The sequence below is a fragment of the Vidua chalybeata genome, chromosome 4 (genome assembly GCF_026979565.1).
Source record: "Vidua chalybeata isolate OUT-0048 chromosome 4, bVidCha1 merged haplotype, whole genome shotgun sequence".
Classification (NCBI taxonomy): domain Eukaryota; kingdom Metazoa; phylum Chordata; class Aves; order Passeriformes; family Viduidae; genus Vidua; species Vidua chalybeata.
This window is the reverse complement of record NC_071533.1, coordinates 22,828,947-23,085,264: the sequence shown is the minus strand read 5'-3', so window position 1 is coordinate 23,085,264 and position 256,318 is coordinate 22,828,947. Positions and strand designations below refer to the sequence as shown.

The 256,318-nt window shown below is 38.8% G+C and overlaps 2 protein-coding genes and 2 long non-coding RNA genes across 15 annotated transcripts; 2 read left to right on the top strand and 2 right to left on the bottom strand.

The window, feature by feature from the left end:
• Positions 1 to 23,603: 23,603 nt before the first annotated feature.
• LOC128786906 (uncharacterized) lies at positions 23,604 to 26,335 on the bottom strand. Its single transcript, XR_008430505.1, has 3 exons — positions 26,026 to 26,335; positions 23,892 to 23,984; positions 23,604 to 23,745 (listed from the first exon to the last, which is right to left on the bottom strand). It is a non-coding gene; the product is annotated as an uncharacterized LOC128786906 (long non-coding RNA).
• Positions 26,336 to 26,449: 114 nt separating this feature from the next.
• TSPAN5 (tetraspanin 5) lies at positions 26,450 to 112,478 on the top strand. 6 transcript variants are annotated; one of them, XR_008430504.1, is made up of 9 exons: positions 26,450 to 26,992; positions 84,870 to 84,920; positions 96,160 to 96,306; positions 98,112 to 98,282; positions 100,107 to 100,232; positions 103,292 to 103,339; positions 103,472 to 103,588; positions 104,140 to 104,285; positions 109,681 to 109,834. XR_008430504.1 is itself a non-coding variant. In XM_053940629.1 (9 exons), exons 1-8 carry the CDS (start codon positions 26,912 to 26,914, stop codon positions 109,735 to 109,737), a joined length of 798 nt encoding a protein of 265 aa, XP_053796604.1. In that variant the 5' UTR covers positions 26,450 to 26,911; the 3' UTR covers positions 109,738 to 109,742; positions 110,040 to 112,478. The 6 variants fall into 6 exon arrangements, 5 of the variants coding, with proteins under 5 accessions (XP_053796604.1, XP_053796605.1, XP_053796603.1 ...); XM_053940629.1 differs by lacking the exon at positions 104,140 to 104,285 and adding an exon at positions 110,040 to 112,478 and having other exon boundaries at positions 109,681 to 109,742; XM_053940630.1 differs by lacking the exon at positions 104,140 to 104,285.
• On the top strand, positions 47,530 to 49,685 carry LOC128786907 (uncharacterized). The gene is made up of 4 exons (XR_008430506.1): positions 47,530 to 47,574; positions 48,708 to 48,814; positions 48,912 to 48,949; positions 49,367 to 49,685. It is a non-coding gene; the product is annotated as an uncharacterized LOC128786907 (long non-coding RNA).
• Positions 112,479 to 112,513: 35 nt separating the features above from the next.
• On the bottom strand, positions 112,514 to 204,127 carry RAP1GDS1 (Rap1 GTPase-GDP dissociation stimulator 1). Of its 7 annotated transcripts, none has more exons than XM_053940620.1 (15): positions 203,899 to 204,126; positions 171,964 to 172,074; positions 156,850 to 156,972; positions 151,736 to 151,861; positions 139,065 to 139,211; positions 131,079 to 131,207; positions 128,093 to 128,218; positions 125,418 to 125,561; positions 124,993 to 125,124; positions 124,451 to 124,585; positions 122,759 to 122,884; positions 121,625 to 121,764; positions 118,661 to 118,787; positions 117,252 to 117,380; positions 112,514 to 113,181 (listed from the first exon to the last, which is right to left on the bottom strand). In XM_053940620.1, exons 1-15 carry the CDS (start codon positions 203,900 to 203,902, stop codon positions 113,054 to 113,056), a joined length of 1,827 nt encoding a protein of 608 aa, XP_053796595.1. In that variant the 5' UTR covers positions 203,903 to 204,126; the 3' UTR covers positions 112,514 to 113,053. The 7 variants fall into 7 exon arrangements, with proteins under 7 accessions (XP_053796595.1, XP_053796596.1, XP_053796599.1 ...); XM_053940621.1 differs by having other exon boundaries at positions 171,964 to 172,071; positions 203,899 to 204,125; XM_053940624.1 differs by lacking the exon at positions 122,759 to 122,884 and having other exon boundaries at positions 203,899 to 204,127.
• Between the last annotated feature and the right edge of the window lie 52,191 nt (positions 204,128 to 256,318).

Sequence of the window (256,318 nt, the reverse complement as noted above, 5' to 3'; positions counted from 1 at the left end):
TGATAACTGATTAAAGTGAGTTTAGTCACTGACAGTGAAGCTTCAGTTGCATCTGCCTGATGAAGGCACTGAAGCGTCTGTGTGCTGAAATAGACTTGAACGCTTTTCTTGCACGTTTATTCAGAAATGTGTCATAAGGAGCATATCAGACCATGCCAGAAATGTCTGGATCATTATTACGGCTGTTTAATAGAAATACTTAGAGTAGACATCTCTATCTAAAGATGCTATGCCTTCAGTATTTGTCATTAACCAGGATATTTGTGAATGTGGAGAGAGCTGTCTAGGCTGTTTGTGTGCTGGTTTTGCGGATTCTTGTGTAACTGGTTGCCTGTCCTGATTCAGCAGGTGTGAAAGCAAGTCAGGTTTGTTTAATAGGGCCATTGGTAGTAGAATATAGCAGTCTATGCCTGTTTCCCAGCTTCAGCTAATCATCAGTTATGCTTGCATGCATGGGAATGTGAAGATGAATCAGCATCCTGAGTGGTGACTGCGTGTGTGTAATTTGGGAGCACAGTGGCCCAGCTCCCTCAAAGGAGTGTCAGTGGAAACAGTGGCAATGATGCCCTTTTGTAAAGAGCATTGAGATTAACCTGAGTGCTGTTGTAAGAAGTACATAGTATTGGGTTTGTTCATTGCACTACAAGACTGACCAGAGTATTATTTAGGGTAGCAGCATTTTGTTCATCTAGAAAAGCAATTGATAGGTTTTTTTGGTATGGCCTCAGGTTTTTGAGCCTGAACCTATTGAAGCAGCCAGCCAACTTGCACTGTAGTTTGAAAACTGCAAGCAGGTTGATTTGAGGCTCTTTGCTCACATAACAATTGTAGTGTTTCTAAAAGACTTGAGAGGAAATTAGCTGGCATGGTTGCTTTATCAAACATACAGCCTATGCCTTTAATTCATTTTTAGAGGAAGCAAATGACCACAAACCTTGTTTTCTCCAGCTTGCAAATCACTTTGTGCTGCATACTAATGTTCTTCTGATTATAATGGTGTAGTTTGTGTGCTGAGGGAGAAAGCTGAGAGTTCTCCATTCTGCATGTTATTGTAACAGCCACAGGCTCAGGAGAGGACAAAGCAGTAAATGTTGAAGCATCTCGTATTGCTGCAGAATATTCAGTGTCATTAAACTCACAGCTAAAGGGAAGGCTATTGTCAATGTGTGCTTTTAGTAAGCCTGGGAAGACTACAGAGTAAATGTATAAAGCATCTTTTCAGAAGTGGGGTTATGTGGTACAAAACCAGAGCAAGGAAAGACAGCAGAAATTCTTGTGCTAGAAGAGGTGTAAGAATGTGCCAAAATACAGCCTGTGAAGATGGGGCAACAGGTGAGGAATATGTGTGAATTGTCAGCTTCTGGATATAACGTTAAGTCTTGGACTGTGCAATGCTTTTCATTGTCACTTCTGTTTGTCCTGCTGCACTGTCACTGTCTTGTCTATCAAGTTGTCTCTAGCTCAGGAAACTTAAACATCACCCAAATTCTGGAAACTTGGAGTAGTGGCTTTTAGCCAAGCTTGGAGTGAGCTCAGAGCTTCCATACTACCTAATGGAATCCTTTCTTACTAAATTGCTTGGAAAAAGTACTCTGGACTCCATTCTGGGACTCTGACTAAATGCAAAAAAAAACCCTAAAACTTTGCATTTTAGTCTCTGGAAGTGTCATGGATCTTCCCTTTGATATGTGACCTCCCACATTTCCAAGAAGCTTTATTTTTGAGTCTTGGCCTGATGGTTTTAAAACTAGTTTTTAAGAACACCCTGCACTCAAGTACTCTACCAGATAGCTAAGCTTGATAGTTAAAACCATAGAGCTTTCAGGCTGCCTGGCACTTAACTTTTAGAGGACTTTTCCCTCTTAAAACAAGTCAGTGATTTCTGTAAAGTTATTTTGTGAATAGGTTTTACTTAGGTCTTAAAATAACTTTTTTTTTTTAATGCAGAATTTGTGCCTTTCCCCATTGGGCAAGAAACAGGCAAATGGAAATGACATGACCAGGAAGGAAATAGGTATAGCTATTTCATTTTGAGGCATTTCATGTCTGTCCATCTGAATTCTTTGGAGGGCAGAAATGCAGAGTGCATTAGCAAGAAGTGTGGAACCAGTCCTATGGAAGGCACCTGCTGCACCTCTGTCATTGCTGTAGAGCTCCAGGAACTGTTCAATCGCAAAGGCTTGCCATTTTTGATCTCTTTGTGGGACAGCCATTCACTGCAGCTGCTTGAACAGGTTTTCTGTCTTTTAGAAGTTTTGTGTTCTGTCAGAATTTGTTTTCAGGTGTCTGGCTCTGGCACTACAGCAAAGCCTTTAATAAGCACTTAAATTCCTTCCCCTGTGATAAAAACCACAGTCAGTCTTCCTCTTGCCTGGTGGCTGTCTAGCACTTTCCCAAAAGACTATGGGATTCCCTCCTAGCCTTCCTATTTTGAAATAAAGCAGGTTCTTATGTCCAGAGCTAAATGTGAATTATGGCTGTGCACATGATGGTTCTTACACTTCCCAGCATTAACTTGTTATTTTGTGTGATGCCTTAAATGTAAAAACATCCTAGCTGAAATCTGCCTGTTGGTATCAGTTTGCCTGCTAACCAAACAACTCAGATCTATTTTTTTTTTTTATTCTCTGGTAGTACTGAGCGTGTGACAAGCTTAGCTGTGAATTTGTGGGGTTTATGACTGCGTCGGGTTTATGACAGCCTATGCTTTTCTTGTCTCCATTTTTCTAATCCTGATGCTTTTCAAGCCTTACTAAAACATGTTTAATAAAGGGGAAAATTACACTGAGTCTAGTCACTGCTTTTTTAGTCACTGTGATACCATGGAGAATTCCAGGTGTTGCTAAACCCAGATAAAGACCGTGTGTGACTTCTTTGGCATAATAATCTGCTTATGGGATTTCATTTTTTTATCTCTAGCCATGTAAGGATGATAATAGTGAAAATGATACTTGAAAGTGTGTGTGAATATATCATATATAAAGCAAAAATTACTCATCTATTTTTTCAAAGTAGAAAACTGTTTTGTTATTTCTAAAAGGTTTCTTTGACTTTCTGTAATGACTTACTGGATTTTGCTTACAATAGGTAGTTTAGATCAATCTTTTTTCCTATGTTGTGCCTATTATTGTTATCAAAGAGTTGGAGCCAACCTCATAGGTCAGGTTTGGTATTCTTTGAAGTAAAGCTAGTTTTTGAGCCTTATCTTCCTCCATATGTACAGGATAGTTTATCCTAGTGCGTTTCGCCCTGAGCCGTTCAAATACGCAGAAAATATAATGGGAAATTGGAAGGTACTACTTTATTTCTGTAGTTTGAATGAAAATAAAGTTTCTGAGGAACTAATGTCTCAGCTTCTTGACTCTGTATGGGATGTAGAGAAATGGAGCTCAAACATACATGAGTGTGGAACTACTTTGTGTTCTCTTCCGTTTGCAGCTGGTGTGTCACTGGGGCTCCTGCAACTCACCCACACATCAGCATTCTTCTAAACAGAGCTGGTGTTAACAGCAATGTTTGCAACACTGTAACGCTGGTGATTGCAAAATCACTGCTTTTCCCTTGTTTACCAGCGTTCTTCAGTAGGAAGGAGTAGTCTAAATACGGTGTAGTGGATCAACCAGCAGGAAAGTGCAGCTGAACCCTTCATGGGAGCTCCTGTTGTGCCACTGCAGTGACATCAAACAGCTGGAGCCAGTGCCATGAAGTAGCAGGAGGGCTTTGGTCTGCCTGTGCTGTCCACTGGGGGCTTCAGCACCAGAAAAAAAACTCTCTGTAGGTGTTAACACTGCACATCTGTGCACTTGAGTGCCAGAGAGGTCTTCTCATACAAGAGTAGATGTTTGACTTGGCTGTAAATTGACCCCACTACATGTTCATATCATATGTTTGAAGTGGGGATGCTCCTGCACAGTGAGGAAGTGGTGACTACCAAAGTCCAGAGGTGGAGATGCTGCTTCAAAGTTTCCCTGGACCTGGAAATTTCATCCTTCAGTATATTTCCTAAAAGTGAGGGAGAAATTTGGTTTGATTATTTTTTATTTTTCTCTGCCTCAGGCCATGAGGGTTTTTCAAAGGTCATTTGGGGAGAAATAAAAATTGGCAACTAGATTGAAGCACTGACACGTTTATGGAATTTTAAGGTAAATTCCCCCTTCAAGGTTCTGGTATTCCTTTATGGCTACAGTAGCCCCTAACCCTCAGTGTTATTTAAAGTTTGTGAGGGTGACAAGCCCACATGAATGTCTCTTTTTGTCTTCATTAAACTGGTGCTTTGCCAGTGTTTTGTGGGGGTCATAACAGTGGTGCAGAGTAGTCATGAGCTGTAACAGCAGTAACTGCTGCATCAAAACATTGTTTGGATATGGATGACTTCTTAAGCAATAGATGATTCCTTCACATTTGTGCAAAATGTAAAAATGATACAAAGGGAAGAATCAGGTTTTGTAATGGATTTGATGCTTTTCCTTGGCCACTGTTTCTCGGTAGAGGCAGTGGTGTCCAGCTGTCCCTGCACAGCTGTGCACAGCTGTCTGACAGCAGGAGTGATGGCATTGCTGAGGGGACATTGAGGCAGCTCTCGGCAGCTGGGAACTGCTTCTGTTCTCTGAGCTTGTGCTGTGGGTGCTCTTGGTTATCTCCAGTAAGCTCCAGGACTGAGAGATGAGGTTTTCACTTCTGCTCTGCTACATGATCTCCTCCAGCTGCACTCCTGCGGTGTACAAACATGCTCCTGGTTCTGTGCACTTGCTGTCACTGCACTAACCCTGCCCCTTGTGTGGCTTTCTAGATCGGTATTCATGAGAAATTCTAGGTGTTCTGCCAGAACAGGATTAATTCTGGATTGAATACAACCCAACCAACCTTTCCTCTTCTATGCTCTTAAGATTACAGTTTAATTGCTCTAGAAGTACTATGGTGTGGGGTCATCGCTAGTTAAATTGAGTTAACTCAGTCCTACTCCTTGACTTTAATTTTAGAGTTTTTCTAGGTTTGAACAGCAGAGAATCAGCTTCTTTGAAATGCTGGAGTGTCTTTGTTTTAACACAGATAAGCTTGAGCTATGGCTTAGGTCTGCCTTCCTGTCCCCTAAAGGAATTTGTAGCAGAATTGGCATGTGTCAGCAAGGGAGTAAAATGCCTTGGCAGTGTGAGGTGTTTGCAGTGAGATCATTTGCTGGCTGTCCTGTTGCCAAGTGCTGTGTCTTGCAGTGCTGGGTCCAGACTTTGTAAGGAGGTCTGTACAGGTGTTAACTACGTTTGAGAATACGTCTGTCTTAAAGTCCTGGTTTCTTCCATGTGTTGTGTCAATTTTCAGTGGTTTTATTTTTGCCATTTTATAACAGTTTCTGAGGATCTCCGCAGCATTGCTGAGCTGTGCTCAGTGGTAACTATTATTGATACTATTAACTATTTTGTATATATATGACTGTTATTGGAGTGCTAACATTTTCTAGCAGTTATGGAGCACCATGCTGGTTATTGCACCTGCATGCTGGCTGCAGCTGGGTTGGTTTGTTTGGAGTAGAAGAGAGAAGAGATTCCTAGCTGCCTCGTGCATTTATTGAGGGTTGGTTCGAGGAGTTTTTTCCCAAAGCTGAGCCATAACCTTAAAATGGAGACTGCAGATAGTAAAGGCATTCTTTCAGTTCACCTATCAGTGGAGAGGGGGTGGCCAGCAGCAGATAGAGGAGCATCCTCACAGGAATGTGCCAGAGGGCAGTGAAACAATTACTCAAAAACAACTGAACTCCCGGGGCACTGAAACAGCTTCTCCTGGATCTGAAGTGGTCGACCCAAAATGCTGTTCAAATCTGTAGGTTTTGTCCTAAACGTTGTAATTCCTCCTTTGCTGCTGCTCTCTGAGGTCACTGCTGTGGATGTATCAGTTCTATTGGTTGCTTTTCTTAATGAAGGGTTTTTGGTCTTCCTAGTTCACCCCATGCTGATCCCTTACTACAGTGGGCAGAAATCAGAGTTTCTGAAACAGTTTTGTTGGACAGGGCAGTTCATATTTTCCAGTTTGTAGTCTGAGGTCTCCCTTGGGACAATTGACTGTAAAGGCCTTTTAATTGCAGAAGACAAAAAGGGGAAGAAAATAAGGTTGCAGCTCTGTGCAGCAAAGTCCCTGTGTAAATATCAACCAGACAAGAAAAGAAAGACTTCTGCTCTCTGGATGGAGTTTGCTGTAGCATTGGTCCAGTGTTCAGCTTAGGTGTTAGCAGAAGGCTCTGGGGTGACATGAAAGGAAGAAAGGCAGAGAAAAGTTTCTGTCACTTCCTGATAGTCTGCCAAAGTCCATCCTGGTCTTCATGTCCATGTGAGGAGTTATGGGGTAGAAAATGCAACCATAGGGCTTCCCTACCTTTCTTCTATCTCTGTGATGTTTTACAGAAAAGTAATTCAATTGAGTTTGAGGCCTTGTAGAAAGGGAAACAAGTCAGATAAGCTGCTACTTAAATCTTTTGTTTTGGTCATCTAGTGAGACCTAGTAGTTTGGGTTTTTTAAAAAAATTTCAGTGAACACTGAGGACTGAGTTCTTGTTTTCCAGTAACTTCAGCCCTGTGGCATTTGGTGTGTTCCATTCTTGCCACGTTGTTACCTGTGGAGAAAACAGTCATTGACAAATTTAAAAACTTTGTTGGTTTGGGGTTTTTTTCCCTTTCAGCAAAGTTTCTTTTTTACTTTGTCATTAAGCAACACGGGGGCAATCTATCATGGTCTAGATTTTGCTGCAGAGGCTTTAGAAGGAGTCAGTGAAAGGGATGTGTGGTTTAGGAATTTTGCCCTGGAAAAAGGAATGCCTCAATGACACAGAATGGGCAGATATTAGGAAGATCCGCACGATGATATGCTCACTTAGGGAGATGGTTTGCCAGAGGCATAGGTAAGAACAGCTCCAGTCCACTCAGGCTGCAAACTCCCTGACTCCGGTGCCACTCCTGGCTTTTAGGCATCCTCTTTCCTCTGTTTCGTGCAAAGCTGTTCTGCTGAGGGCATGCGGCCACACATTTCCCTGCAGCAGGCTGCAGATCACACACACAGAGTGTTTGGGAGCTTCACCAGGTTGTGTGTTTTGTTTCCAGATAGGCTCTGGAAAGGTTTGACAGCTGGGCCTGTTCCCACTTCCTGCATGGCTGAAATGATTGGATGCTGACTCAAACACTTGCAAGTGCACATTTTCCAGATGCAGGCCTCCAGCTGCCATCTGCCCTCAAGCAGCCATAAGATGGTTCTATAAAAAACTCCAAGTGGTGAACACACATGGAAGGAGACATTTGGCAATACAGCAGTAGGCAGTGTATCCCAAATAGAAATCCAGTAAAAAGATACACACAAACCAGCAGTGCCTTGCCGTTCCCCAACAGCTGGTATTGTGTTTGCCATGTTTAGGATCACCTAAAAACACCCTCACTGTGTTTTCCTTTAAAGCTGTTCCTGTCTGCCTCAGCAAGAAGGATTTAACACATTTGGAAAAATCAATGGGCTTCTGCTGCAGGGGGTTGTGGCATGGGCTCGCTTTTGCAGGGAGCCCTTGAGAGAACTTATTTCTTTTATCTAGTGGCATGAGATGTTCAAGAGGAAAATAACTGTTGCAGAAATTGTTCTTGTGCCTTGCCACAGTCCAAAGCTGGAAATGTTAGAGCAGTTCTCTGTAGCTGCCTGGATTAGAAAGGTAACTCATAAACTCTGGTGGATGTTTTTGAAAATGCTGATAATTGTTTTCAGCATACAGTTTGACTGTTTTTTTTTTCCCTTCAGTGTAGGAGGATAAAAATGTAATATATTTGTTAATACTTATGTATTATTATGAGTTGTGGTACAGGTAGGAAAAATTAATTATATGTAACTATAACACTGAACTGGGCTGATAGGAACTTGTGTACTGTAGACTCAAATGTCAATAAAATGGGATATGCTTTACTTGTCTCCATGTGGTAAAATCCAGGACCTGTTTATTCTCAGGAGGCAGTTTAAAAACCCAAAATTTCCCCCAAATGCAGTAGTTTCATTACTGCTAGTAAAGCTTTAAGGATACTTTGTTACTTGGAGCATTCCATGCAGAAAATTACTTTTCTGGCTCACTTGGGAACCAGGAGCTCTTCTGTTTGCCTTCCTTTGTTACATACTGTATTCTCAACCATGCTTATTTTAAACTTGAGGCTGACAGCAAAGGTGTCCTACCGACTTGGTTAAAATATTGACTGATCTTTGTGTCCTGTTTCCTACAGTGGACAGTGACAGATGATTAGGAAACAGCTTGAGGAATGAAAGATCCATAGTGTGGTTTTTCCTTTGGGATACCTTGTCCACTTTTGGCAAAAAAACTGTGCACCTAAGGCTGCTGTGTTTAACAGCTCCTGATTGATCTGTCTCCATTAATTTGGTGAGTCCTTTTCTGAATGAATTTATAATACTGATTTTTGAAGTTGACACAGCAGCTGAATTTCCAGCACAGCGATGCATTGTGAGAAAGCACTTTCATTTGAGTCATTGCAGCTTTCCACAAAACAACTGAGATTGAGCCTCCCCTTTCAATTCAGTCTGGTGGCAGCATGTCAGAACTACCACTTAACAAAAGAGGGTGGAGATACCTTTGATTGCTTTTTTTTTTTTTTTTTTTTTTTTTTTTTTTTTTCTTCAAACTGTCCTCTCTGCCAGTCATGTTTGCAGTTTAGGTTGCGTATTTTTTCTGGGTTTCTGTTGTTGAGTACTGGAAGCCTGATTAATCTTCTACCTAGTGCAAACTATACTGTTACAGTATCTAAATAAAAGTCTTGCAATTGATCATAAATGCCATGAAAATAATGCCATAAAATAATGCCATAAAAATAATACCATAAAAATAAAATAATGAAATTACAGAAGCAGAAAATCTGATTGCAAATTAAAAAAAGAGCAACTCCTAATAACTAGCACAACTTTTCCAAAGTAGTACTATGTGGCCCTCTCCAAGTCTGCCTCACCTGATCAAAAGGACCAGGGTTGTTTCAAATGCAAGCGCCCTGATAACAGTTACATCACTTAAGTCCAGATGTCGCTTGGCAGAGCTGTCTGTAGTTACTGTGTGATTTTCACTTTGCTGATGCTGTAAATCCTCTTTCAGTTAGAAGTAACCAAATGCAAATGGTGCATATTCGCAAAGGAACCTTCTCTGCTCACGCTCTGGCCTTGCGTGTTGCTGTTTTCAAACAGCCCCACGATGACTTCAGGAGCCTCATGACCTAATAAATTAAACAGCCATAAACAAAGGCAGCCTGATCTCCTCACTCAGGCATTTTGCCACAGAAAGTCAGTGTTTGCTGGTTCAACACTGTCAAATAGGAGAGGCACTGAGAGGGAGGTGACTCATCTTTGTCGAGGTGAGGGAGTTTCCTGCAGTCCCCTCTCTCTGGGCTCTGCAGATCAGGACCCTCAGCAGCCCAAGCAGTGGGACCCCAGCATTGGGGCAGAGCTGTATTTCCATGGGAGCATCTCCCCGAGGGAGCACATGCCTGTCTCTTCCTGCTGCCTTCTTCCAGAGTTCAGGCTCCCTCCTCCACTGAAGAAGGAAAAAAAAAAAAAGCTTCACAGTCTTTTGAGCTACAGTAGCTCTTTCTTTCAAAGCTGACCTTCAAGGGAATAAATGCTGTCAGCCAGATCCTACTTCGTGCTGTTTGAAGAAAGACTGAAGTGAGAGAGATGTTTTGAGAAGATCCGGATTATTTTTTTCTTTATTTTCTATTCTGCTTGTTCTTTATGTCCCATTTTTAAGATCCTGTCTATCCTGGTGACAGAATGGCTGACCTGGAAATGTAGAAGTATGAATTAACAAGAGCAAAACTTGGGTCTGCTTGAGAGGAAGGTTTTTGTGGGGTTTTTTTTCTTCCTTTGGTTATTCTAGAATAATTAATTAATTATGAAGCTTGCAAAAAGGAAGGAACTACTGTTACTGATAAATACTAATATGTATAAAACTCTCATTGTCATAGGTATTAACTTTACTTTTTAGGGAATTTGACCTGTAACTGCAGCCTGAATTTCAGGTTTCTAAATTTCTGAATTTCAGAGTTTCCATGCTGAGAGAGTCTGCAAAGGAGTAAAAGCCTGACCTTGATGTAATTGCTAAAACTGTTCTGTGTAGAAGTGTTGATTTTTCTCTGCCAAAGAAATGTCTTATCAGATTTGATGCATCATGTTGCCTCCAGAAAAACTTAACTCCTTTCTAGACAAATTTAGTTGAAGATAAAAATACTCTTAAAACTAATAGTGCATTATTTGTACACAAGTTTTAGCCGTAAAGGAAGTTTAATTAACATCCCTCATCTTACCTCCATAAAATTAACTTTCATGAATCTCTACTGTAATTTGTTAATGAAAAAAATCTTATTTATTAAGCTTACAAAAATATCAGCCTGTCCACGTTATAACTTCTTGAAGATACATTTTCTAAAGTCCAAGAGTAAGGGGATACAAATCTTTCAAGAACTGATTGAAGATAAGCTCAAATAATAGAGAATTCCAGCTATAACTTACTTTCCTTTGAAAAAATATGGAGGGGGAGGAGATTGTAAGATTTATAGCTATAAGAAGTTTGCATTTTTTTCCAGTCCTCAGATATAATTGAGGTGACTGTATTTGTTATGGACCTTGATGTAATGCATAGGCCGTGTTGGGTGCCTTTATCTCACTTAAAGTTTCTGAGGAGATCTGTAATGCAGCTGTGAACTCTGCACAAGAGTGAGAAGCTCAGTGTGAACTGGGTATGGTGCTGCTGCTGAGTCATGCTGACAGCTCAGCCTGGGCAGCTTTAATCAAGGTTCAAAGGGGAACAGGGCATCTCTGAGCATTGAGGTAAGACCAAGGAAATCCTGCAGGCACTGCTGGTGCTCAGTTTGCTTCTTGCTGAACCTGCTGTGCCAGCCTCTGCGCTGATAGTAAGGGAAACAACGTGGCTGCTGATCCTCAGATTTCTGGTACTGTAATTAGGGCTTTGGCTTTCTGACTCAGTGCAGAACATCTTCTTAAAGCAAACAGAACAGTTCCTTTGTTGTCAGATGTCACTAGGGGTGTAAAGAAATTTTCATTGACTTCAAGGATGGTGCTCAAAGTGTGACTTTATAATTTTCCTTAGATGTGATTAGGCACTCTTGCAGTGGAGGCTGCCACTGCTGCCAAGGGACTGTGGGAATATTTATGAAATCCTATTTACGTGTAAATTAGCTGTGAATGGATGAACTTACTTTCTTCTTGTAACTAGTAGGGTTAAAACTCAATCATGCACATGGAAAGCCAATGGAAAAGGGACTTTTATCTTATGGAATCATAAGACAAAAGTGTTTTCTCCCCCAGCAAGTCATTTGTGGTATCTGCCACAGGATGTCCTTTGGCAAACAGAAAATGCCATAGAAAATGGCTTCATGGAAAAGTTGCATAATGACAGATGTCCTTTGTCATCAGGTGGGTTTATGCCAGGGGCAAGGATGTACTTCCTGTTCTCTGGCTTTATGGACATGCATTTGGTTGGGGAAAAAGATGATGTTATTTGTATGTGATAGTTCATATCCTGTCATGGACAATTTGTCCTTTCAGTATGAGTCACACTGGTCTAAGCACTGCATGACGCCAATCACTTGTTTCATTTTGTTAGTTGTTAAAAATAAGGCTGGCTTGCTCCCTCACCTACCTTGCACTAGTTATCTTGCCTTAGATTATATAAATGAAGCTCACTCCTTTTCTCACAACCAAAGACAAAGCCCACTTTTAAAGTGACTCCTCCAGCTCTGCCAGCTCTGGTTTACAGCTGCTGTCAGTTACTATTTTGTCAAAGTTTAGGTTTCAAACTCACCTATCTGCCTGACACTGGAAGGCTTGCCTTTGGATATATTCATTGGATCTGACTTGAGATTTATTTACCACTAGGCTTGTTTTACTGTTCCAAGTAAGGGCCAGCCCCTTCCTAGAGCAGAACGTGTGGTATTTGTCAGAAAGAGACAGCTTTAAGGCTGCCAGATAACCTGACCAGCCAGCTCCTCTGTAAACAATTTTGTGGGCTCTGCTGATAACGATAAAGCAACTGCACTGGAGATGATTGGAAGATGCTGGTATCTGTAAGGCAGCAGACCAGTACTGCTCCAGCATACTCGTGAAGAAAAGCACTTACAAGCTTATGATACTGGTGATGGCACCCATCTGCAGTTTTTCTGCTGTCAGTGTGTGTCATCAAGCCCCAGATGCTCATTGTTTTGGTCTCATCAAACTCCCTGCTTTGGTTCAGAGGCCCACAGGAAACTCTCAGTGGCTCTTTGCAACAAATAAAACAATTACAAACACCTTCCAGCCCAGTCTGGGTGATGCTTATCAAAGGGTTACTCATATAGATCTTGCCTGTATTAGGCAAGGTGTCTGCCTCTAGAATGAGACAATTGGATCCACAGAACTGCTGGTCAACTCTGTTCAGTTTGTATCTGAAATACAGGCTTTTTCAGCTAGGGATTATAGACCTATGAGGACATGCAGGTGCCATTTTGCTAGTTATAAGTTGTACTGTAAATTAAGTTCTAAGGGGTTCAGGTATTTTAAGAGTGCCATTCACCCCTGCACTAGGTGAATTGATCTGGTATGCATTTGTGATGAAAACCCTGAGTAAGAAGAGTGGGTTTGTTACAATGACAGCAATAAAAAAGTGATGGCTTTAGGTCAAACCTGTCAGGTTTCACCCCTGTGGGGAGGGCAGGGAGAGAAACACCTTTATCCTTCCTGTAAACCATACAAATAGAAAAGCAAAGACTACAAAGTAGAAGAGGGTGAAGGGAGAATCCAGGTTTAAGGAGGAGATGGCTCAAAAAGAAGCACTATGTCTCCTGCAAATATTTGCTGTGATGAAGCATGGGAAGGCATAAAAGCAGTCTGAAAATCTGAGTATTTACATCTGCAGAAAGAGAGAAGGGGCATGAGAGTGCAGATCTTGCTCTTTTTTCTCTGTCTGTGTTGCCAGAGGGCCAAGGCAGGTAGTGGTTGCAGATAAAGCTGCTACCTCCCTCTGTCCCTAGGGCATGTGGGCAACCCAGCAGCCTTCCTGCATTGCTTTCATTTTGGTGCAGCTCTGCACCTTGCACCAAATTCTTTTAGAGATCCATGGACTATTATTGCCTGCCCTTGCCTTTCCACGTGTCAATTTTGCAGCAGAAATGGATCCGTTTTGCTTGATGTGACTTTGCTGTCTGCTGCCTTTAAATCAGCTTCAGCTGCTATGAGACTCAAATGGTGACAGCTGGGAGACTGCTTAGCTGCAAGCATGGCTGGAGTTGCTCTGTGACCTGAAGAAAAAGGTGACTGCATTTTACACTCTGGGTGGCAGAATGCCATGCATTAAGGGCAATGGAAAATAGGTATGTGGGAGGATGCCCTTACTCAGTTAATACACCTAAATGTGAAGAAAGAGGATTTGGTGTCAAAGTACATCTGTTGCCTGTGGTTTGATGCAGACAGCGTGACATGTACTGCTAAACCTTTGTTCCAGCTGTCACAGGCACCTAAGTTTCCATGATTTTTCATTGGCTGCTGCTTGTGAAATTTTCTGCTTTTGAAATTTACTGCTTCTGACATGGAGGAATTTTTTTTCAAAGTGTGAGTGTGCCTGCAGGATGAGGATGTTGATAGCAAAGAGCTGACTACACTCTGCTGAAAGCTTTAGTCCAGCAGAATTTCAACTCCTGGTTGCAGTGGTAGTTAGAAAGGAAGAGGATAAAATTGGACAGCTCTCACCTAGTCCTCTGATTTGTAGTTTCTGAAGAGATTCTTGTCTTAGTATATTCTTCTTTGCTATGTAAAGGAAAACATACATATTTTCCCTTTGTGTTTAGAGAGCAGGCATGGATTAGGCTTACTAAGCAATAATCAGCTTTCACTGGTTTAAAATTAACTAAAACAAAACTAGTCTTTTTTCTCTCAGTTGGTGACAGTAGGGGACAGAAGGTGTCTGGAGGAGGTGGCTCAGGCTTTTGTGGCACTGTGAAGAGAGATGTGACCTGCAGCAAGCTCTTTCTATTGCCAGAGGCATGGTGCCACGTCCACTCTGGATGAGTTTTCCTGGCCTATCTTCCCACCTGCCAGGATGGCTGTATGGAAGGAGAAGTGAATTCTGCCCTGTGCGGGAAGGGAGGGATAGGTGTTATCCTGGTGGTGATGGGAATGCATTTCCTAGGGCTGGTGGAGAGCCAGCAACAGCAGGTGTCCTATCCTACTGTCCACCACCCTCAACCTGTTCCCTTAAAGAGAATGTCCTCCCCTCTCCTATTTTGTGCTGACAGTGAAATGTTAGAGTTGTAACTGAAACAGGTATGTGGGGGATTTTAAACCCCTGCCCCTTGCAGTGGGGAAGGACACCTAGAGGCTTTTGCTACCTTCTCTTTCTTTGCTCTCTCACTGTCATGCTGAGAGCTTCAGTGACGAAGTGCTGTACTGCAGCTGCACTGAGTGTTCCTTGGTCCGTGGGTAGGGATGTCACCCACCACATCAGGGTGGTCCCATCCAGTCTGGCCTTGAATGGAGCCTCCCAGCAACGGGGCATCCACAGCTGCTCTGGGCAGCCTGTTCCAGTGCCTCAGCACCCCCTCAGTAAAGAACTTCTTCTACTATCTAATTTAAATCTCTCTTCCTTTAGTTTAAAACTGTTTCCCATTTCGTATCACTATGTGCCCGTGTTCTTGTTATGTGACCTGACCCTTTGTCAGTGTGTCCTCCTAGCTCTGTGTAGCCATGTTTGTATCCCTTCCAATGGGCTTCATGTGCCAGCATAAGGAGGCTGGAGCCTCCATGTTCCCCAGCATGGCTGCTTTGTGGGGGCTGGGGATGTTTGATTTTACTTTACCTTCTCTAACTAAGTAGCTTTATTTTGATTTTGTGTTTGGGTGTGGTTAACATGCCCACTCATCTGGAACCACACAGTGTATGTAATTTCAGTGTCTATCTTCAGGCTCACATCATGCTGGGTCATGATTTTTTTGTTTTGGCAGAACAGCAGCTAAAGTTTTCCCTTTCTCACTATTGAGCAACTGGGCCAATGACCTCCTCCTGAAATCACAACTGTGACCCTTTTTCTGTGCTGAAGCAGCAAAGGTGTAATAGTTCACAGCACAGCACAGACACAGGCATAGCAGGCAACACTTCCCATTTTCAGTTTCTTCTGCTGGCCAAGTCATGCTGGGAGATATGACTAAAGGCTAAAAAACCTCCACAGGGTGTGCAAGGCCTGTGTGTCAAGCATCTTTCCATCTCCTCTTAGCACTGAATTGGAGAAGGCTGTTTTCCTTCTCTAGCATTAGGGGGGAGCATGGCTGTTGAGAGACAGCACAAACTGAAAAAAAACAAGTTCTGAACCTTATGAGTCCAGTTTAAACCTTGTCCCTACACAATGGCATGTTTATAATCCCTGTGGCACCAGTAACAAAGCTTCTGCAGGCACTGAAGATTGAAGGACCTTGCTCTCAGACATCAGGCAAAGAGGAGGAGTAGAAATGGACAGCCTGATAATTTTGCAGTCCCCTAGGAAGAAGCAAATGAAACTGAGTGGGATTAACAATTGTTGAAACCTTGTTTGCCATTCCAGAGGCCTTGTTAACAACAGTGTTACAACAGCTATTCAGGAATGATATTATTCCAGCAGGGCTGTCTCTGAGAAGTTGCATTTTCTAAACTATAATTCCTTGGTTTAGCTTACCAGGGGTGTCACTGCTGATTGTACATCGGACCTTGGATACAGGGGAGAATATTCTTCTCTTGTTTGAAGCCCCTGGCTCTGTAAATTAGTTTAGTTTCACACTTTGGTAGAAACATTGTGCAATAAACTGTGTGGTAAAACCTCTCCACCCTCAGCCAAAAAAAATACCCAAACTATTCCTGATTTTCTCAGAGCTGGGATTTCACATGTGGGCTCAAAGTTCATAGGCTTACATAATTCCTCTGCTTCCACCTCTGCTGGCTTGTGCTTGCTTCCTCCACTCATGGAAAGTACCGTATTGATCAGTTTCCTTTAAACCTCTAAGGATACTTCCTGCCTACTCATTGAGCAAGGCTGGCAGAATCAGTGCCTGTGTGCACAAAAGGTACCAGATAATGACATTTAGGCCAAATGTTCTATCAAGGCTATTTTACTTCATATGCTTTTCCACAATTTAGCACCTCCCTTAATCATGGCATCTCAAGCTAGTTCGTTCTGCACACATTCCATTTGTTTCTTTAGGAAAAATACCAGTATTAGTAATACTAAGAGAATCAAGGATAAAGTATTTAAGGAGAGTGATTCCTTCCAAGGGAAAAGTTTGGGATGCCCAAAGCACGTGTACCTGGGTGCCAGACAATGGTACTGGTAGCTGCAGGAAGACTGTGCAAGGAGGACAAAGTATAACCCATACATGTGGATTCTTCCTCAGTAGTATTACCCAAAAGGAAGTTTTTATCAGACCTGTGGTGTTTGCAGTGCATCCAGAAGTCAGAGAAGGAGAAGAGGGGGAGACCTGGAAAGGGCCTAAAAAGGGAAGAATCCTTGGAAGGGCAAAGAAGAAGGCCAGGAAAAAAAAAAAAAACAACTAAAAACAAACCTTTCTAAGTTGCTCTATGAAGGGCACAAAAGCAACTCACATGCCCCAGAGTCACAGTGCCATGAAAGTTACAACAGAAATCACCAATGGGAAAAGATATTCTTCTTTACCCCCCTTTGTTTTTCTTTTTCTAAATTAAGTTAAAAAGGATGGCAGGAGCATGAGGCAAAGTGTTATTTGTGTAGCAGGGAAGAGACACATATGAGGACATCAGTTTTAAGGAGCTGCTTCAAAAATAACCACAGGAGAGGAGTGTGTTTGCAGAGCCCAGCAGGCGACCTGCAGAGTAGTGGAAAGTGAGACAGCAGTGGTGCCCCGAGTGCAGACCGCCCCAAATGTCTGCAGGATTGTGTACTCATTGCCAAAACACCCCAACCTGACCTCGGTGGGTGTTTTACAAATTGAAGGAGGTGCTGTTTCCATGTTTTCTGCCCAAAAACATTGATCCCTTTTCTGTTGCTCTCCTTCTTGACCCCTTTTTCTCAAGTCAGCAGCTTTTAAATTCCACTTTCAAGTCTTTAAAAAATAACCCAGTTTCAATGAATCTCCAAAACATATGGCAAAGGAATGCAGATTTGGGTACTACTCCATCCCAAAGATGAGGTCTTATTCACCAGAAAAAGAAAGAAATAGCAGACTGTCAGATTTTGGAGCAGGATGCTCATGTCCAGAATTCTGCCCTAGCCTATTTACTGCTGACTACAGGAACAGACAGCAAACTTGACCACAGATTTACTGAGATGCTTCAAGAAAGTACATTACACCTTGTCTGTTGCTTCAGCTTCCTGGTGGGTAAAAGAGAGAAGTGAGAAGTACAACTTTTATCCTTGTTTTCTTTCTAAAGTCTGTGGTTTCAGACAGCGCTGAAAGTGTTATGGTGTAGGATTCAATGCAAATATCAGGTGTGATCCATTAGTGAAATGGAAGCGGTAGAGCCAGATGGTGTGAGGCATCCCACTGGGGAACACAATGTTTCAGGCACCATGCAGTTAATTTCTCCTGTTAGCCAGGTAAGAGAGCATGTTTGGGAAAGGCCAAATGAAAACTAAGCATAATTATTCACTGGGAGATTCACCCTTTCCTTGGCCAAATACTCCTTAGAACAGAACTTTGTCAAAACATGCCTGATGAATTTCCATCTCTGTTTTCTAGTGTTACATTGGAAAATCAATGGCAAGAACCACTTCCAAGTAGCAACCAGATGTTTCCTCCCTGCTTTTTTTAGCTATCACTGTGAATAACAGAAACCTTTCACAAAGAGAAGTGAGGGTTTGAGATGTAGTAGCTGATACCACTCTGGGAGGACACAGCTGTATTTCTTTTCTACATGAGTGTCTGTCAGCTGACTTTGGCTATCCCCTACCTCAAGGGAAGCATTATCCTCTGTGCTCCCTCCAGTACTGTGTTTTCTGACAAAGAACAAATGTTTCTGCTACAATCAATCCATGTTGCGGTAACAACTTGGAACAAAGCTTTGGTTTCAGTTATAAAAATTCTCACAGCACAAAGTTAACTATTTGGAGTTTCACAGAATTATTCCACATTCACCTGGCTATGACTGGTATAACCATGACTGCACTTCAGCCAGTGTTTGGAAGCTGACTACAAGCTGCAATGCAGCATCATGTGTCAGTAAAGCAAGAAAGGGTTGTGCTTTGGACAAAATTTGATATTTCAAAAGTGTTGAGTAGCAGTCAAATTAGCTAGTCAAATGAGTTCACCAATGGTCATTTCATATACAGACAGCTTACACCATCCCACTCTTTTCAGTGCCCAAGCAAGTTGCAAACTAGGCCCTATAGGACTTGCATCTGACTGCTTTCAAGGAGACTTGGTCTTCTAAACATCAAGGTCACTTTTGCAACAGGAGCTTTGGCATATTGGGCTGAATTCTGAGAGGTATTCAGGCATACAAATTGTTTGATTTTTAAACTTTCCTTGAAGTATTTAATGGTTTACTGTTTTGATGTCTCTTCTGGCTTTGCCAAGGTTATGTTTTTTCTATTACTTTGTAATCACACAGAAGATATAACAGTTCACTCTCAATAAATTTATGGGTAAGTGTTTCATTCCAGCTTGGACTCAGCATATGGCTTTCTTTGTGTAGTTGTTTGATTGCATCATTCTTGTTTCAAATGTGACAATTTGGCTTAAACCTTTCTTTTCCATGTGTGAAGTGGGACACAAGTGCATTGCATCATTTGGTTGTGCATATCCACTGGACATGTGTTTTCTGCTATGGGATATGGAAAACTGCCCACATTTTTCTCTGACTGCTGCTGTACAGATGCAGGCAGGGTAGCAAGTATAAGCTCATTAGGACAAAGATGTGTTGTGAAAGGGAACAAGCACTCTAAGCAGGCACCTGTAAACAGATGTTCTTAATAGTGCAGAAGTAGTTGAGTGCAGGCTCTTCCTTGTCCACCCAGCCAAAGCTGCCCTTGTGTTTGATATGGTCACTGCTCCTGCCACCCTTTCTTCCAGTTTTGCTGCAGGGTTCTATGCACCTTGGCTTGCTCCCTAAATGTCTCACTGCTGCAGAGTCCTGAACCAATCAAAATCTGGGCAATGTCCGTTTCTCCCTGTCTGGAGCACAGCGAGGCCCTGAGATGCAGCATCCCTCTGGAAAGCAGACACCAGCAGGCTGCACAGCAGGGTAATTTACCACTAGATGGCTGGACCTCCTTTTTGTCCAGCTCTCAGTTTTGTTCCCTGCTCAACGACTGTGCCTAGCCCAGAACAGTGGACTCGTAAGCTCTCTGCCCACCCACTTTATAGCTTAACATTTTTAAACAGCTGATGCTTTTAGCAGATTTACCTTCATGATGAAGAGTTCAAGTTTTTGAAATGTACTAAAAGAGCAGTGGTAATATCTAAGAAAATCATAGTTTTTTTGCAAGACAAAATGGAAATGCTTCCTAATCCTGTTCTTGGGTTTTATCCATTCCATGTATAATACAATTTTCACTGAGTCTTATTTCGTAGGTGTATGCATAAGTGGCACACATTTAACAGTTCATCACTCAGACTGAAATACAGCATCATAATGTCCTGAATAGTCACAGCCACGTGCTTTGATCTGGTGAATTTGGTGGTATAAATCTGTAAAACTTTGAGACACTGACATACGTGTCACTGTGATTTGGGGCAGCAATGTCTTTTCTTTAAGAAAAATTATTTTACCCACTGTCAACATTTTCAAAAAAATTAATACCTCTGGATGAAAAATGTCAACTTTCCTGATGATTGCAGACTAAAACATTATACAGAGCAAGAAGACCCACTTCAAAAGGAAGATTTCTCCTGCCTGAAAGCAAACAAGAGGAATAGGCAAAGAATCTGTTTTTTGAAGATACCACTTTTTTTCCCCTTATCAGTCTCTTTACATTTTCAGCTCTGTTACTTGTATTTACTGGGTTCACAGTGTGTGTCTATAGATGTATTTATATCCTGCGTTCAAACCAAGAGAAAGGTATGTTTTCATATTAAAATTATTTTAGCTGTTTTGCTGTCACAGCACTGGCATTTTACACTTTCCACTTGCAGGAACAAGGAGGAGTCATTGTCCCTTCTTCCAAGGTAATATAATCTAAAATATCAAGCCTGGAAGTCTTAGGCCACTTTAACACCTTTGTGGGAGCTGGAAGATGTGTCTAAAGATGATGAGACATGAAATAGTAAGGTGAAGATTAATCTAAAAATAGTTCTGGGTTGTGATTTCTTTTCTAAGTAGGAGTTTAACTAGTGTGGTGGAAGAGCAGGAAATTCAGATGAACTCCACCCATCAAGACTCACAGAGAAACACAGGTAGTGAAGCATACAGCAAAGATGAGCCCCTGAATAAATAGACCTCAAAAGTAATTGTTTAACCCAAAAAGAATATTAGTGTTTATTCTGTTCTCATCTGCAGAAAGGTTTCTGGTTCTGTTAATGCAACAGAAGACCATAAGAAAGGCTTGGAAATTTCCATTTAGTGGACTTGCAGACAAATAAATTGTAAATTTTTTGAAGTGCTTCCTTTTTACAAGTGTCTGAAGTGTAACATGTGCAGATTATTTATGAAGAGCAACCTCACATTTGGAAGTAGTCCAGAAACAAAGTCCTACTTGATCCTATCACAAGCAGAATGTTGTTACTGAGCCCAGAATGTTAGATGTAGCATAATCACAGGCATTGTGTATTCTTCCTATGACACTGTGGGAAGCAAAAAGCCGTGGTTTGTAATCACTCTAGTAGTACTATTCTATGCCTTTTGGGAATGTTTAAATAAACTTATTTTATTTACCTTGTTCCTAAGCAGGTCCACTGATACAAGCTATACAGAATACTACTGTAAAATACCTATTCACCAGTGCTGTTACAAGTGCTACGTTTGCTGTGGCAGCTCTGCATAACATCTGAGAAATCAGAAGTGTCAAAACCAAAGGTAAAGGAAACTGGTATCTTTGATCCAGCTATGTGGTAGCTGTCACTGGATGTGAATAGAGATGGTAGGTTTGAAGAACCAGACAAAAATTGTGAGGAAATCAGCTTAGAAGTATCACCAACCTTTGGGATTATCAGCTCACTTGCACAGTCCTAATAAACTGTTAGAGGCCCTGTTGTACAGTCTGCCAGACAGGAGACACCAGTGTCACAGCAAAGATGACAGCATTTTTGTCACTGCTCTTTCCATAGCTCAGATGAGCAAGCCTGTTCCCGACAGAGGGTGGGAGATGGCTCCCTGCAGCCAGGCTGCACTGCATATCTGGGCACTCCTCCAGCAGGTGCTGACCCCCTTGTGCACCTCATTGCTCTCCCCAAAAGGTTTTGGATCAGCTCTCTGCTGTGAAGGCAAGGACATAGAGTCCTATAACCATTTGAATCAAAAAGCAATGAAAAAAATGTTACTTGGATTTGAAATTAGATTTTTTTTGCACAGTTGGCTTTTTCCACTCTATTCTCAGCAAGACAATTTAAGCTCCTGCCTGCACAGAGGTCTAGGGGCTGAACTCCTGACCAAGCTGGCCAAACAGGTATTCCATGCCTTTTAGTTCAATTATTGGCAAGGCCATGGTGGAAAACTTCTAGAAGCTGGGCTTTGAGATTAATTGCTCTTCTAGCTTCCCTTCCTACCACTCTGGCAGCAACTTGAAGCCTATAACAGCCAGATTTACAGTTGGCACTATCTCATCCCATCACCTGCTTGCACTCCCTGACCTTCTGAGAGGTTTACAGGTGTTCCTGGAAAGAGGTGCCAGAATGATTCCTGAGGGATTGTTCTTGCAGTAAACTCTGATCCAGGCTCCCAGGAGAATCAAAAATCTTCACAGGGGAGGATGGGAGAAGCTGAGCAAAGGAAACACTTGAAGGGAAACATTCTCAAAGATTACTTAAAATGGTGGATTTTCAGAAAATCTTATCAGCATTAAAAACACACTCAGAGGAAATAGTCACTCTCCTGAGTGGTATTACAGAGCAAACACTGTAAGTTAAACCTCTGAGTTGAGTGTGTCTTGTATTATATGATGAAGAATGACTGAAAGAAAGTCAGAGGGCCTTGAAAAACCTAATGGACTTTAAGAAGACCATATGGTGTTCTGTTACTGGATAAACACTGGTTGTCCTTTCGGACAGAGCATCGTCAAGAATTATACCTGAACCTTCAAGTATACACAGGCAATATAGTCCATGCTTGGGAAGTGAGAAGCTTCCAAATTTGCAGAGTTTGTCCAGTGCTTTTAGCAATACAAAGTGAAAAAGATAAATTTGGCAGTTACTGGAGTCTAAGTTTATACACGTTTTAATGACCATGGTCCAGTAATGGGAGGTGACTACCCACACTGACTGCAGTTATCCTTAATTCAGGATTGCAAATCTGTGTCTCTTTTTGTAGAATAATGCATACATTTTATCTCATTAAATCCTGTCACTGTCGTGTCCATAAAATGGTTGTAAGAATGACCTCATTATTAATGCCCTTTGAGTTCGATTGTATGAGTGCTTGGAATCACACCTGCAGCCACTGTGTGACAGTGAGCTATGGACCAGGTATGTTATACTATTCCTGCTTCACTGTTGTATAGACTTGTCAGGGCTTAATCCCTGATATGAAAGAGCTGTGTAAAAAACTCCAGAACCGGGACTTGCTGAGGCACAGAAACAGAGCTGTGTGCAGGATGTTTGCCCCAAGCAGCACCGCGGTGCAGCCGCAGCGCCGGGTGCTCCTTTGCCCCTGCCTGCACAGCCGTGGGCAGGAAGTGCCACCACTCCCACCCCTTCCTCTCACAAGGAGCAGATGCAGCAGCTCGAGGTGCCTAACACAAAAAGAAATAAAGGCTTGGATACACACTGTCTTGAGAAAATAAAATCAGACACGATGCAACTGGTTATTTGTTGTTATTTGGTACGCCTTAGCTTCAGTTTCTGGCCTCTAACCCCTGTAGATGTATAGACACGCTTCATGCTTTGTGAGTCATCCTAATAACATTGTTGTTATCGCTTTATAATGATGTTGGGTTGGTCCTGTGAGATGATATTATTATCCAGTATTGAGAGCTAAGTTTCAGATGAAAAAGCAGCTCAATACTCACCAGTGTTACCCATAACAGTAATTAGTCAGTACTTGCACTTGTTATTCTTGAGGGAGGCTGAAATCATGTTCACATCTGGGGCAGAGCATGTACTTCCACCAAGGCCAATACAACTTGTATCACTACTTGAGTTTAGTTCTATGAAATTCTTACCTCAGAATTCCTTCTAAACCTAAACAATGTCCCCTCATCAGTGCTTGTACTTTTGCTAAGCAGAAAACAAAGTGTTTTTATGGTTGCGAAACCAGAAAATGAACACAAATGGCATTATGAGCTAGTATGCTATTTAGATTTAAAAATATTCTGAGGTAGATAACACCTCTGACTCTATAAATCTTGTCTGTCAGAAAGCACTATGATTTCCCCATGGAAAAAAGACTGCTATCCTATGAATTCCCACTAAAATGGACTGTCTAGGAAGTAACTAGACTTATGGACACAGACACTGAACTTTTCTTAGACCACAGCTCTTTATCTTAGTGCACGTGGCATGAGGTGAGATTGGCAATGGGATACCTCATGGATCTACAGCCTTCACTGTGCTGCACTGCTATTTTTCTTCTCGAGTCACTCCTGCTTGCATTTCTTTTTCCCTGGAAAATGTCAAAGAATTCATAGATCAAAAAACAGGAGCTGACACAAAGACAGGTACTAGATCTAAGGAATGATTGATTTCAGGAATTGGGTTGAGGATTCTTTGCTTGGTGGGAAGTAAGAATTTCAGAGTCTGCAACTATACCTCTTTTAAGATATGAACTTCTCAAACTTGACACACTTCTTAATATTAGAGTTGGCCAGTCTTTAGTCAGAAGAAGTCCATTTATATCTGCATCTTAGAGATGGAAAATAGATTTAGTCATTCGGATGGGACTTTTTCTCAATATCAGAAGCAAATCAAAGCATTCCTGGTGTTATGAAGCACTCTGCTGCTAGAACCAGCTTTGTCATTGAAATACTGACCATTAGTACTCCTGTGCCTTGTCAGATGAATTATGAACTGATGGAATTTGAATAACTGTCTTGCCCTTCTGCAAGAAAAGGTAATATTGCTCCTGCTTAGTATTGCCTCAGGCTTTTGTGCCAAAACATCACAGTAGAATTCAGTGTTGACTGGTAACTAACAGTGAATTTAAAGTGCTGTCACAGTCATCTTGCTCAGCTTCCAGGCCTAGGTGGCCAGAGCATGTAAGGAGCAATCCACAAGAGATGGCACAAAGCCGAAGGGTGGGGATTTTTTAAATCCCTTTTTGTTTAGGACAGGAGGCAAAATGTGTTTGCAGAGGCTGCTGCAGGTGCAGAAGGCTCTGCTACAGCTGGCATTCTGAAAGGTCAATTACCTACACCAAAGCTGTTCTGCTGCCTTGCTATCTGCTTGCTTAATACACAAAGTGAATTAAAAAGAGCAGAGTTCTGTGTTCAATACCCTCTTCAAGTGAGCAATCTAACCATAAAAACCAGACATCCTTAAGCTGATCAGATGATGGGACAATGTGAAATGCTTTTGGCTCTAAAAGGACACTTGGTAATCATAATACTACGCTCAATTGAGAAAGCAAGTGAACTCATGTAAATATGATGCTATGAATGATGTAGGTTGCATTTCTTTTTGAGTTGTTGGGAATTAACGGATTGATAGTTAATCAATCTGTTATTGTTACTGAATTTATCATAATAAGTATTACTCTGCAATATTTTGCTCCTGCCTGCGAAGAATTAAAATGCTAAAGGGTGCCAACATGTGATGTTAGGAGCATGTTATGACAGTAATATTGTAAATGTTTGTACAGGTTGTCACCAATATCTGAAGCCACTTGTAAAAGCAGCACCTTTATATAATACATTATTACCATACTGTACTGTAAGTGGTGATGTGCCTTTATCCACTGGTACAGATCATATACATTACTAATTATTCACCCTTTTCAACCCTTTTCCCATGGATGGTCTTGCAAAGACAGTGTTAAAAATAGACACAGGGTAACACTTGTGATAAACTATACAGTCGTGGTCAAAGTGTATAGATGTGTCCCAACAACTCAAATTTCTCATTTATTTACCAAAAACATTGCTTATTTTCATGGATCCATTTCAGCAAATGCTTCTCATCGTCTACCAGATGTGATAGACAAACATTTCTCCTCACTCTCAAAAAGACTCATAACAAGTTCCCATAACTGATATGATGGGATCTTGAATCAAGACTGCCTTCCGTAGTTCTATCAGTATCATGTTTCTGAAGTGTGTTACCTTGCAATCCTGTAGAGATGGGAAATATATTTTATTATAAAGAAATCGTCCATCTATTGAATCAAAAGTTATACTTGCAGAATCACATAAACACAGAACCGATTAGGTTGGAAAAGACCTCCAAGACTGAATCCAACTTTCACCAATCTCAACCTTGTCAACCAGATAGTGGCACTAAGTGCCACATCCAGTCTTTAACTTAACACCTCCGGGGGCGGTGACTCTGCCACCTCCCTGGGCAGCCCATTCCTAAATTTAACAACCCTTTTTGTTTAGGAATTCCACCTAATGTCCAACCTAAACCTCCCAGCACAGCTTGAGGCCATTTCCTCTCATCCTGTCACACCTGGCACAACCTGCTTTCAGGGAGCTGTAGAGAGTGATAAGGTCACCCCTGAGGCTCCTCTTCTCCAGCCTCTCTCTTAAGAGCTGGACCAGGAAACTTTGAAGGCTTGATCCATTGAAATGAAGACATCCTTCAGTAAAGAAAACCTGTTAATTATGCTGTTAATGCCAGACCATGTGCACTCTGAATCCCGAACAGCATATGAATACAACTAAGCCCCATAACTTTATGGCTGCCAGATTCAATATAAACTCAGGGGATGTTAAAATATGAACCCTACCAATCATTGTAAAATGGTTCTTCATGCGTTCCTGCGCGTGTGGCGCATACGAGATCATGTGGGAGGCGATCTGACGGCGCCCATTGAGAGCAACCAGCACGGTGCTATTACAGTCTCGCTCCTCCTCATTACCGCAGCCAGCCTAGAACCGGTGCTGCCCTCCTGGCAGCTCTCCTGCTGCGGAGCGGTGTTCTCTGTGCCAGGCGGGACCAGTCCTCGCTGTCTCGGCACTCCCCGGCCTGTGTCAGGGCGGGCCGCCGGACGGGCGGCCGGGAGCCCCTCAGCCCGGCACGCCCGGCCCGGGCGGAGCCTCGGGGCCGCTCCCGCCCCGCCCCCAGCGCCGGCGGCCCTCGCGCGGCCGGATTGGCGGGCAGCGGTGCCAATCACGCCGCGGGGCGGGGCGCGCGCGGCTGCCCCTTGGCGCTGAGGGGGCGCGCGGCTCCGGCCTCTGCCCGGGCCGATCCTGCCCCGGCGGCGCCTTTCCCGGCGGCCGCCCCGCTCCGTGTCGCTCTCTCCTGCCTCCCGCCGCGAGCAGCCGGGGCCTCCCCCATGCGGGAGAAGAGGAGGAGGAGGAGGAGGTGGGAGCTGCTCGCCGGCCATCCCCGGCGCCCGGCAAGTCGGAGCCGACCCGCCGCCGTGCCGCTCCTGCCGCATCTCCCCGCGGCGCGGAGCCGGCCTTGAGCTCTGCCCGTCGCGCCGGCCCCGGACCCCTTCTCGTAGTCTTGCCCCCACCCCCCTTCTAGTCTTCCCAGTTCCCTCCTCCTAGTCTTCCTCCTTTTTATTTGTTGTGTTTGTTTTTTTTTTTTTTTTTAATTCTCCTCCTTCCCCCCCTCCCTCTCTGGTTCTCACCCTGGCTGCGAGCAAAGCGTCTTCATGAGCACAGAGGATGTCCGGAAAGCACTACAAAGGGCCTGAAGTCAGTTGTTGCATCAAATATTTCATCTTCGGCTTCAATGTCATTTTCTGGGTAAGTGGGGCCGGTTTCGTGTCTTCCTCAGCTTCCTCCTCCTCCCCGGCCGCCGCCGCTCCCGGCTGGGCACGGCCAGGAGCGGCAGGGACGTGTGACAGCCCGGCGTGAGGCCGCGGGGGATTTCAGATGGGGTGCGGGTGCGAGGCCAGGGGCGCCGCCGCCTCCGACCCGACCGCCCGGGTCAGCCCTTCCCCGGGCAAGCTGTGGTGCTGCATTCCTCCACCTCCCGAGGTTGCCGGTTCTCTTCCCTTCCGGCCCTCCTCATTGCTTTTGTTGTTAGTACGAAGGGGATTTCGTGCCTTCTTCCCACCTCCCCGTCTTTTCCTTTTTTCGTGTTCCCTCTTTCCTTCCCCCACCTCTGCTTTGTAGTGGGAGAGGACGGGAACAACCAGGCACTCAGGCCTGGAGAACGAATTGATCTGCATGTTTTCACCCTGCCATCCCTGTTCGATGCAAATAATAGAAAGAATCACAGTTCAGGTACTCTGTGCAGTGCTGTTTAATGGTTTCACAATGATGAAGTTGTGTATGGCACAGGTTTATTATGATTAGCTGTTAGCACATAGTAGTAGTAGCAATAATAGCATGGAGGAGGGGGGAAAGGGTATTTCCACCCATACCTAAAGTGCAAGCCTGTAGGAGGCCTGTTTGGGCATTTGTTTGGATTCCTGACTGTGCTGCTTGGTCTGCCTGCACAGTATCTTGTTGCACCATTGCCCACCGGCTGTGGAGTAGGCAGAACTGTACAGTGAAATGTAACCTGCCTCTAACAGTACTTCTAGCATCTTCTCAATGTGTTGGATTTGGAAGAGAAGCAGCTGTGTTTTTGGATGTTCGTGCCAAATTTAATAACTGCGGGGCTGGGGGTGCTGGGATGGGGTGAGCATTCTCACACATGTGTGAGTGGTGAGGTCTTCTCACTGCACAGAATGTTAAAGTCAGGTGAAGGCTTTTACATGTACAGTTCCCGTTTTACATGAGGTGTTCCTCAGAGCAATGAGAAACATGCCCAAACCCAGCTTGACAGAGTCACAGAATATTCTGAGTTGGAAAGACCACCAGGATCAGCAAGTCCAGCTCTGGATCAAACCCAGATAGTGTGCGTGTGTTTTTGAGGGCCTTTGGAAGCAAGCTGAATACATATCCACTATAGTGGCTTGTTTGGACTAGAAAGGACAACTGGGGGAAAATGCCCCAACACCACCTTGAAGGTTATAGATGAAGGTAGGGAAGAATAGAGGAGAGAAGCCTTTTGGGCAGTTCTGGGCTTCTCATTGTCCCCTTGAGGAGAACAGAGGTCAGTGGTTACATGGACAGCAGGTATCTATAGCTAATCTCAGGTTTGTGTTCTTGGAAAATAAACATATCTGAAGAAGATGTTTTGTAAAGATGGGAGTTCTGATGAAGTCCACTTTCATACTGTATTACTTTTCTTGAACAAGAAGTGCTGGAGTGAAGCTGACTGTGACTTTATGGCAGTCAGACCGACGACCCCTGCAGATGAATGGTAGGGAGCTTTGTAATATTTTTTACCCTACAGAGCTGATGTGATTGTACTCTTGGCTCAGATTTCAGTAGTTGAGTTTGCCATGGTTCTTTGCCCTTGTCTGTTTCTTTGTTTTGATTCTGCTGGGCATATGTTGCTGTGAACACAAATATTTTTCAGCAGGGAGCAAGTATTGTGAGGAACACTTGTGTGCTGTGTCCTTGGATTGAGAGAGGGAATAAATAGGACCATGTTAACTTGCTCTTTTAGACACTGTCAATGTCTCAGAAGCTCTATATCCTGTAATTTCCTTCATTTTATTCTCTGAAGGTGAATGTGTGGATGGTGCAAGTGAGGAAGTGGTTATGCTTCAGATTTTCTGTAACTAGTCTTCTTCTTACTCCTGTGTTCCTGAGATGGATGCAGTGTAGCTTCTGCATGATGGCAAGTGGGCCTGTGTTGTATACTGAATGGGCCAAAGGCTTTTATACTGCTGGAATGTTGATCTGAAAGCCTGAAAAAATATAATTGTGTATCACCTACTCTGCCAGTTGCTTGATGTGAGGCGCTTGCTTGCAGATTTCCTCTTTTGTAAAATGCTAATTGTCTCATTTGTGTTCCTGGCTAAATTTCTTGGAATTCATGAAGACCAAGCACTTTGAGAGTTTAGTAATTTCTTTATAATATTGTAATCTCTTTATGAGAAAGTCTGCATTTATTACCATGTCTCTCGTGATTTGGAGTGAAAACATAGGCAGATATTCTTGTTGAATACATGTTCATATTATTTTTACTGAAGTGACAGGAAACTCTTCAATGACTGGGCCAGAAGAGCTATAAATGAAAATTGCAAATTCAGTTGGTTGTTTACAGAAAGCGATAATCAAAAATAGCCACTAATGTAGTCATTGTAAATAGACTGAAATGATGAGAGGTCCTCATCTTAACCCCATGACACTTTCCAGGACCTTGCAAACAGGGAGCACACCTTGTTAGGCCTTCTATCTGAGTGTTATTATATAGTGGTTTTAACACAACCCTTTAAAATGTTAATGTAAACAAAGAAAATACCTCTATTCTGCATCATAAAAACAGTGGACTAAAAATAAAGAGAACTGAGTTGGAAGAGTAATGATTTTGACAAGAAAATTGTCAGTGCTTTGAATAGAGGAATATTATAGATCTGCTGAAATTATGCAGGGAATGATTGTATTTGCTACTTAAACTGAAGTTATTACAAAAAAATCTGAGTCTTTAAATACCACAGAATAGGGGCAAAATAAATGGCCAGACCTTTTTTGTCTTTTTCGTTTTGTGTTGGTCAGGTATTTCATGCCTTTAAAACCACATCAGAATTATGAGAATTATGAGGATAATGAATATGGAAAAATTGCACTCAAATGCTGTGTGTGTAGTTGTGACTAAAGGTATGCTTTTTAGGAGGTAGTTCTCAGGCTTGCACCAGCCCAGGTAATGTATTCTTGGCTAAATATGTGTTTCATACTGTTGGAGAAGACAATATTATCTGCTGAGTCTATGCATAATTAATGTTCTAGATATATTTGCAGGCTTAATTTGTCATGGCAGTTCAGTGTTAAAGTTGGTAAATACTCTGGAAATGTTTGTTCAGAGGTGCTTATTTCATGGGATTACTGTGCTGGTGAGGAAAAGGAAAGCTCATTGGACAGCCACCAAAGTAATATTTAGGGACAAAGAACTAATAGGCACAAATGCATCTAAATCTGAAGCTGGAAGTCAGTGTAGTGTTTCCCTTTGCCGTGCTGCCGGTTGTGCATTGGGGCACACATCTGTGCTTTGGCTCCACTGCTGTTCTGCCGGTGCTAAAGCACCACATGATCTGTGTGCCACCTTTCCCGGCTGGCAGCTGCTGCCATAGACACTGCTTTTTCATGAGCCTTTCTCCTCTTGTCTCGGTAAAGCATAAAGCTGTAATATGAGGTAACAGAGAACACTTTTCTGTACTCAAAGCAAGCAAATAAACAATGCCTCCTTCCCCCTTCGGCTTCCACATAGAATGATAGCAAATGTATGGTGCAAAAGGTCAAAGTTGGCCACCCTGCTTCACAAAAGGCAAGAACTAGTTCTCTCTCTTTCCCCCTTACTTTGGGAAGACAATTTTGGGCTGACTTTTAGTTCCAAGAGATGTTTTTAATTGTTTTCTGCTCTTTTTTATACTTGATGGACACCGTGGATGTATAGTATTGTTAAGGTCTAAACTTTCAATCCACACTTGATTCCACTGACCCTGGTCTAACTGGAAAGATGCATAAAAAGCACTGACACCTCAGAAACTTTTGCTTTAGCTGGTGATTCACTCTAAGTTATGAGCTATGCTGCAATTATGATACATCAGCATATTACGAATCATAACTTGTGTTTTAATTTGCTTGGCATCTGCTGTATTTGATGGCAACCATATGGGAATCTAGATAGTCTTCTGAATTACAGAAAGGTAGCAGAAAGAAAATAAGGTTATGTAAGTGTGTTACAAGAAAAATGTTGGGTAAGTGCACTGACCTTTAAAGGACAGCCAATAGATCGCTTATTAAATTTTGTATATTGTTGATAGTTTGTTTTTCAAAGGGGGAGAGGATAATTCTCTGATGTCAGCTGGTTTTCAGATATGCACAAGGAAGTTTTGATTTTATAATTTTTCCCTTGCCACAGTGTTTAAAAAAACTCCAAACAAATCAATGTGAAGCTTGTTCCGTGCAATTTTGAAATGCATTCTGTAGCATTTGATCTTCAAAAATTTGCAATGGGAGGATGTCCTTGCAGTGGAAGTGGAAGCATTCTGTTCATTTCCCTCCCTCCCCCTTTTATGATCAAATAAATGACTTTTTTATTTTACCTTTCTTCATAGCACAGATGAAGCATAGCTAAGCATTCCACCAGTGGTCTTGCTAGAAACAGAGCAATTCTTGTTTTGGGCAAGTACTCCACTGATTTGTAACAGTGAAAGGCGGGGGTGTATGTATTGATGAAATAGATGCATTATTGTGAGGTTGGCATTCTTAAATTCCTCAGTGTCTCTTTCAGCAGATGTAGCCTCAGTCTTTCAAATGCATATAAAAATTTAGTAACTGCTGGCTTTGGGGGACTTGCTTCAGATCTGTAGAGGTCATTCTTAGAATAAAAACTTTCCTTGCCTTGTGTTTCTTCACAACTTTGTGGTAGGCTATCATTGTTAATATAAAAAGAAATAGCTGAGGAACTTGGGAAAAACTATTCCTTTCTCTTAAATATTTGTTTTGCCAAAATTGGGTGTTTATAAATGTGCTACTGTTTTAAGTTATTTGATGTTTCTAGTTTCTAAAAGATGGAAGAAGTGTAAGAGAACTAGAACTAGAGACAACCCATTGTGATTAATTGTGTGACTTCTCGTTTGATGTCAATGTGCTTCAAGCAAATATTATTTGAACTATCATGTGCAGCTTATATACCTTCCTTCTGTGTTAAAGATGAATTTGGTAAATATATTTACCAGTCTTCCACCTTGATTGAATTGTCACATTACATTTTTTCTGGTGGCACATCTATCTCAAAGTCTGAAGAGTCAATTTTGAATTTTCAGTGTCTCAGTCAGAGAAGAGCTGATCCATGTGAATGGCACCCAGAGCGCAGGCAGCCCCAACAGAATACTTGTGCCACTGAAACATCTTATGGTTATTTGTGTGTATGAAAAGAAGTTAACCTAATCCCATTGCCCTTGTTGCATGTGGATAATATTTCCAAAATAAAGACAACAAATTCATGTTCTGCAACACTGAATTTGAAGGTGGATGTGATACCTTAATTCTAATAAGGCAGCCTTTGCACTGTGAACTTTTTGGTGTATGTATTAGGTATGTACATATTCAACTGCAGTGTAAGATGTAATAGGTGTGTAGGGAAGGCATGAGCTGTTCCAGGGAAGAAAGGCTTTCTTTTCCCAGAGGGGAACCCAGAAGACACGTTCTTGTAAACAAACAAAAAAACTACATACAAGGTGCAGTTGATGTAGGATAAATTTCAGATTGAAAATGTGGGAGAGAAATGGTTTTTTTGGAAGGGGTTGGTGGACTTCAGGTTTTTTGTTTGTTTGGGGCTTTTTTGGCTGTTGTTTTTGTGTGGAGAGTAGTAAGAAAAATGTAAGGAACTTCTCTATCCTCTGCAGTGGACAGGAGTTTGAAAGAATGTATGTAATCTGTTACTTAAGAATGCTTTCTAAAACCTTATTCTATAGATTACTATAATCCTGATGTACTTAGTAGTGAACTTTAATTTGTTCTTTATTCCTTAAAGTCTCTAAGATGCAAGTTAATGATTAGTAGAGGATGAGAAACTTGAGTTTACAGTTAGTGAAATATCATTTCCTTTTCTTTTGAGTCCCATTCCTACAAATAGACATTTTGAAGTCTGTGTTGAAAAAGAAATATAAACTGGTTTTGGCACCAGGGCTGCTACAAGTTATAAATTTGGAACAAGAAGCTGATGTGTTGTTAAGTGCTCAGGCTGATTACTTCAACAGTTCATACTCAATTAACCAAAAGCAGTAACCTGTGAAGATTTGCTATAGGCATGTAGAATATAATGTTTTGCTTTCAGTTAAAACTGGAGGTGAGAGAAAATATTTTTGACCCAAAAAAAAATCACTTGACCTAGTTCTACCAGTTAGGAAGTTCTGGTCTTAAACTATAGTTCTGTAAGGGAGCCTTGTTTTGCCCAAAATATGCAGCATGCTTCTCAAATGCGTGGCTGGTAGCCTGTCAACAGGACTGTAATTGTTTTATTGATGTAGACAGGAGAGCAAGGAGCTGAACAGCTTGTGAAGTAACCCAGCTCTGTTAGAGATGACCCAGAAGCCACTGTCAGCATTAGCCATAAAAGTATCTTCCAGTATGGTAGTATTTTAAACTTTTCCATATCTGACTTTTCCATTAGCCTGAATTTTATAGTGACATTGTACTCCTGTACAATTTGTCTGTTTCTCATTAAAAATTAGAAAATATTGTTACAATGCAGTAAAGAATTAAAACAAAAAAAGCTTATCCAATTTTTAATAAACTTATTGAATTGTATTTCATGACAATTTTACAGTGCAAAATTCAACAACACATTAGGCCTTAAATCAGTAAAGAATAATCTGTTTCTATTTCATTGAACTGTCACATGAATTTGGAACACATACTATTTTTTTTTTATTATGCTGCTGTTCCTGCCTCAAAATATTCTATCTTGTGATGTAGGGCTCCAAAGAACACTTGCTGGGTGAGACTCCTGAAAGGGTTTACAGTTTTTCGCACACTGACAAGACGTTGTCGAGAGGTCAAAACAATAAAAAACTTCACTGACGACTTCAGAGAAATCAGAGAACTTTGGAAAAAGTTTAGAGCAGCATTCACTCAAAACACTTCACAAAGCATTGATGTAGCCCATTCAACTTAGCACCTCCAAGCCTGTTTGATTTTAGGTTACTCAAAACTCTGAGAAGAGAGAAGAAGAAAGAGAGAAAGACAGAAGAGATATATAAAAGAGCAAGTATGGCTACTTCTCCTCCTTTCAGCAGTATTCAGCTGAGAGAAATTCCAAGAGGAGATAGGGTCAAGACCTGTGCTTGCCCCATGCTTCAGTTTAGTACCCTTTGGCTTTCCTGGGCCCTTCTCCCTGCTTGGACTTCAGGTCATCTGTCCCCTTTGGGGCTAGACTGGGCTCAGGGCTGGGGTGTGGAGCATGGCCTGTGGTGTGGCAGGGACTGGTGACCACTGTGTGGCTGGGATATGGGCCCAGAGGGGGATGTGTGTGTACAGAGCAGGGCATTTCCTCTCCAGAGCAAAGCCTGACTTATCTATTCTCCTACACATGCATCCAAAATACTTTGAGCCAGCAGTCATTCCAGACTCTCACATGTCGTTCTCTGTGAATACAGATTTTCCCTGATTTCAGCAGTATTTTGTGCAGGTGTAAGGGTTGGTGTGGGTGGATGTCACTGTTCGGTCAGTGCTCAATGTAGCTGCTTCTGTAACATACACAGAGATCTAGAGCAGTTCAGCCTTCTCTGTGTGCTGGCATTTAAAAATGTCACTAGCACATTGAGGCTTGCAGTCAGGGGTGCTTGATTTGGTATCAAACTCTGACTCAGTGTGATCTCATATAACCTCCAGATGGCCTGACTTGCGGATATGCTAAAAACAGTCAGATCCTACTTCTATAGCTTTATAAACTAAATGAGGCTGTAGCAGTATTTATTTTAATACACATCAGTCTCTACATCAGATTCTGCAGCCAGTGTTTCAGCTTTCCAGTCACTTTCCTCTGGACAACATTTAGAATAAGTATTTCATCACACACACAGGGTCTTATGAATGAACTGTCAATTTTCCACAGAACTGGGAAAAATCAATATGCCTCTTCAAGGCCTTGAAAATCCCTCTGCTCCTAGTGAAGACTTTGTTACATCAAATCATATTGAAAACCATTTCAAGAAATGTTCCTGATGTGTGGTCACAGAAGAGCTTTTTTCCTTTTGCAGCAAAGCAAGGAAATATTATGAAAAAACATTATGTACTTATTCTGTACCTGTTGCCTCCTGGTTTTCCCAACAGCAGAACTTCTTACAGGGAAAACAATCGAAGAATTATAGAAACTTCTGTTTAAATAGGTTCTATTTCTCCTCAATAAGCAAGTAACATTATTTCTAAAAGTGCTTAGTTCTTCTTTTGGTATTGAATTAAAAAAAATTAAAAGAAGACTAGATATCTTTAGATATGTACAATATTTTGGATTCTTAGAGCCTTCTGTTTTGCTCACTTCATCAATGTGATATTGATGAGTTATAACCTGAGTGTGTCTGCTGTCATTGCTCTAGTAGGCTACTCTCAGAGGGTACTAAGTATAAGTGGTGCTGGAAGGATGCTTGCAGTAACTCGGCCTGTGGGGTGTTTCCTAGTGTTGGTGGATTACGTTTAATGAGAGTCCAGCTTAATTTTTGTTGATTTAGGAGCTAATCTTACATGACATGGAATATTATTTTGTGTCAGGATTTTCTCTGTGTCAAGAGGGCAGGTTCTCTCAGTTGAGCTCTGGTGCCCCAAGCAAAGGTGCAGCAGCACTTTGTGTGGGATGTCACCCCAAGCAGATCCACCTGGTGCTTGTCATTTTGTCCAAGCCTGCACCACAGGTTCTCCCTGTTGGATACCTTTGCTTTGCTTACCCATGTAGGGCATATACTTGTGAGGCTGGGTTCTGTGTGCTTCCCTCTCACTGAACTGCATCTCTTCTGCTACATTCTATTTTCCAGTGTGCTGTGATTTAAAAATCTTGTGATTTAAAAAGCTTGAAAGGGAGCTCCCTCTTTGTGCTGTATTTAGTTCTTAAGTTTTATGTAGAGACACAGGAAAAAGTTCCCAGATAATGCATGGCAAGGGTTTTGTTGCTTTGTGTTGGGCTTCAATTAACTGTGTCACCTTGTGGAAGATGTCTCTGCAATACCATATGATTGGAGTGTTTCAGACTGGAGCATGGAATTTGGAAATGGTGACTTTTCAAAGCAGTGCGTCCTCCCGGGTAATGAGAAGGGTTGCCAAGTAACCCCGGGCACCTCTCAGCTTGGAGTATACTGGGGTGTTGTACTGTGCACAGAGCAAGAGTTTCAGATTTTTTAATTTTAATTTTTGCCATTTAAATATAAAACCAGAAACATTCCCTGTTCCATGTGGGTAAAAGATAGCATTTTGTAGAAATTGTCTTCCTGACTGTCAGTTCACGTGGGTGTATGTCTAAAGGAATATGTGTGAATTTAGTCAGTCCAACAATAATTAAATCTATAATTAAAATAATTTTAAAAAAAGAGGTAAGACTTGTAAAATTAAAATTCATATTTTTGAAGAAGTTATCCAATTAATTTCTAGATAAAAATTCTTCCATCTGGCTTGTGAAGACTATAAAAAATATAAATATAAAATATGTAGGATTGCAGTTAAAAAGTAACTAAGGTCCAGTTTTTAATGAATATTGCTTGATATCTCAACAATTCTCTTGTTTCTTTTTCGTTCTGTGGCCATTAAGAGGGGATGTGAACTGCTGCCTAACTCAATTTTTTTCATCTCTGAATGCCTAGGAGGATCTGTTTCTATTGCAAGGCCGCTTCCCACTTTGGTTGTAGGAACCTTTCAGGATTGGTTTTCATGTGGGGCCTTGCACATTCTGGTATCAAAATGAGAGCAGGAGGCAGCAGACAGCTGAGGCTGGCACAAGGCTGCAGAGCCAAATGTGTTAATGCAGCTTCAGTGGACCAACAGCAGGCAGTTACCAGATCTGGCTGAGAACTTTCTCATCTGGGTCAATTTCTATTGATTGGCTGTTTGGCTCCAACAATGAAGTGTGGGAAGCTGGTAGGACCGGCTCCTCCTTTCCCTGCATAGATCAACTTAAAGTGATTGTACAAGTGTGGCCTGTTTCAGCTCTAGGTAAAGTGGATTTGGAGTATGGAGTACACAGAGGTGTAAGACGTGGTGCTGGGGCAGTAGTTAGCTCACTCCAGTGAGCACTGTTATGCAAGTGCCACCCCTCTGGTGCACTTTGATCATCACTGTTTTTGGAACAGTTATTGCGGTTATCTGTTTACTCCTGCTTGCTCAGTGATGTTAGAAAAACAAAAAGTGATGATTGTCTTCCAAGGTTATTGTAATGTGAACTTAATTTGAACTTAAGTGGACAGCTGCATAATTTCCCTCTCTGGTTTCTTTTCCTTCTCATAAATGTTCCATTCCAAACACTTTCCTTCCCATAAATCTTCCCATTCCAAACACTGTGCCACTCCTTCTAATAGTGCTAAACCTTCGTTGGAGTGGCCTGCTAGATGGGGTGGCAAATTACCTCTCTGAGACAGTTTGTCGTGATTATCCATTCCCAAGTAGTGTCCTTTCTGGTGGCTTGTTACATACAAAAGGTTTGTATGCATTTAGTACATTTATTTTATATATGTATATATAACACTATGCATGCATATGTATATATATATATACACTCGTATAAATATATAATATGTACACAAAATAGCACAGTACTTAAAAAATTAATTCTGATTTGCTAGAGCAGAAGCTTATTAATTTATGTACCTAAAAGCAGGACTTGAAGGGGCTGGAAATCCATCTAACTGCTGTTGCATGCAGAGAAGGACTTTTGCTTCCTCTGACTGTATTCTACTGCTCAGCTCCTGCTGGGAGCTCTGGCGTGGTCACAAGCAGTGTTCCCACTTCAGCTCTGTGGGGCTGGGTGTGGTTTGAAAACATTGATTCCTTTTTGTAGTCTTTGTTTTGAAGATAGGCAAAAGCACTGCCTGGGTAGTCTAAAGGTTTGTGGTGATATTTGAATCAATGTTTTATTCTGCAGAAACTTTTTCTTGCAGATAAGTGTGTGTTTGACTCAGGAACATGAGACAGTTACATTTTTACACGGTTTATATCCTTGTTGGCTTCTGCTTTCCTACATTTTCCCTAAACCACTCTCATACCTGTGGGAGAGGAAGCAGCTCCTGAGCGGATGCAGCCAATAACTTTGCATATTAAAGAAAACCAGTCCAAATCCTGATGAGACTGACACTCAAGGGTTTGTGCCACTGTAGCAGAATGAATTGTGACTCCCATTTGGCCATTTTAGTTGCTTTGAATACTCTTCTCTGCCCCATAGATTCATGATCCTATCAGCTGTCCTGCAGTGGGGCTGACATCTGACAGAGGGAAAAGGACAGCTGTGGGCTGCAGCAGCTTTTGTCTTCAACGTCCCCATCCCAGAAACAGGGGTGTGTGTAGGATTTCCAGTGAACTCTCTGGTATTTCATACGTTGTTTTAGATGTCATGCCTTTTAAATGACAGTGATGAAGTACTCCACTTACTTGTGGTTTTCATGTCAATAGCAGCTCACTACTGCCTAGAGAAATTACCATGCCTCTTGTAAATATCCTGTTCTTGTTGGTTTTGCCCTCCTTTCAGTTTGTGCTCTACTCCAGCTTGCAGAAGCTGCTCTCTCTGTTCCATTCTCAGAGGAAGCCCTTTCTGTGTCTCTCTATGTATCTGTGTCTGTTCTTACACCTACAGTAGAAAGCTCACAGGAGCCTCTGCATAGTCACTGTCATGCTGTGAGAAAGGCAGTTTGTGGACTCTGTTACTGGAGTGCACATGACTGCAGGAAAGGGAGAAGAAGTAAAACCCCAACACTGGCTGGTTTTTGTATCATTTTATAAGGTACTTGTTCCTATTTGACAAGCACCTTTGTTCCATAAACACATGTGCCCTTTCCAGGGTAATGTGCAAGCATCTCCTTGTGAAACAGCAAGCCTCATGTTGGTGCAAGACCTCCCAAATAACACCTGTGGAAGATAATCCTTCTTTAGTTATTGTGTCAAACTGTAAGTCTGGTGAATATCAAAGCTGTGCACGCAGCTCTGGCTCTGATGTGAAGAATTTCACATTTTGCAACAATTCCTAAAAAATTGCTGCAGGACTGAGTCTTGTAGAATGGGTGAGGCTATTTTAGAGACTGGCATGATCATAGAGATTTGAGGGATGTGCTGTGTCTCCTGTTTGCACCACATGGAAGACCTGTTGCTGTTGAAGCACAGGATCTCAACGGTGTTTTGAGGCTGGAATTCAGGACTGAAATTGAAATAGGCTGGTGATTGTTGCTGCTGTATGAGTTAGAAACATACTGTAAAGTCCTAAATACTTATGCTTAGAGTTTGTGGGACTCCTTTTTTGTATCTTTGGTGATGTATCAGAACTCCAGTGAGTATTGCTGTTTAAATCTTTGTAGTGTACTAGGGTCAGATTTTCGGTTATGCTAAAAGGCTATCTTGTTCCTATCTGCCATTGTAACATGTCCTTAAAATGACTGCAGATGATATTTATGGAGCAGGGTAGAACACCTTTGGTGTAGCTGTGTTGTCAAAATTGTTCAAGTGAGCAGTATTAGCCTGCTAGCTTGAGGACTTTGAAGGACTTTATACGATGGAAAGATGGACTTTGCATTGTGGGATGTGATTGGACTTCTGTATAAATGATAGTGAGAAATCTATAATTTTTCCCAGAATAAGGAGGAATGGAATATACACATTTGTTCATAAAGCAGAAGGTGTTTAAGAATGTAAGCTTATAAAAGTGAGAGGGTAGTAATTTTTTGTCTGAAAAAAGACCTGTATTGTTTTTTTTTTTCCATCTTTCTTTCTGGGAGGATACTTTTCTGCAGTTATTGTTATCAAAGGGCCACTCTTGTAATTGTTTCACTTGGTTTTGTTAGTAGAATTTTAGTTCAAAAGCTTTCTACCTTGGAAAAAAACAAACACAAAGGCAAACCAAAGCAAACATCCATAAAGTTGTTTCAGAATTCACAGAAAACAAACTGTGGATCAATTATTCAGTGCCTTCCCTCTCCCTCATCCACTTCCTGATGTGTTATTAATTTTGCATGAGCCCCCTGCTTAGCCATTCATGCACTTAGAGTATAGAGCGCAAAGGCTTTCAGCACTGTAAATGACTGGGCACTTACTACGACCCTCTGCATAAGAGCAGATCCTGTTGACTTCAGTGGGAATCACTTGTTGGCAGCTGCATAATTGTTTTTCAAGCAATGTAGGTTTTTAACAAAAAAAGCAAACAAAAAAGGGAGGATGTGTGAGAAGGCCCAAAGAGGTTCCCCAGACAAAACACTGAAAAGTCATTCAAAGGAGCTGGAGCAATTACTTCAGTTGCCAAAGTAGTTAAGACCTGGCAAAAAGGTGATAGAGTGATCTAACCAAAAACTCTGGCAGAGAACAGTTGAGTGTACCAGGGAGTGTTCCTGCTCATTTGTGTTTCAGAGTAAGTGTCTTGTCTGGCCATCCATTACCTGATAACGTCCCTGCAGCAGCAGGAGCTCTATGAGACTCTAATCCTTGGGAGCAGTGAGAGGACTTCGCTGATGAAGGACACAGAGTTCATCCTCAGTGTGCAGTTGTGACTGTGTTCTCTCTAATTGCAGAGTAGTGGTGTGCTTGTATGAAATAGCTTTACATGTGCTGAAATATGTGCAGAAAAGAGTGTTTTCTGCAGGCCTTGCTACCAGTCTGGGCAGCAAGTTGGTCACTACTGTAATTTTTTATAAGCAGTGATTCCCAGCACTTCAATGAGTACCAAGTCCTGCTTTTGCCAGGCATGTACATAAGAACAGCAACTTAATAATACATCTGTGTTCGAGGGAGCTGCTAATGCCCAGCTCTAAAGCACCACTACTGATGTGCTCTACCAGTGGCCACATAAGAAATCTCCACATTTTATTAGTGGCATCTGAACTTTAACAACAGCTTAGGCTAAAGACAATAGCTTCTGTGTGAAATATATTCTATTATTGCTAATGCTGTCTTACCAAGTAAGCTAGTGTGTCGGAGAGAAGAATTTCTATAAACAAAGCATAAAAGGTTTGTATATAAATCATGCCTGAAAATCAATTTACAACTGAATGGGGATTTGAACATCTGGGTCTAGTTTTGTTTATGCTTTGGTGATTGATAGAGAAAAAGTAAAAACAGTCTAAGTGCAGAACTTGATGAATATTGCCTTTATTTCCTACTATTGGATTGTTTCAGCACTTTGTGGTAAAGCAGTATGAGTAGGTAGTTACAGTTTGTGCTAGTACCAATGGTTTCAGTACTGTTAAATGTAAACAACAAGAGCCAGCTTTCTTTTTGTCCTTGAGGAAGGCTTTAAAGAAATGTGAAACTGATTCTTACTGATGGTTTAGGGGAAAAAAATGGTCAAGGTTAACAATCCCTTGCTTTAGATTCATCTTACCACCAAGTGAGATGAAGAACTTTGAGCTATTGCACTGAATCCTTAGTCTGCTACATTGTCACATATCTTTATGTGAAACATTAACCTCCAGAGCCAAAAATTGCTCCAAGGGTTTGGAGGAGAGTGCTGAGCCTTGCCTTTTCACCAGATTCAGTGCAAGGGCGTTCCCTAGGGGAAAGAATCTTGCTGTTATTTTTCCCTGTGGTGTGTGAAGAAACAATATATCAATACATCTACAGTTCTTATTAAACAAGTTGAAGTGTTAATGATACAGAAATGAAAAAAGTTTCTTTAAAGATCTTGTAATGTGGATTTCTGTTACCTTTGTGTGGATTAACAGTTTACCTAGAACAGTTTTGTTTTTGTTTTAAAATATGTTTGGCTGTGTTTTCTATGGTGTAAAAGATGTGATAAAAGGACATATTTGAATAATCTTTCATTTCTGCCTGGATGCCATACAGTTCAAAGGTAGTTTGGAGTTTTGATGGTTTTGTCCCAGAGGGCAGTTGAAGACAGAGTCCTTGCCAGCTAACCCAATTTAAAGCCTGTGTAAGATACGGCTTCATGGACTGACCCGGGGGCTGGTGAAGAGTGATATGGGAAGTGAACAACTTCCCTCGGGGAGGATGTGACTGGGAGAACCATTTTGCTAATGAAACACCAGACTGGTTTACCTGCCTTGACTTAAAGCCATGTAGGGGGTATTATTTGTGAGTGATGTCAAACACCAATCCTGCAATTAGTATTTGGCATAATTAGTAATTTCTATGGACAGACCCAATCTGAAAAAAAGCACCTACTGTATACTGAGCAATGTCCCTTGGGAATATTTCATCTTAATTAGCTCAAGTCTGTGGACACATTGTCATTTCCATATTGTTTTCAAAATCTGATACCTTTGATCAACCCCAGGCTGAGTTAGGAAAGCCTAAGGTGTGAAAGGAACGTTGAAATCTGACCATTAATACTGGTCTGGTATGACCCAGTAGGAGTTTGTCTGGAATGGTATTTCTGCTGTACTTTGCTGAAGAGTAATAAAGGTGAGGTTTTTTCCTTCTCCCTTGAACTTTTGGGATGAATCTGTCTAGTGAAAATTTTTCTTTCTGGATTAACCTGAGATGATGCCAGCAGTTTGTACTTCATGGTCTGTAAAATGTTACACAATTTCAAAATGAATTCTCAGTGATCGCAATGGGAGTAGGGTGAGGTTTACGTGTTTGTTGTTTGTGCAGTGTTCCTAACAAATTATAATCATCAGTAAAATAACTGGAAGCAAAAGGAGTAAATCCTCCTAAGTTTCAAAGGTTATTATCGGAAGTAATTTTGTGAGATTATTAAAGGTAGCTCTGAAATTTTCAAGAAATTGTTACCTTAATGAAAATATATAATATAAATTATTGTTTTAAATCCAGACATTCACTATTAATCAGTTCCCTTAATATGGGTATTTTGTATTTAACATAAAAGGGAATGTTCTTGGATTTGGATAGGACTCAAGAATGAAAACTTGCACAGGGCTAGACAGAAAGTTGTTTTGAAGCTTTTATGGGTGATATGCTGTGAGGTGTTCTAGTCTTTTTTTCTGTGACGTCTAATATGCTTGGTTGAAGCATTTCTTCATATAGAAAATAAATAAAATAAGGTGGCACTGCCAAGGAGGACCTCAGCCTTCTAGATATGCAACTAAGAGGCCATACCTGTGATCATGCTGGACCAGGCAATAGGTCTGTTACAGGTAAATATCCTCAGAAAGTGGCCAGTGGTAGAGAGCTGGTGAGAAGTGTAAGAAACAAGGCAGGTACATAGTGATAAATTTTAGGGAATATGCTCTGAATCCCCAGCCTTTCAGATCCAGAAGTAGTATCTTTGTACTTGGTATCACTATATGATTTTTTTCTTTGTAAATTTATCTGGTTGATCATTGAATATCTAATTTTCTGAAGTGAGTGACATCCAGTTGTTAGCTGTACCTTTTTTCTGTTAGTATTGGCTTCCTTTGGGAGAGGTGGAGTTCCAACAGGCATCTAATAAAGCAATCTGCAGCTTGGAGTCAATTAACTTTCATGTTCATCTGCTTAACTTCTGTGAAACCACAATGAAAATCCTGCATCTAAAGAATGTGGCCTAAAACACCTTTTATCTGCTCCCTGCTGTACCATGCTTCTGGCTTTTCCACATAATACCATTAAGAAACAAATTTTGGTTGCCTTTCTTTTCAGTGGTTCAGATGGTTGAATTACAAATGTAGGAGGCGTGTAAAGTCAAGTGAGTGTACCAGTCCAAGGCAACTACAGCTGGATGTCACAGATGAAAAAGCTTGCTGCTGGGAAGAGGAGCTTTAAGTTTCCAGATGGTGACCTAGTTGGATCTCCACACAGCTCCTCCAGTTACAATGAAATAACCATTTTCAGCCCAGGCCATGTGTAACAGTAAGACATACAGTTGGCAGTTTTTTATGTTGGCAGTAAGATATATAGTTGCCAATTCTTGCAGTTCTGTCCTTTTTCATCCTCTTTCCTGTGCTTCACAAAAGGAAGAAACATGCAAGCCTAAACTCCCAGAATCCTTATTTAATTCTGCCATTGATTGCGGTGCATTCTTATTAAGTAACAAAATAATGTCCAAAAAATGAGAATTCTGTCATGGGCAGGTGAATCTGAGGGGTGTTCTCAGGTAGACACCAGACTATGCCTTCCTATGATTACTATTTTGAAGATTCCCATAATTGTCTGTAACATAAAAGGTCAAATGTAGCACTTACCTGTTATTTTGGAAGGAAAGGTATAAAGTTCCTTTCTTGTCTGGGCTCCGATAAAGCTCCTAAGCAAATGCGTGGGTTATGGGCTGTGCTGCCTAGGCTGTCTGTGAAGCAGAGATCAGTGTTGTGCTGAGAGTAGAACCACAAGGGGTTGCAAAAGGTAAATCAGTGGCCAGGCAGGAGAGTGAAGTCATTGGTGCTGTAGAAGTGTGACATCTGGAAGGCTGTGTTGTAGCCCAAGAAAATTTGTTAATCCAGGCAAGTTTATAAGAGTCATCTTATCTTATACTACAGCACTGGACATCTGATAAATGAAATGTCTTTTCTTGTTTATTTGCATAGTAGTCCTGGGAAGGAAGGTGTCGTGGATGACAACTAGTATTGACTGGCTGATGAAGAGAGAGGCAAGAGGGCAACATAAAACCCGATAGCATGGTCAGATCCTTTAAAGCTAGGATCAGACCATACAGAGACTGACTTCAGATTTAAGCTAGTTTACTAGGCTTGAGAATAAGAAAAACAAAATAGCTTACAGAGTTCTAAGACTTTGTTTTACTTAAAAATAATAAATGAGTGTTTCTGAATGCCTTTGTAAGTTCTTATTCCCAGGGCTCAGGTCCATGATCTGATTCCCTTAGGAACTGGATTTCCAAGTAAAGAAAAAGGAAAAGCCCTGAGAAAACAGTTTGGTAGCTGTTCATCATGAAATCTGTTTTATTTGCTGCATGGCGATCTATTTTGGAAGTACTTCAATGAAAAGTTGGGCAATGGAACAAAACACTTTAAGGCCTAGCATTTAAATGTGTATCACTTTGATTGGTTGTTTTGGTTTTCTTAAGTTTTTAGGTGTGTGGTTTTGTGTGGTTTTTTGAGGGGCTGAATGGTTTGGGGGTTTTGTTTTGTTATATATGTGTGAAGTACTTGGATTAATTCCTGGTTTCTTGGCAGCAACGAAGAGTTGTTCCCTCTCTGCCCCATCGTTGTTGCTCACTGTGTAATTGTGTTCTGCATTGTGCCTTGATCTTGCGTATGGTACATTCTATTGAAAGAGAAATAAACCCATCTTGCGTATTGAATTTAATGCTATAGGCTAGCTCTACTTCCAAAAGTGACATTGCTAGAAAACCGTGGATTTTTCTAGCATTAATAAAATTGAGTGTGGGCAATGTATGTTAGACACTTACTTATATACATATATATACAAGTCTGCTTGTGTGTGTGTATGTATATATTTTAACTCTTTTTCCTTGTTCTATTTTTTCCCTTCTGCTCCATACCAATACTGCTGAAGCTGTTGTAAGAGGACAGCTTTTGCTCTTGCCAGCCAGAATCTGTTTTTGCAGTGAGGGGTCCCTGCTGGGGAAGCCTTTCTTTTCCTGCTCTTTCTTGTCTCCGCAGGGTAGCATGCATAAGGACTGCCCTCCCGTCTGCTCTGCTGACAGCCGCGCCTTCTCTGCTCTGGCTGTAGCAGCTGCTGCTCCTCAGCCTGACTGAGAGAGCATAAATTAAAGTACAAAGGTCTCCTGTGGCCACTCTTGGCTGGCAGTGCAATGGCAGATCAGACCTTCCTACATCATCTTCACTTGACTTTCTTCTTTTTCTTAAGAATTTCCTCTGCATTTGTCTCAGTCACAGTATTTTGCCACTGAGCTGAATAGAAGCAGCAGTCCAGTAACTCTAAATGTTTTATGTACTTGTGTCACTGGAGCAGTTTGCAGAGAAAAGAATCAGTGATGTGGGTTTTACCAAAAGCTCAAGTCTTTCTGCTTTTCATACTGCTTGGAAGAGATAAACTGTTTGTGTGCTTTTCATAGGTGCTGAAGATCTAGGGCTAATTCCTGTTTTCATCTCCCCACGAAGTCAGTGGGAGTGTTAAGAACAGCAGAACCGTTGTGCTGCCATTGTGTGTGTGTGACTGAGGGCACAGCACTGAGCATGAGTATTTTCTCCAGTGGGCTTTTATTGTTCTGCAACCTGGTATCTTACAATGCTCATATTGGGGGTCTCAACCCCAGAGGGTGGAGAGGGGGCTACTTAGTGATGGGATGGAATGCCATGCCACAAAACTGGCTATGTGGAATTCCTGACACAACTGGGTTTTTGTGTTGTTGTTGTTTTTTTTTTTTTTTTTTTTTTTTTTTTTTTTTGTTTTGTTTTGTGAGGGAACTGTTTTGGGTTGTTTTGTTTTTGCCCTGTGCTTGTCTGACATAGCAGAAGTTTTTTGGCTCAGTGTGCTTAAATATGAGGACTGTTCCTTGTAGGTGGTAAGTGGTGAGTATGATGATTATTTTTAATTGTTTTATTTAAGTAACTTTGTCTGCTTCCCCTGCTTTTTCTTGCCTTAGACCCTACAGGCTGGTTTGGCTTATTGGGCTTTTAGCTTATGCACTCTTTTTATAGAGTGTTCACATTTTAGCTAGTCTTCTTATCTGTTTCAGAGTCTGAATTCCAACACCTTTATGGGAAAAAATTAAACTGACTAATATTTTGAGTGTTTGTTTTTTATTTTTTTAACCCTTCTTTAAATATCTTTTTTTCCTTTTTTTCCCCCCCCCCCCATTTCTTCCCCACCGTGGAATGCATGTTAAACTTGTAAACTCTTGTGTTGTAGCTTCTGTCATGTTTGGATTTGTCTTCAGGGCATTGTCAGGATTGGAAGGCAGCCCTAAGGAAAAGCATTTCAGTAAGTGGTTCATTTTCAGTCCCTGAAAATCATGTAAGAAATGAGAACCTGCTCTTTTTTATTTCCATTTGTATAATTGTCAACTAGTCCTCAATGCAAGTTTGTTTGGGTCCTCTGCTCATTTTATCCACTGCTCTCTGGATTATGGATGTGGAGGTTCTCCATGATTTGTGCAATGACTCAATTGTTTGTTTTTAATGTAGATATGTTTTGGCTTTAAATGCAAGGCTCTGCAACAGTGAATGTTACAGCATGAATACAGTCTTATCATACTTAGTAATATTCCACACTGTGAAAGCCTAAAAGCAAAACATGCCTAAGCTTAGAACCTTTTTATCCATAGTTGTATTACATATAAAATGTCTTGATTTCTATAGTTGACTTCATGGGTTTGGAGGGAGGGAAGTATCAGGACTTTCTCATGCTGTTCCTTTTATCATGCTGATTAGGCAAGTGAAAGCTACCATGGTGGTGGGACAAGAGGACAGCATTGTGCAAGTGAACTGTTGAATGAAAGCAAAATGTACAGGTGATGAAAAATATGTGTGTCCTTTTTCTTCAGTAAGTTGCATGCTAGTAGCAGGTGCAGATGAAGAGATGGCATCCTGTATATTTGCATGTCACACAGAGCAGGATGAGTGGGACAGCAAGTGGCTGTGTGTGCAGCATCCACGCAGTGGCGGAACACTTCTGTAGCTGTTGGTAACTCTGCCCTGTAACTCCACCCCAGCAACCAATAGTGGGTCTGGGATGTGAACTTGCCAGGGCTTGCCTTGAGTAAACTGGGCTCTGCTAGCTGCCTTTCTGGAGAGCTGTTGTAACTGCAGGTTGACTCTTCCTTTCTTTTTTTCCCCTCTTCTTTTTATCTTGGACAGTGAGCTTTTTACGGGGGGGGGGGGGGGGGGGGATGAGAAGTATTCTGTGCATTGATTTGTTGTTTGCTTAATTCTGATCAGTTCAGGAATATTTTGGTACAAAGAGTCCAGGGTGTGGTGAGGTGACCCAAGAAGTTTGTTAAGGACATGTGAAGTTAATTGCAGGAATTCTACTGTTGCTGTCAGCTGATGGTGCACACTTTTTTTTTTGGTTCTGAAATGGTATTATCCTTGAATACATTTTTGTGAATCACTGTCACTTGACTTGCTTGTGGGTTCAGAAGATTGATCTTTGCGTAAAGCTCCTCCTGTCCTTTCCTGGCTGATTAAATAACATTTTTCTGAACTTTTGGCATATCTTTGTGTTTGCCTTATCCTTTAAAGGGGAGGAAGAGAACCAAGAAACATATCTACATCCTCTTCTTATTTAATCCCCTAACTAAAAAACGGACATGAAGAGTTCACAAGGGCATTTTTGATATTAGTGCTGCTCTCTTCTGCAGGCAATAAAATAAGCAAATGGGAGCAGTAGCTGAAGTACTTTTTAGACTGTAATTGTCTACTATTGTACTGTCGTTTGCAAAGATTGTAGAAGCAATATAAGTAGCATTGGTGGCGATTTCTTTTTTTCAGGCATTGTTCTTTCCACCCTCAGTTATAACCAGTGCCCTTTAATTGCAGCTCTCTGTCTAATATGAGCTGAAGAAGGTCAGTGTTAGAGAGGGAGGGTGGAGCTACAGTGTGGAATTCATTGGCCTGGCACTGGTGTGATTCAGCTGACAGCTTTTATGTTTGCTGGCATGGCCCTTTCACAACATGAAATACTTTGTTCATTTGTTAGTATTGTGCTGGGTGTTTGCAATGCTTTCAAACAGGCTGATCATGAGATTGAGTTTTTTGACACTTGGTTGGGGCTGACTGTTCTGGCCTATGTACTTCTGTGGGTACTGTAATAATATAAATAACTGTGCTTCTCATTCTGACCAATTATAGTATTGAAATGTCATTTTAAGTGTAACAGTGAAGAACACATTAGTAAGAAAGAATAAGGCATGCAGCTGTTGGGTTGTTTCTTTTTTTGACAGTGACCTGCTTAATCTTCCCAGGACCTTCAATTTTTTCATGGCAGCTTGGGAAACAACTGCTGATAGATTGTTTACCTTGAGGACATTGAGAAGTATTGTTCAAAAGGGTAGTTTGTTCTGTTCTGTTTCCTCTACTTCCTACAGCAGTAAGGCTTGGTCTGGTTTCTGTGCTAAAAAGCCAATTACTCTATGTCTCTCTTACAGGCTATAGACAAACACAGTGAAAACTTGCCCAGGATTTGGTAAGGTTTTGGACTGAAATAATAGGCTTTGGTTTAGTGTGGCTTGCTGTTGTCAGTGCTTTGGTCAGAATTGGGTAGGCTGTGCAAGATAGCTGGCTAGTTACAATATGCTTGCATTAAGAATATTTATTTTGGCATTAAAACAACATGTATGTTCATGGTATAAGTAAAGTCCTTTCTTGCTAATTTTGCATTTGTTCCTAAAAGGCACTGTACTTCAGTGGTGCCTGTGGAAAAACAGAGATCATTTAGTTTTGAGCAGTTACTGAAAAACTAATCCTGTACTCCAGAGTATAATGAGTTGTGGATTCTTTACTCCACTAAGTGAAATATGACTGGTGACCTACTTTATTTGCATATTTAACATACTGGATACTTTTTGTTAATGGGGTTGGGTTTTTTTTGCTTTTTTCCTAGGAAACAAATGCCCTGGTATACTGGAGAACAGCTACTGTATGGAGACTGCTGCCTGTCTGAGCATTGTTCTCTTATAGGTGGAAGGCTTTAAAGAGGAAAGAGCTGGAGTTTCCAAAAACATCTTTATTAACCAAAATAGTGCAAGGATGTGTTTCAGACTGCTGTGCAACTTGTCAATGTATTTGTGTTTTTCTCAGTAGGAGTATCTGTGTTGTATTGGCTTATCTAGTAAAAGTGCTGTATATGTTCCCATTGAAGACATATCAAAAGAAACTGAATGAGTAACTAATAAATGGTTGTTCTTGTCATCCTTCCTGTAGATGCATATTTCTAAAAGTGTTTTATTTTGATTTATATGGAATGGAAACAATAATGCAGAATTTGGCATAGAGTAGACTTCAGGAAGTAGTATTTTGTTACTGGAGTAGGTAAAGAGAGGGATGGGAAACCTTTTAAATGTAAAAATTGTCTCAAATTTGTTCTGCTGCTGAGTTTTTTATTTTTTAGCCCAGTGTTTATTGTTGTAACATTAAAAAAATAGATGTGGTTGTTGCAATGTTAAATTTGGAGCTGTGATGGTGGAATGGTGTTAGGATTGGTAATACTGAATGTTACTAAGTGGTGAACAAAAACTGGCTCACTACTTGAATTGTTAGGTGAACTAATAAGTGGTTAGGAGTGTGTTGTTGAGTTTTGAGAATGCTGAGCACATTGGAGGAGAAATAATAAGGGAGAATCTGTGAGCTTTTGGTAGTGTGTGACAAATAAAGCTAAGTTTGTAACTTCGAAAGTGCTGCACAATTCCCCTTCGTTCTTTCTGTGCTGACTTCAAAAACTCAGGTAAGGACCAATGCTCAGTGGTAGCTTAGATGCAGGTAACTTACAGCTGCATCTCTGTGAATCTGTGACTTACTCTGTTGCTTCCAGACTTCTTAAACTGAGTGTGTAGCATGCGGTGCCAGTATCAATACACACAGCACTGGTGCCTGAATTGTGTGCTGCAAGGGCTTGGTGCTTGTTATTCTGATAATTTTCTCTTCTCTTAGTCCACAGCATGTTAAGAAGGAAATAGTGGCAGGACAAGAGAAATCTGTGTAGCTCTGCAGTTCCTTGTCAGGGCTTTATTTTGGGCTGCCTTTATTCAGCCCCTTGCTGAGGGAAGCACAGGTAGCCGACAATAGCAGTGTATGACCATGAGCTGCCCAGAAAGGGGAGCAAAATAAGGGGATGTGCTGGGGAGTGGAGCTTGTTTGCTTGCAAGTGCTTGAGGATTTGAGATTCAAGAGGTAATTTTGTCCATATTTGCCAGTAGTAGGGATATAATGCATACTTCTTGCATTCTCTAAGGGTTAGAACTTTCAAACAGCTAAATATCCTTTAAAAATAAACTGCAGTGAAGGCCCCTGCTTAAGTGTGATGTTTTTGTTTGTTTTGTAATTAAAACATTGAAGTTTTCAAAGTAAGACTTTGATGCAAAAACTGGGGGTGAAAGGAGAGTGAAGCAGAGTTGAAACCATGTCCCTAAGTGCCACATCTACCCTATATTTTGTGGTTGATTGCTACAATGGAACATATTTTGTGACAAGGGAAAGAAATTATTTTTCTTATGAGAAAGCTCTTTTTGGGGTTAGGGGGAGGTTCAGATTGTGTGGTAAGTTCTGCAGATGGATCAGATGGTCATTTCCACAGGTGATCCTCATGTAGCTTATCCAGTGTTTTTGCCTAGTGGAAAGAAGGTAGGTGGCTGACATTGCTCTGGATGTTCAATACCAACATCAACCGCTTCATGAGTACCTGTTCCTACTTGTGCTTGGTCAAAAAGATAACTGACTGCTAATAATAAAAGATTTTACTGCGTTTTTACAGTTTTTTTTGGCCACTTTTTAAAGAAAGTTCAAGTTTCCAAACTCCACATATGCCAGCTTTTCTGACTTGAGATTACATTATGGCACTGCGCCTCTTCACTAGTTACCAGTGAATCTGATCAAAGTAGATCCAAGTCTGAAGACACAAGTATTGTTTATTAATCTCTCCAAGTGTCTGATGTAAGTTCTTAGTGAAAGCAGCTGTATGTGATGTGATCTGGACCTCCTGCAAGAGCTGTGTGCCAGTGGAACTGCTGATTTTCTTATCTGACTTTGTGTGTGTAAAATAAGACTTTTTCAACAGATGGACTCAATAATAGGCAAACAATTTCAGATTTCGACACAATACATAAAAGAAATCTACTTCTCACACAGTTAAGGCATCTAAAACAGATTTTCCACCTCTAAGGTCTAGAGAGAGGGAGAGGAAAAAACCCAGATATAGGTGTTGTAGACCTCTTGAAGGTCTACAGAACAACTGAAGTGTCCCTTTGTGTGATAAATACTTAGCATGTGAATGAATAAAGGATTTCATGAGAGGTTGCTGGTTAGCTTGCTCTGTTCCCCCAGTGATTGTGAGAGAGTCTTTGGGAGGACTCTGTGCCTGACTATTGAGTTATTAACACTCATGGATGCAGCAACTAAAACTGCACAAAGTGGAGGGGCCAAGCATCTAGGAAGGAAGATCTTGTAATTTCAGCTGGGATTAAAGCCTGTGAGCAGTGACTGTGGCAAATTCTGCAACGTGCCACGTTAATTTAACCATAAGAGTCCCTGTTCTATGAGTACACTAGTGAACACTGTTACAAACTGTTTTCTTTGAAAATGCTGGATGCCCTCCCCTCCCCAAACCCAGTGCTTATCTCTGTTGCCTTTCTCATGGTCACTTTTTGAGAGAAGGTGGAAGGAGGTTCTGGTGAACAAAGTGGCAATTGCAAATAGGACTGTAACTTCTGTCTCTGCATTAAGTGTTCCCATCTGTTGGATCTTTAATACTTCTCTTGTTTCACTTAGTGTAGGTTTTTCTGGATAATACATGTCATGCACATTTATTGTTGCTCTTAGAGCACTTACATGCAAGTGTAAAAACTCTGAGCTGTGGTGTATTAGAGGTACTTGTGTAAAGCAGTATTTGAGTGTACACAAATGCAAAGTAAAGGCACGCTCTGCTGTGGAACATTTAAATGTGCCACTTAGGCAAGATCTCAAGTGTTGTAGAAAATACATGTGGAAATGTTTTAAGAGTTCATTACATAACTAGGGCATCTGGTTATTGTTATTCAAATCTCTTCTCACAGTAAAAGCCAAAAACTTGTAGAGGAGTTGTCCTTGTATGTTAGCATCATCCCACTGTTTCATAGTGCTGTGTAAATTCAAAGCAGCACTGATGCAGCATTTAGGTGCTTCACTCTTAGTGGAAAGTTATTATTTAATTTAGTTTCACTATGCTTTTCATTTTATTTAATGATACGAACATAGGAAATTTTCCTTTTTTTTCCTTTTTAGTAAGGAAATTCAGATTTGAAAATCTGGGGTAGATGTGTACATAAGGAAGCAGTCACTCCAAATATCATTCTGCCTTGTTGGTTATACTGCAGGATGACTTCCCTGGGCTTTCCCTTCTGTTTGTTACCTACTGTAGCTTGATAAGGAGAACCAAAATGGACTTCAGCGGGCTCCTTCCTTGAGCTCTGTTTGTACCCTGCAACCGCAAGGATCATGAAGAGGCCAGCTGGACACTTAGAAATGTAGGAAAGGATATTGGAACATAATCAACAGAGTTTCTTAAATCTGCTAAGATTACTCACCACTGCTAAAGTTAGCTTTTGTCTAAGGTTTTGGAAACCAGGTGCTCTGAGGAAATGAAACTTCTGACCAGCTAAAAGAGCAGTGTCAAGCAGTGGCTACAGCTGTCCCAGGCTGATGTCAGCTGGCACTGGTGATGTGGGAATGTATTCTTACAACAGCTGTAGTGTTACTGGGGTCCCTTGGTGTGGAGTGAATTGCATGTGGCAGTGCCTGCTGGGAAAGATCACTTTCCTTACTGGGGTTCCTTCTGTGGTGTTGGAGGACATAGTAATGATAGGAGAAGTAGAAGATAAGGGCTCTGCTCTAGTGTGCTGGTTCTTTTTGTTTTCTTCAGCACTGGTGACTCATATGTTGATCAAAGCTTTAGTTCTGCTAAGTGCTGTGTGTGCAAAATTAATGCTTAAGTTTTACATCTAGATCATTGTCATATGTTCTAGTGGCTGCAGAACAGATCAGCAAGAGAGTAGCGAGGTACAAATGACACGTCTGCTCTTTTAATTCAAAGTACTTGATCATTAGGACTCCGAAGTTCCAAATCTTTGTGTAGTAATAATACTACTTTTTCATGATGTTTCCAGTTAGATTCAGTAACTTCTTGCAGAATGAAATAGAAAATCCTGTCTGCGTTAATCATGCTTAGTTTGTTTAGAGGAGCATCCTTTCAGAAAAAAATTTGGTGAGTTTTAGCTCTGTGTTATATGAAGTGACTGTCTTGGTGGCAGATTCTCCATCTGCTGGCAGGCGACACTGATAATTGTACTGGTGTCACTGTTGGTTTGACAGCTTTCTCAGCTGAAATGGTAAAATAATATAGGTTGTAAATGTATTGTTATGTCTTATTTTGTTTCCTTTGAAAATGACATAATTCATGGTTCCAGTTTAGAGAACAGCTAAAGAAAGTAGTGTCTTGAGGAGGAAGCAACCTCTGTGCTAGGGTGGAGGAGGAATGAGCATTGCAGGGAAGATCTGAGGCTTAAGAACTGTTGCTGATAAAAGGCTACTTGAATAGGCACAGACCAAACCCTGCCAGAAAGCACATCAGTATGTGCCCACATATTCCTGGAAAGGAAATCGGCATCAACTATAAGAGAATGTAGTGGAGGTTCTCTGTGGTGCTGTCAGTTTTCTGATTGCAGGCTAAATGCGGTGGTGCAGTGAATTTGAAATGGGAGGAACTTAGATTGCTTTTGCGTGCAGATGTCAAACATCACGCAGTTATCACAAGTTTATTGAAGATTGTTTTTAATGGGAGTATTAAATCTGTTATGCTTTGCTTGCTTTTTAGCTACCTGTATTTCAGGCTTGTCCTCACATTTTTTTTTCCTCTCCATTTAATGCAAGTTGCTCAGTGCAGGACTAAATAATTATTTTTTACTCTCAAGTAAATTGCTGTGTATTAGTAGTTAGATAGTGAGATTTATTTTATTCCTTGCTTCATTCCAGTGTATCATCAGTTCTTATGCCATGTAAACCCCTGCGTTTCAGCATTGTTTTGCAATCTGCTTTGACCTTTTTTTAAATGCAACTGGCATTTTTACCTTGTATCTTAGAAAGTTGAGTGATTAACCTGCAGAATAGCAAGTGTGATTTGGGTTATTTAGACACAAAATTTTTGAGATACCTTTTTTAGGATTTCACTAGTGCGTGATTTTTCTTTTTCTTTTGCTTGCACAGTAGCTAGTGCATGCATACTGCATGGGATAGGACAGGAAGGTTCTCTTACTTTTAGATCAGATTCTCCTCAGCAGAATTGCGGGGAAGAGGGAATTGGTGCTTTAAATTTGCTGCAGTGTGGATGACTTTACTGACATGTAGCCATGATCATGAATTAAGTGCATGAACATTGCGAAGAGAGAGGTTGTGTGGCTGCTGTGCTGCCCTTTCACTTCCATTGTCTCTTGGTGGCACCCCAACCTACTGCTGGGGACAGGTGATGTTTGTGTTCTACCTTCACTTTGAACCTGGAGTGGTTGGTGTTCATCTGTGTTCACTCATTCTCTTCTAGTGCTTCCTTAATTAGCTGAGAACACTGCATTCCTGCCCTTTTCCTAGGGATATGCTTTTCCTGCAAGGAAGTTAAATTAAATGCAACCCTATGCTCCTGAAGCAACAGATGGAAAACTGCCTGTTGCAGAGGTGCTTTTGCTATTAGCTGATGCATGAATTTCAGTATCTCTTTAGGTATGGTTAGGTGTACTCCTGTTGCCCTCACTAGCCACTCCTAGCTGCTCATGCTTTCAGCAGAGCTCAAGGAAAGAAGCAGCACTGTTGGGAAGAGTGATGTGATGGAACTTGTTTTTAATATTCAAGAGCAGCAGAGTTACCTGCATATGAAAAGGGTTTTACAGTGAATGGGTTTTTCTCATCAGCTGGAGTGAGACTTTATCTTAACATTTTCTCCCAGAAGCTGTACTTCTGAGTTTGCTAGAAGTTGCTTTATTGTGCGAGATGTATTGGCACTGATGCTATTGAAAGCCTATTTTACATGACAGTATAACAGTAAATTTAGGTGAATGCTTTTGAAACCTTTCACAAGAGCTGAGATTTAACACTATAATTTTTTCTTGGGTTGTGTTTCAAAGTAATTATTTTCTACCTTCTTTATATAATCTGTAGGGAAACAAAGCAATTTAAAGATTAACAAACAGAAGCTCATCAAAATACATCTATCGGAGCTAGTGATAAATAATCCTTTTAACAATGGATTTGTTGCTGAATGCAAGTATTGTTCCCTGGTATTCAATTACTTGAGCTGATTTTGTTCATATACTAGAAATATTGCTGTGCCCCAGTCCTGTGCTTATTGATGAAGTTGGAGTGTCTGTATCAGCCCTGAGATGGAGCTTTTAATACAGAAGTCATGCAGCATCCATTTCCTGATTGTCATGAGTGGAGCTGCCCCAAGCTGGCAGTCCTCAGACTTGCAGCTGCTTTGCTGTATTGTGCCAGCATTGGCTGGGGAGAGGCAGCAGGCAGGGAAATAAGCTTTCCCAAGGGGAGGTTAATTTAAAATATTTCAGAAATTACATGTTTCCAGAAAGGGATTAACATGAGGAGACTTAGCAAAGGTGTTTGAAAGAAGATGTGCCAGTTTGCAGATGATCAATCTTGTCTCTGGGGTTTTGTGTGTGGAGTTTTTTTGCCTTGAAACTGAGCAGATCATGGCAGGTGGAATTATTTTAGCCCTTAGGTTACAGAACTGTAAAATATTTGAAATATCTGTTTAGTACAGTTCTTAAGATGTAACACTGTGGAGCAGTGCTGGATGTGCAGTCATTCTCACAGTCTACCCCCCAGCTTCAATACTATTGATGGAATCATAAACACTTACATATAATTAGTTTGGATGATGAAACCCTGCCTGGTTAATTTGCCATTAGGTATTTTAAAGAGCTCTAATGAGAGAATGCAGAAGGTTGAGGAGGATTAAAAAAATTTCCACAGCTTTTGCCTTTCACTTTTCTTACTATTTGTGTGGTGAAGCCAAACACTTACAAGCTTATTTGGATCTGGAAGGACAGAAAGAATTGATGGAGATTTGCCAGAAGCATTTTTTTAACAGAGTAGATTTTCTGATAGGAAACTGCTCAGTCGGTCCAGGCCATGCTGCCCAATGCTAGGAAGTAAATGGTCTCTTGGGGCCAAGTGTCCCAGTGCTTTAGCCAGGCTGATTAAATTGGGCTGATACTGGGGGATTGCCATGAGGGAGCACATCTGCACAGCCTGGAGTCAGGGAAGGGTAGAAGAGCCTCTCTGTGGGTCTCTTTGCTATCCAGCTCTATATTTGGCTCTGCAGGACTTGCTGGACTGAGCAGTAAGTGTGGGGTGAGCGCTGTGTGGGCCTGTGCCACATGGTGCCCCAGTCACAGAATCTATAGCGTGTTGGGTCAATCAGGCTTGGATGGAAAGCGCTGCAGGTGGCTTGAGGGGAGCCTTGCTCACTCACCTGTGACAGGCTCAGGGCCCAGGCAGCTCGTGCTCTGGCCTTGAGCTATGCCCTCCTAATTTCCTTTTTGTTCCTGCTGGACAAAAATGGCCTAAGTGCTGTTGCCACACACTGTCCTTCCTTCTCAGTTGGGTGGAGTGCTACTTCTAAAAATACTTATCACAGAATTAGGGAGTTGAAAGGGACCCACAAGAATCATGGAGCCCTGCTCTTAAGTGGATGGCCTATGTGAGGATGGAACCCACAAGCCACCTGTGTGGCTACACAAAGTGCTGTGTACCTGTCACATCTGAAGCTGGTGACTTGCAGCAATAGTTCTCCCCAGTAGTGGCTAGCATGTGTGGATCTGTACAGAATACCTTTTGTAAATCTTACCTAAAGGCTCCAGTCTTTGACTGTTGTTTCTTCTCATTTAGATAATTTTGGTGCATTGCACATATTTTGTTTCAAGCCTTGTAGCCAATTTTCTGTAAGAGGCTTAAATTTGCAGGACTTGTTAGCAGTTCTAACATGTTAATGGTTCAAGTATAGTGCCAAGTCAACAGTTTGTTCAATTTTTAATTAGGATTATTTTATATCTGACAGTTTTTTGTAATTGCATGTCATTCTACAATTTTTTAAAAAAGAAATCAGATCACTTTGGTTGTCCAATTCCTGATCTAATTGCTCCTTCTGTGGGCAGTTGGAAAGAGAGGCAGTCCACTTCAGCTAATTGTGTTGGAACTGTCCTAGTGGCTATGACAAATTGTATTAACTCTTCTGTACTTAAGGGAAAAATGAAATGGAAACATAGACTTGATGCAAAGGGCTGGCTTTATTTGGTAAAATGTGTTTTGGTTTAAACTTTAACTTGTTTTCAGCAGTACTGTTAGCTTGAGGTTTTGATGCATAGTTGTTTCTGAGGGTTCTTGAGTTGAGAGCCTTTACAGGTATGGGTAAAGGATTCTGTTTCTTGTTTCGTATTGTATGTAATCTTGCTTCTGGAGAGCTCTACTGGGTCTTCCATGCAGTTCCTCAGTTCAGGAATTTTGTTTTGTCTTGTTTTGAGTTTGTTGGGTTTTATTTGTTTGGGCTTTTAAATTTTTGTTATACTGATATCTCAAAATGTGAATAGCCAGAATAATTTGTGACTAATTTTTGAGGGAGAAGAGGAATGTATTGACTTTTGCAAAGTCTTGTTCCTGTACCATGGCCTATCAGTGGACTGAAAGATGGCATTGCTATCTGACAATTCTTGTAGCACCACTCTTCAAACTTCTGCTGACCTCTTGTCAAGAACACAGGGAAAGTAAGGTGCTAAATGTGTTATCCCCTCCTCCTTCCTCTGTAATAATTCTGAAGCCCTTTGGCACACATCTGCAATATTTATTGGAAGGAAGATGAATATATGCCTTTGATCCTATCCAAAAACCTTATCCAAGAGATGGGGTAGGAGCCTGCTGCAGAGGACCCTGTTTTATTGACAGGAACTCTGAGCAGTTAAAGTTCTGAGTTGTCCTCTTCCTGAACTTGGAAGAGGAGGGAAAAATAAAAAAACTAAGAATAACTGAAATATCCCTTAATATTCGTATCCTAGCTCTGTTGCCAAAGGAAAGCTGCAGCAAAGAAAGAGGTTAAGCTTTGTATGATGAGTTAGTGCAACCCTTGAGTTACCTTCAAGTTACTAGTTGAGCATGGGAGAAGAAGGTGTGGCTTTCCAAAGGAACTGCAGAGCAGTATTTGGTATTTGGCCCTGACATATTCCCAGTGATATGAATAGATTTCTTATGTTGCAGCACGTAAGCAGGATCAGAATGTGAGTCTACTACAGCAGTTGGTGAAAACAGCATATGTTTAATTTTATGAAGACTTAAAGACAGATGGTGTCGCATAGAATAATTATATAACAGCCAAAATTCCCTTAACAAATCTCTTTATAATAGCTGTGATAATTACTCATAAATAGCCAGTTATTTCAGTATTTTTCTGTTACATAAATAGTACAGGATCTAGTTTAGCCCCTCTTAAACTCTTGGGTGAATTTGTTCTTTAGTCCACTTGTCATTTGTAGTCTTCCCTTTCTTTTGACAAAAAGCCCAAGTGATGTGCACTTCTGTCCAATCAAGTGAAATAAATCTGAAAATGTCACCTCTCCCTTACATCTGTCTCTTTTAGGCTTTTTTCTTTGCCTTCATGGACTCCCTGTGTTTTACTCCTCCTAGTCTCTGTCCAAAGAGATTAAAGTTCCCCTAAGAAATTGGTTACTGTGTGTTCCCCTGTAATCAGCCTTGGAGGAATGGAGTATTGAATTAAGATCTGTTTTCTGGGAACTGCTGGCTTTCATCCAAGATTTTATACCCATTTCTTCAGCTGTTATCTTGGATGTTTCTTGCATGACTCTTGAGTAGACTGGCAAGTTGTGTAGATTGCTGGAAAAGAGTTGTTAGAAATGGGTATGAGCTGGGCAACTATTTCTGAGGCATCAGCATAACAGCCTTTGGAGCACCAGTGGCCCTGATTGATCTGACATCAAGATGAACTGCCTGCTAGCAAAGGACAGTTGTCTTTTGAAGAGGATTTTAAGGAATGGATTTAACAAACAATGTCCTTTCTTACCTAAGTCTAAGCCTTTCAGTATCCAGTAGCTCATAACCCATCTGCTTTCTGTATCCAAAGGGCAACTTGCCAATTCCTTGTAAGCCACAGGTCACTCCTCGACTGGCATCATCTTGGGGGAAGGGATAGAGAAAAGCTCTTTTCTAGCTCTTTGCCTGTATCATCTTTATGCTGATTTCTACTTTTTCTGGCAAAGGTAGTACACAGGGCAGGGATTCAGATACAGGTCATGATAAGTAGGCTGGCCAAGGCTAGGGAGATGGTAAACTTATGAGGGACAGAATTCTGCTAACACAACATTTTAAATAATGCCAATCAAAAGTAGAAGCATATATTGAGCACTGGCCAGTTTGTCTGCAAAATGTGCTTCTTATTTGAAGGCCTCTTTGTGTGAAGCCATATCCCTGCTTATCCCAAAGGAAGCCTTGCTAGCTTCCTTGCTAGCTATGGACCTTTAGCAATCGAAACAGATGAGGGTTTGAAGTAGTAATTATAGGAAATACAGCAGCAAAAGTACTTCAGTAAATGCCACTACAGTTTCTCAGCTGGAGAAGTACTAACAGTGATTTCTTTTGGGATATCACACTTTATTCTCTGTGGTAGATGCAAGTCTGGCCATTGACAATTCTACTTGAGCAAGTTATAAGTTCCTCCCAGCAAGAGCAATGCAGGACTGCAAAGCAGTAGAGGCTGCTTGTGTTAGCCAGGTCATTACTGTGAAAATGCATGTCTTATGTGCCCCTATGCACAGCACTACTTACTGTCATGCTGGTTTACAGTAGTGTCAGCCCTAAACAAATATCCTTCAGCAGTGACCTGGAACCTGAGCAAAGGCTTCTGCTTGCTGGGGCTGTATCTGTCCAGGCAAGGATCCTGGAAACTGGGCATTCACCTGTGAAAGCACAGATGGGGGAAATATTTGGAAGTTTTGGGGTGTGGGGGAAGAGGCTCTTTGCCAACCTTTATATGTTACCAAATTAAACCATTTCCAATAATAATAAGTAAAGGAAAATCTCCCTTTCTGAGGTCAACCAACTTCCTGAGAATCTATAAAAAAAGAAATACAAATTTGTTAAAATATAACCAAGAGAGCATCTTCATTTTTTACTTTTATTTATTTTTTAGGGGGAAGCATTCTAAATTTCTTGTTTCAATATGGAATTGTTTGTCTGGCTGGTAGTGTGGTTAATTCATCTGTTTTCAGAAGATATTCAGATCAGATTCAGCCCATGGCTCAGACAAGTTGAGAAATTAAACAGGACAATGTCTTTAGCAGACGTGATCTTGTATTTGTCTTAAATTTCCAAGCAGCTGGACTCTTGATTACTCTTTGGTGATAACTTTCATGATTATCCATCTGAGAAATCCAGTGATTTCTTGGTCTGGATGTTGTTAGGACCCTTGCAGGACAGTTAAATGTCTTATTTTCCAGGTCTAATACGGTTTTTATTTTAAAACTTTTAAAATGTTCTTTCACATTAAGTATTTGCATTATACTGAACATGTCATTTGGTGTGGCATATCCCTTGGGAGAGTCGGGGTCAGCTGTCCCAGCTATTTCCTCTCCCATCTCCATGTGCGCTCCCAGCCTCCTCGCTGGCGGGATGGGATGAGGAGTGGAAAAGGCCTTGACTGTGCAAGTGCTGCTCAGGTGAAATGAAAACAATGCTGTGTTATCAACACTGCTTCCAGCACAAATCCAAAATATAGTCCATACTAACTACTGTGAAGACAATTAACTCCATCCCAGCCAAAACCAGCATGCTGATGGAAATGGGGAATGCATGCAAAAGAAGGGGGTTAAGGGATAGAGCAGTGAAATGTTGCAAATAAAGTTCATTGCTAATATTGGTGTTTCATATGTGGTCCTTAAAAATTACTATATTCAGTTTTTTCTTTTGGGGGGAATGGCTAAAGAGAGTTAGAATTTGATGTTCATATTATGATGATGAATGTGACAGTTCCCAGCATTTTGCCATAGAATATTCTCTCAGATTTCTCCAATTGGTACAGCTTCTGTGCCTCTTTTCAGCAGTAGGAGTCTGATCTTAAAAAAAAAAAAAATCTGTGCTGCTGCAAGGCAAACTGCACTAATAATTCATCTGTTCTAGACTGTGGTATTGTGTGGAAGGTACAAGGTTCATGAGAAAAAGTTTATAAGCAGCAGTTAGTTGGTATGTGATTTATGCACCATGAAACTCCATTTAACTATTTTAGGCCTTTTGTGCCCACGATTCTAAAGTGGAAGTATTGTCTGTCACAGTCGGAGGACAGAGGCACTTACAAGCTCAGCAAGATGCTAGTTTGGAGGAGTGAATTAGCTCCCTTTCCAGCCTGGGGATAAAGAAAGGTAGGATTGTCAGATTTCTCCAAGTGATCATTTGCAGCATGTATTGAAGTCTTTCATAGTGACCTGTAATATGCAACTTTAAACAATAACACCGAGTGTTGAGGTATAGGGGATTATTCTCTTTAGTGTATACTGCCAGATTTGGAGTCTACACTAGTCTCTTCAGTTTGCAATTTTTGTCACTCACAGAACCTTTCAATACATTCAACATGTTCTTGTCCTAGAAGTAAAAGCTTTCAGTTTAAAAGCAAAGAATGTATTCATTGAAGGCGTGGGACATGGCAACATAATTACAATGAGAGCTCATAAGTTAGTCTGTGCTAGCTGTAGTTACATCTTACTTTGACAAGTTTTTGTTGTTTTGCAGTATTTGACTTTCTGGAAATTTTAACACCACCTTGTAACCTGTTTGTTGAATCTCAGATGAAAAAAAAAAAAAAAAAAGATTTGAAGCCAAATCAGCTTCTCTTATTGATACTTGACAACAGAAAACTGCTAATAGTTTGTTTTGATTGAGGTCTTTAAGAAAGGCTTATTAAGGGGTTGAGAACAAATCATCTCAGTGTGTAGGGTGCCAAGAATGTCAGAAGAAGGGATGTTGAGCTAAGCAAGGAGTTTTAATGAATTCAAATGTTAAAAAAAGAGCATAGAAGAAACATGAGCAAAGACAGGCAGAGGATATGTGCACACATCCTTGGGCACTAGGGGTGCCACCCAGCAGGCCAAAGCCTGGTTGCAGTTCAGGCTGTCTTGGGACATTAAAAATTGCTAACAAGGACCTCTACAAGTATACCAGTAGCAAAAGAAAGTTCTTTGAAGAGACAGGTGTGTTGTTGAATAGTAAGACAGCTTAATAATGGATCATACAAGGAAGGCTCAAGTATTCAATGTTTTTGCCTCAAGAAGGCAGTAGAATGGGGACTTAGCAGAGAAGCTGATGTCTTGTACTGTCCTCCTATATCTCATCTGACTCATCTTTGATTAAATGTCAGTCTATTGCTGTTTCTGTTGTGAACAGAGAGTACAGGTTATTCTTTTTTCCTTATGCAGTGGTTAGAGTCTATTACCAGTTTGCTGTTCTTTGTGTTGTAAATAAAGATTCTAAGCCTGCTGGGGTTTTTTAGGCCAACAATCACTTCTTTGCTTTCTTAGGTACTCTAAGCAATCCATGTCTTTGTAAAAGTTAAGTTCCCAAAACTAGATGTAATATCCAGCTAAGCTTTGCAGGGACTAAATAGAACATAAGGATTACTGTCTGTATTTTGCAGGATATATGGCTTCAGTTTTAAGCTCCCGTATGGAGTAGAGTTTTTGTGCAATGGCTTTTTCTTGTTGACTCAACTTAGAATTTACCTTAGCTCTTTAAAACACTTACTATTTTTAATATTTATTTTTTAAATGATGCCCACTCAATAAGGAAGTAGTGTGTGACTGGATTTGCCAGAGAAGCACAGTTATTGTGGCTGAAATTACAGCAGTGCTTTAGTCTTGCTGTTGGAGGGAGGAAAAGGGTGGGAAGTGGGGGATCATCCTAAGAAGGCTACATGCTATATGTGTATATGTATATATAGCTGGGATCTTGAAGTCTGGGCAGAATTTACTTGCACTGAGAGTCTTAACAAGCATCAGCGATTTGAATAATCCTGTATTAGATTCTTTTCTGTGAGGACCTGACACACACTGCTCTCTGCACTGCACTTCTGCACTTGTCTGTGTCAGCTTTTGAGTAGCTCCTTGTGTGTTGCCTCTGCTGAATGGATGGTTTCATTCTGTCTAGATCTCTGGACTTGGTTAAAATAAACATGAGGTCTCATTCTGACTGCTATAGGAAGACCTATTAAATGTGCTGTTTTCTTTTATCCTGTTGGTAAGAAAAATATTGAATGATACAGGATAGGTACCTTGAAATTACTTGTCATGTCTTTCCATTTTGGTAGGGACATATTGGTAATTATTTGCTTACTCAGCCTGTTCTCCCCATTCTCACTGTCGTGTCCTTGTAAACTCACTAGGACTATTTACCCAAATTTGATAACAAGAACCTTTTATTTCAAATTCCCTCAAAATGCTCAAGACTAGTTAGTCTTGTTGAAGGTAATGGGGCCCAAAACAGGCATCAGAGAACTTGTGGGTGGATATTGCTGTTAAAATAAGGTTTTTACTTTGTACGTTGACATTAATCAAAATAAATTAAACAGCACAATGCATAGCTGCAGTGTCAGTGTCCCCTGGGAAACATTTTTGATCTAAATACAGTGGGTGTCATTAAGAGCACTTGAAGTGCACAGGGGGAAGTGCAGTCTTGTGGCATGAAATAATAATAGTCTTCCCAACACAGAATCACAGAATGGTTTGTGTTGGAAGGGACCTTAAAGATCATCTAGTTCTGTCCCCCTTGCCATGGGCAGGGACACCATTTGTCAGGTTGTATTTTCTAAAGATTACAGAGACAACTGCCAGCCTATTTTTTTTTTTTTTTTATGGTAGTTGTTTGTCCTTCTCTGAACAGAGGAAAAGAAACTTCCATTCATTATTTGATTTGCTTCAGAGTCATTATTAATTTTGGAAATTAGTAAATATCTGAGTTAATGGTTACTCAGTTGCTTTTCCAAGTGGAGCCGGGCTTGGCAGAAGTTTGTCTTGGTACATGGCAAACATGACAAAGCAGGAACCTGTGTTTTCATTCTGTCAACTGTAAAGCAGCAACAGCAACTTAAAGTCCTTTTGTCATTGATTCCTAAAAATATTTTAAAGGATGCTCTCATGAGACTCCGCCTGAGTACTGCATCCAGGTCTGGGGTCCTCAGGACCCCAGGAAGGAAGGAAGGATGGACATAGAGCTGTTGGAGCGAGTCCAGAGGAGGCCATGAATGTGGATCAGAGGAATGGAGCTCCTGTGCAGACAGTCTGAGAACTGCTCAGCCAGGGGAAGGGGCGGACTCTGGGGAGACTTTCCAGCACCTTCCAGTACCTAAAGAGGGCCTAGAGGAACAAACATTTTAGGAGCTCCTGTTGTGATAGAACAAAGGGTAACATTTTCAAACTGAAGAGGGTCGATTTGAATTAGATGTAAGGAAGAGCACAGAAGAACTTTGGTAAGGAAGAACTTTTGCAAGAGTGTGGTAAAACACTTGAACTTGTTCTGTGGTTTAAGGAGATGCTACCTTGTGAAGCTTCCAAGCTTTTAAGAATTCCGTGTTATTTTGTGTCTCTGATACGCTGTTGTGGTTTAACCTCAGCCACCAACTCAGCGCTGCACAGCTGCTCACTCGCTTTGACTACTCTGCCAGTTTTGATGGAGAGTTTAGTTTGTCTTGTCATTGCTGACAGTCTGTGGGAAGAAATAAGTGTTTGAATGAACAGAGTTAACATTTTGGACAAAAACATGAATCTCCTAGAACTCCTTCTATTTGTAAGTGTAATTTACTTTTTTCTTACTAAATCAAACAAAAAAACCGTATCCCAACAAAAACAAAAAAATAAGCAAAAGCAACTTGACCTTCAACATTCTAATTTGAAATTATTCTTTAAATATCTTTGGGACTGCACAGCTAGTATTCAGTTGAAGTTACATTTAATTAGTAGTAGTTACTTAAAGTTGGTAATTCATATGGAAAACTAGATAGATCTGTTTTGCAGTCTTTATTGCTAATAACACGGTCAGGGAACATTAAAGAATAAACATTTTGTCACTGAACAGTAAACTTATGTCATGTTTCAGCACATGGGATGGTTATTATGTGGGGTTTGGATTTTTTTGTTTCTCTGGAGGAGCTGATTAAAGCTGGTTGTTGCCTACAGGCATGTTGGAACAAGTTTCTGTTCTTGTTTCTTAGGATTTCTGTTTGTTTTTAAAATCTAATGCAATGAATGCAATCTGCAGTGCAAATGAAATGGAAGATATCTGCCTTGTTTCACAGGGGAATTTCTCCTCTTCTGAGAACTGGGTGGATATGCAGAACAGATGAAGAATTTTGGAACAGACAAAATAGCAGGTAGCTAGTACTGCCACAGAGAGAAATGTTATCACAATTTTCGTTTCCTTTTCTTTTGTTTTCATGTTTTTGTTGGTATCTTTTCATTGACTTGCCTGGGGTCCATCTGTGATTTGGCCATTACTAGCTTGGTATTTCCTGAATTGTATTTTTGATGTCCTAGAGTGGCAAAAAATATCAAAGGAACAGGTTTCAATCTGGTCAGCACTTCATATTGTTCTGGCAAGGGCAGGGACATGCAGCTTGTAGCAAACAAGCTTAGTGCCCTTGCTCTCTTAGTATCCTCTGTGGCATTATTAGACTTAATTATTTTGATCCCGAATGCACTTTAATTAGGACAGGCAAGGAGAAAATGAACTAGACAGCACACGTCACATGAACCCCTTCTATCCTGCTTTTTATGTTCTTTGCTTTATTTTCCCTTTCTTCCTTCTTTGACTCTTCAGGCTTTTAATGGAAAAAAAAGTATGGTTTTGTCACACAAGGTAATTGCATCTTTTAAAGTATAGCTGCCTGCTGTGACTAAAGGGTACCAAAACAGCCTTTAATATCCTGGTGCTGATGAAAGTTTGTCAGAACTTTCTGAATGATTGATAAAGCTGCTCTTACATTTCTTTTCTACTGGCATTTAGGGCAGGCCTCTAGAAAAGGCCTGTCTGCATTTCTGTTTTGTCTCTTCTGGGATTTTCCTAGATACTTTTATCAAATGTCCATAGAGCCATTCCTTTACACCTACATTTATCTCCCTTTTCCCTACCTTCCCTTTCTTTAGACTTTAAATCTATCAAATAGTGGATTTGTAACCCACTGTAACAGTGTATGGCCAAAACCAGTGAGCGTTGTCAGTATTGCTAAAACGAAACCTTTGCTAAATGTTTTTTCACATGCTGTGTTCTTTGTGTGTTCAGTATGTTAAAGTGGAAGTGAACCAGCAATAATCTGTCACAATCCCCCAGATTCAGTCCCATTTAACTGAACAATGAGAAACCAATGTTTCATCAACACTTTACCCTTCCTGAGCCTGAGAAACTACTGAGGTTTTTTGCTTCTACAACAGGGATGGCATTGTACTCAATCACCAGCTTTGAGGCAGGCCTTGTCCTGAAGAATTCAGTCTATTTGGACAAGACAAAAAATGATAGGGAAAACTGAGGCATGGAAGGGACGTGACCTGTGTAGGGTCTTGCTGCAGGTCAGTGGCAAAACCATGGTGAGAACTCGGGTGCTGTAGCTGCTGTCTCATTGCTGGGTCAGCCCCTGCTCATTGTGGGCAACCACTTCCCAGGCACTCCTGATAATCAACTTGTAACATGTGTACTGCAGGTTAAGCTGCTCATTAACTCTGGTGGTGCTGCTGTCATCTCTTCTTTCAGTTCATTGTCTGATTTATAGCTTCAGGTCTCTCACTCTTGTTTCTAAGCTTCTTCATTCTCAACGTCTTCCAAGATTATTTTGGAATGAGAAAATGTTAATTTCTAGAAGTATCTTACACCAGATTATAATAAGCAGGTCATTAAGCTGTCATGGTCTATCGTGTCTGTGGGACTTGGGAGACCTTTAATCAGCAGATTATTGACAATACATGGCAAACAGTCTGATATGTAAATAAAAGTTCATGACCTTAGGAATTGCTAATAAAAGGTCCCCATTCCAATTACTACTGCTAAAAAAGAAGAAAGGTCTATATATGTTTTTGAAGTAGTTTTTATTGTAAGGTTAGTGAAAGGTAAAGAGCCTTGTAGTTCAGGCCCAAGGCTTTTTATCAGCAACTGTAACATTGCACTGCTGCTAATGTTCAATTTTGCTAAGCATACAACAGTTTCCATATGTTGTGTTGTAATCCTATTTTTGGTGATTTTGTCTTCCGAAGTTATTTCAAGTTCCTTCAGCATAATGAGGATTTAAGCAGCATGAGTGTAGTTTTAGGCATTTGTTTGTTTTGTGGTAGTAAACTCGCATGCTTTTTTCATGTACAGTATAAGCACTGTACAGAAGTTGCCATTTAACTCCCGGTGTCTTTGCACGTGTAAAACTGATTAGCACTCTCTCTGTGTAAGGTGTTAGATGGTCTTCAACAGGAAACAGAGAATCTTCCTCTATACACCAAGACAAAATGCATTTTGCTTGTCAGCCCTCTCCCAGTTAAAGGTGTGGGAGCTAAACCGGAGATATTAAAGAGCCCTTCTCTAAAAACAGCTGTGTGGTCTCCCCTGCCCCAAGCTCAGTGCTCTGGGCCCAAGGTAGGTTGTGATAAGCACACCAGAGCTGGAAGGAGCTCCTGGGTTCTGTGTGAAGTGCAGTACCTTTGGTGCAGAATGCAAGTACAGATGGCCACAGTTACTTTAGCTCCCCTGGAATTTCCACTGCAGCCTCTTGTCCTTATACAGTTGGCCTTTTCTGTGTTTCATACCACAGTGCAAATTAAAACTAGTGTTTGAGAAAAACAGTTCTCAAAAACAAGCTGCAGCCTTAGTCCTGGGTGTCTGTAATTGACCATGTAAAGTGAATAAGCCTAACAGAACTGACAATGCTCCTTTGTGCTAAATACTCTTACTATGGATGTACACAATAAATTGATAATAGCTGGAAGTTCATTCTTCTCATATTGTTTAGACTTGCTGCAATTCTACTGCCTGTATTACTCTTTATTTTGGAGGGAAATAGATTTACAGTTAATTGGCCTAATCCCCAGTTAACTGAATTTGGTAGACAGATCAAATTTTAATAATGAAAAGCATTACAAATTAAATAGATAAAAGTTTTGGATATTGCATAAAGCATTCTAAATGTTAAATTGAACATGGGGCTACAAAAAAAGGCTTGCTTTTAGTTCTTCATTTGGCCAAACAGATCAATTAGATGCTGTACTCTTTGTCTTAGTGGTTTTGTCTTTCATATAAGTTTTACCAGGATCTTAATTGACAGTTTGTAAAAAGGCTTGTCAGAGTTACCAATTTCAGTGATATAATAAAAACAATGATATAAAATGAAATATATATTAAATATTAGCTGTTAGATTTCTGAGGAGAAATACTGCACTCGTTAGGTGACTATGACTTCTAAAATAAAAGTAAAAGAGGTCTTTGCCCTAACTTAGAGCTGGTTTCTTTTTTCTTTATCTGTGCTGCAGATATCAATCTCAATTTATTGCTCTCAATCACTTTCTGATTTTTAAAAACATATTATACAGTTTCACTGAAGTATGCCCTATTTTTTGTAATTTGATGTAAGAATATATAATATTCACTCAGTAATAATTCAGTGGAGAATTCCCCTTGCTAATTGAATAAACACTTCTTGATCCTTCTTATTGTTGAAGTTGCAGCTTTGCTTTTGTGGAGTGGAATTGAACAGTTGGTGGGAAAAGTCAATGGAAATGCATTTATCTGTGCTGTAGGACACGTGGCTTGTTCAAAGAGGACTCACTGAAAAGTAGATCAGATGTCTTGTATAAAAACTGCTGTTCATACACATGCTTCTAGCAAAGCTCTTGCTCTTGTGTAAATGGAGAGGTGATAGGGACATGAGGTTGTTTCTGTATAAACATTTTTTGGTAGCTCTTTTGCAGTAGAAGAATACAGGTGATGACAACTCTTGGGGTGAAAGAAATTTTACTTCCATAAGGAGTTTTTTTCCTATGCAAAATCAGTAGCAATGGCCTTATGCAAAAGTATTAAAAATAGGTGTCTGTCTACAATTTGACTGATAAAAATGATACATTTTAGTTAGAAGGTGTTCCTCAGTGCTTTTTTGTGAAGGCATAACAGAGTTAGATGAAGGACTACTGGTTAGATTATATCACCTTTGATAAGATGTCAGTGTTACTGGATTGTTATCTTTTTACAGTGAATCAAAGAAGTTTCTAAGGTGCACATTCAGGTTAAAAAATCTAAAGTGAAAATTTTCATGTAAGGATGCATTTAAAAATATTTCTAAATAATGGAGTGGACTGTGCTGCATTGTTTACTTACTCAGACTACTGAAGTGCACCATCTCTGAAAATGAAGCACAGCCAAGATAATGCTTTGGGACTGGCAGATGTCATGCAGGACTCCAGGCAGATCATTGAGCACAGCTCACCTCCTCAGCTTTTACAAACAGATATTGTGTTTTTCAGGGTTTCTTTATTAATTTTTTTGTTTTGTTTTGCAAGCTATGGCAGGGTGGTATGTTAATTTTCCTTATGAAGTGAGGATTTTTGCAAATTAAGAGTTACCTGGATGCTTACAATGCAGCTCACCATACTGTGCATTGTACGTGCTGAGAATAGCAGGAGCTTTGGTGTAATTACAAGGGGATTTCTTCACACAGGCAATTTTCAGCATAATTGAACAAAGGAATAAAAATCTCAATTTGTAATATTAACTGCAGAACAATTATTAGGAAGGACTCAGAGCCACACAGTCTAAACTCAAGAAAGGAAAAATGGGAAGGGTAGAAGAATCTGAGATCCAGGTAGTATTTTTGTTAGTGTCTGATCATATTTTGCCTTTTGAAGCCAGAAAAATATTCTGATTAATATGAATTTTTTTTAATTATAAAAATGTATCAAAGTTCTGATTTTGCATTTAATAGTATCTCTCATTACCCTACAAGACCATGCATCATGGCAGAGATCTTTTGTCCAAAGCTCTAAATGCTTGCCTGGGGCCAGTATACTATGTACGTGTATTTGGGGTGATTTTATCAGCTGTCTTACTGCCTTCCTTGTGTGTGCCTGGAGTCCTGGGGTGGCTGGATTCCTCAGAAAGCCCTTGGTGATGGGATTTGGAAGAGTGAATTAAGTAGAAAGTATAAGAGCTTAAGCTGAGCTCTTAATTGCACTGCTTCTGTCAGTGGAGATTGACTCACAGAGTGGTTGTCTCCTCACTTTGGTACAAACCTCCAGTCTTTTCACTCTGGGCTTATGGGAAGGCTGCATAGAAATATATGGGAAGTAGCCAAAAAAGACTCCTGTGCATAGGACACAGTATCAGGCAGCTTAGGGTCTTTGGTTTTGCTCCCATTTGTTGCTGATTCATGTGGCAGAAATAGGAAGCATCGGTTTGTGTTACACTGATTAGTGAGATCTGTTGAGAAAGAAATGGGTGTTTTTTATAAGCATGTATGAATATCTTAGTATTCAAACTGGATTAAGTTATTTCATATTTACTGGGAGCCAAGAATTGAGGGAATCCTTCAATTGATGAAAAGAATGGAATCTGTATTTGTGGAACCTCTTTTTATTTTCTCCAGGGAATCTGTGATCTATAAGATGCCCTAATTTTGGAAGGGGGATAACTATTTAAAAAAATAATCTGTGGGACAATACAAAAATACAGGTAGCTATTCTCAAATGAAGAGGTAAAACAATTTCATTTGTAAAAATGATTGCATGCAATTTTAAGGAACAGAAAATCTGGTAAAGCTGGTGGACACTCATTAAAATTTTTCTTTCTAAAATAAAAATACATTTTAAGAGGAGATGGAGCAGGTGGCTTCAAAGACAGTGGTACTATTTTTGGCCTTCTAATTCTGTGATGTGAACTAATGTCAATAGAATTAAGGAGAGTTTACCGTTTCCCATTATGCTTTTTTGGTCCACTTCTCAGTTTTAACAAGTTAATGGTAATAAATTGTTTCTCTTAAGTTAGGCACTGTGGACATTAGCAATTATTATGGAGAGAATTTTCAAAAGCTTCTAGTAGTTCTTGGCTATGTTAAAGTCAGAAGGGAAACTAGAGGGAATTGTGCCACAATTTGGTATGCTTGTACATCCTGATTGTTGTGCATTTTTTGCCTGAAGTACTAAAACAGTGTAATTTTTTCAAACCTTAAAAAAAAAATTATCTGTATTTCATGCCTTTAGATAGATAATAGATGCAGTGTCTTATGGGGACAGACAGCTCAGCCAGCAGCCAAATCTAATCTCTCTTAGTCACTGGAAGGCTGTGGAGTGTGGGCTTTCTCCTGCTGCTTCTTTTGCAGCTCCAGCCTCCACACGGTCTAATGGGTGATGAGAAGCTCTTTGTGCAGAAATGTGATTATGTTGGTTGAGAGTGCAGGGGCTTGTACATGTTACAAACTGGGGCTGGTAAGTTCCTGTAGCACAGCCTCAAACATCCGTATCTTGTAGGAATTGTGTAGGAGAGGCAGGAGTAGGAGCTCCAAGCAAGTCGGTGATAGACCACACTGACAGTGTAGCAAACTATGGATGGATTTGTTATCCTGCATTTTACATAAAAATCATATATATTGACGGTAATGGCAGACAGGGCGGGCAACCCCGTTGCTTAATTTGGGACATATAATTTCAACTCATACAGGGTTTATCCTTTTGCTCTGCTTGAGGCAAAAGCTGGTAGTGCTAATTACCGGATTAAGTGAAGGAGAGACAAAAAGCAGTCCGTGGTGTCTCAGTCTTCACACACTCTGTTCCCCTTGTTCGCTCTTTTCAATGCCCTGAGGCTGCCTGCTGTAGAGTCTAATTGCTCGATTTGGTGCATCGAGAGAGAGGATGTGACACGCCACCCTGCACTTGTTTGTGCTCTGCCCGTTTGGTAGTGACAGAAACCAAGCAGAGGTCATGTGAGGGCAGCCAGAAGAGCGCGGCCGTGCCGGGAACGCAGTTCCAGTACACTGGGCTCCTTTCATGCCTTCCGTGTGAATAGGGGTCAGCGCTGTACCAAATGTCATGGAATTAGGTGGTGATTTTATGCAGACACATTTAATGGGACGAACTGAGGAACCCCACCCCACTCTGGAAACAGTCTATTGTGCTTTCAGGGCAGGTGGGAAGGGCTAATCGTGGGTGGTTGAATGAATGAGACTTTGGAGTAAAGCAATTACGGGCCTGATCTTAGAAAACCCTCTTATTTGCTGTCTGTGTGACACAAGCCTGATGATTTACTAGAGAGACCAGGAGTTCAGCAGTCAGAGATGGAGCTGTTGGAAGACATGTTCCTTAATAAAAAAACCCTGTCACTCTAAGGAGTTCGGGGCTGTAATCTTGTATGCTTCTGTTTGTGTGCTTGCATTTAAGTCTACACTCTCTGGGCTGCCTTGTCTCCCTAGCATTGTTTAGGTTGAAATGTAGTTAATGAAGGTGCGGTTTTATACTGACATGCCCAGCCACTTAGGAAGTGTTACAGGTCCATTTACAAAATTCTTGAGAACCCAGTTTCATTGGTGAGTGTTATTGGGGTCTCCTATGGGAGTTGTAACTCATATGCTTTAACTCCTACAGCTGGGCACTGCCAGTGGCAATGTGACACCTGAAAGAAAAGCCCACAAACATGTAGCAAGCTACAGCTGTATGGGTAGTGCTGGCCATTTTACATTTTTGCAGAGATAGTGGAAGTGAGGGAAATCTTTAGAAAGCAGTTACATTCTTTCTGAGAATGTTGTATTAAATGTCAAGTATTTTATTTTTCTGTATTCCATCAGCTTGCTAGCTCACAGATTGATGCATGTAATTTCAAGGCTGTCTTCTGTTGTGTTTCCAGTGAATAAATTTTCAGTTTATAGCAGTTATTTTCTTAATCTGTAAGTATATGACACTGTGTTTAGATTGTTAGATTTCATTCCATCTGTATGTCCCATATGTTCTGCCCTTCTGCTGTTCCAATTTGTTTGTGGTCACCTTTCTTCACTATGTGAGGGAAAGGATGTGAGTAGCTGGAAAGGATTCTTGCTGATAGCTCCACAGTCATAGTTACAGCTGTTACAGCTGTGTGTTGTTGAAGACCTACCTTGTCTCTGGGTAGCCCAGTGCAGGGTTAATTGCAGTGTTTGTGCAGCAGGGAAGGACCAGATTTAAAGATCTCTTTCTGTTTCCTGATGTTTCAGCTCAAAGAAATATCTAAAAGTATGCAAATACAGTTAAAGGAAAACAATTAATGCTTTGAAAGGTTTCTAATGTCCTTGTAGCGATGAACAACAGCACAGGTTAATGAGGAAATTTTTTAGGCTTTTTTTAAATGGAAGAGAAGTTAGGCAGAGCTTTCTGGACTTTCCCGGGCATGTTTGTCAATATACAAATAGTTTCAGTTGCTTCAAAGAGGATCAGTAAATAGAATTATTGAAAAACAGAAAAAATGTGTTTGATATTGTTTTTTCATGCTCAGTCAAACTTTATTTTGTTCTGTTTGCATTTACTTCTTAAATTTAGAATCAGCTCCAAATATACTTGCTCTTAAACAAAAGCAAGGCTGAAAACCAGGAGAAGCTATCTTAAGAGCAGTTTCCTTTCCAAATGCTTCTCTGGGAAAACATGGCTTTCAAGCTGGATCCTTTCCTGTTGCTTCTGTTTGTCTGTTAGTGACTGAAAAGTTTGAAAAGTGAAATTCTGACACTATTAACTTTGGGTGAAACTTAAGCATTCTTTTTCAGATAAGGGAAAATCCAAATTAGTTGTTTTTCTCTGTAGTGTTGTGCTTGCACTTTTGTGTTGCAAAGTGTTTCTTTTCTCTTCTAGCATAGATTGAAGTTGCAGTGTAGGTAGAGAGTTGTCAGGATTGGTTTAGCAGTTTGATGCTGTGCATGTTCTCCTTTACACTCAAGTTTTTACCCTTCCTCTACCAGGGTACCCTCTTGACATTGGTGTTTTTAACAGGAATTAACTTTCACCAGTTAGCAGCTGAGATACACCTTCTTTGGAGCATAATTAGAATTATCTGTTAGCTAATTATCTGTAGTGTGGAGTTGTACTTCTTTAGAACATGAAGCCTTTTAAGCAAAGTTGAAGAAATGTCCTGGCTGGTGCTTTTGCCCTGATTTCTATCACAGGTTTGTCAGAACATACATTCCTTGATCTCTTTCTATCCTTGACTGTTTTATTGGTGCTGAGAAGTCTTCTATCAGGGGTGGTCAGAAGGCTTTCTGAGCACCTCAGTGCGACAGAGGTCTGCATGCCCTAACACATTGCTATTGTGTAACGTGCCCAAAGCATCACTATTCCAATAAGATTCAGTGGGATTCTTAAAGGCAGTACTCTAGAAAATCGTGTTATCTTCCAAATGATCAAGCCGAGTGTAGTGGGTTTAGTCTGGAAGGCTGGAGTTGAGAGTATGGATTGAAGATGTCCCTTTTGAGATCCTGTGCAGGATGATTGTTCCATGGGGAACAGCTGAAGTTTTTAAATGAGTTTTACTGTTGACACTCAATAGTAAAAAATAAGTGCTTTTATTCACTTTTATAGCAATGTCCAGCTGGGCACAGAAACTTACCTAGCATTAATTTAATTTTTATAATTAAACTGCTGCTTTGTGTTGCTCATATACCTGGTGCCTTGAAACCCTTCTGGGGCTGAGCAGAAAGAGAGAAAGAAGCTTTTCCTATGTGGAGTAGCAATTGCTGGACTAACTTGAAGTGATGGGTGAGTGCGTGAAGTCAAACTGAATCCAGTCCTTTGTGCACAGTTATTGGGGATTTTTTTTGTTGGGGTGTTGTTTTGAAAAAGTGGTAGGCAAAGACTGACTGACTGCAAGTGCACAGCTTTGCAGCACAAGGGTCTTAGACACTTGCTTTTTATAGCTTTTCTCTTAGGCAGCCATCTGCATGTACTACAGTTACATTTCCAGATCCCTTAAAGATGTTTTCTAGTCCTTTAGAGTCCTGTTTTACTGCTAGGTATTGGTGGAGGAATCAGCTATTAGTGTTTGTGCAAACAGTAAGTAAGCTGGTGGATTCATCAGGAACTATAGTTGATGGAAATAATGTGGCAATAAAATTGGGAATAAAAGTTTGCACTTGCAAGCAAATGAGCATTTTATATGATGTAGGTGATACTGCTCATACTGTTGGCTAAGCTGAAATTATATGAGAAAAGTAGGTTCTGTCATAGTGAACTCGAAATCTTCCAGTGTAGTTCTGTTTTTTCAATGCATTTATTCTTAAAGCAAGTTTAACCCTCAATTTAAATTGCATTGATAGCGTTGTATTTGTATCCTCAGCACGAGTCCAGCAAAGGTGTTGGCAGCAAAGCCACCCCAGGCTGTTAAACAGTTGTGATCTGAAGGGGCATCTTAACAGAAGTGAAGAGGATTTTGTCTGCATGTTTAGTCAAGCCCCCAACACCTCATTTGAGAATGACAAATAATAGAGGTGCTTTTGGTGCTGTCTGCAAACCAGGCAAAGGGTCAGCAGTCTGTTTCATTTAGACAAGCAGCTGGTTTATAGCTACCTTTTCCCCCCCTTTTTTTCTACTGCCAAACTGTGGAACTTTCGCCTAGGAACAAACCTCTCAGGTAAACAGCACTGTGACCATTTGTTGCCGCCAGTTGTTTGTTCTATGTGGCTTGTGTTTGAAAAGAAATTCAAATCACAGTTTTGTTTACTTTGCCCTTGTGAAGTGTGCTGTTGCAGAAAGGACAAATTGATGTCAATCCCTGAATATTTTACTTTTGTTGGAAATCAGAAAGCTATAGTATAAATATAGATACTAAAGCATGGATTAATGTCAACATAATTTAAAATATAGCTTGATTTGGTGAATAATCTTGTTTAATCTAGGTACAGTAACCTCTAGAATTAGTAAGAAGCAACACATGGCAAGATAAAATGCAGAGCTGAATTACCTTCTGGAAAAGAATTTTTCAAAGCTCTGCTCAGCAGACATCTAGTGTCTCTGGAAGCTGCACTCAGAGGTTCATAGAACCATTTCTAATACATAATCTGCATTTTTTAGTTCTGGGCAGTTAGTGTAACACACAGGAAATCTTGATACGGGCTAAAAATACTCCTCTGTTTGAGACATTTCCCTTTCTTGCAATGACTACAAAGTGCAAAGCGATGAAGAATTTTGGTCAGTATTTATGCAATATGTGTCTTGTAATTTGGCTTTGTGTGTTCACATTGCTGATAGCAATTGTGCATGGGTATTAGAAAATAATTTCGATACCTGCCTATTTAGCATTTGGCTTTACTTTTTTCCCCCCTACATCTCTGAAAAATGAAGTTGTGCATGGGTGTGGCTTTTGAGGTTCTGCTTTTGCTTATGTTGACAAAGTACTGTTGGCCTTTGTACATCTTGGTGCACCTTTGTAAAGTGAAGTGTTGGTAGGCTGTCAACTCTTGATAAACCTACCACAGCCCTTCTGGTGTCTCCTCCTCTCCTGCACCTTACTTGGTGTAAGGTGATTTATTTCATGTATTAACATATCCCATACATTTGGGCATTTGCCATTAGAGAATTTGTAACTCTGAGTCAGGTAAGAAGTGTGATAAGCTATACCAGCAGGGCCAGGATTTTGGGCACCTGACTTTGGTTTTTGGCATGTTATTAAATTGCATTGACTCCTGTCCTACCTTTTCAAGCTATGATTTCTTCATAAATGTGGTACCAGTTTCTTTCTAAATGGTTTTGAACATCTTATTGTGGAAAACTCCAGAAAGAGAAAAAGGAATGAGTGTTTGGTAGAGGGAAGAGGCAATAAAGCTATTGAGAAAGTTGCTAGGACAAGTTCTATGTGTATTTGCATTTTGGGGGTGTGTTCACCGTTTGCTTGATGCTCACTCTTTTCTGTGCTGGTTGTTTTTTTTTTTTTTTTTTTTTTTAATAGAAATAAAACAAAGTTAAATTGTTTGCCTTAAGTTTTTCTGTAAAGCTGCTGGTGTTCACTTGCCTCTGTCCAGACTGCTTCAGTCTTCTCATTCCTCCCTCATCCTCCACACGTGTTTGCTTCTCTGCAAAGCGAAGAGAATGAATCTCTGACACTTGAATCTCCAATGAAATCTCTGAGAAACAATCTCCTATGAAAGAACCTGGGATGTGGCAGCTTGTGTAACTGAGATAGAAGATTCTGGTACTCCCTCTCTGCAGCCTACAAGCACAGCTAGGAGCTGAGACTGCTTTCCCAAAAGGAAATGCTGAGTATTCAGAGTATCTTGCTGCGTTGACAAGCCAACCTGTTTGTGTTTCCTGGCTCTGCACTCTTGATGTTCTCAGCTGTTCAATCAATTGGGCAGGCAAAGTAATTGCCCATTTGTTACTAGGGAAAAAGACTAGCTCAGATTATTTCTGTTTGCTGTATCAAATGCCTGAAGTAGATGTTACAACTTTACTGCTTGCAACTGGAATAAGTGAGCACTTGTGTATCAGTTTCCTAATGAGAATGAATGTATTCTGTTTTTTTATGGGTGTGTTGCTATTTTTCAAAATTGTAGTGGAACAGCGGTTTCAGAAAAAGAATGTGAAGACTCATGGTGGAGATGCACCTAAATAGTCTGAAGCTCAGGTCGAGGAGTTTGGGATGAATGAAATTGGCACAGCAGCAGGAAGAAGACAGACAGAAGAGGCCTAGCTGCCCTCAGGGGCTGGAAGCTGCTAACCCTTGGCAGCAAAACAAACCTGGAAAATGACCCATTTGCAGTTCTCCTTCCAGACCTTTTTCCTTCACCCTGGCTTGAAGCAAAAGATGCTTTCTTTGCCCTTATACCTCTTCTTATAACTGACTTGTATGCCAGAATGAGAAGACTTTGCATTGTCAACCTGCCTAAGATAAATAATGAGTGTAATGATAGAGGATGCCAAATTCAGGTTTAGGGTTTTTTCCCAATTTTCTTATTTTATTTTACACTTTTCTACTGTGTGTGTTTGTATTTTAAGCCCATACTGTTTATTTATGCTGCTACAGTACCACTTACATATTTTTGGGAAGTTTTGCAAATAGCAAATGACTTCAGTCATGGATGTTGCAGTGGTGAGGACTGAGCTAGAGATGGGATGGTATTGTTGAGGACAAGGCTGGATAGGAAAAGCAGAAGGACATGTAGCAAGTAGTGTAGTTCAGAAGCAAAGGCAGGGAAGAGATCTTTGGAAAGGTGTGTACAGCAGAATTTCTCAGTCTTTCTGCAAAGTCTTTTGGGCTCAAGGAGAGCCCAAAGAGAGAGAGTGTGATGAAATAAATTCCAGTAGAGAGCAGAAAGAAGAGAAAGGATGGGATCGATGTGAGATGAGTGTACCAAAGTGACTGTGAATGGAGATGTCTCATTATTTCAGCTCTAGGCTTTTTGAATGTTTCTGTGTGGCAGTGGTGAGATATTTACCTTAATGATATTTGATTTTTGTTTGGGGGGAAAAAGGTACTAGTTTTAGGAAATGAGCTAGATCTCACAGAAACAAAAATGTTAAACTCCCAAAAGCTTTTATTGAAGAATTTTACAAAGAGACTGGTATGTTAAAGTTTTTTATTATTTAAAATAAATCTGCTCCAAATGAAGTATTTTCTTTAGGCATCAGGACCTGAGTTTGAAGAGTCTCAGTATGCATTTGAAAAGAGTTAAATTTATTTTGTCTAGGCTTGAGAGGAGTTGTTCAAAAGTTGGAGCAGGGGAAATAGGGCATAATTCATTCTCCTTTTTGTGTTTTCCAGAATATTGAGTTCTATGGACAAGAGGAAAGGGACTTCAGTCTTAAGGGACTCTTGCTTCAACCTGATTGGCAGTACATATAATTGCACCACCAGAAAGCAATAAAATAAATATGTAGAGCAACAGTAACAGAAAGCAGATGACTTGCTTTTACAATTCAAGAGCTGGAAAAGATAGAAACTGATGGCAGTTGACTCTGCAATGGGGGGAGTATATATATCTTGCTTTCTTGTCAGACAATGCGGAAAACCCCATACTGGTGAAAACAAAACATACATTAACAGCCATAGTGTCTTGCTCTGAAAATTGTCATGTGTGCTTAATTTTTCATTAGAAAACATTGTGCAAAGGATCTTTGCAAGATAGAGCAGGCAACTTTTCCCATTGTGTTCTCAGGTCTGTTTTTCTCCTTTGGATATTTCTATAAAAATCAGTCAAGTCTCTGATTTAGCTGAGAAAAATGTGTGGAAACTGCGAAATCTTTTTTTTTTTTTTTAATTCCACATGTGTGGGTTTTGTGTCGGGAAGGAAAAGATTTTATCAAGACACTTATCTGTGAAATATAGTATAATGTTTTTTAGAGACTGCACATAAAATGGAAATAGATTTGACATCTTGTATTCTATGTCTGAATGTCGCCATGAACTAAAATGGTAATTAGTCACCTACGCAGCATCTTCATCAGCACCTTCATTCACTGACTGTAGTACATGGAGTTTTCTTGCTGCTAATCTCAAGGCAAACAAGAAATGGGCTTTAGAAGAAAGCATTCTTTGTAAGCATTAGCATAGATGTGTGAATGTACAGGTGTGCTTTGAGCAGTTTGCCTCTCCTTTCATCAGCACACTTTTTTAGCCACGTGAAAATAAAATGCTTTAACCATTTATGTGGAGAATGGAAAAGTCATTGAAACTGGGGCATATGGAAAAAGAAATAAGAGCAGACTCCTGGTACTTCCCTTCCATGTGATACTGGTCCAGGTGAAAGCTGTAGAGTTGCGAGGATGTTCTATCTGTTCTGCTTGAGAGAATGCTAAGTGGCATATTTTAAGCAGAGTGCACATCAGTGGCATGAACAAGAGAAGAAAACTATGTGAAACTTTGATTTCTACTTCGGTGCTTTCTCTCTGTCAGAGCTACTTAAAAGCATACAAGTGATAAAACCAGCAACTAAATCCTTTTTTGACACAGACAAAAACTGACACGTACATTAAGCTCATTTTTTGCCCCGACTTAAAAAGTAAAAGGACTTATTTAGCATAAAGTACTTTAAAGAAGCAGTGAGTATTGCAGCTAAAATAATTTTGAGTGAGTCTGAGCACAGACTGCTGCAGAGGAAGTTCTTTAGGAAGAATTGTCCATTTGGGGTTTTGGAGTTCAATTAGGAACTTGTCAGCACTGCTTTATATATGTACAAAGCGCAGGAGCCGTGTGTTTTCCTGACTGTATTTCAGGTGTGAAATGCTATACTTCATGTTGTCCTGATCACTGCTGTGCTGTTGGTAAAATACTTGTACCTTGTGTTCTGTGCTGTGCTGCTTGAATCACTGCAGGAAGTCTTGCTCAGTGAATGATCTACAGCATACAGGAGCACTGGAGTGCCCATAGGAATCCTGGTAATCTCCATGCTAGCACCATGCACAAAGTTCTTGTGGCACCTCAAAGGGAAAGGCAAGTGGGAGTTTTTCACACTGCCAAAATACAGGACGTAAACACCCCCCCAGGCCCCCCCACCCCAACAAACCAGAAAAGCTCTAGCCAGAAAGCTCTGGTTCTGAACTCTGACAGCTTTGGCAGGCTTCAGCTGCTGTGTTTGTGTTGTCACAAGGAAGGTGAAATGAGGTGCCTGCACAAGACTTCCACCTCTCTGTTTATGCAACAAATGTTTAATGTAACCACACTTGAATGTATATTGGTTTATGCATGTGGCATGTTAACCAACCTCTTACTGCTTGGCCTGCTGCTGTCGTCCTTTTAGTTGAAAACTGGTGCCAAGTTATTTAAGGATGTCAGCTGAAATGAAAAATTCCCTATGTTCAGTAATGGCTGGTCACTCTACGGTTAAGTGCCTCTCAAAGGTGTTCTGGCCTTTTTTGTTAGTGTTTGCCCCAATAGCCTTTAAATGCAGTGCTGTGCTCTGTGATGCTGCATCCTTACCAAAAAAAAGAATAATTTTCCTCCAGGCAGGCAAGACTGAGAATAAAATATGTATAGTTTGAAATGCTGGTCAATTCACTTCGGAAAACAGCATGTAAGTTTCACAAGCACACTTACAGTGCAAGTACTGCTACACCTTCTACTTTTAAATACATTAAGTCTTTATAGAAAAGAAATATGAAAACATGTGGGGTTTGTTTGTGAATAGAAACCTTGGGTCTGGGAAAATACTGCTATGCAAGTGTTTTTTGTAAGGCTAATGCTCCAGAGAAATATTTTAATATTCCCCTGAAAACTAATGTATAAAAAAGGAAAGAAAAAAAGGAAATCAAGATTTGACATGCTCTGCAGCAGTGACCATATATAGTTAGGCCAGATGGTATTATTAGATGTCTGTAGAGAATTGAGGCTTTTTCTCTGTAAAATGATTTGTTGCTACTGAGGTAAACTGCCACCTTTTTATTGCTCATTGGAATTACTTCCAAATAATTTTAGGCTATGCAGGACTATCTTTCATAATTGTCAAGAAAATCCAAAGTTAATCCTGGTGAGAGGTGTAAGGCTTCTCATGAACATCTGTTTTCTGCCAGTGTGGGTTACAGAGAGCATTCCTATGTGCTTTCTCCCCATAGCAGGCTGTGTGTATGCCAAGGTGGGCCTTTCCTAGGGCGTGACTGCAGGGGCTTAGGTGAGTGGTCTGCCTACCTCTGTATTTTGCCTCAAGTAGAGCAAGTAGTTTCTCCAAGGCAAGAGGCATTTAACCAACAATACATGCATGCGAGCAATCTTTTCCTGATTTCAATCTCCCAGTGAGTGTCAGTGTAAAAACTTTGAGCCAGAAGCTGCATCAGAATCACATTTCAATAGCTATGGACTATCTGTTAATTACCTATTTTTTTTTTCTGAATGCCATTAAGCTTTTGATTTCCACAGCATCCTGTGATAGAGTTTATGATTCCATTCTGAATATTTTTTCTCCTAATGGATCTTGCTCATTGTTCTTCATCTGCTCAAAAAACCATTTCTGAGTTAGGATATGGAGAGGACAGAGCAGCATGTAATTCTCTTATCCTTTTAAAAACTCTGAGAACTGAGTTTTCTGTTTTTTTCTTGACAGAAGCTAGAGCATCTTGTTTTTTAGGTGCTTCAGTTTAGCACAGTATGATCTGATTGCCCAGTCTGTAAACAGGGATGAGCTCAGCCTGGCTTGAGACCTGTGTAGGTTACTCTAAGTCACCTTTTGCATCTCATGAGGTAATCTTATGCTTAAGTCTCAAGTTCTGGTGAAGGATCAGGACACCTGACTGGGTTAAATTTATATAAAGTCAGTGAAGCTGGGTCAGACCTGCAGCTGATACGTATGACTGTAAAATTACATTCATATGCACTGATCAAATACTTCCATTCTAGTTTTCCATGCTTGTTCTGTTCAAAACCATATTAACCTGTTCACAAAACATAATGTTTTGTGCCCCTTTACAAATAACAATTTGCCACTTCCAAATGTAACTTACGGATTTTTATAATATAGAACTACCCCCGCCCCCTTCCTTCAGCTGTGGTGCATTTGGCTGTGTAAGAAAGAAGGAAAGGAGCCTGTTACTGCAAAGAAAAAAACTGCATTTGACTGAGAGAGATTTGGACACTTGAACAGCTTTATCTCAAGTTTCAAATAATCACTGCAGTCAGGAAGATTACACACAATCTTTTGGCAAGCTTTATAACCATAAAAAAAGCAGTTTTGATACAGGTAAGATGACCTTTTTTTAGCTTTTTTGTGGTGTATTAGAAAAGGCTGACTTTCTCAAATCCACATCTTGTACTTTATAAATAATTAAGGCTATTGAAATAAGACTTTCTTGACTAGCAGTCCTGCTTTCCATCTAAGAAAAAATTCCATTTATCTTTTGTTAAAATGCAGCCAAGCCTGCAACAGTTTCCTTTGAAGAATGCTGACTTCTAGTATTGTTCAAATTTACAGTCATGACTCTTCAAGTCAAAAAAGAAAAGTTTCATTCCCAGTATGCATGGTCCTTTGGGTAGCTGGCACAGCACACTTGGAGGAGAAAGTTACAGAAATGCAAAGGGTGTTTGGGAACTTCAGGGCATTGTAGTGAGTGTATTCCGCTTGATAATGAGTTACAGATATCCTTGTCATACAGAGCTAAAATTGCCCCTTCAATAAAAGTGCATTTAAGGAAGGAGTCTTTGTTTGAAACTGTTGAAATCACTTCTGGGAAAGGTTTTAAAGTTTATATTCCTGCCTCCTCCCACTTTTCAACAGAAAAACACTTTTGTTCTGGTTGCAAAAGAGAAATCATTAGGATTCTTCACTGTTTACACAGATCTTAAGAGAAAGGGTATTTATGTGCCAAAATAAGTCTGTACACTGCAGTGTGGAGAAATGACAAAGAAAATAATTTTTATGTTTGAGCAACATTCTATTGCATGCCCTCAAACTACAGTGAAAATAGTTTTCTTTTTAGTTGGCACTTGTAAAATAAGATATGCAAGTTGGACAGATGGACATGTAGAGATGTGCTCAGACATCTACTAAATGTTTTTTAAACATTTTACTTGATTGATACTGTATTGTGCCAAATAGACACTAATGATGTTGGGAAATGGAGTGCTTATTCTGCCTGTTTTGCTTGTTTCACTGATCATTAGTGTAGCTTTTGTATGGAATCCCTTTAGATTTGGAGGGAAATGGTGCGTTTTAAATTATTCAGTGGAATGGACAACACAGATGTAACAAAATCAAAGATGGTGTTCCCTTTTTCATCATGGAGGAAAGACTATCTCTTGAGTATGGTGCTGTTGAATCCTTTGGATGAGAAAGGAAATTGAACTTCCCTTATGAAACAATCAGTATCAGAAAAGTTATCAAATATTAGCTGCAGGACTTTTAAAAATTCTTAGTCTTTCAGACCAGTATTATTATTTTTTTCCCTCAGAAATTGTGGGTTATTTTATATGGACAGCATTGCCAAAACTGATAATAAATATGTATTTAGAATTTTTTTAAAATCACTTTCTCACTGTGAGAGTGCTGAGAGGGTAATTGCTTTGTGCAGGCAGTGGTGATGCAATAGTAAAATAGTAAACAAAAGTTTTGTTTGACTGTGTAGTTTGCTTTGAGTCTTACAAACCCAAAAAGAACATTGCTTGCTCAGTACTGATAAAGTGACACCTATTGCACCTACTGTTCCTATGTGGGATGTCCCTGAGTTGTGCAAGTTTTAAATTCTTCAACTGAAAGTACTTGAATTGTAAAATAAGCAAGATACATATTGTAAAACTCTCACTGAGCGCCCCTCAGTCCTGATAAAATTGTTATCCAACAGAGGATGAGTCAATATATATATTTAAAAAAACAACAGACAAAAGCCACCACAAATTTCTAATTCCTGCTCTTTTTTTTCATCTTCCTTTAGTTCCTTGGCATAGCATTTCTTGGGATTGGATTGTGGGCATGGAATGAAAAGGTAAGTTGAACATAGCACCAAACTTTCTTTTTCCTCTTTATCTCTTTCTGATGAAATGTTGAAACAGTAATATTTTGTGTTCAGACACTGTTTCTTCAGTATTGTGGCTTGGTGTTCCCTGGGGGTCCGTCTGGCCCCCGGGGCAGCAGCCGCCGTAGGTGTCCCTGATAGCGCTGTGCTGATGAGGCGCAGCCTGCCTGGGCCCCTCGGCTACTCCGAGCCACTGGCTACCTTGTGAGCACTTCTGGAGTGATTTCAGCTCTTAGTGATTTCAGCTCTTCGTGATTTCAGCTCTGTGCTCGCAAAGTGCCTCAGCAGACGCAGGGAAGGAGAGAGGTGAAGGCTGTGTAGAGTTCTGCGGAGATGTCTTTATTGGCAGCTTCTGCAAAGGGCTCCAGTGACAGCTCTTCCGTCTGAACTGGGCAATGGTATGGGTTTATATAGGCTGTTGAGGGATCAGGATTTGTCCTATGGCTGAGGTCGAGGAGCATACGACCTATAGCCTTACGGAGAGATAACAGGGGTCTGATGTGTGGAAGAGGGGTAGCTCTGTTCCACTCATCATGACTCTGCATTTCTTATCTTAGGCTAGTGACTGCCATGGAGGCCTTGCAGGGCCTCTGACTGTTACACTTCAGGATCAAAATCGAGCCTCTCTGTCAGATAAAAACCTTAGCTTGGGTTGCTTACAGGAACATGGTTGCAATCTTTCCCAAGAATACCTTGGCAAGAAATGGTGGCTGACACTTGCCCATAAACTAATCATTTCAATCCTTGCACACTGACTGCAGCTCAGACAACACTCTGCTGGAGCAGTATGGGCAGTGTGTCCCCAGGAATGGAATGGGAGCCTACATGTCTTAGAAGGCAGCTTCCTGAAAAATACCCAACTAGGCTTTACCTTAAAGCAGCACGTTAATTGCTGTTCCTCTTAAAAAAACAAACCCAAAAAACTGAAAATCAAGATGAGCCCTGAAAACCAATGCAAACCTGAGGCAGAATAACTGTTGTTTTTTCTTGTGCAAATGAAACTGGCCACTAGAACACCCTTTGTTGCAAGACTCTAAAATCAGCTTTGAAACGGGAAGTACTTGTGTGCGGGAGGTGAGTGGGCAGGGAAGGAGAAAAATTTCTGAACCAGAGCCTAATTTTCAGTTTGCTTGCTGCAGAAGTTGGGAAGAAGTTAAAATGTCAAGGCATGATTTACAAATGTCTTGGGTTACTGGATGAAGAGTTTGGTTTGCTAAAAGACAACAGCTGAAATGAAAGGCCTTCATTTGAAATGAAAGCCTTTTCTTCTTTGTTTAAAAGTTTAAAAATAATAAAACTGTTAACAATGCTGTGTTATTCAGTTACCTAATAAGTTTTTCTTCTTTTAATGGAAAACACTGGGTAAGTTATAATTGATCTTCATTTAAGGCAAAATAACTGGTGCTTGCAACAGAACAAATAACAGGTTTGGAAGCTCTGGAGTTCTGCCTCTACAAAATTCAGGACAAATTTTGAGTTGTTAACTTATATTCTAATTGCTCTATGTGTGTGCTTTGGAAGGAGATCATCACAAACAGTAATGGGATATTAATTACTGCCCACTGTGTACACCTATATGGGTGTGTATGTATATTTACATGCCATATGATGCTGATGTTGGATATCTCAGATAGGAGGTGCTGTGACTTTTTTTATTCAGCAAAGATGTAAAATACTCAACATACTCTCAGAGCTTGTACCTATGTCTAAGTTCCAGAGAGTGGCTTTACAGAAGAGATTTGAACATTTTTGTATCATTACAGTAGGTAACACAAATGATTCCTCTTTAGAGTGAATGAGCAGGTAAAGGGAAAACAACTATAGTGTTTGAAGTCTAAACTATGCCCATCTTAAGAGCTAGAAGGTGTTCTGGTTTGTTAGGGTTTACATATTTTCTGTGTGGGAAAGTATGCACCCTTTCCTAGGGAAAATACATTCAATTCACAATTGCTAATAGCCAGAAGTCAAAGCTCTTGTTTTTATGTGAGATTTGGATATCTGTTATCAAGTCATCTTAAACCATTTTAAATCAGATTCTGAAAGTGGGAGAAAATACCATGTTGTTTTAAGACAAGCAAGTAAAGCCACCACAGTTTAATATGCATCAACTCAGGCTTTTTAACATTTTTTTTTTTCTAAATTAACAAGTAAAATAAAATAGTGTTTGTTGGTTTGAAACATGGGTTTTTTCTTGAAAAATGATCATGTTTCCGCAGCTTCTTTAACTGTTTTATTCTGAAGTGCTTAGTATGGAGTGTTTCAGTTCATGGTTCTAACAATCAAAATGCTGTATAGGTATAGCTGAACTGTAGAGCTCTTGAGCACAGACAAATTTGAGTTTGGTAAAACTATGAAAAAATTTGTGTCAAACCAATTTGAGTCTTTTATTGCACTCAGCTCTTCAGAGGACAGGCAGTGGCCAAAAGCTGCTGTCAGCAAGCTCAAATTCCAGGTATTCATGGGCCCTCTGTTATTTAGTGGGGGGCAGATCAGTTAGATCCCAGACAGTTTTCATACTGCTGGTGAGGAGTTGAAGATGCAAGCCAAGGCGGTGAAGCCTGGGGCTTGAGAGATCTGTAACATAACTGAAAAGCAGCACTTCTCTAGCTAGGCTGTTGCTTGCCTAAGGCTAGGATGGATATCCCTTAGGCATTATGGGCTGTTTTAATGGTACACTGTACAACAACAAAGCAGCTTGTTAGAGAAGGACCGGGGGTACACAAAGTCAAATTGTGAGCCAGCACTGTGTCCTTGTGACAAAGAAGGCGAGTGTGGCTTAGGCTGTACTAGGAATGTTGCCAACAAGTTGAGGGAGGGAATTCTTCCCCTCTATTCAGCACTGGTGAGGCCGAGGCCACAGCTAGGCCAGTTCTAGGCTCTCCAGTCCAAGATGGATGCTGACATACTATAGAATTCAGCAAAGGGCTGAGTAGATGATTAAGGTACTGGAGCGTCTCTCCTGCAGGGAAGGCTGAGAGAGCTAAGACTGTTCAGTCCAGGGAAGAGTAGGCTCGAGGAATCTTAATGTATGGAAACACCTGAAGGAAGAACACAAAGAGAATGGAGCCAGGCTGTTTTCAGTGGTGCTCAGTGACAAAGGCAATGGGCACAAAGTGAAACACAGGTGGTGTTTCCCCTGAACATCAGGGAGCACCCTTTTTTTTTTATAATGTGAGGATGATTGGGTGCTGGCACAGTTTGCCTGGACAGGATTTGAATCTCTTTAGAGATTTTTTCCAAAGCAATCAGGACATGGTTCTATGCAGCCAGAGCTAGGTGGCCAGATGACTTCAGCTATTCTGTGAAGACTTGCTGCTGTTCCAATGAACTTGACTTTATCAAACTTGAACTTGACACTGCTGTTGTGTAATGTGTAAATTTGTAAGGAGGTTTTGCAGGTCTAGTACTGTAAACTTCATTTAGTGGTGGGGAGGATTTTGATTAACTTCTATTTTGAATTGTGTGGCTTTATGTTCGAGCTGTGTAATTTTATAGCCCAGCCATCAACTTGTATATACTTTGTATGTACTTTTTTTGCTTCACAGAATCTTTTCAAGGTAAAAAGATAGTGTTCCAGGTCACATTAAAACTGTAGGATGTAAAAAAATAATCCAGAGTTTACGGGAGTCCTATTGGCTGCTGGTTAAAACAAATTTGGGACAGATTTGTGGACTTGGTGCCTAGTTTCTCTTTTTTTGCTAAGTTGGCTTGAATTCTTCCCTTTAAACTTTCTTGTGAAAAAGAAAAGCACAATATCTAGTCTTGTGGCCTTCCTTATGGCTTTTGCAGGGAGGCAAAAGAGCTCATTTGTCAAGTAGGCAATAGAATTGGCTTGACAGCCAGTGAGCCAGCCCTAGACAAAAGCTGGGCAATTAGCATTCTGAGCCATGAACCTGAAAGAGAGCTGGGGGTGGGGTGGGGGCAGTAAACTCTGGGGATGAATAAAGCTATCTATACATGGTGGCACTGTATAGGTCACAGTCTCGCAGTGTTTTCAGGCATGCCAGGCTTGGGCTTGCACCATTAAATAGTTCATCCATAGCAGCCGATTTCCACCCTTCTCCCTGCAACAGTGGCATAAACATTGTTAGCATAAAAAGAGTCTATGTAAAACCTCAGCAACCTACAGCACTTTTGCTCAGCAGCAGGGGAAAATGTTTATATTTCATTGTTTTTCTTAACCACTTCAAGTCATGTCTTCTGTTGACTCTTTAAAAATAAACCAGACTTGTACAAAATGTCGATTTCCCTCCTTGGTTGTATGTATTAGATATTGCAGTCTTAAGGCTGTTTGTGGTGTGATACCAATAGGTGCTTGGGAAAATAAGCTTCCTGGCTACCTGCAGGAGATTTATGCTCAAGAGTAGTGAGCCTAAGCGATGAATTGCTGTTAGGTCTTCTGAGACCTTCTAAGATTGTCCATGGAGAGGGACTTTTTAGAAGGAAAGCACTGTGGTTTTGGGGTAAACTCTTAAGTAGGAGGTAGAAAAAGTAAGAAATACTAAAGTAGGGAAGAAATCTTTCAAATTTTGTTGATTAAATTTAGTTTGTGTATGAAGTTGACTGACATGAAGAGGGAGAAATGGAAGAAGTGGACAGTGTGCATGAGTTTGGCTTCTTAGCTTTTCCAGTTAAATCAGCATAACAATAAGTTGCTTCAGCTCAGAAGTCGAGTTGTGTGCAGTTTGGAGTACCACTATGGTACCTCTGGGTGCCAGCATCGTATTCTTATTGAGCAGGAGCTCTAAATCTGGATCTGAAGTTTTAAGATAGACTTTTACTTGTCTCAGGTGATTTAGGTCAGCTTTGGTGTTCTTGGACAAGCTAAACTCTGTGTATGGAAACAATCACAATTTGTTAGATCCAACTTGTCTCTCCTTGCCCTGAAGTGAAAACTAAAGTTGTTTTCAAGAAAAAATTCTCACTTCTCTTATTGTCCCAGTGGGTGGCTGACATCAGGAAGGAGTGATGCACTAATCACTCCATAATTGTTGTGCATAAATTTCTATTACACAGTTCTTCCAAAAATTATTGCCAACAAGGAAATTGCACATATCCTATGTACCTTATAGGTTGAAGGATACCCAAAGCCTATATCTTGCCCCTAAGACAGGGTTCTGTGTGGATTTTATAGGACTGGAGAAGAGAGGAGGGGATCCACTATTACACTTCATTTAAATTTCAGTACTTAAAGATGCATAATCTAAACAGGCTCTTAAATGATTTACTAGTGTTCCAACACTTTATAGTCATTAATCCTGAAAAGTCTAAAAATCTGTATCTTGTATGTATTTATGCTAGTTGTTCACCTTTTGAACTCTGTCAGCACAAGAAAGCTAGACTAGTTCTTCTCCTCTGTTAGACACTTGGAAAAATAAAGTTCTGCTGCTATTACTGTTTGCTGTGGGAAATGCAAAACCAACAAAAATCAAAGAAATAAGATTTGTAAACATCCCCCACCTAGTTTCTTGCTTGCAGAGACAAAATTCTGGAGTAGAATTAATTTGGCATGTTTCAATGAGTATTGTTCTGTTCCCTTTGTTCATTCAGATGCGCAGCATGGAGGCACTGCATGGAGTTTATGACTAACAAAGCAGAGAGGCATTTTTCTGTTTTAAAATCATGCATTTGAAAATACTTTTATTTACCATCAAACCCCAGATGTTACTTTCTGCCAGTGATACTAAGTCCTGCAGAGAAGTCTGTGAAAAGGCTAAACCTCTGTTTGCAAAAATGGATGTTTCAGAAGATCTGGTATTGATGTATCTTTTTCTGATCTTCTGCATTTCTTGGATGTATGGTGTGGGGTGCTTTTTTGTTTGTTGTTTGTTTTGTTTTTGTTTTGTCCTCCTAGTAATGAGATATTGCAGCAGAGAAGGTTGTTCTTTTTTTTTTTGGTTTTTTTTTTCCATCTTGGAGGAAATGGAAAATAAGAAATAGTGGATTTCTCCCATCCTCCTGTAATGTTGAGTTCCCTTCTTTTACATGCTTCCTGTGGGCCAAATTCCATATACACTCATATCACCTCTTAGGCTGATGATTCTCTTAAGTTGTCTCTGACTCATTATGCCTTGAATTTTCATTACTGGATCAGCTTTTCAAAATTACTGCTGCCTGGAGTGCTTTCGGTTGGAGCCATTCTTCCTTGTCCTGCAGTTTGCAACTGTGCCTGTTACAGCAGCAGATGATCTGGAAGTATCACTGGTTGGTTAGTGCACTTATGACTGACTCCCTTAGGAACCCAGGAATGCATCAGATTGTGTAGGTGTGACAACACTGGGTCACTGCTGCAGCCAAGATGTGTCTGGCTTTGGGCTCAGCCTGTGAGGACTGTTACTGCTAAATGCAGGCAATGGGGGACCAACAGGAGAGGAAGTGGTGCTGAAGATCCAGCTTGCACACTGCAGGTTTTGAAAGGTTTGAGTTCTTTTCTACCTAGTTCTAGTGTGATCTTGTGGACTGAATGCTTGCTAGTGTTTAGAGCATGAGCTGTGTTCCAGGGCCACATCCTCATTTATAAGTAATCCAGTCTGTGTGCTCTGAGATTGTTCCAGGTGTGAGCTGAAGCACAACTTGTGTGTGATCACTTCAAAAGGACTGCTGGATCTGACCTGAAATATTAATGTAGATGCGCACCAAAGGCAGGAGCTGGAGTCAGGGCTCTGTCTCTGGAAAGTAGTAAAAACTGTTCTCATGATCTTAAAGAGTACAAGATGGAGAAGGGGTGAGGTGTGCACCCTTATTGCTTTTGTATGTAACTGTTACTTCCTTATTCTTTATTGATGGGATAAAGGCAAGCTATTGTGCAGCTATAACATCAGGAGGGGCATTCACGGGCTCCTGTGCTCAAGACCAGCATTTTCCCTTTGCCTTGTTCTCCCTTGAGCTATAAATGAGATAAATGCTTGTAGTGTGGAGGGCTCTGGCCATGAGGAAAACATGACAACAGAGGACCTATCAGGCATCTCTCAGGCTTTTTTTCCTACCCGTGCTCACATACCAGGAGGTGAATACTCCAGTTCTGTGGGAGTTTTTGTTCTGCCTTGCTTGATTGTCTCACATTTCTTGGTGGGTGGAATGCACCCTTCTGCTGAAGAAAAGAGCCAGGTCCTAACTATTTCATTTGACTCTCCTGAATTTGGGATAGGGTAGAAATGAGGGATCAGTCTTTCCTGTTCCATCCATGCATCATTGTATCCTAATGATACTTCATTGTATCCTAATGAAGTACATTTCATAAATAAAGGAACTTCTTTCACAACTTTACTGTTGCTTATTTTAGTTCACTTATGGATGATGCTTTTGTTTTTTCACTACACCAAATAAATTGTGGCTTGCGTTGGATTAAAATATTAAATAGCAACTCATGGACTGTAATGTACAACAGGCTATGGAGGGTGGAGGAACAGAGCAAACAGATGAACTGGAGATCACCCAGGGAACATGTCCTGCTGGCTCTCCCTTGTGGGACTACAGCAGAGCCCTGGGTTGACACCATAGTGAGAAGTAAATTACTTGAGTATGTAGCTTTGTACAAACAAAGCATTTTGTGCCAATACAGATTACACACATGCCTAAACTACCAAGGAAGTGATGTGCGTGTACCTCAAAAATAACCATACTTCAAAACGAGAATATATCTTGAGGAAAAAAATTGCTCCTCCTTTTAGATGTTGAAGTATCAGAGTACTTGCAAAATTTAACAGTCATGGTTGTAGTGGGCAACTGCAGCAATGTTGCTGAGGAAAAATACCTTGCATTTGTAGAAAGCTTTAAAGTATTTACAGGTGGTTTGTTTAGTCTTAGTTTTGTCTTGCATTGATGCATGAGAGAAGTGGACAGTCACCATATATTCCATGACTGACTGCTCAGCCTGAGGATTCAGAGCACATTGTGGAGGGTGCACTGTTAGAATATGAGATTACTGATCTTCTGCTCAAGCACCTCTGGAAATGTTTCCTTCTGCTTTTGGCTAAAGATGGGTTGAAGACAGAATTGGTTACTACCAGATGTTTGTACATCTGTGTCAAACTTTTCCCAGGAGTAGCTGTTGCAGCCAAAAAAAATTTGATATTGTGGTAGTAGGTGTAGTAGGCATTATAGAAACTTGTGGTGAATAGGAAGAGTGTGTGCCTAGAGGACTATACATTTAGATCTTCTTAACAATATAAAATGCGATATTCCCCAGTTGTTGCCCTGCTGCTTGAAGCAAAATATGCATTTCTTCAGGGTATTGCACTGCTGCATCTTCAGAGAGCTTATTTGTAAGTGTCCAGAGTACAAGGCTGGAAAACTGTATTCTAAGGAGGAAGCAGTAATCTTCTATTAGACTACTTCTGCGTATCTTGAGCTGTAATCACAGAGCATTGTCTGTGTTTCTCATTCCCACTGCTAGCTATTGTTCTATTGACAAAACCTCTCTGAAGATTGTGTATCCTAAGATGTCTCTACAGAATACTGATAACTTGAGGTTTATATGCAGAGAGCATATGGAGTAAAACAAAAATTAAGCAGTACGTGATTTGCATTGTCAGGAAGTGTTATTTGGGATTTATCCAAGTTAGGCTTATGAATGCCATATGTGGACTAGCAACAGATGCACATAAAGGTGCTTTCCAAGGACAGCAAACAATGGCAGATAAAGCCTGTGTTGATCTATGCAGTTTTTGTTGGAAGACAGCTACCCTGAGGAATGACCAGCCAACATGTGGCATTGCAGGCTGCTAAGAGCCTGGCAGTTCTAGAAAATCAAGTAAAGGGAAAAAGGGCAGGAGTGGAAAAACAGTATAAAACTGGCTCAATAAATTTTGTGGCCATTGAATTTAATGTGACTGTAACAAAATACAAAGTGGTATGTTTCTTACCAGCACTTTTGTATTATGACTGTCTTCTCTAACAGTATTGTCCACAATTGCGAGCTGAGTTTTCTTGGATTTCTTTTTGTTTGAATTTTACTACTCTCATATGGAAAGTTGATTTAGTGTAGTAATTTGCTTTGAGTTTTTTTGTTCATTTATTTGATTTTGTTTGCTTTGTTTTTAAGGAAAGACACAGTGTCTTATGAAGAGAGACTTAAATCTTCATCTTTTTGTGTAAGGCCAAGGCCTTGATTTTTTCAAAGGTTTTGTGTTGTTAGATTATTGTGTTTATATTGCTTGTTATTCTTAGCCAGAAAAGTGGCTTGGATTTCTTTTCTGTAACAAATGTAATGAAACAAAAGTAGTGGAAAAACTTTTGCACCAGTTGATGTAAGTGTTAATGATAGGTAGGTGTTCATTTCATCTTGGTGTGTATCATGTCTTTACTGAGATGGTACCAGAAGAAGGGACAGGCCAACTGCTCCGCTTTGATAGCTGGCTCCAAGTTGTGTTACTTTGTTCCTTACATCTCTTTTTGCTTTTTTAATGAATGTCAGTAAGGCTAGTACTGTATGTGATGTAGGAGGAAAGTGATGAATGTAATTTTTTTTTCCATCCCTCTCAGGCAATAACCTTCTCTAGTAGGAGGGAAAATAATATACTTAGCGAATGCTATTCATGCTGTTGGATTATTGTTTGTATTTTAGAATTGGGTTGTAGTCAGATTTTTCTTTGGGTTTTCTTTTCTAAGGCTCCTTGATGTGTGCATTGGTGAAATTCACATGTATATTTTATTTTCTCTGTCCTTTTCTGCAGAATTAAAAGCTTTGAGTACTGTCTATATTTACTGCTTGCTCAAGTTTTGCTTAGGAAACTCTATGAAGTGGTTGCAGACTACATGAAGTAATGTGTTAGAGATATTGGTTATGTGACAATTGATATGTTTTGCATGATCCAAAATGAGTATGTGTGTGTGTATATACATATATAATCACAGGTCTAAAGCCACGGTTATGAACAGTCATCATAAACTTACTTTAAATTCTGGAAATGAGGTTATGGTAACATCCTCTTGCTGTTTCGGGACTATTTCAAAGAAACAAAGGGGTATGAACAGGAATAAGAAAAACTATGAGCTGTGGAGTTTTGCAAATGAGAAGCTGAAGATGTAGAGATCTCTGTTGCTGCTTCTCAAGCCACAGCATAGTGCAGGAGTTAGAGGAAGCAGTAGTCCAAAGCACTCTGCCTGAGTTCATGGTTCTTTGAGGAAACACAGCAGTGTGCTTTGCATTGACCTACAGCACTGGGGAGGGGAATGAAGAAATAGCGAAACTTCAGCTTTTTTTTTTCTGCTGAAAAGCCTTAGGAAACTGTAATTGTTTCTATGCAAACACACTGGAATTGGGTAAACTTTGTACTTGCTTCTTGATATGACCCATCTGTTCAACATCAGCCAAACTCTGCCTCAAATGTGTTCAAAAAATTAAAATAGTTCCTCAGGATTACTGGTGTCGCAACCCAGGCTTTGCTTCCAAGGCAGAAATGGCATTACAAGCAGACTGTGCTGACTGTCATATCTAAAACACAGCATATGTGGTATAACATATGATAGGTCTATTCTAAGTTAGTGTAAACCATGTCCCAAGACAAGTTCTTAAATTGTCTTTCATCCTACTAAGAGACTTCCATATTTTCAAATTCTTCTTGTTAACTAATTAATCAGTAGCCATACTTCATTTCTAGAATGAGGTTTTAGTACTGTAGGTACCTGAAGTTGAATTGGCCAGATTATGTAGTTTGGCAAAATTTGTTGAAAAACTTTTGTTGCAAGATACTGCAAACTAGGAGCTCACTTCTAATTTCTGACTATTGCTGTAAATACTGAGAATAAATGCTAAATTCAAGGTGGTTTTGTTGCTTTTAACATTTTTTCCATAGAACATGTAACTGTGTGTTTACATAGATGATGTATATGTATATAAAATGTGTCTCAGGGTAATAAGAGTGAGATAAGTTTTGTTCAAATATCTGTTCTGAGTTTCTGGCACACTGCTTCTTAATAGCTACATAAGCAGAAAATGCCCTGTGTTTTTCTCACAGAGAATTCTTCAAGAATTTGTTTACTTTTTTTTTTTTACAATTTTGTTACTCACTCACATGTTGATTCAGCAATATTGCACTTTTGATCTCTTTTGGGATACAAAGATTTTCTTAATTGTGTTTTCTTGCTGTACTGCAGAACATTTATTTTGCTGTAGTCTTCTTCCTTTTTAAGAAGAAAAATGCAGGCAGAATTTGTACAACAGAAACCTGAACATACTTTTTATCCCTTGGCATTGTCTCTTTCTCAGGGAGTGCTGTCCAATATCTCCTCCATCACTGATCTGGGAGGCTTTGATCCTGTTTGGCTCTTCCTAGTGGTAGGAGGAGTTATGTTCATTTTGGGATTTGCAGGATGCATTGGAGCTTTACGAGAAAACACTTTTCTTCTCAAATTTGTAAGTAGCTTTTGCAACTGTGACATTCCTCATTTATGTAGCGTGCCATGTTGTCTGTTCTCTTTAACTGTGTTAAGCTTTTAAAATGTATTTTGGTGAGGAAGGTGTCACAGTACCAGGAAAGCACTTAGCTTTTAACACATTACAGCTCTTCAGTCTGTGGTACTCACTGGTTGTGTATTCTTAAAGCTCAAATCTATTGATGGTAAGTATCATAACATGGAAGTACTGCTTTTCATGTGGCTATAGCCTAACATTTTGCTTCCCTGTCACAAAAAGAGAGAAATTTCTTGTGAGAATCTGTGTTGAACTTGGAGTCCATAAGAAGATGCCTATGAAATATGAGGGATGTAGATGCAGCAGTGAATGTGACCCATGTGACTTGTGCTGTGCAAGGGCCCCTCATGGTACAGAGGAGATAGGACTGTTACAATATCCGCAGTCTGTCTGATACCCTCAGTCCCTGCCATTCAGCTAATTGGAAGAGGCTTCATTGCTTTCAGTGATGGGGCCTGGGAAAGTGAAGGGGAGGAGAATGTGTCCAGGATGCAGAAAGAAAATGGAAGTTTTCTTGAACTCTGGGCTGGATTGTTGGTTAGGGAAGGAGTTGCTAGTATACAAATGTACCTCAGTATGCAGAGCTTCTTCAACTAAGTAGCTGGGTTCTGTATTTTTAAAGACTTCCTCCTGTGACTTTTGAAAATGAAGAGAGCAGTCTCATGGTCACTTTTAGATAAATTGAAGATTTATAGCAAAGAAGATTCTTTGCTCCACCATTCCCATTTCCAGAGGTGGGCACTGTCTGTGGACACAGTTGTGTCTTCATAACCATTAAGTGTTAATATATACATGAAAAAGCAACCAGTGAAATAACTACCTCCAAGTGACACACTTGGCTCCCACAGACATGTTGTATAAGGGGAGGAGGCAGTTGAGAGTCACAGTTCTCGAGGCATTTATAAAGCAGCTTGTAACAATTTTTTCTTCTTCCTTGCTTCTCTTAGCTTGCCTAAAATGAACCCATCTGCTGTACTAGAAATAGCTTTCCATACAGCAGCTGCAGGAGAAATTAAAAATGTATCTGAACACACACAGAGAGCATATTAAAATGAAACTCAAAGGCACAGTTGCAAATGGGATGGACTTCCAGTATATTAGGACCCCTGTGTGGTTTAAAACAGTGTAACTCAGTGGAAATGCTTAGGGAAAGTGGCAGATCATTAGTAATGCCTTTGGCATCCATTGCATTTGAATTAATCATAGCAGTCTCATTTAGTTTTAACGTGGATGTGAGTAATTTCATAGGCATTCCACTCCGACATAGTCATTAATTAATTTCTGCTGTTACCAATTTCTTCTTTGTCTGCTTAGGCAAAGCTTTGCCAGTGAGATGATCTAAAGCAAAGTCATGTAGAAAGCATTTTACTGGCACATTTTACATTGGTTGTTTATGCCTTCTGAAATGTAAGTGCCTATGTTGAAATTTAAGACCGGTTTTCAAGGGCCCTACATGTGGTGATGACTAGCTGTGTCTTGAAATTTACAGTGAATTCTCTTGGCTGTCTTTGAAAATCTCAGTGAAATGTCCAAGGTTTGGCCATTTTGTTGTTTGTTAGAATAGAATTAAGATTTCTGTGCTACACCTCCAATAAAAATGGTGTGTTTTTAATTTAAAATTTCCTATGTGCCAAAATGGCTTGAACTTGCACTGAAACAGATAAAGCCTTATCCCTGGATATAACTGTGAGCTTTGGAAGAGTTTTGGTCATAAAGGAAAATAATTTTAGCCTTTTTTTTCTTCATAGTTCTCTGTATTTCTTGGAATTATTTTCTTCTTGGAGCTCACTGCTGGTGTTCTAGCATTTGTTTTCAAAGACTGGATAAAGGACCAGCTGTATTTCTTTATAAACAACAACATCAGAGCATACAGAGATGACATTGATTTACAAAACCTCATAGACTTCACACAGGAATATGTAAGTTGGACTGTTTATTTTTTTGTAAAGCTTACTTTTAAGAAATACCTGCTCTTATTTTTTACTTTCCATCTGTTCTGTTTCTTCAAGGAGCAACAGAAATATTCTAGCATATAATGCCTTTGAATATATTTATATTTGTTTTTACAGAACTGCAAACATACAGCACTTATGTAAAATGGCTTTATTGATGTATGACTGCATAAAACAAGATGGAGAGTTGGGGTGGTTTTTCTTGAAGACTTAGAGATAATGTGTCAAAGTTTAAATACTTTATTGTAGAAGTTATCTCATCTGTTTAAGAAATTACTCATTTTCTAAGCTTCATTTGGTCCTAAGATGAATGTTGGTGTAGTTTTCGCAACATTAGAAGTGCTACACCACACTGCAGAGTGGCAGAGGTATTTAGTTGGTCCAAGTGAAACTACAATTTTATTTCTTCTGAATTAGACTTAATGGAATAAGCCTAATGAAATGGGCCACTTGTAGAGTTCTTGTAAGACACCTCTAAGTGATGCCACATCTGCACTTGGGAGGGAAGGGTGAAACCAGTGGTGCACCTGTTTGTGCAGGTTAAGCTCTGTAATTTATCAGTGTGTGTAAAGAAGTCTTGGACTGACTTTTGCACACAAGATCTGCCAGTACCTTCCCTCCCCAGTACTCAGTTCTGGCCAGTGTTGATGAAGTCCTCTTTGAATCTGGCACTGTGTGGCTAATATGACTGACTGTTGGTTGAATTAATGTTTACCAATTTTTTACATTCTGCAATTAAAATAGTCTCAATGCTTGATTTGTTTCTCTGTGCCTGGGGGAAAAATGGTAAGTAAGAGGATGTCGATACTTGCACTGTTTTGAATCTTTTGCAAGGAGGTCAGAGGTCACTACAAACTGAAAGTAGTGGTCCACTTGTATGCAGCCAAAGGCTACAGTCCAAATTTGCAGTGACTTCCTAAGGCTTTCTCTCCTAACTGGATTAGCACTCAGCCAGGGGCAGCACGAGTTGTGAGAATGAGTTACTTCTTCAACTAGTAGAGATAGTGCATAAAGACAACATGTCAGGTATTGTGAAGAGAGCTGCTACATCTAGAAGGAGAGAATGGCTATTCCAATGCTTTTAAAAATGTTGGGTTTTTTAAGTTGACATAGATGAGTTCATTGGTCTAGCTCCTTAAATGCTGTAAGCCATCAGTGTTTCACTGGTCTGCAATCCATTCTTTGTAGGTTCAGCAAAACACATCAATTCCCCGTGTGTTCAACATGTTTTTCCAGACTCAGCCTGCCTTTAGCAGATTTACAATTTTGAAGGATTCACTAAAGGTCTTCACTGTTCAATGTGGGATGCTCAGGGAACAACGTGTCTGCTGTACAGCCAGGCAAAGTTCCCCCAAACTGGCAAAAGGAATAGCTATGCCAGTGTAGCCCTTGGAGCTTGTTATTTTGAAAATCCAGGGCTCATTAGACTGGACAGAATATTGTACTCTTGGCTCTACTGTCCCTTGGGCCTGAGCTTGTAGGCCTGTGCAACTCTGTGGTATTGTGTAGGCTTACCAGCTCACCCATGGGTGTCTCTCCAGAGAGCAGCATAGCTGGGTATGAACGTAACTTTAATCACATGATAACTTTGGAACAACTTACCCATTTGGAATGGTATTTAAAAAAAATTACAAAAATCCCCAACCAAACAAAAAAAGACAGTTTCAATAAAAGCAGTGGGAGTCTCAGATTTTGTTTTGAAAGCTAGAGGGAAACTGGCAGCAGCGATGCATGTTAGTAATGCTGAGATTTTCATTCTGAAATTTAAGCTCTTCTTTTTTTTTGTTCTAGTGGCAGTGCTGTGGGGCTTTTGGAGCCGATGACTGGAACCTTAATATTTACTTCAATTGTACAGATTCCAACGCGAGCCGAGAGCGCTGTGGTGTGCCATTCTCTTGCTGTACTAAAGACCCTGCTGTAAGTGACTGTCTAGAGGGTAGGATGGGTGTGTTGTTCCAGTCGTAAATAAGGCTTCAAGATCAAGATTTTCCTTTTTTATTTCTGGAAATTTAGCTTAATTATTAACTTCTCACCAACCTGTATATATATTTTTTTTTTTTGCTTTTGCAGCTCAGCTTAATCACTAACTTTTCTGTGGTCAGCAAAACTCATAACTTAAGTCTTCATTGTTTGTGGCTTTTATTAGAAGGAGAGAACCATGAGCTTGGCTGAGCATACATATTAATTTTAGCAAGTATAAAAAGGAGAAGCACTTAATGAGTTGAAGGATGTGAGCTTTCAATTGCAATTCATCAGAACAGGAACCTTTATGATCAGACACTTTAAAGGCGGTATTATTCATTATTTAATGCAGGATCATGGCTGAAGCCAGTTTGACCCAGTTTGTGCCGGGTATGGTAATGAATGACAGTCTGTGCCCTGTGGAACTGACTTGCTTGCATTAGAATCTTCAGTTGGGTATCGGTATCTTTACATACTCTTTTTTAACCTTTAAAATTATTACCTGTCCTACAGTCACCTAAAATCAGACTTGAAAGGTCAAAAATTGTTTGTAGGAGCAGCTTTTAGGTAAATTTTCTTGTCTTTTAAAATATTTATAGTTCTGGAACATCAATGCATGTTGGAGCCATGCATTGCTAATATAGATATGATAAAGAAGAGTAAAGTGTAGGGAATCAGTTCACTAACAGGGAAGGGCTTGGAGCAGGGATGGGTGTGTGCATGGAAATTGTTACATGCCTAGCACTGGATAAATTTGACTTTATATAGCTTGAAATAATCTGGCTTTGAGTGCTTTTGTTATCTAGCAATTCAGCTGTGGCTTTGTCTTCACCTGGAATGACTTACAGTTCCTTGAATGTATTAGTCTAGCACAGACTGAAGTTAGATAAGTCGCCAAAAGGCACCTCAGGTGCTTCCTGCCTTGCTAATAATGCAGTGCATTTGCTGCTCCAAGCATCCAGTTGCTGCTGCTCTCCCCCTCTCCTGATAAGGCACTGCCACTTGCGCAAGATGGTTCTGGTTCCTCTGCAGTGAACGTGACTTCACAGTAGTTTGAATTTTTCTCACATACATAGCTGAAAATATTCTAATGGGATATTAAAACAAAATGTAGGTTAGGCTCAAACATTACCTTATGCTTAGGATTCCCTCTGCTGTTTGCCTATCTGCCCACCCACCCACACAGAGGTCATCACAACCCAGTTTTAAAAATATAGTTGTTATAAAACCAAACCAGTGACAGCAGTACAAGGTAATCCTATAAATACATAATCCATCCTAAAGTTCTCTCTTTCAGTTGTGTAAATGGCTATGCAGTTGATTAGGGTGTAATGCAGCAACCAGAAATTTAAAGACAAAACTCATTCACTGTAAGGAAACAACTTAATGGCCTTTAAAACCAGAAAACATTAGAAGTTATGCATACAGGTAAAATAATTGTAACCAAGCTGTGATTGGTTCAGTTGCAGTGATAAACACAGGTTTATTCTTTGGGAAAGCAAATTTGTCCCTTTTAGAATTAGGTTTCAGTGTTGGACTGATGCAGACAGTTACATGGATGACTTACTGTTTTTAGTCTAGCTTGAATCAGAAAATGGTAAGTTTAAGGCAGGCTAAAATAAGTTTCTTGAAACAAATTTTGACTTCCATAGTTCATTTTGATGTTGTTAAGGAGGTTGAAGTGTTCCAAATGCTTGCACAGGCAAGTCTAGAAAACGTACTTATTTCCATTGCATTTTTGATTTTTTGGTTAACAAATTCCAAGGTTAAAGGCAGAAGACATTAATCATGAAGCAAGTAGGCATTTAGTACAAGGAAGGAAACATAAAATCCCTCTGTCGGAATCTTAGGTGCTTTTGCATCCTTGTAGTCTGTGGCATGTAGGTCCCAGAAGAGAAGCATTCATCTCCTTAGGAGATACAAGTTGCTTGAATTTTGAAGGTCCATTAAAGGAATCCAGTTTTGGCAGCTGACGGAATGCGACCTGTTGGACATCCTGCAAAGTGAGGAAACAGAGGAGCTTTCCATGCTGATAGGAGATACTTTTTTCCATATGGCTGCTTTTTAAAATTGATCCAAAGACACTGCTTGTCTTTCTTACTTCCCACAATTTGATTAAATTGTGGTGGTTGGTACACCTAGCTAAGATTGGCTGATTTTCTCACTTTGAGTACTCCTCCTTCTACTCACTGTCATTATATGGTAAGTCAGTAACTTAATATTTTGCTGCCATTGTGGCTGATGCCAAAAGTTTCATGTTTCATTTTATTACCATGAAGTAAGTTTATACAAAATAAAAATACAGCTTCAGCTGCCAATGGAAAGCACTTGTTCACTAGGGAAAGTCTGCCAGAGCCTATTTTATTACCTGAGCTTTGGGAGTACTAAAGGAAAGGGAGTAGGAAAAACCCCTCCTTTCCCATTGGTATCAAGCTCCTATAAGAAAGAACAGGCAGTAAGAACACATTACTCCATCTGTTACTTTTTCTTTCAGGATTTTGGTAAGGAACTGTACATATTTCTAGAGACATTTTCAGAAAGAACTTGCAGCTTTTGCAACAGAACTGCCCCATGTCACCTCTTCATTCTGCATATTCTTGAACCCTGAAAATGACAAAAATACTCTTGGCATATTTTTTAGTACAGACAGAACCTTTTCAGCAGAAGGTTCTTTCACTTACCATAGATGTTCCCTAGTCCTTTTACTTTACTAAATGCTTGTATCTGGAGCATGGAGTTCACCCAGGTGGAGGGCTGGTTTTCCCAGCTTGCTGACTTGAGAGATAAGTTTTTTTTTTACTGTATGCTCTTGTTTGCTGCAAATAATTAATAGTGCTGAGTGAAGGAGGAAGGTTTTTTATTAAAGCAATATGCTAACCAATGTTTGGGTGATTTGTCTTATTACATACAGGACTAACTCCAGGGAATTGGGAGAAGGTGTTTGGGAGACATTTTACTGATTGCCTCTCTTCTCTCTCTTTCTCTTTCTCTCTCTCTCTCTCTCTCTCCTCTAGGAAGATGTTATTAATACTCAGTGTGGCTACGATGCAAGGCAAAAACCAGTAAGCTTTTTTTTTTTTCCTTCTTAATGTGGTATGTTAAGGATCTGAATCCCTATTGCAAGAGGAGATTGTTCTGCTGATGGTGTAGTTGAATGTAATTATCTCTGTTTTCTTCCCTCTTCTCCTTGGCAGGAAGTTGATCAGCAGATTGTTATCTACACTAAAGGCTGTGTCCCTCAGTTTGAGAAATGGTTGCAGGACAACCTTACCATAGTTGCCGGTATATTCATTGGGATAGCATTACTGCAGGTAAACATCATGTTCCCTGGAATGAGTTGCACGGAGGAATAATAGATAAAGTGAATATATGAGAGGGGAAACTGTATATGAGAATGGGAAATGCAGTGCCAGTTGCCTGTTTGTGGATTTTAGCAGTGGGAACTAAACGTATGAGGCTTGCTTTGTGTTAAGGAATATTTAATTTTTATCTATAGGGATGCATTTTTTTTTCTTTTCAACTCTCAGCAGGTTGAAACTAACACTGTTAGATAAGCGTTATGTAGAGACCTTCAAGTCTGTACAGACCTACTGTTTCCAGTGGTGCTTAAATGAGCAGTAGAGAGCCTTTAGGGTTGCTTTGAAAGAAGACTAGAACTGTTAATTAACTAGAAACCGGTGCCACCATAAAAATATTGGGGTTGCAGGAGTTCTGCAATATTCTTTCTTCTTCCAACACTTACTGTTAATTTAATTTCTACCTCAGTTGTTTCTTTCTTATCTAAGTTCTGTATAACTTAAGGAGTTTGCCTGTGTGAAAAGTTGCCTAATGCTCCAAGTGAATAAACTGTTGTCTCTTCCAGATATTTGGGATATGCTTAGCCCAGAATTTGGTTAGCGACATTGAGGCTGTCAGAGCCAGCTGGTAAAACTGCTGAATTAACCACAACAAGACACTGGACAACCGAAACCCTCTGAAACCTCCAGTGTGTCACTCCGACACCAAGCTGTATGGACATGGGTGACAGGGAAGCCTTCTCTCCCAAGTAGTCTCAAGTTTAAGTTCCTGATATTGCAGTGAACTTGTGTTTCTTTGGGGTGGGGGAGAGAAGAGTGGGCTATTGAAAATCTGCTGCTCACTGACAATTTTTTTTTTCTTTTAAACCAACACTTTGAAAGCTGTTGAGCCGTGAATCTCTACTGTATTCTTGATTTTGAGTAACAAGTGGACACTTTTTTAAATTGGTGTATTCAGTGAGACAGAGTTGCATTGTTGTAGTCTGTGGATATGCTGTTTATTCTTCATGTCATGAGCTCTTTGATAGCTGCCAAATATTCCTGAGATGGTCTATCTCCTCACCACTCTGTAAAGGAACAATCTTCTTGTTTTCACAGCTAAACATAGCTACAGGCCTAAACCCATGAAGCAGGAAGCAACTTTCTATGCATCTATTGTACAGTAAAAGAAATTGTTTTTAAAACAAGGGAAATTATTTTTATGCAAGCTTCCAACTATCTCCCTGTAGTACTTTGAGGTTGGAATCAGCAGAAGGGAGAATTGCTTAATTTTGTCAAGATCTTTCTTCCTTCTCCACTCTTGTATGAAGGGAAAGGAGTTTTATATTTGACGAACAAGGGTTGCTGCCATACCTTTGGATATCAGTCTCTTAAGGCAAGGATGGGATATAACTGTATAAATGTATGAAAGCAGTGTGGATATTGGGTCCAAGTGAAGAATAATATTCAAAGAATGAATTATATATTAACTTAAAAGAAATCAAAACTTATGTATCTGATACGGCAAAATCTTTTCTTTCTCTGAAATTTAGTGTAACCTAATGTATTTAGGGATCCCACTGATACTAATGCTTTGACATACTCATGCAAAGCTTGTTTCTCTGGTCTGTTCCTAGTTGGGGCTCTGGTCTTTCTTTTTTTCTTTTTCTTTTCTTTAATTCTTTTTACTTGCATGAGCTGTGGAATAAGAATCTGTGACACTCCAGTGCTTTAAATATGTGCATATGTTTTTATACAGTCTAATTCAAACTTATTTATTGATAAATGCATGTGATTATGGAAAGATCATTTCCCATTCTCTTGGAAGTTGGAGAGAACAGTTTTTGTCAGAGTAAATGCTTACCTCCAGTGAAAAAAATCCATGCTATGGAGATGCGTCTCCTTTTCTTGCTCTAAAGGCAACAAAGAGCTTTCTTGAAGCAACAGAATAAAAGTCTTAAAATAGAAGCATTTATTAGGATCAGCTAAGACAGACCCTTTTGAATTGGACACAAGAAAGCAGAATGTGGGGAAAAGCACAAATAGTGGAGAAGACTTAAATCAGGCTCCATCCAGCTTAGTGCTTTTGATTTGTTCTTCTTCACTAATAATAGTGAACTTTAAGATCTGACCATGGCTTTGGATAGTTTATTGCACTTTGTATAAATTTAGTGTGTTTTATGACCCTTCTCAGTATCTCCATACCAGTCCTGAAAGCTGTGGTCGTGCTTTGGTCAGACAGCGGCAAAGGGTGTGTAGCACCTCCTTGTAAGAATGTAACATCTTTCTGAGTTGAGTTTCCTAAACCAGGAGGTATATGGAGTGGAAGAGAGGAACACATTGCTTTCAGAGCTTCCCTGTTCTGGGGGATAGATAGAAGGCTGATCTGGTGACTTGATAAGGCCCTTTTTGGTCCTGTGACACTTAAACAAATGAATATACATACCCTTGCACATTTTGCCTTTATGTGCTTTAGTTGGCTGTGGTTTTTCTCCCCCTTGAAGGCTAGTGATGGGCACGCTGGTGCTTCACAGATGCCTCAGACAGACCCATTGTCCTCCCATCTTTGAGTATTACCTCATCCTCTTCTGGTTAACTCCCACTGACTGGCTCTGAATCAGGCAGCCTCCATATCCCTTGGTATCTGCTGTTAAAGGCCAGCCCTGACTCAGAATATTTTTTAAAGCCTTTCAAAGCAATTATAATTCATTGTCCTTAATAAAGTTGGTTCCACCTCAGCACAGCGTTATGTTTTTCTTAGCCACTCCTCGACTTGAGGAGTTACTGGTTGTTTTCCCCCAGAGGGACATACCATTTTGCCTGATAGGACAGACAGATCATCAGCACCAGTGTTGCTGCACTGAGACAAAATGGTGTAGGGAGGAATCAGGGAAGTGGGGTTGAGGAAATAATCCCTCCACCAAAGAGCCTTGATTGTGATCCTGGGCTTTGGTTTGGAGGGAAAACAAAAAGCCTAATTACAGAAACATTCCTTGTTGCCACTGATCTTGAATACTGCTGTTGCTGCTTTGAGTTTCTGAAGATAACTTCATTTTTCTACTTGAATCTCTGCAGTTGTACTGTATTGGCCTTCTGTCTTGTCATGCTGTTCTCCGAGTTCCAGTCTGCTGGCTGTGCAGTTGGCAGTATCAGACTGATAGGAGGGTAAATGCTCCAAGCCGAGCAATTCTTGTTCTCACAACTTGCACGTCTACACACAAATGTGCAACACTTCTGCTGAATCCCAGAATGACTGACTGTTCTTACAAAAACCACTAGATAAGTTACTTTTCTAGAGCTTGTCTTTTGCTGTGGATGTTGATCCTTCTTGCTCCCTCATTCCCAAGAGATACTCATTTACTCATTTTTACATTGTTTGATGCACTGAATGTTTAAGATTAGCTGTCTGTAACACATTTAAATCCCACATGTTTTTGTCTACAGACGAGGTAAGATGTCCTAGAAATGTCCCATCAACAGCTACTCAGCAGCTTAGGTGTCCAGTTTGGAAAGCTTGTGGGAGGCCTTGGAAATCAATGTACTATTGTCAGAGCCTGCCAAATACAAGCAAACTTTTTTCCAGGAAACTTTGAAAAGTTCACGTGAACTGCAACTAAAGCACAACTGCTGGCTATGTGAGCTCAGTGTCTAAAGCAATAAGATGTGGTAGGCACTAGGACTCCATGGCAATTTCTAGCCTGCCTGGTGTGGTGGTGGGGTACATATGAGTTCAGAGATCAATCTAATTATCTTTAATGTGCAGTAGTTTTTCAGAGATTTGTTGTTAGGTTTATGGAGTGGGAAACAGCTCTGTTTGCTGGGTGATTCCTGTGGAGTAGTGGCATTGCTAATGAGGACTCTGGTAGCTCAGCAGCAGCACTGGCTTTAAAGCTATTTCCATATATCCCATTGAGCCCTGCCAGAGGGCATCACAGTCCTTGCTCCTCTGCTTTCTAAATACCCTTTGTATTCACAGGCCTTTCTGTTGTTTGGGTTTGGGTTTTTTTTTTTTTTTTATTAGTAGCCTAATGGACAAATGTTTGATTCATCTTTGTGTCTATTTTGGTAGCAGTAGGATCTCTTTGCTTAAAATGCATAATTTTGATTGTGCCCCTTAGAGTTTGAAGCCGTCGGGGTGCTTGCTCAAGTGTACTCTGTCCCGAAAGCCTTCTTCTCTCCCCTTTGAGAGAGATGCTCATTGTAGTTCTGGTGTGTAAATAGTGTTTGAAATGTAAATAGTAGCATGCAGATTAAATGATTCTTGCACATCACTGCTTTTCACCCTGAAAGTGTTTATAATGGAGAGGAAAGGTGTCTATCAGGAGAGTCCCGAGTGTTTGTCTGGGCTGTCCCTCACCCTGATGGAGCAGCAGGAGCGCCTCAGCTGCCCGCGCTCAGTGTCTGCCCAGTGAGTGGGGTGGCTGCCCCTGAGGAAGGTGAAGCCCTGGCCAGCCCTTCGGGCCCTGGTTAGTGGCAGGGCCTCCCTTTGCTTTCACCTTTGCTGCTTGGCATTAGAACAGCATTCGACTGTAAAGTGGAGAGTTGGTGGCAGCACCTCCTACAAGTTATGGGAGGTTGCCATCACTTGTGGCAGATCTAAACATGGTGCTATAAGAACTGTCCTGGACGTCAATCTGTGTTTTTACTACTTTAGAGATGCCCTTGTTAAAATTGGTCTTGGTTAATACGGTTGGTTATGAGAGAAACTATTGTCTGAATTTTTGATTCTGTTTCCCTTCTTGCTGTGTATGTCTTTTGGGTGCATTGAAATAGCAGTTCTGCAAATTGCTGGGAAGGAGATTAGACCTCAAAAGGCGTCAAGCACTGCTGAATGTTCCAGTTCCTCCCATTTTTGTTTTTTCTCTGAATCTTTTCCAGATACCCAAAACAAATGATGAAACTGTCCAAAACAAATGAAATATTACTACCCTGATCCATTCGCTACCAAATTTTGCCCTTGAGAAAAAGAAATAAAACATCTGTCTCCCTTAACATGCAGTATACAAAGAAGTACTACTAGCGTGCACAAGGCAGCACTGCTAGCTGTCTTTTGTGTTTTGGCAATATAAGTGTGTTAATAAAAAGCTCCATCTGTATGTGTGTTCATGTTCATGCTGTGTACATAGTAGAGATGGACCTAGAGCTCTGGGAGGATTGTGATGTGGGTTTGTGACTCAGATCCATTTCTGATACATATATTCCAGATTAGTTCCATCTGAATCTTTCTCTCTTGTTCATCTGAAGGTGTACAGCAAGGTGTCAATATTTACCCTTCGTGTATCATTCCTTTTTATACGAATGTATTCTCTTGTGTTCCTTTTTTATCAGTTGTAAAATTGATTGTAAAAGCCAACTACACTTACCGATTGAAAGTATTGCTATAACAGAACTGCATGCCCAGTAGAGTTTGACTTGAGCTTTAGTTTTCTGATTTCAGACTGGTTCCCTTCAGTTAGGAAAAAAGCATAGATCAGGTGCATAATGTATTACTTGTCATCTTTAGCATTAGACTGTGGTATTGTATCACATGCTGATCTCAATGGATGTAACTGGAGTCTACTTAGGAAGTTAATGCAACTTCCTGGTAATTCATTTTAAGCTATTGAAAATGGTCTTGGTCATGCTACTTGTGTTCTTGAGTTTTTGTTTTTTAATAGAGGCATTTTTTTAGGAATGTTTTAATACACTTATGATTGACAATACAATAGTTTTAATAGTCGTGCAGTATTCTGTATTTACTTGAAGTAAATCATTTTATATGCAATTTGTTAGATAATTACAATTTTATAAATAAAATTGTGTGAAATATGATGTTGTGAACGTGTATGCACTCTTATGTAGCACATAATATAAACAATAGAGACATTCATGGAAAGTTCCTCCAGGAAAAGATCACTACCTTCTTTCTTCCAAACTAACAGGGAAAATAAATCCCCATCTGTCATATGTGTTGTAGAATACTGTGTTCTGATTAAATCACAAAACATGCTCATGCCTCCAGTGGCTGCCCTTAGGTCAAAAATAAGCTAAGAAATGAAGAACATGTCCCCACATAAAGAGATCCCTTATTTGCTGTCAGCTGTTGTTGGAGTCTCTGGCTAATGAAAACGCTCTGCTTCTTCCAACAGGTTGCTGATGTTCCTCAGGCTGCAATGGCTGTGCTCTCCCCAGAATTATTCTGGTAACACTGGTGGGTTCAGAAGTTGATGCTTTGCAAGACTTAGACAAATGAAATTCCCACCTCCCTTCTCAAAAGTTTAAATAAATGCTACATGTCCTTAAGCAGAAGTAGTGAGAACTGGCTTACATTATTGTGCAGGTAAAAATAGGTAATGATGTCCTGTGCTACTTTGGATACAGGAGCAAGCAGACTTTTTTTTTTTAAGTATTTCAGAACCTCTAGGTTTTGTACACAAAATGGCACTGTGATCAATTTAAAAGCATATCTATATCCAGATTGAAGTCTAATGCCTTTTGCATATTTCAGGCATATGACATTTATCTGAATGTGTGGAAATGATTCGGCAAAATAAACATCTAAATTGGGGACAGATGGACACACAGACACAGGAATGACGAAAAGTTAACAAAAAAGAAGAAAAGCCAAGGGCATTGCCTAATAGATGTGACAAACTTGGGTAAGTGCTTTCATGATGGAGAGGGAGACGAGGAGTGGCTACCTGCCATCTGTCAAACTCTTAACAGACTTGTACACTGATTCTCGAAGTCAAGGCTGGTTACCATTTTAAATCAAATGAGCTTTTCCAATGGGGGCTCTGGATGCAAGGCCAGTATTGTTGTGGTTTCTGCCTTATCCAGAGTGAAGCTTCTCCTTGTAATAAGGACACTGAAATGTTAAAACATGTGGATGTGTTCACCTTCCCAACAGTGAGATGCTGGGCCTTGCCAAGTTTGTACAGATGCCAATGAATGTGACACTCGAGGGAGGTACTGCCTGCCCAGTGGTGTGGCTGTAGGGATTGTTCTGGGTTGGCTGTGGTGGCACTAAGACAAAGACAAGGCCCCATGTCTGGCATTGCTGTCATAGAAACAGTCTGAGCAGCAGATGTCAAGGTTTGCTTAGATGTCATCTAGCTAGTAAACATCTAATTGGAATTACTGTCAGCGTTTTCACTTCACTCAACTTCAGTCCAGTTAGTAGTGAAATGCATTTGATAGTAAGGTCCTTAGATCCCATTTGTTTTCTTAAAAGTGCTCAGAAGATAAATTATTTACTAACTACATATAAGTAACCTGCAGACTGCAGCACACCTCAGGACAGCACAGCATTTGTGTGGCTAGATAGTCTCTTCAATTACCTCCTTCTACTTCAACAAACACCCATCTTTGCCCTTATGTGGGCTTTCCTTCCTAGGCTCAGCACAGATTTTATCTAGGAAAGTCATTTGATATTCCATCCAGGGAAACCCTCTGAAAGTAGGATATCACCATTGCCCTGTGTTTATGCTTGCTGTGACAGTGGTATTCCTGATAAACATTTGGTGATGAGAATAGAGCTAATGCTTAACCACGGCTCCAGTTAGACAACCAAATGGGAATTCTGTCAACGTCACAACCAGTTTGTGTGAGCACTTGCAGTTTATACCAATGTCAAAAGGAATGGTATCTTTTGAGAACCAGGCAGGTTGTTGATAACTGGCCTTTCAAATGCTATTTTGGGTTCTGTTTAAGTCAATAGTTCTGTACCTGAGAGAACTTGGGCTTGTGAGGGCCTGTGAGCTGTGATTGTAAACATGCTGGTTATGTTCAGCAGTAGTGCAGAGGTTCTCTGTTATATGGAGCCTGAAGTCAGGAGCTCCTGGTCTGTGTTGACAGTTCTGCATTCTGTCAGTGGCTTTATTGCACTAGTACTAGTAAATGCCTTTTTGAATGTGTGTTTTGTTGTTTTGTTTTTTTGCTGTTGTGCAGTTTGGTATTGGAGGCTTTTTCTGCATCTTTCTGGCACTGGATTAAATGGATGTGGAATCTCTGCAGTGTGAAAATTCCTGTAGCATCTGCTGTGTTTTGGTACAATCTGAGACCTTAAGCTGGCTATTGAACGCAAGTTTCTTTTCATACCCAGCTTGTGTAAACAATCCTTTTACCCTCATGACTGGCATCTTCCCATCACAGTATCTGAGAGATAAGCAGTGGTTTCATGGAGCTGGGGAGTGAATTTGTGAAGGTCAAAAGCAGTGGTTTGCAATTACCTGGCATGGGATCTCATAGGTGCTTGGACTTTGGGTTTGCTGCCTCTGCTGGTAAGAAAAGGAAACTTCACTTCAGTGAAGGCTGGCACTTCAGCACTGGGAATGCTGAATTCACTTTAAAATGTTATAGATCTTGTGACCTTCATGCATGGTGGGCTTGATCAAGCTAGGCAATGCTATCGCACAGTCCAAAATAACATCTGCTGGCTTGTTGGAAACCGCTATCCCAACTGGCTCCTTGTTTTGCCAAAGTGCTGTCTGCTGTTTTGCTCGCTGGCATGTTATAGACCTACAAAAGAGCAGCTGTGAGATAAGATGCTCAGATTGGCAGGGTTCCATCTCCCTTACCTAGGAAAGGAGCAAAAGGAAGTCTCTTGCATCTTCCATTTCTCACTCAATGGGCTTCTGTTGAACAGCTGCTGCAAGATACTCCTTTAAAAATCCATCTATAAAAACCCCCCAGTAAACAAAGAAGCAATCCCAAGCAAGCCCAGGAGCACTTATATGCACGTGGCTTTATAGGATAAGGATTGTATCAGGCATTGCTGCTAAAATGCATGATTGTTATGCCACACAGTGCCTCTGTGTGAGCACACACAGTGAAAGTGGTTGGAATAGCTTCTTTTGTATCTGCTCAGCTGAAAGGCAGTGATCGCGTCGGGCCAGAGCCAGGAACAAAAAGAACTCACCAGTGCATGGTGGTGCAGTCATGGCTTCTGTGTGGGATTAGAAAAAAGGACAAACCACAGGGTAAAGTGAGAGCACTGGAATTTTTATTTGTTACCTCTAGGTACCACGAGTTTGACATTAATAGGCAAGACCAGTGAATGAGCAGCAGTACATTGCATTCAAACCTGAATCTCCAAAGCACCAAAAATTGAGCTAGATTTACTTCTTAATCCTATAGTCAGCACACTAGTCTGGACCTGCTGCATCTCATATTGTCCCTAATTTAGTAGTACATTTTTATGCAGTTAGGGGGCATGAGGAAAGAGTCAGTTGTGTAGTACCACTTCTACATCATCATAGGACTACAACATGCACATTCTACTATGTGGCCCAAGCAACAAGAATACAAGTAGAACAGTTACGGGTGGAGACAGGTTCATGTTAACACCACCTATGAATTTGTAGAAACCTTTCTGGACAGGTACCTACAGCAGTTCATCAATTTGTGTGGGAATGTTACACGCATGCACAAGTGATACAGTGGAAAACATAGCAGGAGCGGCAGCAGGACGGAGGACAAAGGTGAAATCTGTGATGGGATGCACTGGAAACAAGACCTTCCTCAGCTTTCTACAGCAAGTCTCTGCTCTGTTAGCGAGGCCTGCTGGGCAACAGTTTTGTTCTCATGGCTGCGGAGTTTTGATATGACTTCTAGAAACGCCATGCTCTGCACTTCCTTTTGAAGAGGTTCTGGAAAAGGAAATATTAAAAGAAACAGTGCTTTGTATGAGATAGGCAGAAGAAAACTGTGAGGAACTTTTCTACTAAACCCTGTACACACAAGCATGCAGCTGTGAATGGTTATTGTTTACTTTTTTGAATTGCTTTTGATGATGGAGAGACAACTGTTCAGAGCCTCTAGCATACACAAACTCCATGGATTTCAGGTGATGATGAATAATGAAGCTGCTGCATAGCAGTTAAGAATATCCACCTGGATTGCCTTCCAAAACAGATGCTTAGGAAGTATTTTTAATGAAAACATTTTTTTGGTTTATTCTTTAAACAAGGCTGACCAAGTGAGCTGGCTGTGACAGACTCACTGCATCATTTGTGTGTGTCAAGTCTCACTAGTTGTGTGGGGGTGTGAGATGGGTCCTTAAAGGATGTGTCACCACCTGGTCACTGTTTGCTGTTCCTTTACAGCTCAGCTCTGAAGTTAATGCAAACAACATAATGCAGAGCACTGCCCAGTGCTGTGCATATGGATGCAGTGTTCATGTTCTACTCAAAAGTAGATGATTCTGATGATGAGTCTGATGATTCTGATCCTGGATTGCATGTTACTTACTTTTTGTATTATTTAAAAGAGGTAGGCAGCAACTCATAAAATTGAGCAGAAATTGTAAGAAATTTGACAAGTTTTCTCAAAGCCTAGTACACTGAACATCTCACAGTTTTGATCTAAAATGGTTGGTTTTGTTATATGCCTCTCTTGTGAAATCCCACTCAGCAACAAATACATATTATTTTGCTTTCCACATGTTGCTGGGGGGCCTAATCTCTGAATTTCCCAGGAGAAAACCTACCTGTTTCAGATAGCTATGCTTTATGCTATTTACTTTTTTTTTTTTTTTTAATTTAAAAGCAAGCTTTGGCATTTGTTCCCATCCCTACCTACTTTCTTGTTCACATGTTTTTAGTTCTCATGCAGTTTAACCCCTACCATGTAAGAACTGGCACCTCTCGTGCTGCTGTGCACCTGGGAAGGTGTATGTACAGACTGATGTCAGTGAAGCTGTTGGGGTGTTCATGCTATGTATGCACTTTCTGCTTTCTGCTGAGATATCAACATGTTTAAGCAAGGTATGTCACTGTGCTTTACCATGGCTGGCAACATCCAGTTTCATGGAGACTCTTGCCTACAGAAGACTGTGCTAGCTAAGAATGCTCTGCTTTGGATGATCCATTTTCCATTCTCCTCATTTTTCTTTCCCTATCCATTCACTCAGTTGCAAGAGGAACTTCCAGATGGAAAGAATCACATAAAAATAGGTATCTGTTAACTGCTTAACACCATTTGAAGTTCAACAAAGGCAAATGCAGCGTTCTTTACCTGGGTAAGAATAACCCCAGGCACCAGCACAGGCTGGGGGCTGATCTGGGGAAAGCATCTCTGTGGAGGACCTGGATGTCCTAGTAGAAGAGTAGCTGTCCATGAGCCAGCAGTATGTCCTTGTAGCCATGAAGGCCACTGGAAGGCCTAGGAAGGCCTAGGAAGAACATGGACAGCAGGTCAAGAGACTCTCTGCTCAGTCCTGATAAACTAACATCTGCAGTGCTTTTGTCCAGTTCTGGGCTTCTCAGTACAAGAGAGACATGGAGCTCCTGGAGTGGAGCCAGTGGAGGGCGACAAAGATGATTTAGGGACTGGAGCATTTCTCAGAAGGAGAGGCTGAGGGAGCTGGGTCTGTTCAGCCTCGAGAAGCGATGAGAAAGGAGGAAACTCATTAGTGTCTGTGAGTATCTGGAGGGAGGGTGTGAAGAGGACAGAACCAGGCTCTGCTCAGTGATGTCCAGCAATAGGACAAGAGGCAACAGGCAGAAACTGATGCAGAGGAAGTTCCACCTGAACATGAGGAAGAAGAACTGCTTTACTGTGCAGATGATTGAACACCAGAATAGATTGCCCAGAGAGGTTCTGGAATCTCCCTCACTGGAACTTTCTGGATGCAATCCTGTGCCATGTGCTCTAGGATGGCTCTGCTTGAGCAGGGAAGCTGGACCACTGTGGTCCCTTCCAACTTGACCCATTCTGTGAACACACAGATGTTGGCAACATCAGGTTAAATGTGATGCCAGATACCCCATAACAAAGCATAGTAACAACAGCAGCCACTGGAGAATTAAACAAAATCAATAATTAAACCAGTGGAGCTGCTTCTAGTCTTTATTGAACTATATTGGGGTATACTTTAAAAATAACTACACATGTCTGTTCACAGTAGAACAAGGAAACGTGGCTCATGATGTGGAGATGGTAATGCAAACTGTTTAGAGGCAACAGAGCTGTAAGAGGTGTATGTTAGTATTTTCCCATGTAAAGAGCAATCAGCTCCTTGATTCTCCTCTCCTTGGTTAAAATGGTAACCCCCAAATCCACCCCCCCCCCCCCCAACTTAGAAGTTAATACCAGGGTTGCTCAGTTATTTTTGTGTCCTCGCTGATTTTACACAGGTCTGTTCATCAGGAAGCAAGGTCAGTCAAATACTGGGCCTTAACTTCACAGCTGCATAATGCAGTGACAAGCTGCTGTCTGTTCTCTGGGAGCAGGGTAAGGAGCCTTATGCCTAGGCAAAGCTTACAGTGCAGTGGCAGACTGAATTCTGCCACTCGGATAACCCTAAAATGCCTCCCCTAAGATAAGACTGCTCTGTACTCTGGTGGACAAGAGAGACAGCTATTTGACTTTAACTTGGTGAGTCTTGCAGCTGACAACATTCAGGAAGGGAAAATGCAACTGTCAGGCAGATTTTCTGAAGATGATTATTTTAGTTGTAAGCAGTGGAAATAAAGATCAAGACAGTGAGGCTAACTGTGAACCTTTGGCAAAAGGCTTCTGCTCTAAAATGCATGGATAGTCCGAAGCATGAAATGGCTCAAGAAGGTTGTAGCAACTAAGTTTACATGTCTTAGCATTAAAGTGAGTGCCTACTGCGAGCTGAGGCTTGTTAGCAAATTTTGAGCACAATCTTTGCACACTGAGATGTGTATATTCTCTATACTAAAACCAAGTATTTGTTCCTATAAGATGGCAGGAATACAATATTCACTTGCATGGATGTACAGGTCTCCAAAATTACACTTGCAGTAGGCATGGTGAACTCTGTTTAAGTTAAAAAGCATCCTTGTTTACAGAGACAGCACACGTTTAACTGTAGTAACTTTTTATCTATTAATTGAATTGCTGTAAACTAATCTCTAGAGAACCTTCATATGTTTCACACTTGGCAAATTGTGCAGACAGGCTCTGACTTTCCAGCTTTCTGTAAAATTATTCCAGTTCTTTGTCATCTTAGTTGACTGTAAATGCCTAGACCTTTATGGAATGAAATTTGTTCTTTCTCCACAGATTCAATCTTTCTTAAAGAACTGAATGAAAGAAACAGCAACTTCTTGAAACCTTGAATGAAATTTCTCCATGACACCTGGCTCTTTTTTGTTTTGTGGTTTTTGTCTGTTTGCCCACACTCAGGTGGGAAGTTGTAATATCAAACCACAGCCTGTTTGAAGAGCCTGTAAACAGTGTGACCTTTAGCAGAGGGTGAGCTCAGAGAGATGAGGGTTTACAGTGTCCAGCACTGATGAGTCTTGGTGCATGTTGTGCCTGGTGGGCTGTTGAGGGAAGGAGTCTTCCTAGTGATAAGGATCCTTCCTAAAGTACCATCACACATCAATTACAGAGAACTTGCAGTTAGAAATGAACATGAAATTCTTGTGATTGGTGTATTTGCAAAGACAACTTGATATTGTACAGTTGTAAATGCTTTCATTTCTTTTCTGTCAAAGTTTGAGCTAACTGCATCCTAGAAAAATCATGGTCACGTTTCTGCAGTTAGCATCCAAAACTCAGTTAACAGCTTCATCCTTGACACTATAGATAGACACTACAGAGTCATAGTAAATTGAACCTTTTTGTTTATATCCATTGTGAACAGAGAACCAGTCACAGTGTATTTGTACATGCTCTGTGTTCAGCTGTAGGAGAGAACTATATTGCATACATAAATCTTGGGAAGTAGCCTCTCCTGAATACTCACCAGATCCTATAAGAGCACAGATCAGCACCATGGAGTTATATTTTATTTCTGGAGCACTCCTGTCATCTGAGAGCAGTCTGTGTAGAATCTGAACAAGCTGAGCATTTTCAAGATCCTTTTCAGCAGTGACTGAAATACAAGTGAAAATTTGTAAGTCTGGAAGTGCCACTTTCTTTGATGCTTATATGTGTTATCCCATTATTGAAACATGATTTCTCACCAGAGTGAAAGTGAGGCTGTGGTATATAACTCATTGGTATAAAACTCGAGCGCATATTTGATGGTATGACAAGAATCACAGCTCTTGCTATAAAATTGTGAAGTTGTCTAACTGCTTGAAAGGACAGTCACAGAGTTTAATGATGAAATCCAGTCTTAATGTTCTGTAAGCTGATGGAAAAGCCATGAGGCTTTCTAGCTGTTTAGGCCAACACCTGAAATATTTCAGCTTTCAACACTTCCATTGCCTGAATTTGCTTTTGGAAATTCTGAGTAAATATAGATTGCGTAGTTCTTGATTCCATGGTAGAGGGAGCTCAGGGTCCATTATAAAGCCTGTGGAAAACTTTTCAAGATCTCCATTTGAGTTACTGCCTCTGTAGTTTTCTAAGATACATGTACTGAATTTGGGCTCAACCTTTAAATGCCTGAAGACAAGACAAAGAGATGATTCATGTGAATAGGAATATCCTTCCTTTTATTTAAAACAATTCCTTGATGTATTGGCAGTGATTCGAAAGTTGAACAGAGCATTCCTGTAGTACACAATGGCAAGAGATGAAATCAAGAACAAAAATATGTAAGGTTGTTTGTCTAGTTCCTTAGTTAAAAATTAAGTAAACAGGATAAACAAAACCTCTGTTGAGCATTTACTTTCCTGTTTCAAAAGCTGAGGTACTACAAATGCAGGTGAAGACATGTAATCATGTCTGCCTTCACATGGTAATTCTTGCACTTAATCCTGGGTAATTTAATGAAGACATGCTGGGGGCATTAACCACCTCCGTGTATTCTCTAGTTCTCACTTATTAGGTAAGTGCACTCTTCACTTTGGAAAGCTTTCTCAAAAGTGGATTAACATTCTAGTGTCGGAATGTGGTCAGGTCATATAGTCTCTAGTCTAAGGTATGTTTGCTTTCTGAGTTTTACCCCGAATGTGAAAGTTAAACTGGAGAACCTTTCTAGATCATTCCACCACCTACCAGAATGATGGAGCAGATCCCGTGTAACCAGCACTCTCCAGTTTCCTGCATAACGTGATGGCTTGCCTGTGCCTGCATGAACCACCACGGAAATACTGAAAGGCAGGTGGAAGGAAGAGGCTATTCTACATTGCATTCTCCCTCTACGGCTTCTCTTGGGCACAGACTGGAAAGGAGACAAGTTGAGTGAACTCCTGGGATACTCACCTAACTCTAGAGCTGCTATCAATGCCAGTGCAACGAGAGCTTCGTTTTGCATTATTACGTGTTCGCTGGTCGCCATGGTTACTAAATGCTTGATGCCACCGCTCTGTACAATGGTCCTAATTACATCCTAAAATACATAAAGCAAAGATAACAAAATTCTGCACTGCATACAAACTGTATTAAATAAGGGAACTGTCAGGGATGCTGTGTTATCTTTGGGTAAGGGTACTCGTTGGCTTTGTGCACACAGAATCACTTTATACATCAATGTACAGACATGCAGGCCTACATATTATCTGTTACTTCTCTGCAATTGCAAGGTACAGGGTGTTAAACCAAGGCAGGTAACCCCATAACTAAGTTAAGACACACATAATGAACTCTTTTCCTGGCTATACAGCGTAACTCAAGTTCTCATGCTGTGCCATCAATCATCAAATAATTAGGGGTTCAAAGTATCCAACAAAATATATACTTGGGGTAAGGAAACACACAAAAATAGTTATAATAACGTTATTAAATGCTTCATCTCTCTCCATTAATTTTCAGAGCTTCTTCAAAATGTTCAGAAAGGTGAGATCACAAATATGAGACCTTGTTATGTAACAGAAATACCTTACTATGTAACAGAAATACCAGAAATGGTGTACTTGAAAAGCTGTTTAGACATAAGATAGGAAAACAAGCAGTGGTATCTTGTGGAATTTTTCTTCAAATACAAAGGAGGTAAGGAAAAGGTATGTATGGGACACCAATGTGTTGGTTTCTGTTCTAAAGCCAGCTGTTAAAATGAACTGTTGTGCAGTACTGCTGCCTAGTATCTAGGAACTTAAAATGTTATTTAACTGGGTTAAATGTGTCTAAAGTAGATAAAAAATACACAGCTAGGATTCTGTTTTCGAGTCCAAAATTTGATCCAACTTATGTGACAAGAGATAAAGATTATAGTAGACTAATACTCTACAGGTTCTATTTATAATTTCAAAAGTGGTTGTGCACCTCACATTTTCACCATCTTATATCCCAAAAATACTTGCAAAAAGTTTGCCTGAAAAATCAGGTAACTTGACATGCTGAAAGGAAACTGTTCAAGGAAATGTGGATTTATTTTTTATTATTTTTTATTTGTCCTGTGAGTGCACAAAGGTTTGAAGTAGCATTTATTTCTTGAAACAAGAATATTTAAATTTTTCATCTATATCTTAAATTTCCATTTAAAACACATCCCCCTTTCTTACACCAGCCACAAGCCAAAATAGTGAGATGTACAGTCTCACTACTGTGAAACTATAACATAAAAAAAAAATCTAAACCCAAACAAACAATCTCAAATACTTTCAATCCCAACCTCATTAAAAAAAAACCAAAACAAAACAAAAACAACAACAACAACAAAAAAAACCAAACAAACAACAAAACAAAACAAAAAAAAACCCAAAAAACCCCCAGAAAACCCCAGAAAACCAAAAAACAACACTCCAAAGTATTTTTCAGACTGAGACAATCTGGAATTGCTAAGTTCTATTTGAATTGGTGTGGAATTTTGGGTATATAAGTCTTAAGAGCCAATCAGCATCTTTGACATCAAAATTTTTTATATTGTAGGTGAACATCACCCTTTAAAAGGCAGTACCAAATAGATGACAGCCATCAGGTTTGGTGCTAGTGTGGCTGAAATCACAGGCTGAAAAACTCCAGTCTTGTAGAATAACTAAAACTGACTGTTGCCTTTGTAAATATTACCCCAAAGCATTTAAAATTAAAAGCCAAATTCAAACCTGATGTCGAGAGCCATACAGCTGTACTCATATTCAAACCTAGAGGGCAGCAAAAGCTTAAAAACCCCACTCTCTCCGCTTTGTTATCCTCTTCATGTCAAATTTCCTCTGTGAGTACATGCACCCCACAAAAATTAATTCACCTGTGATAATGATGTTAATTTCTGCCTTAATATCTATTTGATGTTATCAGTAGTGTCTCCATATTTAGAATTGAATTCTGTTGTCCCATAGAGAATATTTATTAAGTCTCACATCTGTGGTGGTGGTTGCCATCCATACATGCATGTTGGGGACTTTGGGGAGGGGGGCAGAAGAAGTCAGAACCAGAAAAATGAACCCTCATCAGTTTTAGAGGCTGAACATAAAATGGAGAAAGGGTATTAGACAGAGACAGTGATATTAGCAATCAGCAAAGACTTAAATCCCTGTGAGGCCTGTTGATTTGTTCTTGGAGATGCTCAGTACACATCAGGCCCCTACTATATTTTTCACTACATAAATGCCATGGATGAATGAAGAGGTCAGTGGTACAGTCCGAGCTCTCCAAATCACACTTGCTATTTAAGTTCAGTTATGCAGCCTGTGTTCATATCAGTGAACATGCTAAAGGAAGTCTGAGCCTGAAATAGCCTGTCTCCAGAGGAGATGTGTTTATCCTTTATAAGGCTGCTTTGTCTAATATTCAGCTGAACATAAGAATGATGGACTTGGACTGCTTAGGTAAAGATATTTGATTGATGTGAAGGTGATGAGAGGGGCAGATTAATTTTTCCTAACGTTATATCTTTTGCCATATACAAGCAAGTTTTTGTTAGAATTTGGAATATATTACCATTTCTAACGATCCATCAGAATCTTAAAACTCTGAAATACCCTGTATGAAGAGTAGGGAGACAGACTATTTCTGGATCTTAGTTTTATATAAATATATAGCAAGATCCTAACAACTGAATTCACTGATTCTTCATATATAGCATCATTAAAACATAGAGAATACAGCATGCTGAAGTTCTGCAGGATACATTTAAAATAAAAGTAAGTCAACCTTGGGCAGAGGAGATGTAACACATGAATACCCAAGCTGGCTGGCTAGAAGGATTGCACGGTGGAGGGTTGGTTACAACAACCAAGTGCACAGGTAACTTTGGTTCTGACAAGCTGACCTTTTTCTCCACTAACTTACTTTTGATTTGCTGTGTCGTATAAGTGCAGAAAGTAGTCTGTTGGACTCTCCCATCACACCTGCATGATCTTTGGCTTCACACCACTCCACCAATCGTTCCACCAGTTTTATGTTTTTGCCCAGCTGTTCAGCTGCTTCTGCTGCATGATGCCGGAGCCAACAACACAACAAAAAGGTTGTCATTTTTTTAAGCAAGTACTAGGAAAACAAGCTAAAAGTTACTAACTTGGAGGAGTTAGAAGAACTTCACTAGCCTGCACTACCAAAGGGAAAAGTCTAGATTGCATTTAAGCAAGTAAAGCCAGTCAAAATGAAAAGAAATTAAAAAAAAAATCCAGAAAAACATTCATAATCCAGTTTTTGAAACAACTTATCAGCCCAGTTAATGAAGCTTGTGCACTGATGAAGAGCAGGGAAAATACAGGTGATATCACACTCCCAGCTGAGCTGTGAGCCAGCTCAGGAATTAAAAACCAGGAGGGACTGCTGCCAGAAGGGAGCACTGTGGTCAGTTAGATCAGGTTTGATAGACTGTAAGTCATGTAAGTTTCTTAAAAAATGTCTATTTCACATCCAATAGCTTTGCTAGAACGAGAATGGATCTTTTGAAAATATCTGTAGGACTGAGTCAAAAAATACGCAGCTAATTTACCTCATGAACTATTTCTGGTTTTTAGCAGACTTCTGATTTTATAAATCCTCATCCTGGAACAAGTTGGTAACTAAAAGGTGCCTTTTCTTTTTGGAATTGCAGTCTATCAATTAATAGAGTATTATCCTGTTCCAAGGACAGAGGTACAGCCAGGGAATACAGTAAGTGAACAGCAAAACAGGAGTGGTAGCTCAAAACACTCACACCTCAATACACACTTGTAATGTGACAGTGTAAAGAAAGAAGTTCAAAAGTAAATAAGCATTTGACACCTATTTGGAGGGTCCCTGGTAGTCAGTTTAGGAGTTCTGAAAAAAAAAATCAACTCATATTCCTTTCCTTTTGCACATGTATTAGATTTATTCCATGACTTCAGGAATGAAATTTAGAAAAACTCTGCTTCTCTCTTTTAAGAATCTTGGCAGCGTATCACAGAGGGAACCAAAGAGAATCACTTAACATAGAGAACAGTTTATTTTTACCTTGTGCATCTATTAACATTCTTAATGTTCCCAGCAGCTTGAACTGAACAGGGGGCATCTCCGATCTGAGAAATTTCAATACAGCTTCTGCAACGCCAGCTGATAGCATCTTAGCCTTATTTACAACTGCATGAATAAAGAACAGGAATTGATCTCAAAAACATTTGGAAGATGCAGTTTATTTCAGAGCTGGTCTTGAAGCAAATTTTGAGACGTGGTTTGAAAAAGAGGTTGTGAGCACAGACTGCAGGAACAGTGTGCGCTGGTGGTACTGTGTTGTGGGAAAATGTCACGATTCCTGTGAAATTAAGTGCTTTTTCCTCGCATGCACATCTAACTTTCTGTATTCAGCTTGAGCACCACCAAAGGGGTAGACTCTTCCCTTTGGTCTAGGAAAGGCATCTTCCACAAAATGCATCAGGCAGAAGCCCAGGCTAATACTTGCACCCCCAAATATGAGGAGACTTCTCTGAGTCCCAAACACACTCTTCTGTTTCTCACAGGCAAAGGAACTGAAGCATTCAGTTAGCAGAATAACCTCTTATGCAGTTCCAGTACTTCATACAAACAACACTCTGGCCTGACATGCCTGGAGTCTGTAGTCTTTTATTGCCTTCTTCCCCTCACCAACCTCTCTTTCATTCCTTTCACTAGTCCATGTTCTCCATTTTCACAGAGCTCTCTGAAATGCATTTAAGGTGCAAATCTTGCCCAGTAGTGTACTTGGAAAAAAATACTTATTAGGAATTTGAAATAGCGTTTTGACAAAGAGCTCATACTGAGGTCAGTTATTACTTGTTTGTTTCTTTCTAACAATGTACAGGGATGGTTACGTAAGTCTCTGGCAGACACCCTTCAGCATAGGCTACTGGGAAGCTGCTTGATAGAAGCGAAAAGAATGACTCACCTGAGAAAGGAAAGCAAATGGAATACTGCTGAACCTCAGTGGGTTTAGTTATGTATGCATGATCATTTCTAAAAGTTATGATTTGTCAAAACCAAAAATAGTAAAATAAGGTTATATGGATGAAAGAGCTATTTTTGGTTTGACACAAGAAACCATTCACAAGTGTTACGGATTTGCTTTGTTGTTTTGTGTGTGTGCTGTACCTTTATGCTTGGGTAATCAAAACTCATACAAATTAAGTTACTAAAAATGACAAAATTAGCATTCAGCTTACTGCCAACAAACAGTAACTAATTGCAATAGGCTGGCTATTCTGCCAGTCTACCTCCAGCTCTAATTTGGCAATTTTCAGTGTCTTAAGTAACATGCAGTGTTTTAACAAAGTGGGCACTGTTCTGTGGTGGGGACCCTCAGCTGTGAGACAGATTGTAAATGAAGCAAGCAGAAAGAAAAATAAATATGCAGTGCTCTGGATAAAAAGGGTTGAGAAATCATATTCAAGGCCTCCTCAGCTCCTCACCAATTACAAGGCTGCCCTTTCTTTGTGGGGGATACTGTGGGATCAAAGTGGCAAGGGACAGTCACTATGCCTGTGATGTATTCAGAACTGCTTCTCTGAACTGCTGTGCAACAGACACAAAAGCAGTGATGGGCCAGAATGAAAAGCAGCAGTCTGACCTGCCTCTAGGACTGTCAGTCAGTGCTCCCACCCACATTCCCTGGGGGGTACAGTGGGAGAACAGAATTTCACCTTTGTGTAGTTAGCAGTGCAAAGAGAGGCTTACCAGGAATAGCCAGGTTTCTGAGAGCACTCAGTGCAGCGTGCTGCACAGTTACATTTCCATCCTCCACATGTCTGTCTAGCAGATCCATCAGCTTTTGAACTATGCCATTATCCACCATATGGATGCAGTTTCCGTCTGTGCGAGATGTAACAAGTCATTTGTGAAGGGAAGATTATTACTAAGATTTTTACAATAGCTTCTTATGAATAGAAGGGTTATTTCCTTGCTCCTTTTTAGATTTCATTGTTGAGAATTTGACCACCATCACCTGTGAGAACTGCAGTGCTCATGACAAACTTAGAAGAGTGATAGAAGAAATACTGAAGAAGGTAGAAATCCTCTTATACCCCTCTACAAATGCAAAATAATATTTTTAAAGTAGGTTTAATGCTTTTGAGGATTGTAAAGTTTAAAACTAGTGATGTTGCTGTGTAACGGAACAGCAGCTTTACTGCAACACAGTTCTTATTTGCATCTGTACAGACAGAGCATGATAGAGGAGAACACATAAATTTACATAAGCTATTATGGCATGTTCTTACCATTTCTGGCAAAATTTGCAATAGCCAGTGCTCCTGCAAGCTGTAGCTGATGACTATTGGAAGGAATCCATGAAAGTACTCTTTGGAACACACTGCCTTTTCCTCCTTCAAATAACTTTTGCATGGATTCATCTGGGGTAAAAAGCACAGAGAGTCAGCAAGCAAACAAAGGGTTTGTTAGGGAGACTTCTCTTTATATCTGAGAAGCTCTGCTGGTTCCACTACAATTAATCCAGGCCTGCAATGAGGGACAAAATCTGACCTGTTAAATGTTTGTCTGATGGGTAGTAGGTCATCCAAGTTATTTAGAAAATTAATAAATAGTGAAAACCAGCAGCCAAACAGTGTATCTGTTTGGCTACAAGTATATCTATCTACAAGTATCTGCTGTTGCTTTGCAGAACATAGTGACAGCCTATGCTTACCTCCAAGCAATAACAGAACCATAAGATCAGAAGCTGTTTTAAGCTCTGCAATATCATCCTCTTTGTCGCTGTCCACTGTCTTCTGGACGATCTCAAGTAAGCACTCCACCAAACCTGCTTCAACCAGCTGCAGTTTAATGACATCTGGAAAATAGATAATGGATAATAGGAGTCAGAATCAGGATTTTAAATGCATCTATCACACACACATATGCAGGATGGACTGTAAGAAACAGTGATGTCAGTGTTTTCACAGACAACTTCTGTGCATAAAACCACAAGTTCTTTATTTGAAATTCTTATGGCAAACTTCTGTTATTATTCATTTAACAGGCTCTCCCTGGCTCTGGACTGCTTTCAGAGCACAGTGATAAGCTGAAGGTGTATGGAGCTCTTCACTTCTAAAAATGAGGCTATTTCTCTACAACAAACTTGTGGCACCTCAGTCACGGCACAGCAGACTCATAAAGACTGTGCTGTGTTCACGCTTTCCAAAGACAGACAGTATATTCTGCCATTTGTTGAAAGGGCTGCAGGAGTGCAGAAAGGCCAAATCCAAAAGGTTGGCTTGGCAGAGAAGTTTGCTCTGGAAACTGATGGGGAAAACTCATTTCTTAGTTGTTATTCAAAACAAGGCTTGAGAAGGTAATAAATATTTTTTTCAGGTGACATAGAATCTGGGAACAATATTTTTTCTCTTGTTTCTAAAATAACAAAATATTGAACAGATATTTCCCTTGGAATCTACATGCCTAAACTCCCTTTTTGTTAAGAGGGAATAGCAGGCTGTCTTATGCTATATTAGGTCATTTCATACATGGAAGTGATTCTGGTAGTTTTTGCAGGCCGACTTTGAAAAATAGTCACAAAGCTCTGCAGAAGTGTGCAAAAGAAGTGGATTTCTCTGAGTTTTCTATATGAAATGTTATTTTTAAAAAGGTGTTTAACCTAAGTTAAAATATTTTTAGGCCAGTGTTTTGGAAATATTTTTTTCATACAGTTTACAAGCCACAAATGTGTTCTACCTCTGGTGAAGGATGTGTCTGATTCTCAGTTTCCTGATGTCACTAGGCTTTTTGCCTCAGTGAAATTCATTGTTCCTTTAAGAGCGGCCGACCTTCTCATGAACTTTGTAAGGAAATGCAAAATCTCCAGTCGGGATTTTTTTTTTTTTAAATAGGCTCTTTTGCACTGAGGTGCTTTAAAAAATGGAGAATTCCCTTAGCTATAGAATATAGGGTTGCTGATGTTCTGTGATTTGAAATTGAAATTGCTACACCAGCATGCTTAATCAACAAGTAAATTAGAAAAAAACCTTCAAACACCCCAACCACCAAAATCTAGACTCTGCAAATACTTCATTGAGATGTTTTTCCCTTCTGACCTATTGCTAATTATCTACAACCAAAAGCACCTAAACAGTACAAGCAAAGTGGACTCATTTAAGTATGCCTTGAATCCACAGTGGAAATGTTTTTCTGACTACCTCTCAACATCTGAGCATCTGAGTTAGGGTCAGCAGCAGTGCATTTCTCAAATCTTACTGCAATTAAAAAACATGCTCTAAGAAAAATTAAGCATTTGAACTGACATATATCAAACACACAAAAAGTTCAACCCTATTTTGTGTCATTCTGAGGATGGAACTATCTTAGAGCAGATTTTAAATTATTATATAATAAATTATATATTTTGGAAAATATGTCCATTTTTAGAGCTGAAAAAAGGAATTGATTTTCCATGCCACTTAAAAGTCAAAATACCTTTTTAAATTGAAGTGAAAGTTTATCCTGACTTATACTTTGTAAAACAGACACACACAGAGTGTGTATGTACAACAGAGTAGAGTGAAACATAAATCTGAGTTTGTAGTTCTATCTAACAATCTAGTCAATTAAAAAAAGCTTTAATGCTGAAGATGAGGTTAGAGAGCCATCAAATACTGTGATGTCTTCCCTATACAGAACTGCTTCCCAGATCAGTCCATCTCTACCTGTTAACTCATTTCTTTATTTCCAGTAAGGGCAGATGATACATTGTACAAGCAACCTTTATCTGATCCTTTGTTCCTCTGGAGGAACATCCTGGAGGGATGATCAGGGCTGCACATCAATTCCTACTCTTGCTTGAGCAGTGAGTCAAACTCCCAGGGGCTGCCTTGGGCTATGCAAGATATTCCACCAAACACCCAAATTAAGTTCATATAATCTCTCAATGAATAGTAAGGGCAGAGTGTCCAGCCCTTAGCTCTGCAATTGGCATACCCCTAGCAAAAATAATGTTATAGGAAATGGAACTGCCAGTGGCTCTGCGATTCCAGGAAATGGTGTCCTAGTGCTCCAATGGTCTATGAACACTTGAGCCAATGTTTGCAGACAAATGTTGTGAAGCTCCCTAAAAAGCAGCTTTTGATATTCCCACTGTGGGCATAGGGCAATAAAATATAACATAATTGTATAGAGTGAATCAGTGATGGAATTAGCGTCAACAATGTGCTGGCTGCTGTCATGTGCTCAACAATTAAGACCCATTCACTTTTCATGACACTACAATCACAAGGATCGGTTGTGGTAGCTTTGGAAGCTGCATTTAGTGCCTGAAAAACACACTGATATACTGAAATAAAAAATACACATAAAAGAATGAGTAAAAGAGTAAGAAAAAAAAAATCTCACCATTTTCTGCCAGAGGGGCTAAAACTTCAAAAATAATCTCTTTTTTATCATGCTCTATTTGCTTCTTGAACAGTTTCACAAGCTCTTCAGCAATGTTTGTGTAGGCAAACTGCTCCTTACTTGACTCTGTGAAGCAAAAGGAGAAAATCAGTATAAAGTAAACAAACCACATAAGAAGGCATAACTACTTTTTCTCTTTGTTAGCGGGATTATTCAGTGAGATTACTATTACTAACTGCTCTTCACAGACAAGAGCAATAGACTCATGCTTGTCACAAAATGAAAAGATAAATGTCTAACACTTTAAATGTGCTGACCTGAATTAGTTATAGTTAAAAGGCTGTTAAAAATATATAAATATAAAATTCAAGGCTGTTTGGTCTGGTTTTGCCCACCAATATGTAAGCTAGCTATAGAAACAGTAATAGTACAAAATTAAGTCTTTGATTTCCCTCATCTTAATAGAAAGATGAGCAGGTTATATACTGCATTTTCTATGGGAGAGATGAAGATTTGCACCAAATCCTTTAATATTTACATGGTCTCATGACGGTGACATTTCTTTTGAAATTTGTGTGTGGCTGTTGCTTGGCCATCTCATACTGCACAGATACAGCGTAAAGCAGTTTTACAGATGGGTGAGGTTCCTACCAGATTAGCCAGCAAGTCTTCAAATGTACATTCAACAAAAGCATCTCTTATTCCATTGCCTGTATCATATTCCTCCTCACTGGCAGTATTACAAGGGATGCAGGTGGTAGGGCTGGTGTTCTGCATTCTCCAGTGGCCACCTCCTGAGGGCCATCTGTAGTTACAGAACCTTCCAGCACCTTTGCTATTGCTCTGTCGGATGCTTAGGGATTACTTTACTGTAGAACTGACCCCAAGGACTTGGGAAAAGCATGACTTGCAGTCCTAGACACATTTCGTACACATCTCATCATTTTCTCTCACTATGCATGATTGCATAGTATATTCTATGTGGATTTTTGATCTTTCCAGTATTTTAGCAGATCTTTCACTGGTTTGTGTCCTGCTTTGACACAGAATTGTCATATAATCCTTTTCAAGGGATTCGTGCAATGCTGTTGTCTCGTAAGTGATGAAAAATGACAAGCAAAAAAAAAAAATCCCTGAAGTTACAGGGCAAAAATAAAATAATAGTTACAATGTGATTGACTATTGCTTAAGGGAGAATAAAGTATTACAAAGTAAATTAATTTTGTGCCAGTCTTAAAAAATGACTTTTCAATGTGTATGAACTGGAAGAGAAGTAGCTGCTGTGAAGTTTCTTTTCCACGGTTCTCATTACTCAACAAGACAGAGCTGGATCTTTCCGCAGAGGGAAAGGAAATTCTCAGTGAGTCTAACATTTATTATATTTAATATCATTATGGTTTTGGTTGCATTTCAGCACTAGAACTTTCAGTGTATGACTCTTATACTTTCTGCTGTGCAGGCACAGTACAGAGTCCCCATCCTACAGACCTCTGATTTGTTAATTTCTTTAGTGCTGCCTTGATGGTTTTTTCTGCTGTTGATTTGTTAAGAAGAACTGTCTACTGTAAATAAATTTATTATGTGTATGATCAAACTAAACTAGGTAACATGATACTTTCTCTGGCCTTGAAATCTATGAACTCAGGCCTCCAAGTGCTACAAACTCAGAGATATATTTTTCATATTTTGAACTGCTGAATGTTCTTAGACGATATCATAACTGCTATGTATTATTTACTCCAGTGTAAAAAAACCCAACTCACAAAACTAGAATTTCCCCAAATATGTTAGCGAAAGAACAATATAAACCACAAATGTTAATAAAACACAGGCCTTAACAACCCATTGATTTACACATGGTTGAATTCCAATGAAAACTGATCTGCTTGCAAAGATATCAGATGAAAGCAGGGCCACAAACTTCAATTTAAATGAAGTTGTAACTAAAGTTAACATCTATTAATGACTTATACATGGAGGTATTCAGACTAGAATATATTAAAATTCTGCACCTAAAATAATACTGAATATGCAGATTAATGAACTGTGTCTGTCTCAATTTCATTCAGAGATTTTCATGAGCCAAATTTAATCTCGATAAAACTTTGTGGAGCTACACTAGGATACAATATTTATATTATTAATAAATAATTCACATTTAGTAGCAGTGTATTAAAATACAAGTCCTCCGGGCTTCACCCGGGTGCCCAGCCTGTCCGGGGGAAACCCTCAGAGGACTGTTCCGCGGGGAGGATGTGGCGGGACCCGGATAGCTCCACTGTAAGGACGAGAGGGCTCCGAAGTGGCTTTATTCCTAGAGGCTTTATTTCAGGAGCGTCGCAGGAACAGGAGGGTGAAACGGGGGACATGAATTCTCCACAAGGGAGCGAACTCCGGAAGCCCCGAGGAAAGGCGGGGCTGGGTATTAAGGGCAAAGAAGTAGGAGTGGTTAGGGTACAAAACAGCAAACGGGCAATGGGTAAAGGGGGGCGGGACAGAGTGGGGTGACATACAGAGAACTAATCGGGGTACAGAGGAGGAGTGGTATTCTAACAGGAGCCAATGGGGGTAACAGAATAACTGAACTTTCTGGAACTGGGGAGTATGCTAAACATTGATGGACAGCTCTTCTGGGGTGGAGAGCAGCAGCTGATTTCTAACCTTGCTGCCTCCCAAGGGAGAGCAGGAACCCCTCCCACATAGCAGTGCTATGGAAATATTGTTTAGATGATTTAAAATGTGCTTAGTTTCACTGAAGCACAGTAACATAAAACATAAGGTTGAATTAAGTACCCAAATAAATTTCAGTTACTGAAGGGGGAAAAAAAAAGAGACAACTATATATTCTAGAGAAAACAAGCAAAAATTACTTGTCTATCATTGTTGAATGTACCAAAAAGACTTGAATGAGCTTTTGTCATTCTTTAACTAAGACTTAACATTATGAAAACTGGATGTAAATTTGAGATTAATATAGTGGACTTACCGAGTTCTGCTAAATTGCCAAATGCAACAAGGCACATTTCTGTCAGAGCTGCATTTTGGCAATGAATGCCCAACAATTTCACTAACGTAGGAATAACACCCATATTGATAAGCTGTGACTGCAAGGTATCTACATAAAAAGACAGTACAACAGTGAGTTAGTATTTCTCTTCATAGTACTGTTCTTTTAACCAAAAAAGCATTTTTCACACAAAACAACTTCTAGACTGAGCAGCATTAAAATGTCTGTCTCCTCTACTCTTCAGACTAGGATTCGGTTAAGATTTGAGATATGGATTCATAATTTTTGTCCCTGGCAATGGAAAGTACTTCCAGAAATATTCCTTCCTGATCTGTTCATAGGGTATACTGAATTATGCAGCTACTGACAATTTTGTGGTTATCAGGTTCCTAATAAATGTCAGGTTTGATTCTGGGCTCACTGAGACTAGCTGACTGAAATTGACCTGAACTAGGCCAATGAAACAGTGATTTATCTGAGAGCTTTTCCTATCTACTTATTTTAAAATTAAAGATAAAAACTGGAAAATTAAAATTAGAATGAATATAAACTGGCACTGAAATAAACATGAAAAGTTTTATAAACACAGGAAGTCACAATGTAGATTATGAAGAGCTTGAGAAAAAAGGAAGTTTAATAAAGACAAAAAATGGAAGGTTTAAGAAAAGTCCTTAGAAGCCAGTCTGATAATTTCTTGCATAGGATGAAAGTTGATAGTATTTACAAGTAAGAAAAGTATTGTTCCTAGGTGTCTGCAAATAGAAAGATGCGTTGATGGTTAGGCAGAAACATGATTGGTTTAAAAGATTATTTATAACAGTATTTCCTCTTACACATTTTACCTATAACATTGCAAAGAAGAAAAACATTGTTTCACAGTTGAATAGAATGAAGCAGACATAAACACACCAGATTTTTTTTAGTAATTTTCCTAAGAATCTTTTTTTCCTTTGTTTCTAAAGCATTTCAACTATGTTTAAATGTTACAGACTCAAAAGACAAGGATCCAAAGGCCAGTGACATCAAGAGAATTGTATTACTTAATTTAGCTTTTGGTCAAGTCCTACTAGGGAATTCTGGGGTGTTTTTTTTTTTTGTTTTTTTTTTTTTTTTTTTTTTTTTTTTTTTGTTATTGTTGTTTGTTTCTTTTTTCATTTTTTTGGTTGTTGGAGTTTTTTAGTGTGGTTTTCTTGTTAAGGAATTCATTCTAGGCAACTGAAATCAGTTGGAGTTCATATCTGTGGCATCAGAGCCATAAAAAATTGCAGATTTTTACAGGGAGATAAAAACATGACATCTGAAGTTTAGCAAATTTAGAATCATCTCATGTTCTCAGAAAACTCTTTGAAATTTTCATATAATGAAAATTATGAAAGATTCCAGAATGTTTATCTCATTTGTATTCAGTATAAAATACTTTGATAATAATTATGAATTTGGTATACCAAGTAAGTAAATGGCATGGTTATTATAGGTTATTGGGGATGAGCAGGAATCCTTATGGCTTGACATCTTTAATAAAACTGTATTACTTACCAGTAACTGAATTTCCTTTTTTGGGGGGAGGGATTACCTCTTCCACAGATTCATAGTCTTTAGTGAAATTTATAAGAAAGCCATGTCAGACACCAAAGAGCTGTTGAAGTTGTCAAATTTCAGGTAAGTACAAATTGTACTAGCGCATGCATTGAATGCCATTTTACCTCTGGCAGATGTGTGAGTCACTACTACACCCTCCTACTTCATTCCAAACTGACTGGAAAAATCTGTCTTTCAATAGGAAACCTGGGAGAGAGGGAGATGGAATGGTTCTACAGAGAAAATTGTTGTGTAGGAGAACTCAAGTTACTGGTAAATAATCTCTTTTTGTCCTTAGTTTGTGATTGTCCCCTATAAACACTTAAAAATTCTGAAGGAAAACTGGTCGTCATGGAGAGTGGGAGAACAAAGACACAAACCACAAATGCCATAGAAAATTACTTGGAAAGAAATTATTTTGTTACTAGACTATATCTTTAGTCACTCTAAAAATCTCTTTATCCAACTGTAATGGATAAAAAGACAGTCTCTATGGACTTTATTCTAGCATCAGAAGCATAAACTCTCATTTTGAGCAGGTTTTTAGTTCTGCTGTCTCTTTCTTAATACAAAATATATAAAAAGCATGGAGGGAAACCACATTTGAAAGAAAATAGGAATCTTAAGAGTCAGATAGAAAGATATATCATTGTTCAAGAGAGGACGGAGTGCATTGACTAAAGGACCTGTAGAACTTCCAAACTAAAAAAATGAAAAAAAACCATATATTAAAAAAAAAAAACCAATTGTATTGGGTCAAAAGTCAGGTATTATACCAGACTCCATACCAGTCTGATTTTCCCAGAGTAGAAGGATGGCACCTGAGTACAGGAAATATCTACAGTGATAAGAATGGCATTACAAGAATTGACAATAAGGTTAACATTGCCTTAACAGCAGTAAGTGTTAATTTAAAACTTAAAAATTTTCTCCTTTGACAAAGACAGGGCAACCCTGTGAGTCACAAAGGTGCACAGGAAGCAAGACCTTTGAAAATAAAAGGCTGCCAGCAGCTATTTGCTATGTTTATACTTAAGCCTGGGCTTGCCATACAAATTCTGGACCTGACCTTTACATCTGTCATTATCAGCAACAGGAGGCTCTTTCTCTAGCCAAGTCTATTAAGCATTTTAAGAGAAAAGTATCAGGCATCTCATTGGGATGGAGACCTACAGCATCTTTTAGTTCAGATAAATTAAAAATATCTCAGTGGTTCAGTCTCAGCTGGAGGGACTGCCAGCAGTTCTCTCTCTGCCCTAGAAAAACCTCAGACTGGGTAACTTGGACTAACTGTGTATCTTGGCCTTTAATTGTAGGAAGTGTTATTGCCCTACTAGAGCAGGAGACCATTTTGGGGAAACATGCATCCATCCTACAATCAGTTGCCTGACACAGGACTAAAGTGAGCTGTGACACCAGGCAACATTGTCTTTCAGGATGAAACAGTGCTTCTGTCCACTTCCTAAGCAGAACTTTATGCATAGAAAGCAGTAAGAATGAAAAACTGAATGCCTCTCCTGAATTTATGACTTTAAACCACAATTTACACTGCTATCACATGTTGCACTAGGTCTGTGTGTTCTTTTTGGGTGAAAAGCACTGACAGTGATGCTGTACAGATGCATATACAGGTAGATAAGAGGCAATCAATACATGCGCCAGCACAAAGAATTACCTACCTAAAACTTGAATTTCAATGGCTCCATGTCCTTCGGTGACACACATGGAAACTCCAAAGAGTAAGATCTGAGGAGAATATCCCAAATTGAGAACTTTATTGGGGGCATTTTAGTTAAAAATGCTGATTTAGGCTAATTCATGATTTTTAAAAGAATTTCAGAAAACAACTCATCATTTGTGTCCCATCAATAACTGTGATAATAATGCTGAAGGAAAAGTAGTTTTGTACAAACTGATGGCATAATTTCATACCCTAGAGAAACCTGCTTGCAATCCCCGCAGCTATGTTAAATCATGACAGAACATAAAAGTGATTGTATGGATTGTCTCACTGTGGTAAGGAACATACTTTTTATCTGCTTTTGCATACTTTAGATTACTTTGCAATTAGGTATATTTAGGTCTTGAGCATGCTAGGCATCTCTATCTGTGATGTAAATGAAACAAAATGACAAGCATGAAAATTAGCAAAGGTAAGTCTTAGGAGGAAGCGTTACTGAAATATTGCTGTCAGACTATAATAATGGTGCCATAAATCTCCCTTTCATTTCTTGTATATTTGCATAGCTTCTGCAGATGGTCAACAGTGCACATCAGACCCCAACATTCATTCCAGTTGCTAAGAGTTTTGTAGGAATAAGAAAGGCTCAGCAGTTGTATGATTTAACATCAGGATGTCACATTTTACAATAGTGCTGAAGGAAAGACAATCTTGACAGACTGAAGTTTGCTATGAAATGAAATGAGGCAGCAATCTATAAAGATAATTATTTTATCTACATATATATGCTCACATACATAAATGTACATATTCTTTCACACATGCATACTGTATCCAGTTAACTTCTGATCTCTAATTTGACTATCTATTAAGCCAATTGGCCTAGTTTTTCCATAATTTCTATATTTCTTTAGAAAGCCTTCACGGTTTGTTTCAGAGATCTAGAGAGACAATTTGTTACCTTACGGACTGATCCCATTTACTTGCAAATAGCCTTACCTCACAGGATTATGGGATCTTTAGAATAACCATTCTTATTTCTAACTCTTTTATATGAGTGTTTGCATATGATTGTTAGTTTTATTAGATTAGTCATTAGTTTCCCCCTCTTTATCCAAGCCTGCTTTGCTTCTTGCTCTCAAGCAGATTAATGGCTACACAGAAGTTAATAACTGAAAGCAGGGATGAGCTATTTGTGTCTGATTGAATTTGGGTAGTAAAATACAATTATGACAAGAGGATCAAGATAACCTGGGCTGAAGGCAAAGGGAAGTTTACCATTGGGAAAAAAAACCCTCTAATTTCTAGCAGTGCAATTAAAATATCAACAATTTTTTTAAAGCTTAGAAGAACTGCAAGAGTTGAGTTTGAGTTTGTTGTCTTAACAATTGTTGTTACTAATGAAATGGTAAGATACCAAGGAAGCAAAGAAAGAATTGAAAGACAGTAAGCAAAAATAATTCCTGAACATAAGCAGATGACACAAGAACCTTGTAAAAGGAATCCTATTTTTAAAGCTTAGACAACACTGTTATGACTGGGGTTACAATTGCAAGCTGAGTGTCCAGAATCAGGATGAGATACAAGAATCCAACATTAATTTGCTCTGTTTAGGAAAAGGAAGTCTTACTTGTAGCTGCTCCTTAGTTGCCTTTTTCGTAAAACTCATGTGTGATAAATCCCTTAAAGTACTCAAGACTGAGTCTCTCATGTTTAAAAAAAATAAGGCAGTTTAAAAAATAAGGCATTATTAGTTACTAATAATGAAGTAGTAGCTATTGGAAAAAGAGGACAGTTAGTTGACTAGGAATGACAAACTGTTTGGAATCAAATAAGACCATTTATATACTCTTTTGCTCATAAAATGCTGATGATTAGAAAATATTAGGGTGTTCACAGATAATCAGATGCAACTAAGAACCAACTGTGCTGTAATGGTCCTTATTTGGAGAGCTAGTACAAATTAAAAGAGTGCAAGTTATTAAGAGCAGTTAAAGAAATCTTCCAAGTCCCCACCTGTAACTTTTTAACACAGCATGCTAAACTGGAAAAGATTATAGAAACATAAAAGGTGAATGTAGAAGTGCTACTTCAAAGACTGAAACACTTCCTCCTTACCTAGTATTTTTTCTTTTATTTTTGTCCAATTGGTTTCCATAACTAAGGACAAAGAAATCTATGACTCTAGGCTGCAATCCGTTACTGCTCATCCTTCAGCAAAACCAATGCAGTGTTTTATCTTCTTTTTAAGTAGCTGGGATCAAATCTTTGCAAGTAATCCCAAAAATGATATTCACTAACTTGTGAGCACAATTAACTGCCAGGGCAATCTCCGTTTTGATGTTTAACAGGTCAGCAAAGAACTGCATTTAGTCAGAATATTATTCACCTGCTGCTGCAATGCATGGAAGTTATGTGGTTGACTCGGGCTCCTAGTCGACATTGACTGCTGTCTTGAAAATTCATGATGGCCCACAGGTGATATTTTTAGACCAGCTCACAATTACGGTCCAATTGTACTCGTGACTCTTAAAACTAGCAAGACAGGTCAACTACCCATTTCTCCATTCACATGCTATAGGTATGGTCACTAAATTTTCTTCTAAAAATTTAGTCCTCTAAATCACTTTTTTTTTTTAATATTGATTTATCATATTATTTGGGCTTTAATTTAATGGTTGCCCCAGTCAGTGAGCAAATTCACAATGCAACTAGAGGACACAAATCTTACACAATCTACCTACCCATGAGTGTTGGGCCAAATGTGAGCTGGGTTCCTACAAAAGGGACCCTTCCTCATGGAGACAACCAAGTGTGTGGGGTAAGGTGGAGGTTTGGTAAACTCCCAGCACTCCTCTCTGATGTGATGGTAGAACACGGGGCTGGTGAGCACCCTGATCCAAGAGCTTGGAATACTCCTGCATTTCTCACTTCTGACACTGCTTCAGTGGCTCCTGTGAATAGTGTGTGTGAGATGAAAGATGTCCTTTAGCAGAGAGGAGAGCAGCTAGTGAATCCTCCTGGCTGTCACTGAACCACACAACTGCTTTATTGATTGCATCAGAATAAGCTCTCTTACTAGATGGAATGAGTAATTTATTCAATGTTCCTAACAGTTAAGCTGTTCAGAAGCTGCTTGTTTGGGAGATTTATCTTGTAATTAGTTTTCCTAGAGAAGATCTGCTGGGAGCTTGGTCACTGAAGCAAAACTGATAACAGTATCTCTACACATTGCTTTTGGATTCATCGGTCTTGAGCTACCAAATCTACTGTATGCTCATTAGTCTTAATTAATAGAGAGCATTCTGGTAGTTTAGAGGTGAGAATATCTATTTCCTTCAAATATTGTAACAAAGAAAAGTACTGAGTTACCACTATGAAATATAATAAATGTGATACCCATGCAAAGTGGTCAAGCAAAACAGTGCCTGGAAACTATATGAAATGAAGGAACTAGAAAGTTGCTATTTAGAGAAGATGGAAGATGTACTGTAAACAATAATTCTTAGATAATACAAAGAAAAGAGGAGGAAAAAAAACCCAATGTAAGAACAAGTGAAAGAGATGAGACATATACAACAGTTATATTTGGAGCTGGATGAGTAACACAAAGAGCTGAGATCTCCAGAGAGATGGCACAGAAAACACACATGGAAACTATGCTAGAAGAGATGATAAAGCAGATTAAAAATGTATACAATAAAGCCTATGGACCATCCTGAAATGTAGAAAAGTTTTGGGGACATAGAATTGGAAAGTGAGTTACAGCAAGTGCTATCTTTCAGGAAATGGTGAGTAACTAATAAAGAAGATATTTCTTCCCAAGATGAAACACTGCAATTCAGGAAATGGGCATGACTGAAAACAATGTAATTACTAACTGTATTTGTAATCTGTGCCATTGCAAGTCAGGAGAACAGCCTGTCTGTAGCCTTCCTAATGTATTCCAATTTTTTTGCATTTTGAAAACTTGAAAATGGGTGAAAGCTGTAAATATATTTTGGCACATTAAAAACACTTGTGTGCAGAAGCAAGCTAGGTACTAGTTTGTACAACTAATGTAGAATGCTATTGTGTTACTCTCAGTGGTCAAAGGTTTCTCATTTAATATACTCTTATGTTTTTGTCCCAGTCCCTAAACATCTCCAATTAATGGGATAACGAACATAAACTTATAATTTGTAGACACAGAACAGTGTTGAACATACCTATAAATTATTCCCCATTTATCTTAGAACAATGTAACATATGGTTTTATATATATTTCACAAGGAGAAAAATTATTAACTGTTTGGCATACATACCCTTAAATAATTAACAACACTGTACATCTGCAACAAATTAGTCTTATGATGTTGATAGTATTTGAGAGAGTACTTAATGTAGCCTTCTAATTAGCTTCTGTAAATCTGTGTGATACATCTTTATGCTTTGCTTTTAGACAAAGAAGTAAATTCCAGATGCTGATCTTAAAACTCCACACAATTTATGTTATATGGAATTGTGTCAGAATATATCTAGTATTTTTGGGAACATAATTTTACTGAAACAGAAAATTGTATATGTGAATTGAGGTCTCTGATCTCTTCAGAGTAATTTAGTGTTAAGCATCCACAATGTAAACCTACAGATGATTTTAACTTTTTATCTTTTTTTGTTGGGGTTGTTCTCCTGGTAGACATAAAGCAAATTTCAGTGTTGTTTACCATTCTCATTGCTATAGTTCATCAGCATGCCACAAAAGACAGTCAAGAGCTTCTCACTGGCTGGATCTGTTTTACTGCACAGTGACCTTAAATGGTCTACTACAATATGTGCACCACCTGCATGGTCAACTGCGTTCCTGCCCTCATCTGTAAAACAAAGAGTTACATTAAAAAAAAATGAAACCAAACCCCACCGTCGAATCCCGAACGTAACAGTAATCATACAAAATGAAGCTTTTAAACAGAGTGAAGTCATTCCTCCAGTGTTGTCAAATTCATGTAGAGAGATACCTGAGGCCCAATTTTTAGTGCAACAGAGCTAGGAAAGTGAAAACACCTTCAACAAAAAGGCTTAACCACCTGGCACTAATACCTCTGTAAAGAAGTTCAGTGTTTGAGGCAGAGCTGCTGGAGCTGATAAATAATATTTTGAAGATGCACTGAGTTTTGCCAGAGGGAGGTTCTGAGCACTTGACACAGAACCAAGTCCATATACAGGTAAATTACTCTTGCTGTTACACAGATCAAGAAATTGAAATACTGAAAATAAATTGCTTGGATTACTTAAAAATAAAAAGGGGAATAAAATGGACAAAGCAGACAGAGGTGCTGGTTCCTAGTGGCAACTGTTCATGCACTCAGTCTGCCACACAGCATGTTCTCTGCACTTCTATAGCTGAAATTTAATACCACTACCAGATACTTTACGTATGGCTACAAGAAAAATTTACTCTACATCTATAAAAGACTACAATGTTCCGAAGGGCTGTAAATAACACATCATAATCTTTGTATGGAACTCTTCCTATATAACAAATCAGATTTGACACAATAGTGTAGGAATAAGGAAAAATTTGCCTTCTATTACAGTAATCATCAATGCTGCTTCCTTCCCCAGCAGTAAGCAATAAGCAATAGACAACAGTCAATACATTAAATTCCAGGGCTTCTAAAAAGAGAGATTTTCATGTGAGCTACCACTGGAATCAGCTGGAAAATCTGGATGCAAACAAAACCTTGGGGCGGGGGGGGGAAGGAGGAGGGAGTCTCTAAAGTTTTGCAATATAAGAAAAACAAAACCCCCCCTCCTCAATTTCTTCATGGCCCCAAAGCAAATCTCCTCTTTTCCTTGTTATTCACCACTCTACCATCCCTCCTCTCTCTCCCCATCATATGTGCAGATGAAGCTACCAAGTTTTCATCATTCTGCAACATATTCAGCATGAAACCCAAGGCTATACACATTTATAATATGATCTTCTCACTGTAAAGTGTTCCAGAGCTCTGCAAAAGAAGCTTCTAAATATTCCAATTCTTGTTAATACTATTCATGAACTTTATATACCCCTTATACTATATATAAAAAACAGGATTCTAAGTATTGCATATAGGGACTTAAGAAAATTTGCTGAATGGAACTGAAGGAAGGGTAATTCTTGGCAGGTCTTAAATTATTACCAAAGTAGCAAGAATTTTTCAGAATAAATTCACTGCCATGACTGTTTCCATCTTGGACAGGATCAGGATGTCAGAAAACTGCATTTTGCTGCTGGGATGTCTATATCATTTTGACAAAGGAGAAACTGTAATCTACTAAACAGTTAAATTCAAGGTAGGACTCTGTGTCAAAAGAACAACTATTAAAAAAAGGACAAACAGAAAAGAAATTTCTCAGATCTTTGATGCCATAACAAATATAGCTCTAATGCTGAAACAAAAGGAAGTCCTACAATAAAATACAGTGAAATAATACAGGCAGGTGTTTAGACTCAGTGCTTACATCTACCAAATCAGTAGAGAATAAAAAGTAATTTGGGTTGGAATATTCAAGCAGTCTGCTTTGTTTATCCTCTTCTGGTATTTTTTACTTGAAAATTTATCTAAATACATGATTCTGTATTTAACTCATCTGTCTGTGAATCAAAACAGGTATGCAAAATGAAACCGAATCACTGACTCTGGATCAGATGGACTGAATGTGGTCCTCAAATTACTATCATGCAACTTAAATCAATAAACAAGGATGATAAATTCAGGTAAGAATCACATACCAAGCTCTACTGTGTCCTGATGTTGGTGAACTACATGTAAAATACGTAAGCAAAGTATAATAGAAAAGTAGAAGTCGGTGAGTGTCTGGAAACAAGTGTTAAAACACACACACACAAAAAAAAAACCAAACTTATAAGTGAAGTTCCTTACCTGGACAGAATTTGGCAGAACTCTACTGAAAATAACTGTGTGACAATATTTTACAAAAAATCTAAATAATATATTCTTTAAATTCAGATATGTCTGGTTTATTAAAAACTGCTGTACAGTCTCTCACTTCAAATATATGACAAAATTCTTATCCACACAATGTTTTTGCTAAGTAAACAGATCACCAGCTTCTGCTGTACAGACAGCAAAAGTAAAGCAGGAAGATTCAGAAACAAATCTCACTCCAAGAAATGTCTGTCCTTATGGTATACTCAAAAAGTTAGGTACAAATGAACCTCAGAAGGTGGCAGGCTGTAAGAGCCAACCTTTGGCAGGACTACAAATGCTGGTAGACTTGTAAAGGAGATGCTATAACTGAGTTTGTTGCTCTCTCTCTTTCTCATGCTGAAGCTCACCCTGCATGGCTGCTGCTCTGCCCCAGGCAGCTGAGTGAACAGACCTGGGTAAGTGCTATAATTAGGATCTCCTGGTGCCGCCTTCTTTGCCCAAGAGGATTAACTTAGCTCATTAGTGCAGGGCCACAAAGAATCCTGCGCCAGATGTCAGAGGAAAACCCTGAAGGTCCTGCCTACCCGCTGCCAGCGCTGCTGTGACACTCCACAGCATCCCCAAGCAGAAAGTGTAGACTTGACTCAGAATGCTTCATGTGCGTTTCACCAACTCGCTTCTCACTACTGCTCTGTCGCTAAGGAACAGATTTTGCACACAAGAATACTCATCAAACTCCAAATCATTTACAGTCAAAACAAGCCCACAGCCACATGTTGCTGAGTCTTGTTCTCAATCCAACTATTACCTGGCAGTTCAGCAGTTCTATGAACTCCCACACTTAACGTGCTTCCAAGCCTCCCAGAAGCTGTGTTGAATTTTTTTTCCCGTGACCTTTTTAAATAAAATTTACTATTCCTAAGAGAACAGTGATTGAACAGTTTAATGACAGCATTCACATTTCTGCTTAAAAATGTTTCATTGTAGCTCACAAAGGGCAGTGCTGTTGTATAGCTTTCTTTTAAGTACATGTAATATGGTCTAAAGATGCCAGAATGAAAACCTAAGAAACCAGACATATTCTTTTCCCTGTAAAATGTACAGTAAGATTTATTACAGAATGAGTGATTACTTCACAATGTTCTTTAGCCCAATTTAACACAACTGTCTCTAAGAATTAATACAGTCCCCTTTTCTATCCTGAGTTGCTCAAAGGAGTTGCAAAAAAAAAAAAAAAAGGTTTTAAGTGGATTATCAAATTACTATAACTGTTCACATTCCCTCTATGAACAGTCTTGTCAAATCTTCCTGTTGCTCAACCATGTCCAAAGTCAACAACCACTTTTTTAATGTACAGGACTGTTAAATCTTTACAATGTAGCACTTAGAGTGGTTTCAATTGGCTTTTCCCCAGCCGTTTGCATCACTTTCCCTTGAGTTTTTTTCCCTAATTCACCAAGCCCTAAAACAAATCATTAAGTCACAAAATGGTCAGCTAGAAAATAATTTGATGGCATTTCTTAAAAATAAGCTTTTGGGCCTTAAGTATCAGATTTATACTTTGAAATGTTCTAGTTTTGCAACTGGATACCTCAATTGTCCTTTCCCCAATTCATGTTCTGCACAAGCTTATTGGTTTAAATAGTTGCATAGGTATAAATGGTGCAAGTCAGGGAGGGAAAGGACTATCTGCATGATCAAGGTCCCTGATTTGCATAAACCAAATTGCCAAGACAGCAAATTTGGGTGACATTGGAAAAATATAATATTTATTTTAAATTTTTTTTTTACTTGTGTAATGTGTAATGATCAAATTATTTAAGTGACATACTGCCATTTTACTTTAATTACTTCATCATTATTGCTTTTGGCTACAATCCTGCATTTTTGGACCAAAATATTGCTTAGATTGGACAGTGCTTTACAGATAACTCTTTCTTGCTTTTCTTAATTAAAAAAGATGAACTAATCTACATTAGCCCAAATTGGGGGTGGGAGAGACTGTTCTTTCTACATGTTCTATTTCTACTTTCCCCCATTTTCTAATTAGGTCCGCTCTGCAAGACTTTTGTGGCGAGGCAGTCATTTGCTCCTGCCGCTTATTCTTTCACCTGAAACCAAAATAGTCTGTGATAACAAACTGGCTGCTGCAAGGAAATTATGATGTGACAGAATATTATGAGCATGTATAAGGATAAAACTGCAGGAGTAGAGCTCCAAAGGAAAAAAATCCTGGTCACATGTGGAAAAAAAAGAAATGGCAAACCCTGAGCTAGGGTAAATGACATTATCTATGTAGACGCTAGGAAAAATACTGCCACTTATATAAACTGGGACTTTAACTCTTCTTTTCCTGTCTGAACACTGTAAGATTAAAACTTTCCACTCAGTGCTGTCATTCAGTTTTAACACTTGACTCTACTTTTTATCCTCAGTCTGGTTTGTGTATGCTTTTTGGTCACTGCCCGTCAGGTCTCTGCATCACTACAGACTATAACCCTGTTACACAACACACAGTAGCATTACATTAATTTTATTTTTCAAGGAAGGTAAGCCTCATGTGATTATACTGTTCTACCATTGTTTGCTGCTTTTTTCATGTCTTCTGTGCAATTGTCTAAAAGGGACATTATGCAGGAATACTGTATTTTGAGATTCATATTTTAATAATGTGAAAGATAATTTTTGGGATTGCTCTGTCTTGCACTGAAACTTCCCTTTCCTTTATTAATTCCTTTAGGAATTTTAAGGCTGATTACTAGAAGTAGAGTTTTGTTTTATTTGCTTACTGGTTAAAATCAATCAACATAATCTTAAAAGTTTTGGTTTAAAAAGAAAAAGACAATCTTGAATTAGTTTTGCTTGCTTCAGAGATAAACAGAATTGTCCCATAGTCAGTTCATCTCAAAATGCTGGCAGTTATCCTTAGCCCTAAGGGTAAGCATTGAGGGTACTGTTTGATAAGTTATTCCTTTAGAATAATTGCTAAAATAATAAATATGTAAACAGTAAACTAGGAGAACACTATCTTTTAATACAGCCCCTTCAAGGACTGAAAATAGGCAGAGTTGATCTTTTTGGATAAAACTGTTGCCAGCAATTTTTTTTGGCTAATGACAACTGATGGAGCAGTGTGTTGGCCCTCTTATGCAACTAGTTTATACTAACAAACAAATACAATTTTTAAATGTATCCAAACAGAGATCTAGGAATATTTTTGGTAGACTCTTCATAATATGTTCAATGTGTGGATCACGGGATATCAATGCTAACAAGCCCTAATCTCTTTCATGATTTCTTTTGTCTACAGAGTCAGGAGCTTGGCAGAACATTTGAGGGGAAAGGTAAGTGTGCAGGTATTGAGATCTCCCTAATGCTATGCTGAGGTAGCAGTCAAATGCAAGCTGCATTCAAGACCACAATTTAATTTCAATAACATTTGCTTATTTGTCAAATTCCTCTTATGTCATATCAATACAAGAAAAAACATGTGTTTCTGATTTCAGACAAAAGAACAGTGATGAATTTAATGCTCAAGACTTCAATACTTTACTTCCAGTCAGATGCTACTAGTGGATCTGATATTCTAGTATAGCAGCTGAAATGGTTTTATCAGCAACAAGACATACAACACTACTAGACTCAGTATTGGCAAGTAATTTGTTCTGGATTCCAAGGATACTTCAGTGTGTAATTAAAATGTAGTAATTACTCTACTGAATTCTGTTTGAAATGAAAGAAGCCAGCTAAGAGAAGAGAATGTTCTACATAGATATACTAAAGTCAGGTAAAGGTCCTCAAAGCTGATTGTAGCTTTGCCTTCCTTTTCATATACAATATGCTTACCGCAGACTCTTCAGTTGATTTTATAACTCTATGAAACTCCTTAGCAATTCCATTGCAGTCAAACAAATTACTCTAGGTTTATGAGAGTGTAAGTCAGAGCTGAAGACAGCTTAGTATTTCATACAGCACAAAATAAATCATGGAACCCAATTACACAGTAAAACAGCAGGCAGTTTTTCTACACTGGTGAATAGGCATTTATAGAATCTCATGCTATTAACAGAATAGACCTGCACAGCACAATTAATTTAGAGTTCCTACTCCCAGGCCTGCAGTACAATGTTGTCTCTCAGCTTCAAACTCTCCAAGAGGAAGGGTGTGAAGTGAGCATGGCACGGTCACAGTCTGATGCAGAACAGGGGTGTGCCGCCAGCTGCTACTGACAGGAGCCCAAATGAGCTGTGGATCCCCACCAAAGCAGCCAGAGGAGCAGTCTCAGAAAGCGTGAAACCCACGGCCATTTGGAATAGGTTGGGAAATGCCCAAGAAGGAAAAAGTAAAACAAAATCAAAATAATCCACCATAAAGCATATTTGTGGATTCTACCAGGGTACGTTTCTTTCCCTGCTAGAAAAAGAAAGACAATTATTCCAAGAATTGAAAAAGTAATAAGTGGACCTGGGAACTACAAACAGCTGAGGCAAGTCTTGGGTTTGGGGTCAGTGCTATTTGTCCCAAATCATGAAGCCTAGGAGGAGCCTAGCCTGAGAACTCATGGGTTTTGCATCACCTCTCAAATGCCTGATGATCTAGAAAGATTTCCTCATCATTCTGATTCCGTTTAAGCCAGCTGTAAAATAAGAAGTTAGAATAATCTTGTTTAACAGCTTCCTAAGAACATTCATGATTAATTGCTAGTAAGAACTCAATATTACTGCAGAAGTATATGTTGGCATACATACATTCTGGTTTCTAGCTGATGCAATACTTGTGTGCAGAGCCTTGGAGAAAAACCTGCACTATCAAGGACCTCTAAGTAAAAATGCTATGGTTTTCTATGACTGTAGCATGCCTTAGAGAGGACAGATCTAAAGCCTATATTATTACTGTACAGTCAAAACCTTGAATTTGAATTATCTGCAAGCAAACCACTCAGTTTTCAAGCAACAACTTAGGGACTCTGGTCTTGATTTCTTGGTATTTCTTGGGAAACAGCTTAGTAGGTGGCATATGCATTTGGTAGGATCTAGTTGATAAGTGAAAAATCATGGTAAGATGCTGCCTAGCTGCATGAATCAGGGTGACCTTCATAAAAGTGATTAGCCAGTAGTGTACCATTATCAACATCAGTTGTGTTCTAGGATTCTGCTGGTTTTCCATATGGTAATGAAAAAGGTTATGCCATTTTTTGAAGAAAATGGAATTTGACTTCTTTCCAGTATATTTTATTTTAAAGTGTCTGATTTTCTCACGTAGATCTGAAATTAATCGTATCTCCTGCGAGAACATAACTATACAATTGAGCTGTTTCTTATTTTTGTACTTAGCCTTTCGTAGCAGATCCCTGCAAGAGATCTGTACATTCTTATAAGATAGGCAGCTGAGTTTACAGAATTTATAGCATGTATAAGATCTTTTTAACAAGAAATGATAAAATGTTCATGTTCTGGAGTTGAGGCTGAGATGAAGAGGGATCTGGTTTTATGTGAAAGGCCTGAAATTTCAGCTGAAATTCAGCTAGGAGGCTTGCCGTCAATACAAGTAAGACTGCATAGATAACAAAGAAATATACAGCTTGGGAAATGAGAAAAGGACCCAATAAATCTCCTGCTGAGAAAGGTAGATAAGCAGCTGCCAGAGGAGATATAGAATGAGCTGGCATTTTTAGCTTCTTTCCAACTCTATAAGATGCTACATACCAAGTATGGTTGCTAAGAACATGTACCCAAGCTGGCAGTTTCATGAAGAAACAAGGCTGTAGTACAAAAAGAAGTAACTTCTGGATTACACAAGGTCTCTAAACACTGCCTTCAATATGTATATTATGGAAGGGCAGAATGGGAAATTTTTCAATTCCACTACAAGACATATGAAGAGCTTAATTCCCTTTGCTAGCTTTCAGAATATGTGAATGCTCTAAACAGCAAGAAGGAAATATTTTCTAATGGGTAAGAGCCTAATCTAATCTCAACTGAAGTCAATCAGAATGTCTCCCTCTAGTTTGTATGGCTTCCGAATCAGGCTCTAAATATCCCAGCATTTCCCTTTCTCTTAGAATTATCACTTTTATAGCATAAGTATGGCAGCCTCTATCATGTGCACAGTGCTATATAAAAACACAGAAAAGTAGTTTGTCAATCACTTCAGAACAGAAGTATTTAACAAGTTACCTGTGCAAAGATCACTGAGATTAAAATAGCATGTGCATTGCAAACTTCATGATAAAAAATATTGTGAGGCTATTATTTGCTAAGAAAATAATACTAATTTAATATAGCATCATTGTCCATTAAAATTCTTGATAAAATTCATTGGCCTGATCTTTCACCTAGACAAACTGCACTGGTGTGGGGGGTGTCAGAGTAGGAGAGAGACCTGGCTACAGACAGGTTTTGTCTTTCTGCCACATTGTCTTGTTTGTCTTGCAAGAAAGTAGGCCTAAGTTGAAAACTAGTCTCAGTTTCCCTGTCCCTCATGCACTTGAACTAGTCTCAGTTTCCCTGTCCCTCATGCACTTGATCAACCACATGAGACCAGCCACCAGACTCTTCCCAGCCTACTGTGAAAAAAGCCACCAGAGAGAGCCAAAGGGTGTGCTAATCACCAGGGTGCTCATTACGTGATCACGAGGTGCAATTTGGATAATGCTTTACTTTAACTTAATACCCCAATGGCCAGAGCTGATGGTAGCAAATAATTCTTAGGCTTTATCTACAGCAGAATTAGCCATTCTGCACTGACTTAACACATTGCTTTTTGCAGCAAGAACCATATTAAACATAACCTTTTCAAAAAATGGAGATGAGATCTTTACATTGCATGTAGAGCCAAGGTGCAGGGAGAACTTAGAAGAGTTTGGGAGGTATCCCTTATTTGTAACATCTGTACCTCTGTAATACCCCTTAAAGAACAAACTTCCTAAAGAAACAGCACCGGGAGGAATGACAGGAGGGGATGGACAGACAGACAGTAGAAAGGTGCCTACAGTTTGACTCATGGATAAAGAGTGGTGAAGCAGCTAGGATAGCTGTTATGCTCTGACTGGACAATTCCTAAGAATTGAGCTTTGATTATAAGCAAAACCACAAAATTGGTGGTTAAAAGGAAAGAATGGGCTAGGAGCTTTGCACCTAATAATATAGGTCTGATAAAATTCTGCCCATGAGTGTGGCCAAGGACTCTGTTGTCTGGGACTTTGGAAGTATAAGCAGCTGTACTTGGTACAGGCTGTAGATACAATGGGGGCGAAAACAGGAGGGAGGAGAGATCATGTCTCCATTTATTTACTTTGCACTTTCTGCTTTGATGAAAATCTGGGGGCTGAGGTGTATGTGGAAGTTACTAGACAAAGTGTGTAGAACAATTGCAGGCTGTACAGGAACATGCAGTAATGTGTCTGCTCTTAAACTGTAGGGCTGCACTGAACAATCTGCATACAGTTGCTTCTGACAGTCTGTAATTCATTACTTCTGACTTAAAATCTTTTTATCTACCTCAGTTGTTTCTTGTATCTCTGCATACAAGAGGAAGGCTGGGAGACCAGAAACTCATCAGAACTAACAAAGCTTCCTTCTACCCTGCTTTGCAATTATATTTGCCTGTATTCTTGATGTTCAGAGATTCACATAACACAGATTTCTTTGAAACAAATACTTTAAAAAGGATGCTCTCAAGACTGCTTGGTATAAGTTTGACCTATTTTTTCCTCTTTAACTGTTTATGCAATGCATTTAATTCTCTGTATTTTCTCCCATGTTCAAATAGGTAATTAAGTCATGTTTTCGAGGGCTAACACGTATGAGCACCCAGACAATAACATGTCTACCTCAAAAATAATACACAAGAAAATTTATCAGTAAGTCAACAGGTTTTCATGTCATGTTTTCTGTGAGGAAATGAATCTGTTCAGTGAGGTCTTTGGCCAGATGTAATTCCCCTTTAACTCGTGGGAGGTACTGTATCTCTTTCAGCATTGGGACCTAGTAATGAATTACTTTTCCATAGTAGCTGTTTTCCAGGAGTAGCCACTCCGGAACTTACGGGGAAATGGTCTTGCCTTCATGCAGCAGCTCTGGGATCTCTGAACACTGAGGAACCACTGCCATTTTCCTTTGGAAAAACAATTCAGGTAATCCTTTTCCTCTTCAAGGCTAGTTTTAAGGGGCTTTCCCTGCAGAAGCAGCTGTTTGTCCCACAACTTTCATCCTGCACCATGCCAACGTCTCTCAGAAACAGTGCTCTGATTAACTCACTTTGGCACAAGCTGTCACTAAACAAAATGATGCATGCTATACAGGACAATATAAAGAAATATTCAATATAAAGAAATATTGCTATGAGCCATCCAGTATGGGCTTTATAGCATAGGCTCAGCCTAACATTGATTTAGGACTTAGAGACACTCCTCATTGCTGCATGTTACAGTTACATGGCCAGTAGAAGTGCAAAAAAAAAGCTCATGTAATTGGAAAAATATAGTTACTGATGTATTTCAAGTTCTTATACAAATTACAATTACCAGAAGGGTAACAGATGCTTTTGTCTCAATTGGAAAAAAAACCAAAAACTATTGATATGTAACTTTTAAGATTAGAACTACTGGCTTCCACATCTTGTCTTTGTTAAACTTTATATCTCCTTGTTAGGGAAAATCAATAGTAAAAAACTGAAATAAATTAAATTTTATAGTAATAAGCATAGTGAAAGTATTTGTCCTAAAGAAGAATTTAGGATAGAGTGCATAACTATTTAATAATTACACATTAAGTTAACAGAAAATGTCAGATAGGATGGATGTGACAACTAAGCACTGTAAATAGTCTCTTCCACTCAAATTCAATATGCTAACCTTGATTTTTGTCACATTTTATTACACTTTACTCATTAATTTTATTCACATACACAGGGAAGATAGTGACTGTCCTCCCACAGGAGCACGACAACACATGGCACACAGAACACATCACTGCCTACTGTAGATTTTATCAGTGCTAGCTTTGCTCCACAGAAGGACAACATGAGGTGAGTAATACAGTTTTCTGTACAGGATAAATTCTGCAATGCAAAAGCCAGCAGCAGTCCACAAAACCTCACACTACAAAACCATTTCTATGTGCCCTTATTGTATTTCATGAAAAAATGTGGGATGAAAAATAATGACATGAACAGTTACATAGATTTTACTTATATGAAATAAACCAGTGCACCTTGATCTCATACATAATCCTGAAATAGAATATAGTAAATAAATTATATTATAGGAAGCTTTACAGCTTCTTTGTGAAGTTTCCATTGGGAAGCAGCTGTTCAGTTGATTGGTCACCTTAAAGAAAACCCTAAATGAAAGAATTATACATTAACATCCTCAAGCAGTAGTTGTCTGTAACTGGAAATGACAATATATGATTAACTTCCCTGAGGTCAAAGGCACGGTAATTTAAAACAACATAAAATGTAAATTTTCAAACTCAGATGAAAACAAGTAGCAAGGAGAAAGGCTACAGTCAGTATTCATGCAGCAGAACTTTTGGTAAATGCAACACAGTATGCAGAAAAATTCTCACCATAAAAATAAGTCACTAACTCTCAGGATAACAAAATGATTTTACAATTTCATTTCTCTTCCCATTTGCAGACATCCATAATTCCTTCATGTGCAACATGTTCCTGGTGTCTCTGCTTCTGCACCATATTTATTGTGCACTAGCTGTTTTCAAAATTTTGAAGTAAGGGATAATGAGGCTACAGTTTCAAAACACTGCAACTGCTAGTTTGGTTTTGCAGCTGACACACCCATGCATGTAATCAGCACATGCAGTCACAATTGCATTTCAAAACCCAATTGCTTCTTATTGTAAAAATTTATTGTGCCCATAAAAAGCTAAAAAGCCTCACCAACGTGCTCCCCTCCCCCCCCCCCCCCCCTTGACTACCAAAAATACAAATATGTCATCCTGGAGTAACTGATTGGCCACATAAGAATTTTGAGAATCGGCAACATAACTCAGGCATCATTTCAGCCACATACGCAGCTCTGCACAGATTTGAGACTGGTTAGAATATGAGTGTTCCATTCTGACTCTGTTCCATTCCAACACATTCTGTCTGAGGAAAAATTAACTGTTCAGTGCCTATGCATATGTAGCATCTGCTCCTTAAAAACCTAGTTCATTATGTTTGAAAAAAAACCCCAAAAACCAAACCCAGGGTCAGAAAACCTTTCTATTTTATATCCAGTTATATTACAATATTGAAAACGTGTTTTAATCCTTCTGTCACAAAAGCATTATGCAAGTGTGATGTTCAATTTTCTCATCTAATCAGAAGAATCGTGGGTTAAATAAAAACCAAGAAAAGAGGAAAATGACCCCGCAGCACACAGCATACAGAACACCAAAACACTCCCCTCCCTTCCACAAGAGCAAGTACAAAATACAGCAGATTTCAACACTCACGGCTATCGTAGCATATATTGCCCAGGGCACGTCCTGTTTGAAGCAATACTTCTTGGTCTTTACAGTTTAACAGCTGAACCAAGGGAGGGATCAACCCAGCATCTACACAGGGGTTCCGCATGAATTCTGCAAAGAAAGAAAAACCTCTTAGCACCAAGCCAGCTATTCCCAATTTCATCCATTCCAGTTACACTGGCCTGGCAACTGGGCCTTCTGTGTGCCCTAAACACGTGCACAGACAGTGTAAATTCTCATGCAAGTTTCTAGAGAATAAGCCCAAGTCAGGATTTGGGCTTAATTCTTTCCATCATTTGCTAATTTAGAAGGAATTAAGGGCATTTAATTGACTTCCATGGAAACTAATTTAACATAGATCAGACTAAGCATATTTTTAGTATCACAAAGAAGTGCTGAAAAGAACAGTGAATTCACAACAAATTCAACATAAACTAGAATTTCTAAATAACACAAAAGATTACTTAAAATTAGTATTCTAGAGCAGCATTTTTTACTCTCTATTGCCTTAATTATAATTCCAGAAAAGCTTTTGCTTTGAGAGAATTAAAAAAAAAAAAAAAAAAAGCTTAGTAACAGGATTTTATTTGGAAGGTGAAGAAAAGAACAGAAAAAGAGAATGAGAAATACAAGAGTTTATGTGAGCCCAAAGGCCTGTAGCTTTCCACAGTCTGAGGCCCACCATGGGAACAAAGCTAGAGGACCCATCCATGGAGAAGCACTCTGCCCTTCCTTCCTGCAATACCTCAGAGAACCAAAGAATTATTTTACATCTGTGCAAGTCATAGAGAACTATCCTGTTTGTGTCAGAGACACAAAGGGCTGTTCTACAGAAAGAGATATAGCTAAGCAGGCACTGTGCTGCACATTTTAAAAAGGTGTTTTATAGAAGGAACCACCTGATAACACCAGTGTTATTTCACAGCTTACTACAGAGCACCCTTTAGAGATGTAGTATTGTAAGGCAAATTGTCAATATGTTTTTGATTTGTTCTGAATTGCAAATTATCACAGAATCACAGAGTGGGTAAGATTAGAAGGGACTGCAATGGCTCACCTGGTCCAATCTTTCTGCTTAAGCAGGGTGATCCTAGCACAGGGCATAAGATTGCATCCAGATGGTTCTTGGATATCTGCAGTGAAAGAGACTCCACAACCCCTCTGGCCAATCCGCTGCAGTGCTTGGTCACCCATACAATAAAGAAGTTCTTCCTCATACATTGGTAAGGTCCCCTCTCTGTCATCTCTTCTCAAGGCTGAACAGACCCAGCTCCCTTAGCCTTTCCTTGTAACAGATGCTCCAGTTCCCTCTCACCCTTGTAGCCTCTGCTGGACCTGCTCCAGGAGCTCCACATCTCTCTTGTACAGAGGAGCCCAAAACCAGACACTAATCAGGATGCAGCCTCACCAGGGCTGAGTAGAGGGGCAGGTTATGTCTCTTCCTGATCCTAGACAATATTGGATCTTTCAGAGTCAGTTTACCTTTGTGTTACTTAATCATTTATAAGACAGAATGAAACAGGGTGTACAATCCCCCTAAAAACAGATGAGAAAATTTTCCTGATTCTGAATCAACAGAATTCCTCATGCCAATAACTCAAAGACTTCATACAATGCTTGAAGTACAAATACATCTTCTCAAATACTCCGTTTGTTGCATCTATTACAATTGGTAGCTACCAGTTGATTTTGGTAGCTACAAAATCTAGTCTCTTTTGTATTTAATCCTGCAGTGTTATTTTAGCTAAAGAATTGTCAGAGGTAAGCAATTATCATGTGATGATATAACTCTGATACATCAACACACAGATGAAGAATAAGCAATATCTATACACTTGCACAGGTCCAAGAAAAGATAGATGTGAACACAATTAACCCACCTTCTCAGGGTACTGTAACATTTTAGAACTGTAGCTAGATGCTATAGTGTGATAGATGATGATAGTATCCATTGTAATGAACATAACAGATATCAGATACATCTGGTCTTTAAAACTGGTCTTGCCATGTCCTTGTAACATTCAGTATATTTCTTTATTGCCCACTTTCAACTTCATTGCAATGTTTATTTATCAGATGTATTTAGTTTCTTCCTCTGTCTTCTCTGTCCCCTCAGCTTCTTCCTCTCAATTGCTTGTAAAAACTCTTCCTTGTTCCTCAGCTATTCCTGCATCACTTTCCTTTACACCCACTAACTTACCATAGTCTCTATATCATCAAAGTCAGGTGGATTTTTTTCTCCTAGTCTGTATCAGGAAATGAAACTTGTTCTCTCCTAAAAGACGGAGGTCTCAAGTCTGTTCTGCTGTTTGTTTAGGTTCTTCTTCGCGTGGTGAAAAGAAGTAAGAAACCCTTCCTCCACCCTCCCTCTATTTGGAGTGAACAGAAGCTTTTTCAGCAACAGAATCATTGGTCAATATGCTGAGCAAACTTGTATTTATCAAGGTCACATAAGAGCAAGAAGTAAAAGAAATGGTGCCATATATATCAAAATACATCTGTGAAACAAGAACAAAGATGTGGTAACTGCAACTACTTTTGCAGCTGATACTACACAGAAGTAATAGAAGGATGAAAAGGTAATTGAGAACAGAGTCTTTAAAAGGTTTCCACTAAACTGGGAGAGAAATGAAGCAGATCCTTTGAAGAAAACAGCAAAGAATCGCTTAAGAAGTTAGGAGAAGAACCACTGAGGACAGAGTAACATAAACAAAAGAAGGACAAGCTTTTGACTGTGAAATGTAATTGTGTAGTAGTATTACAGACTGTGAAGATGATGTTCTCTCATTCCTGAACCTGGCAAAGAAGACGATACTAAAAGCTTTGGAAGAGGGTTTAAAAGGTCCACAGCAGAGAGAGAAACTCCATGTAACAAGTCCATCTGAGTCTTCATGATGCTCACAGTTGAAAGGCAAATGGCTGTAGTTGGAGAGACATGAGTGACTGAAGGGAGTTTTGTATGTTTGGGTGTTTAAAATAGGAGAAACAAATATGAGCTCGAGCTCAAGCTGGGAGGAGGAAGAGTCACGTGAGCAGAAGAGGTGAAACAGCAAGAGCATGAAGAGGTGAAAAGATGAAACACGACAAAGCCACCAAGGCAAGTAGAGAGATTTGATGTGATGTGTGTGTGTATGATGAGATGAGGGGAATGTAAGAGGAAAACAAGAAGTGTGGAAGGAAAAGATGCTCTTTGTATCAGATGTATCAGTAACACCCAAAATCACATTCTCTGCTCCAAGTTCTGCCAGTACTGCATGGCATGACCACTCAGGGAATGGGTTTAATGCCCACCAGCCATTGAATGTTGATAACATAAATTTCTCGAAGTGCCCTGAAGTTTGTTGAAAACAGGTACAATATAAGCATTAAACTCTTGTATTTTTATGCAATAAAACAAAGAAAACAACAGAATTCAACTGACGTATTCCCTCCTATTGTGCTTAAGCAACTATTTCAATGGAGCTAGAATCCAATGAGAAATACCCAGATGATCTCAGTCTTGAAAGCACTGGGACCTTAAATAATTTCTGCATATCTTCACTTTAACCTTGGCTGACAGAGGTCCCAGTTACACCTGCTAATGACTCCAAGGAAAAGGCAAAAACTATTTTGTATGATGAACCAGGCAGGTAAAGTGCCAGCTTTTCTGGGAGTGTACATTATGCATCAGTTTAAAAGCTGTCAGGAAAAAGGACACATTAGAAACTATTCAGACATTTCATATGTGATTTCAGATACTGGCTAAAATGCTCTGTAAGGGAATCTTTGAGGAAACAATACATAGTAATCATTTTAGCTATTGTGAACATTGATTTTATTCTTAACTTTTTCCTTCTTGGGTAGGAGCTAAAAGGACCAACTGTGAGGACACACGGTTGACAGTGCTGTTCTAAAAATACTTATTATGAATTCACCAAGTACAGAAAAAACCCCATGATATATTTACCTAAATTTCTATCATTCTGAAACATTTCTAAATTAAAATTTCTATGTATACATCTTTTATTGGCTCTTTATCTTCAAAATGAAACATATCTCTTTTCTTTTCTCATTAGTGTTGTTTCTGAATATCCATATATTCATATATACCTCTGTCTTAAAAACAGTAAATTGGGTGGAGGTCACCATGGGGTATCAGTAAGAAGATGTAGTTTGTGATTCCTCAGAAAAGGTGGAATAGAATGTAAAAAGAGTCAGCAAAAATGTAGCCCCTTCCCTGAAGAGGCATCAGCATGAGAGTTTACAAAGGGAGAGGGATGAGGCTGCCAGGACAGCAGTTAAGCATTCTACTTTTCTCTGTCTGGCCTGTGGGGAAGGAAAGCCCAAAATGGAATATGTGCCTCTTCAGCCGTGACAGCAGCAAGTCCAGGAGTGCGAAAAGCCACAAATGTCCTCTACCTTCATCACAGGGTCTGCCCATAGTGTCTGCTTGCAGGTATGAGGCCATTCCTCTGGGCTTAAGATACGCAGGTATTGGGTGAGCTTTAAGATAATCCTGTCTAAAGAAAAATCTAAGTAATTTTTTTACTATTTCCGATGTTATATTGTATATATATAATACATACCAAAATGGAGCTGATTCTTATTTGGGACTTTGGGCTCTTACTCTAACACATATAATGCTCTTTAGGTAATTTGTTTCAGTGTGGCATCAAAGGACTCATAATGGTTATAATCTTAGGACAAATCTCAGACCAAAGAAATTATCTACTATCCCATAACCACCTGTATAGATGCTACTGCTATAACAATGGGCTCTATGCACAATTGGCTGCACACTTTGTGCATGTCTTTTTTTCTACATGCTTTTCATATAGGAATGCATTTCATCAGTGGTGGGCTATTTCTGCCCAATAAATTACATTACTGTCTTAAAAACTAAACAGAATGAAAGTAAGAGAAATTCCAGCAGCTAACTGCTTTTTTGATTGTATTAAAAAGTACAGAAAAAAAATTAGACAAAACAAAAAGAGTGAAAGGGAGGGACATGAAAGGTGTCTAATCTATAAAATGAAAACATAAATGAAGTAAAACATACTGACAAGTGAGGTGAAAAACTGAAGATGTTCCAGCAGAAAAGTTCTTGTAGAAAACCTCACCATTTCTGGCTACTTCTGCTATGATGTTAGCTACTTTTGCTGTGCAGGAAGATTGTGGCGCCAACAGACTCGCGAACACCTGAAGAACTCCACTTTTCTGGATTTTTTCACTTGTCTCCATATCTGAAAAACACATCATACAAAAATGACTTGTGCATCAAACTGCTCTGGGGAAGAACTGAAAGAAAAGCAGAAGGGAAGTCTTCTCAAAAGTAATTATGATAGTCATAATTTTCCATATAAGAAGCCAACTGTTAGTTGAGTTACCATACTTATTTTATCTGATGTACTCATAGAACTTAATACTTTGCCATTTCTAATCAATTGACCTTTAAAAGGTGACTGCTATGTAAGTATATACAGATACATACTCATGTTTACATGGGGAAAATACTGGAGAGACTGTAAGAGTAAAGGTCATAAAGTGATATGCAGCAGGTAAAGGTATTATGTAAAAGTCAAGGAATCATTGTTTCAAGAGATGAATTATTGGAAATGTTCAAGGAATGATGGGGAAAGTTCTTACAGTTTAGGGTACAGCTTAATGCAGTGTAGGAATCAGAAACTGGTGAAGAGAGCTAAGATGATCCTGGTTGTAGACTCCTCTTACACTCACTTAGATATCTTCTATGTTACTCTGTTACTGAGTAGCTCCAGTATAGACTCAGTAGAAAGAAAAGGGATTTCCTGTAGTAGATATCAAAGATTTGTGACAAAGCTTTCCCCTTTCTGTATGTGGTAAGAGGAATTGTGCAGCTGCTGCCTAACAGGGCCCCACCTAACATTGCTGGCCAACAGCAATGCTCTGTAAAAAACCAAAAACCAACTTTGATCCAACTGCAGTTAAATATAAGGTACTAGATGCTTTGACATATTTTGCTAACGCTTTGAAAAATGGCCTATTTGAGATGAATATTAGTGTGACACACAGCACAACTAGATGGCAGCTATCATTTTAGAAAGCAGCATGACTTCTTAAACCATTTATAAGGGAAGTTATTTGCATTCTTCAGAGTTTACTGTGAGATGCTCCAATTGATGACTTTTGCAAAGCAAAACAAATCCATCTGAATTCAGTTTGCAAGCACTCTTTGTCTGTGCTTCACCTGTAAATTGATAATAACATTCTACCCTTTCTCTTCTCTTCCTCCTTCCTTTCCCCACTCTCAGGGCTGCAATTGAATTTGATTTGTGGCAGCCCCAGGACCACTCTGCTGCCTCTGAGAGTGGGAGAGATCCACTCAAGCTGCCCCTGAACAGAAGCCAGCACAAGCCTGGCAGAAGTGACTCCCTTGGGTTTTGTGGCTTGCACAGAGTATGTACATGCTTCAGTGTCTGAGAGCTGGTTATGTCTACATGACAGAAAACAGACTGAAAACAGAGAACTTCAAGTCTGGACTGCAGTTATGCCTCCCATTTCTGTATATAATTCCAATTTGGGATGTTGGTATTTGGCTAGGACCACTCAGCTACAGTATGTCAGTGATGACATCTGATTACAAATATATTAGGCATCAGTAAAGAGTAATCTCAGCATCTCATGGATAATGTAAGTGCTAATTATTATTAACCTGTTTGCAATCTAATTCACTGCCAATTTTTGAAATACACTGAAAAAACCTCTCAGAAGATATAACGTAAAAGATCTTATGGCTTATTTCAAAGCTTTTATAAACTCTGACATAGAGCATATACTTAGTAGCAATATTTTCCAATGGACATAGGCATGCAAAATGAAAGTCTGAATTTAGAGAAAATCATATCAGGACTAAAGACTAGTCCAGACATCTTAGATGTCTGTTAAGGAAGAGCTTCTCTCTCCCTTAAGTTCAAAACTCAAAGTACTGAATTCAAAATGCAAAATATGGATATGTGTGAACATGTATTAGTAGGCAGGAGACATTAATGCATTTTGTCCTGCCACGCTGCTGAGATATACAGTATCCAGTCCTATTTTTTTGGTCTGTAGTTGATGGACTCATTACTGTGCAAAGCATAAATTACATAAGTAGAACTATATATATCCTGCAAGAAGTGGGAAAATAAAATTAAATACTTCTCCAGGCAGGTTGTGTGCAGCAGATATACCCTGATTTATTTTATTAAGAAAAGCGAGTGAGCACCATAAAAGCACAGCCCTAACAGACCTCTCAGAAACTGGGAAATCAGTTAACCTGGGACCACACAGATGAAAACTGACCAGTGACTTGTTGCTACTCTGAAGCAGTAGAAGAGGCATTCACTCATCCCTTCAAACCAAAATCCTAATGTTTCTTGTTTGCCAGTTGGGAACTAATGTCAAACTTTTGCTAGTCAAACAAAAAAAGGGAAGACGGATTAATTTGACCAGCAGTGAGTGCAGAACACCCCTACCTCTACTCTACCCTGGGTGAGTGCTCAAGCATCATTATTTTGGGGAAAGGCACATTACTCTAGCATCAGGCAGAATTACTACTATCAGCCCACAGTGCTCTCTGAGGCATTTTTGCCAGGAATTGCCTTAGGTGTAAAAAATGCCACAGGGTGCTTCAGCTTGTCTACTCCAAGTCTAAGTAAGAACTGATCTTCCTCTGCAGAACACATACAATTTACACTTGGTGTAATATACAAATTAATTCAGTTTCAAAATAGAGAGATGACAGTATGACACTAAATCTTTGCAAGTAGTTTATATTAGATCCTCCATATAAGGCATCCTAAGAGAATGTGCCAGGAAAATTACTCTTCCATCCTCATGTACATTACTCTGTTTAGTATCTGAAAGGGATTCTGTGTTCAGCATATGAAAGTTCTAATAAAGAAGGTGAGAAAAAAAGAATGTGCTGTAATATACAAATTAATTTAATAAGTCACATGTTATTAGCAGATATTTTTGTTACAGGAAACCAGTCTTTCTGGAGTTTTGAAATGCTTAAACAAGGAAGGGTATTTTAATTGGAACAAGATGTCTTATTCATAAACCTAAAATTGCCTTTTTAAACATAGCATTATTGCTCAGTATTTTTTATATTCTTTTGAAGGAGGAAGACTGAACAGGCAAATGATGCACAGGGCTGTCCTGCGAAGTCCAAACGAAGATCTTCAACCACCCTCTACTTGTCTGCAGAGTCAGCTGTACACTCAGTTCAGGTACTAAGTGTTAAAATGCATGTCTGTAGAAGAGCATATCAAGCTGGAAGTCTTGAAGATGATTTCAGTACAGCTGTAGGTATATAAGCATTTCTTATAGAGCCCAAATGGGACAATTGCTTCACTTACAAAACATGAGCGAACAGTCCTGTGTGTGACTCCTTTGTGCTCAGCTTCACATAACATGTCCTGTAAAATATGTAAAACATACAGGGACACAGGAACAGAAATGAAGGGAAGTATGTGTGGTGTTATTCTTTGGAGTGGACAATAGATTGTCATGTTTATGTAGCAGTATTTTCACTATGATTGTAAAAACCATCAGTTGTTTTTGATTCTGCAGAACCTGAGACCGGGAGACCACACATCAATGCTGGCACAGGGCTGGTACCCCTGGCTCTAGGAGAAATAAGGTAGGCTTTGCTGAGAATTAGAAACTGCTAGTGGCTTTAGCATAGGCAACCCTCAACTCTTGCCTTTATTTGTTCTCTTCAGAGGCTGGAGAAAGCCCGCCTGGCTTCCTGACTCTCTGTGTGTATGCACTAAAGAGTTATTATTTATTAAGGATATCAATCTTCTGCATGCTAGCTTCATTCTGGGCTTCCTAATAAATTATTAGAGAGTAAACTATTTTGAAAACTTATTTCAGCTGTCATCTTTTAAATTGCTATTTCAATTGTACTTGGAGCATGTAAACTGAAAAAATTCTCCAGGAGCAAGAAAGACCTAGGCAAATCTCTACCACATATTCTCCTCCTGTGTTTCTATACTGGCCAAAAAGCAAATCACAGCCACCATTCCTTTAGCAGAACTGCATCCCCTTTAAAATCCATTAAATTTGTGTCTGAAAGAAACCTAGCAATGTATATAGCCTGACATTAGGGTGCCACACCTCATAATCCTTTTGCTATCTGTGATGTATCTGTGGTTTCAAATGCTTTCTTTTAAAGGCTGATTTTCAGTCTGCTTACAACAGCCCACACCTAGAGCTGTCCTGTCTTAAAGCAAAGAAACTGTAGGACTGTAATAATGCTGCATTAAAAGCAGCCCTTTTGCACAGAGTCTAACACAGCATAATTGGAGGTGAAAACCCTCTAAGGTTAAGCCTGCTGCTTTAGATGCTTCCTCGTATCACTTGATATCAAGACAAAAGGTATGTTAGATCATGTAGTGTCAAAATCTTGTTCATGTCATAGCTGAGTGATTAAAATGTCAATATGCTTGCTTTTTGTGGTTTTTGCAGTGCCTGAGGTCAGAGTAGTTAAGGGTGTGGGCAGAAAAATCTTTAATGCCACAGATCAGAGCCGGAGAGCTGAGCACCGTGGCTATCAGACTGATTAATTAAGTAGCAGAAATCATAGGAGAAAAATCTAATGTGTTTCAAATTAAAATTCTACACTCTTTTCCCTCTCAGCTCTCTTTGCTCTGAAATCTCACTTCTCTCTATTCACTCCTCTCTCCTCTCTGTATTATTTTGTACACACCTTCAAGTGAAATAAAAGGCAGAAAGGGGGAAGGGAAAGGCAAGGCATATATCTCAGCAGTGCCCTGCTAGCAGAAGAAAGCTGTAGACTCACCATTCCTTAACCCCTTTGAACAATGAGTCTAAGTTACACAATTTTTAGTAACCCTACAGTCATGGTGGCTAGCACTGCAATAATTCCCATGTTGTGGAGCTTCAAACCACAGAATTTTGAATAAACAGCTTTGTGAGGGTCCTTTTTATTAAACAAACCATGTTTGCCATATACTCTTTTGCAAAATGCATATCTTTCTAGCTGCAAAGATGTTTTATAAACCCACTGGAACTACTGCAGAAATTTACCTTGGCTTGATAATGTTCCTCCTACATGCAGTCTCATCAGAAAGAGAAAAATGAACACACGAATAAATAAAAATGAAACCACATATATCATGAAAGGAATCTTCCATCTGCTCTTTCAGAAGGCAGAAGGGAAGAGAATGAAGGGAACAAGGGATATCTTTTGGACTGACACATGCTCCTAACCACCACAGTAAGAAGGTTCATGTGACAAAGCATAAGCACTGATGCTCTCTCCATATACAGCCTCTCTCAAGAAACATTGTCCCTCTCTCCACAGCCTCCCACTGTATTTTTAAACCACTAAATGAAGATTTTAGTCTGGCTACAAAAGCCAGTGAATTGTTAAGAAGCTCAGAAAAACAAATTATATGCTCTCATGATGCACCACTGATAAGGAAGTTTTGCTTAACAAACCTTAACCAAAGAGTCTGTTCCAATTACCAAGAGTTATTTAAACAGGGGAAAAGAAGTCTTTTAATAATAATAATTTATGTATAAAAAATAACTCTAGACATTTGATTTCTTTTTGGCATGCTCCTCCTCACATGGGGAAAGTTATCCTTGAAATTAGACACCTATTAGGCAAGGAGGGAGGATTCTCCTTTAGCTGTACAAATGTTTCCATCATGGTGTTTGCTCTGTTTTGTCTCTGTCACCAGCTACAGGGCAACTTCACTTCCTATTTTTAATGAAGAAAGAGACAGTACACAGATGTTTGTAATTAAAATCTCAGCTCTAACAAGGAAGGAAGGACAGATGGAGAGACAGATTTATCAATCAACTAGCTGCATGAGTCCCTATGATTAAATTCTGCAAAAGCTACACCCAAAGTATAAAAGTGAATTTCAGGATGAGATTCTCCCTGTTGAATAGCCTATTGCAGGTACCAATGAAGTAAAAAAATATGTGACATCTTTGCCTTCAATGAAGAGACATGCACATATACTTCCATGAATAGTTCACAGCACAAGGCAGAATACTAAAGTTAGGCAGCTTGGCACCCCTGAGTTCCTGAACTGCATCCAGTATCGAGCCCTGGCATATAGCTGGTGGATTTATCCGAGCTGTTCCCCCTTTCTGACTCACCCTCTCCAGGATGTAACCATTTCAGCAGCAAGGTTGCTGTAAGAGTTTGATGTCCATGCCTCAGCTGCCAAGTTTGTTGTCTGGCATCTTAGTACAAATGTCATACACTCACATCTTTGCGTTCTGTATTCGGTCTCTGTGGACATTTTCCCCTGCCTCCTCTCTTACTTGTACTGACTGAACTTAGTACAGGTTGCAGGGTAAAGGGTATTCTCATGCTTTAGGTCTTCAAAATGTATAACAAATGCTGGTCCCTTTCCTGGAGTAAAATCCCTCCTCCAAATTTGATTTAGCTTATTAACTTATATTTAGCTTATATTGATTTTTATCAAATAAAATTTGAAAGCTGATCATTTTATATGCAGGAAATGTTTCATGTTCCTTTCAAGCAATCTCTTAAGAGTGCATTTAAGTGAGCTGAAATGCCTGCTGTGATATTCCACCCTTTGCTTCTTGAAAGAGTACGTCTACACGTAAAGGAATTTATTAATCTGCTGGTATTTTTAGTGAGCTGTGCTATCAAAGTAGCTTAAAGTAAACCTAATCTTAAAAAGATCACATTTTTAGGTTATAAGGGACTGGGGCAAAGCTAAGAATGAAACTGCAGACCTGAAATTGTGAATTACATGATCACTAAATATAATTTTTTTGGTAAAAGGTAGGCGTTTTTCTTTGCATTTTTGAAATGCAATACAGAAGCAAAAGAAAAGGCCTGCCTTTTGAAAATGCAATACAGAGGCAATCTAAAAAAAAAAAAAGTGTCAATTCTATTATCTGGAACTGCTATTCACTGATGCCTTCTGCAAAGAAAAAAATATAATAGTTAATCTTTATTTGGCACATTGTGTATTCAATGAATAGCACTTCGAATTTAACACTTGGATAAACATTTAACTATCTGGCACTAACTAAATACATCACTATTAAGGGGAATTTATGTAAAATATAATCCCACTAAGCAGCAGTGATTACCATTCAGTATCATTAGGGTAAGCCAGTTTACTGGGAGACAGTCCAATAAAAAGCAGTCACCTTGATTTAGTATAGTTATACTGTAAAAATATATTATATACAGCTCTTAATGAGGAAACATTTCTGGATTATGTGTGTACAATATCATGACAAGGCAACAGCCCATGAGCTAAGATGCAACAAACATCCTTTTTCAGCAAAAAGAAGGAACACTTTATAACAGAGTATTTGAGCCAAAACTCCCTCTTAAAAAATATTCATCAGGATCCCCAAATTTTAGCAGGACATTTGACTAGAAATCTTTGCAGGTAAGATTAATGGCCTGATTGGCTGAGCTGGCCCAATTAAATTTGAACCCCTGCCTCTGTTAGAAGAGATTATCTGTGTCAGAAGCAGATTAGAAATTCTTGCTATGAGATGTGGGGTTTTGGTTTGACTGCTTCCTACCAGCCACTCAGGTACATGCATTCAGCATGTTGTTTTTTTGTTTTTTTTTTTTTTTTTTTTTTTTTTACAAAATCTTATCTTTATATCTGTTTCTCCCTTCTGCCATTTCTCTTCTTCCACTAAAATAAAAATCTTATGTTCCACTGTATTCCTTGTAACTCATCCATTTAGTTTCATTTCTTCCTTTTTTATTTCTACTCCTTCTCCCCGCCCTGTTTTGAATAGATGTTAACTGCATTATGCCCACTCCACTGAATTCCAAAGATGCTGAATCAAGGTTTAGAAGTAGCTAAACAGACACTAGTTCATGTCTTCAATACATAAAAAAAAACAAGTCCTACAAGATACTATGATGCCTTAATGCTGCTCTTAATATTTTTGTAACTTCCAAGACAAACCAGGAATAATAATAAAGTCCTAGAATCTTTGTTATAGGCTAAGGACACCATCTACCTAAAGAATACTTTAATCTCAGCAGATAACTACATTTCAGGAGACAGTTAGCAATAATACTGTTTTGTTTTAGTCTTATTCAAGGAGGACATTCTAGCTTTCATCTGTGTATTTCCTCTTCATGGATAACACCATAAATGTCTGTTGCTTGTTTGAATGTTCAAGCTGAGACATTTACATGTCAGGACTAACATGCAGGTCCATGCCTGCTGAGTCTGAGTATACATCCATGGGTGTGATGCCTAGAGAGGCTGACCTAGAACAGAGGCTGGACAGAGCAGGTGTTTATTAAAAGGCCTGAAAGGATACACCTTGGACAGTACAAGAGCCTGGCCAGGGCTACACCCAAGATGGACCCAAAATGGTCACAAAATGGATGACCGATCACGAGGTCCCACACTTCTATAAATTTTGGTCCATTTACATATTGGGGTTAATCATCCAGTTACAGCTTCAGGTCATGAAGCCCCATCCTCCCTGCTTGCTCTTTTCAATTCATTGTGGTTTATGCTTTTTGGGCTTAAGGCTTGCTACAGTTGTCCTTGGTTCTCAGGCTGGAAAAGGATTCCTTTGTCTACCTACCCTGTGAAGACAACTTACCAACACTTAACATGAAGTTCAGAGTTACACACCAAGACAGCACAGAATCTGAAAAATATGGAAGCTAAAATTTAAGGCACCAGGTGGCCTCCTACTCCTTCCAAGATCACAGCTGGGAGACATATACCAGGGATCACTAGAGGGCACACCCGAGGAGGATCAAAAATCCTCCTGGAAGGGAGACTGCTACTAAGAAGAAAGGGAGATGATAAAGATCAAAGAGGAATAAGAAAGCAGGGAAATGCCATTTGTCAGTGAACTTAATTCTACTAGTTATCAGTTGTTTTAAGGCCACTAATCCAATTAGTACCACTGCCTATTCCCTTGGTTGTGCTAAGCTCTCTTGATGTGCTTATGTCACAGTTTTGTAAAGTGTACTAAATCTGCAGGGATGCTGAAAGCTCTGTTTTTATTTATACAAAACAACTGTGGTCAGAATAGGGCCTATAGACAGTTATTGTTTTAAGCTTTAATACTGTGCGAGCATTCACAATCAGGAAAGCATTGTTTGTTGGCCACAACTTGCATGAAACAACAGTATCATCATTTTACTCTTATTCTGCTCATAAAATTTCTTCAAAACAGAGAAAGATTAGTGTGCTGATGCTTAAGAATATGTTTTCTTGAGCATGCTCTGAAATGTGGAGCTTTTTCTCCATGCTCCATTCCACAAAAGGGAACAGAGAAAGCTTAAAATATTTAGCTAATAGGAAAAAATGAAAGTGATTTTAGTTGTTTGGGCCTTAGAATAACTCTGCTATGACAAAAGGTTCTACAACTTAATTTTTTCTATGTTTGGAGCAGGAGGATAGATATTTTCATGCAAATGTGAGAGGGCTGTGGAAACAATAGCTGAAATGACTGTTTCTTAATTCTCTGTGTACTAAAGAGGTACAAGGCTTCACTGAAATGAGATGGCACTTAGTGTTACAAGTTAACCAGACAGTTGCCTGCCTGACTCTGCAATGAATAAAAAAGAGTGCGTACACAAAATTATCAAGAATGTCAAAAAAAAAAAAAAAAAAAGAAGAGGTAAATAGATAAAAAAAGGTACATCTTGCATTTTTCTTTTAAAAATCAAAGATATTAATAGCAAGAATAATACATTTTAAAATGTCAGGGTTTTTTTTTTTTAGTTGAGCCCTGAATTACAGAATTATAAAATTGTCAATTCTTCATGATTTTTCTGCTCCAGTAGAGGAATTGTTCCATTTTCTATGGCCAGGGAAGATCAGAAAAACAAACATCAAGTAGAGGAAGCAGAAGTACTAACTAAATTCAACAACATATGGAAGCCATGGCTATGAAGAACAGAATAAAATGAATTTCCAACTGAAATATAACCTCTGTGTAAACATATGGATGTGAGAACTGGAAATCCACCAAAATAATTAAAGAGAGAAAACTAGATGCCTGTTAAAGCAGGTGCCTACCAAAGTTTTAGGGCATTCAATGAGAAGTTTCACGACTGACAAAGGAATGTGAGAAATCTGCTGTGTCTCCAGATAGCCAAGATTTTCTTAAGCACTCCAGATGCTAACACATCCTCCTCTGGGATGCCATCAAATAGGAACAAACCCATTTCAGAAAACCCACTGATGTGTCCCAAGAGAAAACCTGAACAAGAAGCTTTAGGTAGGAGGGATAAGCCCATGGTCCCTGCATGCTGGAACAGCAGGAAGTGATGGCAAAAGCTTACTAGAAATTGCTCAGGTAATTTGTAACAATGTTATTTTCCCTGATACAACACAGCCAGTATATTCTAAACAAAGCATGGCTCCAGCATATACATTCTGGGGCAAAGCAAAATACTCTTATGAAACTGGGTGCATTATGGGAAGAAAAATGGCACTCTAAAGTAGCCTTTGAATAATGCTGAGATTTCCAGTTTCAAGCATGAATTAAAATTTTTCATGTGTCATGTGATGGTTCCTTGAGTTACTAGGTATCAGCAAAGCTCAACAAGTAGAAAATAAGGCATCTTAGTCAGCCACATCTTTAAGATAAAGGGCATTATTTCAAATATTTCCAACGTTTTCAAAACTGGGGCCTTGCCCTCTCACGTAAGGTTATCTTTATTGCTATGATTTTGCTTAACCACTTTTTCACACAAACATATTCTTAATCTTCTTAAAAGTGTATGTAAAAAAATATTTCAAATGCATGTGCCAGCCTTTCCACTTCAGCTACATGTCAGACATTTTCTGAGCCAGGTGCCGAAAGCTGGGATTAGTGGGCATTTTCAGCTTCTTATGCTGAGTACAGCAGAGCCAAAAATAACATTCTCAGCAGATTTTTCAGATTTCTCATTTATCCAAAATGGGTTATTTATGTCTGCTGTAACTTCTTGTATCTGAAACACAGCATGTCTGGACTAGCAATAACTTTTTTGTTGGTGTTACTGCAATAATTATGTCCCAGAGAGCCTGCTGTTGAAAAGAAAACCTCTATTTCCTTTTTGCTTCCTTTCTCTCAGGCAGTCCTTTCTTGTGGACATTTGTTTAGAGATCTTAGGATAAATGCTTTTTTTTGATAGGCACAGTATTTATGAAATGGCTCTTAACAACTATAAATTTGTATATGCTGACTGAATATAATGGCCAGTATTGTTTTCTCTTGTAATTCCTTATACAAGATAATTAACCATTTGTTCCCAATATCCAATAGTAGTACATACCCATATTTTCCTTGGGTGCGAGATACGGAATAAAGCAATTATTCTTCACTTACTTCATTCCAGAAATGTAAGCATATGATCTTTCAAACTAATTTTCTTCAGCACATGTCTTACTCATACTTTTGAGGAGGTTTGTGCCTCTCCTGATTGTTATGATCATTCTACACCCCGTGTCACTGTAAACAGTCTACTTCCAGATCAGCAAAATTCTTTCTAGACAATAACACATCAATCCATGTCTGTATAGAACTAATCCAAATTATATGGAGCAGACAATGGAGTAACTTGTTTTAATGTATAGTTGCTAAAAGAAAACACATGTAATACATGACTTTCACCTCCTGGTTTAATATAAGTCAGTAATTCATTTAGTGCATGGCTGGCTCTGGTATTTTGCTGCTAACAATGCTTATGGATTGTGTACCTCAGCCTTTCCTTAAAAATCTGAATTATGGGAAGTTTAGCAGATGGTGAATGCTTGCAGGTGGACAGGGATCAAATATTTGTGGTTTTCTTTCAGAAGCAAGGTAGACAGAATCTCAGTTTATGCGAATGAGGTAGATTCACGGAGCTGAAAGGTAATGTAAGAACGTTACCTGTGAATCTTGACTTATGTAACCGCAACTTTATGGCTGCCAAGTCCCCAGAAATGCTAGTTAACTTCACTGGGAATGCTGAAGGAACTCCACACAAAATGAGGTATGTCATTATTCTAATGCATATTTATGTCTCATTCTTCTGTCATTGTTGCCTCTTTCATCTTCAGAAAAAAAACCCTCAGTTTTCTCTAGTGCCACAAGCTAGACCATATATGACTGGCCTCAGACAGAAGTGCTGGTGACAGACAAGAACTAAAATATCTGCATAAACAGGAATATATATATATTTCAAAACAATGTCTCCTAAGGAAACCATCTGTGCAGGATTTTCAGACCCAGGTCCCAGATGTGAAGAGCTATGCAAGTGTCTCCTAGACAAACTGTTGTTAAAACGATTTGAATTTGGCTTGCCAAATATTTACCAGAAGTTATCAAATTCAGCTGAGTATTTGACTCACCCTTCTGTAGAATAGCATATGTGTGTGTGCATGGACCTTAATTTGACTGACAAATGGCAGAATAACTCCTAAAGTCAGGCAGGAGGTATCATGTTTCAGGGCATTACACTTGTCTAGGATTATCAACAGATCAGTTTTGATAAGGAGAGTGAAAAACAAAAGAATACACAGCAGATTACATAGAAAGAAATGAAAAATTATGATATTCATCATAACTTTGTCTTCTCTTTCTATACAGCAGAAAGTATGAGAAGAAAGTAATGTTTTAGCATAATGAAAACATAAAGATTGTATGCAAAATAAATGGAACCACAATTTTCACTGTACTCTTAGACACTAGGGAATTTAACATTCTGCAGCAGCCACAAAGCTATGCTGCATGCAGATACCAATGGATAGTGGTGTAATGGTCACTAAAACATTCATGTGTACATGCACTATGCAAAACTGAAGTTGTCCTTTATTGAAAATCTCAATTTGTTGCAGTATCAATGGGTTTAACTACTGATTGCGGCTGGCAGTAGATGGGAGTGGGTTGCATTAGCATATTAGTCATGTACTAAATTTTATATAAGATAAAATTATATTTTTATCTCCAAGTCTTAAAGCAGTGAATAAAACTTTAACTTCTGTGATTAACAATACTACCTTGAACTCCCAACAAAATCACAGTCCTATAAAATTCTCTTAAACTATTCATTGTATGGCTTGTTTCTCTCACATTAATATGATGATTTACTGAACTATAATATAAATATATACTTCATTAATTTAATCATACACATGGAAATATACTAAAAGAGAGAGCAGAATAACTGTTTGCAAAATATTATTTAAATGATTTCTGCATTACAATTAATGTGTACTTTTATATAAACAATTTGATTTCTCATTGTGTAATAATTTATACACAGACACAAAGGTACAGTGTGTCTCTCATAACTAGGTATTGTATATATGATAATACACACTATAATTAAAAATCAATCAGCCAAATCCATATTAAAATGTTAAGTGGATGGATGGGAGCTATGAGAAAGTGTTTAGAAAGCTGATTCTCTATTTGTTGAATCAGTCTATTATATGCAATTTACCTCAATCTCTGAAGCCTTTTGAATGTATTGCTGTTCTCATAAATTATCTCAATCCAGAAGTCTGTTCTCCAAATCATCAGACAACCCTGATAACTAAAGCCCATTGTCTAAAGAGGCTTGGCAAAACTTAGGTATGGAAGTGTCCAGTTCCCTTGAAACAGAATTGATATACTTACTGGTTCCTAAATTACCAGCAAGCTGTTTAAAAAAACTTCTCCTATCTGACCCATCTAATTTTCAGTGCATTATTTCAGTTGCCCTCAATCTTGGGCAAATGCAAATATATGGAGATGTGTATCATAGGGCAGCTCAGCAGGGCTGTATCTATGTCACTGACTTACATACATAGAGCATGGGAAATTATGCAGAGAATAAATTTTCTAGAACTACCCCAAAGAGAGAGGTCAAAATCCTAACAATCTGTTTATCTGATCTGGCAGCTATGAATCTAGAAGAGAAAAGATTTTGGAAGGAAGAGCAAAGCCCTAGACTGAGACAGAAGAGTCTGGTTGCAAGGAAGCATCAGTATGTTTGCTGTACATTAGTAAAATTATTTTGCATCTGCCAGACTTGTTCTCTGACACAGCTATGTGATCTTCATAGGCAAAATAGCAAACTCTGTTATTTACACGAGTAAGTTGTCACTTTTCATATGATCTTCTTATTAGTACTTATTGTTTAAGTATTAGGCTTAAAAGTAGTGGAAGTAAATCCAATTGGAGGTTGGATTAAAGTATTGGATATACCTTATAAATAAATCCAGAATCTTCAAAAAAAGGATTGATCTATACCTTAAATATTTTATTACTTTCTGGCTGATAATCTCCTTCTAAAATAATGAGAATTGAAAACGGACTACTATTAAATGCAGACGCTGTTATAATCCATTTTTGACTTGATCTGGATGGTGCTTATATTCAGTTGTGAAAATCCTCATCAAGTATTTTACACCAAGTAATCCAAAAGGCTTTGATTTGTAGAATACCATCATGTGAAAAAAAACAAGACCTATCAATAGTTTGTACTTTTGAGTGCACTGATATTTCCAGAGGACTAACTCTTTTTTTAAATAAAGAAGTTTTAATCACAGCTTGTACCTATCCCGAGAAGTTTTTCAACCTGAAATTATACACATATTTTTCTTCTGCCACAATCTGAAGCACTAAGAAACTTAAACTAGGAAAAGTATTATAAACTGTCACCTTCATTAACTTTACCTTTCTGTCTACTGGGAGTGGGCCAAGCATTCTGAAGTTTTTGGTGAAAATGACATCTTGTTCCATTCTGATGTTATTTTTGTTACATACTACATATCAAACTTGGACTGTGTTTGCATATCCAACCTAGTTCTGCTAATTGAAAGTCCTGGAATTAAGAAATCTGTGATCAGAAGTGTGAGGAGAAATACATTACAAATGGAAAACTATGCTCTTTCAACCAGAATTTCAACCAGCAGCTCCCTTATGAGGAGCTTTTCTCCATGTTATGAGGCTTATTTCTCCATTTCTGTTCCTTTGTTTCTTGAATGATCAATTTAAAAAGTAAGTGTTCTATTTCATTGTGGAGAAAGGAATGGACTACAGCCGTTCTAAATATTCAGGTACTTACCTGTCACTGTCTTTGTTGCTACTGGAATGTTACAGACACATGGGTTAAAAACCCCCAAAACTCAATAGAGCCAATCTAGCAGCCGACTGCTTGAGTCAGTCTTTCTGCCACATTTTAATTCACTGATCTCAAATGATTTAAAATGTGAAAGGTCCATACAACTTACTGTTTTGTGCCAGAGCTTGAAGCAGACAGTCCAAGCATCCCTCCAAGCTATCTGCTGTGCTGTCAGTGGATGTTATCTTCAGCTTTTTCAGGGCTTCACTTAAATTATCTGCTTGATAAACACAAAGGAAAAAGAAATCAGTGTCCTCATCAATTTGGAAACAGCACTATAGTCTTGAATGTAAATAGTTAGTATAAACAGTTCCTGTATCGATGAAGAAGACACGCATGGTGTGTGTTCTGAGGATACAAAAACCCAGGAGTCAAAAGTTATAAATGAAATGAAACTTTTCAAATTTATATATACGTTTATCATTTTGCATCTGAAAAGAGGATGTCACAGCAGGTGCTTTATGAAATGCCACTGAGCAGCAATTTATCTATCAGTATTTTGTCAGCCTCACCATTATAGAAAACCAGCAGCCGTTTCTTTGCTTCTCCCCTTGTGTGTGGGAATAAAATAGAATAGAAATAAGCATATCTTGATCTTCTTCATCAAAAGAGGTGAAGTAATCGAAAATGCCAATTTCTGCATGCTGTGTAGGCTTCCATCTTGACTGTTCACAGATGCCTAGTGCTAAGCTTAGAGTCTTTTAAGAATTATGCCACTTTCCACCACAATGTTACAAGCATCATTGTTTATGGGAATTGTGTTAACTCTTTAAATTAAACTGATCCATAAAAACAGATGGCATCTTCTTGAAATAAGAAAGTTCTGTTGTGGATTTCAGATAATTAACTCTTCCCTCTTTAAAAAACCCACCACCACCCAAGTGCAAATGAGATTTCATCATTCTCAAAAGACACTTATTTGCCCAGTAAAGGTTGGGGTAGTATGATTGTTACCATTTTGAGGGTTCTATCTTTTGATGAGCAAGGTTTAAGGCTGCAGCTGCAGCCTGAACCTCTGGTAAGCCCACTGATGACTAACCTCACTCTGAATGGGCTATTCTTTTCAAAAGGAGTGCTGATTCAGTTTCCATGCCAACTCTGACAGCAAGCAGAAAGTGTTACTCAAAACAAATAATATTAAATAGTGTCTCAGTGTCTCTTGTTCCCAGTGGCTGATCAAGAGCCTTGACCCAAGCCCAACACAGCCATAGGTGCAGTTTCTTTTCAGTGCATCACTGGTATCTTCTGAGCCTGATTTGCAGCCAGTGCTGCTTAGAGCTTCCCACCAGCGTAGGAAGCCTCCTTGACAGGTGAGTTGACACCTGCTGTGCTTTGCCTCCTCTTCACTTGCCTATGTATGGGATGGTGCAAAGGAAAAGAGTGAAGACTAAGCAGGCATCCCATGAAAAGGGGGGAATCTCACTCCTTGAGTGCTTTGCTTCTCAGCCAAAGCTGTGGCTTTTGTTCCACCTCCAATTTTTATTAGCATATGCTTTTGTAGTTCAATATTCCATACAGATAAAGGTGAGATACTTAACTTTCTAAAGTGCTCAGTATTTATATATGAAATTGCTTATATATTTCTACGATCAGGCAGTTATTTTGTCTATTTTGTAATGAACACGTTCTTAGCAACACTATAGTGAGGAATGTCAGTACTCCTTAATGCAACCACACTTGGTTGTGGCTTCTCAAGATCTTAAAAACCTCCCTCCCTACCACCTCCTTACTATGCTGAACTGCCACCTTCTGGAACAAGCTAACTGGGAAAAAAACCCTAAATTTGATTTCCCCTCATACTCACATTACTCTCTAGCAGGCTTACCACAGCACTTTTCTTGAATCACCTTTAGCCAACAGTAAAGTTGAACATGCACTGCAAAGTCTCATTGCTTAAATACATTATTCAGGATATACCACTAGAATTTGTCAAAAAACACAACTTGTCAGTGACCAGCCCCAGTACTACAATTTTACATTGTGCACTCCACCTCCTCTCATACCTTCTTCATCTGCCTCCTTCTCATATTCTTCTCTTCAGTTTTCTGCTAACATAGCACTAATTCTCTTCCTTCCTTACAGGCGTCTCATCTCCTTGTATATTCACACACTTAACTTTGAAGCTATAGCAACATTTACAGTAAGAAGACTCAATCTACTATATATATGAAAAGCAAGGGTTCCTATAATCTGGGGAAGAAGAAAATGCAAAGGTAAGAAATTCACTGTCATGCTAGATTTCGCAAACTATTGTCAGAGAGCACACTCAGATTTTATTTCTCTTTTACAGCCTCTCCTATTTCACTTGTGCTCAATAAATCACAAGATACCACTTATTATTTCATTTTTCTGTGTAGAGATGAGTGCTTTATATAAAATACTTGTTATTTCTTTCACTCCATTCCATATCAGAACCTGCAATAGAGTTAGAAGTCCCCCCAGTCTATTTTCTTACCACTCCTTTCTGCTCAGTGCCATGTAAAGTTTTTCTGGGAAAAGTCCACTATTTTAATAATAGAGAATTACAGATTATATGCAAAATTTTGCATTTTGGGCAAAATTGTTCAAATGTGACTATCCAAATATTTCATTCCCTAGGACAAAGAACTCAATTTTTCATCGTACCAAGCGTGTGCACATCCCGCTAACATACATGGACATTTAACTGCAACTTTAGACAAACTTCAAGAATCAACGGGCACTTGTGAAAATGGTATTTGTGACCACACTACTTTTAAAATATCTTATGAAATAATGTTGGACTGTGTGCCAAATTGCCCTTCCACTAGGTATACTTGGATGCTGTATTTTTAAAATAACGTAACATTATAGGAGAGATAAATTTAGAAACCATATGCATAAAGTGTGCTTCGAAAATAAATTACAATAATCCTTGATTTTCTAATAAGCCTACAACTCTAAACTTCTTGCAGCTTGACACTTAACCACTCTGTACTAAAGAAGAAAATATAATAGGAATACTGTAGAGACAACAGATCTCTTGACACAACGCCAGAAGGCCAAGAGCCCAGAGGGAAGAAACCATCCTTCAAGAAAGAACTCATTTGTTTACCTTGGTTCTTTCTGTCCTAGTCCATCTCCTTTCAAAACTGAGTTGATACCTTGAAAGAGACAGTTACTTTTGAAACCCAAGAATCTTGGACATGTGGAAACAGATCTTCAACAGATTCAGATGTTTTTTTATCTTTTAATTTTTTTTTCTTTTGTTGTCCTGAAAAGAACAAACCCCTATAGTCTGAGATGACACTGACAGGGGTATTCAGAGAGAAGTGCTGTAGTGTTCCAGAGGGCTCTCTGGAGCCATATAATCACACAAGAGTTTCCAACTCCTGCTGTTTCACCATTGCCCTAAACCCTTTGTTTAGGGAAGAAGCTGCAAATGCTTCTTTTCCAAGTACAAAACCCCTGTTGTTTTCTTGTGATCATCTCCTGCTTACTTTTGTCTCCTCCTCTCCTTCTGTAGAAGCTGTTTCCGATAAGACTTGTTGCTGCATAGGCTGATCAGATTGTCAGCAATAAAATCCCATCAAACAAAAGCAATATAAGGAATCTTTTTGGCTTAGTATCAGAGAAACATGAGTCGATGCATTGTGTCAACATGCAAGTCATGTGAGGCTCACATTAGGAAGATCTAAGGGTGCAAGATTAGGATGGCTAAGGTAAAAATTGGCTAGTAATGTTCCCATGGTACAGTTGGTCAACAATGTGGTATCATGTTGTGAATATGTGTGGCATGAAGTTTGAAATTTAATACAAGTATCGACTATTTTGTTGATGACCCTAAGCACAGGAAGTCTCTCATATCTGGCTTACTGTATTGCTTTCAGAAAGATTAGTTATCTTATCTGGACAAGAAGCTCTGAATTCCACACACCTTAATCCTACATATCCTAATGTTACAAACTGGTAAATTAGCAAGTGGAGTCTGCCAAGAACTGTCAGACCTGTCTGGCCCATTCCACCTACGGTTACATTTTGTTTTCCCCAATAACTACTCCTGCACAAACACTCATAAAAAATGAGGCTGTTTAAATTTTTTCATTGCCCACATTGCTTTTTGGTAGCACAGTATTACTACTATCTCTTGCAACCTTTTGCTATCTCTTGTGCAGGCATTTTTACGGAGAAAATTAGTCAAAAACTAACATCAGTGAATGTTTTAATATTCCATTTCACTTGACTGTACGCTTTTTCCTAAGAGCTTTTCTGTGACTCATTCCTATTTGCAGTCACTGACTTGTTTTATATAAAATAACTGTTCTTTCATCTAGTAAAAATTTGGTAGTTCATCAACTTTGTTTAGGGTCAGGGCCACAGTAGTGCTGGTTAGACTGTAAAAAGTTTGAAAAGGTACTCAATACTCTTTTATTAATGCAGTTTCTGAGGGTAACTTGCCAATTTTGCTCTGAGTCCACAGCATCTTCACCCAAATCACAGGAAAAACCCTGTTCCAAGACTGATATTAATAAAGTATGTAGAATGTCTTAGCTGAGTACTTAGATGGTCAGCTTTTGTCTGGACTGTTTTTCATATATCTTATAACATTTTATCCAGTATAGATATTTTCTCTACAAAATAAGGATTTTGAACATATCATTAATATTGACTGTATCTTTTGACTGACACTTCTTAGATGTAGACATGTTGTTATTAAACAGATTACTGCATTATACATGCAAGTTAACAGATAAGGAATTCAAAATTAATAGATATTGAAATGGGACACACTGAAACACGCTGATCAGATAAAAAAAGAAGTTCCAGCAGTTCTGCTATTACAGGGATGGTGGCTGTATTAACATTAGAGTCTTTTGAGTCTGTTCCACTGCCTCTCAGGAAACAATGAGACATCAAAATAGAGCAGAAGGAATGGTGCCATTTTATGGGTCTCCTTGTGTTATACCAGCATAAATCTCTTAAAAATATAAGTACATACATGCACATGGGCTAGACTGCAGTACTGACTTCATTTTCTTGTACAGACTTGAACTTACTAGACTTTCAGTCCAAACTAACCCATATGAGAAATTCAACCCAGGCTCACCACAGTTTTTGATGCATAGTGTATTCTGATGTGATATTATCTGAGAACTTGACCCAAAGATCAGATATGTAATCCATTTGGGTGAGATTTATATATTTGGCCTGAATGACTTCTTGCAGCAGAAATCCCAGCAGCTGGTGAGATCTGTAGCACAACTTTGGTCTTTAATGAACCCAGATGCCACTTCCCCAAAGAATACGGAAGACTGTTGCAAAATCCTGAGAACCTTTTAGCTCCCAGGACATTGAATAAGTTTGCAGAAATGTACAGCATGGGTCCTTTTTGAACCTATATAAACTGAGACACATCCTTGTGGTAATTTTTCAGAAGATACCTAGTTCCATACAAATGTTCACATTGACATGCAAAATTCTTCAAATACAGAGTTTACTGAGGACAGAAGAATCTTTTTCTCACATTCAGCCCATTGCCAAAAAATACTCTATCCCTTTTTTCTTTATAGCAGCTGCCCTCAAGCACTCCCAAGTGTACAATATTTTCTGCCAAACCACTCAAACCCATCATTAGAGACAACTCTGCTTCTAGCCCATCCACAAAATTTTTAAACCTGGCATCTAATCAGGAGGTACCTATATGCTGTCAGAGGGCAGCAGTGAAGAATTAGTTTTTTATTAGTAATGCCAGAAGACCTGTATAAACATACAAGACCAACATCTTAATTAGGAAATACCTTTTTTTTTTTTCAATAGAAGCCCTGTTTGTTTCTGTCCTACCATGTTCATTGAGGTGGGTTAATGCTTTTTTCCCAACAAATTTTCTAGTTCCAGGGATATAATGATGGATCATTAACTGCAGGGCTTCTTCTGCAAGCTGTTTTTTACTTAGGTACATTTGCTCTACTTTTCTAGCATAGTAACTAATTTTAATGAGAGTGTCTATTTTTTACAGCAGTTCAGCTGCTTCATTCTTAAACACTTTCTGAATCTTAGATATATGCCATCTGGTCTTAGAGACTTGCTACTCTTTCATTTATCCTCTTGCTTCTGCATCTGTTCCTCTGACATGGGGCTTCATTTTTATTACCTGAAAATACTGACATGCCACGACTCACTGCCACCTGAGTACTAAGCTACCTAATTAGTTTTTGTAATTATCAGGTCAGCTTATACACACTAACAGCTACTTAGTCAATCTGTATTCAACAAGTGGCATCAACCAGCAGTCAGTACATTTGGAATCTCTTGCCAATGCAAATTTTCTGTTTGCTTCCCCCCTCACCCCTCGGAGGACACTTGATATCTTTGAAAATAATTTCATGTATTATTTTTACTGTAGCCACAGATAAACAATAGCTTCTTATATAAAAACATTTACACTATGCCAAGGTATATGGATCGATAGCTGCTGTAATAGGTTTCTGCAGATTAATGATCCTCTATTACTTAAATCATGACTTCCAAAGGCTATAAGAATAACATTTCAGAAGATTTTGCAGAACCTTGGAAAATTATTTTTCTCTTTCCTAGGAAAACATAGTACAGATTTAGGTATCTTTATATCTCATAATTAAACACTGCAGATCTGGAATTATTTCAAGGTCTAAAGAAATCGATCAAAATTCAGTGAAATCAACATAACTCTACTGCTTTACAAAAAGCCTTAAAATATTTTGCTTAAAACCAGTTCTAGAAGAAGAATGAAATAGATTTATTTCATTTAATAGAAAGCTGCTGGATAAAGGGAGTCTGTAGTAGATAAATTTTATTTAAAAATCAGCTAATGATAGAAAGAGTAATTGTTTAAAATAATTTCGTTCTCAGTTTATGGAAAGAGCCTTTCTGGTACTCTATTACTAGCAGTAGTTGAAAAAACTATCAAGATGGCTTCCAATTTGTAAAGAATTACAATTTAATTGACAAGACTGCATTTGTATTTCCGTATTTTATTTTCATATAGCTTTTTTTCTCCACGTGCCTGATCTTCACTGAGTCATATTATCAAAATGGTTTTAAACACACAAAGTTCCAAAATTATATCAACCCACATATATTTCATCATGTAAAATATTTACCATACAATACAGTGCATGCCAAGATGTACACATGAAGAATATTGTTTTATACAAGGGACACCTCTCTCTTTCAGGAGAAATGTTCTGTCTAAGAACAGCTGAATGTCTTTCCATACCCTCCTTCTTGGCAAGTGGTTCTCCTTTTATTTACCAGGTATTACTAAAAGATGAAGGATCATTTCCTTTCTCACTGGCCATTATAAAGTTATTATCATTACATTATGTTATCATGATTCAAAGATATGAACATGCTAGCTTTCAGAAGGTATTTATAAAGTAACGAGGGAAGCAATGCACTGTGTAAGTGAATGGGAGAACTAGAAATTTAGGGTTAAAAGTATCTGTGCAGGAAATGGGGTTTTCAACATGAGATTTTCAGGTTCCAGAATTCCTGCACACTCTAGATGCTGCAGGAGTGTTCAGATGCAAATCCAGATTACACCCAGCACAGACCACAACAATAAAGCAGACCACAACACATTATGGGCAGGTATGAAGAGAGCGTCAGGTCATGGGGCAGAAGGGGCTCCCGCTCTTTGTGGGAACATTCATATGTAAATGTTTCTCTATACATGCCACCCCTCCTTAGTTTATGACATGGCTTCAAAGTACTGCAACATAAAAGGCAAAAGAAGGTCTCCTCCACCAGATTATTCCAGATTACTGCCCACCCTATACAGAATGAAAAAAAAATAGTGGGGGAAAAACAACAGGACCAAAATAGTACCTTAAATGACTACTGTTACTTCAGAGAGTAGTCCAAACCCATTTCTTGCTCATGCAAGAACTCATCAAGCAAATTAAAATGGACAGCCTAAAGCAGACAGTTGGAAAAGAATATAGCTCTTCCTGAAGAGTCAATAAATGACTGAAACAGGATCTTGGAAAAAAAAGGAGTAACCTTAATGCTAATCAAATCTATCATTCCCTACAATGCTGTACTACATATAATCATATGGAGCAGTGTAGAAGAGACAAGCTGCATGTCTGCATGTGTCTATGCATAGGCACACACACAAGCAGCTATCAGGGCTTGCATCTCTCTACTGGCTCTTTTCAAATTTATTTTAGGTGGTTTATTATGTTCTGTTGTCTTCTTTCTTTTTCTTTTCTGCTGCTCCAGATGATTTCTGCCTGAAGCACTTTTAATCTAGCAAGCAAGAGTCACTTTGTCAAGTCACGACAGCAAGAACAGAGAACAGGTGCTAGAAAACAAACAGAAGGAAATTAAACTACTGAAACAGTGCAGTCTAGAAACAGCATATTTAAAACTAAATGTATCAAGCTTTTTCAGCTTTATCTTTTCTTTGAGATGATCTTTGCCTACACTACTATGTCCAACTTTTTCTGACTTTTTGATCCTAATATGACTCAAGTTAGCAGACTACAAATGCCAGCCTAGACATTACTGAAGCAAGTAAGAGGAAAACACTTTCCTAAAGAGCTTTAATTTTTTGTTAAATTATTTCCCCTACTATATTAGAACACTGATTTCTTTTGTGGCATAATTTAACGAGGCTGCCAATCCTCTGTACTTTTTCCAAGTTCTATACAAAATATGGCTTATTAACCAACAAAATAACACATATGGAATGCTACAAGTTAGTCTGAGTGGACTTCTGTAGGATGTTGTAACGTGGGACAACAATTTAGACTTGAAGTATACATTACTAATCAATTTAACCAGCTTACTCTAGTGTTCGCTTTTTAGATAAACAAGTTAAAACGACTTTTTCTTCTTACTGAGCCTAAAAACAAAACAAACAAACAGATAAATAAAAACCAGGTAATACAAAGTTCCAGAACTTTGTATTCCAGCTCATTGACTTCAATAAGCTCTGGTTCAGGTCTTTGGCCTACCCTCTGCAAATCCATATCCACTGTACAAGTACATGGTGCAGTATCTGTCAGAACTATGCTTATACCTGCTTGAGTTACTGAACAAATACAGGATTTGATTCTGTATAAAGCCCTCAGGCACATCTTTCACCAGCAAGAGTGAGGATTGTGTCTGGGTAAGATACCTAGGTTCAAAATTGGTACTGCTAGCTCTAATTGTATGTCACATCAGTGTTCTTCCGTCAGATGTTATGAAATACTAATCTCTGACTAGACAGCTGTTTTCTAGCTATCATGAGTTCCCTGAAAACCTTAAATATGGAAAGGAAGCACCTGAAAGGAACAGGCTGAACCATGAGTCCACAGAGTGTTACAGATTTTGTTTCTTTTCTTTTAGGCTGTCTGGTTTGAAGGTCATAGAATCATGGGCTCTTTAAGGCTAGAGAAAACCTCCAAGATCATTGACTCTACCCTTTAACTAAACACCACCATGCCCACTAAAAACATATTGAGAAGTGCTATATTCACCCATTTTTTGAACATTTCCAGGGACAGTGACTTTACCACTTCTCTGGGAAGCCTTTTCCTGCTTTCGGTGAAGAAATTTTTCTTAATATCCAACCTGAGCCTCCCCAGCACAACGTGACAACAACTTATTGTCCCTTGACTGGGACAACATTTCCACTTGTCCCAGTTATCTGGGGGAAGAGGCCAACACCCACCTTGCTACAACCTTCTTTCAGAGAGTTGTAGAATGATATGATCACCTCTTACCATTCTTTTCTCCAGACCTCAGGTGCCTCAGCTGCTCCCTGGAGGGGTAATCATCATCCTGTCATTTACTGAAGACTATGGAGATTCTCAGTTTTCAGGTATTTCTTACTGACAATAAGTAAATCCATGATGATGCCAGAAAAAGAGGAGTCATATAAATTGTCACGGTCTTAATGTTTATCAGAATCCTTAAATGGAAATCTGACATCACTATTACCATTGCTTACTGATATCAGAAATCAAGTCTTTTTAATACTTAGGTATTTTTTATTCTTTTTTATAAAATACATTCTTTAAGTCTATTAATTAGAAAGTTCTGCTTTTAATATGACCACAAATTGTGCATATAGAAACACCTTTCTGAAATTCACTAAAAAGTAGCGATACCTAAATTACCATACATCTCATAACTCTCTTCTTATCTACCTTACAGAAATGACAACCTCTGAAGCAGTCTTCATCTTTGCATTAAGGGAAGGTATATGTGTAATTTTGCGTAGTATGAAAGTACATCAAGCTTTCTGACACATCCTCTACAAGTGTTTCAAAAATAGTAAGTTAAGAAACAAAATCTCAGCCCTTGTCCTGTTGGCTGTTAATAAAATTCCATCTGGTCACTTAGGAACTGTGCCAACATTACCACACAAAGAGCTTTTTAAGCAGTTTGAATGTTCAAGAGTCATTTGACAGCTTTTTTATTTACCTTTTTTTTTTGTCAAATATGCACCTAATACTATACAGATGGCTAGGTTCTAACAAGTTTACTTGTATGCAATCTTGAAACTAACCTTGAAAGTAAACTGCTGAGGTTTTGCTTTGGGGTGTTGCTTGGGTTATAAGTTTTTTTCTAACATTTAGGATTGTTCAGTCTACTGCTGCTCCAAGTTCCTTATTAGGCAAATAAAAAGTGAAAGTGAAAACTTGGTGCCTGGTTTTTCTAAAACTGCAAACATAGTAAGAATCTGCTCAACCTGCTCAGAGCCAACAGAATGGGAGCAGGAGAAAGGGAGCTGAAGTCTCGGTGGACAGCAAGTTAAAGAAATGTTCACTGACAAAAATCTTCAAAGGGAGAGAAATCCAAAGAACCACTCTGGGCAATGAGAAAAACTTCAGCAGCAGATGGAGACTATTCTCAGTGTATATTATCCTTATATCTTCTAGTGCCAAAATCAGTTCTAGATTTATTCTGTTGACGCTGTGATAAAAGATGTGTATTTAATACAGAAAAATAATTTTCACACTGTAATTTATATTTAAATTTGTATCAGAAAAATCAAAATTGCTTTGCCAAAAAAACCCCAGCCCCCATTAAAAAAAAAAAAAAATTCTGAGTGACCTGATCCAGCTTCAAAGTTACCCAGCTTGGCACAGGAGGCTGTATTAGGTGATGCCATCGATGACTTCACTTTTTGTGTGACGCTGTTAGTCCTTGTGATGAGGCTGTGTAAATCATTAACATATAACAGTGAATTTGCTTGGCCTGGTCTATTGCCTTCAACAATCATTATAATATCAGGGTGGATTCAATATGTTACAAGTCTTGCAGAGGTAATGCTGGCCATCTACTTCTGCATGATACTGAGCCAAAAGGGACAGGTGAAACAACACTGAATGGTCCACCAGGCTTTCAGCTCGAGGATCAATTGTCTGGGATTCAAGAAATACAGTCAGACAAGCATGCTATTTCAGTTACTTGAAGTGGTTTAGTAATGCTTTCTCCTCATTCATATCCCTCAACATCTTTTAACTGAATCAAGTATAAAATCTGTTAGTTAAGGGAATCAATTTGTATATTAAATTTCTGTAGGATAAGCACTCACTATACAGGTAAGGGTCTGATTCTGTCACTATTTATAGATGGGTAACTGAGTAGTCTTACACTTCTGCATACACTCTAAGGTCCTGACATACAATGAGATAATACAAGGGATAAATCTATAAAAACAGAGTATTTTTACTGTTGTTTTAATTAAATTGTGAGCATTGCAACCAAGTGAAGTTTTGGAAGGGATCTGAGTAGAAAGATCTTGGCTTTGATGTTCTCTTTCAATTCTTTAGTTTGGACTTAATTAAAACTAGCTACTCCAATCTTCAATGCTATAATATTTGATTAGAATCCAAAGAGCAATCTACTACAGAAAATAAAATGGATCTCAGCAGTGGAAAATAGAGACTAATCTAGGAAAATCCATGAAGATTTAAGGAAAGACCAGTATAGATCCAATAAAAGAACATAATGATGTTTCTACACATATTCTGTGTGTTATATTTGTGTTTTGTTTAGTGCTGTATTTTAAAGGTATCTTGGCACCTTAAATGAAGACTTAATTGAAATAAATAATTTATGGAATCTGCCTTTGTACTCCTGGTCTGAGATCTTACATTTTTATAAATTAATAAATTGAATTTCCCAGTTCTTTTACAAACAAAGAAACTGTCTTGTTTGTTGGGTCTTCTAGCAGCTCATTTTAAATTCAAGGTTGATCAGAACACTCTAGCAACCCATTTTTTCCCTTGGTCCAGCTATCAACTTGAGTTTCTCTGTGGCAGCTGCTACCACAGTGTCTGGTGCTGAAAGAGTCCCCTTTGTATGTCCACTCTATGAGAAACATCTCTGACATCCGACACAGAACAGATACCATATATTGAAAAGCGTGGGGGCTCACACAACACGGTTCAATGAAATGTCAGCAAGGAAAATAAATATTTACCCTGATATAGGGGGTATATAAAGGGGGTGATATAAAGGTCATTTTATATTCTATTCTTTTACAGTTAACATAGAAATATAAATATGAAATAAAACAAAATTTAAAAGGTAGCAATTAAATTAGCTTAGCAGCTCCTAATTAAAAAGACATAAGGCATTCTGTTATGCAACACACTCATGCAAGTTCCATTTTCCTTCTTGACAAGATACATATCCTAAACCAGCTGATCTACTACACTCATCCCCGCAGCTATCTTTTTATGGAAACATACAGTTTTCCCCCAGTTCTCTATCCCAGCAGAAGGCTGAATTGCAGCCTCTGCATCTTGTCAGACTGGGGGACTTCACAATGATGTTCCAAAGGGTACATATTCCTTAGATACAAAGTCTTAATGGTGATCTATGGTGTACTCAGAGGACTTTAAAATTTGCATTTAATTTAGTTTAATTTATTTTTCCCCAAAATTCCCTACTTTTAATTATGTGCTGCATGATAATTACAAACCATGCATGAAAGCTTTCAACCCTGAAAATACACTGTTTGAATTTGATGAGTGTGTACAAGTAAGTTCCTAATGGAAGTGACCTGCCATTTGTGTTATTGTTAGGTTTTCAGTGAAAGTTTCTTAGAAACGGATTAGTTACAAATCTAATAAGTGCCTCTAAACCCTTTTATTTACAAATGTCTGACAGTCGAACACTCTTATGGTTGTAAGTACTTGTTTGCCTGTATTATCCTACCTAACGTTACTTTCATCAAAGCGTTTTTGTCCCAAGGAGAAAATCTGAGAGGGAAAGATTAGCAAATAAAAATGCACTTTTCCACCTAAACACACAACTGTTAAGACCTGTAATTAAAAAATTCCCTTTGACCACAGAGGGGCCAAAAGATGTGTGACAGACTTCTCATGCCTTGGAGCAAAAGGCTTTTAGTATTCTCTAATGTCAGTGAAGGCTACAGAGGAAATTAAGTCCGTTTTGGAAATCCCTGCTTCTTGGCTGGTGAAATGCCACTAATCTTCCAATTTAGCAGTTTAGTGAAAATTACTAAAATGGCCCAAAATCAACAATATGCACTTTGTAGGCAGATTGTGGTGCCCACATATCACAAATTGAAAGCTACGTTGTCAGCATCATTCGTCTATAAGCTTTTAGGGCCAAAATGTTCTCTAGAGTTCTTAGCTTGCTTTTATAGATATCATGTATGGCTTTAAACCTGGTATTTTTAAGATTAGCAGACAACTGTGGTTAATCCATCTAGTGATAAATAGCTGCCTATTAATGCAGTTCTTTATTTTCACCTAGGAATTCACAGGATGTAGAGCATCAATAAAAACACTGCAGTGATGGGATCAGCTCAGATCCTCTCTAAAGGAAAAGGATTCAACTGAGTCTTCATGTAAGACTGACAAAACTGCAGAATCAGATGGCAAAATTTAAATGGTGCACAGACTGTTCAGTATAACCCTATTTAAAAAAAAAATTTTCACAAAACCCACTAGTATTCTGCATGTCTGCTGTAGTTACAAGTGATCATTAACCTCTGGCCAGCCTTTAAGAGCTTTATTTAGTAAAATTCATAGAAGAGTGGCAATGCAGTAAACATGATACTGATGTTCTGATGCAGCACGTTACAGTACATGGGCACAGCTGGGTAAATCACAATCCAAATGTTACAGTCCTCAAGTATTGCTTCAAAAAACTGTGATGAGCATTTGAATGAGTGAGATGATGCAATAGGTATGCACTGAAAATATGGTTTTGGAGAGAGAAAATCTGACAGCACAAATCAGGGCTACTTTCTATGTCTTAAATCTCAGGACTCTTAATTAAACTATTAATCCCCTATTCAATCAACTGTGTTTGGGCAACATCCCAAAAACAAATGAAATGCTCCCAAGAGATACATATTCACAGGAAGCTCAATAAAAAAGGCAAGCAAGATTTCTTTTCTTTCCAAAAAGAAATGTACCTTTTAAAGACAAAAAATTTCTGCAAAATGCCACTCACTAGATTAAATTGCAAGTCATTTGCATCCCCCACAAGCAGGATCTGACTGAGTGCAAAGTGGAGGAGTGCTTTGCTTTCTCTGCTTAATAACCATCTCTCAGAGTAGGTAAAGAGTCACATTGACAAAAACTGAAAGGGGTCAGGTTCTGCACACAATCTGCAGGTCTCAAGAATGAAGGGCAGATGGGAAGTACAAACATGTCCTTGGGATACATTTCACAAGGAATGCAAGGATCTGTGTCAACTTGATACAGTTGCACATACTATTTCTCCAAATCAAGAATGCCCACTGTACTCTCAGAGACATTTATCCTTTTGATAACCATGAAGATCTTGACTGATCCTTAAATCACAGGGGAGGAAAAAAAAATCAAGTTTATATGCAGAGATGACTTTAGGAAGCCTACCTCCCATGGACTCTTTCATCAGGCACCAGATTCTGGAGAAATACTACCTTTTTTTCCTTTTAAGTTCCACATGCATATGGCTTAAGCCCAAATCCAGAACTCTTTTAGTTCTCTCAGGCAGCTTTTTAACTAAATTCACATATTACTTTTATTGGTGTCTCTGAGGGTAAGGCTCTTCTAGGTCCTGCTTCCAATGTGTCCTTGTCAACACAGACAATAGAGGAATTCTTGGGAGAAATAATATCATGCACATGGTAACAATCTGAAAGTGCCTTTTGCACATTAGTGTGAACATGAAAAGAAACCAAATGCTATCCTCTACCTGAAAGGATTTAAAGCAAATTTCTCCAAAACATACTCAAATCAGATTTTTGTATTTTTCATGTGAGCACTGAAACACCTCTCACTTCTTCTGTTGAGACATATTTTATATTGGATGGGGCTTGAGCAACCTGTTCTAGTGAAAAGTGTCCCCTGCCCATGGCAGAGGGCTTGGGACTATATGACCTTTGATGTTCCTTCCAACACAACCAATTCTATAATTCTATATTAAACAGTCATTGCATAAAACAAATGAGTAGTCACAGGGAAAAGTGCTGGAACTAAAACCCTTCACCTTTAAAAAATATGCCTTATCAAACACACTGTGAACACATATCATTATTATGTCTTATATCCTGATTGGTTTGAGGGTACAGCTTCAAATTTCAGGCAGAGGAAAAGCTTTGACTTTTGGAGCCCTTTCCTCCATAAAGATGTGCCTGTTCCAAGGAAGGCAAAGTTGGTAACCCACTTGTGCCTCTTCCTCCATTCACATTTGAAAAGAAGAAGGTTTCAAACTTCCTCAGAAAACATGCAGGCATCCAGCTCTAAGAAATATTTTCAAGCCCTGGGCATAAGGCAGAAATCATGCTGATCAGAAAATGGCATGCATATTAATTAAGGGTGATTTCCTGCTGAGCTTGGAAGTTCATCCTACTCTGGACTCTCCAAGCACTTTTTATTTACCAGAACTCTTGGCTCAGGTTTCTGAATGCCACATTGGAAACCAGCACCTAAAATTCACAGCATATGCAAAATGCAGTCTGCCCCTAACCAGGCATCTATAGAGAAACTACCACTGCAGTATTCCAGGATATTCATGGTATTTATTTTATACAGACTCTTAGGAGGACTGAGCTACTGATCAGCTGCCAGTCCTTTTGCCAATACGAAGGAAAGAAGCAGTGATACTTTAGAAGGAAGACACAAACAACAGAAGTCAAAACCCAGCATGATTTTTGAGGCAATTCCTGACCAGCTTAACAAGGATGTAATAAGGATATTGCAGCCTTTGGCATAACTGAGTGCCCTTATTTATGGACTGGTAAATAGTCAAGAGGCACTAAAAATCTTTGCAATGGTCTGTCAGTAGTCTGAAAAACTTCACCAATGTGCCCCAGGCCATCCTCCACTTGCATCTTGCACCAACATTAAGGAACAGCACAGTCCTTTCTATACCCTCTGTTTAGAGAGAAATTCCTCTCATTCAGCATATATAACTCCCACAGATGCCAGCCACAAAGGGACCACAGCTGAGAAAAGAATCTCTCTCCTAGTAAGTTTTGTGGTTGTTTCCTTTCTCCTGCATCTTTTTGTTCACTATTATAATTCCTCTGAAAGTGGAAGAAAGGGGAAGTAGAGAAAACAATAGTTCAGAAGTTGTCACACTTTATGGGATAAAGCTTAGAGACATTTCATGGAGTAAATGTGTGGATTATGCACAAACCAAAAGCTGTTGTCAGTTTTAACTACTGTAGATATGCTGATATTTTAATGAAATTAATAAAAGAAAAGGATGTTTCTGTATCAGCAGGCACAGAGCAAAGCAGCTTTGTTGCTGGCCATATCCTATTCAGTCCCGGAAGCTGCATATAAGAATAAAAATTTAAAAGAACATTAGCAGGTGAAATATTTTTCCTCTTCATTTTATTAACACATAAAAACATCATACGGAATGTTATTGAATGTTATTAATTACTACAGTAAGCAATTGATCCTTAAAGCAGCATTTATCAGGAAAATTGATAATTCAGCTATAAGAACAAGATATAAAAAGTCTTTCTCCTTCCTCAAGTCCCTTTGAACCAAGCAGCTGGGCACAATGAATAGTAGCTTGGTTACTGCTGATAATTTCAAATCTGCTTTAAAGCCAGCACAAGGACACACTTATCTCCTTCTATTATTTTATCTAGGTATCAGACCTTCTCAGACTAAGTACTCCTCCACACTATGTCAGCACTGTCATATTTAACCAGAGCTAGATTCATCCACAGAAAAGGGTACAGGAAAGCCCAGAGAGAGGGAACTAAAAACTACTAGTGCTAAAAAATATAAAATATCCCAGGAAACACATCTGATCATCACTACCTTTTTAGACTGAAGTTTGTCTTCTGCAATGATCTCTTGCAAAACAGTCCAGTTAGTCCCACTAGAGAAGTATTAAATGCCTCTGTCTAAAGGAACTATCCTCTGATCTAGTTGAGCAGAACTTTCGATTGTTCTACAATCAACACCATAGGCACTCTAGAAGAATAAAAACTGGAAGATGCTACCAAGTAACTTTGCAAGGATAGATTAATCTATTTTGGAAAAGCTTCCTTTTCCTCCAGGTTGCCAAATTTTTTTTACCAAGCTAAAAATGTCAATTAGTGATATTACACAAGTAAAACCACAATGTGTTGGGATAAATTAACCTAATTTGTGTAGAAGCTTTTACCTCTCTAATTAACACAGATACGGCCCACAACAGACAGAGTGTAGATATGACTGAAGTGTGGGACTCAGGAGAGCTTGTAAGTACATGTTCTGGCTCATCGTATTTCATCTCAGAAAATGAAAGGCATGCGCTCTCCCCTGCTTAGCTGGAAAGGAACATGGTCATGTCATAGAACCATAGAAATAGCACTGAAAGCTGTACTAAAATCCAAAAAGATTACATCAATAGCATGTAGACGAGGCAGGAGCTCAGCAGGGCTTTCATGAGAATGACTGGGAGATCTGGTCCCACTGGTTTCCCATTAACTGCTGCTGCAAGTCAATCTGAATGCATTTCTCATCAGCTAAATAAGTAATGTAGAAAGAACTGAAATCTGATTTAGGCTACACCTGATAATCCATCTTTCATCCCCAGTGTGATTTTGCAGAATAAAGTCTGTTGGGTGTGTACAGACAAAGATCTGCCATCCTCAATCCACTTGCATTAACTTGTGTTTACTTGTAACTCTGGTCAGTAGAAGGCACAGTTACTTTAGTAACCAACGAACACTCCTAGGCAATTTTTCAAGTATACAGACTTTAACTATTCATAATAAATAAATAGGTTTTGTAATTTATAGATAATAAATAAACTTTCGTTTTCCTGGAGTCACAGTTACAAAGGGTTCATCATTGCTTTACATACTATCAAGAAATCAAACATAAATCTGCCAGCCCTATTCAGACTGGCTGAACAGCAGGTTTTGAGTACGCAGTTTGTGCTTGAAACCACTATAGCCTAAAGGCAGATACACATTTGTAATCTTTGCAAACAGCACTGAATTTGGAGAAACAACTGGCCATGTCAAAGAGGAGTCCAGAGGCACTGTCCAGAAACCTGGGGACTGGATCAACAGAAGTCTCCTGAAGTTCAACAGGGGTAAGTGCCCAGTTCTGCACCAGGGCAGGCTGGGAACACACTGTTGTAAAGGGTTACAGGGGATGCCAAGTAAAACATGAGGCAGCAGCATGTTCCCAAAGTAAACAAAGCAAACCGTACATTGGTTACATCAGGAGCGTGACCAGCACATTGAGGCTCTGCTTGATGCCTGCAAGGATTTGTGTCTCCCACAGTTCTATGTCTGGGTCTCTATGTCCCAGATCAAGGACACTGCAAACTGGGCAGAACTATCAAAATGGTCATGTTCCCACAAGTCATGATGTGTAAGAGCTTGGGGGCCTCTGTAGTCTGGCAAAGAGGAGGCTAAGGGGGAAGCCTGGAACTACCTGAAGGAATGTTACAGAACCTAGAGGTTTCAACCAGTAGCTGCACAGTCATAGTTCACCTGGTTCCACCGCTTCAAAATCCTTCCAAATTATGGTTCTGTATTTCTTCTATGATTCCATGAACCTGTTTCAAATTTCATCTCAAAACACTTTCACTGTTTCTACTGCAGTGTCTCCAAGTAGGACATGCAGGTATGCCTATGTCTTGTTGTGTCACAAATATAACTGCTTGGTTCTTTCTAAAAATTAGCAGAGCATAGATGTGAAAATTCCTCATCTGACTATTCCTGCTATCTAACTTTCATTTAATAAATATTTTCCTTTTCTTTCCAAACAGGTTAAGTACTCTTTTGCTCTATAATACAGGTAGCAGTTTGAGGCTCATGAAGAAAAGGTCTCAAACACAAGTAAAAAGTACTCCTTTTACATCTAAAATAATTTCATTTAACTTGCTAACAATATGTTAATTTTTATTTTTATTATGAGATTTTTATTATGATTCATTTACTATGATATTTACTCAACAGTGTATGAAGTTTTGGTACTGCTTGAACTCCCATATATATGAAGATAGACTGTGATTGTGAAATACCATGCAAGCTAAGTCTTACTACTAGGAAAAAGCAACTTGGTGACTATGATGTAAAATTAGCTTGACTTGGTAAATCCTTCATATTATTCCAGAATGGTCTAAGCACAACTTTGAAAAACAAGAAAGATGGACTCTCTTTTACTGCAGTCTTCAGTTGTAAAGGCAAAACAAAAGGAGTTTGAATGAGGCTTGATTTCTGTTACAGTATTTCAATATTGAGGAAAGATTATTAATTATTTATATCTTTGAAGAGAAAAAGAATGCATTAAAAATGTGAATTCAGGTTTTAAAAAAATCCCACAGAATTTGTGTGATGACAGTTTACATGACACAAATGGAACATAATAACCTCTAACACAGAGGCTATTTTGTGAACTGTTTCCTAGTTCTGCAGAACTGTTTACTAGAGCTGCAAAAGTATATTAACTCTCCACTTTCCTATTAAAGCAAGCAGTTAGGAACCTCACAGCGTATTAACTGTTAGGAGGTGATGCATATATAATGAAATAATACCTAGAAACTTTATATTTTGAAGTGAATAAGAAGTTTTGGTCTGAACATAACCCTTTGAAAATGCTGAGTTAACCTCCAGCTGTCATTGTGACACACGCTGTACCTTAAAATCTCTATTAATGATGCAATGCCACACTAGAAAACCACATTTTAGGAACAAATGTTTTCACAAGTATCAAACCAGTATTTCTTTTGCATGGCCTGCCTCTCATTTGTTAGGCTACTTGTTTGCTTTCACATTTCAGAGTTCAAGGTAAAAATCTAGTTTTTACTTAATTTCTATTTCCCCATCTGGGTCAAACACAACCTTTTGCAATATGTTAACTTTAATTCCTGCACGAGAATGGGAGGAGAAAGGAAGACAACTTTTTACAATCCACTGTCTTGGTCTTGTTTCCCCTTTTTTAAAGAAACAGATAGGAGTGGGATAAGTTTAAGCTTGGATTTATTTACCTGCTTCACTTTTTACACAATTAAACAATAACTTCACTCTTGCAATTAAAAGGTTATTTAGATGAATTAATGTTTATAGACACCTCTTCAGAGGACTTTTTTTTTTAAGACAGAGCTGAGTTCTCTTTTCAGCAACTGTTTGTCACTCTTTACTGGCATGTCTACATTTTCTCTCTAACACATGAGAAGTCAAATTTTCTCATCTTTATCTGACAACATGATACACTGAACTGTCTTGTCATTTGAGAATACAACTAATTCCCCCGTGCCACAAATTCTCCAGGGTACTAAACATCTGCAACTTTTTCTGGCTTCCATAGATGTGAGTCACTGCAAAAAAACAAAACAAAACAAAACAAAACACCAAACCAAAAAAACCAAACCTCTGCCTTTAGATCATAAAGCCATTAATTCTAGTAAACCATGCTGAATATTTAAACATGAAACTTTGACAAGTCATCTCAAATATGAAGGTACTATGGGCATAGTTTTATTATGCATCACTTAATTACCCATTATCCTATGGTCATATATGTTCAGGCAGAATACACAGGCTACAATTTGGGCCCAAATACCATCTTAAATGAAATCTGCAGCCTTTATGCATAATGCAGGGCAATGGGGAACTGAGGCTATAATCTGACTACACTGAGGTTTCAGCAGCAAAGCTGGTTTCAACAGATTACCTTTTCTAAATGCTCTACAACCAGGTCATTTAAGGCATTGCAATACAGCGTCCCTTAAGCCTACAACACACATGTAAACCTGTCATTTGATAGAGTTTTCTGTATTCAAGTTAAAGAAGTCGTGTCTCAGCACTGAATATAAGTTTTACTTTTATTAAATTAATGCCTCAATGCCTCTTGATAAGCTGTGTTGAGCATACAGACCTTTCATGTCAAAGCAAGGACACTTTTATTGTCTGATGGTTTTGCATTACCCTTAGATTACATTAGATGAAGCATCATTAGAAGAAACATCTGGAATGCATTACATTAGAAGAAACATCTAGAATGAAAAGATTCAGATGATATGCTGAATTCTGGGAACAAATTAGTTCCTCAGATACAAAGCAGAAGTGCATGCTCACCTAAACAAGCAGAACTGGGTTTCTAAACTTGAACAGAGCCTTGGAAAGTTAGAACTTATCCAAAGTCCAACACCAACACATGCTACATGATCAAAGCCCGAGTGGTACAGAATCTCTTACAAAAACACAACACCACAGTGGACATCAAAGCCCCACTCTGGTTGTTCTCTGAGATGCTGACAAGTGAGTGTTTAAACAAATATTGTTAGAACATAAATATTTTCATTCCAAATTGTGACCCAGCTCAGAAGAGGCCTTTTAGTTATAAAGCTGCTTTTGCAATAAGTCAGAGAGCTAAAAGAAATTTAAAAATCAGGGGCTTGCAAGAATTTCTGAGTTTTCAATTTTGATATCTACTTGATCTCAGATTTACATCTCCACCCAAAGACAGTGTAATCTTAATCTGGTAGCAGGCTCCTCAGCATATCTACTTGATATCTACTTGATCTCAGATTTACATCTCCACCCAAAGACAGTGTAATCTTAATCTGGTAGCAGGCTCCTCAGCATATCTCAGATTGTAAAAAATAAACTTCTGGTGATGGGAAAAACTAATAGAATCATCTATATATTTTTTTAAAAATAAAAATGGTCAAGGAGAAGAGCCTTGTGTTTCAAAAAACCTGCCAAAACTAAGTAATTTTTAAAATGTGCCTATTGACCAGCTTTCAAAAATCCAGCAAGTCCTTTATGTACAGCCAAAGATGCTGTTTTGTTGATAACAACTTCTGATTTTAGAAATAAAGTAGTTTAAGTAGTTGCTAGGTATGCTCACTTCCAAGAGATACCTCACTGTTGTGATCACTGAAGTACAGAAAACTGTTCATAAGTGGAAGAGCTAAAAGTAGGCTAAAAACAATCCAGTAGTCCACAGCTGTTGCTTTTTATCAGAAAGCCTATTTAGTATCAATTTAAAGAAAAAAAGAAAACATAAAACAGGCCACTCCTTGCTTATTTGAAGTGCTGCATTATCTAGGGCATTTCTCTCTCCAGCCATCTGTTTTGAGCTGGGTGCCTGCACTGAACTCAAATTTTATGCTCACAAGAGAACTCTACCAGTTTCTTCCAGAGACTGCGTGAGAAGTCTCAAATTCTACCTTGTTCACAACAGCAGAAAAAAGAACTGTGATACCTTGTAAAGGGAGAAGTTATGACCTCCATAAAGATAAGCAGACACTTCAGATCATGTCTGAGATGAAGCTGCATTCCAAAGAAATCTACTGAATTGCTTTTTGTTTGTTTCCACTGTTCTCGCCTTCAGAGAAGTAAGTGTCCAGACTAATGTGTGTGTGATTAGAAGCATAACGTGTAAAAGTCTTGCAAAGAAAAATTCCTAACATTTTCTGGCAATATCAGAAAACATCAAAAGCAATCACCTAATAGCTACAAAGTGAATTTCATTCTGAAAGCGCAGTATTTTCTCCATGCTGCTACAAGATAGAACAAAGGTCACTGTATGTAAATTAATAGCTTGTGGCACTGTGCTTACTGTTCCTTTTACAGGAGGATGTTCTAACATTATGATCTCCAGTTAAATTGGTTTCTTATTTGATATAACAAATTATATAAACTACATAATTCCATCAATTTGAAAAAAAAAAATCAAGTTTACCAAATAGTTTTCTCTATCATAAAATATAGCTCTTTCTTCATTTAGCAAGTTCCTTCAGAGGCTATGTATTAGTATAGCACCATTTCTAGGAACAGAAAAGTTCCTAGAAAAAAGTGCTTCTGATGATCAAAATCAGTCCAATGTCTGCATTCCTCCCCCAACTGCATCAACTGGGGAGCCAGTATTACTATGCCATGAAAGGGTGGAGTGACCCATGCCATTTTACATACTTTCACCAAAACAGGACAGTTGAAGCTGTAGCACAGCCAAGTGAATAAAGCAGGAACCCAATGACTTCAGTGGTGCTCAGTGTGGGCTTTGTGGGGGTACAAGAATGCTGTATAAATATCATTTACACAAATAGGGCTCAATTTTGTACAATTTCTTTCCTACAAGATGCATTCTTTTATATAATGTACCTATTGTACATTAGGCAGAACTGAAGCATGATTTTAAGCTGGTTGTAAATAACTTGATATTTAACCAAAGAAAAGAAGTTAAAAAAAAAAAACAACCCAAAACACTTCAAAACTCTTGAAATTACAAAGCTGAACTTCAGTTTTTCAATTCTTTCCCTAACCATGATGGTGAAAAGGGTATATGGTAAAAGAAGCTGTCATGTCTTCAACTAATAAAGAAAGAACCTGATGAGGAGAGAATGTGAGATGGAAGGGAAGATGGAAAAGAATAGGTAACTGGAAGTAGATGATATAGAAAACTAGGCGATAAAATAAAGAAGTCTGAAATAATAAGAAAGCTGTGAAAAGATAATACAAAGAGGAAAAAAGAGTATTAGGCAAACTAGAAAAGAATTGAATAAATACATTGTAACATCAGATAGAGATATGTGGGTTTTGCCTGGAAAGTGTACACTGTATTTTGGGTACTACTGCACATAAATTGATTACTATCTTTGATTCAGCTGAGGTACTATCTTGCTGTAAATGGGTGATGGGATTTTCACTGCAAAAGCTTAAAAAAAAGCCAACCCTCTTGCCCCCCCAAACCTGCTTAATTCCTGACAGCATCTCCTTACATACACATTCCTCCTATTTCTCTCAATCACCAGTGTTTCCCTGCTTTTCCTGTAATTCCATATGGCAGGAGCCAGCATGTCTATATGTTCTCCCCGAGCTTTGCAGAGAAACGGGTAAGAAAGGCTGACAAGCTTTGTAGGATGACAGCAAATTTGTATTTGTATAAAGTGTATTAGTGGATTTCTAAATTAATTTGATTGTACCAGACATTTTTACAACAAATGTGTTCACAGACTGGTTTTCTGTTCTGGTTGTCCTTTTTTTCCTCCCACAGAACACCACCCTGATCCTAAAATCATTCAACAGAAGTAAGGAAGATGAAGGAGGAAAAATTGTGGTTCCCAGTTACTAGAGGTAGAAGGGAAAAAAGAGGAAACAGTAAGTATGAAAGTGCCTCATAATTTTACACTGCTGCTGCTACTCCTCTTGAGGGTCACATTCACACACTGCATTGCCTCTTAACTTGCTCAGGCAGTTCAGGCAGGATGTCTCAGTTGTTTAAACAACAGAGTTCTACCATGACCAGTGATCCAGTGGTGCCCAAAGTGCACATGAAGGACTGCTGAAGGAAGTGGTCAGATACAGAAGATGCTATCACCAATAGAGCAGACCCAGAAGACTGACTTCAGTCAGTTCCTCCAAAGGCCCAGGAGGGGTAAGTTAAACATTCTGTGGACAGGGAAGATTTAGATAAGAAAGATGTGTACAATCTTGCTTTGGTTTTAAAACCCTTTTCTCTTCCCATGCTTTGTTCCTGCTGTCAAGATAAAACAGCATTTTGATTTAAGGAATCATTCCAAAGCCTTCATGTAACAAAAGCAGCTATTTGGCAGTACTGAACTCAAGCTTTGCCTGCAGGGTACTGGGTGCTATTGACAGTGAACATGATGCAATTTCTCCACAGGAAAGGGATATGGGAATGAACTCAGCAAGGAGAGGTAAGCTACTGGTCCTGTAAATAGTGGCATGTACTTGTAAGGCTGCATTTAAGGCTAGGAAAGTTAAAATTGTCTAATTAAAGTCACTGAACTGTCATATCCAACATCAAAGACAGGAAGCATTTCTAAATATGCTCCCAAGAGGAGTTCCCAGCTGCTAGAGAGCAAGGCACCCTCAGCAACAGGCAGAGCTCCCCAGCCAAACACTCCACTCACCCCTAAAGATTACCAAGACTTACATATATTCATGTTGTATGATTTTGGTATTTATGTAAAAGATCTAGGCTGGCAGCATTTTCAGTTTTCATTCACAGAATTAATCCATATGGTATGATTTTAGTTCCTAGCCTGTGTATAATTAAGGGCAAAAGGGGTAGAACAGAGTTTGCCAAGTGCTGAGTATGAGAGCTCTCTTCCAAGTGTAGACCTCTAATGTACAGAGGACAGGATGAGAGAAAGGTGAGCACCCTGTTGTACATGGTGTTCTTTCTGGACGGATGCATTTTAAGGTGAACGCAATTACTGAAAGATAGAGAAGGCAGTAAGGACAGGATTTTCAACTGCAGGTTTTGTGCCTTGATGCTCCATGCTAGTACATCATGAAGGCCATAAGTGTACAGGCAGTGGAAATAAGAACTCAGGATGTCCACGAGATGCTGAGCTGTCACCTCCCCACGTCTCCCAAGCACAGGTCTGTTTCCCACAGGCTCACTAGCAGCCCTGACAAATTTCTAAAGGGTTTTGTTCAATCCTCATCACACCATCCATCCTATAACACTTAGCTGCTTTCCTCCTTCAATCTCAGTCTTCTCAATCTCCATTTCTCTGTCAAGTCTTACTCCCAAATACATTTGCAGAGCATAGACAGGAAATCTGAAAGAAAGGCTGTGATTCGCCATGTGAATTTAAGTACTTGATTAACTGGATTTAATCAGATACTGAAAAGACTTGTCAAACCTGAGTCAACTGATAGGAAGGGTCAACAAAAATTAAAATTATACATAAATTTTGTATATGTCTTTAAAATCATTGTGTCCATCAGGCTGCTAAGTATCAGTGGATGGAACCAACTGATGAATTCAAACACAGATTAACTTCCATGAACCTCTCTGAGTTAGTGCTAACACAGTGAATAGCTCAGTGTTTTGACAAATGCCTCAGATGTTCCTATAATACACAACTAGGAGGCAGTAAGTTTGTAGAGCTGTTAAATGTGAAGGAAATGGGACCTACTGTTGAAGTAGATGACTAAAAAAAAATTCCTTTGCAAGAGTGATTTCAAAAAAAAATTATTTCCCCTGATTTTTAAATGTGTAAGCGTAATTTTTATAATACATTTTTCTGACCTAGAAATAGAAATCATGAAAGCATTTCATTTATTTTAAACTGCAAAGTTTAACACAACTTTATACATGCATCCATGCTGTCAGTTTATGCCTACTGTTAACTTCAACTACTTCAGACATACACACATTTTTTTCCCCTGACAATTCTTATCATAATTTGTGGAGCTGTATCTGAAAGTGCTTCAGGTCAGAGATATTTCTAAGACACATGCCTTGCCTGTGCACACTTAACATTTGTACAGTTAAGGCATGCTGTACTTATTTGCAAGTCCTAAAGCACCATGCACGAAATTCTGTCCTCTACCTGGAGATAAAATCAACAGCAGTTATCTGGTTTATAGATTTGACAAATTCTTCTGGGCATCTGCCAACTTTGTAATCTACTTGAACTATAGCTTAAGAACCATATGAGATCACCAGGGTTTCTGCACAACTTCAAAGCTCCCTAAGCCAGAGCTGTGCAGTTCTCAGGCTGAACAAACATCGCCAGGCACTGTGCATAGCTTTGAGGCTCCTTGAACCACAGCCACTTGTTCCAGAGGGTTTACAAATTCTATTAGGCATATCTGGAGCACACATAAATTCTAATACACATCAGCTATGTTTCTGCACTAAAAGGAACTTCAACATTCAGAAATACATGGCTTTTAACTACCATTTTACTCTACCAAAACAAATTTCATTTGGTTGCCACTATAATAAAATCTGTAAATAGAAAAAAATTTCTATACCATATTTAACAAAAGGAGGCCCTGGGCGATAGTCCTTGCAGTGAAAGCTGTTACTTATAAAATCCTTTAGTAGGAAAAGCTCTTTGTCTAATTAAAATTCACACTGCCATTTGAAAAACTTCTCCATTAGCTGGAGAACACATATTAACATTTCAAGACACCTAATTTCCAGAAGCTTAGATGTAGTTTCTAATCTATTTTAATCTGGAAACAAGTTAGCATCTAAAATTTAATGCCTTCAATAGTATCAAGACAGCAGGAATGCTCATTTTCTCAAGCGCAGCATATGAACAGACCCAGGTGGACCAGTCAGCAATGCAAAGTGGGTTTTCTCTTACATAAGTAACTAGGTCACTGTCTGATGTCCCTTTGTTATCCTACAACACGAACTTCATCCTGTGACAGAGTTAAGAAGGGATAACAACCAACCTCCTTGACAAATGCCACAGAACAATCTCCATAGCCTTCTCTCCTGTCAAACAGTAATGACATTATTTTCACTTTTTTTTGAACAAATACTTGTTCATGCTGATCTCTTCTTTTTGTTTTACATATTTGTATATAATTAAATTCTGAGAATTTCCAGAAATAATTCAGCTTTACTTGAGAAAAATTGAGAACTATAATGAGTCTTCTCAAGCACTGTCAGCAGCATACAATTGGTACTATAAAAAAAGAAAAATAAAGTAATAATTATCTTTTATTTTATTTACATTCTCCTAGCTATTGTCTTTATGTGGAGAGGAACATAGAGTAGACCTCCTTCTTTCTTCCTCCTATTTCTGTCCTCTGTTGTTCTATTCATCCATCTTTAGTTCTAGTATTTCTCTCCCTTCATGCATTTCCCTTAAGGGATTTCTGTTCTCTTCTATTCTTGTCTTGGTAGCTTTCTCATTTCCATTATTACAGCTTTTGTTTCCTTCAGGTTTCAGCTGTTCTTCTGCCCTTTCCTCTTTCAGTTTGATGCTACAGAAAGCCAGACGTTCCTCACAGACTTCTGAAACTAACTCTGATCCTTCTGTTCTCAGGAAACATACTTGTCAATGAAGCCTTTAACGTAAAGCTAAAGACAAAATTGGTTGGTTTCAGTCTGACATAGTAACAGAAGAATACAAATACTGGCCTGATCACAGGAACAGTTATTCATTGAGGAAGGTCAGTCAGAAGTAACCTAACCTTTCTGGTTGTTTTAAAAGCACACTTCAAGGAACATTACTGAAGCAAGAGATATAGTCTAAAAGCAGCTTCTTCTCTGTTTATGGCTAAAAGAGAAGACTTTTACCAAAAGCAACCTCATTTTTTCCAAAATGCTAACAACCCTTTATACTGGCTTAAACTGGTGTATTCTGGCTGGCTAGAACTAAAATGCTGATGGGTGTTAGAAGTGTCATTGTTTTAGCAAAAACTTTAAAAGAATTATAAATTATCTTTTTGTGCAATTGACATAACTGATGTCAGATTTGCATTTCATGAAAGAAAACTAGCAAAAGAGTCCAAGATGGAAGACTTTTTCCCATTAATTTTCATTTGTCTCATCTGAAGCTACTGATTACAATTTTTTGATCAAAAGCAGGTTGGTCTACTCTATCTTCCCAAAAGAAATACTGGATACAGCCATGCCTGAAGCTTTACATCCTCCTGCCTCCTCTATTTCATGAACCATCATCCTGAAGATAGGCGATGGTTTGTTACACCCTGCTCTATAGCTCAGTTTCAATTTAGTCTTTCACAACCACAAGACTGGTTGCATGTGCTAATTCTTCAGGGAAAGTGGGAGGGAAAATTGAGTATATCTGGCAGGTGAACAGCAATATAAATCTTTGTTCTGATAACTAAGTGGACAGTACTAAAATAAATCCATCTACATTATGGACTGGGAATCGTACATATTTTGTCACTGAGCCTTTATTGCTAGCTATTGTAAACAGAACCTAGCAGGCTGCTTATGCAGCTTGTTGCCCAAGTGAGCACCTATGTCTGAGCAGAGGCTGCCTTCCATTTCCTGCTAACAAGAGCAGGGCTCTCAAAATGGAAGAATATTTTTATGAGCTTTCACTATTACAGACTGTAACTGACACTTCAAACAAAGTGATAAGTGACATGAAAACAATTGTATCCTGTACTTGTAATCTGCATACAAACTCTCATAAGTGGTGTTTTTCAATCTTCTGCTCAATGGATTACTGCTGAGTGGTTAAATTGTAACAGAGTTCCTAATTTTTATTTCATTAATTTACATCTGAGGAATAATTGCAGCCTGCTTACAATAACAGGTTGCTCTAAAATGGAAAGATTTTCTTGGATACAGTGTGATTGTACGAGTTTACCAGTTGTGTTTTTCGAGGTTAAAAAAAAGAATTGACTGAGGAAAGGGACCCTTCATGGTGAAACTGCAGGATTACATTAGTAACTGAAAAGTAAAAGCCTTGTAAATGTTTTTGTAACAACAGAAATAAGGTAGTGGTGGTGTACATGTCACCTGAAGTATTCTAAGTCCTCTACTGCCAGCTCTACTTAAGGCCACCTACCTCTCAAAGCCAGAAGTTGAATAGTGTTCAAACTCTACTCACACACGGCTTTACAAACTATAAATGCAAGCAACAGAAGTAACAATTTTGGAAAGAACCGGTGTTACTGAGAGGAAAGAGCAACCCTCCCGGAGGAAACAACTGCCATAGTAATGTCTTCAGAGGAACACACACATGGAAACAGCGTAGCAGAAGACTTATTTCTATACAGTGAAGAAAAGGCAGATCCTTGTATGCATAACAAGTATTTTTAACTACAGAAATCTTTTGGTTTGACCTAGAATATATCTGCTTGGGCTTCCATGTTATATCTTCAGTATAGAAACCAGTTAATACTATGCCAACCTGCATACATACCGAAAAGACTATATGCTTAAATGTAAGATATCACTGCACTTTTTGCCACAAACACTTGTTTGTTGAGCATGATTTCTGGAAAGATATAAAAGCCATTGGAAGAACAAATTCATCCTTGATTTAATTCTAAGGATTTTCAGCTTTTATGCTACGTGTTACCAAAAAGACAGCCATAACCTGAATGGGGGAATCTACTGCATTGACTGTGTAAGCTTAAACATAGATCTTAGACATTTAAAGTCACTACACTTGTCAGCCAAGGTGAAACTGATTTCAATCTTTGCTGCTCGCAAGAGCTGCTGCAGCGGCTACTTACAGTTTGCTTTGATTTTATAGTCAGTGGAATCAGACCCTGATATGTGAAGAACAGAAAAAGCCCCAAAAAACCCTTCCTTGGTATTTTCACAAGCAATCTCTCTGGGCAGTTATGGCCAGGTACTGACAGAGTCTACAGACAAGTTATTTCAATCTTCCTGAAAATAATTATAACTACTCTTACTTTTGCAGCAAGATTTTGTATCAGATTCTCAAGCTGTTTACAAACGTGTCTGCAACTGAAGTGTAGTTTCCTCCAAAAAGGAGTGATGTGCTCATTCTGCACCAGCTTTTCTGAGCATGTTTTTAGCTGATGCCCTGAAGTTACTATTTTTGGAAGGCAAAGCAACTAGACTTTGACCAGAATGATGAGACTAATAGTCTTACTTTGTGAATGGAGACTGGAAGCATAGGCAAACTAAATTTTGGTATTTTGCCTTTTCAATCCTCATGAAAAAGAGATCTTCATGACATTGTTAGAGTTTAACCTAACTGATGAAATCTGACAGTTATTCCTCACGTCTGACCCTGGCAGCTTCTAGTTTGAGCGATTCTCCAAAGGTTTTCTACTGCTTTACAGGAGTTAAGTAAGTATTTAACCTCATTTTGCTACCAGAAACACTGAGGCCCAGCAACAGCTTCCTTCCACGGAAACTTCTAGTTAAAAGTGAAAGATGCATGTGATCTGCAAAGAAACTACTGATATACCTAAGGCCACAGGAAGTGCTGATGTCAAATCCCGGAGCCGAGTTCAGGAGCTGCCACCTCCTTAAGTCTGGTTGTGAACCATAGTTCCTCGCCCTCTGGACCTGCAACCTTGAGCCCACCATCATGTTTGGCAGACTGGCTGGGTCTTTGGCAGCTCAGCGTGGCACCTCCTACCCATCCCTGGGATCTACATTACAGCCAGATTTCTGGAAAATCTGTTTTATGGTGGCTGTTTCATGCCGGGAGAGCTGTAGCTTTGTGCGAGACGATGAGGTGGAGAAGGCAAGAGAAATTCACCAGCAGCTCTGTTAAGAAAACCCAAATGCTTCCTGGTCTCGTGTGCCATTTGTTGGGCACTCCATACAAATGTCAATCAGAGTGAAACTACTTAATTTATAATCTTGAGACAAAAAAGGGAGAGGTAACATGGCTGCATTTCAAGGCACGATTAATGCTCTAAAAGACGGAGAAATACGAAGACCCTTGCCTTCCTCAAACAATGAGCAGAGATTATAAAACAATCTAAACGTACTACCCCAACTTATCTCCATTACGCAAACAGTAACTGGGAAAGCGTCCTGGGGGTGCCTTACATAACTCCTTGCTCTGAGCCCCCCTTGGCACCCGGGGAGTTGATCTTTCCTCTGAACCCCGAACGCAGCCCCGGCTCCGCGAGTGCCGTGCGGAGTTCCCCGGGCTGGGCGCAGCCGGCGGGCAGAGGCAGCGCAGCGGCAGCCGCGGAAACTTTGCGCCGCAGGGGCCGGGCAGCGGCCGCGGCAGCGCCGGGGGAACCGGGGGGGCTCGGCAGAGCCCCGAGCCCCCTCCCCGGCGCTGCGAGGGAGGCGGCCGATGGGAAAGTTGCACCGGCCGCCTCTTCCCGCCCGCCGGAGACGAGAGGGCGGCGGCCTCCGGGGGCAGAGGGGCGGCGGCAGGGGCTGCACAGCGCGGGGCTGGGGCGACTTACCCATGGTGCCGCCGCGGCCTCCTCCGCCTCCTGCTGCTGCTGCTGCTGCTCCTGCAGCCGCCGCCTCTCCGCCGGCGCGGAGGGAGGCGCGGGAGGCGTGTGCGGGGAGTGAGGCGCGGCGCGGAGCCTGCGTGCGGCGGGCTATGAGTCAGGGCAGCACATCCGGGCACGGCCGGGAGACACCCCGCCCGACAGCCCGCCCGCCCGGCCGCACCGAGCCGCCGCCGGGGAAGGGCGGGAGCCGTGCAGGGAGAGAGGAGGCGGCGCGGGGCCGGCAGCAGCGCCCCCGGCTGGGGAGGAGGCGGCGGCGGGGCGGGTCCGCTCGCAGCGCCGGCTGCCGCCCCTCGGGCCTCCTTTGTTACAGGAGCTGGGGTGGGGCCGTCCCGAGGGCGGCTGCCGGGGATGGAGGGATGGTGCACCCCGCACATCACCGCATCACCGTCGCTGTGCGCCGTTCCTCGGCCCGCAAGGAACGTGGTGTGCTTTAAACACGGCGCTCGCCGTTTTAAAGTTCATATTTAATGATACGGACTCAAAGGAGGAGTGTTTTCCAAGAAGGAGGGGATTACGCTAGATGGATAATGGGGTTTTTTTTGAGGTGGTCTGTGTGAGGAAAAGGATGAGTGGAGGAAGCGGCAGGTGATGTCCAAGTGCTGCACGTTTTGCTGAACCAACATGACAGGTTTTACACCCGAAACTGAGAGGCGCGAGGTAGTTCTGTGTGGAAGGCATTTTTAACAAGAAAACGAATGTCTGTGTTCAGTGGTCCCTATTCCTTTCTGCCCTCGAGTTCAGTATCTGTAAAGTAAGGAACAAAAAGGAACTGTTTGCTGTTGCAGTTCTCATAGCATTTTCAGAAGGAAACATTTGAGGGGGAAGGAGATGAATTGAGTAGTTTCTGTGGTATTTTCCAAATCTTCTCATGGTTATGTATCCGTGGTTTTACCTGAGTAAATCCTAAAGTATGGTTAAATAGAGTAGGACCACAGAGCATGATAAGAGGGGTTTGCTTGTTGTGTGGAAATGGATAGGCCAGGGACAATTCTGATGAGTGATGCAAAAAGAAGTTTTAGTTGAATCATCCCCCACAGTGGCTTCACAAGTGACACCAGTAGTCCCTCTCACCAGCAGTCAGCAGCTGCCAGGGATTTCCTCTCTGGAACACATCCCAGGAGCTTTCATGCCTGGGATGATGGGCAGTGTGATGTGACAAGCAAAGAATAATTCATCAGTCTTTCTGCAGAGTCCAGACTGAACATGTTGGGGTTTATCCATTTACTTTGCTGTAGCCCTATGTTTCACCACGTCTTTCCTTGGGACACAGTGGAATTTTGTAGTTGACTTCAGCAGGGTTAACCACTGTCCCAGTATGCAGAACTTGACACTGAAGATATGTAAATTTATGATCAACTGATGCTGAAAATTAGTATCTTTTATAATGTTAGACAGCACAACCAGTTTTGTTACTGTTTTCATTGCACTGAGACTGCAGGAAATTCAAACCAGAACATGTTGGATTTTTAACTGCAGGGTTTATCTAATTCAGTACTTTAAAAAACCACAGGTTTCTTAAATGAGCCTAAGTGGTGAAAAGCTGCATTTTTTTCTGCTTTCCTCTATTTTCAAACCTTTTTTTGAAATTAATCTTTGTTCTATGTTTATACCTCCTTATTTCTTTCAATCAGCAATAAATTTTGCTTTGGCTTTATATCTGTGTCCCAAATATCTCCTCTACTTTTCTGGGGAAAAGGGCAGTGATCTTACTGATCTGTCTTTGAGAGGTCATAGAAGACATATTCCACATATTATTTCTTGTGGGATAAATCCCACATAGGATACATTGGAGAAACTGTAAAATGCTCAGGTTTCTCTAGTTGACTTTACATGTCCTAACTGAAATGCACACGTGTACCTTTGCAAGACCCAGAAAGGTAGGACCATTACCTGCTTCAAGAAAGGATTTTGAGGGCAGTGACTTCTAAAGAATTCTGTATCAAAAACACTGCCAGAAAGAGGCCATAGAATGTCTTTGGTTTTAATTCATTTCAGTGTATCGAAAAGAACCATGCAAAACTAGGGAGACCTTTTGTTCTTTTGACCAAATACTTATTAATTCTAGAACAGAAAGAGAAAGCTCCAAACAAGCTGATGACTCGATTTTTGTCAATCTCTTAATTAGGTACAAGATTACAACAGGAAAAAAGGGTATTGTTAAAAAAACCTCCAAGTGCTGCCATTCTTACAGTTGAATGCAAGATCCTGCATGTATGGTTACACATGGAATAGTTCAAAAGGGAGAAGAATCTTCATGAGAGGAATGTCCATCCCCAAGAGACTATATAGAAGAATTTTGGGCCCTTAGGCTTAGATAACACATATATAGAAGATAATACACAAAATCAGTGTGTTGATTTTTTTTTAAGTGATCAGCCACCTGCAAAGTGTGGTCATGTGATACCTGCAAGAATGTCTCATTAAAAACAATGAAATTAGGATGGTCCTGATTCATGAAGGAAAAAAAATTAATTAAAACCCAGGTTTTTGAGAAAAACAGGCAATTAGAAACAATGCATTGTGTTACTGGTGAGGTTTGCAGTAGAAATTGGGAAGGAACCTGTACAAGTCTATTGTGTGGATTTCAGAAGTTGTTTCATTTCAGCAGTGGGGGAAAGACTGAAAAATTAGTTCATAAAAATATCCTTTAGAACAGCTTATCACTGCTTTTCTTTCTGCACTTCTAACGCAGCTGTGAAAATTGAGTTGTAGACTACAGAAATTAGGAAGTTATTAATAAGTGCTTTCTCTGCAATCCAAGACATCGACTGTGTCTGATGTCCTGCAAGGAAATGGAGAATTTTCTTTGACCAAGTGACTTTCAGTGCTTACCACTTCATGAATGTTCTTTCTCAGATCTTGCACCAATTTCAAATTCTCAGCACATCTCCTTGAAAATCTCCACACATAGGTTATACCATTTAATTTGGCACAAAGGCACATGTAAGGAATATATTTTAAATTGCCCCTGTACAGATACTAGAGGGCTACAGGAGCAACAGGAGCATGCTGGGATTCTCAAATGCATAAGGAAAAACTATATGCTACTGTAATTTAGTGGAAGTCACGTCATCCGATGGGAATGGGCTGTCACAACTTATTCATTATCGAAGGGCAAAGAAAGCAAAAGTGTGGGTAGCACTTTACCCCTGTTAGAGGCATAGACAACCTTTTGAATCCAGGCACCTTGATAGATAAATCTCAGTTCTTATAAAATTAGAGGTGAAAATGGTGCTTGCACATGGAAAATAGGACAAGCTACTTCTTGAGACCTTCCTGCAGTATGTGAATTGGGAGACAATAAAAGTGTGCAGAGGGATGGCTGGCTACTGGCTGGCAGCCTTCTCCCCGAAGGTAAGCTGCCTCAACATGGTCCATGGGATAAGAGCAGTTATTGATTGAGAAGTGAACACCTTAACTTTTTCTATGATAACTCATTCACATTCCCATACCAACTGTGTAAGTATTCATGATAAAGCCTTTCTTGAAAGCTAAAATTAGAAAAAGGTACCTGTAGGTACACAGTTTGTGGTAATTGGGGTCGGGCTGTGGCCAGCCTCATCCCCAGTGGGCTACAGCTGTGAAAAGCAGGTGAGCAGCATTGACAGCAATGAGCCATGGAGTGCCCAGGTGCACTGACCATCACCAAAGGGAACAGAGGGCACACAGGTGCCATGCATGGACATGAGGGTATAAAAGGTTGGGCTGAAGAAGAAGAAGGGCAGATATTGGAAGCCTTCTGCAGTGGTGTGGTGTTACTCTCTATGGGTTGAAGCCTTCTGAAATTGTACGGTGATAACTTCGTATGTGGTGGCCATCTCAACTGCAACATATGCTGCAACAGGTACCCTTTTGATCTGTAAGTGCAATTTAAATACTAGAATGGTTGACCTTAAAAAATCTGAGAAACTAATTGGTTTTTTCATCCTAAGCTTTCAAAAAAACAATGCTTAGATCTGTCTGAAGAAAAAACTCATTTGTGAGTTTATATGTGTTGTGTGTTATGCTGTAAGACTGTAGTAACCCTTTCTGGCCTAAAAATTTGGGGCTTTTTCAATGACCATGTGTATTGGGAACAGTAAAAATGGGATATGGTGTTTGGTGTATACATAACTCATGAAATTACAGTAGGTGTAGGCTTGATTCACACTTTAGAGCTGAAAGCAATTTCCTGCATAGTCAAAAAGAAATTTCTTCCTCTTTGCTCTCAAATGTAACTGGACAGTTGTATTACGTTTTATTTTCTTGCTAGGGTTTTATGTTTGTTATAGCTTTTCCCACAAACCTCAAAAGGAGCTAGGAGAGCAATTGGAGGGAAAATTGTTCTAAGATTATTTTGTCTGCTTGAAATATCTTTGAATGATCTAGTCATAAGATCTGGGCTTGGGAAGGACTTTGCTTCCAGGTGAGATTGGTAGGGGCCTTGCCAGTCTTTGCCTTTCTTTTCACTATGGAGGTGGTTTGCCAGCTGCGCTCCTACCTGTAAATCTCACCTAAACAGCATCCAGGTGTGCAGCTGTCTTGGGTAGGAGAATTTGGGCAGGTGATTGCTGTTTCTCGGTGATGGCACATAGCTGGATCTGACTAAATCCCCATAGGGTTCAGGTGAGTAAAGTCAGACTAATTATGAAACACCTAGGTTAAATTGTTGGCCCAATGGTCTCTGCTGGCATTGTGTTTGTGGAAGTTATTCACCACAGCTGTGAGACAAAGTTGAAAAGAATGAAGGAGAGATCTGGAGAGTTTATATTCCTTCTCAAGGCTGGTGAGAACTTGACTTCTCTCATCAAACTTAAATACCATAAAATGAAAGAGGTTAAAGTATTCACCAAAAATGAAGTTTGTTTGCAGATATCTCCAGCTTCTCTGTAAGTATATTCTTCCCCATATGGGCTGACTATCATCTCCTAATTTAAATAATTTTCCTACTTAAATCAGAGGCGTGCGAGATGAGTTGGAAAAATCCCTTTTATTGATTCACATTGCTGTTTCTGAGTAAGTGCTAATACACAAGCATATTCTTGTGTAAAGACTTATTTGGTGGTTGTTAGATGTACAAAGCAATTATACAGTGTTCTTTATTTTTAATTGTATACCTTTAGTACTTCTTCATTTGCAAATAGATGTTTTTAGACTTAATGTAGTGAAGGGAATACAGCTGCAGCAGAGTTTGTTTTGCTGAGTTTTATTTTAGTAGTATGAAGCATTTTATACTTAAATATGTAGTTCAGCACAAATAATACTCCTCCATTAGGATAATTATGTTTTTTTTGTTTCTCCGCTTCCATTAATTTCTCTAATTAAAGGCAATTAAAAGTAAGCTCTGTAAGTAACTTTTAATTTGTGAAAACTACTTTAGACATGATAATACCAGTGGAAGTAATTTGGATTCTACCTGAGCAACAATAATTATAATAGCAAAGGTGTTGTTAGGTAGTGCTGCTGTGTTCAACCCTTAGTGATGCCTAAACCATAAGGTTGCAATACAAGGAAAATAACATTTTAAAGTAGAGTTACAAAAAAATCTGGTTTGAAATATCACCTTTATACTTCCTAGGTGGTATAGGCAAATTACTTTGGTCTGTGATTGTGTGGCCATGAGCATGCCCATTTCAACAATTGGTGGGTAATGAGCGAACTGCCTGTATTTTGCTAGGACCAAATAGCCAAAGCCCCCAAAAGTCCAGGAAAAATCCTACCATCCCTCAGTGCCAGACAAAATACTGCAGTGTTTTAATAACATCACTAAGCTTTCAGAATTTAAATAAGACATTACAGATATTTTTACAGTGTTTTTTACTTAAATATTTCTGCCTTTTTTCAGCACTGCAATTCAATGAGCTTGGGCTTCCTTGGTGCTCTTTCCTTATTTTGACTCAATTTGCTTTGTCCCTGTTGGGAAATAATTTTGCCACATGTGATGACTGGTTTAATTCTGATTGAAGTTAGGAAATGAATAGTGTGTATTCAGATCACTCTCTTCAGTGGAATTTGCAACTCTGAGGCAGTGACTTGCCTTGTTATTGTCCACAACATTATTGGCAGTGTTAATCTGGAGAAACAAAGATCCACATTAACACAAGCAATCTTCTTATGCTTGGACTGTGTCCTTTTAAAACCTGTCTTCAGTTGAGGCAGGTAAAATAAAAACTCTGTAGTTTATTTTGGTTCCTTTGTATAGCAGTTCAGCCAAAGGTAGCAAAAATTCCTTAGTATGTTCATGTGTGAAGGACCCTGTATGTTCAGTGGTTCCTTAACTGTAAAACTGTCATAGATTTCATTGAATTTCATAACACTAACTTTCAATATATGCATCTATCTACCTATCTTCACAAATATTTAATGTATATGTCTATATGCATGCACACAAATATGCATTTGTATATAGCTATTTCTGGGATAACTTAAAAGTAGGAATTGCATATGAATGGGAAAAAAAAGGGTGGATGTGGGAGCCTGAAATAATAACTTTGAATACCACAGACAAAATCCTTAGGCTTACATTTTTCTATGCTACAGAATTAGTCATTTCCCCAAAGAAGCTAGTCTTCACATTCCTGTTGAAGACAGCATTTTGCTGCAGCTGCATGCCTTCCTTCTTTCTTCCTTCTTTCTGTTTTTTTGTGGGCTTTTTTTTTTTTTTCCTATGCCTTAAGCTGCTGCAAATCATATTTCTCTGACTGAATTCTAGAATGTAAATAATTAGTTGCATCTCATTTGTTCTGGGTCTTGGTGATAGAACCCCCTTTATAACCAGGCAACTATGCATACAACCTGGTGATCCAAGTAACTTTTTGAATTGTCATTTTTCCTGGGAAAGCTCTCAAAATCCATAATGTATTTGAGATACTGCAAGAAATGTAGCCTGCAATAGCATCTGTCATTTCTCTAGCTGAAATTGTGCAGTTGCGCAAATCTGAGAAGACTGAATTTTCAGATAGATGATGAGTTCTGGTCTGCACTGCTGGTTCTCAAGTTTCTTTTTAATTTTTTTTTCTTTAGTTTTCTTAGACCATACAGCTGAAGAAGTTGGGGTGGGAAGACACCTAATGCTGTGAAAGTGATTAATGTGCATTAGCAAAGGCAGGGGATGTGTCTATGTGTATGTAAAATGTGCATGATGGAGCTATAGCTGTAAAAGTGCTGCTTTAGGCAACTAAGATGCCTGGTCTCTATGAAGGGTTGGGTAAGTGCCTCATATTGTGAATTTTGAATTTGTTTTTTTAATGTTGAAATCTATGTACCATCAATGATATTACCAATAAATCCACAACCATTATAGCATTAAGAATAAACTGTAGCATTTCTAAAGTATGACAGTGTCTTCCAAAACTAGAATTAGGAAAAATCTGCACCTAGGCACCAGCAGTGAGGCCATTATCTTCTCTGAATATTTTAGCAAGTGCTTAGCAAGCTTGCCTGTTCACTGAGGTTGAGAATTTCAGAAGGGCAATATTGAGACATTCAAATGCCCACAAGAACTGCTCTCAAGATATTGAAGCATTTCACTGTTTTACTGCTTGAAAAGTTAAATCTAGAGGTCTGAATCTGCAGATTTCTTGGGATTTGCATCCACAGAGGGCTTTATATCTCAAAATGTTGGTATCAGTTTCTCCTTCCTTAATGCCTTTTGCTTTTCCCCAAAAGGGCATTAATCTACTTACACATATATAGTAATAGGACATCTCAAAAGTTTTCAAATGTGTTAAACCAACTTCATTGAGCCAGATTTATCACTTCTTGTCTTTCTAAGGTTTGGTCCATGTTAAAAATTAAGCATAAGGGATGTTCCAGTGTCAAAAAATATTCTTATTTTCCCCAGTGGGAGTAGAAATACAAACCCAGTATTGTTAAAAATCATGCCTATGGGAACAGGTTCAGTTGCCTCTAAGTTCCTCAGGTTGTACATAGGACTTTAGTCTTGGGAAAGACGGAAATTTTAATACAACAAGCTGAAGAATAATACAGGGCATCAGGATTGAAGATGAATGTGAAAGAGGTGTTGCTTAGTCTAGAATCTTTAAGATAGTACTTGAAAGGGCTGTGAGAATGGTTGAGCTTGATGGATGATGATTCCAAGTACATGACAGTGGCTTGATAGCTGATGCAGCAGTTGGATTCTGAAAGGACTAGAGAGTAAGACAGACCATGAAGAGTTTACAATTGTAGTGTAAACTTAAATTTGAGATCAAGAAAAAAGATTGTTATCTATTATACTCCAAGCTGTGGGAGAAAGCTGATCTGGCGCATCAGGATAAATTAATGTAATAGAGAAACGAAAAGAATCTGACGTTTATGAAGCAAGATGAAAAAGGATTTGTGGTCAGCAGTAGTGTTCTGACATGTGGGGAAAGCTACTAATCTAGAAGACATCTGGGATATAGCAGCATTAAGAGAGGATCAGATTATAGGCAGAAGTGAATGCCAGTGCAATTAGAAATGCAGAGACTCTTCAATATTTCCATTAATTGCTGCATTGTCTCCTGGACAAGCTACCCAAACAAAATAGAAAAAAAATCAATTACAATTTATTCAAATCCATACTGTTGACTCATTTAAATATTATTTTCATCAGTGTTGTAGGCCAAAGTCTGGCTGACTCATGTAGAAGCCTTAAAATTGACATAAGAAGGTGCAAGAATAGAAAGTTTCATTGTTCTTGTTGTTACTGAGGAGAATATTCTTTGACAGATTTGTATCCTGACTTCATGTGAAGGAACTTGGACCTTGTTTTCCAGGAACTGTATGGGTGTGCTTGGGACCACTTCTAGGCAATGCTGAGCACGACCCTCTAACAGTATAGATGTAAGCTATGTACAGCTACATTTGTCTTCACAGTCACAGCTTTATTTCTAAAAACTGCTAGATACATCCTTTTCCTAATAACAGGTATTAATGTACTGATTTTACTCATCAGGCTTTCTAATTTTAAAGCCTGTAGCTGATTTGAAGCTGCCCTATTTTAGTGCTGTGTATCTCTGATAGCATATTTTTCCCACCACTAGTGTTAATTTAGCCTGTCAGGCATTGTGACACACTGCAAGACCGTGCAGATACTTGTCATGCCTGAAAACACTATCCTGAGCACTGCAGTTGGGGGTGGAAGTTGCAGCAAGGGTAATTACCACATATCTTGATCTTCAGGCAGTGGAGATTGTGGTTAGGAGGGGTTTCCCCCTGGGGAGAAGGGGGAGGTAAGACTCAGCTGACTTGGTGTACTCTCAGTGGTTTTTGGCATAGTGAGGAGAGCTGCAGCAGCACAGGAGCTGCCATCTGGAAGAGGACATACAACCCATCAGCAACGAGGGGGGACACACTGATGCTGGAGGGGAGGTGATGGGGAAGAGCCTATAAAGAAGGAGATTTAAAAATGAAAAGTTTTATAAGAGGTGTGTTATATTTTAGCCTTTACAAAGAAAATTTTGATTTAAATGGCAGTTTCCCAGTGCTATCTACTACTGCCTTTCCTAGCTCTGCATTACAGCTCTGAGCTCCCAATAACCTCAAATGGTACTGTGATTTGCCTGATGATTATTACTGTATAAAAAAGTTTATTTGATCCTAGTCTGCATACAGGGACACCTGTATATGTACCTATGTCTGTGTATTTTTAGTTATAAGGACCTCTGGACTTGAAACAAAAACACTGTTGTCAACAACAAACTTGGAGGCCTTTGAAAAATTAGCTTTGAAGTCTTAAACTTCTTGCTGCAGGGCTGACTACAGCTGTGCTTCCTGCAGTTCTTGATGGCAAGAACTGCAAGAATGTTTAAGTGAAAGAAGGGGGTTTCAAGTAATGTTTTGTATTTGTATTTTGTATTTCTGCATTGTATTGCTGGATTTTGAATTTTTTGATATTTGAGGTTATGTCTTTTTTTCTTTGTGCATGAAGCTAGTAACTACCCAAGCTTTAAATTTTAAATTAGCTTTAAGGGCTCTTAATTAACAGCCCTTAAAACAATTTCTTTTTAAATAAACCTAGATACTAAATGAAAAATTAGCTGAAAAAAAAAATCATGAACCAGTGTAGTTAAAATGGCTGTTTGCTTCTCTGTTTACTTACTGATGCATTTATCCTGTATGAGTCTTTACTGACTGTTTTATTAGAGGAAGTTTTCTAAGCTCCTGTGAATGTTATCGTAAGTGGAGGCCCCAGTGAGACTGCTCCTTAGTGAAAGCATATTTCCCTCTTTTCTTGGGTTTGCATTAGTGATAATGAGTTTCTGGAGCTTTCAGAGCTCTTGCCTGAAAGATAAGGCTATCGTGTCTTTGCTGTTGTTGGTCATTATAGTCACTGCTGCTTGGTGATATGCCAGGAATAGTTCAGGGATTAGCTGGTGCTGGGCCTGTGGATACACCTGTGTGTTATGCTAATATTGTGAAAAGAGTGGACTTGGATGTGTAATTCACAAGTATATTCAAGGGAAGTATGTGCAAATAAAATGTTCAAATCTCACCTGCAAATTATATGGACATCTAGGTCTAAAAACTCCTCTGTTGTAAAACTCTTAAAATTGCATGGTTGGAGAGCTGTGCCTACTTCACTGTGTAGAGAGACAACCTGATCTTTTTGTTCCCTTTTTATTCCTGCCCACCTGGCCCCTTGTACTGTCTTGTATACCTTGTAGTTTTGCTAGTTCACCTCCTCTGCAGAGACAGTAGGGCTGTGTGTTGTGCAGGGAAGCCTCTTCTCTTCTTTGTGCTCTGACTCCAGGTGACCTCTTTGTCTCCTCTAGGACTAGAAGTGAGACCTGAGCCTTAATGGAAGCAGCTGTGTGTTCTGACAGCATCGACACTCACCTAAGTCTAAGCTGAGCCTCCTAGAGCCCACGTGGGCTTGTTCTCAGACTCCTGTGGGATCCAAGGCTATCAAAATTCAGCATCGCAAAATTCAGCGGCTTATCTACATAAAGGATCTGGAAGTGAGAGCAAACAATAACCAGTGAATGGCATAGCAATAGCTTATTACCCTGATAAATTGGAAAGCTTGCAAATAAAAAGTCCTTGGGTAATTTTACAGGAGGGAGCAAACATAAATAACTGTAGCCTTCAATAATTTTAACTCCTGCCTCAGGGTTTCAATGGAATATTTCATCTCCTTTCCCCTGATATCTTACTCTACCAAATCAGAAGCATTATTTATTAAGATGGTTGTCAGAGAGTCTAAAATAAGAGGGTAATGTACTGTAGTTCCTTGTAGGCTTTTGGACCCCTAAGTCTTTATTCTGACTGAAAAATTCTGCTGTTCCTGAGACTGCTTATTTTAATGGATTTTTTTTCTTGTGCAAGGCAGATAGGATACAATCACTTCAATATAAACAAAAAAAGTAATAGATAATATTTTAGTGGAAGTTAAACATTTCCAAAGCTTCAAACTTTGGAGAGCTGAAACTGCCTCTCCAACAGCCCAGCTCTTTTCCACAGGGTCAGGCTTTTGTTCTCAGAAAAGATGAGTCAAACCCTGTTAACTGGTTTTATAGACCTCTGAGCTCTAGGAATTCTGCTGTTGTAGACTTTTTTTGCAGATTTTTTATATCCCAGGCAAAAACTCATTTGCATATGGTATTGTTATATGTTTTCCTTTGGCTTTCTAAGATTGAGTGCTATTTTTTTACTTGCAAATCTGCGTTGCCCCAGGATATGAGAGGTTTGTTTGAGCTCTTTTAATTGGCCAGTGATGTAAAAAAATGATTGTTTTCTATATTGAAAATGAGCTCAAATAACCCCTTCATGGAGCCTTTGTAACCTACTCTAACTTTCTATGCATTTTTACTGACTCAGATTTATTTTGTCTGGAAGGAGAATGAACTCTTCTAATCTTTTCTGTGGTAGCAGCTATGATTTTTGGGTTTACAAGACATCATCATAAAATATAGAAAAAACAAAAGAAAATTAACCATGCTTTCTAGTGTTCTTATTTCAGTGAAAAAGATACAATTCCAATTAAATCAAAGGAGGTAATCTGAATAGATATGATATGCCTAAGAATAAAATGGAGTTTGCTTTTTAAGATTTCTTTCATGTTGGTTTATATTGTAATTTTGAAGAGCTTACTTTTTATTTGCACTGAGACTATATTTTATATGGTGCTTTTGGACAAGAAGAAAAAAAATTCCTTTTTATTCTTTGAGAAGCCTGAATGCAAGAATCTAACCTGTAGTGTATAAAACCTCCATGGCTGGTCTTAAAGAGGCTTTATGGAGGTATTTTTGTTAGCATTCATGGCATCTTAAAATTGCGTGTTGATTTTTAGAATCTTAGGAGGAAAGGAGAAGTGTATAAATTAAACTTGACATTTTCTACTGAAATTAGAAATACATTGAACTATGAACTGTTTCTTCTGTCAGCTTTATTAACACTTGTTGGTTCTCCTACCTTCTCTTTTTTCTTGCCCCACTGCAGAATCCTTGCCTGTGACATTTTACTTTGTTCACAATTGCCAAGCCCTACAGCCAGAGGTTGCACACATCCTTTGAGTCCTATTTAGAGGAACTTGTCCCTGCCTTGTAGGTGGGAGAGTGTTATCTTGAGATTGAGAAAAATATGGCAATTTACTTGGCTGCCATGCTGTTCAGAGTCATTAGCTCCAGCTTTTCTTTTTCTTCCCACTCGTTCTCCACTCTGAACTTAAACCATGTACCAGAAATAAGCTGGGTTATACACATATTATTTAAAAAAAAAAATCTTCAGGTATAGCTGCTCTATATGACCCTAAGTGGTTTAACCACTGTACTCAGGGAAGGCTGAATGCATAGGTTTGCTTTTGGGTCTTGTAGCAGTTATTTAAATGGAGTTACTGCAGACAAACTTGTAATTGCTGAGTGAGAGGAACATTATAATGATACAAGTAGCTGTGTGCATTATGGTATGCCTGCTATTTTGTTGTTTTTTTTTTTTGTGACTACTATGCCTTTGGAGTTGTGCTTGGTGTTGAAAATAATAGTTAATCTTACTTCCTACTCTTCAGTGCAGTTGCTGAATTATATTAGTTTTGTTCAGTTGGGTAAGAACTGTGATAATCTTTCATCATGTAGGCTTAAATTTCTGTAAGGCGCATTAAATGAGCAAAATGGTGATGAACAATTCTGAGGAAAAAACTTATTCTTAACTCCTGAATATGTAGGGAACTTATGCTATTTCTCTGTGTCGTGTAGAGCTAAATTAAGATGGATGGCCAATGTTTATTCTTCTAATTTTTGCCTTCTAAAACTTACCAAAGGAATGTCTGTGTATGTATTTGGTCAGTTGTAGGGCTTGGTGGCCTTGACTGCGTTCTGCCAGCAAGGTGTGGGTGCTGCCTGGATGCCCTGCCAAGGCACACATCAAAGATGTTATTTTTGAGGGCTTTGCAAAGCGTTCAGCAGACGCTCTGTATAGCAGAATTAACTTGTCATGCTTGGGCTTTCTAAAGTGAAATTCCAGATTGAAACTGAGACTGTCACTTGTGTCTCATCACAGATAGCGCAAGAAAATAATTAGGAAGGAAAAAGAGCAGACAGACTGCGTTCCAGGCATTTTATACTGTCTGTCTCTATTTTAGGGTGAATGTGCACCACAGATAGAAGTATCCAGACTAGGAGGGAATGTATGCAATGCCCTGTCTCCTTTTAATTTTCTTTGGAGGAAAAAATCCAGGCCTATAGATTTAGGTTATCAAATGATCATCTTTCATGTTGCACTTCTCAGAGTTTATTGAAGAAGTACTCCAGAAAGCAAGCACAAGAATTGTTGTGGTTTTGCTGGTTTTTCTTCTGTATTTGAAACAATCGAAAATAAATGGTTGCAAAAGATATATAGGAAGTTAGTCCTCAAGCTGTTCTAAGGATGGCCTCCTTGCAAATACTTGCAGCCTGTGAACTATCCTATATAGCCAGAAACAGATTCAGCAAACGTTTTGCATGTAATCCCCAGTAAAACTTCTCAGCCTTTCATTTTAATAAGAGATTTCTGTACTGCTATAAGCATCTTTAACACCATAGGTTATATGTTTCAATTAAGTGTATCTGTGTTTTCACTTCTTTTGGTGTTCTGAATCTATTGAGCTTTAATCTGAACATATTGTTTTATTTTTTTCTATGTAAGTACTATATTTCCCCCCAATGTACCATATATAGTACCCTGTTAAAATCCAGAGCTACACATAAATAAGACCTCAAATATGACTTCAAGTTGATAAAAACCAGAAAGATACTGATGGCTTTCATATTTCTCCTTTGTTAAAGAGGAAAAAGGATAAAAGAGCTACCACAGGATACCAGTTCAATGCAAGCTCCTGGTGTGGACAGGCTGCATTCACACCCTTGTGAGTTCTGGGATAGCTTCTCTTGGCAGGCAAACCCTCAGATCAGTTAGCAGGAATGATGTCTCATCAATGTACGTGTGCGTATCTTGATTAAGGGTGCACGTTGTTGGAGCTGACAGGAATGTCAGGCTCTTCAGATTCCCAGAAATTCTCTAAGCCTGACAGATATGAGGCTGGTGTTGGCTGAATACATTGAGATGATTTTTCACAAAAGATGAGTCATTCTTCTTCCTATATGAATTAATACCTCGTTCAGATCTGAATTTACCATTTCTCTGTGAGATGATTTTTTAAAAAAATTATTTACAATTCAGAGACAGAGCTGTATATATTATACTATCTAATAAACACTTAAATGCTAGAGTATGCCATACTTTTGAGGCATACAGAGAATTTTTTTCTTTTAGAAAAACCCTAGAAAAACTAAAGTCTTATTGAGTGTTACTGAGGACATATATTGAGATGCAAGTATATGCAGTGGAAGAAAGTCTGTTATTTTTCTGGGCAGAGACAGAAAAACTATCAAAGCATGACTAAACCTTGGAAAATGTTACGTGTTCTGTAGCTGAGGGAAAGGGTGTTTATCCTTGTCTTTCTAATTGCTTCATTTAAGTTATATCTTATCCAAAACTTTAAAGATAAGATCCAAATATTGTGTGGTACTATGAGTTTAGTAAATAAAGATATGATTTTTTTTACTTTAAATATAAAACTAACATACTGATAAAATCCTGAGTGTGGAAGCAATTTTATAAGGAAGGGATACTTAAAATATATATAATGAGCAGAAGCTGTTACCTTTATGCAGATATCTGTGTGTCAGTAAAATAGGTATTGTTTAACTATATCAACTGCATATTAGGATGTAAACACACTTTTCTTTCTCAAACTTGGTTCAAGTAGTCATTTAGGTCAGATTTGCACTACAAAGTTTTGCTGGCATAGCTGTTGTTACTTTTATTGAATGGTTGATAGCCACTGATTTCCTTTAATCTTCTAATTATCCTTTTCTTTGTATACAGTTGTCAATAAAATAACCTTTCAAGTAAAAGACCCTGGAAGTCTGAGATCTACCTGCTGGAGTGGAAATAGATGGTAATGAGCTTGGTGAGGGAAACAGACTTGTGCCTCATGAGAGACTGTCAGGGAATTTAAATGGACTGGGCACGAGGGTTTAGGCATGGGCTGAGCATAATTACGGCCCTCAGACAACACTGAGGAGAGGCTTTGACTACTGCATCTTGGACTGAGAAGGAAAGGGATTTAAAATATATCAAGTACTCTGGTACTGATGATAATGGAGGCAATTTTCATAGTACTTGGACAGTAATTGCTGAAATTCAGTATTTTGGTAGGAACAATGGTTGTAAGCTAAAGAGTTGTGCAATAGTTCAGTTGTGTCAGTACCAAGTAGAGTTTAATATTTACTAGTTCAGTGTAAATTTTCTGCCAATATTAATTTTGATTACAGGCATTAGAACTGGATGTTGCCCTGGCATAGATAGAATCCTTCTGTATGTCTGTTTTTGTATCTCTTTTGCTGCATCTGGTCCTTAATTAAAGCAGCACAAAAATCTGTGCGGACAAGCTAGAAAAGAAAAGTAAGTATAAACATCAACAAAAAAAGTATTTCAAAATGTAACTCGGTGTTCTTCCTGAGCCTACTTGCATTAACCTGATCCATGAGCAGCAAAGGGTTAAACACGCAGAAAGTGGCAAAACCCAGCTATTTTAGTTTTTTCAGACTCTCTATTTTAGTGAAACAAGGGAATAAATATGGGCTGCATCTTGCATTTCTTTCAGTCTAGCCTCTAATCAAGGATCTGCTTTTTCCTTTTGCAGTGGATAACATGGGGCTTAAGAGATTTCAGTTAAGAGAGACATGTTAATTAATCCAGGGCTTTATCTCCTCTTAGGTTGTCAAATATACAGATCCTTAATAATACCTCCTCTTTAGCATCTCACTGATGTCTTGATCTGTTTCCAGCATGAAACTTCAAGCTGTAAGTTGTCTCTTAGTGGTTAGATCTTATTTAGGATCTCTACATAACTATGATTGCCCATGTTCAGGAAAGGCAAATTTAAATTTGCTTTACAGGAGAATGGGGTCTCTGTATTAAAAGTGGAATATAACCTGCACTGTTGCAAATAGATGGCAACTGGCCAACACATCTTTTAATTTATTAGCATCAGGAAGGTGAGGTACTCAGTTTTTGAGTGATTTGGAGTTTGTAGTGTTATGGGAATGATAAGCAATTAGAATTCTATTAGTTCCTCCCAATGTCTGATATCTTGTGGCACTGATCCAGACAAGAGCTAGTCCTTAGACTAGTGCAATTTTTCTTTGTCTGGGCATACTTAGTCTGATGTCATGTGGTTGTGGTGTGTGGGGTTTTGTTATTGTTTGTTTTAAGATTTATCTGACACCAAACAGGAATCCTGCCCTGCAGATGAGCAGTCTCTGCTCTGTGCCAGACAGGAGGCAGACCTACAGGTGTTTAAGCAGCAGCATCACAGCCCAGGCAGGATGCAGAGCTTATGGAATGACTTCTACATTCTCCAGCTAGCAGAAGAGAGGGAATTGGCAGGTAGAGAAGGTGTGGCTGTATCCCAGTAACTTTAGGCTACTGGCTTTGCATGCTGATGCCCTCCACAGCCAGCCTGCTGCTCGGGTGCTGTGTTAGTGACAGACAGAAGCCAGGTATTTGGACAGGCAGATGGACTTGTCCACTTGGACAGTAGTGGGCCTTGCTCATCCTGTCCCTGTTCTTCAGTAACTTCTAAGGGCCATAAGATATAAGAAACAATGAAAGTGCTACCCAAGGCGTTCAACCTACACAAAGACATTAATTTTCTCCGTTAGAGGAAGGCTAAAAATTGGTGTGCTGAGGTCAAATTAAGACAGTTTCCAAGAACAAAGTTACTGAGCTGATAGTCTCAGTAAACCCCAACAGAACTGTTAGAGATGCTAAACGCACTGAAAGGTGCAAAAAAAAAAAAAAAAAAAACTTAAAGGAGTTCAAGAAATGAGCCAGGAGACTAGAGATTTTGAAAATTAATTAAAATATTCTTTCCCAGTCTCTTCTGGGATACTTCCAATGCCTTGTCAGGGGAGATAAAAACTCTGTTGACTCTGTAATTTCAAGTGTCTGAGAGAATGTGGAAGCCAAATCACAGAGCTCTGTCTGTAAGAGCAAGACATATCGATGAGGTGCTCAGTGACCTGGCTGTCATGGCCCAGAAATTTTTCCAGGAAATGAAGGAGACGTGGAAGCTGCTGGTCAGCTTGGAAAATGCTGAGATAAGATGCTGTAAGTAGTGCAGGCACTAAATAATTAGCTTGCAAACAAAGAAAAAGGTTTCAGCCTGCCTTCTGCATAAGATTTGCTGAACATCCGAAGGCTTAGGTAAGCAAGGGTGGAAGAGAGCAAGCTGGGAAAATATCCTATGTGCAGAAGGCAGAGCCAAGAAATTGGATTGCCTCAGTTTAAATGACTTTATCTTTAAAGAGAGAACACTTTGTGATGATTATTTTACTGTAGTGGATGAAAAGAGAATTTTGGTAGACAGCTGAAGTGACCCACCTCTGAGGATGCTGCAGAGTTTACCCGCAGGAAAAGAAACCTCATTATTCAAAGCTCAAACAAGTCTGTAATATGTGCCTTAGAACTACTCATCCATCACTGTTGGCCAAGAGACAGTTGAGAATTAGAAGGAAAGAAAAAAGAAATTCCATTTGAACCATTAAAGGTATGAAATGGTATTTGCTCCTTACCCAGCCAAAACCCTGTGAGGCATTCTAGAGTAAATTGGTAGCATGCCAGTTTCTTGTTCATTGGAATTTAAGGCTAAAGATGAAAAGCCCCAGCATAAAACAAAGCAAATGCTAGTGAGAATACTAAAGAGTGTTTTGTCTCTATGAATACTGATATGATATGGCCTTGCTTGTGAAAGTCTGAAAGTCAGCGTTCTCTAATATCTGGGCTAAAAGAGTAGTTTATAAAACAATTGGAAATTCTGCCATAAGGAGTCAAAAATATTGTTACACTACCTCAGGTGATCTTCACTGCACTTGAGATTCTGATTTACAAATATTTAGTTTAAGTAGGTAAAAACAAAAAAAAAAAAACTTTGGAATATCAGCCATCCTAGCTCTTTCCTCAAGTCAGCAGAGAAATAACAGGATGTGAATCTGTTAAGTACTGTTTCTATTGATGACATGCTCAACTGTCAGCAGTGTGGCAAACTATACTCTCTTGCACAGTCTGCTCTCACCTTCTGAGAGTAGCAAAGAAATAGTGTAACTTTGCAAATAAAAAAAGCCCTAGCTAATTCAGGTGTTGAAACACAGAGACCGAAGAATGTTGCAGAGATGGCCAAGAGCCAAAGCTTGAAATGTTGCCCAGGTTTCCTCTGGTTTCTCACCAGGAGCTGAGATGCATGAATATGACTTTCCTATTAATCAGATTTTAAAAAAGACCTGATAAACTTGGTTGCAGTGATGGATCTAAGGTGACTGCAGGCTTTTGCACTTCACTGCATATGTGAAGCCTTTGATACAGTATAGAGCCCCAAGGAATGGGCCACTTAAGCACATGGTAAGAAATTAGTCTGGAAAGAGCCAGATGTATGAGCTTTCATTCCATAATTGTTCTGCTGAATGCATGCCAACCTGGCAAAACACCTTCTCTAGAGTTCAGTTTCCATTTGGGAGCAGGCTGAAGACTGATTTCATTTCTCTGATGAGATGGTAGCTTGCACAAGGAAGTGCTGGAAGCTTGATCTCTTGTGGTGATTTGGAGAAGGGAGGAAGCTGGAAGGTGTTGCAGAGTGTGAGGACTCCCTGATTCACTCTGTGTAATGTCAAGGCCAAAGTAGCCTTTGGGTACTTGAGAGAATTCAGCAGCTAAAACTGCCCATGCAAGTTCTGGCTTGATATGATTACCACAGATATTGTCCACTGCTGATAGGGTGCCTGTCAGCCTCTGTGGTTTAGGGCACACAGTAAGTAGCATTTGATGAATTGTGACACAACATGCATGGTTAATACACCACCTTTCAATTTCTAGAGGCCTTGCAAAAGGCCCAGTGAATCTAAGCAGAATGTACTTTGCTAACTGAGTTAGTTGTGAGCTAGAATTGCCAAGTGGGGATGAAACTGCATTATGTGGGAGAAGGCACTAGGAAGCAATTGTGGACTTAAATTAAGATAAATTCAAGTGCGTGGACATCCTCCCTAAAAGCTAAATGGAAGAGACAGTCCACATTATTGAATAAGATGGCTAAAACCTCAAAAGTCTTTGCCTGGGATCCTCTGTCATGAATGCTTATGTGAGAGGAATAGAAACTTAGTTTGAGAAGAAGAAAACAGACTCCAGGACAGGCTAGCTGCCACTGTGCTTGTCCATGGTAAGTTAGGCACAGAAGGCAACCAGAAAGCAGAAAAAGTGAACAAGAAGTAGAGAAGAACTAAACATCAATGAATATTTAATCACTGGGATGATTGCCATGTTTAAAATTGCTCTATCTTATGCTTGAATTTGTAGAATTTTTATAAGTTTGGGGTTTTCAAAATATATATAATAAAGTGGAACCAAGTAGGATATGTTTCTGAAGAGAATTACATATATTTTGCTGAAAACTAAATAACTGAAACAAATCCAACTGCTGAAGCTAGGGTTTGAGATCAAAATTGGAAGTATTCAGAAAAGCTTTTATCATATGAAGTCAGCCACCTGGCAAAACATTTGTATTTTGTAAAAAACATCAATAATTCAGAAAATATTTGTAAAAGTTTGATCTCATGTCAGAGGAAATATTTACATAATTTCTTTTTCCAAGTATAACAGTAGGAGTGCACAATTGTAAAACAGGAATGGAGCTGTAGAGCCTATAGTGCTTGCTGTGTAAAATGCCTACATTGCTTGCTACTGAATTCACAATACAGTTCATGAAGCTGAGCATTTTGGGAATGATCTTTTACTTCTGTAAAGTGCGAATTGGACTTACCAGTTACTACTCAGATTTTATACTTGAACTGTCTTTATGAGTGTGTTTAAAACAAAAGAAATACTTATTTTCCATCTCATCAGTAACATTCAGGCATGTAGACTGGATCTTAAATTCTGTGCCACTGCTGTGTCTTTGTTTGTTTGCAAAGAAGGTATTTTAGCAGCATGTATAGACCTCAGCTAAGGTCTTTAATTCCCTGAAGAATTTACATTTTTAGAGATGTTAATATGGTGTGTCCTCCTTTCTGCGTACTTTTATGTAAATGTATCAGTAGAATAACAGCGTATATTATTTGGCAAGTGTTCTGTTAGATCTAGTGCATTACTTTTATTTCTAAATTTATTAATATTGAACTGAGATTTGCTTGGGAGAGATCTGACTTAAACTGAAAGATAAAGGGAGGATTTACACTTTATTTTCCAGAGTAAGGAAAAGGATGGAAGTAAATAAATGCAGGCAAGGCAAAACCTAGGAGCTCAGAAGGACAAAGTCAGCCTTTTGCCATCCCACTGGATTGATTCACCCTAATGCTGTTTCTGCTTTGCTGTAACAGACTCTTTTGCTGTTAGATGTGCATGTGGCTACTAGCTGGAGCACACTGAAAGACTTTTGAGCCTCACACGCCCTCGTCCACAGTGATCAGGCAAGTTTTGCTGACTTGCTGTTTCTTGTTACTTTTCCAGAAAGGTAATTTCTAATGTAACTTTTGCCTGTACTTAAGGGCTCAATTACCAAATGGTGCTGTGCATTCACAAATGGCAGTGAGAACCTCATTTACAGATGAGGTGGAGGGTGGCTTATGCACAGGAAAAGGAGTCTCCTAAAGTGCTGTTTGGGTATTAGGGGGGAGAGAGGGGGAGTTATGGAATGCAGAGCCTATAGTGCTTGCTGTGTAAAATGCCTACATTGCTTGCCTCTGAGTTCACAATACAGCTGGCATGCTATCAGATATCCCAAAGGGGATTAGCAGTGGGATTTTAGTAAAAGCCTCTCTGTAAAATAACTAGTGTTTTTTTTTGAAAATAAAAATGTGTCCAACACTAAGTCGAGGGGAAGAACCTAACAAAACCCCAATTGTGCAAGTCCTATTTCAGTTATGTACTTGTCTTTGCAGAACAAAGAACAAATATTGGATTTTGCTGATGCAAATGTTGCTTCTGGAGATGGGTCACAGCTCTCCACCTTATACTCCAATTAATTTTTCACTTTTGTGGTTTTAGTTTTTGATTTTTTTCCCTTCTTTTTCACCTTGTAATCACTTTTTGCTTAGCTTCGGCCCTTCTCCCTTTTCCCTTCACCCCTGACATGTTGATCTAACTTTGAAAGGCTTTGAGAAATATATATCCATGAAGTCCTTTCACCTTGACCCCTTGCTGCCTGCTGCTGGAAGTGCACTTCCACATGGAAATGGTGCATTCCACCTGGCTTTATGGTTACCATGGAAACAGGCCACAGGCTGCATAAAGCCACTGATGAGACAAGGAGGGAGGGAGAAGCCTTTTAGTTCCTAAAATAGAATAATAAGTGTAGGACTGAGAATAAATATCACTCTAATTGTCAAGGACACATAGAGAGCCAAGTATGAATTCTGGTGGTACTGTGAAGTAGAGTTTGATGGTGTTTTAATAAGGGAAAGTCTTGGTCTCTTTTGCATTTGTGCAGGCTTGTGCAAGGGTCTCTTTTGGCTTGGTGAAAAAGATTGAATTCAGCTTGCTTCAGTTCTGAGACAAAATCCAGTTTTTCCTTTGAAAGTGGGTGATCCTAAGTGTCCTGCAACTTTAGGGTATGGGTGATTGTTTTCAGCTGGGTGATGTGAATATTGAGCACAGGTATTTTGCACTGGTGGCAACTTGTAGAGGTGATGTGAGTGATCACATAACGTGTGAGTGGAAGACACAGGCTGAGAAAAGCTGCAGCCTGGCAAACCTGCAGCTGGGGAATGTAGCAGCAACTCAGATATCCAAGCTCAGGCTCAGCAATCCGTGCTGCTTCTAAATGTGGGTGGGATCTTGGGTGGCACTGAAGCAATAGCTCTGCGTGCCCAGAACACTGAGGAGATGGAAGCTTGAGTCATTTTCCTTCTGTCTCTTGTCTTGCTCTTGGGTTCCTGTTTCTTCAGTGGTATGAGGTTACTTGGAGAAGGCCCACTTTGGATTTATTAAAGGCTCAGTTTGGTAAATTCAGTATTTAGCAGGAGACAGGTTTAGTTAGTGATCTAACTTTAGTCCAGGATTTTGTGGATGCCCATTTAGCAGAAGGTTTAATGAACGAAATGCTTTACTTAACTGATTTATTGATGGAAGGAGATAAAGGGTGTTCTAGGGTGCCATGCACCATATACACCCACAGGTGTGTTACAGGCAGCCATGGGCAAGCACAGCTTGCTCTTAAAGCCAACCAGAAGTGATGTGACAGTACCTCTATGGTCCTGAGCTAAGGCTGATGTTGAGACTTTAGGAGGGCTAGTTAGTTCAGGGCTGTTGTGGGGCTTACTGCAGCCATATGGCTTTGGCCATTGCAAAATAAGGACAGAACTGCTGAGACTGCTGGTTTGTCTTGCTGACAGTGTGTGATGCTGCTTTTTTATCCAAGCCAGGCAGCTGTTCACTGGCAACTGGAGTAGGAACACTGTGCTCTCAGTTCCCACCGGCTGCTGAGCAGCTGTCAAGGGGCAGCTGGCTTCTATTGAGACTTGTGACTGCAGAGGAATCAGGAGTGGCTTTGGATCTCATTACCTGCTCTTTGTAACTGCTGGTGCTAGATCCTGGTCTCATTCATAGTTAAGAGTCTGAAATTGTGCACTGATTTCATCGTGCTTGCTTTTCATCTTGTGGCATTATGAATGAGACAAGACTGACTTTCCCCTCCTCCCTGTACTATTCAACCTTCTTAAAGCCTTCAATATCATATTTGTGTAGCCTCCATGCTATGCTTTAGTGGGTCTTACTCAACCTAATAAAGCTCATTAGTAGCTATATTTTCCAGAATAGGTTTATTTTTCTTTTGGAATTACTATGATTCTAACATAATAAAGAAAAATTGCAACATCCTGAATACAGTGTTTATTAAACCCCACCACTTCAATACAGTTTATCTCTTTTGTAAGACTATGGAACTTAACTTGAAGAATAAGTTTCTTAGCTATCGGGTGAAAAAATGCCACCAATTTATTAACAAAGGAAAGCTTACAGGTGAGATGAAATTACTCTGGTGACACATTTATAGTGTTATAATTGTCAGTGTTTGCTTTTCTGGTTCCTAATGAAAACAATAGAATGTACTAAATTCAACCAGCTGTGTAGATTATACTGTTTAAGCAGCTTTAATTAAAAAGTGTGGGCAATAAGCATCTTCTATTTGTTCTTCCTAATATGAATCCATTTCCAGTACTCCTTACGGGAAACTCCATGATTTATAGTAACAGATTTTTGATTCTATTAATGCTCATGTGATAAGAGAATAGCAAAACCCCCTGCAATTCTTTTTGACATGCATGGTTGAATACAAAGGGCATAGATACTTAGATCCACACATTGCATGTGTTAATGGACAATACTAAGTGGTCAAAGGCAACCTCCAAAGCATTTTATATGTAATAATCACCCCTTTCGAGAGAATTACAATATGTAATGTGTTTATATTGCATTGTGTGAAAGCTGACAACATCTCCTGAACCACAGCTGTAATATAATGCTTTTTGTTTATAACATCTTTTTCTTTCATAGAATCATTGATTGGGAAAACAATCTTTAAACCAAGCAAACAATGAAAACTCAAACCCCACTTCTTTAGCTTTTTCCCCTACTCTAGAAATTGAATATTCAGCTTTAGCAAGTAACACAACATGGGACCTTTCACACCCTCCACAGCATGTCTTGGATGTTGTGTAATTGTCATTGACATATTGTGGCAGCATGAAGTGCAAATCTGGGACTGCACTCATCAAAGCAACTTGGTTTTAAATTTTTTTTTTCTGGTGATGGCATTGACATTTTTCCATTTGCAGAAGTTTTTGTATTTTTCATGTATATGAACTGTACTTAACTGCATGGAGAATTTAATCCTGAGTTTGATGTTTTGGATGCAACCAAAATAAATATATATAAATGACAAATAGAAAAGCTGCATGAAAAAAATAGAAGACAGTATTGGAACTCAGGAAAACAATTGGAACAAGTATGTCTTTATACCAGACCTGTCCTCAACCAGAGCAGGAGCATCTTTTGTCCAGACAAACACTATGCATGCAATTTATCCATTCAGTAACCCAATAGGTAACATTGCTTTCAGCTGCAATGGGAAAAGAAAATGAATACAAAAAATGAGTCTCAGAGCAGATTGGAAGATGATAATGTGAGCAGAGCGAGGTCTGAGCTGCTGGAAGAATTCGGTGGAAAGCTATGTCTAGATATTTTCACATGACAAGCTTGAAAAATTAAACAGATGCTGAATTTGCAGCAGGATGTTGAAAGAAATGCTGGGGTAAGGAGAATCATCTCTTGGGAATATTCCCATCAATTAAAAAAAAATCTGGTCCAGGATTAGAAATCTGGAGTACTTCATCTGCAGTGTCTTGAAACATTTATAATTTATTCTCACAGTGATTTGATGATCTTCAGCTTCCCTGATCACTGTTCTTTTTGGAATAAGCCATTTTTCCTGTCTCCCTCCTCCCTTTTTTTAAAACTTTAAATGTACTCCTCTCTCACCGATACATTCTTTAATAAGCCTCTTTGTGTAGTAGATTAAATTAAAACTCTACATGATCTTGGGTGCATCAGAAATAGTAATGCAGCATTACTAAAGCACCTTTTCACACTGCTTGGGCATCTTTTAAAAATATATTTAGTGCTTTATTTTTTAAATTGTTATTTTAAAGTATTTATTTACATTATTTTATTTCTGCAAGTTTCATAAAACACTCTTATCTAGGAAACTTTCCTTCATGTCCAATGACTGTGTGTCTGATACTGAATTTGAAGTCTAGGACTTCTTGTGTAAACCAGCCAAAATACAACTACTTTTTATTTCTTTATTCTGATATTTTGGCAGACTTTTTATCTGTTAGTTTCATCCTGTGAAATTGGTTTTCTATGGGGATGTCTGTGTGAATTGTGTAAAACTTTCACTGGAGACACAAAAATACTTCTATTTTTACTGACTTACTGTCTTTATGAGATTTTTATATTACAGCAGTTTCTTCCCAGCTTCAGGTGGATATATATGGCTACATCCAACTCAAATAAGGGTGATAGCAGAAAAAGGGAGGAGCAGAAGTCTGCAGTTTCTGTTGCACAAAGCCTTCTCCAGAAATGATTAGAGGAGCAGAGGTTTCCATACCCTGAATGCAGTTATTGGCACAAGGGCCACTGGCTGTCCTGGATCAGAGGCCCACACTGGGTGAGCTCTGATCCACGTTTGAGACATTTTTCATGTGAGAGCTCCATTAGCATTTCACATATGTAACCCAAATAAAAATCACAAATACTTCACCTAAATGGGAAGAATATCACTTGGGAGAAGAGTTTCATTATTGAGTTCCACTTTTTAGAGTGATCCTTACTGTGTGTAGTTCTGGAACAGATGTTGATAGTGGGATTTCTTCAGGTGGGTGCCCTATGGATATGTTTATTCTTGGAGTTGCAGTAGCCTGAAGATACTATTTCTAAATCCCTTTTTCTTTTTTTCCTGGAGGCACTGGAAAGGGCAAAGCTTTCTGCTGAATCATGTTTGCAATGGTGGAGGGGGCAGAATTCAGTTTGCCCACGTAGCCTGAGAAAAATTGGGGAAACGCGCCATCTATAGCCACCTCTGCAGTACTTATTTTCCTCCGGTTGTGTGCTACTTTTTCAGTCTTTCCTACAAATCTGTTGTTGAAAACTTTGGCGATAAATTCTGCTTCTTAGTACCAATGAAGGGCAGTGAATATTTTTAACCCTTTTTTTTTTTTTTTTTTTTCAAAACCCCTCCAAGTCTAATGGTAAGGAAGAATAATTGTATGGAACATGAAATCCCTCTGAGTTTGAATTGAGTGTCAAAGGAGAAAATGTAGTCCTTTGTTTATCTTCCCCACATTTCTCTGTGGTTTGAAAAGATCTCCCCAGATGTGGTTTCAGGTGTCTTTAGGAAATAATCTGTACTCTTTAATGGCAGACCTTGTGCAAAAAAACAGCTCATCCAGCTGTTCCTAGGGTGCAAGCAGGAAGAGGTCATGTTTGAGTAGAGCACTACGTTTTGAGAGCAAGCACTGAGGCAGCTGTCAGCAACTGGAAATCAGTGCTGGGCAGGCCTGGAAGTGTCCATGTAGCTCAGCCACCGTGGTGTGGGAGCAGCAAATGACATGTAGTCAGCATTTGTCACTTCAGACTTCTTGGGAAACAAAGATGGAAGCAGAACATGTAATAATGGTAACTTATAACCAATTAGCAATAATCATTCCAGGTGATAGTTTAGCCTCTTTTGAGCTTTGTTGTATAGTGATAATTATCATAACGATCTATTTTTGTTGATCCCATTCACTTTTATTACTTTTAACATTTGGAAATAAAGTGACAAATTGACACTACAGCAGTTCTCACTGTTACGCAAGATAGTAACATGAGCACAACAAAATCTCAGCTGCAAATAAATTTGCAGTTAGGCATTGCTTTATTCAGAGAAACAGATTCAATCTTAAAATTATTCTCAGTATTTTTGATGATCTAACACTTTCTACTTATGGTGCCATATGTGATCAGTGATCCGAGTTTAACCTGTTGAAGTTCCCTTGCAGCTTCAGGGATAAACAATAGTGGGGAGTTGGAAATTTAAGGTTTGAAACCTTGTACTTAGAATGGCAAGAGTCATCAGCATTCTTATAACAGATTTGATTAGAATATCCTCTTCTTTCAAATAAGTTGGCCAACAATGGAAAGGATGTAGGAATGAACCGTTTGCTACAATTATTTCTCATATATCTTGTTTCCCTTGGTTTCTTTTATTTTTCTGTTGTAAGATTCTTATAATGCAGCCCCTGAAGGTGATTGCTATCTGATGTTTAAAAATCAGTTTTGCATTTGTTGTTTTTGATGGCTGTCATATTTCCTAAATGATTTTTTTGCTACTTATCTGAAGTTACAGATTTTGCTGTAGCTAAAAATGTCCTTGTAGCCCAATGAAGTAACAAGAGAACAGTTTCTAAAGAAAGAAGTTGTGCATTAGTTTTGTTAAATCCTTGTCTCTGAAAGAGAAGTGAATTCAAGTGCTGCTAAGAGACCTTTCCAAGGTACACAAGTTTTTACCACTTTATTTTATACATACCTCTTAAAAGTAATATTAACAATATAACAAAGAACTTACAACCTAATTGTTTTAATGAAACTCACTTATGAAACTACCGACTTGAGTAACTATGGTATGCAAATTGTTACAATTTAGTAACAGGAAACGAGATGAGGATGTGTATGACACACATTTTGGAAGATTTTTCTGACAGAAACAAGTAATTTTGATTTAATTAATCTATAAACACTTTCAAAAAGACTTTGGTGTTATCAAATGAGTTTAAAGAAATTAAAGTTCTATGTATCAAGGTTGTCAACAAAATAGAAAACTATGAGAAAAACTTCCTGACTTTACTGTGTAAGGGAGTCTCAAGAAATTTATTCTAGGTTCACTGTTATTTAATATTCCCATAAGTGATCTGGAAAGAGGTGATGACCAAGACTGTAAAGTTTGCCCTCTGCACTGCTTTATTCAAAGTAACAAAAATGAAAATGTAGTTGCAAAGAGCTGTAGAAAGACTTAATGATAATGCATGGTGGAGTGATAAAATGGCATGTGAGATTTAGTGCAGGTAAATGCACTTGGGATCCAACCTTAATTTTCTGCATTAAAACCAGTGACAGTGAATTAAATTTTGCTCAAGAATTTAAAATTTTAACACTGTTCTAAACAAATGCTACCCAAAGCACAGCAGCAGTAAAAAAAAAAAAAAAAGGCAAGTAGAAGCATTAAAAAGGAAGGGAAAACAAACCATAAAACCTTATGCCTTTGTATAAATGCCATAATTTGCCTGGAGATTCATTGTTACCTGAAGTTCTGGTTTACTTGTGTCCTGAAAGTGTATTTTAAAATTCAAATATGTACAAAGAAGGACATCAAGAAGGATTACAGATCTGAAATTACATTTTTTTTTAAGGATTCACTAGATAGGTTAGGTTTACTCATCTTGAAAAAGTTAGAACCAAGATGGAAGTTTGTAACATAGAACAGATTAGTGGAAGTCACTGTTTGCGATTTATTTTTTCTTCTCAATGCAAAAAGCAAGGGCTGTTGTGAGTTATCCAGTGAAATGTTCAGAACAAAAGAGTTCACAGTTATGTGATCAAAGACCAGAGAGAGTAGTGGCTAAAGCAGAAATTCTGGCTGCTGTGTGATGTTTTCCTCTCTCATGCCTTGGAGCCTGACCTGCCCAAGGCAATTTTAGGAGGTCTCACGGCTGAAGGGTCCCAGGTTGGTGCCACATGGACTTGTGGGTATTTTGGCTGGGAAGTGTGAAGTGGGGATCAGGTAGGGAAAAAAAAAATATAACCAGAGCAGGATGTGACTCCTGTGTAACCTGTGGAAAGAGATGCATTTTGAGTTCTTCTCCCTCCTTCATCCTTGCACCACAAAGTTCTGCAATTGTAGTCCTGCTCCTGGAAAACTGGAATAATTTATGTTGGAAAAGACCTTTAAGGTCACTGAGTCCAACCCCTAACCCCACACTGCCAAGTCCACCACTAAACCATGTCCCTAAGTGCCACATCTACATGTCTTTTAGGAACCTCTAGGGATGGTGCAGAAGTCTGATTTCCTCATGCTTTCTTGAGTGCTTCTAAGCATTGTGTGGATGGTTTTTTGACTCCTTTTATTCCCCTAGCTGCTAGCAAAGATATATATATGGGAACAGTGTCTCTTGCTACTGGGAGCTGAGCAGGGATGCTCTTTACCTCAGGCAGTACATCTTATTACTCCCAAAGAAGAGTGGTACTTATAACTTGAAGTGGAACCCATTTTAGATGTATAATTATGTTCTTCTGACAAGAAAAATGTGAATTCAGCTTTTGGAACTTTAATATGTAGGGTAAACATTACAGAACAAGAGCATAGCATGACTCTGAAGTAGCATCAGTGCCCATAGCTATAAAATGCATAAAACAATGAAACTACAGAAAGAATTAGACTGTCTAAAGCATGAAGCTAAATGACAATGGAAAATTCATGTTACAGTTGTGTATTTCATGTATTTTCTTAATTTACAATTGTTTATGACAAGCTGTTATCCACATTCCCAAGAAGGAAGAGGTAAATACGTTTACATTAAACTTTGTGCTAGAATGATAGAATCAGTCATAATGTATTATAACAATGATGATTAATGAAGATATTTTCTTTTTTTCCTGAATCCTCCTCTGCCTTAAATTACAACAGAAAAAGAACAAATAGCTCATTATTTAATGAGATTTTTCCCTCCCTTTAATCCCTTCATAAGAAAGGGAGTAACAGATAAAAACAAATTTACGTACAAGATTGTGTTTCGTATCTGTAATAAAGTCATGCAGTATGTTGACTTTTGGTGCTGCTTTCTAAGCTGCAGGGGGGCTGTTGCAGAGAACTCTTGAAGTTCTAGCATTTAATGCAAGAGTTCAATATGTGAGACCTGTTGAATCATAGGAATTCTTGAATTATTTAAATACATTTTTTCATAATTTGATTACTTTAGGAAAGTAATGACTTATAAAGTAATGTGCTTTGATAGTGCTGTTGTGTTTTCAGGATGTTAATATATTGTAATAATAGTTATTATTGTCAAAAGTGTCAGACATGACACTAATGCTTGGAAACTTTGATATTAAAAATACAAGTTCTAAAGCATCTTGCAAAGAAATATGCTTGCAGAATTGTCTGTACTACAATCAAAAAATCTATCAGTGATTGCTTTCTTGTTTAAAACCTTTATCTCTTCATAATTCTTGATATTTTCACCTTTAGTTCAAGTGCATCCTTGTAGGTCAGGGTTGTGTTATATTAATGTCTTTTTTCAGAAGGTATTGGGGTTTGTGTGACTCCTGCTGATAGAGTGGTTGGCAGGCCTATATCAGTCTGTAACAAAAGCTAATTTTCAAAGTTTTAAAATTTTTAGATTTTAAAATCACTTTTAGAGTTGGTATGCTACAAATCTTCTCTCAAATCTACACTAAAAATATTCTCATATTAAGAGAACTTTCACAGATTAGGAGTTCTATTTTAAAACAATTTTGAGATGTGACAGATTCAAATTCTGTTATCTCTGGGTAATAACTCTCATGTTCTGTTGTAAGACAGATTTTTACAGTGCTGTAATGAACTTTAATGGTTTGTCTCATCTTCTCAAATTACAGCTTAAGGGTCCCTTTGAAGGCCCTCAAGAGCTGCTGTTCACTGCTACTTCAGAGCCATCTGTAACAAGGAACAACATCAGCTGTAGATTGTCATAAATGCTAAGGGGATGCTTGAGTAGCAATAATTGCATGCAGTGAATGATAATGTATATATATAAAATATGGAAGAGATTTTATATATATATATAAAATATAGAAGAGATTTTATATATATATATAAAATATAGAAGAGAATAAGGAAATCCTTCTGTTTCTTTTTGGTTCCTCTTTTTCCCTGTAATCGTTCTTCCAAGAAATGCATTAGGGGGCAGCAGAGCCATGTGGAGACCAAAGTCACAACTGTATTCCACCTTTTTGTTAGGAATTGTGGTATTTTGTGGATGCTGTTGCCCATATACAAGGCATTGTGTTTTCTCAACACTGAATAAACAAAAGGAATAGTATAATCAGAGAAATTCTCATTATTGCTGAGCAGAGCTTGCACAGGGTCAAGGCCTTTTCTGACTCACTTAGCACTCTGCTACAGAGGAGGCTGGAAGGCACAAGGGATTGGGAGGGGACACAGCTGGGACATCCGACCAAGGGGATATTCCATCCCATATGGCATCATGCTTGGTGTATGCACCTTGGGGACATTTGCGCTGGTGGCATTTGTCTTCCCAAGCCCATGTGACACGAGATGGGGCCCTGCAGTCCCAGGGATGGCTGAGCACCTGCCTGCCCATGGGAAGTAGAGAATGGATTTCATGTTTTGCTTTGCTCATGTGGTGAATGTTGCTTTCCCTGCTAAACTACCTTCATCCCAGCCCATGAGTTTTCTCACTTTTCCAGTTCTCTCCCTGATCCTGCTGGTGGGGGAGTCAGTCAGTGGCTCTGTGGTACTTAGTTGACCCCTGGGGTTAAAACAATGAAATGCTGAAAATGTGGATGGGGATGTGAGAATTTCGATCTGCAGTAAGCTTTCCATTTCTAGATTAGAATGCTTTCAGGTGGTATTTTATCTACCTATATGCTTCATCTCTTAGGAAAGGAGATAGGAAATGTAAAGGGAACTCACAGAATATGCAACTGAATTTTTTTATTGCACATTTGTGTTTATTTTGCATAATTTATTAAAAAAGTTTTGAAATCTAGATTTAATGGATGATGTTGAAAGACTGCTTGGAGTAGTCTCTTCTGTATTCTGGTGTATGTGAGTGCATAATAATTTCAGTACTCTTTGGTGGAGAGTTCTGTATGAATGCAAATTACTTTGTAAATATTATTGTTATAGTAGAAACATTACCCAACATTGGTAGAGTGGAGCTTAAAACTGTAAGAGGAGCAGGAAACTTGTGTTGGATCTGTGGTCCTAGAGACTGTAAGGTATCTCAGTCTTGATGATGGTATTCTCGGTATCTTGGTCTCAGTCTTCCACCATGACAACTTTCAGTTAATTTATTTTCTAGAATGGTAGTATTTAAATAAGTTCTAAAGGCTACTTCTGAGGTAATTTTATCTGCTTAAAAGGATAAAAAAAAAAAGCTTTTTAAGGATTTTAATTTACCTACGATATTTATATCTTGTTTTTTTTTTTTTTTGAGTGAGACTTTTGAGGACAAAGAGGAGTTCTGTTTCTGTCTCTCTAGAGAAATATTGAACATCTTTGTGTGAAAAGATGGTCATCTTTCAAGGCTCTAATTATTAGTTTCTATTAATGGAACTGACTCATAACCAGACCAAAGTGTTTAAGTGGGCCACTACTTTTCTAAATGAAGTCCTTACTGTAGATTATCTCAGCAGTCATTGCCCTTTCTCTAACTACTTTCTTTCTCATGAATAAGTTATAGAAATTCTACAGCACAGTTTTGATTTGGCTGTGTTTCTTGTTCAGCTCCTCTTTTTTTCTGTTTGCGTGTTTGCTTTTTTTTTTTTTTTTTTCTTTTGGTATTTCAGATTCATTGCCCTGTTGTAGTCAGATTTCAGATAGAAATGCTGGTGTAATTTAAGATTTTACTTTAAGAGGCATAACTAAGGGTAGAAGGGAAACATTTAAATGATTCACTGGAGTCTAGTCAACCTTTTGTTCTGTATCTGTTGGTTTTAATAAGATATTTTATTTTTCTTAATATGTTTCTGATTCTACTGTGGGTAGAGCTAATCATGCCTGAGTCATGTCATCTTCCTGTTTCTCTTAGGACTAGACAATTTTTCATTACCTTCAAGGACTTGTTTGCAAGGTTATGTTTATCAGCAGAAAACATGCTGCAGATCCAAGTTTTTCTTAAAAATTATTGCAGAATCAATGGGCTCAGGTAATACTCTTTGTGAAACTGTTTATGAGCAATAATAGCCATCAAGTGTATTAGGACACAGAGAAGAAAAGCTTTATTGTCCTAGGAGAGAAAGAGCTTTCAAATAGTCTGAAATCAATTCTGTTTTCTGGGGGTTTTGACAGTGCTTTCTTGTAAGCAAAACACCCTATTTTATATTTTTGCTTACTGTAAATTCACTTAAATAAAAGCAGCAAGTAAGCTTTAATAATTTAAGGAATTTTCCTAGTTAAAATAGAATAGGACAGCAAGAAGAAACATGAAAAGCAGATGCAATAAATAAGCTCATAAGTGGATCATAAACTATGCTGAGTGTTTTTATAGCACTTGCAACAGCTGTTTTGGCCTTATCTTCTCCCTGGAGAAGTGACAGTACGTGATGTTGGTTGAATCTTTACTTTTATTTTACATAACCATTGCTTTTAGGCCAGAGCTCCTTTGTGCCTTCAAAGCCTAATCTACCTAGGTGTCCCCAGGTTGCTTTTTTTCTTACTGTGAATACATATTTTTGTTAAGTCATGAATGCCCAAAGCATGTTTTTACTATCAAACAAATGTAGGCCTAAGTCCAGCAAAACACTTAGATGTAAATAGTTAAATACACAGTTAGCTGTTGCATTTGACTGCCCTAGGACTGCTTACATATTTGAAGCTTTAGACATACAGAAGTGCTTTAGTGGATTGGTGCCCACATGCAATGCCAAGGAAAAGCTAAAATTTGCATTATGTTACTGAGCTAGGCACTCTGGTACAGAGAAATATCTGCAAAGCCTTAACATAAAAAAAAACCAAACACCTAAAATCTTATTTTTAAATAGGTAAAATATTTACATTACAACATATGCACTCTATAAATATTACAGAATTAGCTTAAAAAAAACCCAACAAAACAACTGTTCATTTTCACTTGCTCTTATGGGAATATTACTGTGCTTTGATAAGATTGGCAGTTGCTTTGAAAATGTGGAAGGACTGATGTATCTGGCTGGGATCAGGGAGCTCTGCAGATCTAGGGCTGCTTGCCCATAAAATGTGGTTTGGAAGGGAGAGCTTGATAGAGTGAATAATTCTGTGGCACAATGTGAGAAAATAGAATGTGTGAACAAAGCAGCAGCATTAAAAGGTCGGTGCTGAGAGGAACTGCCTTAGTTTGAATGTTATAACCCTTGATGGCATGATTGTGTTAGGGAGTTTGTGAGATATTGTCCTGGGAAACATGAACAACATGCAAATGAGGTTATTTTACCTGGTGTTTTATTAAAAGAAGTGTTAAAACCCAAACCAGTGACAATTGTTATGCTAGATGTTATTGAGGTGGCTGTAAAGGCTACATAATCACCATGTATCAGTAATACAGCTGCACACATCTTCAGGCAATGGCATCTCACTCCTGCTGTTTCACCAATAAACTTAAAGTTTTCACGGTGTTGTGAAAAATACATCCTTTTAAAACAGCATGTTTTAAATCAGCCTAAATCTACTTTACAAGGTTGGGTATTGAAGCTAAAAGGTGCTGCTGGAGTCTGACACTGATATATCAGCAAATGCTGGCAACATGCTGGGAACTACCTGTGTGCTGTAACACTGGAAGGCAGTCCATTAGTGCCTGAATTAATGCACTCAGGGACTTTTCATTCTTCACAGAATCTATTTCCATATTTAATTACGGGAAAGTCAGAGAAAAAAGTTACAAAGCACCTTCTTCATCCATTTCATTGTCAATGGGAGTGGTGATTAGTAATTCTTCTTCAAGTTATATTGCAGGGTTCACTTAAAATAATGCAGCTCCTTGCTGAGTTTGCTCCAATTAAACCATATTTTATTTGCTAATGACTTACCAAGTTGACAATGACCTTGAAGTTGGTATTGTCAACACTTCTTGGCATAAAGAGCTGGATGATTTACAGTTATTAAAAGTGCATCAATATATTCTTCAGTCTTTGTCAGTATTTTTAGAAAGATTTTTAATTCCATTACAGATAGGATACTGTACCTGAATAATGTACAGGGTAGTAAGTTAAGTAACAGTCAATTTATGTTGTTTTTACTGAAGATTTTAAAACAACACTTCCAGTGTTTTTGAGTTTGCAAAAGTATACTTTAATACTGAGTAGCTTTAATAACTAGAAATGCAATTTATCTCTGTCACATTTCTGTTGGCCATAACTGACTTATATAAATTTACAGATATTTAGCTACTGAATTTCCTGGTTTCAGAAGGTACACTTTATCATGGTCAAATTTATTTCACTGTGGTATCCTTGTACTGGCAGTAACATCACTAGTACTGTATCAATGCAGTAGCACCCCTAGTATTTCACTGCTACTATTTCACTCTGTCATTGAACAGAGTAAGGTATTATTTATAAATGCTTCTTGGCAATTTAAAATGAAGGGGAATAGTAAAATTACATTTATATACTTTAGAAATGCTTAGAGCATCATAGTTACAATTAAGTAATGTGTGTGCCTTTAGAAGGGATTTATGTGGACTAGCTTGAACATTTTAGATCAAACAGAATTTTGCACAACTGAGTGCACTAATTTACTGTTTTGTCACTAAAAGTATCACTGAACTTACCACTTTCCTGGTTTTTTGTCACGCTTGTCCTTCTGGAAGCTGGTGTTGTATGTTCTCTTAACCCAGATGCATACATAGTCACTCTACCAATTCATGAACATTATTTGCAGAGAACTATCATTAGTTCTTCCCATTTTCATATTGCACCATATCTCTCTTCAAGGAGAGGGGGGAAAGAACCTGGATGACTTTCTAAAGATGTCATTACTTTAAAAAATACTTTATCATAAATTTTGTGTTCTGATTTAATGCATTTAAATTGGATGGTGTTTTACTTGTTAAGAACATTTCATATGCAAAAATATAATTTACTGAGTGCCATTTAAAAAAATGATCAAACTGCCATCTTACCTCAAGCAGATATTTTAAGAACATCCTCTTTTTGTTTTGCTTTAAAGAATTGAGTGACTATGCCATAATATTTTACTTTAATGGAGTCGTCATTGTGTGCAAAACTGTAACTGAGAAATCACATGGTCTAATTGGTGCAACCTGTTTCTTTAGTCTGAAACTGCTCTCAGTTTCTGCATCATGCCTAATAAAGTATCATAGAGGCTTTGCACTGTTCAATCTAGAGATTGTGAGGTGTCTAGGATCTTTTGAATGGTTAAATGGTAAATAATAGATTGTGCATATGTATGTATATATATATATATATGGCTTCCTAGTGAGTAGCAAGCACAGATTTCAGTTTAAGTCACTCAGCTATACACAAAATATACACATTAAGTATATACAACATAAAGTATACACATTAAGTATATAAACGATTATCTCTATTAAAATGCTTTAAAAATATTTTTTTAAAATTATACAGTAAGTAGAGTAAATGTAGAGTGAGAACATTCTTCTTCTAATATCTCTTGGAACATGGCTAGAAATGCCTGTCACCTGAGTGGATGACATATTTTTATGGCAGGGTTTTCTCTCACAGTATTTTTATTTGGAAACATGCTCATTTGAATTAGCAAGAGATTCAAATAAATAAATTTCCTTAAGAATATGTAGTGTGACTGGTGTTTAAAAAGCAGACATGACTTCTGATGTTCAGCATTTCAGTCTTTAATCAGAAAAATCCTTATTCTTCAGTGCAGTCAGCTGTGATATTTGAAATTGCTCATAATTTCCAATTCTTTTTTCAGCCATGTAAGGTTTACTGCTCTGTAATAGGGTACATATACAAAAAAAGCAGCATATGCATAAAATGAGGGAATGACTGCTTTTTTTTTCCTACTTAAAAAGACTTTAGATTTGCAAATCATAGAAGGCTTTATACCTTGTGGAAAGATATGCTTTTCATTACTATGGAAGCAAATACTATGGTAATAGAAATGTTTAATGAATTTAAGATATATTTCGAAACGTTCTACTCTTGTTTTATGTAAAGTTCATTTACTTTTCAAGTGCTGCCCCCAGAAGAGAGAAGCAGAAAGTTCAAATATTGTGGGTATATAGACAAATCTCATACTAAAATGGCAATCTGCACATTTAATCTCCATAGAAGGCCTGTACATTTTTACAGTTTATTGTTAGCAATTTAATCTCATTCCTTTAAACACAAAAAAGACTTCTTTTTTTTCAGAGCTGATGCCCCTCTGGCTGGGGAGTCAGGTTGGTTTCATTTCACCTTTTTAGCTGCCAGAGCAATTAGGTCTATCTGATGTGAGGCTGCTTGGCCCAACATCTTCCCTGTCACAGAGGAGGTGCTGGAGATCAGGGCCCTTCAACCCTTGGAGACACCCATCAGTGTGGTTGGAATGTACAAGACTTTCCTGACCTGAGAAAACTTCTATTCCATTAATAATAATATTGTGCTCTTCCTTTATTAGTATTGTAATCAAATGTAAGTTATTCCACAGAATTAACCATATAAAAAATTCAATATGCTTATCCTTATTATAGACTTCACAATAAATTATATTTTTACAGGATCTAATCTGTCACAATTAAAGCTACTTTAAAAAAGAATCTTTTGTATGTAGCTGAACAACAATATTTTTTGTTCTACCATGTATTAAAGGAGTAATAAATAGTACCTTATAGAACCACTTGATGGTGCTGTCACCCTTTTGCTCCAAAAATTCAGTTTAACTCTCATGCTTCCTTTGTAACAATGATCATCTTAAATTTCTTTAAGTGGTGAAGGAGGAGGAATTGTATAAGCAAGAAATTATTTTTTATTTTCTTTTTTTCCTTCTTTTTTTTCTTACTAGGAAAAGGTGACATGTTAAGAAAGCAACATGTAAACCTGTGAGGTTTTTTTTGTTATGGTGAGGTTGTGAGAATGCATATACTGGAAAAAGAGATGCTACATATCAATAAAAAAAGCATCTAAACTGAGGAAGAACCTAGCTGTTATTTTCAGGATGCTGAAGTAATTTATGCATAATGAAGGAAAAGTAGGACTGAATTGCTTTATTGCTTTTCTGAAATGAGGCTGACTTTGATGCTAAAATTATTGAATTATAGAAATGTACATGCTGATCCTGGTAGCAAAGTGGTTTTGGCTACCTCCCACCCCCCCGCCCCCCCCAAATACTAGAAAGATTATATTCTTTCCTAGCCTGTCATTCCCAGCATGTAACTGAGAATGTTCTCTCTGTAGTCAATGTATCCGATTTTTTAGAAATCATGTAAATCTTGCTGTGAATAGTTTTGATGTATTTAGAATTAGTGAGTGAAATTTTTGATACATATTGAATTTACTGAATTATCTGTTTTCTGATGTTTAAAGACACACTCTGTCTACAGGCCACTGAATTTCAAATGTGTCTGTAGAGTTGAACATGGATCTGAAAAGCTTGTAATGAAGGTAAGGGAAATATTTGCACAGATCTTTGTGATGGGTTCAAGGTAGATGCATTCTATCCTGCTTAGTGCGTTTTATCCAGCTATTTCCAACCCATGACTACTATTAAATTGATTCATGTGGAAACCAGAAATTTAGGCTCCCACTTGGGGAGGGGAAAGTATGACACAAGCACACGAGAACAAAATGATGCTATATGAACATAAAACTTGTGCATTTTTGATATACCTCACACTACTGGAGTGGTTTCTGCTGCTCCAACTTCTGTTGAATGGACCACAGCTGGATGTGTGGTTGACAGCTGGAAATGCCACAATGCAGATGCGTGCAGAAAGTGTAATTGGACTAATGAGTGGTCCATTCATTGAGCATGCTTGCAGTGCTGAGGTCTGACTGCTTGATGTGTACAGTGATAACCTGAATTTTGTTACTCTTGCCATCTTTATGCATTCTGATCCAGCTAGTTTAAAACTAAATTATTAATCAGTACTGACTTTCTATGACAATCCCTGCTGCATCTCTGGGAGCTATAGCTGTGCTCTACTTGATGTGTTGTGTATGACTTAAGAAGCAGCTCTGAATAAGAATTGAAATGAGGACTCTAACTTGATTAAATAAGAAAATGTTTTTTAAAAAGTGAATATCCTGTCTGGAATCACAAGCTGCTTCCCTGCTGGACAGCCACCATAGCTGTGAATCCTCAAAGACCTCTTAGCTAATAACTAGAGTCACTTTTCTCTGTGGTTTCAGCATTACCCCTCACAATGCTGTTAGTGGAATGAACTCGTTACTATTAGAGAACTATTAGCTTAACAATTGCTATTTGTTTGCAGAGAATAGGGAGACTGAGGGTGGGTTGAGGGTAGAGATGTGTGAGTGAGAAAACTGGGGGAAAACCTGCCTGAAGACCTTTGGAATGGAGTAAAATTAAACTGCAGTGTGGTTTATATGGTAATTATGGTATAACTAGCAAAGAAATGCCCTAACAAACAGCTCTATGAATAAGATTCACTACAAGCATTGAAGTGATATTTATACAATAATTTTGGCTGGCAGCTATTATATATTTTACCTGTGCTTTGTAGATGGCCGAGAAACAGCTGAGATGGCCCCAACATGGCCGAGAAACTGAAAAAATTCTTTGACTAATTGAATTTTTCCTTCCTGCTTCTCTCTGTTACTTATTCTGCCCTGCAATATAAGGGATGCATTTCAATCATTTAACTGGAAAAAGGTGTGAATTTAAACCTCAAGACGGGTCAGGTCTGAACAATATAATGTAACTTAGTAAATAACAAGAAGCCAGGGTATTTTTTTAAAAAAACATTTTTATTCAAAAAGCAGGTATTTATTCTTTAGAATCAATTTGGTACTTTTTTTGTTTTATTTGTATTGTACTTATATATGTTGATTGTCTTCTGCTTTTTAGCCTTTGGGTTTGTAGCAGTCAGGCTCATTTGCTGCTCCTGAGCTCTTATACTTCATGAAGACCTTCTTTTCATATGTGCAATCGTTGATCCTTATTTCACTGGAAATCTAATCCTTACAGTTATTAATTTTGCTGTGGCTTCAGCGCAGGGAACACATTTTTAAAGGTTTCCTTTATTGAAAGCCAATTTACTTTATACTTGACGGCTTGTAAAAAATATGATCTTTCAGTAACTTGGTTGAGGTTTTGACTCATCTAGGTTGGTCTTCTGCCACACTTCATAGCCTTTTTGCACATTGGAATGTGCTCTGAGGAGAGTGCTCCTGAATATCAATCAGCTCAGCTCTCCATTCAGCCCTGTGGGACAGAGTCAAACAGATCCCCAGTGAGTCAGAGCTGGGAGAGATGCCCTGTTGGGCTTGTTACTGGTGGAAAAGGACAAATTCTTAAGGGATGTGGAGGTCAAAGTGATGGTGAGATCCTGAGAGAAGCAGAAGTAGTAAAATTAATCCTCATTTAACTAATCCTTAATTTAGGCCCTTCTCTTGACTGCCAAATGGGTCATTGTTAAATAGGATGTAAGGAAGTATTTTTCCTCATTGAGCTTATAGCCTTGTGTTAAGAGGAAGGCATCTCATTTATGTGTGTAACTTCCTGTGGAGGTGCTCATTAAGATACTCCAGAATATAGATATTTCTACTGCTGGATGAGTGGTCATTAAGAAACTAGAAAATATGTGTATGACCATTGCTTCCTCCTCTGTGTGTCCTGCAAGTAAAAACGACCAGCTCAAATTCCTTTTAAAAGCAACGACGACAGAAAAAGTTTGATTGTTCATCCTACTCCTAAACCAAAAGTAAAAAAGGAAGTTAGTGTGAAAAGTTCGGGACAAACAAGATTGTAGAAACTCATTCAGTGACCCTGCTGGTTGGTTTAAGCAGCACAATGATCAATATGCTGCCTGGTGTTGGTTGTGCTTGCAGGTAAGCAACGCCCCTGTGTTTATTATAAATGGCACTTTGGCATAAATTCCAAGCATTGCAAGATTTCATTTGTGTGATTCTGACCTTCAGTGCCTAAGTTGTCTATTCCTCTAGTAGGGTCTTACAACATTGTTGGTGTTTTTCAAAAATGTAATGTTAATTAAATGTTGATGTTTGCTTGATAAGTTTTCTACACATATTTTGGAGGCCTGGGTCTGTGGAACTTTCAAATAAAATTAAAAAGAAGGATTAATTATATCTGCATATTTAATCACTAAGCAGCTGATTTGACATAAGTTTTCAGGCTGTAACTCTAAATTCATTAGAAGTTGGAAAGAGAAATTTTAAAAATAAACTTTAGTTTGCATTATCTGTAGGCTGGTTGGTCTTAATTTGCTGTGCAAGCATCTGTCATGGTTTTAATCCTTTCCAGTGTCTTGGCCAGATTTATTTGAATGTCATTTGAAGTGGTCATAAAAACTACTTGAGTATTTAAAGTGATTTCCTTTGAAGATTTTTTCCCCTAAAATTAGTAATAGAAGGGCTCTCTAGAGAATTGTTTCAACCAAGAGAGTTTTAAAAATATGTAATGTAACTAGACCTGTTTTAGCTAATTGCAGTGCTAAATCTCATAATTTGAATTAGAGAATCATAACTCGCTTAAAGCTTTGTTTGAGGTGTGCTAGAGTAACAGCTGAAAAATTGCATGCTTTCTTTAAGCTTTATTTTTCTCCATTGAGTGGTGGTTAGAATCATCCTGTGATAACTACATGATTTTGCCCTTTTTGGAACAAGGCTTATGTTGCTTCTTTGAGTTTGCTGCATATTTGTACAGCAGTATTGTGGAGCCCCTCCCTTTAGTGAGTAATCTTGGCTTTCATTAGTTATTGCAAAGAGCAGCTGTTTGTAATAGAATAGGCTCCCACTAAATGTATTTAGATAAGCATTTAAAAATGAAGACCCATAAATCTTTCCTTTTAACTTTCTAAAGGGAAGCTACACTGCATTATGAAAAAGTCAACAGCAAGAAAAAAATGAGACAAGAAAAAATATGACCTCTTCATCCCACAGTAATAGAATTACAGGAAGAAAAGGAGGTAATGGCACTTCAGCTTTTTCCTACTATTTGAAAACTAATTTATACCCAGATTCCAGGTGTAAGGCTTTTATAAGAGGATGCAGAAACCCCTGCAATTTATATTGAAAATGAAAAAAAAACCCTCCAACTAGTTAAGAATGAAACTCCATAAGCTTTCCCCTGTTCTTTCCCCCCCTCCCCCCTTCCCTGCTTTGGTATAAATTCTGTGAAATAATTTAAGAGCATAACCTTTTCATATTTAGAAGTGGTGAGGCTGGAACAAACTGTCCAGAGAGGAGGTGACACTTCCAGGATATCCAAGAACTGTCTGGATGCAATGTGATCTGGGGTGGCCCTGCTTGAGCAGGGAGGTTGGACCAGGTGACCCAAAGTCGCTCACCCACTGTGGTCCCTTCCAACCTTATTCAGTGTGTGATTCTGTATTTTCACACTCTTTTGGAATATGTCAAAATTATAGTCAAATGACTCGTGACACCTATGAGAATTTATTAAAGTTTGATAAATATACATTAAAAATGTATTCAGAATAAATTGCCTGTGCTGTTGTTCTGCTTTGTTTTTAACTGAACAAATGAAATATTTGGGAGGGTTTACCTTGTTTTGGCAGAATTTTGGAGCCTTTAGGCATGCATGCAGGGAGAAGACTTGAGCTACAGGCAGCAGCTTAACTTCTCTATATTATCTCTTTAAAAATATTTTATTATAAATTTTTAAAATATATTTCTATTTTTAGAGATTACAGTTAGAAAAATTAAAAAAAAAAATCAATACTTCACTGCATTCACCTGTATTGTCTTTTTTGACCGAATTTTCTGCAAAATGTGTTTTGGGTGTAAAACTTCTTGTCATTGTACACTTAGTTTTTTTACTTTCACCTAGTGTGACTGTAAAGAATTGTAAGGTAAATTGAACAGATACTGCCAGCTTACAGTGAGAAGTGATAGAACACCAAGCATGGTTTTTGAAATTTGAGCACTAGAAGTAACTTATAGGGTTTCATTAAACAATAACAGATATTACTGATGCAAAGGGCAGAACTGTTGATAGTTTTGAGAAAAGTATGCAAATAACTTTTCACATGCATAGACTTATTTTTTCTTAAAATCCAGTTAACTTTATCTGTGAGACTTGTCAGTTCTGAAAATCTGTGTATGTGGATGCAAAACTCAGGAAAAATCACTATTTCTGGCACACAAACCTTACAACTGAAGGCTAATAATGCCTCAGGTTTTAGCTGTTATATTTTTCAGCTTCTGTGCTGCTTTAGTGTTTAGTTCTGAACTTCATATTAATGGGGTGGTAAGCTCTCTTCACAGAATAGGTAGAAAAAACAATTTCTTCTCTGAGGACTGAGGACAAATGATCCAAATCTCAGGCCCAAAAGCATAAACAGTGGACTGAACACAATAAAACAAGAAGGATGGGACTTCATGGGCTTAAATGGTAACTGGGCAATTAACTCCAATATGCTAATGGGCAGAACTTATAAAAGTGTGAGACCCCCTGACTGGTTGTCCATTTTGTGACCATTTTGGGTCCATCTTGGGTGCGGCCCTGGCTGGGCTCTTGTGCTGCCCAAGGTGTATCCATTGAGGCCTTCTAATAAATACCTACATTATTCCTTAACTCCATCTAGCCTCTGTTCTAGGTCAGCCTTCACAAGGCACCAATATAATGAAGATTATTATGTTGCTATACAGAGAATCCTGAAAGTACTTGTATTAATATGGCATAAACTTGCAAAAGCTGTCTGAGATCTCTTGAAATGACAAGGATGTCTTTCAAATATGCACTCTGAGCCACAGTTTCTTATTTGGAATATTCTCAAGTGATAATTAACGAGGAATTTACTACCTTGTCTCACTAAAAAAAAAGACTAAAGGGCTGAACAGTGATGTAGATGGAGGAACTGCGCTGGTGGGAGGCAGCTGTTCTCTTGGCATGTGATGAGATGTGTACCATGCTAAGGGCTTTAAATGTAAGATTTTACCTTCTTGGCTCCCTCATGCCGCATTCTTTAACTCCAGGTAAAGTAGTTCAGTCTTCCTTGGGTGTATAAACCTGCCTGTGACATAAGAGGGAAACAAGGAGTGATGTAAAGGAATACACAGAGATGAGATAGCCTAGAACTCCTCTTACTATGGAAGAAGCGAAGCAGGAAACCAGATAGTTTTGGGAGGGAGGGGAAAACTGGATTTTGTAGGCAGGAACTGATTAAAAAATGAGGTGTCTTTTACAGCATGTTAGGAGTGGAAGAGAATATGGTTTTTTCTCCCTATCTTACTTTAAAGTTCAATAAAGAATTGATGAATAAATGTTGCCTCATGTTTTCAAATTACACAAAATGTCTGATTAAGATATTCTTTTCAGGTTTCTGTTATGTGCTAAGGTATACAAATTTATTATAAAAAAATTATGAGGAAAAGACATGTTAAGTGAGAATTAAAGCCAAGAGTACATCCTAGTAATTGAAGCTGATAAACAGGGTGTTGTAATTAGCTTAAAGAGGTCTCAGGTCTTCATGATATGGAAAGCACAACTGCCCAGGTAAAAAACAGCTTTTTGTCCTCAGCTGAAATGAGACCCACAGTTCAAATGAGTGTGTGGGAAATAGTCATGGGAACACTTAGCTGAAATCAGCCTTTTGCTCTGGGATTGAAGGCAGGAACTGGAAACCTCATTCTTGGAACTGAACTTACCCCTGAGCTTTGGGACTGGATTTGCTGGTGCCCAGGAAAGGCCACATACTAATTTAGGCTTTTTTGTATTCTAAAGGCATTCATAGCGCTTTGCTGCAGATCCACAGATTTATGCTAAGACTTGAGCTTACAGTGCAGCCCATTAATCAGAGCAGTATCTTTTTGCAGTCTTTTCTCAAAACTTTAATTTAATGTCAACAAGTCTCCAACTTCTTAGTCAAATTTGGTTAAGACTGACTAATAGGTTAAATATTATCAAGAAAGGATGAATTGACTCCTGAACCTGAATGCATATTAATTTTTTTCTCTAAAGACTCGGCTGCAAATTGCAGTGTTTTAATCATCAGTTCATTCTAATTTAGGTTCACATATGTTTAAATTTACAGCTGTAACTGTCTATTTGTCATAGTGTCCTGTCTGGAAAAGACAAGGGTTTCCCAAATTACCTTATTGAGGTTTTGATGTCTTGAAATATTTGGATTTATTTTTTTCTTTAAACTGGGCTTGAATTAGGATTTCCAGAAGTTACAGTGTTTAGTTTTGCCGTAATGTCTGTATAATGAATTTTAAGTGCTGTATTTTTTTAAATGCTCAATAAAAATTTTCACCTTCTTTTTGATGACTAAATTTCGAAATACATCTTAATGAATAAAAAAAAAATGGTGGAAGTGCAGTTTGCTGGATTTCCCTGATTTTAGGATGTGATTTCTACCAACTAACTTTGCATGAAACTTTGTTTCATTATGAACTGCTTCTCTGCCCCTGTTCCCCTACTCCCAAAGGTTTCTTATGGGGAAAAAAATGGTAAAATTCTGTAAGAAACTGTAGCTTTTTGATAAAGCAGCTGAAAAATATGTAGTACAGTTGGGAAGGTACAACAGTCTTGCTGACAGTGCTGGAAAAAAAAAAAAATCTCTCAAACTATGGATGGACTTGCAAATTTCATTTTGCTTATATTGAAAGTGAAAGGATAATAAAATCAGGCAAACACAAACTAAAGAACACTTTACAGTGACTTCTGTCCATTCATTTTCTTTTGTGCATTCATTTGTCATAGCTCTCTGTGCTCACAATAACATCCTGAAAGGCAGATCTATTTAAAAAGAGCAGACAAAAGATACCTTCTCTAATACATTTACAATACAAAAAAAACCACCCTTTTTAAGATGTAAAAAGACTTCGAATTTTTAAAGAATGGTTTAGGCATGTACATTAGTATATTTTGCACTTTAAAAAATATAAACACTAAAACTATGTGAAGGGTTGAGAGAATAGAGGCATCTAATCTGGCCATGCCACTGAATTTCCATGCAGAGTTTTGCAAAATAGATGTTTTAATATATATATATACACACAGAATCTAAATCAAACTTCAATAGATAACTAATGTTGCCATTTTATGAGGTATAACTGATTCCCTTGCAGTACAAGAAAATAATAATTATGCAGTGAGAAAGTTATGTACATGTTTATTGTGAGGACTTAAATCAGTCTGTAAATAGTTTGTTGGTCCTAAAGTATTTATAGCCAATTTTTTGTATTTTTAAATGTGTGCTTAATATAAAGTACTATCACCTTGGAATGAATGAAATGGCTTATAAATTAAAAAACATGTGTAGGCTGTTTCCCTGCTAAGAAGTAGAAAAGAAAGGGGCTTATACCATCTCAGAAAAAAAGAGTTGAACTAAAAATGTGAAGCATTCACCTGGATACTTAAAAAACATTGACACTATCCCATTTTGTGGTGAAAAGTTCATAGAACTGGGTTCTTTCTTCATTTATAATAGTATCAGTATGATACTTTATCTTAAGGAAATTGGTCTCTTAAAGACACTTCATGTAATAACTTTCACTGAGCAAATGTGAAATAGTATTTTCTTGAATAATTTCAGAGAAAGGACTGGAGACCCAGGTTTCAGTTGGTAGTGAATCTGATATAGTAAAAAGAAAAATGCATGCAGCTTGGAGAAATGCTGTCAGTATCTCATTTTTTCCTTAATACAGATGACCTTATAGGTAGCTTTGCTCCAAATACCTTGAAGAAAGCCAAGAAACAACAATATCTAAACTATCGGTGTGCAAAAATTGTATGATGTTGTGAAAAAGGGAAAGTGGCCAGATGCTGTGTTAGGATGTGTACAGAAAAGTCTGGCCTGCAATGAATGTGGAATAATTCTTGTGAGCTGTGCTACAAAAAGCAAACTTTACCTGTAGTGTGGTGGCACCTCTAGCATATTTCAATTATAAAATGCGGAGGCCAATCAGAGCCAGTTTAGAGGAGAATTATAAGAGTAATGAGACACTTAGAGAAGGTTCCTAGACAGAAAAAATGAATGAGCTGTATTCATTACTGTAAAGAATAAAGAGGAACTTCTTAGTAGTAATCTTATTACTAGTCATCTTCACCTATACAAAAGTTTTCCAAAAAGAAGCAGAAAATAATGTGATTTCTAAATCCATCTATAATCAGGATTGGAAGAGAAAAGCTTTGCCCTAGCACAGATTCATGCACCTTTTGAAAGTTCTCACTGAAGACTTGTACATTTAATCAACTTCCTTCTTCCATGCAGCTTTTGGCTGGATTTTTTTTTTACTCAAATTTTTACTCAGATTCTTTTTATTCTTTGAGAAAAGGCAGATGGGATATGATAAAAATTTGTCCGCTTACTTGCAGTTTTATTCCTGTGTTTCAAGCCCATAGGATTGTCTTCTCTGTGTGGACTGTACGCTTTTAAAGCTATTGTAAAATTTCCTTTAAATGTATAATTACAATTGACAAAGTAGATATACTGGAGAAAAATAGACCACAGGTTAATGTGCACCTAACAGCCAGATTTTACTGGAATTGCAAGTTTTTCTCATTAATAAATTACATGTCTTCATATGGCAAGTGAGATAAGTGGCAAGCACCAGTTCTCTTCAGACTATTCTGCACACATGCTATTATGATGATATTAACACTTGGCTTTTTTCTAGACTGTGGTAGCCTTTGTTTGCCAGTGAAATTGTGAATAAGGCCATGAATAGATAATTGCTGGTTTTACCATAATTCACCTATGTTTGATGCCCCTTGTTCACTTGTTTTGGTGGGGTTTTTTCTCTATTTATCTGACTACTTTTCGTTTTATTTCATAGGATAAACCAGTGAAATCACCTATCATAAATGAATTCATCATATAGTGTTAGTTTTACCTTGTATGTAACATTAGTAGCTTCTTGCAAAACAGAATTCTCATGTTTGTGTATATTGGCGTTACTGAATCTTGAAGAGCTTCTGTTGCTTCAGGCAAAATTCTGAGGCTGCTTAATCATTCATCTTCTGGGAACTACAGAAAATCATCTGTGAATTTAAGTCTGTTTGAAAAGGTAACTTACACTGGAGTCACTCTTGGCATATATTAGGCAAAACTGTAATTTATACCCTCACAGAGTATGCATAAATTTCCTTATATTTACTAGAAATCATTGCTTATATGCAAGGTAAGTTTTTGAGTGTCATCAACTCATTAGTTTTATGTGGGTGTAAAAACAAGCCTCAACATAGACCAGATTTACAACTATGTCTGATTCTGTAAAAAAAATTGAAATGGCTTTTTTTTTTTTTCCTTATTATGGCAGTTAAAGGTTGTTCAGTGCTAGCTTTTGTTTATTGAAACTTAGAATTTCTACTAGGTTATGACCCAGATAAACATTACATGACTCCTATCAAGTCATAACTTGACTTTTATTTTTAGCCTAGGATAAGGATGTAATAATTCCCTTTACTTCTGAAATAATGTTTTTCCTAAAATGCCAAAATCTCTCCTCCTCTTAAGAATGTATTGAGCCATGTAAAATGAAAGTGCTGGGATCTTGATGTTCAATTTACAGGTAAGAGTGCAGGTGAGGTTACTGGGTGTATAAAAGATTATTCAACAGATGAGCATGGCAAGAAATAAAATGTTGTTTTCTGGTAAGGATGTCTTCTGCCTTTTGTTAAGACCAGCTATCTATTGATGCAATGTATTATTTGGTTTTATGTTGCTATGGGATTGTGTTTTAATATACCATTACTTCCCAGCCATCCCATCTTTCTGGATGTTTTGCAGCCCTTGGTAAATTTGTACTTCCTATCTACAGGTAGTAGAGTTACATACAAAATTAAATGAGTAGACTTTTGTGCGGTGTTCTGAATAGAAATTAAGTAATTCTGAAAGCAAGACAGCCACTTCTCTCCAAAAGCTCTTACATAAAAATACTTCCTTCTTGTTTTATGAAACTTTATGAATAATTTTATTATCTCTCTGGACTTGTGGATAGTGCTGTGTCTTTGTTGCAACTGGCTATTAACAAAATCCTGGTGTATCCTGGCAGATGGCAATGTGCTCTCTAGATTTCACCCCACACTAGCTCAAAGTCATAACATTATTCACAACAGGCTGGTTTTGATGTTGTGTGTATTTTTTTTTTTTTGTTTTTACTGTGGGGTTCTTTTTCTTCCCTCACCCTCCTTTCCTTTATCTCTAGAGAACTTCACTCTCTGGAGTTTCCCCATCGTAACTCTTCCTGACATTTGCTCACTTCCTGAATTGATGAATGGCAGGATCTACAGCAATATTTTGTCACAACTATCTGGCTTTTGTGGTGCCATAACCTTGATGGTAGAAACTGACAGAATGAGTCAAATCCTCACTTGCTTCTTTTGTAACTGCTATTAAAAAAAAAAGGCATTAACTTGAGGTCTGTGTGAGTAGAGTTCACTGTAAGAGGCTCTTCCATGTGCTACTGTTGGATTGTAGTGTTTAAAAAGGATGAATAGGTGTAGGGTTTTGCAACTAGTAGCTATTTCCTGTAAGCTTTTTGGTTTTACTGTTAATATCAGAGGTCATGTTTATAAATTCCTATGAATATTGGCAACTTTTATTTCTCTGGATAATAACAGCTGTGAATCTTTCATGAGATCTATTGCTGAGCTTTTCAGGTTACTTTATGTTGTCTAAAGTAAAATAATAAAAGCTTTTTTTTTTTTTAATGGGAGAAGACAACATTAAAGTAAGTATGTGTGTGTATTAGGCAGTGAGAGATATCCTAGTAAGACTAATGATTACCTGAAATACTTGTCTGTGCTTTTGAAGCTTAACCCTTTTGCTCATCAATCAGTCAGCAGAGGCAGGTAGTGACCATTAGGTGGATTCATTAGCACCCTGCAGCCTTCTTGTACAGGGTGACCCACATCTGTCTTCATTAGAAGTTTGCCACTTGCCAGTAGTGAACAGATGGGTCATTATAGCCTACATTGCCCTCTGGGCATACCTGGAGGACAGACAAAGTCATCTGGTACAGGACACACATGTGTTTTCTTCATAGGAACAGGGCAAGTTGTTTGTGATAAGTCTAATACTATTAGGGCTTTAGACAAGCTAGCTTGTATTTTGTGGAGTTATTTGTATTATTTATTCTGTCTGATACCAGCTTTGAGAACATGAAAGGGCTAAAACAGAGACTTGAATTATTCATGACCATTTCTTAAAAAATATTGAGTATAACATACAGTGATGCTGAACTGTTAATCAGTATTTTCATTTGAACTCCAGGTGTGATTTCAGCATCTCATTTTCTTTTCCTAGAACTGGAATATTTTCTGTACAGACTAAATTAAGATTTTTTTTTCTTTTTTTTGGAAAGAATTCTATGAGCTAAGGCTGAAGATAAAATACATTCATAATCCTGTTGCCAGGAGAGGAAGGTGAAAGCCTTGTTTCCTCATTGCTTCATGCTGTTCTAACAGCATGGTTAAAGACATCTTTGAAAAAAATCCATGTTCTCTGTGTTGGTTATTTACTATGGGTTGCCTTCTTTCAAAATTTTGGAGCTGTTAAACATGAATTTTCAGTGTTAGCAGCATTATAACTGACATTCCACTTCAGTGTCTTTTGGAGAAGATCCCTTATGTCACTTTGCTTATGTAAAACACTCTTAAATGTGAGGCAAACTGATTAGAGCTGGAAAGCCACTGGCTTTTCCCCAGGAATGCTCCTCCAAGTGAAACAGGAGCTACCTTTACTGGTGAAGAAAAGCTCCCTTTCCCACTTTAAGAAAGTGTTGCTGTATTAGAAGAAATACCCAAGGTGTCATGCTCTCCTCTACTGGACAAACCTTATCCTCCACTTAATCATATCTACCATGAAGGGACTTTAAAGAAAAAAAAGTGCTGTGATAAGAATTAATTTTTTGTAATAAGTTGTTTTCTAGTGGGCAGATGTTTGCTGTATTTAATAAGTATATTGTTTCTCTCTTGGTAGTCTGGAATAGACACTAGTTTTCTACAGTTTGTTTTTGTGTTAAAAGAATATTCTTTTATAAACAATATTTCTCTTACTAAACTTTTGTGAAAAATTGTTCCTGTAAGAAAATGTTCATTCCATGTTGCTGTGTGTGAGTTTCTGCTTTCTTTTCTGGCACTTAAAATAGAATTTAAAGGCAAAAGTATTCTTGGAGCTTGTGCCTGTTGTAACAGAGACCATTTTCTTTAGGAAGGTATGACATTGTCCTACTATTATATTTCCTGCAAGAATAAGGATTGACTATTTTGTTTATATTAAAAAAAATAAACATCATGTGGTCATCTTCTTTGGTTAAAAACTAGAAACCATTTTTGTTGAATAGATTTAAAAATAAAATAGATGCTATATATTTAGTGAAAAATACCATTAGCAAGGTTGTCATAAGTAACAGACTTGAATGAAAAAACGTTTTTTGAAGTTTAATGTGTAACAGATGAATTGGACACCAAACAAAGATATGCTTTCTACTTGCAGAAGAGATGATTAATTCCTCTTGATGCATGGAAGGGAGCGTTAATAGCTGCTTGTGAGAAGTGCCGTGTCTTGCTGCTGTAGCTGTTTTCTACGAAGTTTATTTCACGTGTATGTTATGCGCAATAAAAAGGTGGCAAAAGAGCTTGCTGCTGTAACTTACGGAAAATACTCAAATTTATTTATCCTTTCAGATTTGGAGAAATAGCATCCTGTGTTAGCATGTTCTTTGTATTTATGATCTCTGATTACCCAGCAGTAAAGATGACATTCAGCATCCATCTGGAATGTTTGCATGTATTTACTCTGTTTGCAAAAGCCATTACAATGATCGGAGAGGCTCTGATTTAAGATGATGCAGGTAACCTCGGTAGGGCTGTGGTGTACGTGTAGTTGGTGATACAATCTTTAATTACATGATGACACCATGTTTTCCAGAGAATCTAGCCTTAGGGTGTACAGAATAGTCTTCACTGAGTGAAGTGCTTTTGCTTTATTTCCTTTTTATCTTCCTTGATCTGTGTGAACTCCATGCTATATATAGCACATCCTCTTTACTGTGTTCTGAAATGCAGGTGATTAATTTCCTTTCTAGTATTCCTCTGCTGCTTGTTGTAGAGGTTTTTTAACCTCCTTTACAAGCATAAAATGTGCCATCTTTCAGTGACTCCTAGTCAATTTTCATTGCTACTGTCCTCTGTTTTTTTGGTAACTAGCATCAGATCTTTCATTCTTACACTCATCCTTTTTGCATCTCTGATTCTCTCTTCCATCATTAAAAACGACTTTTTTTGCCCCTGTAACACCCAGCTTTCCTGATAATAGTTGGAAATTACATGAATAGTTTTCATTCTGCTGTTTAATTTTGAATATGTGAAAAGGGATATAGTCTCTTGAAATTTTATCATGATTAAAACCGCTGACTCTGTTACAATGTGTTAATA

Coding starts and splice junctions, on each gene's coding strand:
- TSPAN5 (XM_053940628.1), top strand. CDS start 26,912: ATGTCCGGAAAGCACTACAAAGGGCCTGAAGTCAGTTGTTGCATCAAA. Junction 98,283..100,106: donor TAGACTTCACACAGGAATAT/GTAAGTTGGACT, acceptor TTTTTGTTCTAG/TGGCAGTGCTGTGGGGCTTT. Junction 103,340..103,471: donor ACGATGCAAGGCAAAAACCA/GTAAGCTTTTTT, acceptor TCTCCTTGGCAG/GAAGTTGATCAGCAGATTGT.
- RAP1GDS1 (XM_053940620.1), bottom strand. Junction 139,212..151,735: donor CAATATATGCTACGATAGCC/GTGAGTGTTGAA, acceptor TTTGTTTTACAG/ATGAGGGCAGGAACGCAGTT. Junction 118,788..121,624: donor TACGACACAGCAAATCAAAA/GTAAGTTAGTGG, acceptor TATGTATTTTAG/GATGTAATTAGGACCATTGT.